This window comes from Camelus dromedarius, chromosome 16, assembly GCF_036321535.1.
Source record: "Camelus dromedarius isolate mCamDro1 chromosome 16, mCamDro1.pat, whole genome shotgun sequence".
Taxonomy (NCBI): Eukaryota; Metazoa; Chordata; class Mammalia; order Artiodactyla; family Camelidae; genus Camelus; species Camelus dromedarius.
Window position 1 is genome coordinate 19,236,462 of NC_087451.1, and position 277,817 is coordinate 19,514,278.

Below are 277,817 nucleotides of genomic sequence, written 5' to 3' on the forward strand. Positions count from 1 at the left end.
TAAATCCAACAGCCACAGGGCTGTACGTGAATATACTTTCACAGCTGAGGGAAAGCCAAGTGCCTATTGCTAAACCACAGCACCAGACTCAAGGCAAGTTGCAGTCAGAAACAAAGCGGAAAAAAAACATGTCCACGTGTTCAATGTATTCCCTCCCACTGCTGCCCAGAAGACTCAGGAACCCAGGCATCAAGCTGCGTGACCCCTGGCTCCCTGTGTACCCATAATCCAGGCTCTTCTACACTAAAAACCCAGGTGCTCAGCCCCTTAGACTCCGCCTCATTCTCCAACCACAAAAGCAGCCGTCAGGAGCATCACTAGAGCCAGTCGGCAGGGGTCACAGCCTCTGCCCTGCCCACCCCTCCCCTGACTTTAGGTCCCCTCCTGCTGTCTCCCATCTGCCTGGAGGTCAAGGGGTCCTCCTGCCCCTCCTCCGTCCAGTGGGACCCCTGCCCCTCCCACTGTCTGAGCAAGATGCCTGGGTCCTGAGAGGTGCAGGCATTGTAGGAGGGGAGTTGAAAACTGGGAGGCCAGGTGCTGGGCTCTCTGGAATTTACTCCTGCCTTCCAAGCCCACACTGGAGCTGCCTGAGGTAGGGAGGCTGGAGGTGGGGGGGGGGTGGAAGGGCTGGTCCCTGCCCCTTAGTGGGGGTTGGTTGTCAAGGCAACATCCCCTTCTCCACACAATGGGAAGCCCCCCTCAGCCTCCCGCGTGGATGGAGCCGACAGCCCCATCGCTGGCTATCAGCCTCAGGGACTTGGCAACCGTCACTATGACAACCCAGAGCCCAGCAACAGGGCCCAGTGAGAGAGGGAGGGGTCCACGACTCGGGCAGGGCTGTGTGTGAGAGGGGGCAAGGGAGCCGAGGAAGACTCCCCATACACGTACATCTAGAGGCACAGGTGGAGACACGAGAGGGAAGAGAAGTGGGGATAAATAGTCTCCGTGACAGACAAACACCTCACCAAAGCAGCCGAGACATCATAACATGCTGAGAGACAGGAAGACACCTGGGGACAGATGCACAGCTGGGGAGAGGAACAGCACATTCTGCACAGTACCCTGGGACACACTCCCTTGGAGCGCTGGCATCTATAGACTACCCCCCAACATGAACAGGACAAGACCTACAGCCTTCCACGTGTGTAGTGACTTGTGGATCTTTTGAGCTATTTGAAAGCTCAGGTGACTTCTGCACAGAACAACACATGCCATCCTATTCGCTTTCTAGGTACAAATACACAGACTCCTAGGGTAACAACTACACCAAAAAGAAAAGAGGTGCAGAAAGACATTAATTCACTCATTCATTCAACATCCTATTAAACATCTACTTTGTTCCAGGTGCTATTTCAGGCACTCAGGAGTATATGGTGAACAAGGCAAAGTCCCTGCTTTCCTGAAGCCCACATTTTGGTGGGGAAAAAACATAACATTTCTGGTAGTGATAAGTGATATCAACAAAACAGAGTAACAGGATGAAGAGGATGGAGAGTAACAGGGAGATGCTGTATGTTAGGAGGTCAGGAGGGTCCCTTTGAAGAGGTGACATTTGTTCAGGATCTTGAATAATGAAGAGTGAGGAAGGTAGGCACTCTGGGGAAGGGCACAGCAGAAAGAGGGAACAGCAAATGCAAAGTGTAGAGGTGAAATCTCTGCGGGTTTGGGAATAGCTAGAAAGACACCACAGTCACACATGTGTTCTAGACATCCTGTCTCCCCAGCCTCAGCTTGTAGGGGAGCAAGTTACTAAGGAAGGATCCACATTTAGGAAATTGATCTAACTCGGTCTTCCATATTTTTTCTTCCTTTGTTTCTTGTGCAGATGTGAGTTGTGTTTTCCTCAACTAAATTTTATGCTCTGGGAGGGCAGGGATGATGCTGTGAGATTTGGGGGCTGTGGTACCGCTGCTGGTACAGAGTCTAGAGCAGATAGGAAGAGCAGATGTAAAGGATGTGAGAAGACTGGGGACCACAGAAGGTAAAGCCCTCTCCTCTCCCTCAGCATAGGATGGAGGCTGTCCTGGGGGCTGTGCTGAAGGCAGAAACTCAGACTTTCCCCCATCCTTCTGAACAGAAGCAGGATATAAATTAGGTTGAGGTGTGTGTGTTAGTGTACGTGATTTATGTTGAGGGTTTCAATCAAAGGAGAACAGAGCAAAGGGTGGCAGTGTGAATTTCTGATGGGGAATGGTTGACATCACAACCGGAATTTCAGTTAGAATGAAAAATGGAGCCACATAAGGGGCTCCATTGGCACTCACGAACCTGGGGCACCCCCTACCTCAGAGAGAGTGTCAAGATCGGTAGGCAGGCTGGGAGAAATGTTGCAGGTGGGTTTGGAGGCAGGGGGCTGGCTGGGATGGGCTTAGAGAGCTGGGTGGGGGTAGGAAAAAGGATGCAGAATAAATGGGACTGAAAACTCAGCACAGGAGAGATGTTTGAAAGGTAGCAGGGAAGGTGGAGTCCTGAAGGGAGTTCTGAGGGGACCAGGTCCCAGGGGCCCCGGATTCCCAGAAGGAATCGAAGTATTTGGTGGCCTGGTTCTCCCACTTCCCTCAGTTGCCATCAGAAGCTGAGGCATCGGCTCCCTCCAGTCCCCATGGCTGGTGGCAGTGCTAGGGAGATGGAGCAGCCTCGGGGGGCGGCAGCTGGTGAGTGGGGAGGAGGAATCTGTGTGCTCAGCAAACAGCAGCCTCAGTGCCTGGTAGCTGCCTCCTCCCTCATCAATCAGCCCAGCCAAATGTCCTTGCATTCCCACCACCCCAAGGGGACTGGGGCTGGGCCAGGGTCCCCAGGGGAGTGAGATGGGATGGGTGGGGGGAGGTGGGGGTGGTGCTTGGCTCCCCATCCCTTGGCCTCTGTTCTCTCCTCTCCTGGAAGCCCTCAGCTCTTCTCCTGGCTGTGACTGTTGTGAGGGCATCAGCTACAAATCACCTGTGGGGGTCTGCTGTGGGGTGGGGGGAGAGAGATGAGTCAGGGCTGAAGAGGAATCTACTCTGGTTCTCACGGGACCAGCCCAGGGCAAAATCAGCAGGGAGGCAGCTGGCACAGAGGCCCTGTGCCCCCAGCCGGCCTCCATCCCTGACGGATGCTCTGGACAGCAGGCTGAGACCCGGACCCCCGGAATGTCCTCTCTCTTCCCACCTTCTCCTTGCCCCCAGCCGTCATTCCTCGCTTCCCAGCATGATCCAGAGGGCTGGCCCCCAGCTCACCCTAAATCTGCTGCTCCTCCTTGGGGACTGGGGCCTCTAGACCTTAGTCTCTGGCTCACTCTCCCCCTCCTCAGCCCGTACTCCCCTCAGGGACCCAGGCGTCCTGCCCACTCCCTTCACCATAACAACCGTTCTTTTTGGAGTTGCTTAAGACTTTAATATCATTTCATTAAGTCAGCTAGTTCAGAGAAGGTTGGGGGCACAAAGAGACTGGGGTGGGCAAAAGAGGGCCAAGGTAGGGGGGAAGAAAGGGAAGGGCCCCCTCTCTCCGTGGAGATGGCTCTGAGAAATCAAATATTGACAGTGAGAGAACAGAACTTATTAAAGCTGGGACAGGGGTGTGTGGGGGGAGCTGTGGGAATGGCCGGATGCCTGGGTTCTGAGGGTAATGAAGGTTCTGCGAGGAGGGAAAGCCTGAGGCTGGGAGGATGCAGTGGGACGAAGGGTCCTGTGGTACAATCCTTCTGCCCATTTCCTTTGGAGGATGCTGAGTCTTGCTTTCCCGACTGCTTCTCAGCTGTCCCCTAGAGCCCCTGGGGACAAGAACCCCCTCACAGCTGTGGTTGGGCCCCCCCTTCATCCCTTCCCCCTACCTCCACCTCTGTTGATGAGCTTCAGCAGCGTTTAATCGGATTGAGCAGTAATTAGCAAAGCGAGATGTTTGATTACCTATTTAGCATAATGTAGGGGGCTGGGATCCCTAGGCACAGCCAAGGTTGTGGGGGGGGTCAGAAAATAAATGGGGTCTACACAACATTCCTCTCCCTGAGGGAGCCATGAGCCCTGCCTATAAGTCTCCCCATCCTATGCCTCCCTTCAAATCTTCATTCCTTTGGGATTTTTCCCTGGGGGATCTGACCAATCACATCACCTCTCTGCCACCCACTCCCTAACTGGTTAGAGGATCACCCACCTAGCCCTGCTTGCTGTGCAGCTGGTTTTTGGGTGTAGCCGGACTCCTCTCTCTTTCAAACCTTGCCCTCAGCAACAGGAGAGTGGTGGGTTGGACAGGAGCCCAGAAACCCAACTTAAGGATAATGGGCGGCGTGGGGGATGCCAAGGGCAGGGGTTGTCAATTCTGGAAATAAAGATGGGGTAGGTAGGATGGTGAGGTCAGAGCTGCGGAGTACCAGAGACTGCCACTCTTCGCCCTGCCAGACTGGCATATGAGACCCGTCAGGTGTGAACACCGACCAGGAAAAGGGTGCCAGCTTCTCTCCCCCTCATCCAGCAAAGAAAATGTCATCAATTTAGCTCCTCATGGAAATGTAATCAGTGGGCTCGCTGCTGGCTTTGTCTTAATTAGGCACTATTGATGGAAGCAGGGAGGGTGCCTTCCCATCTCCCTAACTCGCTTCCCCCCCCATCTCCCAGGCCTTCCTAAAGCTTCTCCAGGCCCCAGGTACAGCTCAGTGTTCAGGCGCCTCTTCTTGCAGCCCCGGCCCGCAGCGCCCCCTAGCACCCGCTGCCGTCTGCCCCTCCTCTCACACCCCTCTCCTCTCGCTTCCCCCGGGCTCAGCCTTTGTTCTTAAGGAGAGCCGAGCCCCTCCCCGGCCCGGTCACCTTCCCCAGAGAGTCCCCGCCTCCCGTCCCCCGCAAAATACGAGATGCTTTCCAAATCCAATCCTCAGATTCCAAAAATTCCAGTTCCGTTCTTCCCTCCTTCCCCCGTCTAGTGCTGCCCGGCGATCCTAGACCCCAATCCGAACTAAGAAGGGGGAACAAGTGGGAGGGCAGGGGTGCTCCAGCCCCGGTTTTTCCCCCGGACTCAGCTGCAGCCACGGCTGCTTCGAAATCCTGGAGCACCTTCTAGAGCGCCCGCGAACCTCGCGGGCGGGACCACGGGCGCCATCTGCTGGACTCGGCCGGGATGGAGCCCATAGACCCGGGAGCGGGGTCGGGCGCTTGGGTTCCCGCGGCCTTTTCAGTGTCATGCGGCAGGCTACTCATTGTTTCCAGCCCCAGCCTTGCAGCCTGTCCTCAGACCAGGCCCCCAGTCACCATCCAGCCTGCCGGGTTTAGCGGCTTTCCCTTGCCCCCCAGCCTTCTTGCCCCGGGTGCCCGCCGGAGAGACGCTGGCTGAGAGGGCCAGGGAGCTGCCGAGCAGGGCTTTACTGCGCCTGTGCGGAGGAGGTTGGCTACACGGGCTCGCGCCGCAGCCAGTCGCCCCCTCCCTGCCCGGGGTTGCCATGGCGACGCGTGCAGGCGCGGGGCAACTTTTTTAGCTGGAGTGGCCAGTCGTTCCGCCTGGGGAGGAGAGGGTCGGAGTCGTGAGGTGTGTGTCGGCGGCAGAGGGGAGGGACGGGTACCGGAGAGAGTGGGAAGCTGCGGGGAGGAGGGACAGTGGTGAGGGGTTAGGAGGGAGAGTTGTTGAGGGGGGAAGAAGGGGCAGTTGTAGGGGAGAGGAAGGGGCAGTTGGTGGGGGAGGGGAGAAGAGGGCAGTTGGGGTTGAGATAAAGAAGCGGGGACAGTTGTGACAGTTGTGTGAGGCAGCAACTGTGAAGGGAAATTTGTCCGCTGGTAGCCACTGGTGGTTGAAGGAGAGGGCTGCCCCCTACGATATTTCCTGAGTAACAGAATGAGGCCCCCCTCCTCCCCCGCTAGTAGAAAGTTCCTCTTGGGGCCTCGGTGTGGTGAACCCCATGGGGAGGGGGCTTCCAACCTTGCCAGTGGAATGTTTCTGAGGCTCCAACTGGAGGCCGGGAAGCACAGCTGGACGCTTCTCTGGAGACGGGTGGAGGAAGCTGCGCTGCTGGAGTTGGCTTTATTGATGTGTTGGCCTCATAGAACATTTTTCCTTGGAGCAAAGTACAAATCCTTCAAGTCTGAAACTCATAATGTATGATCAATGCCTGTGACAGCCTCGGGGGTGAGGAAGAAAAGCCACAGGTGGCTGTCAGACTAGATCTGAGTGAAGAGGGAATGCCCTGCGAATCAGACATTGCCCTGAGCGCCCTCCGGCCCACCAGAGATGCCCGGATTCCCGCCATCCTGCTTTTCTGAGAGATACACGACTGAGGCCTTCCTCATCCCCCCTTTCCTCCTCCCCAGACACAATTCAAAGTTCATTGTTGAGTGACTTTTTCCTTCCTTCTTCCAATCTGTTTAGCCAACCTATGCTAAGAGACCTTTGCAGTACACAAAAAACAGGGTTCCTACCTCGCAGGAATTAAATGCTAAAGAGACACATTGCAAATATCATTTTTTCCCTTTGTTTAAGAAGGTTGCAGATTTTAGTGTGGGTAGGAGTGGCATTTTTCTGTTTTCCCCCTTCCAGGGGGTAACCTGGGAGGAAAGGAGGTTCACAGGGAGATCATCTTGGTTGCTTCAGTGACCTGACAGTGACAAAGGGTGTGGAACCTGGGGACAGTCTTCCCTTCCCTGGGCCCTCACTTACACAGGGCCCTGAGGTATAGAGGGTTGAGGGTGTGTGCAACCACACCTCAGCGTAGTAGATCTTTTCCTGACTGTTCTGGGTAGAGATAGGGGTTCCTAAATCCTTATTAGTGGCGTGTTTGCTGGGCCCTCATCTTTAGCTTCCAATTATTCCTAATTCTTTGAGGAACTGACTTTGATTTTTAACCCAGTACCCTAAAGAAAGTGGGATATCCCAGGGAAGGGACTGAGAACTGCAAGGCCTCTTGTGGTGAATAGAGCAGGGTTCTGGTACCCCCAGGTAAGATTATGATACTGGGGGGGGGGCCTCAATCAATTGATGAATTCAGAAGGGGCTGCATGTATCGGGGCTGGGTTGGGGGTGGATCTGGTTGTGAACCCTCAGCTTCCCGTGTGTCTGCAGGTTTTGCCCACATGAAGTCAAGCAAAGCTGAGAAGAAGAAGAAAGTGGGTAGCCGGGGTGCCCGCCGGCAAACCCCGCAGGCCCCTCTGGCCACACAGGCAGCAGAGGTCACCCTGCCGGTCAGCAGTGAGTCCCAGGAGGAGCCGGAGCCGGAGCTGGAGCTGGAGCTGGAGTCGCTGAAGAAGGAACCTGGTAGATACATGCTGGGTAGGGGCTTGGAGGCAGGATGTTTGTATTTAAGGAGGGTCTTAGGGCTGGGGAGCAGGTTTTATTGCTTCTGGGTAAGAAGCAAGGGGTTCAGTAGAACCTCAAGCCTGCCTCGAAGTCCCTTGTTTGTGTGTTTTCCTCCTGGCCAGCCTTACACTTGTACTTTCTTTCTTAAAATCCACAGCCCACACCCCTCCTCCGTGCTTCAAGAGCTCACCAGCCAATCCTCTATCGTAGCCTCTTCCTCCTTATTTCAAGTGGTCCTGGTTGCTCCTACCCCAGTGAAGAGGGTTTGATCTCTTCCTTTTTCCCATTTTCACCCTGGGTGGCAAAACAAATAACGTTTTCCTTCCATGAAGCCCATCACCATGGAGACTCAGCCTGCTTTGCCATCCTTTGAATCCTAAGCCTGACTGATGCTTTCTCCCATCTGTTTAAGGCTCTTGTATCTCCGCCCTCATTTTGGCAGGGCCTTGGGAGACTAAGGAGGTTCAGGTTCAGGGCCACAGGAAAAGAAGCCTGATGTCTAGATGCAGGAAGAAAAGAATTTAAAGAGGCTGCCTCTTGTGGCTTGGATCGGAGGGATTGGTGGGTGAGCTGGGGCCAGTAGGGTTGGAAGGTTTTCTGTAGCTGTTGCTGTCACTGGGCTGTCCCTGAGCGCACTGGCCAGTGTAGCTATGACTGTGAGCTAAGTGTAGCCCTCCCCTTTTGCTTGGGGCTTCTTTACACTGCTAGCAGCCTGTAGAGATGGAGAGAAATAGAATCCCCTTTTAATAGTAAAACTTGAGAGATTAAGCGTGGGTCTGGAAGAAAGGTCCAGGGTACATAAGGCCTTGCCCTGGGATCTAGACATTAGAAGTGTGCAATTTTTTTTTTTTTTAATTCTGCGTTCTCTTGAAAGTAGTTTAAAATGGGACTGGCTCCTAGAAGCTGGGTACCAGGAGCTGGGGGAGGGAGGAGGGAGGGCAGTGAGGTTCAGTCTGGAGACTCCTCCAGGGTGGAAAGGGCAGGGACTTCTAAATGAAAGCACTGACCACCAAACACCACGGATCTTTCAGTCCCTTTTGCTCTAAGCCTTTTTATTGTTTGATGTGGAGCTTTCTAGCTGACACCTGACAGAGGTTCAGAGAAGCCTTGGGCCTCCAAGGCAGCCCTGAGATGAACATTAATCCCTGTACTCTTTGCAGATGGGGAGGGATTAAGGCCTGTCCCACTGGAGATGAAGAGGGGGCCTGCTATGGTCTGAATGTGTGTGTCCCCTGCCAATTCATATGTTGAAATCCTAATGCCCAGTGTGATGTTATTAGTAGGTGGGGCCTTTGGGAGGTGCTTAAATCATGAAGGTGGAACTGTCACAAATGGGATTAGTGCCTTGCAGAAGTGGCTCCAGAGAGATCCCTTGCCCCCTTCCGGCATGTGGGGACACAAACAGAAGTCTGAGACCCAGAAGAGGGCCCTCACCCTACAATGCTCGCCCTGTGGTCTAGGACTTGCAGCCTCCAGAACTGTGAGAAATGAACTTCTGATGTTTATAAGCCACCCAGTCTGTGGTAGTTTGTTGGAGCAACCTGAACCGATTAAGAGAAAGCCTAAAACACTTCTTGGTGAAGGATGGTGGGTTAAAGGGCAAACGCCCTTTTGAGGTCCTTTTTGACATACTTTGCTTCCTTAAGTGCTCCTCAGCTCCCACTAAGAAAAGAAGTATAGGTTCAAAATCCTGTATCTGTAAAAAGCCCTAAGAACCAAGAAGTTTTTTCCCCAAAGTTTGGCATCCAAACTTATTTGGTGGTAAAACATAACCTAAACTGACATGAAGGTATTTATAGCCTATTTAAGCCACTTAGTATAAACTTTCATACGTTTTACTGCAGAAATACTAACATTAGGAGCAGTCCAGGAGGCGGGTGGGGGTCTCACATACCTTATTATATTACAATTCTAAATTTTTTTTTTATACTTATTTCTATGCGAATTAAAAAAAAATTGAAGTACGGTCAGTTACAATGTGTCAATTTCTGGTGTACAGCACCATGTCCCCAATCATGCACATACATACATATATTCGTTACAATTCTGAATTCTGAAATGTACTTGACCCCAAGGGTTTTAGATGAGAGGTTGTAGACCTGTATTTCAGGCAAATCAGAAAAAATAGAGAATAATATAATGAACACTCAGGTACCCATCACCCAATGAGAGAACAAATCATGGTAGCAGCAAGTGAATCCCTCTGTTCCCCACCCCGCAAGCCCTTCTTCCTTCTCCAGAGGTCAACGCTACCCTGAGTTGGTGTTTGTCATTCTCAAGCTTGTTTTTTAAATTTTTACTGCTTGTATCCATGCCCATCACATACTGGTAATCACATTGCATGGTTTCAACTTTATATACATTGTGTTATGAAAGATAAAACCACTGTACTTTTGTGAGTTTCTCATTCTCCTTCCCCTTGCCTTGTTCCTGTCTGGAACCTTGAATGCCCTTGGTTTTCGCAAAGGGCATTGGCTTTGTCCGTTCCCATACCACTCACCACTAAGCTCCCAGAATCGGCTGTTCCATCTTTCTCGTGATTTCCTTCCTCGGCCTCTGTGCTTTACTCCCCTCTTAGTTTTTCTTTCTGGAAGTCAGAGTGTCCTGTTCCCCAACGTCTTTTGGTTCCATCTCATTAGTTTCTTCCTCCTTTCAGCCTGGGTAGGAGGTGGGAAACCTACCAGTTTTACTGCAGTCTCCTATGTGAGCAACAGATCAGGAGGGAGAGAAACACCCTCCTGCGTTTAATGGGAGTCCAGAGCGGCTGTGGTGGTTGGAGAGGGGCCACTTTCTGTGGGTCCCAGCTACTCCATGCGGGAAGAGGATGAGGGGAGAATGGAAAGCCAGGAACTGAATGACCAGAGTAACCTTGGTGCAGACTGTCTTCATCCCCTGCCTCCCTCTGCACCCCCTACAGCCCTAGACAGCTTTTCAAAAGAAAATTGTGATATAATTCACTTACTATAAAACTCACCCTTTTAAAGTATGCAATTTGGGAATCTTTGCTATATTCACAAACCTGTGCAGCCATCACCACTATCTAATTTTAGAGCATTTTAAATGCCCCCACCCCTACAACAAAAAAAGCCGCTTCACGTACCTTGAGAAATTGGCACCAGGTGGTTCCTATATCTTCTAAGTTACAATAGAGCCTAGTCTTTTAGTATTCCCCTCCCCTCTCCCAGATCCTGGTAACCACTAATCTATTTTCGGTGTCTATGAATTTGCCTATTCTGGGCATTTAATATAAATGGAATTATGCAATGTGCAGTCTTTGATGACTGGCTTCTTTCACTTAGCCATGGTGTTTTCAAGGTTCACGCACGTCGTCTCGCTGTAGCAGAACTTCACTCCTTTTTACGGCTGGATGACATTCCACTGCAGTTTGTTTATCCGTTCATCGTTGATGGACGCTGGGGTTGTCTCCGCCTTTTGGCTGTCGTGAAGAGCGCTGCTGAGAACACAGGCACACAAATGTCGGTCCCAGTCCCTGCTTCAGTTCTCTTGTATATAAACCTAGAAGTGGAATTGCTGGGTCACCTGGTGGCTCTCGAACTTTTTAAAGTTGCGCTTCCTTTTGGAATTCTCCTTCCCAGAGTCAGTATTGGAGGAACCCGAAGTACAGAAAGAAGAATTACCGGAGCCTGAGGTGGATGTGGTAAGTGTGGGTTTCCCCTGAGACAAGAATTCCTCCCCAGCAACTGGTGGATCAGAGGATCAGCTGTGGAATGGTGTTTGAGGAATTCTCGTGAATGGGTCACTTCCTTCTCTTTACCCTACTGGTGGCCTGCTCACCGCAAATCCAGTTCATCAAGTAGAGGACAGAGTTGTCGGTGCCCCTTCCCCTCCAGAAGAAGAGGGCTTTCAGTGAGGAGGAGGGCTCTCAGCTGCCCCTTCCTAGTCTCCTCAACTTGGGTCAAACTGTGACAAGCTTTATCAGTTGACTGGGTGAACGAGCTGGGTAGACATGGTCCCCACTGGATACTGATTTTTGAGACATTATTTCTTCCTGTCTTTCACTTCCCTCTGGCTGAAGAATTTCCCGAAGCCACTAGAAGTGCTTTTAGAAATCGTCCCTCAGTGACCCCTACACCCTTGTTTCCAAGCTGCATTGGAGTCTAGGCACACCCTCAGTTACCTAAGTAAGAAGAACAGTGCCGTGACCTTGAACTTTTTTAAAAAGGGAGAGAAAAGGAATAACTACTCATTAAAGAAAAAAATCGGAGGGGACAAAAAAGTAAAACAACAAAAGGAAAAATAAAAGTCATAGTATTACTGTCGAAACACATCCAATGTTGATAATTTGGGAGATGTCCTTTTTTTCTGTGTAGGCTTGTGAGTTTTTTTGTTTTTAAATAATCTCACCTGCACCACATATTAGAATTTTTAATTTTTTTCTCAAAACATTTGATCATTTTTGATGTTATTATCTACTTTCTGTAAGCACCATTTTTTACTGTCCACTCAATTAGATATATGTACCTTACTTAAATCCTTACTCTTACACATTTTGCCATTTCTGATGGCAAATAATAATAATACTGTGATGAATATTATAAATAAACTAGCATGTTTTTAAATACTTAGTATTTGCTTAAGTTAGATTCCTGTGCATAAAGGTCCTGAATCAGAGTAAAGAACATTTGTAACACCTTTAATGTATAACACCAAACTGTTTTCCAAACAAATTGCATTTTTTGTCCTCACACTAGCAACAAACCCTTTCCAAGGGGCATGTGTGTTAGCAATTTAGCAAGGATTTTTAAAAAAATGATAGGTAATAAATGATATATTGTTGCTATTTTTATTTGTATTTCTTTGATTTCAAGTGAAATTGAACATTTTTCATATTTTCATTTTCTTCTTTTTATGACATGTCTGCATATATCCTTTTGTCCATTTGTTTAACTGGATCTTAGTGTTTTTCTTACTGTTCTTTGTGTATGTCTTTTTTTTTTTTTTTGATGTTTTACTGATAATTTTTTTTCACATATGTCTTTTTTTAACTTCATTGGAGTTTTTATTTAAATGATACTAACTTCAATTCAACTTTTAAAAAAATTGAAGTATAGTCAGTTTACAATGTGTCAGTTTCTGGTGTACAGCGTAATGTTTCAGTCATGTATGTCTTTATATATGAAAGACTTTAGATCACTGGCTAAATTTTCTTGACCTGGAAACTTGAAGTAAAAGGGACTCCTTCTCATATTCCAGGAGTACTGAGAGAAGGACAAGGTGACGTCTCAAGTTCACTGAGTTATATCTTTATATCATCTAGTTTTCTTTCTAAATAGGGGTGTTCTATATAACACTGTTTTGTGGCCACCAGTTACAATTTATTTTCCATCCAATCGATTTTTTCTTTGGTGTTTTCAAGTCTTTTCTTTTTCCCTCCCTTTTTCTTTTCTCTTTGCTGCTATGCTGCTATTGGGTAAGTCTGACTCTTACCCAATATCCCGTACTTAATCCACTGTCCTGCGGAGGCCGCATCACAAAGAAATGGCTCTTTTACCTTTATCCCTCTTCCAGCTTGTCATTCCCTTGCTCCGAATTGCTAGACTTAGGCTTATATCCTACATGTTCCCTTAATTTAGTTTTACTTTGATGTTGAGGGTTGCTGGATAATACATTTTTACAGCCACAGGCATAAATAAAATACCTTGGAAAGATAACATCCCTTAGTTCTCCTCTGTGATCCATTTCAGTTCTGCTCATAGAAGCAAGAGAATCCTATCGTCTTGTTTCTTCCAAAGCTTGAAACCTATCGTTCAGTTCGCTCTCAACTTCCTCTTCCCGGCTCTTAACCTGTCTGACTTCTGTCATCCCCCACGTCCTCACATGTGACAGTGGATGGGAGAAACGACTCACCCTAACAGCCATCTCTGCTCTGGCCCTCTGCTCTCCTCCCCTAGAAGCCCCTTTTCCTGTCCCGGGCTGTGCTGACGGGACTGGCGGGTGCCACATGGACAGAGGAGCACGATGCCATTCTGGAACACTTTGCCCAGGACCCTTCAGAGCCCATCGTCACCATCTTCATCGACTCCTGTTTGGGGCTGAAGCTAGATCTGGGCATGCCCGTGCAGGTGCGGACTCTGCGGTCCCAGACTCCAAGGTGCTCTCCCGGGGGGCTGAGGGTTCCAAGTTATCTCCAGCTGCAACTGTGAGTCTCCAGTGTCCAAGGTCTGTGGAGCCTTGCAGTGTGTCAGGCACCCTGCTTGGCGGCAGGGTGCAGAGAGGAGGAATGAGGCAGGGTTTTGTTTTTGATGATCTCATGGTCTAGTGGGGGAAGACAGACATATAAAAACTATTTACAATGTATTATGATCCATAGACAAAGCTTTATAGGGGCTTTATGGGAGCAACTAATGTAGCCAGCAGAATGCTGGCAAGGCCTGGTGATGGAGGTGATAGTTGAGTTGAGGATGAAGGGTAAGTAGGCTTTTGTCTAGGCTGAGTAAGAGCATTTGGGTAAAGAACACTTTATGTGCTGAGAAAAGAGGAGTGTGGCACACGATCCTGAAAAGGTAGGTTGGGGTCAGCTTGTGAAGGGTCTTGTATGTCATACTAAAGAACTTGGCCTTATCCCAGAGGGAACTCTCGAAGTCTTTCATGGATTACTTAGATAACTGTTTCAGTAATGTACAGGATACGTTAGTGAAAGGTAAACCACGGGTAGGGAAACAGTTAAACGGCAGATGTATAGTGAAATGTCAGTGGTAGAGTATGGGCGGTGTGTGTACAGGTCATTGTTGGAAAATTCTTTTAGTGTTTCTGTATGTTTGGAATTTTTTGAAATAAAATTTTAGAAAAGAAGAAGGCTATTGCTTTGCTTTGCTTGGCAGCATATATACAGAAATGAAGGTGATGATGAAGATTTAGCATGGCACTATGCAACTACACAATCCGTGAAGCATTCCGTATTAAACAAAGCCCAAAGCAGGCTATGGTATTGTCCCTGTGTATTGACAATTATCAGCTATAAAACATCATGAAAGACATATTTTATTCACAAAAGGAACAGAAATTTAAAAAAATATTTAGGATTGATGTGAAGGAAAACAACTTTGCTGCAGGCTATGAAAGAAGATTTAAATAAATCATGAGCCCTCTCCTGTTTCTGGGTGGGAATCTTGATATTATAAAGATCCTTCCATCCAAAAAATGAACCATTTCAACGTGACTCCAATCAAAGGACCACAGTCACTAGATCCCTAGTGTAAAGGATTTTAAAATATATCCAGAAAAATGAAATGGAAATAGCAAAGCAGATAATGAAGAAGGAAAGTAACGGAGGAGACTTGTGAATATGGAAATCTTTTATTAAGTTACAGTAATTAAAACAGTTTTGCTGTGGCAGGAATGTATACTATGTAAACAACAGTAAATAAACACAGGAAGTACAGAAACATATGTAAGCATTTTCTGTAAAAATGCATTTAAAATCTGTGGGGGAAGATGGATTATTCAATGAATAGAATTGGAAACATGGAAAACAGTTTTTCCATTAAGAATCTCATTCGCTGGGGCACAGGGGAAACGGGGAGATGCTGGTCATGGATACAAACTCTGTCACCACAAGCAAAGGCAACAAAACCAAAAATAAATAGGTGAGTGCATAAAACTAAAAAGTTTCTGCACAGCAAAGGAAATCAACAAAATGAAAAGGCAACGTTAGGAATGGGAGGAAATGTTTGCAAATCTCATATCTGAGAAGAGAGGAATACATAGCCAAAATATATAAAGGACTCAACCAACTTAATAGCAAGAAAACAAACAATCCAATTTAAAAATGGGCAGAGGAGTTGAAAAGACATTTTCCCAAAGAAGACATACAAATAGCCCACAGGTACATGGAAACGTGCTCAGCATCACTAATCAGAGAAATGTAAATCAGAACTAAAATGATACCACCATATGCTCGTCAGAACAGCTATTATCAAGAAGACAAAAGATAACAAATGTTGATGAGGATGTGGAGAAAAGGGAACCCTTGTGCACTGTTCATGGGAATGTAAATTGGTGCAGTCACTATGGAACACAGTATGGAGTTTCCTTAAAAAACTAAAAACAAAACTAGCATATGATCTAGCAATTCCACTTCTGGGTATATATCCAAAGGAAATGAAGTCATTATCTCAGAAATATCTGCACCCCCATGTTCATTATAGCCTTATTTATAATAGCCAAGAGATGGAAACAGCTTAAGTATCCATCAATGGATGAATGGATAAAGAAAATGCATATATATTCATACACACACAATGGAATATTATTCAGCAATGAGAAAAAAGGAAATCTTGCCATTTGCAACAACACAGATGAAGCTTGAGGACTTTATGCTAAATGAAATAAATCAGACAAAGAGATATGATCTCATTTATATGTGGAATCTAGAAGAAAAAACTAACTCAAAGAAACAGACAATAGGACTGATTGTGAAACAGAGATTCAGGTTGGGAGAAACAGGAAGACAGATTGATGGTTGCCAGAGTTGGGGGTTGGAGAGTAGGGAAGATGGATGAAATTGGTCAAAAGGTACAAACTTCCCATTTAAAGATAAATAAGTTCTGGGGATGTAATGTGCATACAGCATGGTGATTCTAGTTAAAATACTATATTGTATATTTGAGAGTTGCTAAGCGAGTAGATCTTGAAAGCTCTCCTGATGAGAAAAAAAATTGTAACTATGTAAGGTGACAGGTGTCAACCTAAACTTATTGTAGGGATCATTTTGCAATAAATATGCATATCAAATCATTATGTTGTACACCTTACACTAATACAATATTATAGATCAATTATATCTCAATAAAACTGGGGAAAGGAGGTACAAAGCTTAAATTATGCAAGATTAATGAGTTCTGGAGTTCTAATATACAGCATGGTAACTATAGTTAATAATGCTGTAGTGTATAATTTACTAAAGGGTAGACCTTGAGTGTTCTTATTACAAAAAAAAAAAAAATATGGTTACCATATGAGATAATGAATATGTTAATTAACTTGATTGTAGTGATCATTTCACAATGTATATGTGTATCAAAACATCAAGGTGTACACTTTAAATATACACAATTTTTAAAAGGTGTATTACTGTATTGACACAAAGAGGGAAAATATACACAATTTTTATTTGTCAAGTATGCCTCTACAAAACTGAAAAAAAATCTATTTAGCATGCCGAAATATATTCTAAATAGATGACATATTTAATTGTATTCTCCTGGACTAAGAAGGCCTATTGAAACTTCCTTAAAAGTTATTCCTCTTGCAGGGGAGGTTATAGCTCAGTGGTAGAGTACATGCTTAGCATGCATGAGGTCATGAGTTTGATCCCCAGTACCTCCACTATATTAAAAAAAAAAAAGTAAACCTACCTCCCTCCTCCAAAATTATTTCTCTTAAATATTTGATAAAATGAGCAAAAAGTGAAATCAGAGGAAAAAACCACCCAAGAGTAAACAAAAAGGGAAGAAGCATAATCTCATCTAATAAACTTTAAAAGTGGGTGACCAAGGAAAGATCTATGCACTGACTTAAGGAAACCATCCTCCCCACAGGAATGGTGGAGTGAACCTTAGCGTGTTTAACAAAATCTGAAAAGAGAGAAAGAGTTCAGGTATTTTTAACAAAGATTTTACACCGTTTTAAATTAGCCTTAACCAACTGCCCATCCCCTCATGCAATTATCTTAGTCTAGAGAAAAGTGAATGAAACATAAAATACCTGACAATGAACCCGGGCTCTCACAGTGGGACATCAGGAAGTCACTCACAGTATGTCAGAGCAAAAAGAATGACTTCAGAGAGCTGCGCAAGCATGAGGCAAGCGGAAAGAAATTGCAGCTGCCAGCATGCTGCATCAAGGTGGGAAATGAACAGAATGAGGCTCGCAAAAGAGGAGAGCATAACTGAACAGAAGGCGATCCTCACAACAGCATCATGTCAGTACAATGTAACAGGAACATGCATTCAAGTTTTTAAAAGGCTGAGAGACAAAATGATGAAACATGAGGATGCGATGAAAGGAAGATTGAAGATTTTAGGAAATAAATAAAGCAGCATCTTACAAAATAGGTTAGAAAGAGCAAGGAAATGGATCGCTATCTCCGAAAATCTGAATAGACATAGAAGAGAGACTTGAGAGAATGACAGTGTATGTGAAAGGAAAAACCCAATGGCAATACAGTTAGAAGTTAATGGATATGAAAGACAGACACAGGTGATCTAACATAGGAAGCCAACAAATGAAACAGAATATAAATTTAAAGGTAAAATACAGAAGGTTTCCCTGAACTGCAGAAAAAACTGAATGTGGGAATTGAAACGACATACTTTATTCCACAAAAATTTGTTCCACGGTGTTTAATGTCAATCCACATCTTAGTTAAGCTGCTTAAATTCAGGGAAATTAATTCTTTGGGAACATCACTTATGCGGTATTCCTGCCAAGAATATTTAACTTGCATCTAATAGTGAAGAAGCAATCAGATCAATCCAAATTAAGGGACATTTTGGAAAACAACTGGCCTGGACGATTAGAAATATCATTGCCGTGGAAGAAAGGAAACGACTGGGGAACTGTGTGGAATTAAAGGAGATTAAGGAGATGCAACGATGTGTGATCCTGGACTGGAATCTGGATAGAAAGAAATCAGCGGTAAGTGACATTTAGACGATTGGGGAAAATTTGAATATTAAGTGGATAGCATATAATTATATGAAGTTAAAATTTCCAAGTGTGCTAATTGCAGCATTGGATATGTTGGAGAATATCCTCACTTTTAGGGGCCATATGCCGACATACGTAAGGGTGTAGTCTTATAAGGTCTGCTGCTACCTCTGAAACGGCTCAGCAGAGAGAGACTGAGGTGGGGGGGTGCACTCACGCGCAAATACGGTGAAGCATTAACAATCAGTGGATCTAGAGGGAGGGCGTCATGTTATTCATTGTGCTTTTCTTGCAAGTTTCCTACGGGTTGAAATTTTTTTCAAAATAAAAAATTGGGAAAAAATTATTCAGTTCTCTAGTCAAATAATCAAATTATCTACCAAGGGAAACCATCAGGCTGGTCTCAGACTTCTCTGAACACCCAGAAGACCACACCTACAGAGTTCTCCAGGAACAATAGTGTTACCCGGGTATTATTCCTGGCCTAGATGGTCAAGGATAGAGGCAACAGATAGGCAGTGGTTTTCACTCTTGAAAGAACCCTACATAAAAGAAATAAAAATAGCACGATCAATGGAAATCCAGTCCACTTAGAAGTGAACCAAATAGAGAACTCAGGAATCGAAATTCTATGAATATTCACTTAAATAAACAACACTAAATAACCAAGAGAATTACAGTTATGCTATAGAATGTGATTGTTATCCACCTGGACAATTTAAAAATAATACTATAACAAAAACTGGGAAGTAGTGAGAAAATGAGAGGGAGTGTGAGAATGCCAATGTTTTTGGTTTTTTGTTTTTTTTAATGGAGGTACTGGGTATTGAATCCAGGACTTCGCGCATGCTACGCACATACTCTACCACTGAGCTATACTCTCCCCCTGAAGAGTGCCAGTGTTCTTACGTTTCAAAGCAGTGAGTCATTTGAACTTAAAATTGAAAGGCAGTGAGAAAACGAACCTCTTAATATTTTGCATAATCTTTCTTATAACCTTAGAAAAGGGTCTTTTAAGAAGAAATTTCTTACAGATGATGAACATTTATTTGAAACTCAACAATTTCTTTATTATATTTACATCAATGTCTTTTTATTCTAGTAAATCCAAATAAAATTAAATTCAATACTTTAAAAATAGCACGATCCTATTTTGAAATAATTATTTTATTTTTCTGTATGTATATATCTAGAGAGAGATGTCTGGAATAATAGTTTCTCTATGATGATGGCATTAATGTCTGGGTGGTAGAATTTTAGATGACATTTAAACTTTTATCTTTGTGCTTTTCTGCATTGTTTCAGTTATTTATAACATATCATTTTAACAAAAGTAATAGTTGTTAAGCTTTTTAAAAAACAAATACAAAATGCCAAAATTTAATCCAAGATAGTGGGAAGATGAGTGATTATGAATTTCTTCTTTGTGCTTTATTCTCAGTTTTTAAAGTTAAATAAATTACAAAAAGTAGTTACAAAAGTACTAAAGAAAAAAAAAAAAGGTGAGTCTGACCTTAAAGTGGGAATGACCTTCCTAAGCATGTAGAAATCGGAAACCTTAAATTTAAGAAGTTTTAACAACATGAAAGTTATACAATTCTGAATATAAAGAAAAACAACAACAAAAACTCAGCATAAACAAATTGAAGGATAAATGAAAAATTGGGGGAAAAGTATATGCTACTGAGATGGAAAACCCTAGACAATTGTCTCTTAACTTCTAGTCCTTCTCCTTTTTGCTTTTCCTATATCCTTTTCATTCCATCCGTTCATTCATTCATCCATCCATCATTTATGGAGCATCTAGGTTCTGGAGCCAAGTCAGACAAAATACACAGTTCCTACCCTCAAGGCATGCTCTCTGCCTTTCCTTCCCACACCTCTGGGTATGGACTCTATTCTGTCCCTGTCAAGAGTGGGAAGTACCTCATGACACTTATACTTGAAGAAGGATCAGGGTACGCTAAGGGAATGTGAAAACGAAACTCAGCCAGGCTTTCGTGATTGGAGCCTCAGATTCCCTTGGGTATCACAGCAGGGCCTGAAGACTGGACTCTGATCTTCTGTCTTTCACACAGACGCAGAACCAGATTGTCTACTTCATTCGCCGGGCACCGGTTCCCATCACTCCAGACAACTTTGAGGCAACTGTACAGTTTGGAACAGTGCGGGGCTCCTATATCCCAGCCCTGCTTCGGCTGCTCAATGGCGTCTTTGCCCCTCAGATCTTTACAAACACAACCTGGCCTGAGAGCATTCGAAATCATTTTGCTTCTCACCTGCACAGGTTCTTGGCCTGCCTGACAGGTAAGCGGAAAGTCTAGAGTGTCCACTTTCTCCCTAGTCCCCACCAACAGTAGAGTGAGTGAGGCAGGTGGAAGAGTGATCCTGGATGCTTGAGTTGCTTGGCACAGAGTAGGTACTCCGTGTGTGTTTGTTGAATGACTGAAACGGGGTACAGAGTTTGCCTTCTAATCCTGCTGTAGAACAGTTGGCCAGACCTGCTCAGAGTTGGAAATTTCAAAGACTGCATGTGGGGTGAGGGGAGATGGAGGTGGTGCAGGGCAGCAGGGGAGTACGCGTGTCATAGAAGAGAGTATTGAGGGCATGATATAGATCTGTGATTTTATTTTATGACTGTCTCTTATTATATCTCAGTGGAGTTTCCCTCTTGCTTTCTGTCATTTTCCTGCTTGATATCAAAAAAGCCTGAGTCATGGTTTCTCCTGCCTGCTCTCCTGAAATGCATATACTTCCTGGGCCCCAGATCATCCACCACGATTGGAACTGGGGTGGCATAAACTCATCGCCCTCTGTGAACTCCCACGGTCCTTTCCTTTTCCTTAGATACTCGGTACAAACTGGAGGGGCACACTGTCCTCTACATCCCGACAGAGGCCATGAACATGAAGCCTGAGGTGGTGGTTAAGGACAAAGAGCTGGTGCAGCGGCTAGAGAGTGAGTGGCTGGCATTGCCCGTGTGTCGGGGATCCTAGGGGAGAGGAAAGGGGGCCGCCCAGAGGCTGGGACAGCAGTGGGGTTAGGAGGGCTCTGGAGGGGGTAGAGGGAAGGACACAATTGGGGAGCACTGCAAAAAAATGCAGGAGGTTTTGTCCTCTCCCTGGCAGCTTCCGTGGTCCACTGGACAAGGCAGATAAAGGAGGTGCTCAGTGCCCAGGAGTCTGTGGAGACAGGAGAAAATTTAGGCCCTTTGGAGGAGATTGAATTCTGGCGCAACCGATGCATGGACCTGTCTGGCATCAGTAAACAGCTGGTGAAGCAGGGAGTGAAACACATTGAGTCCATCCTGCACCTAGCCAAGTCCTCCTACCTGGCGCCCTTTATGAAGCTGGCCCAGCAGATCCAGGTTCGTGAGTGGGTCAAAGAATGGAGGCTGGGCAGAAAGTGGACAGTGGTTGAGACAATATAAGGTACTAAGAAGAGAGAGCCAACACAATCATCGAAGGCAAAGATAGATCCATCCAGTGTTTGGGCTTGTGCTTGTGGGAGGGAGAGTATAAAAGTAGTAGAACCCAAGGTCCCAAGGAGCTTATAGTTTAGTTAGGGAGACACCTAGTTACTCAACAAGTGTACCGCATTGAGTTCCCTCTCTGGGCCCAAACCCTACAATCCAGCTGAGAAATAAGACTTACATAAAAGAGATGACTAGATGGGCTGGGGTCAAGGGCAAACCCATGTAGGTCAGCCAGAAGAGTTGCAAGACAAACACTTAAAAAATTTTTTTGGTAGAGTAGGAACAGCTGATTATGTTAGTGCTGGAGACACACAGAAGATTGACGTGACTTGTAGAACACAGAGAGAGAGGCCCTCTCTTCCTATGGGTGTTTGAAGCTAGGAATTAACAGATGGAGCCACAGCGAGGTGGGGAAGAATAAAACCCAGGTAGAGAACGGGGAAGGGATGGGAGTCATGTCCCATTGGTTGATCAACAACTATTGAGGGTCTCTTTTGTGCAAAGCTCTGAATTCAACTGGAGAAACTAGAGGAACAGACACAAAACCTGAGCTTGGTGAATTCCCAGCCTAGTGGGGGAGGTGGAACCCACACATGAGAAAAGACATAAAACTACTTTCAAAGAAACTAGTAAGTGCATAAAAATAGGTGTGTATAGATTCTGATCCTGAAGGGCTGCGGAGACCTGAGGTGACTGGCACTAGGTAGGGTAGGTTGGGAACGCTTCCCAGGAGAGGCCAGTCAGGAGGGGGTTCCAGAGGGATCGAAAGCACTCACTTTGATCCCGTTCTTCCCAGTGGGTAAGTCTCCTCTTGGTTTCCCTTTACTACCAGGACGGCTTTCGTCAAGCCCAGTCAAACCTGACTTTTTTGTCGATCCTGAAGGAACCTTACCAGGAACTGGCTTACGTGCGGCCTAAGGACATCTCTGGTAAACTCCCCAGGTTGATCAGTCTCATCCGTATCATCTGGGTCAACTCTCCCCACTACAACACTCGGGAGAGACTGACCTCCCTCTTCCGAAAGGTGTGTGTCTGCAGAGGGTAGGACGGAGGGTTTTACGGGGATGGCCACGTTGATAGAACTCAGATTTCTGGAGAAGGTGAAGAAATTCTGATTCGCTGACCAGAGGATCGGTGGTGGAGAGGTAGTGAGGAGGGCCTTTCAGGCCGACAGAGACAAAAGGCTTTTGCGCACATAGTCCACTTTAGTGATGCTCAGCACTGGGGCCTGGGCTGGAAGTTTTTGCTTCCAGGTGGAAGGAGTCTAGGCAGGAAGAGAGGCTTTGTGAAGAGGCCTGGTTGGAGCACAGGGAGGAGGGCAGGAAGGACAGACTCCCAGGCTGAGCTGTAAAGGAGGGGGAAGACCCTCTCCTCCTTATTTCCAAAGATGGAGCTTGCAGTGGGTGAGAGGCAGACTTAGGAAGGAACACCGGCTTCTGAGGAGAAAGACCCGGCCCATTTCATCAGGGTGACCGACTCAAAGAGTAGGGGAAATGGCGCTGAGCTGAGCGCTGGCAGGGAAGCGCAGCTGCAGAGCAGGGGGTGGAGGTGGAGCCTGGAGGACCAGCGGCAAGCTGGGTATCAGGAACCCGATCAAGAGGTAGGAAGCTGAGACCTGAGGTGGGGTCCAGGGGGTGCCGGGGGGGTGCAATCAGGACTGTGAGTTGACGCTGTTGGGACCCTTTCTGCAGATGAGCAATGAGATCATCCGCTTATGCTGCCGTGCCATCTCCCTGGACCGGATCTTTGAGGGCTTTGTCATTTCCAGCAAGGAGGACCTACAGGGCTGCATTTCCTGCTGTCACGCCTGGAAAGATCACTACCTACGGGCTGCCCAGATGCACACCCAGTACGACGTGCCTCCCCAGAATTGCATGTGTGACCCCTCATCATTCCCGTAGAGGGTAGATTCTGACTCCTTCTGCTTGCAGTTTAAGGCTATGGGTTATATTCTTCTAGAGTTTTCGCAAGAGTCCAAGTTTCCTCTCTGAATATAGATATTCTAGCTCCTAGCCCTAGGTTCTCCTAACTCTTATAACCTCTTCTCCTTGATCCCAAGAATCCCCCCTGGTCTTTTCCTCCTTTCTTGCCCCTAAAGTCTAAAATTCCATTATGTGCAAACCTTCTCCCAGAACAGAGATGCTTTGTCTCCTCTCGGTTCACCTCACCTTGTGTCTCTTCTCTCAGGGCTCAGGAAAATTGTTTTTTAGGGTTTCATTTTCTAAGGCTCCCCCTGAACCAGGACCCCCAGTGCCAGCCTGGTACAGGCAGGTTGATACCTCGTGTTCCTGCTTCTGACCGGTCAGTGTTTCTCCTACACAGGTTCTCCAACCGGGGCTGGGTCCTGGACCAGACCAGCATATTCGCCCAGGTCGATGCCTTTGTACAACGCTGCAAGGACCTTATCGAGGTGGGGAGACTGTCAGGGAAGGAGACTCAAAGCCAGCAGCAGAGGCTCCAGAATCCCTGTCCAGGAGCTGGGGGAGCTGGGGCTCAGGCTACACGTGGGACTTGCTGCTTTGGCTCTTCTCGCCTGACCCTGTGCCGGACCACCATCCCGTGTTTTGAGGCTTTTGCCTGTTACCGCTGCCTTAGTATCTCATGTTTCATGCTACAGCTAAAATTCACCCCGGTAGCCCCTTGCGTCTGGTTGGTCCTCCTTAGTTCTTAGACATTTTAAGCTAAACCAAAGAGCACAGGACTGACAAGTTCAAAAAGGAGGGCAGGTAGCCTCACGCTGACTTCTTTGCAGGTGTGTGACTGTCAGTACCATTTTGCCCGCTGGGAGGATGGCAAGCAAGGTCCCCTTCCCTGCTTCTTTGGCGCCCAGGGGCCCCAGATAGCACGGAACTTGCTGGAGATCGAGGACATCTTTCATAAAAACCTGCATGTGCTGCGAGCTGTTCGCGGGGGCATCCTGGACGTCAAGAACACCTCTTGGCACGAGGACTACAACAGGTGACAGCATTACAGCTGCCCCCACCCCAGGTAGAGCAGAGGTTGCGAAACAAGAGCAGGAGGAGTGGCCAGAGTGTACCCAGGGAGGCGGTGGAGGTGACAGGTCAGGGATGGGGAGGGCAGGGTGGGGAGCAGCTCGAGAAAGGAGGTGGTTCCTCAGACTCAGGGTTCCAGAGTCAGCCTTTCTGGGCTTGGATGCTGGTTCTGCCACAGACTAGTTATGTGACTCTGGGCAAATTGTTCTACCAGTTGGAGTATAAAATAACGGTTAGGGAGAAAGCTTACCTCATTGCGTTGTTTTGAGGAATAAATGGATGAATGCATGTAAAGCTCATAGTCAGTGGCTGGCACCTAGGAAGCCGTCAGGACATCCGGCGTGGTGGTCTTACTCAGGGGATGTACTTGGGGTCAGGTGAGGGCACCCAGTCTCAACATGTCTCTAACGGTGCAGGTTCCGAGCTGGAGTCAAGGACCTGGAGGTGATGACTCAGAACTTGATCACTTCCGCCTTCGAGTTAGTCCGCGACGTGGAGCACGGGGTGCTCCTGCTGGACACCTTCCACAGGCTTGCAACCCGAGAGGTGCCGCCGCGGGCCTGCTTCCTCCACCCGCTAATTCTCTTGCCTCTCCTGGTCCTTCCAGCACCATCCAACCTCCGTTCACTCTCTCTCCCGTGTCCTCAGTTGCCTCTTTTCTTCCCGCGGTTCCCCGAGTGCCGGGATGGCTAGGGCGCGGGACTCCCACAGCCGGGTGTAGCTTTTCCCCAGGAGGAGTCGTTGGAGGCAACCGCATCCCCGGGGCGTGTTGTCACCTTCCGCTTCTTTGTCAGGTCATCAAGCGAACATACGACAAGAAGGCGGTGGATCTCTACGTGTTGTTCAATAGCGAACTGGCCCTCGTGAACCGCGAGCTGAGCAAGAAGTGGCCATACCTGGAGCCCTACATGGCCCAGCATTCCGGGCAAGCGCACTGGGTGCGGATCCTGCGGCGGCGCATCGATAGAGTCATGAACGTAAGCCTGGCCTTGTCCGGAACTTGTTGTCGGGGAGGCCGCAGAGTTCGCAGGCTGAGCCCAGAGCTGGGAGGGTCGGGGCTGGTGCTGGGAGTCTCCCTGGAGAGGTTTCCTGACCCGAGGCGGGGTCGGACCAGAGGGCCGGCAGACGTTGCCGTCTGCGCTGAGGAAGGGCTCCTAATAGTTTTCGACCTTGTGCCTCTTAAATCCTTCACCTCCTATCACTGACTTCCTTTTCTTTTTTTCTTGAGCTGAATCTCTGTGCTCCTCTTTCTTCTTTTCGACTCCCTTTCTCATCGTGCCTTGGTCTCTTCCTCTCACCCTTCTTTTTGGCCCCACTTTTGAGGAGTGAGAATCAGTCTCCGTGGCGAGCCTTACGCATACCGTTGTGTGTATGTGGCCTCAGGGAGATGGTAACACAGACGAATTTGGCAAGTAGACTCCGACCATCTCTGCTTTTCCCCCTCAGTGTCTTTCCAACGCCCATTTCCTGCCCCACATTGGGACTGGAGAGGAGACTGTCCACACCTATCAGCAGATGGTTCAGGCCATTGATGAACTGGTTCGAAAAACCTTCCAAGACTGGACATCAACTCTGGACAAGGACTGCATTCGGCGGCTGGATACACCATTGCTACGAATCAACCAGGAGAAGGCGGGCATGCTGGACGTCAACTTTGACAAGTACGAGACCCACCCTGACTCCCTCTCCCTTGGTTTGTCCTGTCTTGGGTGCCGTCTAGTTCCCCAACCCTCCCAAGAGGTTAACTTCCATCTCTTGGTTTCTGTCTATTCTTCTAACTCTCTCTTATCCTGTAATATGTTTACTATCACTTCTTAATTTTAATTTCACAGTTGATCTTCCCCAAAAAGCCTGATTAGAAAAAGAAAAACCCCAGTAACCTACTAGACCAGTGATGTAGGTGTCCTGCCACTAGATGGCTGTGATGGTTCAGCAAAATCATCCAAACCACGAGCCACCGAGGGGGCTCACCTGAGACGGCTCGCCTGAGACTTGCTGGGGCTGTCAGACCATGCCCTCTCTTACAGCTTTATAATCATGACATTTTCATATTACAATTATTTTAAATTTAATTAATTCATTTATTAGTTATTCAAAAGTATGCCCTGAGTGCCTTCTGTGTGCTAAGAAGTGAGGTGGACACGGGATGGACACAATGGGAGTCCCTGCCCTCTGTTACTCTACCCTGGAGCCCTGCCTCTTTTCTATATAAGATGCAGAAGAAGGAGGGGCGGGTATAGCGCAAGTGGTAGTGCGCATGCTTAGCATGCACAAGGTCCTGGGTTCAATCCCCGGCACCTCCTCTAAAAACAAACAAACAAACAAACAAACATAATTACTCTCCCAAAAAAACTTAAAAAAAAAAAGATACAGAAGAGGGAAATAAAGAGGGAACTGTGTAAGGCAACCATCTCCAGAGATTACAAACCTGATGACAGTTTTTCCCGAATCGGAAGGAAATAACCTCCTACTTGAATGTTTTTGGCTCCCTCTTGTCGTCATCTAGGCCCTATAATAAGAGTCACTTCCCACGCTTCTGGGTTTTTGCTACTAGAATTGGCTTTAATTCATGGACTGTCCTTATCTGTTGTGGCAAATGTGGAAGGGGCTTTGCCAGAGAAGACCTGTGTGGAGACGGAGTCTGAGTCAGAGAGACTGAGTGTGCCTGTCCTGGGAGCTGAAGGCAGCCTCACCAGGGGGAGATGACCATTATGTTTGAGGAAGAAAGCAAAAGAACCGAGATGGAGAAACAGGGCCGAGTGTCAGGTCAGAGGGGTGAAGGGAAGGGCAGCAGCGAGGAGGACAGAGATGCGAGGAGCCCCGGGGGAACAGGAAGCAGTCGATAAGCAGAACGTGAAGAAGAGGGTAAGAGGTTTGAGATAAGCCTTTGACCAGGGAGGCATGTCGAGATCTGTGTTGATAGGGTTTGTGGTTTGTTGAGGAATGGCCAAGTAGGATCATAGAAAAATAGCCTCATAAATCAACAATAAGATTTTGAAGAGATGGAAGACTAGGGCAGGATGACCCAGCTATGATGTTTGCAAGAGTATAATGGGCTTGAATCTGTGAGGCACATGCTCCCTTCAAGCTGGGTTCTCCCAAAGGTACTATGTTTGGAGAGACACCTGGACATGCTTGGGATAATATGAGTATTATTAACTCGGAGCCCTTTTCCCCTGAATTAAAGGATCATATTCAAAGAACAGAATTTTATTAAACATCAATGACCGATATTTACATTTGAAGTAGGAGAGAAAACAAGAGCTGAGGTAAAGAGAGGCCATAGGTCAGCACTGGTTGGTGGCTACTTCCTTCTAATCCTCGGGACCAGCCAGTGAGAGTGAATAAAGCGTGAGCTTCTGTGCCCCGCAGACTAGAGTTTGAAGCCTGGAGCTTTTTTGCCATGTGACCCCAGGCAAATACTGCATTTCTCGGAGCCTGAGTTTCCTCATCTACTTAAAAAATCTTTTCCTGAGAGGTGGTCAGGAGTCACGATGACACATATCAAAGTCCTTGCAAAGAATGAACAATCAAGAAACATCATCTTCCCTCCAGAAAAATTGCCTTTGTGAACTTGGTGAACACAGTATTTCTAAAACAAATTTAGCAAGGTGATATAATAGTTTTAATTTTTAAAACATTTCCACCTTTTAGAAGGGGTAATATATGCATGTTCTAAAATTCAAAAGTCATACCAGGGCTGAGGATGAAAAATCTCCCTCCACTGCTGTCCCCCAGTGACTCAATTTCTCTCTGCACAAACGGTCAAGGTTACCATTGTGTAACAGCCCAGGGATAAGAGTGTATGTCTATCTAAGTATCCTTTTTAATATAAATAGTAGCATACTGTACACGCTGTTCTATACATTTCACCTGTTCTCAAAATGATTTAATTTTCCATCATAAAATTCTTGATCATTTTAGAAAATTGCAAAATGCAGAAAAATAGACGAAAGAAAAAAATTCGCCCAAAGATAACCATTCTCATTCTTAATGATTTGGTGTTTTTATTTTTATCACCCCCTCCCATTTCATATGGTTGGTTTTCTTTAATTTTTTAAGATCTTTTTTAATTTTTAAATTGAAATTACGAAAAGAGGTGCATGCTCACTGCAAAAAAAGAAAAAAATCATCTAGAAGTATATAAAGGAAAAAGTGCAAATCCAGCACACAGCCTCACTTCTTAGAGGCAGCCATGATTACCATGTAATCAAAACTACACACTGCATGCATAAAACAGGATCCCACTCTAAACAGTATTTTTGAAACTTGCTTTTCTTAAAGGTTAGCACTCTGTGTGGGAAGTCTTCCATTCTATACGTACAGAACCACATAATTATTTTTCATGGCTTATAGCATCCCATAGTTTGGCTGAACTGTAATTCAACCAACCAACCTACTGTTGGTGGACTTAGAAGCTGTGCAGTTTCTATAAGGTTCCTGAATATTCTGTGCTGGAGGCTTTCAGCTGGGCTTTCTGCGTCTGGTTCCCTTCCCCCCAACAGCGGTGTGTCCACCTGACGGTTAAGATTAGTGCCCCAGGTAGCCAGGGTAAACTTCAGAGGCAACTCGTGTCTGCTGTGATCATCTCTTGTTGAGGGACACGACAGATATTTATCTCAAACTCCGTTTGCATAATCTTTATAGTAGAGTTTAACAAGGCAACTTCGGGCCAAGTATTTACAGCCTGGGTTTAACTGAAACCCAGATAATGGCTAAAACACTTCTTCCAGAAAGAAGAGGTGCCCCTGTCCTTTGGCAGTTGTTTTCTAGAGAGATCTGTTATAAGCTGCTTTACATTTTTGTGGTTTTAAGATAAAACTGCCTCAATCCAGTAAGTAATGTATGGGGGGGAAAAAAAAACCCAGGATCACAGGAAAGGATTTTGAAAAGTCTGGGCTCATTAAACCAGTAAAGACATCCAAGACAGTTTCAGCTTTTCCAAAACGTATGAATTCTCCAGAGAGGGGCAGATAACTTTATCAGGTTTACTTTTTTCTGTTCATGCTCTAGATAAGATCTTGAAATAAGCATGCTCTTCAAATGTCCTGATTGTCCTCAGAATTACCTGACTCTCCCCTAATTCTAGGAGCCTTCCAGTCCCTAATAATACCTATTTTATCTCACAAGAGGTTCTGTTATCCCACCTTATATCCCAAATATTTGAACTCTGAGGTCCAAATTGGCTTTTACCACGTTTTACAGCCAGATCAGCTTTATAGATTGCACTTAACACAAACATATTCCAGATGTCTTCTGTAACCTGGCTGAAAAGAGTTGTGTTATCGTTGTGTATGTAGCAGACTCTTCTGTTCAGTGGGACTTCTTCGGAGAAGGACAGGGGACGCTGGCGTCTGTCCGTGTTTTGCATCTAGGGCTTCCTCTTCCTCCTTTTCTCCTGATCTGACAGCACCTTGTCCATCAGGTCAGTTCATTCTGGGCTGTCAGCACTAAAAGTCATCCAGCTTCACTACCCTGCCTCTATTGTCCAACTGCTTGTCTGAGGATAAGTCAGAAAATATTTTACAAGAACAATCCCCCAGTCTGATTTTTAAAACAAAATTCACTTTGTCAATAGAATCAATTTGAATTCTAGAAATGTGTTGACAAACTTCTAGCCAAGATTGAGCATCATTGTGAGAAAAGGTCCTCGCATGGCTGTCAGCTCAACCTCAGGAAGGTATTTTCCAAATTCATCATGTTGACTGACAATTAATATTCGATAATTTGCCTTAAAGTTATTTTGAAAAATCTTGGCATGATGAGAAAATGAAGAAACATTTTGGTTCCCACTGGATAGTGTACATACCCAAGTGGGCTTGCCAAGATGTTTACGGAGTCAAATTCAAGGACTCCAGTTTGAAGAACATATGAGAATATGTTTATGCCACTAGAAATGTGCCCATATATATTCACCCCCTCCATCCTCCCAGTATAGCTATCACACAATTTTTGATTAAATTGATATTCAGTGTTTTTCTTAATGACTTTGTTAGCATTGGTTGCTGCCGAGCCAAGTAATTTTCTGTTGTTCTAGTTCTTTCCTTTCTAGTACAATGTTTGCTCTTTTTGGAATGAATAATTATCTCACTATTTTGTTAGCACTCTGTTCCCTATCGTTAATTCTTCCAGACCAACCAATAAAGCCCATTTGAATATTTTCCCTCGCAATCTGACTTGTCGGGCAGGTTACTGGTTTCATATTCTTCTTAGCGCTCTCCCTCCTGGAATTCCCTTGTAACTCTTGCTTCAGTCTGACTGGTTGGTTTTGAGGTGGCCCTGGGACTCCCCTGAACCTCTTTTCTTGTTTTATTTCCTATTTCCTTTGTCTTCCTCTTTCTTGGTTAATGCCCTTGTTTTGATGGAGTGCATTCTTTAGTAGTTTTCCAAGAAATGGTGCATAGGAGATACATTTTTTGAGTTCTTGCATGATTGAGAACTGTTTCTGCCTTACACGTGTTGGTCATTTGACCGGATTTGGAATTCTTGATTAAAAGTAATTTTCCCTTGTTCTGGCTGCTCCCTTTTACTTTGGAAGCTTTCCTTAAATGTCTCGTAATCCACGGTTCATTTCGTATTTGAGAGAGCCTTACTCACTTTGAAGAATTTTGACACAGTTTCAAAAATAATTCGTATTTTAGTGGAGATCTTCAAGGTTTGAAAAAACAGCTTTTCTTCTTCCACAATCTCTTAAAGCATATATCACAAATAAATGAGCACTTGGAAAGAGTTTCCTTCATTGGAAGATTCCTGTCCAATAAAGGTGAAAAACTTGAAATGTGATATTATTTCCCATTTGTTAATTTAGTGCTTGCCCGCATGTAAGGGAGCTGCAGGGGAAGTGGATTTTTTTTGCTGAGTCTCCAGTGCCTCAACGAATGGGATTTTTAAAGGATCCTGGAGAGAGAAGGGTACTTCTGCTGAAGGGCAGAGCTAATAAGAAGAGGACTGTGGTTCAGAAGCCAGGGAGTGTGTCTGAGGCAGGTGGAGAGGAGTCCACCAGGATGTTAAGACCTGTAGAGGGATCAGGGAGGATGGGGCTGAGGAGGTTCTTGGGGTTTAGTTACAAGACATCCTACAAGAAGTCCTAGACAAGCTTGATGCTAGCAGATTTAGAGGGTAAGATGGGAGCCAGCTCTCAGGGGATTGAAGCATGGGAGGAAAGGAAAGGAAGGGGATTCCGGAGGATGATTCTTTAAATAAGATAAGCTAGAAAAGGTGTGTGATGCCTGTAGGGGGATATTGGAGTCGGGGAAAGGCTGGGTTTTATTTTTGTTTTAAGATTGTAGAAACTTGGCCATATTTAAATATTGATGGGAAGGAACAAATAGGTTGAGGGTGGAGGAGAGGTGCAGAAGGTGGCATCTGAAGGAGGGAACCGGATAGAAAAACAGAGCCCAGGAAGAGGGGCTGGCCTTGGGTGGTAGGAAGGCCTCTTCTGTTGTCAGTGGGAGAAATCATAGTGTGGAGACAGGTATGTTCCTAAGTTTTACAGCAGGGACATCATGGAATTCTCTTGCTTGATGGCTTTGGATTTCTGTGATGGAGAAGGTGAGGCTTTCTGCAGAGAGGGGGAGGGGCAGATCAGGTTTGAGATAGCAGAGGATTTGCAAACAGTCACCGTGAGAACAGGAGGGACAGCAGATTGGGGAAACCCCAGGGATGCAGTCTGGAGAGGCCAGCTGGGACCGGAGACCTTGAACGTGCAGCAGGCTAATCTATGTGGTCGTTTAACCTACAGTCCTGCTCAGCCACCTTCACATGGGCTCAGCTGGGCGGACAGTGCTTTAGCCAGGGTGGGGATTTTGCCAGGTGGCTTAGACTAAGGAACGAGGCGAAAGAGGGAGGATTGGCAAGAGAGCAATGAAAGTGGGCAAGGTCTGCGGAGAAGGTGGTAGGGAGGCAGGGAGGTAGGGAAAGGGGACAAGTAGGCAGGAAGAAAGACCAGGGGTTATGCCCTGAAGGTCCAATGGGATCAAAGAACAGGTAGACTGGGAGGACTTGAGTGCAGGTGGTGGAATCGGGGGAGGAAACTGGGCTCAGGAAGGAGCTGTCTGCTGTCTGCGTGGTTATCTCAGAGATGGTGGTGGAACATGAATTCCGCAGTGTGGCCGCTGGAATGAGGAGGAGGTCACTGGGTGGGAGGCGGCAAGGGATGCTCTGGATGCAGGCCACATACGCAGCTTAAATTTTCTCTTCTTTTTCAAAAATTTATTTTTATTTTTATTTATTTGGGGTTTTTTGGGGGAGGGGCTAATTACGTTCATTTACTCATTCATTTAGTATTATTATTTTTTTAATGGAAGTACTGGGGATTGAACCCAGGACCTTGTGAATGCTAAACATGCGCTCTACCGACTCAGTTATCTGGTATTGCATTTAATTAAGGAAAAAGAAACTAGTGAAATTAATTTTAATATTCAGCCCAGTATTCCCCAAATATTATCATGCCAACATGGAATCATATAAAAAATTATCCACGGAGAGTTTTCCATTCTCTTTTTCATGCAAAGTCCTCTCTGCCTTCCATCTTTGTGTCTTTTTCTCTACTTTCTGAGGGATTTCTGTCAACTTTATCTTATATCTTTCTTTTGATTTTAAAATTTTCTGCTCTCGTTTTTAACTTTCAAGAGCTCTCATGGTGGCCCGATTATAGCATCTTGTTTCTGTTTCACAGATGCTCTTTTGTCTCTTATCTCTGTCTGAGGATGTTCTATGTGGTTTTGTTGGTTTTTCTTTTTGGGGTGGGCCATCTCCTTTCTGCACAACCTCTGTGCCCTCTCATTCCCTTCTGGTGGCTTTTTTCTGTTTGTTTTGACTCCCACCTTCTGTGCTGGGAAAGACAGAGGCCAGTGTTCTATGATCCTTGGTTGCCTGTCCATATTTAAGGGTCGGGGGCTAGACAGCTGACTGACAGGTGTGCTGAGCAGGAGCGGGGGCTTCTCAACTGGGAGCCTCACTGCAGGCTTGTCAGGGTGGGCTGCTTCCTGGGGACTCCTGAGGTCATCATCCTCAGGACTTTCAAATGTAGGCTGGTCAGAGGTCACAGAAAACCATCTTTCCAACCTTGTTCTGGAGGGTGTAGGTCCAGCTGCCAGAGTGCTGGTTTCTGGGTGGGAAAGGAAGGCTGGGGTGGGGGTGGGGGTCTTAACATCCAGTGTGTACATGTCACTCAATACCCCTGCTCTTAGAGCTCCTTCAACCGAGCCTGGGGTCCCCAGTCCAGAGACCTTCTGTTTCTGTCCTGCCTCCCCAGACGAGAAGCCTTCAGTCTTATGCTGCAGTGACAGAGGGAACTTGCTTAACTCTGCAGAGTAGAGGAGGGGAGATGGGTAGAGCTGCTTCCTAAACTTTTGTGGTTTTTTTCACTTGTTTTTTAAAAATTAAAACAAAATTTTTTTTTTAAATTTTAAGTTCCTTTTCTTTTCTTTTTCTTCCTAGACTTTCAACTTTTCCTCCTGTTTCAGTCCCCCCATCACCCATTTTCTGAGATACTTGCAGCCACCAGCCCCTGGGTCTTTTGAGAACCTTTGAGACTCCTCTTCCGCTCCTTATCCACCTACTTTTCCGCGTTCACATTTCTTCTACTGTTGTCTCCTTGTATTTGTGGGCTTATGCCTTAAACAAACGAACCCTCCTCCCTTTACTGTCATTTTAGTGGCTTGGGGAGGGGAGCAAGAATCCATGTACCCAGTCCACCTTCTTTACCTGGAGGTTCTGCTTTGTTTCCTGCCGGTACTGCTTTGTCCCTTGCTGGTTCTGGTTCGTGCCCTGAGCAGTCCCTCTGCTGCTTGGCTTCTCTCCCTCCCCAAGGTCCCTGCTGATTCTCTTTGTGGAGATTGACTACTGGGAGCGGCTGCTGTTTGAGACGCCCCATTACGTGGTGACCGTCGCTGAGCGTGCCGAGGACCTGCGCATTCTTCGCGAAAACCTGCTGCTTGTGGCTCGGGACTACAACAGGTGGGACCCCAGTCCTGACTGCAGCCCTCCTGAGTGCCACTTTGTGTCCCTTCTTTGTCTTATCTGCCTCAGGATGTTGTGCATGTCCTACAGTATGCATCCTTCACGGTTTGTCCATCTCAGACAAAAAAAAATTCTTTCCTGTGCTTTCTCGTTTGGCCCTACAGTTATTCCTGTCCTTTGCAGTGTTGCCTTCTAGCTTTAGAATAGAGAGCAAAAACAGCAGGTCCCCCCACACCCAGCGGGGCACCTGGACCATATATATTGTCCCCTAGGTCACTTCTCTGGGATGGAAGCTAGGTGGCATTAGGACTACTGGCACAGAACAATGTAAGATTCACTGAACCGAGCAAGGCCACACTGGCACTGCTCTTAACACCCTTAGTACTCGTCTCTGGGGTGAGGCTTTTCTCTGGGTTGGGCACCTTTCTCATCCCAGTTCAAGTCAGAGAGAGTGGGACCAGTAGTCTTGTTTGGGTGTCTAGAACTGTGGTGTCCAATATGGTAGCCACTAGGTCATGTGTCTATTTCTGTTTAAGTTCATTATTTGAAATTAAGTAAAATTAAAAAATTCAGTTACTCATTTACACAGGCCGCATTTCAAGTGCCCCACAGCCACTCGTGGCTAAGTGTCTACAAATACTAGGCAGCACAAATGGTAGAACTTTTCCATCATGGCAGAAAGTCTTATTGGAAACCACTACCCTAAAGTCATGAACTTTCAGATTTCTCCAGCAAGTCTCCTCGTGTGGAGGAGAGGTCATCAGAGCCTGTCCCCATCAGCTACTAGTCTTCTCTTACACACAGGATTATTGCCATGCTGTCCCCAGATGAGCAGGCTCTATTCAAAGAACGTATCCGGTTCCTGGATAAGAAGATCCACCCTGGACTCAAGAAACTGCACTGGGCCTTGAAGGGGGCCAGTGCCTTCTTCATCACGGAATGCCGGATACACGCCAGCAAGGTGGGCCATGGTCATTAGACCCTAAAGGTCTGCAAGGCTGACCGAAAGGCCAGTGCATGGCCAATTAATATCTGAGTTTTGGTTAGTGATGGAGAGACCAGGGAGTAGTGTGAAAGAAATAAAGTGTGCTTAGGGAAGAACTTTCTGTTTTAATGTCAGCAACTCTAGCTAGAGGACAGTTGGAAGGATAGAATTAGGTCCAGAGGATCTGTTCCCAAGCTGAAGCCCTCCCATGGGTGGGGGCCTGACTCCAGGTGCAGGCGATTGTGAATGAGTTCAAGGCGTCCACTCTGACCATCGGCTGGCGAGCCCAAGAGATATCAGAGACGCTGCTGGTGCGCATTAGTGGCAAACGGGTGTACAGGGACTTGGAATTCGAGGAGGACCAGAGAGAGCATCGGGCAGCTGTGCAGCAGAAATTGACAAGCCTGCACCAGGATGTGGTGGCCATCATGACCAACTCCTACGAAGTCTTCAAGAATGATGGCCCTGAGGTAGGGCAGCTGTGGCCAGGGCTTTGTGGTTGGGCAAGTCCCCAGGCCCCCAATCCCATCAGACCCTTCTCTTCATCTTTCCCCTTTTCCCTCAGTGTGTGCTTCTCAAACATCCCTCTCTAGTCTTGGATTCACCCAACCTTCAGTCTTTCAAATCTCCTTCCTTCAGGACTCAGTGTCCTGCCTTTCTATTGAACCAGCTTGTTCCCCTCCCTGTTGACTGGTTCTCATTTCCCAGGACCTGGCCTGTCTTCCCTGAGGGATTCTCTTTCCCTGCCACTTCTCCCACCAGATTCAGCAGCAGTGGATGCTGTACACAATTCGGCTGGACCGCATGATGGAAGATGCCCTGCGCCTGAATGTGAAGTGGTCACTGTTGGAACTGTCAAAGGCCATCAATGGGGATGGAAAGACCAGCCCCAACCCACTCTTCCGAGTCCTTGTCATTTTGAAGTATGACATGCAGGGAGGTGTGGCACAGGTAGGGGCCACTTTGCCCCCAGCACACCAAAACCATCACACTTTATCCGCCAGTTTCCGTCAATCCTTAAACTTGGCCCTAGGCCTTGACTTTCTCCCATGGCCTCCAGGCCTGGTTCTCAGGTGTCCAGCCTTCCCAATCCTGAACTTGTCTCCTCCATAGCCTATGCTAAGCCCTCTCCACTGTGCTCCCACAGGTGGAATTCTCACCCACTCTGCAGACCTTGGCCAGTGTGGTCAATGACATTGGCAGCCACCTCATCTCTACCATCTCTGTCTTCCGTCATCTCCCTGAAATTCTCATCAAACGCAAGTTTCATCGTGACCCCATCCACACAATCGTGGGTAAGTGGGCAGTGGGAGGGCACCAGGTTCAGGGGGATCAGAGGCTTAGGGCCGGGCAGAGCTAGGAGACACCAGGGCTGTTTCCAGACATATTGGGCCAGTCGTCTCCCATGACTGGAGAGAACCCAGGTCAAGGGGCTGGATTGGGGAAAGCAGAAAGGACACAGATGGGGGTCAAAATTAGGTGACTAATGCTCAAGGGGTTTGGGTTTTGGGGTGGGAGATCAGGAGGGACAAGTTTGGGACTGGGGCTGGGAATATGAGAGGCCTAGATACCTACAGGTGAGACATCCAAATCCTACAGGATTTCCACCTCCTCCTTTATTTTCTGATGCTCATATTTGAGCCCTGTTTCTTTGGGGAGGTGATGTTGGTGGGGAGGGTCTGGGGCAGTGGCCAGGGGCCAGGCTGGAGTGCGGGTCGGGGTGGCAGTTAGTGAGAAGCATTTTTCTGGGTCTTGAAGAGCGAGATGAGGACATCAGGAAGATCCAGGCCCAGATCAGCAATGGCATGAGCAACAACGCGGGCCTGCTGCAGAGCTACCTCAAGACCTGGGACATGTACCGGGAGATCTGGGAGATCAACAAGGATTCTTTCATTCGTCGCTACCAACGTCTCAACCCCCCTGTGTCTTCTTTTGATGCTGACATTGCCCGGTAAGGGGTGAGGGTCTGTCTGGAAGAGGCACAGAATCGCAGGAGGAGGTCCAGCCTGGAGACTCGGGGGGTAGGCGGGTGGGGGAGTTGGGGGTCGAGGGAGGTATAGAGAACATGTCCTCAACTAGAGGAAAAGCACGGGACCTAGGGCATTGGACCTTTGTTTCTCAAGGGGTAGGAATCAGATAAGAGCTGGGCAGTGTTTAAGGAGAAGGCCGTTTTGTTGGGGATGCCACAGGTCCTGCTAGGAGAGGAGAGACGTAGGGCTCTGAAAGGCAAGAGAAGTGAACACTTCCATTTTAAGAACACAGATGGGGGTTAAATTGAAGAAGATTCTTAAATTCTGATCTGAATTCCCATCTCTGTCCTCTAGTTGTTCATTCATTCATTCAAAAAATACCATAGTCTTACAGGCTGTGAGGAATTAAAAAAAAGAAATGAACAAGTGTTTGCTCCCGAGGTCTCAGTGCAGTAGGGCGGGTAACAGTGTTGCTGGAAAGGCCACGGCGGTGGTGTCTTGAGAATGGCTGAAACCCCAGCTCCACCGCTTACTCGCCGTGTAGCCTTAGGTCGGTCACTTACACTCCCTGGGCCTCAGTGTCCTGTGAAATAGATGTTATAGCACCGACCTTATAAGGCTGTGAGATTATTAAGTATATGTGGAAGCGCTTTGTAAACTCTAAAGCGCTCTGCTAATGTGCTCACTGTTACATGAGCTTCCATGTGATAAGTGCTACGATTAAGGCACACGAGGTGCCAGGGCAGTTGGAGGGAAGGAGAGAGTTTCCGGTTCAGGGAGGGAAGGGAGGGCATGGAGTGACTTTGGGGCTGGGCTTTTCGGGATGGGTAGGATGGCGGCAGGCAGACACAGGCAGTGGGAGGGCACTGCAGGCAGGAACAAGAGCCCAGGGAAAGGCGTGAAGAAGGGACCTCGTGAGCAGGTTCATGAAACAGCGAGTCTCTAGAAAGGAAGTCAGCGGAGGGATTAAGTACAGCTGCAGACTTAACCCTCTCAACAACTGCGTGGGGTGGGTTCTGTTACCATCACCACGTTACGCATGAGGAGACTGAGGCTCAGACCAGTTAAATTGCCTGCCTGAGGTCACAGAGCTAGTGGGCAGCACAGTATGAACTCATCTCTGATCTCTGTGCCTCTAAAGCCTTGAACGCAGGCCGAGGAGTCTGACTGCTCCATTGTAGGCAGCGATCCGGAAATGACCTGATCACAGCTGTGAGCCCCGGGGCAGGCTGAGGCGGGAGATACCCGGGAGCAGAAGAATGCTTTAGGGCTGCTGCCCAGGTCTGGGTGGGAGGAAATACCACCCAGTCAGGGCAGGGGGCACGTCTGCAAAGAGAAAGATGTCCCAGCGCAGATGTGGGCCCTTCCAGCTACACGGAGGTTGCAAATAACGTGCAGAAGGAGGAGACGGTCCTGAACATCCAGTTCGTGCTGCTGGACTGCTCGCACCTCAAGTTCTCGCTGGTGCAGCACTGCAACGAGTGGCAGAACAAGTTCACAACCCTGCTCAAGGAGATGGCGGCCAGGCGCCTCCTGGAGCTGCACAACTACCTGCAGGAGAACGCGGAGAAGTACGGGGCGGGCTCGGTCGCAGGCGTGGGGAGGGCAGGCCCGGGCCTTCCCGCTCACCCACTGGCGCCCTCTTCACCCGCCTGCAGAATCAGCTGCCCTCCCCAGACACTGGAGGAACTAGGGGTCAGTTTGCAACTCATGGATACCCTGCAGCATGACCTGCCCAACCTGGAGGCCCAGATCCCTCCCATACATGAGCAATTCGCCATTCTCGAGAAGTACGAGGTGCCAGTTCAGGACAGCGTGAGTTCCAGCGGTGCTTGGCCCCCCAGAGCCAGGCCCAAAGCAGCAGCAGGTTGTGGGGGAAACTGACACCCCAGATCGTAGCCCCTTGTGCTCTCAGAAGGGAGAGTAGAGAAGCTTGGAAGAAGGCACAAGATCCCAAAGCTTCTGAGAGCCAAAGCGAACTCTGATGATCTTTCAGGTCCGCTTATGGGTTTCTTTTAAGCCCAGCAACTGCTTGATTTCTTTGGGTCTCATTGCATGTAAAACTTGGCTACAGATTCTGGTCTGAAGGATCAGAAAGAGTTCTTAGAAGCATGGGTGGGATGGGCAGACTCCTGCTCGTGGCTGACCCTCCCCTGGGAATTCCCCAGGTGGTGGAGATGCTGGACAGTCTCAATGGGGAGTGGGTCACTTTCCAGCAAGTTCTGTTGGACAGTGAACAAATGCTGAAGAGACACAAGGAGAAATTCAAGACAGGCCTTATTCACTCAGCCGACGACTTCAAGAAGAAAGCCCATAATCTTCTGGAAGAATTTGAACTCAAAGGTACCCTTTCTCAGCCTCTCCTCCTCCTTTCCCTTTGTCTCAACCCAGACTTTCAAAGCCTAGGTCCTCGGGGAGATGCGGACAAGGGGGAACAGAGGAGAGTGGTGCTGAGGAGGGGACAGAGCCTGTCCGCGACACATCTGTCGTCGCTGATTCTTGGCTGGAAGGCAGCAGCCCGTGCTCACAACGTTCCCAGTGTTCTTAGACCCAACTTCCCACTTCCCACTCATTTCTGATTCTCAAGCCATATTTAGTAGTTTTTGCCAAGATTAACCATCATTCTTCCGATGCATTCCCTCCTGTTTCTCTCTATTGTGTGAGAAGAGAAGTGAGATTTATCCACAAAGAGGTTGGCTAGCCGTGATGGCCCTTCAGGGGACCTTGGCTTTGGGTGGGAACCTGAGCTTCATCTTGGTCTTCCCACAGGCCCCTTCACCAGTAACGTGGGCCACCAGGCTGCACTAGAGCAGATCGCCCACGTGCGGGCCACGCTGAACGCCATGCGGGAGGAAGAAAACAACCTCCGGGCGAACTTGGGCATCTTCAAGATCGAGCAGCCGGTCTCCAAAGACCTGCAGAACCTGGAGAAGGTGGTGTGCTGAGCAAGGGCCTCGTGGTGACCAAGGGGAGGGGACGGGGGCAGGAGACTGGATCCCAAGGGCCTGAAAAAACAGCCGGGACCAGGAGGATGGGTATGCAAGGAGCTTTTTTTAAAAGTGGAGGTAAAACTCAGATAACAAAAGAGCCATTTTAAAGTGAACAGATCAGTGGCATTTAGTGCATTCACAATATTGTGTAACCATCACCTCTAATTCTAAAACATTTTCATCACCTCCTAAAGAAATCCTATACCCATTAGTAGTCACTCCTCATTCCCTCTCCCTTCAGCCCTTGTCAATGACTAATCTATTTTCTATGTACAGTTGACCCTTGGACAGCACTGGGTTTGAACTGCGCAGGTCTAGTTATTCGCAAATTTATTTCAATGTCGTATTTCAATACAACAACATTACACGATCCATGGTTGGTTGAATCCATGGGTGGGGAACCATGAATAAGGAGGAACTGCGGATACATAGGGCCAACTATAAGTTATACACAGATTTTCAAGTGCACGGAATGTTGGTGTCCCTAACCCCTGTGATTTTTAACAGTCAACTGTACATGGATTTTCCTATTCTAGACATTCCATATAAACGGAAGCAATGCAGTATGTGTCAGGCTTCTTTCACTGCTCATAATACATTCAGGGATCACCCGTATTGTAGCACATGTCAGTACTGCATTCCTTTTTCTGGGTGAATAATATTCCATCTGTATGGATTTACCACATTTTGTTTATCTATTAACCAGTCAATGGACATTTGGCTTGTTTCCACCTTTTAGCTATTGTAAGTAGTGCTGCTATGAATGTGTGTATAAGTCCCTGTTCCCAATTCTCGTGGGTATGTTCGTAGGAGTGGAATCACTGGATCCTATGGTAACTCTATGTTTAACTTGTTGAGGAACCTCCAAGCTATTTTCCACAGCAGCTGCACCATTTTACACTCCCACTAGCAACATACCAGGGTTTCTGTTTCTCCACATCCTTGCCAACGCTTATTGCCTCCCCCCTTTATTTTTGGTTCTAGCCAACATAGTGGGTGTGAAGTATCTCCTTGTGGTTTTGATTTGCATCCCTACTGACTAACAGTGTTGAGGATCTCTTCATGCACTTGTTACATGAGGAACTCTGAATGCAAGAGAATAGAGAAAAAAATAAAGTGAACTGAGGAGGTGGCTCTGTTACTGGGAGGGAAAAGCTTCTCAGAATGAGGGGAGCAAAGGCCCGGAGTGCTCATCAGGGAGGAAGAGGATCCCTTCACTTAACGCACCTTTCTGCTCTCGGCCACAAAGGAGCTGGATGCACTGCAGCAAGTCTGGGAGATCACACGAGACTGGGAGGAAAACTGGAACCAGTGGAAGACCGGCTGGTTCCTGACCCTGCAGACGGAGGCCATGGAGACCATGGCCCACGGGCTGTTTCGCCGCCTCACCCGACTGGCCAAGGAGTATAAGGTGCGTGGGGAAAGGGCGGGAGCCGCAGGTAAGGCGAGCGGGAAAGAGCATCAGGTCTTCTGATGCCTCCCACTTTTCCCCAGGACCGAAACTGGGAAATTATTGAAAACATTCGCTCAAAAATAGAGCAGTTCAAGCGGACCATGCCTCTCATCTCGGACCTGCGAAACCCTGCCCTTCGAGAGAGGTGAGGCTGCCCCTCGGCTCCTGGGGGCCACCCCCGGGCCTGTCTCTCAGTTGTCCTGTCCATGGCATCCCTGGCACTGTCTGTCCCCTGTGTCCACCAACACACACCTGGAAGAAGGCTTCCCTGGAGCCCGCACCATCCTCTGTGTCTCACAACATCCTGGGTTCTCCGGCCTTCTTGGCTCCTTCCCTCCCATCTCCCCTCGCTTTATGTTGTCATGGCTAAGCTTTGAGTCTTCGTCTGTCCTACAAAAGTTGGCATTTTGTAGCCCAAAGTGTCACTTATGTCCTTTAGTGTTTTTGCTTTTGTGCCTTGTTGAAGAAATCCTCCTAGACCCCGGAGTTAGAAATGCACTTTCTCCATCCTTTCTTCTCGTACTTTATAATTTTGCTCTTCAAATGTAGCCCTTTTACTGCATCTGGAATCCTTTACGTGATGGAAGAGGCCTTTGAAACCATTGGGGCTAGAAGAAATTATTGTATAAATGATGTTTTAATAATTATCTATCTATTGATTTTGGAGTAAATAATTTTACTTCTTTTGCATTGCCTCAGTATAAATGTTTTTGGCAATGTTTCACCAGTAAGTATTTTGTCATTAAGTATAACCTAACCTTTTTATTTGCTTAAGTTGTTTAACCTCTCTAAGCCTCAGTTTCTTCATCTGTGAATGGAATAACAGTAATTCCTCATTTTTACAGGGGTCATGAAAATGAAATGTTGCATGTAAAGCACTTGGCCCTGTGCATCATCTATAGTAAACCTGCAATACTCTATCTTAATTCCCTCCAGAGAATCAGCATCTCAGTCTCTGTATTCTCCACAGTGCCCAGGATTGTATCTTAGAGCCTACTTAGTAAATATCTGTTGGATGGTGAATTAATAAATTCATGGAGGGAAAGGGTATAGCTCAAAGTGGTAGAGTGCATGCTTAGCATGCATGAGGTCCTGGATTCAATCCCCAGTACCTCCTCTAAAAAAAATGTAAATAAACAAATAAACCTAATTACCCCCTAATTAATTAATTAATTAATTAATTAATTAGTGGAATCATAATATCCAAATGGGAGGAAGCCTGGGGAGTGTTGTTAATACTTTCCTGTGGGCCTGGGGGTTCCAGTCTTCTGATCGGAACTTTTGTCCCCGGCTACAGGCACTGGGATCAGGTCAGGAATGAGGTCCAACAGGAGTTTGATCAGGAATCTGAAAGCTTCACCTTGGAGCAGATTGTGCAGCTTGGGATGGATCAGCATGTAGAGAAAATTGGAGAGATCTCTGCCTCAGCAACCAAAGAGCTGGCTATAGAGTTGGTAGGACAGAGTCCTCTCCCATACTCCCCCATTTCCTAAACTTCCTGGACTGAAGGCTTCCAGCTTTTCATCATTTAATGCCCCTCCCCCCCAGCTCCTGTTACCCTTACAGACTAAATACCTGGTTGCTCTGCCCCCCAATTTCTTCCCACAGGGATTACAAAACATTGCCAAGACCTGGGATGTGATTCAGCTATACATAGTACCCTACAAGGATAAGGGCCATCACCGACTCAGGTAGAGAGGGCCTTGGGGCTCCACATGACCAGGGATGCAGAGTGGGGACTGAGGCTTGGCAGGTGGGGCTGGACTATGATTTTGACACCTTTTACCCCAGAGGTACAGAAGAAGTGTTCCAGGCACTGGAAGATAACCAGGTGGCTCTGTCTACCATGAAGGCATCTCGTTTTGTTAAGGCCTTTGAGAAGGATGTGGATCACTGGGAACGCTGCCTCTCCCTCATTTTGGAAGTTATTGAGATGGTGCTCACAGTGCAGCGTCAGTGGATGTACCTCGAGGTCAGGATTCACTGCCCAAGCTCTCCCTACATCCTGTTTTTACTCTTTTGTTTGCATAGGATCTAGATCGTTTTCCTGTCATCAGCCTCATTCCTCCACCTCTAAAACCATTCTTCTTCTAGGACCTTAGCATCTGAACTCTTAGTTATTACCTCTCAGCTTTGACTTCCTCCTTGAAAAGCCTTTGTTCTTCTTCCATTTGTCTTCCTGGACCCATGCACCTGGACTCCCAACCCCAAGTTTCTTTCTGGAACTTGGGCATCTTGCCCTTCAGTTCTGATGCTCCTTATCTTCTCCTCAGTTCCTGGTCTGGGAGCAGGGATCAGGGTGTGAGAGTATGTGAGTAATAACCCCTTAACCCAATTGTTGGCCCTTCAGAATGTCTTTCTAGGAGAGGACATCCACAAGCAGCTGCCCAATGAATCAAGCTTATTTGACCAAGTCAATGGCAACTGGAAAGCCATCATGGACCGGATGAACAAGGACCCCAATGCTCTCCGGAGCACCCACTATCCAGGTTTGAGCTCCATGGCCTCTTGCCTTGACATAACCTCAGTTGCTGTTACATGTGTATGAAGTCATGGCCATGTGCTTCATTTACTGATAGACTGACTATAGTACCTGGCTGTCATACCATCACCATCTCCTCTTCTAAGCATTAAATAGCAGTGCAGTAAATTAAATTCAGCAGATATTTGAGTGGAGTACGATAGAATGGTTAAGAGAATGGGATATGGAGTCAGACAGACTTGAGTTCAAAATCTGACTCATGCCTTCCTGACTGTGTGCTCTCGGGCGGCTTGCTTCCCCCATTCTGCAGTTTCCTCCCCTCTAGGGCGTGTGTGTGGTTATGGTAGCTCTTTCTCAGGGTTTCTGTAAGGATAATAAAGGAGGATGTAGCACTCAGTTCATGTCTGACATGAAGTCAGTGCTCAGTTACTAGCACTGTGACTCAGGAGACCGTGATGGGGGAGTCCCTCTTCTTCTCTAACTGGTTCATTCAATGCAATCATGCAGATAAATGAGATAATGAAAATAAAGCACTTATCACATTAAATAACACAGAGAACACCCTTGGTTACTAGGAGCTATTGTTATTATCTTGACTTTAATTGCTGTATCAGATTAACTAGTCTTTATTGTAGATGCTGGTCAGCTTGGGGATGGGGTGAGAGACAGCATCGTGACGCCTGGTTAATGGTGGCAGATCACAGTAAAGAATCAGGAAGTCAAAAAAAAAAAAGAATCAGGAAGTCAGGTTTGGCGATGGGCACCTGGAGTGGGTATCATGACAAGAGTTCTGGCAGTGGGTACGAGGACTGGCCCAGGGCCAATCTAACAGTTCTTCATTTTCCCAAGAACCTTGAGTATACACATCAGAAAATCATGATTTGATTTATCAATTATTCTGATAAAATATAACTATTAGGATATGCAAAAATGAGTGACAACCTGCATTTTTTAGAAATAATAGTTGAGGTAATTGACATAATTCCATTTTAGAACAACCTACAAGCAGAGTCATAAAAACAACTAGCTCTTTGTTCAGCACACTGAACAAGCCTGTGTCATCCACTGCTACCGGGGCTCCCTGTGGTCTCCAGGGGCCACTCAGGTGGTCCCTCAAAGATTCTAACAGCCTGCAGACTCCATGCTTGAAGGCCTGAGGGTCACCTCAGACTTTAGGGCATCCATACTTCGGTCAGAAAGCTAGAAACTGGGGAGACGAAGGAGATAAACCAATCAAAATCTAATGCTGGAAAGAAACGTTATCGAGAACCTACAAATGTGAGCACATTTTATATCTTGAGTTGTTCTTTGAGGTGGATCTTATTACTGTTTTACAAAGCGGTAAAAGCTCCCTGACGTTAACTGACAGGCTAATAGGCGAAGAGCTGCAATTTGAATGGCCATCATCTGCCTCCCAGTCCAGTGCTCTTTTCACTGTGTCGTGAGGGACACCGCGACCCCAGTGGTTGCAGACCTCCCTCATTGTGTGCCTCTGATGTGTATTTAAATCTAATGATTTCACTTGTTGAACTGTTAGGTGCAGAACAATCTCTAATTTTCAGGGATGATCAGTGGAGCCCCAGTTCTTTGGTGGAAAGGAACTACTGTTCCAAAGACTGATGGGAGATGTAGCTATACTAATGGAATCATATATGATGTATATAATTAATACATAACACATAATATGTACAATAATATATAGTACTATTATACTTAATAATGAATTAATGAGGAGAATGGGAAAACATCATAGAGTGACTGGGGACACTTCTGTGCTTCCAAAAACCATATGGCAGTCTGTACCCCGGCATTTAAGAGCAGACAAAGTGGCTATAGTTGGAGGCTCCAGATCTACTCAGGGCAATGGTAAAGGGGCCTCCAAATGTTACTCACTGTTCGTCTTCCCAGGCCTCCTGGACACACTGATAGAAATGAACACAATCCTGGAAGACATCCAGAAATCTCTGGATATGTATTTAGAGACCAAGCGCCATATTTTCCCCCGCTTCTACTTCTTGTCCAATGATGACCTCCTGGAGATTCTGGGCCAGTCCCGCAACCCAGAGGCTGTGCAGCCTCACCTCAAAAAATGCTTCGACAACATCAAATTGCTGAGAATGCAGAAGGTCTATTAGGGTTGCCTGGATGGGAGGGAGGGCCCTGGAGGGGTGGTGACGTCAAGGTATTCAAGGCCTTGGGGCGGGGCGGGTGGGGGTACCATGCCCCCCAACAGGAGGGGGATGGAGTGATTCTGGATTATCTGGGACAGAACTTTTAGAATTGATAATGTAGAGGGGAGGGGGAGGAGCAGAAATCGCACTCAAAGGCCTCAAGCACCTTCAGTGCGGCTATGGCTACGGGCGAGTGGGCAGGCCAGGTCATCAACAGCTTCCTGTGTCTGCAGGTCGGGGGGCCCAGCAGCAAGCGGGAAGCGGTGGGAATGTTCTCAGGTGACGGCGAGTATGTCGATTTCCTCCATGTGGTGCTTCTAGAAGGGCCTGTGGAGGTGAGTTGTGGCGAGGGTCTAAGAAGCAAGCTGATTCTTCTAAGTTTGCTTGGCTCTGTGAGGAGAGAACATCTCTGAAGGGACATGAATCACTTTTTGCCCTTCCACCTGTCATTCCTAAACTCTAGCCTCTACCCTGAACCTGGAAGTCAGGCAATCTGTCCCCCCAGTCTCCATTGCCCCCAGGGACACAAGCCAGCAGCTGCCCAGCTCCTGCCTCTCTCCGGGGCCCGAAGCCCTGGAGTCCTGTGTCCTAAGCACGTTCCCCCCGGGGACTCCTGCCTGCTGGCCTGAGGCCGAGCCATCCTGTTCTCTCACCTCCCTTCAGTCCTGGCTTGGCGATGTGGAGCGGACCATGAGGGTGACCCTCCGGGACCTTCTCCGGAACTGCCGCCTGGCCCTCAAGAAGTTTCTTAACAAGAGGGACAAGTGGGTGAAGGAGTGGGCTGGCCAGGTGAGCCAGGGTCAGCAGGAATGCGGGAACAAGACGGGTAGAAAGGGAGTAGCCGACGTAAAGACAGAATCTTGAGTCACATGAAACACAGGTTTCTTGACCCCTGCTCTGGCCTGTGGCCCTGGGACCCTGTGTGCTGGACCCTGAGCTCCTGACCTTAGGCTTGTCCCTGTAACTTCAGAGCAGATTAGACGTATTGAGGGAGGAGAAGCACCTGGTCCAGGAAGAAGCTGGGATCCGGGTGCTGGGCTGGGCGGGTGGCCAGGGACAGGGCTTTGGAATACAGCCTCCACCCGTGCCCCAGATGGTGATCACTGCCAGTCAGATCCAGTGGACGGCTGATGTCACCAAGTGCCTGCTGACAGCTAAGGAACAGGGAGACAAGAAAATCCTCAAAGTCATGAAGAAGAAGCAGGTAGGGAACCGTGCAAGGATTTAGAGTTGGAGGGAGGGAGGAGATAAATTGGAGTCAGAATTAGAGATGAACTAGTGGAAGTGGGTCAGAATGAGGGTGCTTTCTGGCAAGCGTCCAGGGAGGAAAGGTTGAAGGGATCAGAAGTGCATTTCCCCGTGCTGACTTTGGGGGTCAGGAGCTGCAGTGGGGGTGGGGTCAGCATCGGTGGGTGGGAGGGGAAGGAGGCTGGGATGGGGCGTGATTAGGGTTTGGTCGCGTTGCGCGGTCCACCTTCTCCTCTGACACCTCATTCCACAGGTGTCAATACTGAATAAGTACTCAGAAGCTATCAGGGGGAACTTGACCAAGATCATGCGCCTTAAAATTGTGGCTCTGGTGACGATAGAAATTCACGCCCGGGACGTGTTGGAGAAGCTTTATAAGAGTGGCCTCATGGATGTCAATTCCTTTGACTGGCTCAGCCAATTGCGCTTCTACTGGGAGAAGGTGCGGCTGGGCCAGTGTTCCATTCTCGTGCCCTAACCCAGATCGTAGTGCTTCACTTCAATTCCTGCTCTCCAGATACAGTGATATCCTAACCCAAACCTTAGTCCCATCACAGCACCCTGTTCCGACTCTTAGCTGTCTCGAATCTGCCGAATCAGGTGTGGCAAATCACTTTTCCAGAGTGCCCACTCTGGGTGTCACCTGATTGGGACCCAGGAAGACTTCAGACAGCTGCTGCACTGGACTGGGGTGGACACGTGCAGCGTGACACCCGGTCTCCATCTCGGCCATAAACCCTTTCTCCCTTCTAACTCTAAACTGAGTCCCCAGTCTTCTAACTGCAACCTCCCTGCCACCTCCAGCCTTCCTCTCAGCCATTGCTGCAGCTCCGACTCCTCCTCCAGGCCCACCTCTCTCTTACTCTGCCCTGTTTCTCCAGGATCTCGATGACTGTATGATCCGCCAGACCAACACACAATTCCAGTATGGTTATGAGTACTTGGGTAACTCTGGCCGGCTTGTCATCACTCCCCTGACAGACAGGTTGGCTGCGATAGTGGGGAGGTTAAACGGGGTGCTTGGGGTAGGGCAGCAAATGCTGGGCAAAGGCTTCCAGGAGTCCAGCTTGAGTCCTGCCTCCAATCCCCAGGTGTTACATGACCCTGACCACGGCACTGCACCTGCATCGAGGTGGATCCCCCAAAGGTCCTGCAGGCACGGGAAAGACCGAGACCGTCAAGGACCTGGGCAAGGCCCTTGGCCTCTATGTCATCGTGGTCAACTGCTCTGAAGGCCTGGACTATAAGTCCATGGGCCGGATGTACTCAGGCCTGGCCCAGGTCAGTATCCTGCCAGCCCATCCCCGAGGCCCCTGAAGTATCTTTCAGTTCCAGAAAATCAGCTGAAACCCAGATCTGGTTCAGTGCTTTGTTACTGACAAAACTGCATCACCACAGTTAGTTCTTACAACTAGGGAAGTCCCTGCACCTCCCTGAGCTTCACTTGGTGTATTACAAAACCAGAAGATGATGTAAGGATCAAATAAGAGGATGCACGTAAACCTGTGCACACCATAGGCCCTCAGCACTCACAAGCTCCCTACTCCAGTCTCTTTCCAACTCGCACCTTTTCTGGCATTCCCTGAGATCCTCCTTCTGGTCTGATGGGAAGTTCTAGCCAGAAACTGCAACGGCGCTACGCAGCCCCCTCCACTCCCCCACTCCCCCACCCGACACACACACATTTTGGAGGCTGCTGTTCCTATGCAGATATTTCAAGGAGGATGTGTTAGTCACAGATTCTAGTTTCTCCCAGTCTGGGGATACTTTTCTTGCTCCCAGCAACTCTGCCTCCCACCCTACAGACAGGCGCCTGGGGCTGCTTTGATGAGTTTAACCGCATCAACATTGAGGTGCTGTCGGTAGTGGCCCAGCAGATCCTGTCCATCCTCTCCGCCCTGGCTGCCGGCCTCACCCACTTTTATTTTGAGGGCTTTGAAATAAACCTGGTGTGGTCCTGTGGGATCTTCATCACCATGAATCCTGGTAAGGGCCTGGGGGTAGAGGGGGTTCCCAGTGGGGAGAACTGAGTGTCCAGGGCAAATAACTGTTCATCCTCCCCTCCCCTCTTACAGAACAGTGTATTTAGCCAAGTGAAATGTGGCTAAAGACAATAAAGCGTAAGAGAAAGATAAACAGATGACTTTTGGGGGAGAAGGGGAGGCAGGCTTACTGTTCTCCCTGAGGGGATTAATACTTGCTTATGTGCATATACATGGCCCTAGACTTTCAAGGTACTTAGAGCCATCTTCTTTCTTTGGACTGGCTCCCAGAGTTCTGGCCTCTCTGCCATCCCTTTCGCAGAACAAGAGAATCTCACCAGTGTGCAAGGCCTAGGGTCTCTCGTGACCGTTGCCTAAGAGCAGCTCTGGAGGAAAGATCGAGAAGAAAACAGGAAAGGGTTTCAATACTGAAAGTCTCAGAGAAACAACTGTGATTTCTATTAGGAAATACATGGAACTTGGAGAGATGGGCATTTGACGGCTCTGGGATTTGAGTCTGAAGCAGGGCCAGGCAGAAAGTAAGGGAAGGGCCAGAGGTAGGAAAGAAGAGCAAAGTGGTTGGTAGGGGAAGAGCCAGGGCCGAGGTGAGAAGGGAAGAGATCTTGGAGTTGGAGCTGGGGAGAGAGGTAGGGATGGAGCTAGGGATAGGGTAGTTGGTTGGGAAGTGGATCTTTGGGAAGCAGTTTGGATTCTGAATTAATGGCGCTGTTTTCCAGGCTATGCTGGCCGCACAGAGCTTCCTGATAATCTTAAATCCATGTTCCGTCCAATTGCCATGGTGGTGCCCGATTCTACTCTTATTGCAGAAATCATTCTCTTTGGGGAAGGCTTTGGTAACTGCAAGGTATTCTGATAATCTCTGGTCTCCAATTACTTTATTTCCCTTCCATGATTATTCCCTAGACTGAGGAACCCCCTGGAGGCCCCATAATCAGCTTATCCTACAAGGAATGTATATGACTGTCAGTAGGATATGAAGGCAGAAGGATCCAGAGGAGGGAGGTCTCCGCTCTATGATGTCACTAGTCCTTGCTGGCATGATCCCCAAGACCTTCTCGTTAGGGTTGTTCATAGAGCGCTGCCCGGCTGCTCCAAGTCCCGGGACCTAGCTTCTTGCATCTGTAACCGTCCCTAGATGAAGCAGAGGAATTCATGGGGAGATGGATTGTTTCCTTCTCTGTTTGTCCTCCAGATTCTGGCCAAGAAGGTGTACACACTGTACTCGCTGGCCGTGCAGCAGCTCTCCAGACAGGACCATTATGACTTTGGCCTGCGTGCCCTCACCTCCCTCCTGCGCTACGCTGGCAAGAAGCGCCGCCTGCAGCCGGATCTGTCTGATGAAGAGGTGGATGGAGGACACGGCCCTTGGGTCTTAACCGCCATTGTCCCTGGTCATATGCACCGCCACTGAAGTTTGTCAGATCCTTACTTTCACTAGATTAGGACCCGCAGCCTTCTGCCCATCCCTGCATTTCCTGAGCTCCCCCTGTCGGATTGCTAAAGACTAGCTCAGATGTTTCCACTGTTCTTGGCTCCTGCCTCTCGCCCCTTCGGAGAGGAAAGGCCTTGTGTTCCTTTAGCCTGCCTCTCTATGTCTTCCCATTCAGGTCCTCCTGCTCTCGATGAGAGATATGAACATTGCCAAGCTAACCTCCGCCGACGTGCCGCTGTTCAATGCCATCGTGCAAGATCTGTTCCCCAGCATTGAGCTGCCTGTCATTGACTATGGCAAGGTATTTGTTCCTTAAGACTCTCCCTGACCTCATCTGTGAATGTGGACCTGGGAACAGGACACCTGGCTTCCAGGCCTCGTTCTGCCATTCACCAGCTGTCACCCACAAGCTGTGACCTTGAGCCCGACAGCTGGCCTCTCTTTGGGCTTCCTTATCAATAAACTGATACAGACCTCTTCCAACATTGTACTCTCTCACCCAGCTCACCCACTCAACTGCCTCTCCTCATCAGTTCCAAGACTCCATTGAGATCACTGACGCGCTGGCCTTTCTCCTTTCATTCCTTTCCCTCTCCTGTCCCGACTTCTCTTCTCATTCAGGGAGCTTTGAGGAGAGACCGCTATGTGTTTTATGTGAGAGAGCAGTGGAATGGAAGGGCCCAGAGGAGGAGAATTAGAAAGTATAGGAATTTTCTTCGCTGGCAGTATGTTAGTTCAGATACCCTGAATGATCCTTTCAATTGAAACCACGAAAATGTTGGCAAGGAAACTGCTCTCACTACTCCCACTTAACGTGAGGAAACTGAGGCCCAGAGAAGGAACTTGCTCAGGTTCACATAGCTGAAAGCTGGGTGCCCAGGCTGGCTGACTTTAGTGCCCAGTCTCTTGACTCTGCAACTGGCCAGCTTCCTCAGGACTGAACACTGCCAGGGTGCAAAGGGCCCTGGTGCCAATTTTTTTTCCTTTTTTCTTATTTACCTGGTGCCATTTTTAACAGTTTGAACATTTTCCTCCCAGGCATCAGGGAGCTTTTGAAAGTTCTTCCTTAACAAGCCTTACCCTTTTGCTTCCACTTCCTGTATTTGCCCTTCTCTCAGCTGCGGGAGACCATTGAGCAGGAGATTCGAGAGATGGGCCTGCAGACCACCCCGTTCACCCTCACCAAGGTTATCCAGCTGTATGAAACCAAGAACTCCCGCCACTCCACCATGATTGTGGGCTGCACGGGCAGCGGCAAGACGGCCTTATGGCGAATTCTTCAGTCTTCCTTGTCCTCCCTGTGCCGTGCTGGGGACCCCAACTTCAACATTGTCAGAGTATGGAGTTGGGACAGTGAAGCCACTGGCGGAGACTCGAGTAGCAGGAAGACAACGGAGGCTGGGGGAGAAAGGCATGGGTGTCAGGGAGGCAGAGCAGACCAGGAGTGGTGGCTGGGAGGAGATGAGCGAGACGGGACAAATACCTGGAAACAAAGGGAGATCTTGGGATTTGTGTCTGCCAGCTGCTCAAAAGCCCCTTCCCGTGTCTTTTTTAGGAGTTCCCTTTGAACCCTAAGGCATTGTCCCTAGGGGAGCTGTATGGGGAATATGACCTCAACACTAACGAATGGACAGATGGCATCCTGTCCAGTGTCATGCGGACGGCATGTGCAGGTACCCAAAGGATCATGGGGCGGGGAGAGCAGAGGCCTAAAGCATCTAAGGGAGTAGGCAGTCTGGGGATAGAAAGCAAAATTTTGGGGTAAAAATGCTTGAGGAATGCTGAGATACAAGGACACAACTGCTTGCATCTCCAGGGAGATGAATGTGGAGGGAGGGCTTGGTGAGAATGCTCTGGTTTCCTTACCACCCACCTTCTACCAAGACGAGAAACCGGATGAGAAGTGGATCCTTTTTGATGGCCCTGTGGACACGCTGTGGATTGAGAGCATGAACTCCGTCATGGACGACAACAAAGTGCTGACCCTCATCAATGGAGAGCGCATCGCAATGCCTGAGCAGGTGTGGGGCCGGGGTGGGGCTGCCGGGAAGAGCAAGGAAATCCTCAGAGAGGAGGTCCTAGAGGAATGCTGAGGAGGGGAATGCCTGGATTCAGGACAACCTGTGACTGGAGAAGAAATGCCTGTCTACCATGGATGGTGAGAACAACTGTATAGAAAAGAATTGTTCCCAGGATGCACTGTGTGGACTGAGGCAGCCTCATTGCCACTGACGTACAAGGGATGCCCTTCACTTGTGCACCCGGGGTTATAATTCACGGGCTGTGAAGCCCACTCTTTTCCACTTGCTCAAACAATGCAAGCAAGAGAGTGATTGTTCATAAGGATGACCTGGAATAAGCTCTAGTTTCTTTTAATGAGCAAATCATTTGTAAAGCTGAGGCCTTTATTCATCCTGCAACACATGGTACTCAGTAGACACTTGAGGGCATCAGAATTCTGGGTTTTTTTATTATTGAGGGAAAGAATGTTCTGACCAAATGTATCCTTAGGTGTCTCTCCTGTTCGAAGTGGAGAACTTGGCAGTGGCCTCTCCAGCCACTGTGTCTCGCTGTGGGATGGTGTACACTGACTACGCTGACCTCGGCTGGAAGCCCTATGTTCAGTCGTGGCTGGAGAAGAGGCCAAAGGTGTGAAGAGGATGGAGGAGAGGAAAGTAACCCGTGGGGCTTGGCAGGCACAAGGATAATACGGGGCCCTTGCTTATTCAACTATAGGTGGAGGTAGAGCCCCTTCATCGCATGTTTGAAAAGCTCATCAACAAGATGCTGACCTTCAAGAAGGAAAACTGCAATGAGCTGGTGCCCGTCCCGGAATACAGTGGCATCATCTCGCTCTGCAAGCTGTACTCAGCCCTGGCCACGCCAGAGAACGGGGTGAGCAGGGACCAGGGCGGGATGGGCTCGTGAGTTCCCGGGACAACTTCAGGGAAACTGTCTGAGATGGAGCTGGAACATGAGGCTTGAGTGGAGCGGAGACGCCAAGGGGAGGCCTCACCCGCCAGCGCCACCGAGGCAGTGAGGCACGAGCATATTCGTGCGCATGCGCGATGGGAGGCCAAAGTGAGGGCTCTACGTCAGATACAGTGCACAGTGGGTCTCCCTGTCCTTTCCTACCCAAACCTGGAAGCTAAGGATAGTTTGTTTGGTTCCTAATTTCTTCATCCTTTCAAAAATTAAATATTAAGTCTTGTGAGGCCTTAGGATGTTGTTTCTGTTGGGAGGAGCTCCCAACCTAATCTGATGAAGCATTTTAGAAATTTTCAGATTAACTAATATTTAAGAAAATTTTTGTGTAGTTTAGAATTATGGAGTAAGGAACAGGCTTAAATACTTTTCTCTTGAGATTAAATCACTGCCTGGAGATGGTTCATATTGCTGTTTGTTTTTTTTTTTAATCATTCTTATTTTACTTTATTTTAAAAATTTAACTATAGTAGATTTTCAATATTTTGTTAGTTTCATGTGTACGGCTTCAGATTGTTTCCCATTATAGGTTAGAACAAGATATTGAATATAGTTACCTGTGGCTCATATTGTTTTAAAGGACATTGCCAGATAACTAAGGTATTAATGTAAAGTTATATAATAATTAAGGTCTTTAACAGTATGTGTCATTCCTGGTATGGTTAATATAAATTCAAACTGTGCAGGTGAACTTTCAAGGTGACATATGGGAAAAGGACAGTAACACAGTGTCAGTGGCACCTGAGTGCTGAGGATTGGCCGGGTAGGGGAAAGAACACTGGTGAACAAAGAGAGGAGGGCATCCTATGTAAAGAGAACAGCTTTTGCAAAAACACAGAGACACGGGCATCAGTCCTGGCCAGGCAGGGTGGGGTGAAGGGTGGTTTTTAACGTGCAGTCCCTCTTTGGTGTAGCAGAGACCCCGAGAAGAGGATGGTGAGAAGTGCTGTGTGTTGGGGTGAGCTGGAAGAACAGACTAAGGATTTCATATTCAATATAGTAGATTCAGTATGGTAGAGTCTCCATACAATGTCCAACCATGTCTTTCTAACTCAGTAGAGAAGAAACTCAGGGAGACTGCTAGGCTACAGGATATTTCAGGTTTATCTAAACGTTTTGATTTAGGTTTATCGACAACCATATGGTTTTCCAAACAGAACCAGGAAGAGAGGGAACCTCTAAACCTTTGTGATGAGCTGCCAAAATAGATCCCTCCATCTCTTACAGATTTAGAGTATTTCCCCTTCTCATTTTCCACCCAGGTAAACCCAGCTGATGGTGAGAACTTTGTGTCCATGGTAGAGCTGACATTTGTGTTCAGCATGATCTGGTCTATGTGTGCCTCTGTGGATGAAGAGGGCCGCAAGAAGATCGACAGTTACCTCCGGGAGATTGAGGGCTCTTTCCCCAACAAGGTCAGGGCCCCCAAACCCAGCTGTCCTATTTTTCTGTTTTTCCAGAACCCACCTGTATCCCTGGTCCTTCGGCTCTTCTTGACCTTCAGCCTGCTGCCCACCTCTCTTTCTTCCACCCAGTGGTCTGCAAGCGCTTTTTCTGGGCAAGAGAAAGCCAAAGGGTGGCTTTGGTAACCCAACATACATTCCCTCTGCAGGACACAGTGTATGAGTATTTTGTGGACCCCAAGATTCGGAGTTGGACATCATTTGAGGATAAGCTCCCTAAGAGTTGGCGCTACCCTCCGAAGTGAGAGCTGGGCCTTGTTGGGGGCCGGGGGGGTGGATTGGGCTTGGGGGCTACAGTTGGTGGGAGGTGTGATTAGAGAGCAGGGGGCGCAAAAGTGGGCTGTAGAAAGAGAGAGTGGATCCCAGGGCAGAGATGACTTTGGGGTACAGGAAACAGGACAGGGTAGAGGAAATGGGAAAGGGTCCTTAAGGAGAATGCCCAACCCCCAGGCCCCATAGGAGGCAGGGTCGGTGATTAGAGAATGGTGATGTGGGAGGGAGATAAACACTGAGGGGCAGAATGAAGCAGGAGTTAGAAAGGAGTGGGCTGTGACCTTGAGACACAGTCCCTTTTCCTCCCCAGCTCCCCCTTCTATAAGATCATGGTGCCCACTGTCGACACTGTCCGCTACAACTACCTGGTGAGCGCCTTGGTGGCCAACCAGAACCCCGTCCTGCTGGTGGGTCCCGTGGGGACTGGAAAGACCTCCATTGCCCAGAGTGTCCTGCAGTCTTTGCCCTCCAGCCAGTGGTCAGTGCTCACCGTCAACATGTCTGCGCAGGTGTGTGGCAGGACCCGGGGGCCAGGCCACCAGCTCCCTGCTCTCAACCTGCCTCTGCTCTCCCTGGGGATCCAAGTGCCTGACCCTGTATTTTTTTTGGGGGGGACCCAAACATTCATTCTGTACCTTTTCCACCAGACCACATCCAATAATGTGCAGAGCATCATTGAGAGCAGGGTGGAGAAGCGAACCAAGGGCGTCTATGTGCCATTTGGGGGCAAAAGCATGATCACTTTTATGGATGACCTAAATATGCCAGCTAAGGACATGTTTGGGTCCCAGCCACCCCTGGAGCTGATTCGCCTCTGGATTGACTATGGCTTCTGGTATGATCGAACAAAGCAGACCATCAAGTACATTCGAGTAAGCATCCTGAGAATTTGTTCTTCAGGCCTCTGTTCCCTTTGATGATAGGTTCAGTCCCTGACCCTGCTGGGACCCCAGGAACCCCAGCATAAAAGCCTACAATCCTGTATGCCTCTCCACACAAACATGTGGCTCCCAAGCTATCAGTTCCTATTAGTAACTCTCCTCATTGACTCTGCCCTGTGCTTTGTGACCAAAGGAGTCTGTCCTCCAACTTCCACGCATTTTCCAGGCCTTTTCCACCTCACTCAGATGGCAATGCTGATGCCAGCCGGAACTGTCCGTAACTCCCTCTCCAGGCCTCCCATTGTTTCAGACACCACCTCCAAGTATCAGTTCTCCGCTCCACATCCAGCATCCAGGCATCTCCCTTCAGTCCTGGCTTTTCTCCCGTGGGATTCTGAGCGTCTTGTCTGTTTCTTTTTCCTGAATCAATGGGCAGACATTCCAGCCTGATTTCTGGGGCACCCATCTATCTGGCACTCAGGGTCAAAAACTCACCTAATAATATATTCATGTTTCTGAGAAAGAACACACACATATACACAGACACATGTATGTATGTACATAAGTAAATATTTTATAAATATTTATTGTATACAAATCTATTTATATAAATAAATAAATTTATTTTAAAAATAGAAAAAAAGAAAGTCTGGAAGACATAATCAAAGGTTTTTTTGTTATTTATTTTACATTGTCTTTTGGGGGGTAATTAGATTTATTTTTATTTACTCATTTTTTTTTAAACTGACGTACTGGGGATTGAACCCAGGACCTCATGCATGCTAAGCACGCACTCTGCCACTGAGCTATACCCTCCCCCTGTTTTTTTAACTTACCTTTATTTTCCAATTTGGGTAAGTGGATTATAACAATGAAATGAGAACAAATACATTACCTTAGTAATTCTATAAAAATGTCCTGAATCTCTGCCTTCTGTTCACCTTTCCATGCCCCTCTTCCTGTTTGTCCCTCCATCTCCTCTCCCTCCCATCTCCTCTCACATCCTCCCTATTTCTGGGCCCCCTCTCTTCCCCACCTGTCTCTCTGCCCCATCTCACCTTTCTCTCTAGGACATGTTCCTGATGGCTGCCATGGGCCCTCCTGGGGGTGGACGGACCGTCATCTCCCCAAGGCTGCAGAGTCGCTTCAACATCATCAACATGACCTTCCCCACGGTGCGGGCATCCTGGGGGCTGGGAGCGGGCTCTTGTAGAAGGCAGAACCACCCGTGTCCCGGAGAGTGAGAGGACAGGTCACAGAGGGGCTCAGGGGCCCATGGCCCCCAGGCAGAGTTGCATTCAGGGAGCTGCAATATATGGAGGGGAGCCACTCTCTGCAGGAGCCTTTGCTCCTGCTGAGCTTGGAGATCCACAGGATGCGAACTGGCAGGCGAGGCCTAACAGTCCCTGTGGGCAGACAGTGGGGCCCAGACAGACGAAGGAAGGTAGACCCTCCAGAGCAGAGAGCTGGGAGCTGCCCAGGGCTGGGGGGAGGCGAGCAAGGCTCTCACGGGTGCCAAAACCCCTCAGAAATCAAGATAAATAATATTTTAAGGCAATATTTTTAAAAATCAATGCCAAAACTTCATAACGAATAAAACACCAAAATTTTAAGTAAGTGCAAGGTCAGTACAGTGCCGTGCTGAGCATATCAGAGCCGAGGCAGAAGGAAAGACCAACAGCAAGGATTTGAAATGTTGGTTTTTGTTCATTGTGAACAGCCTGCATTAATTTTGATTCCTAAGTATTGCACTAGAGCATTATTTCCCTTGATTTCTGAGTTTTTTTTGGAGCCCCCGTCCTCAATTCTGCCCCCAAGACGAGCGCTTTACTCCCCTACCCCTAGTCTCCGCCTTGGCTGAATGGCCAGGGGCCTGTGAAAATGAGTCCAGGGCCTGTTCCTAGGAGTCCCAGATCATCCGGATATTTGGTACCATGATCAATCAGAAGCTTCAGGACTTTGAGGAAGAGGTGAAGCCCATTGGGAATGTGGTGACTGTGGCCACCTTGGACGTGTACAACAGTGTGGTACAGCGTTTCCTGCCCACACCTGCCAAGATCCACTATCTCTTCAACCTTCGAGACATCTCCAAGGTGAAGCTCCGACTGACCTTGCCCCTTTGGCCCAGCACAGCCTCCTCGGAGGCATTCTCTTCTCCTCAAAGTCGGCTTTGGAGCTTGATAGCATCCCACACAACCCAGATCACCTCCATCCTAGAATGCTGCTTTCTCTAAAACTTCTGGAGCACCTCTCTCCCCTCCTTCCATCCCACTAGCTGCGCCTCTTCCCCAGGTGTTCCAGGGCATGCTGAGGGCCAACAAGGACTTCCATGATACTAAGTCCAGCATCACACGACTCTGGATCCACGAGTGTTTCAGGTGAGGTGCCTGTGCCCCCCAGATCCAGGCCTCCCCAAGCCCAAGCCTCACCCACCCTCCTCCAGCCATTCCCTTCCCTAGGGCCACTATCCTCTTCATTCCCGGATCTCACCCCATCTCCCTCCCAACAGAGTCTTCTCTGACCGACTGGTTGATGCGGCAGACATGGAAGCCTTCATGGGCATCATAAGTGACAAACTTGGCTCCTTCTTTGACCTCACGTTCCATAATCTTTGTCCCAACAAACGTCCTCCTATCTTTGGTGAGCTGGGAGCTGTGGCTCCCATAGGCTGGAGACTCTTAGGAGATGGGTTAGAAGGAGAGTTGGGGCACGGAGTACCTTTGGAGAAATCTCTGGAGGACCAGGCATTGAGCTCCGACCCCCTCTTCCCATGGCCCAGGGGACTTCCTGCGGGAGCCCAAGGTGTATGAAGACCTGACAGATCTGTCAGTGCTGAAGACAGCCATGGAGAATGCTCTCAATGAGTACAACCTGTCACCTGCTGTTGTGCCAATGCAGCTGGTGCTCTTCCGAGAGGCTGTTGAACACAGTGAGCCCTTCCCTCTCCCCTCCCCTCTCCAGCATCCCAATTGCAGGGTATTCCCAGGAAATAGGGATCTCTTCCCAATCACGTCAAGGAAGTTGCCTTCCTCCCTGACCCCTTGTGGGCCCTTGTGGTCATGGGTGGGGCTCTTCCTTGATGGTGGTGTTTAATAAATATGGTGAGGTTAAAAGTTGACTTGCTACCAGGCCTCAGGCACTAACTTCTTCCCACACTTCTTTGTCCTTCTGCTGCAGTTTTGGGCATCCCAGTCCCCAGCTGAGGGCCTAGAGGTCCCCTGGGTTTGCTCAGCCGACTCATTATCCTCACCCCTCTACCTCCCACCCTCCAGTCACACGGATTGTGCGGGTTATTGGACAGCCTCGGGGCAACATGCTCTTGGTGGGCATCGGGGGCAGCGGGCGCCAGAGTCTGGCCCGCTTGGCCTCGTCCATCTGCGAGTACATCACCTTCCAGATTGAGGTCACCAAATGTTATCGGAAGCAGGAGTTCCGAGACGGTAAGGCTGATTTCTGAGATGCAAGAGGGTTTGGGGCTGGGAGTGAAAAATCAGATGCCTGACTCCCTGTGAAGCCGGGTAGAGAGATGCTCCAGGCCCCTGTTGGGTATAAGCCGGTGTCATGTATGTGTCGCAGGCTGGGGGAGGGTTCCTGAATCTCAGAAGAGGAATAGGGACAGGATGGTGAATCTGAAGAGTCTGTCTGTGTCACCTGGCCCAGATATCAAGCGTCTGTTTCGCCAGGCTGGGGTAGAGCTCAAGGCCACGTCCTTCCTTTTCATGGACACCCAGATTGCTGATGAATCATTCCTGGAGGACATTAACAACATCCTCAGCTCGGGCGAGGTCCCCAATCTCTACAAGACAGATGAATTTGAAGAGGTTCGATCCCTTCCACGCCCACTACCAGGTGGCTCTTTGACTTTCCCCACCAGCCCCTGAGGAAGTGTGATCCCAGAGGATGCTACTGTGGCACCCCCTCCATCCAGCCCCCATTAGATGGAAGAGCTGTTCTTCTTCAGCCTTCTGCCCTCGAGAGTCCCTATTGGGCGACGCTGCTTTAAAACCCACCCCTTGTCAGCCCAGCCTCCCCTGCTACCCCTCCCCGACCCAGTTCTACCACTGAACCCTCAGCCCTCTGCCTCTGCGTGGCTTCTGTGCAGATTCAGACGCACATCATAGAACAGGCCCGGGCGGAGCAGGTGCCTGAGTCCTCGGACAGCCTCTTCGCCTACCTCATTGAGCGCGTGCGCAACAACCTGCACATCGTCCTCTGCCTCAGTCCCGTGGGCGACCCTTTCAGGTGACTCCCTTTACTGCCCTCTTCTCCCTCTGGGCCCTGCATCTGCTGGGGGGCCCTCATCCCCTCTTGGCCTCCTTGCTTTCTGAGTGTGAGACTCAAGACTCCTCAAGACTCAGGAATAGCGCTGGCCTCTCCAGCCCCACACACCCCATCTCCTTTCCTAGGCTGTACTTTCTTTCAGGAAGTTCCTGCTGACATGGGAGTCATCTGCTCCCTTTTGGTACAGCTAGATCGGTTTTTATTTTTTCCCCTTGGAAAGAGGTGGTGGTTTTTGATTTGTTTTTAAATGTTTAATTGTGGTACCAAAAAAACCACTTAAAATTTACCATTTTAATCATTTTTAAGTATACATCTCAGTAGCGTTAAGTATGTTCACATTGTTGTGCAACAGATCTCTAGAATATTCTCATCTTGCAAAACCATAACTCTATATTCATTAAACAACTCCCCATCTCCCCCACCACCCCCAGGCCCTGGCAATCACCTACTTTCTGTTTCTGTAAGTGACCACTCCAGCTACCTCGTAGAAATGGAATCGTACGATACTTGTTTTTGTGGGGCTGGCTTCTTTCACTTAGCATAACATCCTTGAGGTTCATCCATGTTGCAGCACAAGTCAGAAGTTCCTTCCTTTTCAGGACCGAATAATATTCCATTGGGTGTATACATCACATTTTGCTTATCCATTCTTGGGATGACTAGATTTTTAAGGGCATCAGGAAGGAGGAGGAGGACAGAGAACTTGTACAGAGAGGCAGTTTGGATTAGTGTTTTATTTATTTTTTTAATGTTTGTGGTTTATGGTGTATTTACTGTGCACCAGGCTCTGTGCTAAGCATTTCACAGGTGTCACCTCATTTGTTATTCCCATCTTAGAGATGAGGAAACTGATGTTCAAAAGGTTATATCACTTTCTCAAGATCCATACCTGGATGGTGTGGAACCAGGTCTTCCTTACCCCAGAACCTGCTTTTAGATCCTACACTGAACTGTCTTAGAGGGAGGAGCGGAATCTGTACAAGGAGATACAGGAGCACCAGGATGAGGTTTTTTAGGTTCTTGGGGAGTGGGTGGACCTGGGACAAAGCCTAAGGCTGGAGGCTGAGTCTGCAGATGGACTTAACTGCCTCTTGAAACCCTCGCCAGGAACTGGATCCGCCAGTACCCAGCCTTGGTGAACTGCACCTCCATCAACTGGTTCTCAGAGTGGCCCCGCGAAGCCCTGCTGGAGGTAGCTGAGAAGTACCTGGTGGGAGCAGACCTGGGGACTCAGGAGAATGTGAGTCCCTCCTCCCCATCTCTCCTCCCCCCGGCACCTCCCGCCCATTTCCGTTCACTGTCTGCCTTTACTCTTGCTCTGTCTCACATTCTTTGACCATTGGCCTCAGATCTACAGGAAAGTGGCCCAGATCTTCGTCACCATGCACTGGTCAGTGGCTCAGTATTCCCAGAAGATGCTGTTGGAACTTCGAAGACACAACTACGTCACACCCACCAACTACCTGGAACTTGTGTCTGGATATAAAAAGTACGACGAAGAGTAGGGGGCATGGAGGGCTAGGGAGCTTGGTGACTTTTGAGGGCAACTGGTGAAATGATGTAATGGAAACTCTTTGGGAGCTGGCCAAGGGGACCGGCTTGAGGACTAGGGTGCTGATGTGGAATGGCAGAGATGCAAGGGGTCTTGATTCTGCCCAGGAAGTTAATCACAGAGCGATAGGGTTTCCAGGGGTGTGTCCACCTCAGGGGCCTTCTGGCTGAGACTCTTCCCCTCACCTCTCTGTCTTTATCTCCTGGAATGATGTCTCTTTTCCCAACAACAGTACAACCATGACATTACATTATGGGGATATATGGCAATATATGTCCTCTTCTTTCTGCCTTTAACATTTTCTAGACTTTCCACCATTGCCAAGAATTATATATTCATTCATTAAAGTGTGTTGAGTGTCTTTTTATGTACATGACACAATAATAATTTGCTTTGAAGGATGTAAGAGAAATGTAAAAAAAAAACCCTCATTTATTGGATTTAGTATTTTAATCAAGGTGAGAACAAAGCTATTTGTGATAATGATAGCCAACTTATTCATTTAATATGTATTTTTGAGCACCTACACTGTGCCAGGCACTATTTTAGATACTTGTAAAATATATGCCAGTTAACAAAATAAAATCCCTGCCTCCCCTGACTACATAGGCTTGTATCTTGTTTACTAGTCCCCGGTCACTATGCTAAACCCTTTGCATGCATTTTCTTGCTTAATCCAGAAAACAACCTTGCATTGATTTTTTTTTTTTTGGCCTGTACAATGTTAAAACGTTTTAAATGAGTTGCCAACATTTAAAACTTGAGAGCCTTTACAAAAATCCAGATTTCCATTCTCTCTTGAAAAATCAGAAATTGTGGCCATACTGAGCCCACATTCATTCTCAAATGGGGAAAAACAGGTTGGAGCCCAGGGATGGCCACCCCCTTGGGAGAGGTTTGTGTTTTCTGGTTCACTGAAGCCCCCGAGCCACTGCCCAGCAGGGAACAGTGGAAGATTCTCAAGTACGGAAGGGGTGTGATGGAAACGGCAGCTAGCAAGCTGATTCTGACAGTGGTGTGTAAAATACATTAGAGGGATGAGAGTCTGGAAGCAGGAAGACCAGTTGGGAGGCAGCTGGCAATGATCCAGGCAGGAAATGATAAAAATCTGACTAGGGTGCTGGTGGTGCTGGTGGTGGTGGCAACGGGCAGAAAGATGGGGACCAGAGCTGCGCCAGGAAGGGAGACTGTAAGGGCCTCTCCTTCTTGGGGGCCCAGCCTCCCCCGGCACCTGATCCTACTCTGTCCGCCAGGTTGCTGGCAGAGAAGCGGCAGGAGCTGCTGAACCAGGCCAATAAGCTGCGGACCGGGTTGTTTAAGATCGATGAAACCAGGGAAAAGGTGGAAGTGATGTCGCTGGAGCTGGAGGATGCCAAGAAAAAGGTTGCTGAGTTCCAGAAGCAGTGTGAGGAGTACCTGGTCATCATCGTGCAGCAGAAGCGGGAGGCGGATGAGCAGCAGAAGGTGCCCCCCCACAACGCCCCTTGCTGCCCCACCCACCTGGCAGAGGCTTCCTGGTCCCCTCCAGTTATGGGGCAGGGGGTGGAGTTTCACGCCTCCTGTTTTCTTGAGCTTTCTCTTTTATCGTTATCACCACCACTGTCACCCCCACTTTTGCTCAAGGTGAAGAAGACAAGACCCTCATCTTCTTTTCATCCCTAGGCCGTCACCGCCAATAGTGAGAAGATTGCAATCGAGGAAGTCAAGTGCCAGGCACTGGCTGACAATGCCCAGAAGGATCTAGAAGAGGCGTTGCCAGCCCTGGAAGAGGCCATGCAGGTATTGGACCGGAAGGGCTCAGGAAGGGACTGGGGCCGGCCTACTTTGTTCTCAAAGTCCCTGGGGAAGTGGGGAGCAGAGGGGTACTTCAGTTGGGTCCTGTTTCCATAAAGGACCTCTCTTGCCATCTGAGTTGACTTTGGCCCTGCTCCCCAAATTACTCCCTTTCCCCAGGCCCTGGAGTCTCTGAACAAGAAGGATATAGGAGAGATCAAGTCTTATGGACGGCCCCCTGCCCAAGTGGAGATAGTGTTGCAGGCAGTCATGATTCTTCGAGGCAACGAGCCCACCTGGGCAGAGGCCAAGAGGCAACTGGGTAAGCTAGGAAACCAAGAAGTAGTTAACACCAGTCCACCCAGCGTTCCTTAATCATCTGCTGGGCGGCAGGCACTCGGAGAGGCAGAGGTGGATGACGCATTGTCCCAACCCTCAAGAGCACAGAGCCGGGGGGAAGGTATAGCTCAGTGGCAGAGCGCGTGCTTAGCCTGCATGAGGTCCTGAGTTCAATCCCCAGTACCTCCATTAACAAACTAAACAAATAAACTTAATTACCTACCCCCTGCAAAAAAGAAAAAAAAAGCACAAAGCCTAGTAGGGAAGAGAGGCATAAATACCAGCTAGGGTTCTTTGGCTGTAAGTAACAGAAAACGACTCATCTTAAGAGAAAATAAAAAGAAAGAATTGTCATAAAGATATATCTTTATCACAGAATGTATCACAGAATTCAAGGACAGGAGTGCCTTGGCTCCCCCACCAGCAAAAAGGACAAAAATCAGAAAAGGGAAAACAAGAGTCTTTCTGTTTCATTCCTGTGCTATTTTTCTGCTCTGAGTCCCGTTGCTAGAATGTAGCCTGTCCACCGTGGTTTGGTGACCCCTGCCCTTGAAGAAAGTGCGAAGTATATAGAAAGCGTGGCGTGTGGGGTGGTGGGGCTGGGGTGTTGAAGGTAAGTGACAGGAGAGGAGGCTGGGAAGACTGTGGAGGCCCTGGGAGCTTCGAGCTTCTAGAGGAGGGAGCAAGGTCAGCTGAAGGGACTCAGGGTGAGGCCAGATGCTCTGGCCTTCGGTACTGAGCCCAGGATACACGAGGCTGTGCCTAGTTGGGGGGTGGGGGTGGGCCCTCTGGCTGAGGCCCCTGATCTTCATCTCACAGGGGAGCAGAACTTCATCAAATCACTGATCAACTTTGATAAAGACAATATCTCAGATAAGGTCCTGAAGAAGATCGGGGCCTACTGCGCCCAGCCCGACTTCCAGCCTGATATCATCGGCCGCGTGTCGCTGGCTGCCAAGTCCCTCTGCATGTGGGTTCGGGCCATGGAGGTGAGCGGTGGCGAGGCGGAGGGGAGCAGTGCGGCCAGCCTGGGAAGAGGACAGGTGCACCAGGAGAAAGCTGGGGTGGGTGGGTGGCAGGTGAGTACCTGGCTGTCTCCCCATAGCTGTACGGGCGGCTGTACCGGGTGGTGGAGCCCAAGCGCATCCGCATGAACGCTGCGTTGGCCCAGCTGCAGGAGAAGCAGGCAGCCCTGGCCGAGGCCCAGGAGAAGCTGCGTGAGGTGAGCGCTACACCTGAGTTTCCGAGGTGGTCCCTCTCCCCAGTTTCTGATTTCTGGACGCTTCATTACTACTCATTTCTCCCCGTCCAGTTCTACTCCCCTCTTCCTTACAGTCTTATCTGCCTCCCGCTCTGCGTCACCTCGGGCTCAGAAAGCTAGGCCGATGGCAGAGGGTTACAAAGACACAGGGCGCTGTCCCCCCGGGGGCCCTTTCCGAGACTGACCTGGGAGCTGGCCATATTGTCGTCCTTTGCTGAGGCCCTTTGGGGATGGACCTTGAGGTAGTAACTGATGAAATCTGTGTGCCAAATGGGTCTTTGCTGCTTGGACCAGGAGGAATGTGGGGGTGTTGGAGCCAGTGCTTGGGGGAGGGGATGGGGTCGTCTGGAGGTAGAGTGTTGCTCACTGTGAGCGGGCCAGACAATCCAGAAGGTGATTTCCTGCAAGATGTGCACACAGGTAACTCTCAAGCCAGGCAGGACATTAAGTGCTTTATCAAAAGAGTTCAAAATTCTTCCAGTCTATCATTTAATATTCTATCATTGATTCGATAGGTCATACAAATACATCCACGTGGTTTGAAATTCAAAAGGTACAAAAACATATCCAGTAAGAAGTCTCCCTCCCACCTCTGCTCTCTGGCCACCAGCTCCCTTCCCTTGAAAGCAACCAATATTACAAGTTATTGTTTATCCATCCAGCTGTGTTCTGTGCTGATATAAGCACATTTCCCCCCTTTTTAAACATAACATACACCTTCCTATCTTACTGACATATATTGAAGATTGTTCTCCATCCGTGTGTGAAGAGGCCCTGCCTTCTTTTCCCCACCGCATGTTATGCCAGTGGACGGCTAGACCATCGTTTATTTAACCATTTCCCCTCCCCTTGCTGATGGACATACTCATTGTTTCCAGTGTTTCTATCTTCACTTGTCCTCTAACTTGGTTGATAATATCTTTAACTGGATAGAAAGTTTAAATGTTTATGTCATCAAAGTTGGCCATACCATTTCAAAATGTTTTAACTGAACCAACTACAGAGAACATTCAGGTCCAGCCTCCTCAGACGGGATGAGGAGCCCAGGGTTTAGTGAGAATGAGTGGCTGGCTGGTTACGGACAGGGCTGGGGCTGGAACCCGCGCCTCCTGGCCCCAGGTCATTGTTACCTCCCAGCCTTTCTGGAAACCTTCACTCTTTTACTCTCTCTTTTTCAAGAGTGAATAATCATAGGTGTGGCAATCCATCTGGAAAGGTTTCTCACCCCTGGGTGACTCATATCCTGGGCCAAATAATTAGAGGTTGTTCCCTTCATGTGTGAAATGTGAGGGAAAAAAGGGAGCTGTGAGTCAGCTGCCAACAATGTCATTCACTGGACGGACATTTGTAGAGGACCTAAGGTTAGGTGTCTGGTGGGGAGTCCACACCCCACCCTGAAGACCCCTAGTTGATAAGAGTAAGTAGACAGGGAACCAAAACGTCTCCTTTGTTACTGAAAAGGCTGTGAAGTGTAAGATCCAAATGCACCTTTTACCAGAACCTCAGAACCAGGCAACCTTACCCAGCTGCTTGCAGAGAGCTCTGTGCTGATGCTGGGCTCCACCCCAGGCCGAAAGAGCAAGAATCTCTCATGGAACCTGGAAGCCAGCAGTCTGAAGCCTTCCCTGTCAGAGCCGCACAGAGAGAGGAAAGCCTGCACAGAACACCAGTGGTCTGGGAAGAGGCCAGAGACCAGCTGGATCGCGTGTCAATCCAAATCTTGAGTAAATAGTTTTAACCATTACCCACTTGCTTGGGGCCCTGAAAATGTATTTTCCCCAGGCCCAGTTCTGACGCACAGCAAGAGCCAGGAACCACCGGCTTAGAAATTGCCCCGGAAGGCTCTGAAATGAGTCAGAACAGAATTTGCATCCACTATAGTACTCTTAAATAAAGCCACTCCTGCAGACCACATCTTTCCTCTGCCCAAGCCGTTTCCTAGAAGTTTCTGCTTCAAACATCCCGCCTCTATAGAAATAGCTACCCACCAGTGGTCAAAGCTGCAGCCGCCTATCAAGGTCAAAATAATGCAGGGTCGGCTTAAAGACTTTCACTAAGGCTGCAGAAGTTAAAAGTCAATCACATAAGTGTAAAAACCCACCGGACCTAATACGAGCCTCTACAGATCACCTAACTCAAAACACCTGTCCACGCCCCGCAGTCTGCCCAGGAAACCCCTAGCCCCGCCGAAAGCTTCTTGGTGGGTTTTCTGGTCTGCAAATATGTGTACTGTTGAAGGGATCTGAGATCTACTGATATTTTATGCCCGAGTTCCAAACAAATTGAGAAATAAAACAAAAGGTATTTGGCCAAAAATCACCTTTAAAGGCTAGGTTGGAGGATGTGGCCGAAGTCTGGGAGCAAGCAGCTCCCTTAGTAGTGACCCTATCTTCAAACAGACTTACCTGGTCTCAGGCATTGCCAAGGGGCCAGAGAGGAACTCGTGCCCACTCCTAATAGAAAAGGGCCCGAGCTCAGTTGGAAATTCCCAGTTTAGTCTTCCCAATTTTACCAGTCAGATCAGTCACCACCTCTCCTGGAGAAGGGCTGAGGAAAGGTCCTGGAGGAAGTCTTCCCACACACAAGAGACTGACGGGGACAAAAATTTGTAACAACACATGACCCCCTAGAGGGAAAAATAAACCCAGAGATAAGTCAAGTTACAGAGACAAACTTAAAAAGCAGACCTAATCTAATTGGTATCCTCAGAGAGTGATTAAGGAAGAAATGACATCCACAAAACAAAAATAGGATGATCAGAGAGAAAGTCCAAGCAGAGACAAAGAATTCTGGGAAATTTAAAAATGATCAAAGTATGACATTTGGTAGAAGGATGGGAGGACAGCGTCAAGGAATATCATACAAAAAGCAAAACCAGAAACAGAAAACACGGGAGAGAAATCAGAGACTCAATCCAACCCGTAAAAGTTTCTGAAAGCGAAAACACGTCATCAGGGGTAATAGAAAAAGTATTTAACAACCGGTTCAGCACACACAGTGAACTTTCAGAATGTGTCTCAGCCACAAGCAGCTCAGTCAGCCACCTAGTTCACACTGGGCACCAATCCAGGTCATAATATCGATGCTGTTTATTGGCATTTGACCTTAATAATCAATCTAGAAACAGAGCACAGAAGACCAAGTGTGGTCTCTGAATGGGAATGTTGTCAGCCTCGACAACATAAAAATAAAAGTACAGTGTAAAAAGTTGGGGAGTGGATACAGACTGGGGTTGAGGGAAAGGTAGGGCAATGCTTTTGCAGTAGATAAAATAAAATGCAGTTTTAAAGTCTTATTTAAAGTTATAAAGGTACCCAGGAGAAGAGAGAAAACTATTAGGAGTAGAGAGAAAGGGATTGCAGTGTGGACGTATTAGGGAAGCAGATCTTCATCTGTCACAGCACAGAGTCACTAGAAATAGTCTCAAGTTGATAACCTGGAAATAGCAGCATGGAATATACTTGTAGTATCTGTAGAGGATGCGCTGGAAGGAATTTCAAGAAACAGGTCACGCTGGCTGCCTAGAGAAGGAAGCTGGGTGGCTGGGGGAGCAGGGTTGGGAGGAAGATTTCTCATGCTCTTACGCCTTTTGAATTTTTAAGTTACTTATTCACCAAGTAAACAAAATTAAAATAGAAAAGAAACAGCAGCGTCAAGATGTGCTTATGCAAGTACAAGGATACTCATTACAGCATCGTTAATAATAGAAAATGTTGGGAAGACACAAATGTCCATCAGTAGGAGGCTTGTTATATAAATTATGGTTCCATCACACACAGAATTATTCACAGCTGGTAAAAAGAATGAGGCAGCTTGACAACTGATTTGGAGACAAGTAAAAAATAGTAAAGTACAAAAACCCTTGTTATTGAATGTTCCCATTTCTCTTTTTGAAAAAAAAAATCCTCCATTCAAGAAATGATTGAGCACTATTTTAGGTTGAAGGATTCGGGGGTGAACACGCCGCCGCCCTCACGGTGCTGATATTTTCTTTACTGTGAATGGGCTCTGAGTGTGAGTTCTGTCTGGAAAGCGATACTAGAAACTGGTGATAGTGATTCCCTCTTGGGGGTCTGGGGGCTGGGGGCTGGGGTCAGGAGTGGGAGGAAGACCACCCCTTCACTGGATACGCTTTTGTTTCTTAAGAATGTTGATTTTGTGTGAGGTGTATTCACTATTCAAAAGAGACATAAATGGGAAAAAATTATTTTTTAAAAAAGATAAAGCTGATGTTAGGTGTGATAATGGTGTTGTGATTATGTCCTTTTTAAAAGAGATGCCTTATGAGGTACTTAGGGTTGAAATTTCATGAGTTTGTAATTTACTTCAAGATGCTTTGGCAAAAAAACAAATAGATGGAATAAATATAGAAAATGTTAACAATTGTTAAATCTTGATGATGGGTACATAGGTATATTATTCTTTTATGGTTAATTATTCTTTTTCCTAGGTTTGAAATTTTTCATAATAATTTTTAATTAAAAAGATGAAAACTACAAAAAAATGCAAATATATATATTTTAAATAGTGGCATAAGCATAATATTCAGAGATACAGAGGTAATTACTGGAAGAAATAAAAATAGAAATGATTAAAAAAAATTTGCTACTGACGAATGGGACTGAGGAGAAAAGGTGGGCTAGAGGATTATTGCTTTTCACTATAACCTCTTTAAATTATTTAGGTTTTTAACTTTATGCATCTATTTCTTGCATAAAAAATAAAAACAGTGAAGAAAACACTACATGCAAAATAAATAAGGAAATACAGAACTATTCGTGGGCTGGCAGCTTCCCCAGAGACCAGTCTCCTTGGGAAGCCAAATTATAATCAGAGTGTTGCTGATGAGCGAGGCCTCAGTGCTGGGAGGTGGTCACGTGAACCTGATGACAGGTGCCACGCGGTAAAGATTGCTGGATGCATGGCCTCCACCAGGGCAGGCCCCCAGCCAGTGTTTCCTCCAAGTGGCCCAGCTGATCACTGAGTGACCCCTTCTTTCTTTAGATGTTAATGCCTTCTAACAGATGACTATCGAGGCTTGACCTGTAAGCCGCCCTGTCGGCCGCCCTGTCATTCAAAGGTGACATTTTGAATCTCCACTTTGCTTTAAAAAATAATCCTTGGAAGGAGAGGAGAGTAAAGCTCAGTGGTAGAGTGCCTGCTTAGCATGTATGAGGTCCTGGGTTCAATCCCCAGTCCCTCCGCTAAAAGTAAATAAACAAGGAGGGGAAAGTATAGCTCAGGTGGTAGAGCGCATGCTTAGGGTGCATGAGGGCCTGGGTTCAATCTTCTAGTACCTCCTCTTAAAAAATAAAAAAGTAAACCTAATTACCTCCCCCCGGAAAACAATTTAAAAACTAAAAATAAATCTAATTACCTCTCTAAAAATAAAAAAGATAAAAATTAAAAATTATATATCCCTTGGAGAGCTACCTATCCCATTTCCAAGTTCTTGGAGGTCAACCTCCATCACTGGGCGCAGGTATTGCTCACTTACTGCATGCTGGATGTTGTGCTGCAGCCTGCATTTATCCTTACAGAGCCCAGATGAGGCTCACTGGGCAAAGCAGGGCAAGGATCTGATCGGGCTACCTCTCCCAGTGGAGACACCAGCAGGAAAGAGAACTAATGTTTATCACGTGCACTGTTACGTGGCAGGCACTTCATGCGGCGTCAGCCCCCACTCCTCTTCATGAAAAGGCACAATTACTGTCCGCCAGTCAGGCACACACATGGCGTCCCAGAAAAGGCTCTTTTTCTTTCCTTCCAGTTTTATTGAGCTATGATTAACACATAGCGCTGCGTAAGTCTAAGATGTACAGCATACTGATTTGACTTCCATACATCATGAAACAATGACCATAAATTTAGTGAACATCCATCATTTCATATAGAGACCAAAGAAGATTTTCCTTGTGATGAGAACTCTTAAGATTTACTCTCTTAACACCTTTCATGTATAACATATAGCAATGTAATTGTATTTGTCCTGTGGTTCATTGCATCCCTAGTACTTACTTAGCTTACAACTGGAAGTTTGTCCCTTCTGATCACCTTCAGCCAGTTCCCCCTCCCCATCCCCCTGCCTTTGGTAATCACAAATCTGATTTCTTTTTTTTTTTTTTTTTGAGGGGGGAGTTGTTTTGTTTCATTTATTTACTTATTTATTTCTTTAATGGAGGGACTGGAGATTGAACCCAGGACCTCATGCATGCTAAGCACTGGCTCTACCACTCAGCCTCCCCCTGATTTCTTTTTTATGAGTTTCTTTGTTCATTTGACATATAACTGACATACAACACTATGTTAATCGCAAGCACACAACATAGTGATTCGCTGTCTCTAAATGTTACGAGTGATCACCACATGGTCAGTTCTTGACTTCAGATTTGAGTTATATTCCAGCCTCTACAGAGACTACGGGTGGCAATGGGTTGAGAAAAGGGAGGCTTCTCTAGTGGGCAGAGCTCTTCCCAGGTCCTGTCTCTGGTGTGGGATCTTGAACCTGGGCCTTTTTCTTGAATGGATTCCCTCTTCCTCTCTGCAACCTCTCCTGGGTTCATTCTAGCTTTTTCTCCCTCTTTCAAGGCCCCACCTTAGGTACGGCCTCTGGCATGGAGCCGTGGTTAGTTTTGTGCTATCTGGTCCTCTCCTGCCTGCTTTATTATCATGCTACAAGAGGTGTGTCTCCTACTCAGTCTTGAGTTCCACTACCAAGTAGCTTCCAGGCTCAAGGAAAGAGTGATGGAGGGAAGGGAAAGAAAACTCACCTCATGAAACATATTTGATCTTGTTTCCTCCTCACAACAACCCTGTAATGTAGGTGTTACTGTTCTTACTTTGCACATGAAGAAACTGAGGCTCAAAGAGATGATTTACCCGAGACCATACAGCCACAGCAAGGCGGGCTGGCGATATGAAGCTAGAACAATCTGGCCTCAAGCCCCATGTTTGATCCCTGTACTCTGCTCCCTCCCAGGTGGCCGAGAAACTGGAGATGCTGAAGAAACAGTACGATGAGAAGCTGGCACAGAAGGAGGAGCTTCGCAAGAAGTCGGAGGAGATGGAAGTGAAGCTGGAACGAGCTGGGATGCTGGTGTCGGGGTTGGCCGGCGAGAAGGCCCGATGGGAGGAGACGGTGAAGGTGAGATCCATTGTACCACCTGGCTTCCTCCCTGCCCACCAGTGCCCAGAGCTCCTATCCTGTTTAGGTTGAGGGGCAGTCGGGGGACATGGGGACACTTGTGGGTAGGGACATCCAAGAATGGGACATGGGAGTTCTTCCCCTCCTCTGCTCGCATTTGGTGAGAACAGCAGAAGGAGAGACTTTCTGTTGTGTTAGGGATCTGCCTCCATGTTTAGGTAAGGCTGGAAACCAAGCATACACGAGGACCCTTGCATACAAGCCTCTGACCAGACAGAAGCTGACATGGGGCATCTTGTCTCTACCCTGGCTTCACAAGAGGGTTAGGCCTTATCATCAGAATGTTAACACTGCTGTTACAAAAGAGAACTCAAAAGTCATGAGGATAGGTTAGGGTTCTCAGGGCGCAAGTGTCTAGGAAGGGAAAGACTCTCCGAACTGGTAGTGTCCAGGGGAGAATGCCTTCAGAGTAATCCAAGGGTTTCTGGGGCTAGGGGCACAGGCAGCCTTACACCTCCCCTGCTGTCCCCCAGGGCCTGGAGGAGGATCTGGGCTACCTAGTAGGCGACTGTCTCCTGGCAGCTGCCTTCCTGTCCTATATGGGACCCTTCCTGACCAACTACCGGGATGAGATCGTCAACCAGATCTGGATCAGGAAGGTGAGGGGGGCTCAGGCGTGATGACTGAGCTTATGGGCTCTGAGACCAGGGCCTGGGAGTAGCAGAGATGTTGGGAAGGGGCAGGGGTGCTGGGCTTAGATCTCCAGGATGAAGTTTGGGGCTCTTCCCACCCAGATCCGGGAGCTGCAGGTTCCTTGCTCACCCCGCTTCACCTTTGATAACTTCCTGTCTAATCCTACCAAAGTTCGAGACTGGAACATCCAAGGGTTGCCCTCAGATGCTTTCTCCACTGAGAATGGAATCATCGTCACCCGTGGCAACAGGTAAGGATGCTGCTGGGAGCACAAGGCCACGTAAGGGCAGAGCCTGCCTTCTCACTCACGCTTCCTCCTTCAGGTGGGCACTGATGATTGATCCTCAGGCCCAGGCCCTAAAATGGATCAAGAACATGGAAGGAAGCCAGGTATAAGACTTGGGGGCTGATTTGGCCCCTTAGATTCTCTCCCCAAGCCTGGCTCTTCCTCAGGTCCTACCTAGGCTGCTTTCCCCCTTGTAGCCCTCAGCACTTCCTCCATCTTTCCCCCTTGCTCTCTAGGGCCTACAGATCATCGACCTGCAGATGAGCGATTACCTTCAAGTCCTAGAAAAGGCCATCCAGTTTGGATACCCTGTGCTGCTCCAGAACGTGCAGGAATATCTGGACCCCACACTCAACCCTGTGCTCAACAAATCTGTAGCTCGAATTGGTCAGGGCCCAGGATATTGTGGGGCTGGGCTGTGGGACAAATCCTAGAGACCAGCTAAGTTAGGACACTTGGGAGGAAAGCCACTTGTTTGGTTGTGTCCTCTACTTAACTGTCCCTGCATTCAGACAGCCCTGGACTGGGGCCATTAGGGCAGGGTGAGCTATTGCCACTGGATTCTGGTTAGGGAACAACAGGTCAGCCCACACCTGGTCACATGAGGTCCTTGTCCTTGACCCTTCTGTGGGTGCAGGTGGTCGGCTGCTGATGCGCATTGGAGATAAGGAGGTGGAATACAATACCAATTTCCGTTTCTACATCACCACCAAGCTCTCCAACCCCCACTACAGCCCGGAAACCTCAGCCAAGACCACCATTGTCAACTTTGCTGTCAAAGAACAGGTGGCTTGGGGCTGGCGCCTGGACTGAACTAGGGTGAAGTGGGAAGGGCTGTTCTGAGAAAAAGGCTCTGATTGTGTCTGGCAGCAGGTGATTCCGGCTTGGGAGGTGTAATGGGATGAAAAGGGTAAAGGTCACTGGAGTGAGATTCTCACCACGAGTCATAATCTCAGGGCCTGGAGGCCCAACTGCTGGGCATTGTGGTCCGGAAGGAGAGGCCTGAGTTGGAGGAGCAGAAGGACTCACTGGTCATCAATATCGCTGCTGGCAAGAGGAAGCTCAAGGAGCTGGAGGATGAGATCCTTCGGTAAGACCCTCCCTGCCCCCGCCCCACCCTGCAAGGCTGCTTGCAGGCAAGACTGGCATTCGAGGGGGCTGATGAGGAGTTACCCCCACCCCCAGCCCAGTGCCCCTAGCCCCTAGATCCACGTGCCTCTTGGCTTCCCTCCAGGCTGCTGAACGAGGCCACAGGCTCCCTGCTAGACGACGTGCAGCTGGTGAACACTCTGCGGACCTCCAAGATAACCGCCACTGAGGTGACAGAGCAGCTGGAGACCAGTGAAACCACGGAGATCAATATTGACATGGCCCGCGAGGTGAACTCCATTGCCCTCCGGGCCAGCCCCCTCTCTCCCGGAGCCCCGCCCCCGATCGTGACCCCGCCCCTCCGTGGCCCTGACCCCGCCCTCCGGCCCGGACTCCGCCCCCTCCGCAGGCTTACCGCCCGTGCGCCCAGCGGGCCTCGGTGCTGTTCTTCGTTCTCAACGACATGGGCCGCATCGATCCCATGTACCAGTTCTCGCTGGATGCCTACATCAGCCTCTTTATCCTCAGCATCGACAAGAGCCATCGCAGCAACAAGCTGGAGGATCGCATCGATTACCTGAATGAGTACCATACCTACGCTGTCTACAGGTCTGGGCGCCCTCGGCGGGAGGCCCGGTGGCTCTGACGCTGACCCTTCTTTCTACTTATGCGCTGTGCTGTCCCATGCCACCATACCTGGTCCCCTGCTCTTCTCCTCTCCATATACCTCCCCTGGGGAGCGTCCACCGTCAGGGTCTAACCATCACACTTGGGCTGAAGAGTCCGGGGTTCAGAGTGTCTTACCTGTAGGTCTCCTTTGAGCGTTAGCCTTGTGTCTGTTACACCAGCGCTTCTCAAATGGTAAAGCACCCACAGACTGGGACTCTTGTTAAATGCAAATAAGGATTCAGTAGGTCTGGGATGGGGCCCGAGGTCCTGCTTTTCTCAGAAGCGCCCAGGTGAAGCTGCTGCTCCTGGTTTGTGGTTCACGCTTTGAGTAGCAAGTGTGCTCTCTTCCTGGACATCCCACAGACCCCTCACGTTCAGCTTGTTTCAGATCAAGCTCCTTAGCTTCCCTCTTCCTTTGGGGTCCGCACCCCGAGTGGCACCAACACCTGCTTCCCAGGCATCCGGGCCAGAAGCTGGTGGATAATCTGGACGCTTCCCAGTCCCTCACCCCTCAGATCAGTCACTAGGTTTTGCTTACGAATCCTTCTGCAAACTGGTCCCCTGCCTGGGCCTCCCCATTGCCATGTCTGCACTTCAGTTCAGGCCTCCACGATCTTCCTTTCTGAATTGCCCAACAGGCCCCGAACAGGTTGTTCTGCCTCCATCTTTGTCCCTCTCCTATCTGCCCCACTGCAGCTGCCCGTGTGAGCCTTTCAAACACACAGATCTGACCTTGCCACCCCCAGCTTACACTCTTTGGTGGTTGTGTCCTGTGGCCACCAAGTCCACTGAGTCTTGTCCGCTACCTGCCTCCCAGCCTCACTTTTCCCCTGCTTACGCTGGATGCCTGAGCATCCGGACTGGCCGGCACACCGTGCTTTTCTTCCCCCAACCCCCTGCTTTGCTCCTACTCTGAGCTCTCCCTGTGTCCTCCCCTCTCCTCCTCTTCCACATCACTCGGTAACTCTGTGCACCTCGGGGCAGTTCCTCTCCACCCTTGTATAGGACTCAGCACATCATATCATAATCACTGCCTCTTACCTGTCCTCACTCTGCCTGATTTCCTCCAGGACAGAAACTGTGTTCATTCATCTTTGTGTCTTCAGGACCTGGCTGAATACCTGGCACGTAGTGCAGGTCCAACCAATGATGAGGAAACTCTGGGAAAATCATGTCCTCTCTCTGGTTCACTGAATGCTAGGCTGTTTATAGGAGGTTTGGATCAGAAGCTGATTAAGGTCCTCCTTCTGTGTAAGGCTGTGTGATTGTATGATCTTCACTCCGTAAGCATACATGCTGAGTATCCTGCCTCCCACCACCCCACTCCCTGTCCCCTCCCAGGTACACCTGCCGCACCCTTTTTGAGCGCCACAAGCTGCTATTCAGTTTTCAGATGTGTGCCAAAATTCTGGAGACTTCTGGCAAACTCAACATGGATGAATACAACTTCTTCCTACGTGGGGGTGTGGTGAGTAGGGCAGAGGGCACATCCGAGTGTGGGGTGGACAGGGTTGGGGGCGGGGGCAAGTATGACAGGGACTCCAGACCCAGAGGGTAAGGCCCAAGGCTCCAGCCAGTGAGTAGAGGAAAACTGGCAGGAGCAGGTGCACGACAAGCCCCCTAGGCTGCTTGAGGGGAGTAACTTGCCTCCAGCCCCCCTTGCCTGGGCTTGACGACTGATAGACATCGTCTTTCACCACCTCTCAGGCCACTCCTTCCGCAGCCCGAATTCCGTGGTCACCATTACACTCTCTCCCTTGCACACACCCTTGGCCCCTTTGCTCCCACCCTGCTCGGTGTGGCGTTTGCTCTCTGGTTAGAGCTAGCTGTCCTTTCCCTCTGTCCCTTTGTGGTCTGTGCAGCTGAACGTGGCTGGAGAAAAACACACCCACACTGACTAGAATCGCTTTCAATCCACGACCATTCACCTCAAATGGGTCCTTAAAGCTGCCAACTATACCATAGTTCCCTGGGCCAGTCACCACCCCTCCTTGGATAACAGTTTCATTCCTTTTGCCACCTTCACCTCACCTCTCATCTGGATTTTAGTAAGAGCCTCCACTGCCCCTAATTTCTCAACACAGCGACCAGAGAGATGCTTTTAAAGTGGATGCCCCATCATTGATGTTACTCCCCCACTGCCAAACTCCTCACTCCATCTACTCCAGCTGCATAGGCCTCCTCCTGTCACAGGCATGTTCCACCTCAGGGCCTTTGCACTGGCTGTTCCTTCTGCCAGAAAATTGTTTCCCCAGGTGTAGACTGAGCCCTCTCTCCCCTCCTTCAAGTCTTGATTCAAGTCTCACCTCACTGAGACCTCCTTGACTTTCTCATTTAATACTCCAAACTTCCAACCTCCCTTATGTTCCTCAACTTAGTCTTTTTTCCTGTGGCACTATCATCTTTAACGTACTAGACAATTTACTTATTATGTTTTTGGTTCATTATCTGCTGTCCCATGTTGGAATATAAGCTTCTCAAGGACAAAGACATTTGTCTGTTTTGTTCAGTAGTGTGTCCCAGGTGCTTAGAACACATAGTTGGTGAACAATAAATATTTGTTAAAGAGAGTAAATAAGTGAGTGAACAGTTTGTGCTTCTCTCAAGGGTGAGGTTATTACAATCGAAATCATTTGGGTAGGAGACATTACTGCCAGGCAACCACCAGAGGGCGCCCGCTTCCTGACTTTGGGCTCTGTGGTCTCGGCACAGCATCTGAGAGACCTAGGCACCCAGCCCCCCCAATTTATTCCCCAGTAAAGATAGATTCCAGTCCATCTCAGATTCCTGTCTTCACTTCTTCACTTCGTTTCATGCAATACTCACCTTGGCTTTTCCACCTTAAATATATATATTAAAATAATAATTATATATATAATAAAATAAAAAATAATTATTTTGGGATGTTCCTGGTCAATCCTTTTCCCCTCTCATTCCCTCCAAGGTCCTGGATCGTGAGGGCCAAATGGATAACCCCTGTACCAGCTGGCTCGCAGATGCCTACTGGGATAACATCACAGAGCTGGACAAACTGACCAACTTCCACGGGCTCATGAACTCCTTTGAACAGTATCCTCGTGACTGGCACCTGTGGTACACCAGTGCCACCCCCGAGAAGGCTATGCTGCCAGGTGCCTAGGCGCTGAGCCTCTCTCTCCTGCCCTCCTTCAGCCGTGTGCCTGCTGCTCCCTTTCTTCTTCCTCCCCTCTCCCAAGTTCCCTCAGTACATCTGCCTCCCGGCCAGGCCAAGCATTCCTACAGGTGCCCCTCTGTCTAGATCCCCTGCTCTTCCCGACTCACTCTCCTTGCAATTACTCACTTCATTCCCAGGTGAGTGGGAGAATGCCTGCAATGAAATGCAACGGATGCTGATCGTTCGCTCCCTGCGCCAGGATCGCGTGGCATTCTGTGTAACCTCCTTCATTGTCTCCAACCTTGGCTCCCGCTTCATTGAGCCGCCTGTGCTAAACATGAAGTTGGTCAGTGGCTTGGTTTCCTTGCCCACACGTGCCCATGCCCTTCCCGCCTCCCTCTCCCTGTTCCAGTCTGTTATTGCATTTCCTCAGTCTCTCTCTCCCACTGCCTTATGTTGTGGCCCTCTGCCTGAGGCCATGCCCTGTGCTTCCAGCAGGTGATGGAGGATTCAGCCCCACGGACCCCACTCGTATTCATCCTGTCGCCCGGTGTGGACCCCACCAGTGCCCTGCTCCAGCTGGCAGAGCACACAGGCATGGCTCAGCGCTTCCACGCCCTGTCCCTGGGCCAGGGCCAGGCCCCCATCGCAGCTCGGCTCCTCCGAGAGGGTGTGATTCAGGGTCAGTGCCCACCCCATTCTTCTACCCCCATCCCTGGCCCTGGTCTGACTGCCCACCACCTCCAGCCTCAGTCACGCTGCTGGAACTGCAGCTCCCGCTTCTCCAGAAGGCCCCAGGAGTGGCAGACCTGAGCATTTGGACCCCACCCCTCAACCGCCACACACACACAATAAGGTGGGAAGTGGAGGGGACAGATGGGGTGCAGCGAATGGTTCCTGCTGCATCCAACATCCCCTTGCAGGACATTGGGTGTTCCTGGCTAACTGCCACCTGTCACTGTCATGGATGCCTAATCTGGACAAACTGGTGGAACAGCTGCAGGTGGAGGATCCTCACCCTTCCTTCCGCCTCTGGCTCAGCTCCAGTCCACACCCAGACTTCCCCATCTCAATCTTGCAGGCCAGCATCAAGATGACCACAGAGCCACCAAAGGTATGGGCGACTGTAGGTAGCCAGCATCGTTCGTGCCATCTGGTCTACCTTTCGTCCTACTGGCCTCAGAGAGAGGGCTTAATGTTAATAATGCAGCTTATTTGATTCTACTGGCCTCTATAATTCCCCACCTCCTTTCTCTCCTCTGTGTGCCAAACTCTAGAACACACTAGTAATAGCTCACATTTCTCGAGTGTTATTATGTGCTGGGCATTGTTCTAAATGCTTTACGTTTATTAATTCATTTAACAGACACACACTATCAGGTAAGTGCTGTCACTCTCGTGTCACAGGTAGGACACTGAGACAAAGAAAGTCTATAACTAGAGTGTAGACCCTTCTGGCCCTCCCTCCTCCCGACATTTCCTTGCATTCTCTCCCTCATGTCACTGCCTGGACTCTCAGCCTCTTTCTCCTTCCTTCTCTCCAATTCTATTGAAATGTTTATCTTTAATATTACAAGCTCACCATTGATGCAATCATACTGCTCCTTTAAAATCTGATCATGTTGCTACATCCTACCCACTTACCCCCTGCTTAAACTATTTTAATAGATTTTCATGGCTTTTAATCAAGATGAAAATCCTATTCACGTGGCCTGTGTACCTCAGCGGGCGTGTCCCCAGCTTTGTGGGTCGCCACGCTTCCCTTTGCTTTCTTTGCTCTACCGACACCATTAACTTTTAAAGTTTTTTGTTGTTCTTCCTTGAAAGACCCTGTATTCTCCTGCCCCAGGCTTCTGCACCTGCTGCCCTCCCTGTTCTCCCTACTCCTTCCTTTGTCCCTTCAGGTCGCAGCCCCAGCAGCACTCTCTCCAGAAGCTCCTGACCTCCAGATCTAGGTCAACACCCTGTGACACACTCTCCTACAACCTTCACTGCTCCCTCTGACCTTACCACTCACTGTGGGACTTTTATACGGATTAGCGTGATTCTGATTAATGCCTGACTTCTCCTGACTGTAAGCTCCATGAGGGCAGAGGCCACATCTTTTTTTTTTTTTTTTTTTTTTTTTTTTTTTTTGCCTCTCACTGTTTTGCTCATCCTATGACTAACACAAGGACCCGTATGTAGCAGGTACTCAGTGAACAAGGATGGCTGGCGAGCATACACATGTGGATGTCTTTCACCATTCATCCTCCTCGCCCACCTAGGGCTGGCTGACATAGTCGACTGTCCCTCTCCCTGGTTTCCCCGACACACACTCCTGGTCCCCTCCCATCTGTCCCTTGCCACATCATTTATTACTTCTCTGTTTCTTTCCCCTCCTGTCTTGTCCTCATTCTCCATTTCCTCCTTTCACAAGTTGATGGAGAAATTGTCCTCTTCCTGATTTCAACTCCAATCCCATCTCTGGTTCCAGTTTCAAACTCAGTTCCAGGTCTGAATTCCACCTGGTTCCAAAGCATTTCTTTCTGGCACGCCAGCACTGTAAATCCCACACTTCGAAACAAGCTGTCAGCTCCTCCACTTGGATGATCTCATCCCATTTTTGTTAATGGCACCACTAATTTAAAAAAGAAGTTTAAAGTTGATTTTTATCTAACTTTATTTTTTCTGCCAACAAAAGTATTCTGCGCCCCCATTTTAAAATGTCACACAGTCCAGAAATGGGTTGCCAATGTAACAGAACTTTTTTTTTAATGCATTGTTTTGAGCCTTTCTTTTGCCTTCTAAAAGAGGAGTGTGCCTTGGTTGCTAGAAGGCCCTCTGTTGGCTGAGCGCCCCCTCTGTGATGGGCAGAGGAGTTTTGGAGGTAGGTGCTGTTTAGGTCGGCATAACTCTGACTCTGAGGGAAACCCAGGAGGAGAGAGCGAGGGGTCCAAGAGGATGGCTCTGCAGTGGGGCAGGGCCCCAGGAGAGAGGGCCCCAGCAGAGAGGGCCCGTTCTAGCTCAGCCCAGGAGAGCTTTCTGTGAAATACTGTTTGCTGGTGATGCAGGACCTCCCTTGGATCTGCCAAAACTTTAGTGAAAGTAGGACATTTAGGGTATCTTGGGTACAACTGGGTTTCTTTTGGTAGCTGACAGAGGCCAATATTTTTAAAATATTTTATTTGGAAATAATTTTAAACTTACAGAAAAGTTGTAAGAGTAAGAGTACAAAGAACCCCCACATGTCTGTTACCCAGATCCATCTGTTGTTAACATTTTGTCCCACTTGCCTTATCATTTGATCTCTCTCTCTCTCTGTTTCTCTCTCTCTTCACTTATACTTTTTCTGAACCATTTGAGAGTAAACTGCATATATCCTGGCCCTTCACTGCTACGCACGCCAGTGTATTTCAGTGTAAAGGGCTCAATCGTAAGAATAAGGATGCTCTCTTACATAGCTGAAGCACAGTTGCCACCTTCAATGAATTGTACACTACTTTTATATAAACCTCTTGTTAAATGTCCCAATCACCATATATATAATTATTTATATATACATATAGAATACATATATCTGGGCCCTTTATTCTGTTATTAGGTCAAGTTGTTCGTCCTGGGGTCAACACACACTGCCGTAATTAGTATCTAACTCTATAATAATTCTTGACAGCTGGGAAGGCAAGCCCCTTACCTTATTCTTCTTCAGGTTATTCCTGGCCTTTTGTTCTCCAATATAAATTTTGGAATTAGCTTGTTAAGTTCCACCAAAAAAACCTCTTGATCAATTTGGGGGAAATCGACATCTTTAGGATATCGAGCCTCTCAAGCTGTGAGTATAGTAGGTCTCTCCATTTGGTCTTTTTTGGGGGAGGGTAATAAGGTTTTTATCTACTAATTTTAATGGAGGTACTGGGGATTGAACCCAGGACCTTGTGCATGCTAGGCGCGCACTCTACCACTGAGCTATACCCTCCCCCCTATTTAGTCTTTATTTCAATAAAGTTTTGTAATTTTCTCTACAAAGATGTATAAATTTTTTTAGATTTATTCCTTGGTACTTTACATAGACCCTTTGCACATAATTGTGTACATTTTGCTTATTAATAGTGCATGTTTATGTCTTTGTTCATATTTTCTGGCACTCCCAAATTGAGTTGGCCTACCCACCATTGAGAACATCATAGCAGAGAGGATCAAAGGTGGGCGGGGGGTGCACAGAGGGCAGGACTGCCACTAGCCCATACAGTGCCTGTGAATTAGAGAAAGGCACCCAGCCCTGTGAATGAGTGCGCATCTTGGCATGCAGCTCAAGGACTGGATTTCAGCCTCCACTCATCCTTTCAGCCATTGCCCTTGTGCAGTGAGCAACCTCCACAACTGTACACAGTGGTCCTAGTGGCAGGGCCGAGCAAGATGCACGTCATCCCACCTCTGTACTTCATTGTCCCCAGGGCCTAAAGGCCAACATGACCCGTCTTTACCAACTGATGACGGAACCACTGTTTTCCCGCTGCTCCAAACCCACCAAGTACAAGAAGCTGCTGTTTGCACTGTGCTTCTTCCACTCTGTCTTACTTGAACGCAAAAAGTTCCTGCAGCTTGGCTGGAACATCATCTATGGCTTCAATGACTCTGACTTTGAGGTTTGTGCTACCCAGGACTCCCTCACCCCAGCCCTCTCTCCTTCCACTTCCTGCCCTATGGCTACCCTGCAGGCACATCCACTGACAAAGCCCTTGTTACAGTGCCCCTGGAAGAGTTCCTGCCGTAACTGTGTGTGGGGCTGGGGGCTGGGGCTGGGGCTGGGACCACGCACAGGTGTCAGAGAACTTGCTGAGCCTCTACCTGGATGAATATGAGGAGACACCCTGGGATGCGCTCAAGTACCTGATCGCTGGTGTCAACTATGGTGGACACGTCACAGATGACTGGGACCGGCGCCTGCTCACCACCTACATCAACGACTACTTCTGCGACCAGTCTCTATCGACCCCCGCCTACCGGTGAGGGAGGGTGGCAATGAACAAGGTGGGGCAGAGGACAAGAGAGACCAGGTGGCAGGACAACAGTGGGGGTGGGGTAGGGGAAGTGTCTGAGGAGAGAACATGCAGTTGGGAGAAGGCAGACTTTGTGGGATTGGGGAGGGGGCAGCAAGAGCAGGGAGTTGGATGAATGGGGTCTTGGCCTGGCATGGAAGCCCCAGTGTCCCCACAGTGCCACAATAGGTATGCGTGACTCCCCAGGTTGTCAGCACTGGAGACCTATTTCATCCCCAAGGATGGGAGCCTGGCCTCGTACAAGGAGTACATCAGCATGTTGCCGAGCATGGACCCGCCTGAGGCCTTTGGCCAGCACCCCAATGCGGATGTGGCCTCCCAGATCACTGAGGCACGGACTCTCTTTGAGACTCTGCTTTCCCTGCAACCCCAGATTACACCCACCAGGGCCGGCGGCCAGAGTCGGGAAGAGAAGGTAAGGCCAGACAGACACCTGCGGGAGGAAAAGCAATGGGGAAGAGCAGTCTGCACTCAGAGCTTCTGCCTTGGCAGGTCCTTGAGCTGGCTGGTGATGTGAAACAGAAGATTCCGGAAATGATCGACTATGAGGGGACCCAAAAACTGCTGGCTCTGGACCCCTCCCCGCTCAGTGTGGTCCTTCTGCAGGAGATTCAGAGATACAACAAGCTTATGGAGACCATCCTGTAAGATGGGTGGGGACCCTGCAGAATCTGGGGAGGGGGAAAGAGGAAGGGCCTTCACTGCCTGCCTAGAATGGGTCTCCACCTTATCCTGTTCAGGTTCTCACTGACAGACCTAGAAAAAGGCATCCAGGGCCTCATCGTCATGTCTACAAGCCTAGAAGAGATTTTCAATTGCATCTTTGATGCCCACGTCCCTCCTCTCTGGGGAAAGGCAAGATTACATCACTGTTGATCCGCCTCCAACAATGAGCTCTCCTTGCACCCCTGTGCCCCCAACCTGGTTCTAGGGAAGCAGATGGCAAAATTCGTGAGCCTAGGCTTTGGAGTCAGGCAGGTCCAAGGCTGAAATCTGGCTCTGCCCTTCACTGACCGACTTTGCAAAGCTATTAAGTTAGAAACTTACTCAAAAAGTCACTAACCTCTCCAAGGATGTTTGAAGGATTCCCAGTTCTGTGCACTCAGTAGGTGCTTCATCAATGGTAACTGGTTAATATCACCATCATTACTGTTAATAAATAGCTGTCATTTTATGCTTCTCTCCTGGTAGTTGGCTTTTGGAGAGCTTTGCTCAACTATGGTTGGGAAACAGGGGCTGACACCATATATTCTTCTTGTATCTGCTCCAAGTATTCAAAATAAGGCTATGAGTGCACAGATAAGTGAGTGAATAAACACACACTGCCTCCTCCTCCAGGTATATCCCTCACAAAAGCCATTGGCTTCATGGACCCGGGACTTGGCCTTGCGTGTGGAACAGTTTGAGCTGTGGGCCAGCCGTGCGCGGCCTCCTGTCATCTTCTGGCTGTCTGGCTTCACCTTTCCCACTGGCTTCCTCACCGCTGTGCTGCAGTCTTCAGCTCGCCAAAACAATGTGAGCAACATGGAAAGTGGGATGGGGAGCGATGCTGGGGACATGTATTTTCTCTGCTATCTGGGGGTCCTCCCTTATTCTCACCTTCAATCTCCAGATTTCAGTGGACAGCCTCTCTTGGGAGTTTATCGTTTCCACTGTGGACGACAGCAACCTAGTGTATCCACCTAAGGTGGGAGCCAGATGTGCTCTGAGCAGAGTGGGGTCTGGTGGAGGAGGGTGCTGGGAGGAAAGGTGGGAAACAATTGGTTAAGAAGGGAGAGGTGGCAAGTCAGGGAGGCTGGCAACTGAGGGTCTAGACTTCCCCCCAACCCGCCCCCATGTCTCCGCAGGACGGTGTCTGGGTTCGGGGACTATACCTGGAAGGTGCGGGCTGGGACCGGAAGAACTCCTGCTTGGTGGAGGCAGAGCCTATGCAGCTTGTCTGCCTCATGCCCACGATCCACTTCCGGCCTGCAGAGAGCCGCAAGAAGAGTGCCAAGGGTGGGACAGCTCCCTCAAGCCTGCCTGCCCCATCCCTCGCTTGGGTCCCTCTGCCACCCCTCCCCCACACCCGCTCCTGCCCTGCTTTCCCAGAGCCTCCAGGGTCTGACTTTCTCTCCTCTCCTTTCCCTCAGGAATGTACTCCTGTCCCTGCTATTACTATCCCAACCGGGCAGGCAGCTCAGACCGCTCATCCTTTGTCATTGGCATTGACCTCCGGTCTGGGACCATGACATCTGATCACTGGATCAAAAGGGGCACTGCTCTACTCATGAGCCTGGACAGCTGAGAGGGCCTCTCTTCTTCCCTGCTTGTGGGAGGGTCGAGGACTCTTGGAGCCAAGGCTGATAATGCACCTCGGACAGAGGCTGGACTTCACTCAGGCCTTGACCTTAATTGAACCTGTCGTGTAATGGGGCCTTGGTAAATACCTAGTTGTGCTAGCCATAAAGGTGGAAGAATTGTATTGGAGTTCAGTGTAGTAGAACGCCCGCGACCACAAGCCCTAAGTCTCTTAATGGGATAGTGGGGGCGTGGGGAAGGAGGAAGCCCAGGCCTCACAGAGGACGGGGTCTCCCGTAAGCTGCTCCTGGACAAGGAAAGGAGCACGGGAAATGGGAGGCCTTGGAGGGAGGTGTGGCCTTGAACGAATGGGCAGAGCATTGGGGCCTAAAGAAGGTGTGGCTAAACCTCGGGGCAGGACTTGAGCGGGTGGGGCGGGATTTACTTTGGAAAGGCGCGTGATCCAAATGGAATAGGGGTTTGTCAGGCAGGGATCGGTGCTGGACCCCGTTCGTTGCACCCTGAACCCTGTACCCCGCATTCTGCATCCTACTCGGCACCTGCACTGAGGCGAACAGTTCGGCAGAAAGCGGGGCGGAGCCGGAGACAGGGACATTGGCGCGAGAAGGGGCGGGACCATGAGAAGGGGGCGGGGCTGGAGAGCGGGGCTGGGGGGCGGTGTTTGTGTTGGAAAATCCAACTGCGCCACGGGGCGGAGCGGCCCCCCCAGCCCCGGCCTGGGAGAGGGGGGGGCCGCTCGACCCCCTGGACGACCTTGGGGAGCCTGAACACCTGGGACACCCCAGAAGCAGGTAACGGGGAGCCGCGAGGGCGTCTGGAAAGAGGAAAAGCATCTCCGTGCAAGGGGGCGGGACGCTTGAGTCGCAGGAAAGGTAGAGCTGGGGATGGGCTTCGGGTCTCGCGAAAGGCACTGGGAAGGAGACTGGGGCGCAGGACATCTGGGTCCCCTAGAAAAGATCAGGGTGGAGGCGAGGGAAGAGCTGTGGGTGGCACATGGGTTCCGGATGTCGAGAGAGGCCTGAAAGGACTCCCCGTCCCTCTTGGGCTGGGATTCCCCTTCCCGACACTAGGGCGGGACGGTCCCTAACTGAAGGGCAGGACTAAAGGTCAGGGTTTGCAGATAGGGCAGTGCGATATCCTCTTGAGGTCGGGTGTGGTGAGGCAGGGATGTGTCTCCGGTCCCGGGGCCACTTCAAGCCTCCCTCCAGTTCTTCCCACGGGTGAGGTGTGTAAGTCTCAGCCCTGCCCCTCACATCAAGAGTCCCGATAGCCTCCCAGTGGTTGCTTTCGCCTGCATCCTTTCCGCCGCACCTCACTTTACTGCGCTCGGCCTCACCCCGCTAGTCCCCGGTCCAGCCCCCACTCTCATCTGTTCCCATCCCTCACCCGGCTTGGGCCCTTCCTGGCTGAACCGTCCCAACGTAGCCACGAGATGGCGAAAGCGAGACGCACAGCGCAACTCAGGGTCCTGGGTGGGGGATGTGGTCTTGAAAGCAGCCGAAGCCCCCCGCCCTGGCCAGACGGAAAGGTGGGCTAAGGTGCCCATTTGACTTCCTGTTATCTCGGCTCCCCTCACAGGAAATTGTGGGCGGGAGGGCGAAGGGCAGGGAAGGGGGAGGGGGTCGGGGCTCAGCCTCCGCCTCCCCGAGCTGAGGTAAATATTGGGGAGGGGGCACGCGGGCAGGTTACTAAGCAACGCAGATTCGCTTCCTGTCTGCTGCGGCTTGTGGCCGTGACTTGGGAAGGGAGTTGGCCGGAGTGGGGGGCTGGGAGACTGCGGAGAATGTCGAGGGCAGGTCTCCTGGTTCTCGAGTCAGGGAGAACCCTGGAGGGAGGGGAGTAGCGAGCAGCGCTGCCCCTGAAACGGACGCGGCGCGGTAGTCCGGAGGGAGGCGGGGACCCAGGAGAGGCGCTGAGCTCCGCTTCGCTCCCCTTCCCTCCCGGGGGTTGCTTGCCTTGTTGCCAGAGTAACTGGAGAGCTAGACTCGGAGCCGGATTCCCGAACTCTCGCGTCCGTCCAATCCGCTCCAGCGGCTGCCCCTGACATCAGGGCCTTGGCAGCCAATGTGGAGGAGGCATCGTAGAGCCACAGGAAGAGGGAGAGGGGAGGGAAAGAGGTGGAGGCGGGGAGGGGGTAGCTGCCCGGGACCCGCACGTGCACTTCCACACGCTCGCGCCCACCCTCCTCCCTCTGCTGCACGCGCCCGAGTAGCCCCCTGCGCCTGCGCAGCAAGTCGGCGCTCGCCCCCCACCCCCATCTAGAGTCTCTGATCGCAAGCTAGTCCTGGGCTGCTCTCAGCCCCTGGGGACCCAGACGTCTGGGTCCGCTAGCCCTCTTTCTCAGGGTCTCGAGCAGTTAATGCTTAGCCTGGTGTGGGAGGGGCCAGCTACCTGTTCCCCACCAACCCCCAGCTGGCGCCCCACTCTCCCAGGTGGGCTGGGCGGAGCTGTGGTTTCCGGCCCCATATGCTCAGCTGCTGCCTTCCCGGGCTCTGGCTTAGGTTGCCTCCCCAAGAGGAACGGAACGAGTATCAGCGCCCCTTCCCGAGGCTTCACTCGCTCGGCCCTAGCTGCTGTTGGTGGCGGGGGAGGGCGCTGCGGGGAAGCCCCAGACGGCCCAGGTGACTCTTCCCAGACCATCACGCGCCGTCTTCGCGTGAATTCCTCCTCTTTGACGTGCACCAAAATCCTTCCCATCCCTAACGTTTCTTCCCCACTCGCTCTGGTGCTCTTTGCACCTCCCTCGGCTCCTTTCGGACTGTCTCTCCCGGTCTCCACTCGTCCTTCTTGGCTTCTCCCAGTTATATAACTCTTCCTCTTGCCGTGTCCTGATTTCAACTCCGCAGACTCCGCCCTGGAACGGCGCGGGGAGGGGCAGGAGAGTTGGGACCCAGACAGATTCCGGCTGGCGGCCGGCTGGGGCACAGGGGATCCCGCCGGTGAGAGACGGAGCCCTGCGGGACCTAGTGCCCCCGTCCCCCACCTTCCGCCCCCAACCCGAGATCTCGCCCGGGAGAGAGAAGGCACAGTATCTGAGAGGCGTGTCGGGACTCCGTCAGAAATATGGGTTGGGAGGTCAGGGCTGGAGGCGGAGAGGCGGAGCCAAGAGGCGAGTCCCTGAGATTGGAGCCGCATTGGGGGCAAAAGATAAGGGCGGGACGCCTGGGTTCCTTCCTTCCTCTTTTTTCTCGGTTCCCAGAATTCCTAAGGCTATTTCCCAGGAAGCTTAGCCAGCAGCCCCTCTCCACCCCTCGGGGTCAAAGGTCAGTGTTAAGGGTGGCTTGGGATGATGTCACCAATGCACGTGCCCCGGGATAGTTGCCAGGCAATGAGGCCTCCTCCCCTTTCCATTCTGGCCCCTCGCACCCCCTCCCACCTCTGCCCCGAGTCCAGTTGCAGCCCCGTGCCATCTTCCCCCCCACCCCCTTCTTTGGCCTCAGCGTCCTGCAGGTGGGAAACCCTGGCCTGGAGTTTTGTGAGAGGGAGGGGCAAGGGTGTGTCCTGGTGGAAAGACTTTGCCCCTTTGCTGGGCTTAGAGGACCCTGGGTCACTTTTCCTTAGATTGGCATGGAAGAACTTTCCCTCCAAGCCCTCTTCCCCCTGGAAAGAGCCTCCCAGCAGTCTTTACTTTTCCACCTGCTGCATTGCCAAGTGTCCGATTGCCCCTGCCCCGTTTTGAGTTGAACTGGGAGTGGTTTCAAGATAGCTACCCCTAGAGAAGAGCTGTGTGTGGTATGGCGGACTCCCTGGATACCAGCTCAGCCCTGACCTTAATCAATGGCACCACACCCCCACCACCAGCAGTGAGGAAAAGAGTCAAGAAACTATTAGGCTGAGAAGTAATGGGTCTTTATTCTGTGTAGGTGGATCTCTCTCTTGAAGGAGGGGGACTCAGTTGATAGTTACGGCTGCTCTTCTCTATTGAGTCTTGGGGTTGGTTATGGTATTGGAAAACATTGGTTTCCCTTTTTATGTACCTTAGGGCTTGGGCTGTCAGATCAGACTTGGATTTCATTCCCAGCTATGTCACTCCTTGGCTACAGGGACTTGGAAAGGTCACCACCTCTTTGAGCCTCATATTCTTCATCTTGAAAATTTAAATATCAATACCTACTTTCTAGGCAGTTGATAGAGGAAAAAATGAGATAATTTAGGCAAAGCACTTAGCACAGTGTCTGGCACAAAACAAACACTGAATGAATGCTTGTTACGGTATGCTTATTATTGTTAAAAGCTATTAGTTATTTTATTATAGTTGGTAGGCCTGCTTCAAGAAACTGGCCGGGACCATAGGAGTTCATCAGGGAGGAGTGGAGAGTTTGTGTTAATTTGGCCAGTGGCGGGGAGGGGGTTGGGGATTAGCTTCCACTGCATTGTGCACTTTATTTGATGAAGGCTTTTAGTCAGATTTGTATTGCTCTCTCTGGGATTTTTTTTTTTTCCCGTCTTGGAAAAGAAACAGCTAAGACTATTTCTCTGGCTGTGAAAATAAAATAATTGTATTGTGGTTCTTGATTTTTGAGCAAGCCCCTAGTCCCCTCCCGTGTTCTCTGGAGCCTTCAATTTTGCAAAGGCACTCCACAGTTTCCTCTGCGGGGACAGAGCTCGGCTGAGGGGTGTGTAAAAGGTTCGGGTGGGTGGGTAGAGAGACTAGTGCTGGGGGTTGGGGGGGGCGAGTAGTTAAAGGAAGAGACCGGAAGGGAGGAGGAGGGAGCCTGCTGGTGGGGAGGGAGGGAGGGGAGGAGGAGGTGGAGGAGGAGGAGGAGGAGGAGGAGGAGGGAGGGGGTTGGGGAGAGCCTGCTACAGTTCTTTGTTTGACTCCGGGACTCAGGGACGGGGAGGAGGAGGGAGGGAGGCAGAGGCTGCAAGCGCCGGGGCAGGCCCAGGAGGCAGAGGAGGGACCGTCTCCCCCGCCCCCCCAGCCCCCACTCCCCCCCCTGCTGCTCCCCCCCTCCCTACCCGGACTCCGGGGGCACCGCCGGGGGACAGACACCCAGCAGGTAACCCCGGCCTGGCTCGCCCTCCCCTCTCGGATTTTCCTTCACACCCTCCCGGATGACCCCTTTCCCCGGTTCCGTCTCCCCATTCCCCCCGGCCTTGCCTCTTTTCCCCGGCCCTCCTTGTTCCATCTCCCCGACTTGGGCTGGTTGCCCGCTGGTCGCGCCGCCGTCTCGTGCAGCCCGACTCCCTTCCCCTCGCCCGACAGCCTGTGCGCCCCAGGTCTGCCCGCGGCACCTTTCGGGGCTCTGTCTCGCTGCTTCTCCAGGCTTTGCTTTCCTTGCGACCTGTCCCCTGGGGCTCCGAGGAAGGAGGGAGTCCCTGTCCTTTTCTCGCTCCCCCAGTTCCCCGCCCCCCAACTCTGGCCCCCTTTCTCCTAGCAGTCTCTAGGGGTGTGGAGAGAACCGGAATTTGGGGGGCCCTCTGGAGGGGCAGGGGGCTGTGTGTCGCGGGGTGGAAAGGGGCTGTGAATGTGTGTGGGGTGGGGGCGGGGGCGGTTAGAGACCCGGCTGCCTCTGTTGTCCCTTTAAATGGCCCTCACATTTCTGGGGACTCGTGGGGGGGAGGTGGCAAGCCGCCTGCTTGGGGGGGCAGGGCCCTCTGTTCGTCCACACAATCAGGGGTGGTAATGATTTAAAGGGACAGCCTTGGTGTGGCCACTGCCACCCTGCGACAGCGGGAGGGGGAGCCGGCAGGCCATGTCTGGGGAGGCTTGCCTGGTGAGCAGGGCATTTGAGGCCGAATCTGTTGTGGGGCCGGCGAGGTCTGGGACAGTGCTGCAGCTGGGGCCTGTGAGGAGGGGTGACAGCTCGCCTGGGGGTCAGTCAGTCTGGGCCTTCTCCAGGGCCCCACCTTTAGGTTCATGGACTCCTTGGCCAAGAATCCTTGAGTCTAAACTATGGAGTCTGTCAGCCGCCAGGTGGGGGCCAAAGGCAGGTCTGCAGGTCTGCAGGTCTGCAGGTCAGCAGCCTGGACTGGGCACATGGGAGCTGGCTTTTCAGCTTCCCCTTTTGTTGTTTGGCTCTGTGCACAAGAAAGCCCCAGCCCCTCCCCCAGCTCCCCCTTCCCGTCCACATGCCCCCCCACACACACACACACCCACCCCAGCTGTTGGACAGATGAATTACAGCCTCCGGCTTGGGGCCAGGGCTGGTGAGGGATTAAAGCTCTGGGGCTGGCCCTTTAAATGGCTGCTAGCCCCTCCCCCACCCTGGTATCCAGACACCCCATACACACCCCTCTGACCCCCTTGGCTAACCCTCACTCCTCTTGGTCTGTCCAAAGGCCTGCCACTTCCCTCTCTCTAGGCTAGACCCTCCCCAGCATCCCCTTCTTCCCCAACACAACCACATACACAAATGCTACAGACTTCACACACATACAAACACACACACACACACTCACTCACCCCCTCGTCTACATTCACACACACACACACACACACACACACAGTCACTCACTCACCCCCTGGTCTCATGTTCTGAGCATCCCTCTTCTGGAGGTTCCAGCCTCAAACTCCCTTCTCCAGCAGAAGGACCTTGCCTGCCTGGCTTCCCTAGCCTGCAGCAGACCACTACCCTGGCCAGGTGAGGGGCCTTGCATGGGTCAGAAATAGCACCTCCCTGGGGGCAGTGTCATCAGCAGCTGCAGCAGTTTGCAGCACATTGCATCATGGAGGCTGGGGGCTGGAGGCCTGAGTCTCTGGGGCAGGGGGAAGGATGGGGGTTGGAGGGCCAGGGTGTAAAGAGGGTAGACTGGGAACCAAAGTGTCTTGGTCTTAAGGGCAGAGAACTGTGGCTAAGGGAGCAGAAAACATAGGTCCCTGAGGAGTGAGTTTGAGGTGAGGGGAGACTTAGGTCTCACCCCTCTATGGACACCTGGTTCTTGGCCCTGGACCTAGACACATAGCTTCTTGTCTCTGAGTTAGGAGGGGAGGCAGTGGGCCTTCTTGGGACACATAGAGGAAGGAGGTGATGGGGAAACAGGATATGGCCTTGAGGGGTGGGTGGATGGATGAGAGGCTTGCAGCAGAGGCCACTTCTAGACCCAGGCCCAGAGTCACAGTCCTTGCGAGAAGGAAGGTTCCTCCCTGCTGGGCCTGATCATCTAGTCTGACCACCTGTGCTGCTCGCCAAGACCTGCCTACACCCGCCTGGGGGAAGGAGAGGGGGCAGAGTCCAGAGGGTGGGGTTGACTGGTGTCTTGATAAGGCTAGGGAGGAGGCAGAGCTGAAGGAAGAGGATCTGTGTGCCTGAGGCCAGGACTGAAGCTGACTTGGATGCAGATGTCAGAGGAAAGGCAGTTGGGGCTACTCTGGGGCCAGGGACTCTCAGCAGGAGGGTCCAGTCAGAAGAAGGACCATGGGTTGGGTGTCCACCATGATGCTGGGTTACGCAGATGCTATAGCATGCTCCCCTCACTCCCTGGTCCAGGATGCTTCCTAAAGGGGAAGGCTGGGAGACCACTTTAAGGATAGCTTTTCCTGGTTGCCATGGAAACAGATTATCTCCCATCCCATCTGACCGCCAGAGCCAGGTTTCTCCTCAGTAAGGGAACAGGGGTCACAGAAAAATTCTCTGGCCTGGGAGACCCTACCTCTAACTGGCTTTTTTCTTTTAGGTTCCCCCAGGCACCATGCCAGCCCCGTAGAACCACCCACCCCACCCACTGTGGTCTGCTGCACCCCATTGCTGGGGCACTGGTTCCAATGAGACAGGGCACACCAAACTCCATCTGGTAAGTCCTACCCCTCACCACTACCCCCAACAGTCCAACTCTGCACCACATGCATGAAGGACTGGTATGATCTAGATCATGCCTACTCCCCAGAATGGTCCAGTCCAACTCAGAGCACCCCCTACCATGTGGTGCTTGGGTGGTTCAGCCTTCCTCATTTATGGAGCTCCCCTCTGTTGCCTATGAATGGTTCATCCCTGTACTTCACCAGCCTCTCTACTACCACCAAAAAATCTTTTCCCCCCAGTGCTACAACTCAGTTGCTTACTGAATTGAATTAAGCTAGGGTTTGTGAGCTGGAAAGTAGAGATGAGATACCCTGGAGAAATTTTTCTTGGCAAGTGAGAGGGGTTAGCCCCTGTAAGAGTTGTTGAACAGCCTAGCTTTTATGGAAGGTGATTGGAAATTGATTTGGAGAGATACTGGAGACCACTGTCACAAAAACCTGCTGTTGCCATGGCAATCTTAGCACCCCCCCCCCACCTTTTCTTCCAGATCCCATTTGGTTTCTTTCTCCCTCCACTGCACCACAGCACCACAGCGCTTGCCCCCTATGCCCTAAATCTTACTCCTCTTCTGCTTCCCTCTCTCTTGCTGCCAATTCTCTGCCTAAGGCCCTGCTACATTCCCCATTCTCCTGTAGGAAAGAGAACCTAAGCCAGGAACTTAAGTTCTCTGAGTGCATGTTGCTCTTCTCCACTGCTCACCAAGTTCTTGAGTGGGACTGTTCTTCTATGTATCTCTCACAATTTGGCAAGATGGTTTGCACACTGGGGTACCTCAGTGGAATTGAGCTGAATGAATGTGTTGACTGAATGAGCTTCAAGGCCAAGAAACCAATGGCTTCTGAGATGTGCTGCCCAGCCACCTACCCACACCTTTTCTAGAGGATGAGAGACATTTGGGATGGTAAGGTGGGGTAGATCTGAGGGGCAGACTGACTCAGGAAATGTCCTGTGAGGAAAGAATCAACAGAGAATAAACAAGGCTATTATAGACAAGTGATAAGAATGAGGCTCTGGAAAGAAGCCTAGGTCTTCCTCTTGAAGAATGACATTGACCAGGTTATATAACCTCTCTGTGCCTCAATTTCCTCATCTGTAAAATGGGGTAATAAAAGTACTTCCTAGGTCAGGTTTTGGAGAGGAGTTTACAAATGTATATAAAGTGCTTAACACAGTACCTGGCATGTAATAAGTATTCACTAAATGTTACCAATTATCATCACAATGGGAGCCACAGGGAGCTGTGAGGATAAGCAAGGATGTTGAGGAATAGGACAGAACTTAAGGTGGACAGACCCCCAAATACTTGACTCAAACAGAAGGATCACTGATCAAGTAAGATGTCAGGATTCAGGGGAGTGAGGCGAGGAGTCAGCAGGGTCAGCCTGTTCCAGTGTTTCCCTGACTCTGTTCAGGAACATGAAGGCAAACACAAGGGCATGTGCAGAGACACACGTGATCACGCAAGTGATGCAGAGGCAGCCCCAGACAAAAGACCGAGACAGGAGCCAGGCAGACACACAGACAGAGACAGCCCCTCGGAGTCATGTAGACAGGCATAATGACAGGAACGCGTCAGACACAGGCACTGAAGGAGACAAGATGAGCAGATATGCAGGTGCACACGGAGACAGACACCGGGACCCACACACAGCCGATCTTGTCAGATAGACTGGTGAACACAGCGGTCCAGTCAGAGGCAGACACAAGGCCCACAGTGACACACAGCGGGCCGGGGCCGGCACTGTCACTCCTCGGTGGGGAGCGGGGAGGGGCCAGCAGCGAGGGAAGGCTGAGGAAGGGAATCCCGAGCGGGCGGCCTGCCCGGGGTGGCTGAGTCACAGTGGAGCCCCAGCCGGCAGCCCTCCCCTCCGCCTCCCCCTCCCCCAGGTAAGCGAGCCTGTAACCCCTCGCTTCCACCAGGCAGAATGGGGCCTGGCGGGGAGCGGGATGCCGCCGGGTTCCCGGGTCGGCCCCATCTCCGTGCGCGTGCCGCATGCCTACTGACTGCCTGCGGGGGAACACCCTTTCTGCGGGGTCCTGTCTTTGGCCGGCTTGTGAGTCTGCGTGCGCACGTCTGACCCCTTACCCCGCGCGGCGGGAGCGGTGCGTGGAGGGGCTTCTCGGGCCTCAAGCCGGGAGAGAGTTAAGTGGGTGTGATTGATAGAGTGGGTCTCTCTCGGGGCTCAAGGGGGAGGGGGTCGGTTAAAGTCCCGGACTCCAGAGCCCGGATGGAGTGGGCGGAGCTGGGCTCAGCCGGGAGTGCCCGGATGGAGAGGGCGTGGCCTCGACAGGAGAGGAATTAACCCTTTCAGAGCTGCTGACTCCCAGGACCGTGGGTCCGACAGGAGAGGCTGGAATGCCTGCCCCAGAAGTATACTGTCCTTTCAGCCTGGCTTTGGCCGCGTACGTCTGTCTCTCATCTGTCTTCGAGGAGTCGGTGGGTGTCCGTCTTTGTGCCTGCCGGTGATTGTCCCTTCCCCCTGGTTAGTACGGACACCGGCATTTGGGGAGGACTATTCCTGCCCCAAAGCGAGAGTGGAGGTGAGAGTGGACCGCCAGCCGGCTGCCGGCGCTTGGGGAACAGGTGTGAGCCCAGTCGGGGCTGCCGGGCGCGGGGAGGGGCCGTCGTGGGGGAAGACGAGAGGGGAAATTCCGCGGGACCGGTGGGGAGCGGTGTGTGGGCTGAGTTGTGTCTGCCTCTGTATGTGTCTGTGTGTGTTCAGGGAGGCGGGGGCTGAGTCAGTGGGAATAGGGGAAGGTTTTCTGAGTGACTCACGCTCCCCCACCCCAAGTCTGAATCAGACCCCGAGGGAGGGCTTTGTACTGGAGGCGGATGGGGAGTCAGGCGCCTGGGTCCCGAGTGGGGATAAGGATCCGAGGTGGTTGGCGAGAGTGAGTGTGTGTTTAGTGTACAGGAAGTTTTGTCCTCAAATGAGGGCTGCTGTATTCCGAGTACCGGCGTGGGGGTTTGTGGATAGAGGTGGAAAGGGGCTGGAGGACGGGACTCGCTGGTTTAGGGAAAGCTGAGTCAGTTCCCCGTGGGAAAGGGGAAGTGGTGAGGGGAAGTGTCATCATCGCAGAAGGGGAAGCTGCATTTCCTGGTAACTGGCAGCGCTTTCGGGACCACTTCCCAAGCGGGGATCTGTCCCTCTGATGTCTGGATCCCCGGTTCCCCGGTTTCCCATGTCCATGGGTCCCGGGACTTAGGTGGGGGCAGCTGGCCAGGGCTATGCTCAACTGCAGTTAAGCGCCTCTGTACTTGTCCCAAGGCTTGGTGGCTGACGGAAAGGCTGCCTGGTGAGGACAGTTCAGACCGAAACTCCGCGTGAACTGCGGAGAGGGTCCGCAGAGTCCAAGAGCCTACCAGGGCTCTCCGGGGAGTGGCACTCTGGGACCTTTAGGGTCCAAGCGCTTGCGTGCGAACAGACGACCTTGCCCTGCGGAGGGAGGACTGTTTTCACCAGAAACCTGCCTGCCCTTGTGGGCTGGGTGGAAATTTCCCCACGGAGCAGACTTCTCTAGGCGAAGGCGAACTTTCCAGCCGCCCCCAGCCCCTTGTCGCGCACTCTCCCCCGGCTTCCTGCCCGGCGCTAGCTCCAGCTGGAGCGCTGGCCCCGCCCCCGCCGCTTTGTACTCTATACTCGCCTCTCGCAGCTCTTTGTACTCTAGACTCTGAATGGACCGATCCCGGGAGCAGTGCCGGCTTCCTACCTGCGGGGAGGCCGGGTAGGCGAGGAGGAGGCACAGGGACCGAAATCCTGGGCCCAGAGAGGCGAAAGGGAAGAACTGGGGCTAAATGGAAGGTTCCCAGGAAGGGGAGCGCTGTACCCCTCCTGGGTCGAGCCAGCACGGACGGGAAGGGGTGGGGGGGGGGCGTGAAGGAGGAAGTGAAACGGGTTCTGGGTTCTTTAAGGGAGTGGGCGGTGAGAGTGGGACAAGGGTGATGTCACCGCCTGGCGGGCCCCGCCCTCCTCCCTCCCGGAGGACCCCCCCCCCCGTACTCTTACACACGCCGCTTCCGCTGCGCAAGTAGCCACGTCACGGGCAACCCCCGAAATCCCCCCTCCCTTGGGGGGCGGGGGCCACGTGGGCCGTGGGGAACCGCGTGGCCCCGGCAGAGAAGGGCATAGAGGATACGGGAGCCACGCGAGAGGGGCCACTCGGGACCGCGGCGCGCGACTTCTCAGAAGTTGGGGAGTTAGAGGGGGGTTTTGGTTTTGGGGGTCGATTGGTATTGAAGACCCAGAGCCAGGGGAAGTGTTGAAGCTGAAGGAACTGGGTATGAAGCTTGGGGGCATGACCGTGGTTTGGGAGGGGGGTCAGGCATGGGGGGGGTAGAGCGCTCAGATCGCAACGCGGGCGGGTTTGGGTGCCGTAGAAGTCGCCGTGCCTGGACAGCCCTAAGCAGTTCCTAGGGGGTGGGGAGGTCAGGCACTGGGTGAGGTGAAGTGAGGAAGGGGAGCAACTCCTGTGTCGGCGTTGTGCCTTGGTCTGCCGTTCGTCAGTCTTCGGCGGTGGGGCGGGGGGCGTCTCAGGCTGCCTGGCGGGGACCACCCGCTGTTCTGTGGGCTCGTGGGACCTGCGGGTAGCTCCATGACCCAGGCCTGCCCGAGCGTGCTACTCTCCGCCCTCACCCGCACGGGTCCCGGGCTCCGCTTGCTTCTCCCGCCGTAGTGTCAGCTCCGAGATGGAGACCCTAGGTGGGAGACGCGGGGTCACGTCGGGGTCACCCGGGGCCGAGCCCGTCTGACCGGCTCCGCCGCCCCTCCTCCCCCGGCAGCGGCCAGACTAACCTTGCTCCTATTGGTCCCGGCCAGGCTGTTACTGAGGCGGAGACACGGGTGATGATTGGCTTTCTGGGGAGAGAGCAAGTCCTGTGATTGGCCGGGTCTCCGGAGCTCACCGACGCCGGGAGAGGACGCTCCCACGGAGGCCGGGTAAGCGGCCGCGGCGTTTTAGCTCGGCCCCGGTGGCTCCCGGCTGGAAGCCTGGCAGCGCAGCCACCACATCGCACTGAGTAGCCCTCCTACTCCCCCACTTTCCTGGGCCTCCAGGGGCTCCCTAGACTGGGTGGGCCGCCCCTTAGGGATAGCCAAGGATGGGATGCCTGCGCAGATGAAAGACCTGTGGGGGCTCCAGCCAGGCCAACCCAGCCCGCAGCCCCGACTGTGTGCTGGCCGGCTCACCTCACTCCTTTCCCCCTTCTCTCCGTAGAATTGGCTGTGAAAGGTCCTGGGCGGCCATCTAGGGGAAGTGGGGACTCCTGTCAGAGCGGCTGGAGCGGAACCATCGCCCCAGGGAGCTGGGGCAGGGGGCCGTGCCCGATCTCCAGGGCTCCTGGGGCCACTGCTGACCTGGTAAAGGAAGCCTGGGGCCTGATGGGCTGTGTGTACACTGGCAGCTCAGGCTTTGTCCTCAGTGGAATCATAATCTCTTCTCCTTGACTCAGGCTGGATGCATCGGGCAGTGGACCCTCCAGGGGCCCGCGCTGCACGGGAAGCCTTTGCCCTTGGGGGCTTAAGCTGTGCTGGGGCCTGGAGCTCCTGCCCGCCCCATCCCCCTCCTCGGAATGCATGGCTGCCTGGAGGCAGGTGAGAATTTGGACCATCTCTCTCTGCCTCTAGGCACTCCTCATCTCCTATACTCCTCAATTTCTGTGTCATGACACTTTCTACCATTCTGTGAGCCTCAGGGCAGTCCTCAACTGCTTTCTCTTACTTCCTAAGTCCCCTCCTTCCTAGGTAGGGACAAGGCTGTTCCATCTTGCTGTACATTAACAAACCCCTTCTCTCTCCAGGTGTTCTGCCAGCATCGGACAGCCCCCGCTCTCTGCTCCCCTACCCCCTTCACACGGCAGTAGCTCTGGGCACCCCAACAAACCTTATTATGCTCCAGGGTGAGTAAGGAATGAAAGGTGTTGGGGATGGGAGGTAAGGCTGGGGCCTTGAAAGAGTTCCCCCAAGCCTCACCACCTCCCCACCCCTTCTGCTCTGTAGGACACCCACCCCAAGACCCCTCCATGGGAAGCTGGAATCCCTGCACGGCTGTGTGCAGGCATTGCTCCGGGAGCCGGCCCAGCCAGGGCTGTGGGAGCAGCTTGGGCAGCTGTACGAGTCAGAGCACGACAGTGAAGAGGCCATACGCTGCTACCACAGCGCCCTTCGATATGGAGGAAGTTTGGTTGAGCTGGGGCCCCGCATTGGCCGACTACAGCAGGTGGGATGAGCAGGACATAGGGGGCTAGGATTGTGTTTTCTGTCTGGCTCAGTGCCCTCATCTTATGTCTGCATCTGCCCTGTCCCCTGCACCCACCCTTCCCCGTCCTCCCCAGGCTCAGCTCTGGAACTTTCATGCTGGCTCCTGCCAGCACCGACCCAAGGTCCTGCCCCCTCTGGAGCAAGTGTGGAACTTGCTGCACCTTGAGGTGAGGCTGCAGCTGGGTGGGCTAGAGAGGAGGGCCTGGTCAGGTCAGCAGCTGTGCCATTCTCTCTCCTCTTTTTGTCCTCAGCACAAGCGGAACTATGGGGCCAAGCGGGGAGGTCCCCCAGTGAAGCGTGCCGCTGAACCCCCAGTGGTGCAGCCTATGCCTCCTGCAGCCCTTGCAGGCCCCTCAGGAGAAGAGGGCCTCAGCCCTGGAGGCAAACGCAGGAGAGGCTGCAACTCTGAGCAGGTAAGATTGTGTGTGGGCGGGCAAGGAGTGAGTGGTGAGCCAGTGGAACTGGGGCAAGGAGTAGGATTCTCACACCTTCTTTTCTTCTAGACTGGCCTTCCCCCAGGGCTGCCGCTGCCTCCGCCACCACTACCACCACCCCCACCCCCACCACCCCCACCTCTGCCTGGCCTAGCCACCAGCGCTCCATTTCAGCTGACCAAACCAGGGCTGTGGAGTACCCTGCATGGAGATGCCTGGGGCCCTGAGCGCAAGGGTTCAGCACCCCCAGAGCGCCAGGTGAGCACCTATCTCTCTGTGGCCCCTCACCTCTTACCTGCAAGTCCCTGGGTACTCTGGTCCTCACCCAGTGTCCTCATTTCTCTCCCACAGGAGCAGCGGCACTCGCTGCCTCACCCGTATCCATACCCAGCTCCAGCCTACAGCGCACACCCCCCTGGCCACCGGCTGGTCCCGGCTGCACCCCCAGGCCCAGGCCCCCGCCCCCCAGGAGCAGAGAGCCATGGCTGCCCGCCTGCCACCCGTCCCCCCGGAAGTGACCTTAGAGAGAGCAGAGTTCAGAGGTCGCGGATGGACTCCAGCGTTTCACCAGCAGCAACCACCGCCTGCGTGCCTTACGCCCCTTCCCGGCCCCCTGGCCCCCCCGGCGCCACCACCAGCAGCAGTAGCAGCAGCAGCAACACTGGTCTCCGGGGCATGGAGCCGAGCCCAGGCATCGTGAGTGACGACCGCAGGTGGAGGGTGGAGTGGGGCCGATGGGTGGAGCCTATCTAGGGTGGCTGGAGCAGGCCTCTGACCACCCCCATCCTACACTTGCAGCCCGGCGCTGACCATTACCAAACTCCTGCGCTGGAGGTCTCTTCTCACCAAGGCCGCCTGGGGCCCTCGGCACACAGTAGTCGGAAACCGTTCCTGGCGGCTCCCGCTGCCACTCCCCACCTGTCCTTGCCACCCGGTCCCCCCTCACCTCCTCCACCCCCCTGTCCCCGCCTCTTGCGCCCCCCACCACCCCCTGCCTGGCTGAAGAGCCCAGCCTGCCGGGCAGCCCGTGAGGATGGAGAGATCTTAGAGGAGCTCTTCTTTGGGGCTGAGGGACGCCCCCGCCCTCCTCCACCACCCCTTCCCCACCGTGAGGGCTTCTTGGGGCCTCCGGCCCCCCGCTTTTCTGTGGGCACTCAGGATTCGCACACCCCTCCCACTCCCCCAACCACCACCAGCAGCAGCAGCGGCAACAATGGCAGCCACAGCAGCAGCCCTACTGGGCCTGTGTCCTTCCCCCCAGCCCCCTACCTGGCCAGAAGTATGGACCCCCTTCCCCCACCCGCCAGCCCAACACTGAGCCCCCAGGACCCACCTCTTGCACCCCTGACTCTTGCCCTTCCTCCAGCCCCTCCCTCCTCCTGCCACCAAAATACCTCAGGAAGCTTCAGGCGCCCGGAGAGCCCTCGGCCCAGGGTCTCCTTCCCAAAGACCCCCGAGGTGGGGCCGGGGCCATCCCCAGGCCCCCTGAATAAAGCCCCCCAGCCTGTGCCGCCCAGGGTTGGGGAGCTGCCTGCCCGAGGCCCTCGACTCTTCGATTTCCCCCCTACCCCACTGGAGGACCAGTTTGAGGAGCCAGCTGAATTCAAGATCCTACCTGATGGGCTGGCCAACATCATGAAGATGCTGGACGAATCCATTCGCAAGGAGGAGGAGCAGCAACAACAGGAGGCGGGCGTGGTCCCCCCGCCTCCTCTGAAGGAGCCCTTTGCATCTCTGCAGCCTCCGTTCCCCACTGACACAGCCCCAGCCACCACTGCTGCCACCACCACCACCACGGCCACCCAGGAAGAGGAGAAGAAGCCACCACCAGCCCTACCACCACCGCCACCTCTAGCCAAGTTCCCTCCACCTCCCCAGCCACAGCCGCCGCCGCCCCCTCTACCCCCACCAGCCAGCCCAGCCAGCCTGCTCAAATCCTTGGCCTCCGTGCTGGAAGGACAGAAGTACTGTTACCGGGGGACTGGAGCAGCTGTTTCTACCCGGCCTGGGCCCTTGCCCGCCACTCAGTATTCCCCTGGTCCCTCATCAGGTGCTACCGCCCCGCCGCCCTCCTCAGCGGCTCCGAGCGCCCAGGGCTCCCCACAGCCCTCTGCTTCCTCGTCATCTCAGTTCTCTACCTCAGGCGGGCCCTGGGCCCGGGAGCGCAGGGCAGGCGAAGAGCCAGCCCCTGGCCCCATGACCCCCGCCCCGCCGCCCCCACCCCTGCCTCTGCCCCCTGCTCGCTCTGAGTCTGAGGTGCTAGAAGAGATAAGTCGGGCTTGTGAGACCCTTGTGGAGCGTGTGGGCCGGAGCGCCGCAGACCCAGCAGACCCCGTGGACACGGCAGGCCCAGCGGACAGTAGAACTGAGCGCCTGCTACCTACAGCCCAGGCCAAGGAGGAGAGTGGTGGGGCGGTGGCGGCGCCAGGACCAGGTAGCAGCAAGCGGCGGCAGAAGGAGCACCAGAAGGAGCACCGGCGGCACAGGCGGGCCTGTAAGGACGGTGTGGGTCGCCGGCCCCGAGAAGGCAGGGCCAAGGCCAAGGCCAAGGCCCCCAAAGAAAAGAGCCGCCGGGTGCTGGGGAACCTGGACCTGCAGAGCGAGGAGATCCAGGGTCGTGAGAAGGCCCGGCCTGATCTTGGCGGGGCCTCCAAGGCCAAGCCACCCACAGCCCCGGCTCCTCCGCCAGCTTCTGCACCCTCTGCCCAGCCCACACCCCCATCAGCCCCTGTCCCTGGGAAGAAGGCTCGGGAGGAAGCTCCAGGGCCCCCAGGGGTCAGCCGGGCTGACATGCTGAAGCTGCGCTCACTTAGTGAAGGGCCCCCCAAGGAGCTGAAGATCCGGCTCATCAAGGTAGAGAGTGGTGACAAGGAGACGTTTATCGCCTCAGAGGTGGAAGAGCGGAGACTGCGTATGGCGGACCTCACCATCAGCCACTGTGCTGCCGACGTCGTGCGTGCCAGCAAGTGAGTTGGTGGCTGTCAGTTGTGAGGCTGCTGGTCTGGCCCAGCAGGAGGCTCCCTGTCCCCAGTGCCCTGATATTTCTGTCCTCATTTCACTGTCCTTCCCCAGGAATGCCAAGGTGAAAGGGAAGTTTCGAGAGTCCTACCTTTCCCCTGCCCAGTCTGTGAAACCCAAGATCAACACTGAGGAGAAGCTGCCCCGGGAAAAACTCAACCCGCCTACACCCAGCATCTATGTATGTGTGCCGTGAGTGCTCAGAACCCGCCCCTGTTGGAGGAGTCTAAGACAGTATTGGGGCTGTTGGGGTGTCCTGAGCCTGAGACAGGGCTCTAACTGCCGCCTTGTCTCCCGCTTGTCCCTCAGCTGGAGAGCAAACGGGATGCCTTCTCGCCGGTGCTGCTGCAGTTCTGTACAGACCCTCGAAATCCCATCACCGTGATCCGGGGCCTAGCAGGCTCCCTGCGGCTCAGTAAGTGTGGGAGGCAGAAAGGTGTGGGGAGGGCAGCAAGGATCTGGGGCTTTGAGAGCCTCTACTCTTGAAGACCCAGGACAGTGGCTATACTGAGCTATCTGCCGTCATGTGCAAGCCGTATTTGAGGAGTGTTCTGAGTGATGGGTCAGCTTTTCTCCCTATCTGTCCCCAGCAGTAGGGATGTATCTCAGGATCTGGTTAGAGTCTCTTCTGGTTTTCTTGGTGTTGAAGGATGAGAAGAATACAGATTGTACAAAACCCAAGAAGACTCTTGTCTTGGGGCTTTCTCTTTTTCAACCTTTTATTGTGCAAAATTTCCAGCACATACAAAAGTAAAAGGAAACCACCTAGAAATACAAAATCCATTTTGTTTCTTCTATACTGGTAGCCCCTTCTTACATATTCTCCCTTCCCTCCACTAAGTTATTTGAAGCACATTCTAAGCTTTCACTTGACTAAATCTTTCATTGGATACAATAACTTAAATTGTCATTCATTAAGCATCTGCTGTGAGCCAGATGCCATGCATTTGAGGCCTCATGCACACCTGAGGACTGTGGGAGGGGCTGGGGCTCAGAGCAGAGTGGGAGAAGAGGGGTTGGTGATCCCGGTGAAGGCCAGGCCCTGGGAGGGCCAACCCTCCCAGCCTCATGAGGGGTCAGGGTTCTTGCCTGTTCTGGTCTGGGCTCTGAGAAGCCCATGTCCACCTACCAGAAGCTTGGGGAGCAAGAAGAGATGGTGAGTTGGGGCCTCACCCTGGCCCTCAGCCCCTGCCCCAACACCCTGCTTGGCCTTCCCTTGCAGACTTGGGCCTCTTCTCCACCAAGACGCTGGTGGAGGCAAGTGGTGAGCACACGGTGGAGGTGCGCACCCAGGTGCAGCAGCCCTCAGATGAGAACTGGGATCTGACGGGCACTCGACAGATCTGGCCCTGTGAGAGCTCCCGTTCCCACACCACCATTGCCAAGTATGCACAGTACCAGGCCTCATCCTTCCAGGAGTCCCTGCAGGTGAGAGGCGTGACCGGGTAGAGGCAGGGGTGCAGGATCAGAGGACTTGGAGCCAGGGCTGCGGTGGGAGGGCTCCTGCAAGGTCACTGACCCAGGCCTGCCTACCCCTGTGGCTGAGCAGGAGGAGAAGGAGAGTGAGGACGAGGAGTCCGAGGAGCCGGACAGCACCACTGGAACCCCTCCAAGGTGAGTATGCTTTGCCCCTGCCCTTCCCGACTTCTTCCCTTCCCGGTGTTTCTCCACCAACCTGTGCATTTCATTTCACCCCACCGCAGCAGCGCACCGGACCCGAAGAACCATCACATCATCAAGTTTGGCACCAACATCGACCTCTCCGATGCCAAGCGGTCAGTAGGACTGAGGCCAGCAAGCTGAGGCAGCACAGCTGATGGATGGATGGTCGAGTTGGGGTAGCCTCTCATTTGTGTTGTCCCCTCGCCACCGCAGGTGGAAGCCGCAGCTGCAGGAGCTGCTGAAGCTGCCCGCCTTCATGAGGGTAACATCCACGGGCAATATGCTGAGCCACGTGGGCCACACCATCCTGGGCATGAACACGGTGCAGCTGTACATGAAGGTCCCCGGCAGTAGAACGCCAGGTGCGCTCGTCGCAGGGGCGCGGGGGGCGCGCGGGGCGGGGCTGCTGCCGGCGTTCTTCCGTCAGCCAATGAGCGCCTAAGGGCGGGCTAGTCGCGGAGCGCAGGCTCGGCTTCGGCCAACCGGGCGGTTCTCTATCGCCCCCTGCAGGCCACCAAGAGAACAACAACTTCTGTTCGGTCAACATCAACATTGGCCCAGGCGACTGCGAGTGGTTCGCGGTGCATGAGCACTACTGGGAGACCATCAGCGCCTTTTGCGACCGGTGCGCGCCGCCCTCCCCCGTGCTAGATAGCCGTTCACGTCCTGTCCCTGGGTCCCCAGACTTCCATCTGACTTGGTGGCCACCCCACAGGCACGGCGTAGACTACCTTACGGGTTCCTGGTGGCCAATCTTGGATGACCTCTATGCTTCCAACATCCCTGTGTACCGCTTCGTGCAGCGCCCCGGAGACCTTGTGTGGATTAACGCGGGGACCGTGCACTGGGTGCAGGCCACTGGCTGGTGCAACAACATCGCATGGAACGTGGGGCCCCTCACCGGTGAGAGGGTGGGCCCAGGTGATGGTGGGATGAGCCTTTCAGCTGCAAGGGGCTAGGGCCCCTTGGGAGTGAGCCCCATCTTGAGACCGACTTGGAGGGTGCCAGGCCAGCCATGAAGTTAAGGGCTGGGGCCCAAGTGGCTGGGGTTGTTGGGGAATCCTGTCGTGACCCTCTCCGGCCTGCAGCCTATCAGTACCAGCTGGCTCTGGAACGATACGAGTGGAACGAGGTGAAGAACGTCAAATCCATAGTGCCCATGATTCACGTGTCCTGGAATGTCGCTCGAACGGTCAAAATCAGCGACCCCGACCTGTTCAAGATGATCAAGTGAGAGCCCTGTTAATCTCCACTGGACCTGGCCCGCCTTATTCTTTCTTTTTTGTGTGTGTGCTTATTTATTTATTTATTGAAGTATAATCAGTTTACAATTTGTCAATTTCTGCTGTACAGCATAATGCTTCAGTCATACATGAATATACATATATTCATTTTCATATTCTTTTTCACCATACGTTCCTACAAAATATTGAATATAGTTCCCTGTGCTAAACAGTAGAAACTTGTTGCATGTATCTTTTTGAATTAAGGCTCCCTCGGGATGTATTCCAGGAGTGGGATTGCTGGATCTGTTCTTTCTGATTCTACCCCATCCTCCCTCCATCTCTCCACCCTTTACCTCATGCCCTGCAGGGCTGCTATGCTGGGGCAGTTGATGAGGTACCTGCCGTGAGGAACTTTATTTTCCAGTGATCCAAGTAGACAAAAACCACACGAAGTTTCAACTGTGACGGGGATGTGTGAGGGGATGTGACCGCACCCCGCCCCGCCTCACCACCACCTCGCCCCTCGCCCCGCTTCCGCCGCAGGTTCTGCCTCCTGCAGTCCATGAAGCACTGCCAGGTGCAGCGGGAGAGCCTGGTGCGGGCCGGGAAGAAAATCGCTTACCAGGGCCGGGTCAAGGACGAGCCCGCCTACTACTGCAACGAATGCGACGTGAGTGGGCCCCTCTCCCTCTCCCGCTTCCCCGGAGGGAGGGATCCGCCTGCGGCCTCCCTCCCTGTGACCACTGCCTCCTCCTTGCCGCAGGTGGAGGTGTTCAACATCCTGTTCGTGACGAGTGAGAACGGCAGCCGCAACACGTACCTAGTGCACTGCGAGGCCTGTGCGCGGCGCCGTAGCGCCGGCCTGCAGGGCGTGGTGGTGCTGGAGCAGTACCGCACCGAGGAGCTGGCGCAGGCCTACGACGCCTTCACGCTGGTGAGGGCGCGGCGCGGGCGGGCAGGGTCCAGGAGGGGGCGCCAGGTTGGGCCGAGGGGAGACCGATCGCGCGCCCCTGAGCCCCGCCCGCTTTCTCCCACAGGCCCCCGCCAGCACGTCGCGATGAGGCCGGACGCCCCGCCCGCCCGCCCCGCCCACAGGGCGCCGCGGGGCCACCAGCACATGCCTGGGCTGGACCTAGGTCCCGCCTCTGGCCGGGAAGGGGGTCGGCCCCAGCCCTTCCACCCCATTGGCAGCTTCCCTCAATTTATTAAGAAAAGAATTTTTTTTTTTTAAACAAATGAGGAAAAAAGGAAAAAAAAAAAAAAAAAAAAAGGGAGACAGGGAGGGGGCTGGCAGCCCCTCGCCCATCAGCGCCTCCCCTCACCGACTTTGGCCTTTCTAGCAGCAGACACAAGGACCAGGCTCCGGCGGCGGCGGGGGTCACATACGGGTTCCCTCTCGCCTGCCAGCCGCCCGCCCGCCCGGCGCAGATGCACGCGGCTCGTGTATGTACATAGACGTTACGGCAGCCGAGGTTTTTAATGAGATTCTTTCTATGGGCTTTACCCCTCCCCCAGAACCTCCTTTTTTACTTCCAATGCTAGCTGTGATCCCCTGTACATGTCTGTTTATTCACTTGGTTATGATTTGTATTTTCTGGGTTTGTTTGTTTTTTGTTTTTTTGGTTTTTAATTTATAACAGTCCCACTCACCTCTATTTATTCATTTTTGGGAAAACCCGACCTCCCGCAACCCCAAGCCATCCCGCCCGCCCCTCCAGGGATTGCCCGCCGCCGGGCTCTCCCTGCGCCCCAGTGTGTGTCCCGGCCCGGCCCGTCGGTCTCCGCCCGTCTACCCGCCCGCCCGCGGCTCCAGCCGGGTTCTCATGGTGCTCAAACCCGCTCCCCTCCCCTACGTCCTGCACTTTCTCGGACCAGTCCCCCACTCCCGACCCGACCCCAACCCGCCTGAGGGTGAGCGACTCCTGTACTGTAGGGGAAGAAGTGGGAACTGAAATGGTATTTTGTAAAAAATAAATAAAATAAAAAAATTTAAAGTTTTAAAGAACTATGAGGAAAAGGAACCCCGTCCTTCCCAGCCCCGGACAATTTAAAAAACACGGACCTTCCCCTCACACACCCCTCCTTTTTCTTTTTAAGCGTGAAACAGCCCAGGGCCAGGGCCTCACTGGGGCAGGGACACCCCGGGATGAGTTTCTCTGGGGCTTTATTTTCGTTTTGTCGGTTTTTTTCTCCTCGACGCTGGGGCTGCGGAGGGGTGGGGAGTTTACAGTCCCGCCCCCTCGCACTGCACTGTCTTTCTGCCCCAGGGGCAGAGGGGTCTTCCCAACCCTACCCTTATTTTCGGTGATTTTTGTGTGAGAATATTAATATTAAAAATAAAATCAGAAAAAAATTCTGTTTTGATAACGTGCTGGTGATAGCGGGAGTACTGGGAAGAGGGCCGCAAGGCCGGGTGATTGATGGGGAGGTACTGGGCAGACCCCAGCGAGGGTGAGGCCCTCCCTGGAGGCGCCTGTGGAATGTCCAGAGCGCTGGTCCGCTCCTCGGAATGGGGTGGGGGGTGCCTAATCCTGGAGCCGCATTCCAGGATAAGGGGGGGTGGGGGTGGGGAGAGGCTGGGCCGGGGGAGGGGCAGGAAAGAGGGCTATAAGGGCCGCAGCCCAGGCGGGAGGGAGGCAGGCGGGCCATGGCGGATGTCCCCGGGGCTCAGCGGCCCGTTCCCGGCGGCGGCCCAGAGCCCCGGGACCCCCTGGACTGCTGGGCCTGCGCTGTGCTGGTCACGGCCCAGAATCTGCTGGTGGCTGCCTTCAATCTTCTCCTGCTGGCGCTCGTGCTGGGAACCATCCTGCTACCCGCTGTCACCATGCTAGGCTTTGGCTTCCTCTGCCACTCCCAGGTGAGCGAGCGCCCCGCGGTGTGCGTGTGAGTGTGTGTGATGGTGGTGGTGGAGCTTGTGGACCACAACCTCTCCCGGCCTGGGCTGTTTGACTTGGGCCTCATGCCTCTTCTCCTCCCACAGTTCCTGCGCTCCCAGGCACCCCCTTGCACTGCGCACCTGCGGGACCCGGGCTTCACAGCCCTGCTGGTCACCGGATTCCTGCTCCTCGTGCCGCTGCTCGTCCTTGCCCTGGCCAGCTACCGCCGCCTCTGCCTGCGCCTCCGCCTGGCCGACTGCCTCGTGCCTTACAGCCGAGCCCTCTATCGGCGCCAGCGCACCCCGCAGCCCCGGCAAACCCGGGCCTCAACAGGGCCCCAGACCGTTCCAACATCAGGAAAGGTCTGGGTCTGAGGACCCTCGAGCCAAGCAAGAACAACTGCTACAACCGCCTGTCGGCCCAAGGACTTGAAGCCCGAAGGTCTCCCGACCTACCCTGTCCCGACTTATGCCCCAAACGGGTCCTAGCATCCCCTTGGGGAACAAAACAGCATCTGTGAAACCAAAACTGGTGAAACTTCGCCACACCCTGGAAAACCCGCTTTCCCCTCACTACCCATATTTGAATCCTGAACATCTGGGCTGGACCCTGCACCCACCGCCCAACTCCCCTGTGAACAGGACACTAAACCGCTTTGGTGCCCTCCTTTTCCGGTGCAGCTCCTAGTATTTATGCGCCGGGGGGTGGGGTGGGGGGGTGAGGTTGCAGGGGAAGGAGTGATCAATAAAAGACTAATAAGCTGAACGCGATTCTGGGATCCTATGATCGAGAAGGGTAATACTACCATTTCTGCCCTGTGACCAGGCGCAGGAAACAACATGCGGGTGGGGGTTGGGGTGGCTCTAGTGCGCAGACCGGAGCATCCTTCAGCCTCCTGGCCTTCCCTTATCGCATTAGCACGTTCTTCCTGGCCAGACCTCAGAGCTCTGTCCCTGACACCAAAGTCACCTCCCCGTCAATAAGAGTGGAGAGGCCCGGCCTCTGTCGCCTGTCTTGCTCCCCTTGGGGACCCGAGCCTGTTCTCTGACCCCAGCTTAGAGGAACTCGGTGTTGCCAGGCCGGGGAGAAAAACAATGGGCCTTCCGGAGTAGGATGACATCCCCCTCCCGCCACAATTCTGGAGCAGCGGCGTGGGAGGGAAGGTGGAAGGGCCCACCCTGAGGCCTGTTGGTCAGAAGCTCAGCCTGTCCTCCATTCCCAACCCCGAACCTGAGGGAACATCTGTCAGCTCTGGACGTCCAGGCTGTAAAACGAGGGTTCAGAGTGCTTCTGACCTCAGATAAACCTCGTCCTCAAGGGGTCAGATGTGCAACCCCTGCCCTGGTATCCCACCTACACACAGACACAGACCACTTCGGTTACAGGTTTAATGACGTCTGAAGGGCAAGCCCGAGATCGTGCTCAGAGATAGGGAGGCCCCACCAGGCTCTCTCTTTGCACCTCAATAGAAACGATGTGGTGTCCGGGTACCATGGCCAGGCCCAGCACACGGGGTTCCCCGGCAGAGAAGGAATCTGGAAAGAAGGGTCAGAGCATCAGGGAGGCAGGCCACCGTCGGTCCCACCCCTTCTGAGCCACGACTTCTAGCCCCAGAATAGAAGGGGTGCAGCCAGGCAATGAAGGGGAACTGCCTCGCCTGAAGCTCCGCCGCATTCCCAGGCAGGTCCTGCATTCCCCGGGCACTGACCCGATGGTTTGAGGAACTCCTGCGCCGAGCCCAAGATAACATTGCAGTCGCGGTCGGTGCAGAGGAAGCAACCGACCAGTGTCCGTCCATCTGTCATGCGGATGCGCATAGTCTTGTTGAGCAGCGCCTCCAGCTGCTGCCTAGCGCGCGCAGCGGGCGAGTCCTCGCGCTCCCCATCTGAGTCCTGAGCGGGGCGGGACACGCGCTCAGACCGCGCCGCCCCGGCTGCTGCCCGCCCCTGGAACCACAGCTCCCGACAGCCCGCGGGGCGCTCACACGAAGCCCAGAGGCTGTCGGGAGCTGCAGTTCCCCCTTCGTTCCCCCATCTTGCTCCCCGACGGCCCCTCAATCCCAAAACCCGAGCCCGCGCTAACCCCGGCGCTGGAGCTGCTTTGACGCCGACTGCAACAACCATTCTCCTCTCGTAGCAGCATGGTTGGTCCAGCGCCGGCCATTTGTCCCCAGGCCTCCTCCAGGCCCTTCGACTTCCTAACAACCTTTTGGGTCGGGTGGTCTGAGATCTCGCGAGCGCTCCCAACCTGTTTTCTTTCGCGAGATCACTTCTTCTCTTCCTAGTCTCCTCAGTAACTGCAGAGATCTCGCGAGCTTTTCCTACTTCGGCGCGATGGCTGACTGAGGCCTATTACACTGGACGTTTTAAGATATCGCGAGAAATTTCTCACTTCTTTGGGTTCTTATCCTTTAGGAACCCTGGAATTTAGCAAGAATACCTTTTTTCAATATTCGCATCCCTCCTTTCCCTTGTTTTTCTGCCTCACGAGATAATCTGTCCTAAATACTCCTTATAGTCTAGGCCACTCTGAATTAAAACGGAGGGTGTTCTCTCAATTACTTGGATGCCGGAATCGGACTACGTTTCCCGTGAGCACGCGCAGCTCACGCCCCTCCTATCGCACGCAGCGTTTGACCCCAGGGGACGGTGGCCGCAAAAGGACAATGGTTTCCATGTCAGCGGATAAACGCCCTCGCCTTAGCTCCTGGATGAGAGGGACGCTTACTGTGCTTGCTTAAAAGCGAGGAAGCAACTAAAGGAGCTCGTAACCGATAGAACAAGGACCATGCCGCGCCGGGGCCTAGTGCCCGGGCCAGACTTCGAGTATTTCCAGCGTCGCTATTTCACGCCGGCCGAGGTGGCCCAACACAACCAGCCGGAAGACCTCTGGGTGTCTTACCTGGGAAACGTGTACGACCTAACGCCGTTGGCACAGGAGTACAAAGGTAAGGGCCACGCTGTGGGCCAGCGACGGGGGCGTATTTGGGGGTTCTTGGTTCTTGGATTGCCAACGTTGACGGCGGCTGCTCCTTCCCAGGAGACCTTCTGCTGAAACCCATCGTCGAAGTTGCGGGCCAGGACGTCAGCCACTGGTTTGATCCAAAGACCAGAGACGTGAGTTCTGCTGGAACCTGGGGTTGAGGGGAGGTGCACTAGAGAGCGGGGATGAGGAGGGAAAAGCAGGGGGTAAGCCAGAGCCCGAGGTAGTGGCTGCGCCGACTCCTCTCCCACAAACTCTGCTTTAAAGATCCGCAAGCACATAGATCCGGTGACCGGTTGCCTGAGATACCGCACTCCCCGGGGCCGCTTTCTGCACGTGCCGCCTCAGCTGCCCCGTTCTGACTGGGCCAATGATTTCGGGAAGCCTTGGTGGCAGGGGTCACGGTACGAGGTGGGGCGGCTGTCCGCAAAGACTCGGAATATCCGCATCATTAACACGCTCACGTCGCAGGAGCACACACTGGAGGTGAGAACGGGTGCCTGAGGGCAGGTTAGAGAGAACTGAGAATCCCAGCAAATCTCCAAGCAGATCCTCAGGTCAGCAGCTCTCCATAACCAGGAGCTGTATTTTCTTTCTATTTAGAGGTAACTGAGGAAAGACCATCACCTAGGTACCCGGGGTTGGGAATTCAAACAATGGCTGGGCCACAGGATACAGGAGACTTCTTCATAAGCCCAGGACAACAATTCATGCATCTTAGTGATGGTGGTCCTCAGAAGCTCTTACATGCTATGCTGTGTTTTGTACAGCAATTGCAATGGGACTCTCTTATTAGTCTATTGTGAGGATGAGGTGAGAGGGCAGTGACTTTAGGGCCATCTGTTTATTAGAAGTGATAACCATAAAGACAGGGTTTGGGGGCCGTGCATTGCATGTTGGAGCTCCAACTTTATATCTGGGACTGTGGAGTGCCTTAAGCTGTTATCTGACAAGGGAACCACTCTGACTCCACCTCTATCATCTTTTGGGCTCCTGGCCTTTGCGTGTGTGTGTGTGTGTGTGTGTGTGTGTGTGTGTGTGTGTGTGTGTGTGTGTGTGTACCACCCAGAATCCTGGGGATGGGGTGCTTTCGTGTTCTCCAGGTGGGGGCACTGGAATCCATGTGGGAAATCCTACACCGCTATCTCCCCTATAATGCACATGCTGCCAGCTACACATGGAAGTTTGAAGGCAAGAACCTGAACATGGATCAAACCCTGGAAGAGAATGGTATCCGGGATGAGGAGGAAGAATTTGATTATCTCAATATGGACAGTACACTCTACACACCTGCAGTACTGCTCTACTTCAATGATGACCTCACAGAGCTATAGGAAGATATATGCTCATGCAGACTCAAGACATATTTTGAGTTTAGCTGTTTCTGTGCCCTGCAGGAAAAGAGGTGGGGATTGGTGGGGGGGTGCGCAGCGGCTCCTGAACCTAGACCTCCATTCCACTCTGGGAACTGTCCTGTGGTTCCCATGCCTTCCTGAAGTGTAAAGGTCCTACTCCTCATTTAAATTTACTCAGAAAGTTAGGGAGAATGCTAGAAGTGCATTAAGTTTTAGGAATGATACAAGAAAATAAAGTATCTTAGATCAGAGAGATCTAAGAAGAGGGAGCTCTAAGAAGAAATCAGATAGAGCTCAGACAGAACTTTTTGACAGTAAGAGAAAGAGAAGTCCTACACAGGGACAAGGAATGGAAGAAGTTTTCTGGCAATGATGGAAATGGGATGGCTGCAGAAAGATGAGGTTTACAAAGATAGCAATAGGAAATGTCTATCACTGGCCATACAAAACTGGGTTACTCCCTTCCGAATAGTATTTAGCAGCTGAAACCCAGGAGGAAGAAAGGAGGTGAACAGTCACCAGGTAATTCAGGCTAGATATTATGCTATGTGCTTGATGCACCTCATTTAATACAACTACCCACAATATAGATACCATTACCACTATTTTACAGATAAGTCTTCTGAAGATTATCAAGATTTAATAGCACAAAAGGCAAACTAGTTAGTAACCAGAATGCAAACCCAGGTCTTCTCCATGTTCTTTTCAATGTAAAGAGAGTATCTCAATGTCCAGGCTCGTTGCACAACGGGAACCTATAGTCCTATTGTGTAGTATGATGGGGGTTCTTTTGTTGTTATTTGGGGGGGTTGTTTGTTTGTTTTGGCTTTTGTTTTATTTTGCAGTTATTGTCTTTGGAAGGGAGTTAGCAGAGTTCTGCAGTGGCAGAGAGGGGACAGGGGAGGCTACATGTCAGCTGAGTAATAGCTATTGAGTCTACTTCCTGATTAATCCCATAGCAAAATTTTCCTCTGACTTGTCTGAGGCAAAGAGGTGGGCAAATACTGACTCCAGGAAAAACTAGTGGGAAAAGGACCTTTGGATTGGGACACTTTAATTGGGGGAGCAAAAAGCACAGTATATTCATGATGGGCCTGTGCCTCTGAGGGAATATGAGGAAGACAGGGTCATCTTTGTAATATGGTCAGTTTACAAGAAGGGGCTTGACAGAGGTAATGTAAAGAGAGGAGCTAATTAAGTCAGAAAACTCCTGGTGTTCAAAAGAGAACAACCATGGAAGGCAGTGGCCGGATTTGGTCCCCTTTAACCAAAACAAGGAAGGAGAATGAGAATAACAGGTAGATTTCTTGACAGTAGCAGGCAAAAAAGGATGTAATTGGCTGGCTGGCTGATAGATTGTAAGCTCACGAGAGCAGAGATCGTGTCCATCTTGTTCATTGTTGGGCACACAGTTGCTGCTCAATAAATGTTGATTGAATGAACTCAAATGTTAAGTGAATTCATCTGTCTGTAATAACTAGTGGACGGGATGTTGTGTCCTGGGGGTCAAGGTGAGACCAAGAAATAGGATGTCTGGATCCTGTGCCATAATCTATCCATGGGTTTCTCTTTCTTTGTTCACTACAGATCCAGGACAAAAATTACTCCACAGAGCTTTCTTTCACCAGGGATTTTTGGGGAAATCTACCTGTCATTTCTCCATATGGCCACCAGGTGGCTGTAACTGCCTATAGAGTCAGGGGCAGGGTACTGGATGGAGGGAAAAGTTCCAAATTCTAAACAGGAACTTGTTTAGGATTAAAGGTAGCCGGTGGAAACGTATAGGTGGGAGGCAAGGATCAGAAGAAAAGGGAAAACAACATGGCCACCATTCTATTAGCATTAGGATTACTCCTGTTTTTAATTTTTTCACAAGCGCATGCCAGGACAGTGTGGTTTGAGAAATAAAACTCATGGAATAGAATAAGTAGGGGGTCTGATGACAGGTGTTAGTGTGTACAGGGTTAGGCACAGAGCTGTGGAGGGAAGAAAGAAGACAAATTTTCACATAACAGAGTACACTCATTTACTACTAGTGATTGGTTGGTTGGTTGGTTTTTCTACAAAACCTTGTTCTCTGAAGATCCAAGACTGGGTATTTGCATGAAAAGTATGTAAATAATGCCTCAGCCAAAAACCTATAACATAAATAGAACATGAGTCTAGGGTCCAGGTCCTTCTGTGGTGATCTCTTTCATTTTGGAGGGAGATGAGGTGGTGGGTGGAATCTTGAAAGAAAGTTGTCTGTCCTCAGTACATCACAGCAGCATCAAAGGACTCAGTTGGCAAATATTTCCTACAAGCCTCACTCACTATATGCGCTCATCATTGAAAGTAATAAAAGGTGTATGTTCTCTTCAGGAGCTTACCCATTCAATGGGATAAAACATACACACGTGAAAAGGTAAATGAAAACAGTATGTGATAAAGGACCAAATTATGGTTTAGAGAAAGCTTCTATCTTCATGGCAAATCACAGGTGGGTTCTTAACCTGGACCTTGAGAAATGGTTTCTAAATATTGTGTGTGTGCATGTGTGTGTGTGCGTGTGTGTGTGTGTGTGTGTGCACGCACTCCTGCAGATGTGTATTATTTTGAAGAGAGGCGCTATAAGTTCCCTCACAGTCCCAAAATGGCCCAACCCCCTGCCCCTGAAATAGTACACACGCACCATAATAAAGACCCTTAAAAGTAAAATCAAAGGTGACAATATACTGTGGTCCTAGGATTCCTGGCACCTGTCTCAATGGTCGACTTCAACCTCTTACAACTGTATTTCCATGGGAGCAATTCCTAAAGCTTTTTAAGCCTTGGGGCTACATTTATAACTAGTTTGAAACATTTTACTCTGGCCCCAAATTCTGATCTGGACATACCTTGGAGCTGAGTAAGGGGATCTATCATTTGGACTTGGGACTATAACACTCCATCATGACATCAGGATAAGGTTAATGCAGCCAGTACCCTCAACTGAGTTTTGGTAAACCACATAGATGTGTTGATTTAGGAGAACAGTCACTTTATGAATGATCAGCAAGAGGGCATGGAGGTTTAGTTGTAGAGAGAGCAGACAATTTGAAACCCGAATGATCTTCGAAGTCAAAGATTAGGTTTTCAAAATACAAACAGATATGCAGCCCAAGTACTGGGAAACGCTAAAAAAAAAAAGCTGGTGGATGAATAAATGTAGTGAGGCCATTAAAATGGGGTCAGGGATCAAGGAGGTTGAGACAAGGGACATGATGGTAGAGATACTGCTAGAATTAAGTCTCTTACTGGGAGAAACTCAGTGCCTGCCTTTTGTTTATTTATTTATCTTAAATTTATTTATTTACTTTTATTTAATTTTTATTATTTTTTTTAAATTGAAGTACAGTCAGTTACAATGTGTCGATTTCTGGTGTACAGCACAATGTCCCAGACATAAGCCAGCACTTTGTGCCAGGCACCATTCCAGGTACTGGGGATACAGCAGTGAATGAGACAGGCAAGGTTCCTGCTTTACTGGGACTTACACTCTGATGGGATAAACAATAAACATGTAGACAAGACCATTTCAGATAGTGCTAAAAGCTATATATTATATATGTATATATACACACATATGAACACATACACATATATACATATACCTACACCAGAAGTACTATAAAAACACAGAATTGTGAGAGTGATGGTCAAATGATTGGGGGCTTGTCTGAGATGATTACAAAGATTGATGTAGGTCTGCATTACCTGCATTAATCACTTAATCCTCATAACAAACTTAAATACTATTTTTATTTACACTGAAAAAAGAAGGAAAGTGAAGCACGGAGAGGTTAAGTAACTTGCCAAAGGTCATACAACTAGTAAGTAGCAGAGGTGGGCTTTAAAACAAGACAGTCATAGGCCACCCATTTAACCACTGAATTGCATCACCTTCCTGCATGACAGACATAGGATGCTGTTCCACTTACCTACTGCTGCTTAACAAAACCATCCCAAGATATAAGTGGCTTAAAACAACTACCATCATTTATTTTGCTAGTGAATCTGTAACTTGGGCAGGGTTCAGTGGGGACAGCTCATTTCTACTCCAAAAGGTGTCTACTGGGTGGGCTGGTGGAAGCTGGAGGATTCACTTTCTGAATATCTCACCCACAAATGGCTGGCAAGTTGAGGCTGTCTATTGGTTCTTCTCCATGTGGGCCCCTACACAGGGCAGCTTGGGTGTTCTCATAGCATGGTGGCTGGATTCCAAAAGCAAGTATCCCAGGAGAACCAGGAGGAAGCTGAATCAACTTTCATGACCTCATTTCAGATCCAAGGGGATGGAATTAGACCTCACTTCTCAGTGGGAAGAATGTCAATGTCACACTGTAATAAGAGCATTTTGGGTGTAAGATATTACTGTGGCCATTTTTGGAAAATACAATTGACCACAAATGCACTAGAGGCAAAAGGAGGGATATCTAATCATTCTTGGGTGGGAGTGGGGCATTGAGCCATTCTTGAAAAACTAAGTTGGAATCCTGGCCACCCCTGTCCATTTATTTAACTAATACTGAGCATCTACTATCTAACAGGCACAATTCTGGACTCTGTGAATACACTAGTAAGACATAGTTTCTGCCCTCAAGGAGCTTACAGGTTAGTGGGAATTCAGAGAAGTTTTTGAGCCTCGTAACTTGTTAGCTTCTTCCACTTGTACACAGCAGCCAAGGGAAGCTTTTAAAGTTTCCCTGTTTAAGTCTTCAAAGGATTCCAACACTCTTAAGAGGACATTCTTACCATAATCCACAAGGCCCTGCATGATTTGGCTCTCCCAAGCTCTTCGTTATCTCCCACGTTAGCCTTTCAGTTTCTGAAACTCCCCCAAGCCTTCTCACATGCTCTTCCTCTGCATGGAACACTACCCCCTCCACTCATCATTTGGCCACTCCTGATTCCTAAAATCTTTACTTAAATGTTACTTTCTCAAAGAAGTCTTCCCTGATCACTTCAATTATGTCAAATCTTTCATCATACCCTGTTAAGCTGCCCTAAAACATTGTAATTACAAGGAAAATATTTAGTGTAATTTGTTGTTTAATGTCCATCTTTCTCCCTATTTAGACTATAAGCTCTAGGAGGGCAGGGACCATGACTTTTATTTGCCACTGAATATCTAGCACCTAGCACAGTGCTCAGCCCAGAGCCGTTACACACTCACTATTCATAAAATGGACAAATGTAATGTGATAAATGCTACAAAAGGGCTAAGTATGAAATGGCTTGGGAATACCTGAACACAGTCTGGGGAGATCAGGGAAGGCTTTCTAGAGAAGCATCATCTCAAGCTGAGACCAGAAGGACAAGGAGAAGATAGCCAAGTGAAGAGGAGGGAGAGGGTAAGGAGAAAGAATAGCATAAATAGTGCAGAGTTTAGAGGTGAGGGGGTGCATGGAGAGCTCAGAAGCAGATGGAAGCGCAGAACGGTACAGCTAAGAGGAGGTGTGAGGCCTGGGGAGAGTGGGCAATGAGATATTGAGGTCAGACCAGGTCCCGTGAGACTCTGTAAACCAGGTTAAATTTTTTTAAATTGAGATATAATTTACATATTGTAAAATTCACTTTTTTATTTGGGGGGACCAGGTACTTAGGTTATTTTTAATGGAGATACTGGGGTTTGAACCCATAACCTTGCGCATGCTAAGCATGCATTCTACCACTGAGCTATACTCTCCTCCCAGAATTCCCCCTTTTAAAGTGTACAATGCAAGCTTAAGGGTTATATAAGGAGGATATCATGATCAGATATGCATTTTTAAAAAGCGACTTGACTACAATGTCAAGAGAGAATGGATTGGAGGGGAGAAAACGGGACAAGGAAATGGAGACAGACTGATGCTGTTGCAACAGTTGAGGAGAGATGAAGGTAATCAGAATGAAGGTCAGGTCAGAGAAGATGAAGGTAAGAGAGACTTATATAACTCGATAATGTATTGAGAGGGAGTCTGAGGCAGAGGGAGGAGTCAAAGATGATACCCAAGTTTCTAGCCTGGGTGACCAAGAGGATGATGAGTCCACCGACAAAGAAGAGTAATGCTGGAAGAAGAGTTTGGGAAGAACGGTGATGTATTTTTGGTTGGCTTTCTTAAGTAACTTTGGAGCATGCAAATCCAGATGTCCAGATCTTACCAGGTATGTGGTAGTAGATCCTGAATTGGCTCTGGGATAAAGTTAAAGGTGTGGGAATCTATCAGCAGGGAGTAACCATTACCGAAGTCAAGAATGAGGTCACTTCAGAATAAAGTGTGATCTATGAGGAAGGCCTGGGAGGAACAATATCTAAGGGAAGGGAGAAGGAGATTTAGAACGGAGAGCCAAACTGGTGAGAGAGACCCTGGAAAATGGTGCCAGCGAAGCCAAAGAGAGAGTATTAGAGGAAGGAAAGGTAAACAGTGTGAAATGTCACACACAGGTCAAGGAAGGTGAGGACTTGAGCACCCATGGATTCACTGAACAGCAAAATGGTGTGTTGAAGAAGTCAAGACTATAGTTAAGAGAAAGGAATAGCTCAACATGTAAGACTGTAGTAGGATGAAGTATGAATGGGATACTCACAGAAGAAATCCAGCTACCGAAGGGAGTTTTCTGGCTTTGCAACCATGCACAGAATACTTTTCTTCTTTTAGATTCCATTTCTTCAACCATAAAATATGGATAATAGAAATTAAGGTTTCACTGAGGACAACAGGCATAAACCAGGACAGGGTCACTTAAAAAGAATCTACCTTACAGTGTTGTTGAGAAGATTAAACAAGATAAGGTTGGGAAAATGCCCAGCAGCATAAAAGGTCCTTGGAACAGGTACTCAAAATTTTTAGTTTTCTTTCCCTTTCCTTGTGCTAGCCAGTCTTTATTTAGCAATGAATGCTTCCCTTTGGATTTCCTGAGAGTCGGCATTATTCGGCATCCAGGTAACACCTGTCATGATTAGAAAATTAGTAGACCAAATCTGTGGCTAACATTTGGTTTCCAACCCAACAACGTTTGTGCGTCCATGGGGAGAGGTGAATACAGTAAAATGTGGTTTGTTGCATAGAATGCCAGAGTTAAGCGTATTTATATGAAGTTGGGGAAAGGAAGGAAATGGGGCCAACGACTGGGAGCAAGAATAACTAAAGTCAGCCCTTTGCTCCTTCAGTTTAAGGTGCTATTCATAACTCAGGTGTGAATCCTCTCACCTTAGAATCATCTTAAGCGAGTCTCTCTGAAGTGAGAAATGGCTAATTGCTAACTTGATTGTTTAGAACAATAGCTACCAATTAGCAAATGCCTTATAGCCAGTGCTTTATGTAAGTTAGCTCACTAATCTTCACTAGAACTATGTGACATAGGCATTAATATCCCTGTTTTACGAATAAGGTTGCTGAGACTTGAGGGATAATTTGCTTACCCAGGCTCACTGTTAGTAAGTGGCAAAACTGGGATTCCAGATGCTACCTGACATCAGAGCTCAAACTTTTCTCTAATGGAGGGAGTGGATAACTTCATTACTTAGTTCTGGAATACATTTTAGGAGTCATACAGTTTTGCAATATACCATTTTTAAAAAATTAGTTGATTTTAATTTAATGATCATATTTAATTTAGTCTGAAATTAAAGTAACTCTCCCTGTCCAGAGAGTTAGGTGGTGAAAGGGCCCACAGGCAAGCAAAGGGGCAGGAGGAAGTGAGCTTGGGATTAGCCAGGAAACGTGTCAGGGCAATTCTGCTGAAACAACTGGGGCTTAACCACAGATGGGAAGCAAGGCATTCGGACTGGCCAGTCAATGAAAAACTATTAAAGAAACTGTTAAAAGGCAATGTCAAAAGAGAAAAAAAAAAGTTTAGTTTTTGCCATTTTGTATAAAACTATTACATTCAGTTTCCATCATAGTTGTCAATCAAAGCAGGTCTAAAAGAAACTGGGAGAAGACAAAGACAACGATTTGGGGCTTAAATCTTCCTTTTCTTCTTAAGATATCCCTTTTACTCAATGAAGAGCAAAGGAAAGGATTTAGTTAAAAGGCAGCAACAGAAGCATGAGCAGATGTGAGATCACAGACTCACATAGATCACGATGACTATTTCAAGAAGGGGTGGTCAAGTTAACAGCTCAGAAATATCCTCTGAATTTAGTAATCAGCTTGTTGGGACTCTTGTAAAAAGCAGTTTCTGTGGAGTGGCGGGGCAGTAGGTTGGAAAATGAGTGTAGATTCCTTCAAGCATGGCTGTGAGTGGGCATAGAGAGGTAGGGTGGCAACTAAGGGGTCCATCATGTCTCTTTAAGTAGGGAGATTTGAGCACATTTCAGTGTCATTGGGAAGGAGCAAGTAGAATGGGAGATAAAGGAGAGTTACCATTAGCCCCTGAGAAGGTGGCAGGGCTGGGAGCCAGAGCCCAAGTGGAGGTTTAAGCTTTGGACAGGATAGGAGGGAGGAAAGGATAAACATGAATACAGTTAAATATGTAGGTTTAGTGTCAGTATTTCAAGGAAGTTCTCATTTGATGATCTGTCTCCTGGAAGCAGATGATAAAATGTTCTACTGGAGTGTAAAGTGGAAGAGGTTTGAGGAAAGGTTGAAAAAGTCACCATGGAGAATGGAAAGGAAGTTGACTAGGAAAGAGGATTTCTGAGCAGGTCTGGAGTGGTCATGGTATTTTCTTCAGTGGCACTTTGCATTCTGAGTGTAAACAGCCAGCCAGACTGATCCAGTGTTAGAGGGTTGCAGAAGAAGATAAAGAGGGCACTGAGATACCCACAGCAGAGTGGCTGAAATGACAGACCATGGAATCTAAGTTAGGGAGGGAGGGAGGTGAAGACATGGTGGGGCTAATGGAAGAATTAAGGGGTTAGAGGGTCTGGTGGCTCCAAGAACAGTGGGTAAATGAGAGAGCTGGAAGGATAGAAAGCTGTAGTCAAAGCAGGAGGCTTGAATTTAATATTTCAGAAGAGGTAATATTTTTTCAGAAGAGGTTAAGAATTTTGTATTTCCCAGAGGTGGGAGAGAAGTGGAATGGAGAGGAAGCTCTCTGGTTAGGAAGTCAAGGACAGGACTGAGCCAGGTGTCAGCCTTCAATGAAAGAGAACAATCAGGAGGAAAGCAGATGACACCCAGGGAGAGAAATGGAGGGGTATACAGCCAGACTGCAGGAGACTTAAAGAAATAGGGGCTCTTCACACAAGATGGGGGAATCTGGAAGCTACCATGGAGATAAAAGAATTAGAGTTCCTCAGATATGTGGACTGTTCCCAGGTTTGTTTTCCATATCACTGTATTTTAAACTGACTTTTTGGGACTACCAAACTTTATGAACAAATGTTTGATACTCACTGTCTCCTATTCTTTCTTTCCACATATATATATATTTTTAATTATATTGAAGTATAGTTGGTTTACAATGTATTAATTTCTGGTGTACAGCATAATGATTCAGAGATAGAAATAGATATATATATAGATATATAGAGATATATATATTCCTTTTCATATTCTTTTTCATTATAGGCTATTACAAGGTATTGAATATGGTTCCCTGTGCTATACAGTAGGACCTTGCTGTTTATCTATTTTATACATAGTAGTACTGCAAATCCCAAACTCCCAAATTATCCCTCGTGACCTTTTTCCTTTAATACTGTTTGTGAGATTCATCCATGTCATTTCATTCCACTCTCATTGCTATTCAGTATTACATTATATGGATGTCATATAATTTATGTATTCTATTGCTGTTAGGCACTTTTTCTAGATTTTGGTGATTTCAAATATCTCCACATATTTTTTAAATTAATTTTTTAAACTTAGCTTAACTTTTCATTACAGACTATGTGTTTACAGAAAAAACCAGGTAGAGAAGCATAAAGATGTAAAACAGAAATAACTCTTATTCCTTTCACTCAGCAAAAACCATTATTAACATTTGACCTTTTCCTTCTAGTATTTTCGTACGTGGTTGCAATTCTACTATACATATGACTTTATATTGTTTTATGCAATTAACATTAGATCATATGTATTTGTTCATGTCATTCTGTCAATGTGGCAAAAGATTAACAATCAGTAAATCTAGGTGAAGAGTATATAGGTGTTCATTGTACTCCTTCAACTCTTCTGGAGGTTTGAAGTTTTTCAAAATTAAGAAGTTATAGGTGGGAAGAGAACAAATCACAAAGAAAAAGCAAGTGAGTGATAACACAAATGAATGGTAACACAAAATTCAGGATACTGATTGGGTGGGGGCAGAAGAGGAATGTGAAATATAGAAGAGCATTATGAGGCTTTAAAGATATTACTGTTATATTTATTAAACCAGATAATGGATACATGTGTTCATTTTAATATTCTTTGTGGTTGATGTCTGTTATATATGCTCTTTTGAACCTATGAAATAGTTCTCAATAACACATATAATTTTAAAATTAAAAACCTCCTTTCTATCATGAACTTACTTCTCTGTATGAGGTCCACATACTGCTTGCCAAATACTTTCTTACTCAACTTAAACTGCTCTTCTTCCTCTCTGCTCTATAAATCTTAGTTACCTTTGGGGGGCTACTTCAAATACAACTACATATGGAAAGTTCTTCAATGAGTCCCCATCCCTCCCTAAGATCTCTTCTTTAAACTCTCAGATTTTACAGCCCACATGATCATCACTATCACATATTGTTAATTAACCTTTTTGTGTGTTTGATCTCCAGTGTCTCTCCTCCCTCCCCCTAGGTAATCCTTTGGTCACTAAAAAATTTTCAAGGTGCTTTAAAAGATGCACAATGAAAAAAAATGTTTCCAGTGGTAACAACTAGTTTCTTGTGTATTCTTCCAGGAATATTCTATGGATATTCACATTTTCTTCTTTCATCAATGGTACCATTTTACATATGCTCTGGTATATCTTTCCTTTCTTACCTTCATATTTCAATTAGTTTTTAAACTAGAACCTCACTAATCCCAAAAGTCTAACTACATTACATACATTTATTATACTTTGCTTCTGTACTTTTCTCTGCAAAGAACTAGAGATTAGTGAGGAATGATTTCTTTAGAGAAATCATACTACTATTTGTCCCATTTGGCTTCATTTGCTAATGTAATCAGGAGGCTACATGTATTTGTTTACACAAATAATAAATGATACTTTCTCATTGTAAAAATTCAGAATTATCAATAAAGCTAAATATCCCCTTTGACTATTATTTCCCAAAAGTAACCACTGTTACCAATTTGGTATGTATATGTCCAGGATTTTTAAAGGCATTTATATATATAAAATGATTGTAACTGTAGAAACATATAGTATTTAGTTTCTTTGAACATATATTAACTAAATGCTATCATAATGTATGTATTGTTTTGCAGCTTGCTTTTTTCCATTCAATACTCTTACCTACCCCCTACAAAAAAAAAGAATCTCACAATGTAGATGTAACTCATTTTTCTTGATTGCTATGTAGTTTATTTAGCTATTCACTACTGTTTGAGATTTACAGCGTTTCTAACTTTTTGCTATTACAATGTTGTAATGACCGTCTCTGTATGTGTCACCTCATGCACAAGTGTGATGCCTGTTTCTCCAGGGTAAATGGTAAGAGGTAGAACTCTGTCAGAAAATATGTAAGTTTAATAATGTTCTAGATACAATTAAATTGACCATTGCCAGTTCTATAGTATACTTGTTACAGATAAGTTATATATATGACCATCAATTTTACATATTAGTTCCTTTAAAAACCTACGACATCCAATGACTTAGAAGTCATTTAGTAGATAGAGAAAAGATTAGCAGACTAGAAACTGGAAGATATGGGTTCAAGTTCCAGTTCTGTTCCCGTAACTAACTTGACCTTAGGCAAACCTTTCAACATCTGGGCCCCAGTTTCTGTACCTACAAAATTAAAGTGGTGTTTCCTAAAATATGGTACCCACCATTGGTAGCATACAAGACGCTTTTATTTTTATTGACTTTTAATAGTTATTTGTGAAGTAAATTAGGAAAATTATAATTACCCTATCAAATCAAGGATCTGTAGATATTCTTTCTTAGTAACATAAAATTTACATTTTAAAGGATACTCATTTAAGTTAAAAGTGAACTGACTTAAAAGGAAAATATTATGCCTATAACAGTATAGGTGGCATGTGAATATGGCAAGTCATGAATATGATATATGGACTGAGGTTCCTTTCTTCATGAAATCAAGACAAAGTTAGATTAAAGCAATAGATCCCAGACTTTTAGCTTACAGTGACTAGTAAAACATTGAAAAAAAGTTAGTGATCAACAGTGGAGTTGTTGACTTTTTATTGTGCTAATTAATGACATAAAGAACAATAAAAAACAAACCTTTATACTCATCACCATTATTTAACAGGTATTAAAAATATTCTTTTGTAACTAAAAAAAACATACACATACATTGAACATTTTTCAAGTTGTACAGAAGTATAAAAACTCATTTTCTTTCTTTTTCTCTCTCTCTACAAAATCTATCAGGGACATCCTTCCATACAGATCTACCTCATTTTTAGAAAGGACATTTAAAATAAATATACTGGTAAGTGTATTATCACATATATATACATACATATATTTTATATTTGTTGCATGTAAGTATAGTTATATATTTATTTTACATAAAATATATATAAGAAATATATAATTTCAGAACAAAGGACAGATCTTCCCAGGAAAGGGCAAGTGGCAACCTTACTTAGCCATTTGAGAACACTGGTTCAGATGACCTATCTCTAAAATTCTATAATTAAATCTAGAAAATCTGCAGCATTTATACACCTGTCATTATTATCACTACCCTCTATATTTCAAAAGACAACTAGGAATCTCTTTATTATCTCCTTCGGTAGAAAATCACAGATTGCAAAGTGCTTTTTCAGTCCTTTGATCTGCTAGTTGCATGAGTTCATGCCTGTGCTCTATCAATCACTCTCAATGGTTCCCTGCATCAGGATTTTAACCTGGGCTCCACAGATCTCAGAATAACATATGTGGAATTTTGTGAAGATACTTTTTTTCTGGGAGAAGCGTTTCTGTGATCTAAAAAAGGTTAGAAATTATAGCTTTGGGTAAGTTTCTAGCTTTTACTTTAACTGAATAATCTTATTTTGGCTTGGGAATCCCTTACAGTTTTTTTCTTGTTCTTTTTTTGCTGGGGCATCTAATTTCTGGTTTACATTTGACAGCTGCATCTCTGAATTCCTTGTTCTCACCTTAATGGTCTTCTCATTAAAAGCAAAAATAATTCTCTTCTACCAACTAGTCATATGGTATTTTAGCTTTTTATTTTATTTTTATTTTTTGACATACAGAGAAATAGAAAAAGGCAGAGAGTGGTACCCACATTGGAACTGACAGGCAGGGAGACAAGCAGCTAGAGACAGCAAGACACACATGCACAGAAAAAAAGGCCTAAGGACAGATAGAACAGACAGCTAAAAGAAATAGAGAGGAACTTGGAAACACAGAAAGAGAAACACAAGAACCGAGCAGACACAGAAGAAGGATAGAGAAAAAATAGCCAGGCTGGCAAGGAGAGAAAGAATTACTGACAAGAGAGGCAGGCAAGATCACCAAAAGGAACACAGACAGACAAACAGAAAGAGGGAGAGAGAGAGACAGAAGGAAGGCTGACAGAAAACAATAAGCAAAGAAATAAGACAAAGTGATAATAGCGTTTTATACTACATAGTGCTTTATAATTTATAAATTGCTATCACATACATTATTGCAGGCAGACAGGGAGAATCCAGCAGACAGATGGGGTGATGGAGAGATACAAGCCAATCAGACAGAAGAAAGGGAAGGTGGCCAATCAGAAAGAGAGGCTAGAATGGAGCCCAAGACAGATAGTTAAGAGGAAAGAGAGAATCAAGAAAAGAGAAGTGAGAGGGAAAGAGAGGCAAGAGACACAGATAGAGGCTGAAACAGTTAAATTCAGGAATACAGGCAGTGAAAAAGCAGAAGTGCATTGTGTGTAAAGGTTTTATAATCATCTTTCTGAAGAGACCTGGATAGAGGCTGTTGTCTCTGCTTCCCCCAAGGAGATATAACGTCTCTATGGTGGCATGTGAGAGGGGGCAGAAGGATAAAAAAGGGGAAAAGTTTTAGTAAGAAGCAAAGTTTTTTAGATTGAGAAGAAGACCAACTTCTTGGACAGGCCTAGATCAACAGCCTAAGGGTACTGCTGAACCTAAAGCGTCTAGATTCATTTTCCTTTAAAGAATTCGTATAGACTGTGGGAAAGCAGAGCAAGCCCATCTACTATGTGTGCCTGTAAGCTCAGCTAACAAATTATCTGTACTTATTAATCATACCTATATTTATCAAGTATTTTTCAGTGCTACCAGTGTTTTCACGTTTTTTCTGGAGGAAGCGTCCAGCAAAACTGGGAGAGAATTAGGAAGGAGTGCAGCAAAAAGCACGTATATGTGTAGACTTATGTATGTGTAGACTCTTCTCTGGAACAAGATCCAAGAATATGTAGTGACTGCCTCAGAGGAGAGGAAAAGGCGGATAGGAGGGGGGCTTATTCTCACACAGGATACTTCTAGTACTTTTTCTACCATGTGTATGCACTATTTAAAAGTTGATAGAAAAAAAAAGAAGGAAAAGAAATCAAGCAGAGATGTAGACAGCAAGAGCCAGGCAGGCAGGCAGGCAGACAGCAAAAAAGCAGGAAGACAAGGAGAGACTGGGAAAATGGCAAAAAGATTGAGGTAGGCAGACTGAGAAACCAGAAGACAAAAAGGAAAAGAACAGAAGTGGAGGCAAGCAGGGAGAGAAGAAAGGGTAGGGAGTATGGCGAGAAGGCACGTAAGTCTTTGGAGCAAGGCAGGTCACTGACAAGTCTTGGGTAGCAAGACCATCACCACCGATGGGATGTTGGAATAGGGGAAGCCAAGGGAGAAAAAGCTGATAAGCAGACACGCTAAAAAGATACAAGCATTAAACAGCAGGAAAGCAGCAAGCAAGCAGGGTAGGCAGGCAAGAAGACAGACGTAATGGGAGGTAAGGAAAAATCATGAACCTCACAGGCACAGAGAAGAGGAGGAACAAGAGGAAGGGCAAGATAAGAGGCAAAGCAAGACAGGGAATGTGGTAGGGCCTGGAAGGTAGACAAACCAAGAGACAGAGACCAAGAAAGTGATAGAGACAGGCAGGCGGGGAGACAGATGGCTAGAGAGAGAGTGGTGGGCAAACAGCCAGAGAAGCAGACAGACAACCAGAGAGAGAAAGAGGCTGCCAGCCAGTCAGGGAGGAGCAGACAGACAGGCAGGCAGGCAGACACCATAATAGGAGCAAGCAGGTAGAGGCAGGCGGAAACAACGATAGAAGAAGAAAAATCAAGAGGTCAGTAGGGAGAGAAGAGAGAACAGGAGATGCAGGCAGGCGGAGGGAGAGATGGACAAGAGGGAGAATCAGGCAAATTAACAGATCCGTATGCAAAGCACACACGAGAGAATGATGACTGTTTATACAGGAATGCACACAGCCACCTTTAGCCACCCACACCTGCAGCTCATGGCACATGTGGCAGGCAGGCAGGGGTGCTCAGCACAGAGGGAGAAGAAGGCACACAGGCAGAGAGACTCGGGTGCACATGATGCGCAGGGTCACCGACGTACACGTGGGGACACTCTTCCCAGACACACACAGGGCCAGAAAGGGGGAGTCAGGCACACATGAGGAAGAGGCACAGGCAGCCAGAGCCCAGAAGACAGAAGTAAAAAGAAAGAAGACGGAAATGGAAAGACACTTAGAGGTGACAGAGCCTGAGAGTCAAGGGATGAGAAAGACAGTCTTGGGGAAACAATAAAGACACACGTACACAGAAGCCCATATACAGAAAGAGGGGGATACCCAGATGGACTAGTACAGAGAACATAACAAAACTAAATGGAAGAGGGATAGGAATTACACTCAGTACACAAATGATATGGGAGCAGAGGCAAGAGAATTCCTAAGTCCAGGTTAAGAAAAAGATGGAAATCAATGCTCAATAAAGTGCATTAGCTGGGGTTGGGGGTGGCACATCAACGAAAAACATTTAAGCCTTGTAAGCACAGTGTTCCCTGTCACTATACTTTCTGGTTGCTGTCTACCTACCCCTCCCTCTTAAGTTGCTCCCAAACCCTGCAAGGGCTGCTGGGTGACTGGCAGCTATACTTAAGAGGTGGAGAAACCAAGAGAGAAAATGATTCCACGGGCATGGAATGGGAAGCAAGGGAAACGGCAAGGTGAGATCAAAAGAATGGGAGGAAACTAGGGTAAGAAAAGGGTGACAAGAACTCAGGGTTGAGCTGAGCTGTTTGTCCTCCTTCCATTGTTCAACTGGGAAGTTTTATTTTATGACTTCTCTGACCAAATCTCCAGATGAGAAAGCTACTTTTGGACTCCTTTTCAATCTTCCATCTGATTCCTGGTACCACTTTTAAGATAAACATTGGGGTACAATGGGAAACCATGGGTCAGAAAGTCAGAGGAAAACACATGTGTAAGACCCTACCTCTTTTTCTCAGTCCCAGTTACTTTTCTCTTTCATGGTACCTCAGTTTCTTCCACTTTGTCAGCGTTGGAGATCAAGGGAAATATACTGAAACGGGAGAAAAGAGAAAATACTTTCACAACCTTCATACTTAGCTCTTTTCCCTTTATTCTTAAAATCTATTCTATTTACCCCTAAATTAATTTCCCAAGTCAGCTGAATTTTATATTCAAGTAATTGGGGGAGGGGAGGACAAGGTAAAGGAGAAAAGAGTAAGGATAAAATTTACAACAACTATAAATCACTGAAAAGGCTGGGCAAAGGGGAGAATCAAACATGGACTCCTTTGAAAAAACTCAATCATCGTATCTATTCATATCTCTCCCCCAAAAGTCACTAGGATTTCTATCACTTTTTTAAAGAAAGAAAAAAAAAATCCAGTACCACTTCTCACCTAAAAGATACGTATACAATTAAATGCATTTTGACTCCAACGAGGTATGTAGAAACAGTTATCTATAAACATATATTTCATCTTTTTCCTTTTCAATGCCTGAAGGGGAAAAAAAAAACCTTCACATCAAACCACTCCCTTCTGAAGTATTCAGAAAAAAAAAAAAAAAGCTTTTCTTTAAGAGAAGGGAGGTGGGAAGAGACTAGTAAAGAAAAGAAAAAAATTTAAATCTAGTTGGACTAGTATCTAACTAGTTAACCTTTAACAATTTATGCTGATGTCAGACTGAGCATGAGTACTGATTAATGCCCCCCCCAAATATTTTTTATAAGGGGGGAGTTAGTTACAGCAGCCATTTTTGTTTTATGCAGAAATCCTTCATGCCCCCCCAACGCGCACACAGACACACACACACACACTCACACTCAGTACAACACAAGGAAAATATCTCTATTAATCTGTGCACTAATCAGTTATGAAAAAAGGGAGAAATTTGTGGGTTTCTGGGTAGAGGCTTGGAGATGGGGGTGTAACAGGGAGGAGAATGGAGGGGGGGTGAAAAATGAAATATTAAGCCAGCCATTTTGTTTTAAAAGGGGATTTTTCCCCCCTCTCCCTTTCTTCATGGAGGGGGTGGCGGTGCTGGAGGGGGGGTTGTTTTAAAAATAATTTCCAGGCGGCCATCTTAGTGCCTCAGCTCTGAGAAATATTTCTGAGCGCCCCCCTCAGAATTTAAATATATTTAAAGCAACGGAGAGGGGGGTAGAGAGAAGTCGAAAACTTTTATATATACATATATATTTTTTTAATCCCCCTCTCTTGTTCTCTCGGGAGGAAAGAGAGAAGGAAAAAAAAGTCTCTCCTCAATTTTTTTCCAAAAATTTCTGGGGGTGGTTTGGCCCCCCTCCTCAAACGGCGGCCCCGAGGGGGGGTTTCGGAGGGGGGTGGCCCGGGGGTTTTGGGGGCTGGGGGAGGCGGTGAGGAGGAGGAGGAGGAGGAGGAGGACGCCGCCGCCGAGGAGGAGGAGGAGGAGGAGGTGGTGGTGGTAGCGGTGGGGGAGGCGGGCGGGCGGTGGGTGGGGGGGTGGTGGGGGGGCCAGAGCCACAGGATGGCTTCCCCTCTGAGGGACGAGGAGGAGGAGGAGGAGGAGATGGTGGTGTCGGAGGAGGAAGAAGAGGAGGAAGAAGAGGGCGACGAGGAGGAGGAGGAGGTGGAGGCGGCCGACGAGGACTACGAGGAGGATGACGACGAGGGAGTACTCGGGCGCGGGCCGGGCCACGACCGGGGCCGCGACCGCCACAGCCCCCCTGGCTGCCACCTCTTCCCGCCGCCGCCGCCGCCGCCGCCGCCGCCACTGCCCCCGCCGCCACCACCCCCGCCGCCAGGTAAGCGGCCGCCCGACTCCCCCTCAGCCCGAGCGGGAGCCGCGGGCGCGCGAGGCCGGGCGGGGGCGAGGCACCCACCGCGCGGCCGAGCCGAGGCGAATCCGGGCGCGGGGCGCCGTCTCGGGCCCGTCGCCCCGCGGCGGTCCGGGCGGTCCGAGCGGTCCGGGCAGGCGGCGGCAGCGCCGGCCGCCGGGCCAGGCCTCCTCCCCTCCCCCGCCGCACCCCTCCCCCGCCGCCGCCGCCGCCGCCGCCGCCGCCGCCACCGCCACCGCTACCGCCGGGGCTGGAGAGCGCTGGGCGCGAGCTGCGCGCGCGGACCGGGCCACTCGGTCGCGGCTTTCGGGGGAGGAGGAGGAGGAGAATTTTTTTTTTACCCTCGGCGGGGAGGGGGTAGGCAGGAAACGGCCGAGGCGAAGCCAGGGCCCCCTCCCTGGCCGAGCGAGGGACCGCGGAGACCCCGGCGGCCGGACGGCGGCGTGGGGGAGGGGCGCGTGGGGGGAGGGGCGGGCGCCCCTGGGGCTTCGGCCCCAGTGGGGTTGGACCGAGGTGAAGCGGGGTTTCCACGTGAGGAGTGGACCGCGGCCCTCACCCCCCCGTCAGGAGTTGAGAAGGCCGGGGCGTGGGGGGGCGGGGGGCCGGTGTCCCTCGGGCTCCCCCCACCTGCGGGGACTTAGGTGCCCCTCAGCCAACTCCGGTGCGTGTGGTGGCACTTGGGGGAGGGGTCGTGTGAATGTTTGCGGGCGGCTGACGACTAGGGGCAGGTGGTGGCCACACTCCACGCAGACCACTTCCTGGAATGAGACTGGCTCCTGCCCCCTCTCCCCGGCTGGTGCTAGGGAGAGCAGTCACTGAGGATTGGGGAGCGAGAGGGGAGTGTCTGGGAGACCAGATGCCCCCAACCCCAACCCCTTTATCTCTCCTCTGCTCTGGGCTCTTTGTGTGCGCCCCCTCCCCCATGACCCCGTCAGTCTGGGGTGGCCGAGCTGCCCAGCTGTGACTCTCACGTGGCTGCCATTCACTGTCACTCACTCTCCCGCTGAAACCACCCACACCCTGACCACGTTGGGGGGCGTGAACTGCCCACCCAGCTGTTCTGCAGCTTGACCGTCACTCAGCACCCCTCCCCTGGGGTGACAAGTCACCCGCGCTGTCTGGCTAGTTCCGTCCGCGGCGGAGGGACCAGACCGCTGCCTCGCGTCGGGGGCCCAGCTATGGCCCCACTCTGGTCACCCTCCCAGTGGCGTTTTTCTCATCTTTTTTAGGGTAGAGTAAGTGAGCATCTTTCGAGTGTTCACACCCCCAAGGCCTCTGGGTGCCATGCAGCACAAATGCACCAAACTTCACAAGGTCTCACTCATGCTCTTTGTAAAACTGTCATACTGATCCGTGTGGCATATGTGGCAAATGTTCCTGTCTCGTTGAGACAGCCTTTGAGGGAAGGAGTGTGGGGTGCTTTCTTGGGGGCGGGGGTGGGGTGGGGGGTGGAGTGATGCGTGTCTGCTGGACACAGGATAAAGTTCACCTCTCCCTGCCCCCGCTTGTCTGAAAAAGGGAAAAGTTTTTTAAAAGTTATCCCAGAGAGCCCACTGATTTTGCAGGAGGGGAAAAGGAATAGAGAATTGTGGGGAAGAGGGTGCCTGGAAGACAGCAGTGGTGCTAAAAAGAGAAAGGATGTGGCGTTAAGTTGGGAGATTGGCAGCTCTCACCTATGTGGATTCCGAATTTGGAATGTGGTATTTGCGGGGATTTGATCCTGGACTGGGGTCTGTGAGAAAGGGGCGCATGAAAGAATCTGAGGTCGAGATGGGTCTTTGTGTCAATACTCTCTCCCCTTTCCCCTCTGCTTTCTAAGCAGCCGAGAAAAAAGCGTCAAATGTTTCCTAAAATTTTATATTTGAAATGAAAACCCACCTCCTCTCTCTCCCCGGGCAATTTTATCTCCCTTTCAGCCCTCCAAGTCAAACGAGTGACCCAGATACACCCCCTCAGATGACTTTTTGAGGTAAAACTTTACGAAAATATTTTTAGTCTGCCCATTATTTCTTTCTGCCTAAGTGTGGGCAAAATAACCCTCCTCTAAAGCAATTTGTTCAGGCTGCCCTCCCTCGTCTTTCTCTGGAAGATGAATTTATATGTGTTAGAGGTTTCTATTGTTTTTCATTCTGACTGCTTTGATTCTCACCATTTTGTTTTACATTCTTACCCAAGACCAATTTTATCCCTTCCCCCCTCTCCAGTCTCCTTACATTGTTAAACGTTTAAAATAATAGCACTCGTGCTGATGGGGGAAGGGAGCAGGAAGCCAAAAACTCGTTTCTTCTCCCTCCCCCTTCTGGCAAGTCTAGAGAAATAATATAACATAATATATAGATGTGATTCTTTGGCGGTGGGGGTGGGGAATGATTGTGGGTGGTGCGGAAAATTCTGGTAGTTTCTTTGCAAAAGGTCTGAAAATACAAACCCACCCCCTGCATGCAATACGCATGTGCAGCAGACCTATTATGGTGGTTCGTTGTGGGGGAGGGAGGGGAATTTGAGAAAAAATAAATATATGTGTGAGAGATTGATGGTGAGATTAGAAGAAGAGAGGGGCGGGCGGGAGGCGAGGCTTTCCGCGAGGCTCCTCCTGCTTTCTCCGGCTCGCCAGGCTCCGCCCGCCCTCCTCGCCGCCCTCCTCCCTCGCTGTCTTCCCGAGATCTGAGCCGGGATGTGGGAGAGTCTGGGCTCCAGGCCAGCATAGAGTGGCTGCTGAGACAGAGGTTGGAACTTAGATTTGCTTTCTTGCCCTCCCTTTCTTTTCCTAGCCATCTACTTTGACTCTCCGCACCACTGCCGGCTTCCCAAGTTCGGAAACCTCCTGCTGGGGTGGGGAGTGGAGTTAACTAGCTGCGAGGTCCCAGGGCTTGTGTCCCACCCGCCAGCTGGTGGAGACTGGGGCCATTTCCCTGATCCTTCGCCAGTTGGCCTGCCCTTGCCACTGCCCCAGCAGCCTCCGTTTCCATGTTCATATTAACCGAAGTCCCTGGGGTTAGGGGGCGCTGGCTGCTGGGGCATGGCGTTTTACTGACTTCCTGTTACAGTCCCTACTTTGTTTTCACACCCGGGGCTGCCTACAGGCACCTCCCTCCAATCCCGCATCCCAATCCTAGAGTGTCTTCTTGCAGGAGAGGGCACAGGATGCTGAAGCTATGAGAAGTAGGGTTGAAGGAAGGAGGTGTTGGGATTCTGAGGCAATGGAAACCGAGGCCTCCGGTGTTAATTGTGGCTAATTTTCCCTTTGCTGTTATGGGAGGAAGGATTATGTATCCTAGAGCAAGGGGCTGGGCCAGGCCCAGGCTTTCCTCTCCTGCACAGCTGCCTCTGCCTGAGCAAGACAGGTCTGGCTGGTTAGTCTAGTGCTTGCTGGGGGAGGGAGGCCAACCAGGGCCTCAAGTCTGTGTGGCATCGGTGTCTTCCTCCTCGTGGAGTTACTCTCTGCCCCCTAAGCTTCCACAGACTGGCAGAGGTCATGGAGAATGGGGTGGGGGGACATCCAGGAAGAAGCAGCCCTGGCCTCTCTGACAGGGACGTCTGGAGGGAAAGCCAGGGACCTAGCCCTGCTGAAAGCAGGTACAGGCTGTCCTCTGGATTTGTGCTTCTGAGTTTTTGTGATACTTGTGCATTTGAGAAGGCATATGCGGGGTGTGTCTGTGTCCATGTCTTTGTTTGGGTCGCCCGTAGTGCTTGTATGTGAACGGGTCGGGATGTCTGGGATTAAATATGGAGACAAGAGGTGGGACCAGGGGACAAAGGGTAGGGCCCCTGAGTTCTCAAAGGGAACAAGGATGTGGAAATAGATTTGAAGGCAGATTCCAGGCTACTTGGAACGAGGAGGAATGTTTAGATAATTGTGGAGACCTTTTCCTATGGGGTTAGGGTGTAATGAAGGAGCCAGACACTGTGATCCTGTGGGCAAAAAGTGAAAATGACTGGCTGAGAATTTCTTTTCCGCCAGGGCTCTGTTGGGTGACAGGAGGCTTGGTGATTATCTGAGGAAGTATAAACAGAGGGCTCCCTCCTCACAAAAAGGATGTCAGGGCCCCAGGGTGTTAGTGTGAGAACCCAGGTGTCCACCTTTGGCTCTGCCTTCTCAGCATCTGGCTTAGGGAGCTGCCAGCTTGTGTCTCCCCACTCCAAGTGCTGGGGTCAGGCCAGGCCAGCAGCTGGGCATGGCTTCCCCAGTTCCTGGGCAGAATGCCAGCTGGCTAAGTGATGGGGAAGGCAGGAGGAGCCCTGGCGGCGACTGAAAGGACCTGCCACAGTCAGAGCCCATGGCCTAGAGCCTGGTCCCTTGTTAGTAGGAGGGGAGAGAAGGGAGTGGTTTGGCTGCTCTTCCCTTCTGACCCCTGACCTCCCATTCAGAGCCGGAGCATCCCAGAGTACTCGAAACACTCTGTTTGCATCCAGCGAAGGGAGGCAAGTTTTGTAAGAGTTAATGCCGGAGTTCCTAGAGAGTGGGTATCAAGGATATGAGGAGGGGAAGGGGCCACAGAGACTGGGAACTTAGAGGTTTTCTGGTGCTCTCTGCTCCAAAGATAAGGATGACATTCGGCTGCTTCCTTCTGCATTGGGTGTGAAGAAGAGAAAACGAGGACCCAAGAAGCAGAAGGAGAACAAGCCAGGAAAACCCCGAAAACGCAAGAAGCTTGTAAGTGTGAAGGACTCATCTCTACAGCAAGACTTGGAGGCCCATTCCCAGAGTCTACATTCTCTCTGGTCCGGATACTAGGGGGGATCCTGAACTGAGGGAGGCCTGACCCCTTCTACCCACCTCTCCCCCACTTGCTGGCCTGTATCTCCTGGATCTGGGACCCAAACTTCACTCAGTACATCCTAGTGAAGAGCCCATTTGTCAGCAAGACTTGCTTTGCAGCAGAAAAGCAGTGAAAGCACAGGCTCTGCAGGTAGACTGCATGAGTTCAGAGCCCAGCAGTCCTTTGTCTTCTTCGGCAGTTTATTTAGCTGTCTGTGCCTCAGTTTCCTCATCTACAAAAAAGTAGATAAAAATAGATTAATTATTATCTCATAAGATTGTTGTGAAGATTAAAAGAGACACATACATGTTATGTGCTAAGAACGGTTCCTGGCACATGGTAAGGCTGAAGAAATGTTCTTACTTCTCTCCCTTAGGACAGCGAGGAGGAATTTGGCTCTGAGCGAGACGAGTACAGGGAGAAGTCAGAGAGTGGAGGCAGCGAATATGGAACCGGACCAGGTCGGAAACGGAGACGGAAGCACCGAGAAAAAAAGGAAAAGAAGACAAAGCGGCGGAAAAAAGGGGAGGGAGATGGGGGGCAAAAGGTAAGTATAATTAGGGAGTGAGGGGCAAAATCAATATAAATGACAGGCGTGAGGAGGGAAGGAGGGAGAGCCCCAAGCCAGGTGCTGAGGGAAGAGGCTGTAGTTTGTGAGGAGTGGGGATTGGGCTGGGATTGCAGCAGGAAGCAGAAAGCCAGGGGAGGCTGCTGGGTGGGTAGAGAGGCACGTGGGGGGCCCAGGACTGGGGCTGGAGAAGCACTTGCCTCACTGAAGCCTGGTCTCTCCCAGCAGGTGGAACAGAAGTCATCAGCAACTCTGCTTCTCACCTGGGGCCTGGAGGACGTGGAGCACGTGTTCTCTGAGGAAGATTACCACACACTCACCAACTACAAAGCCTTTAGCCAATTCATGAGGTGAAGTAGGACTGGGGAGTCCTTGTGAGCTGACACTTTTAATTTGGGAGAAGCCCTGGACCCCTCTGGAATCTGATGAGCCAAACAACTGCTCTCCAGAGAAATTCACAGCACATACACACAGAATTCCACATGTGACTTCAGGGAATTCCTGGACTCCAGTCAGGAGCCCTTCACTGGGGGTCACAGTTCCACTGCTAGGTTAGAAAACTGTATATAGTGAGGACTGGGGCGCTCCCTGTTTCAGCAGTTCCAGTTTCCCCTTCCTGACTTCTCTGTAGACTGGAACTGAGAGGTAACATCAGTGTTCCCCAGTTCCTCTGCTCAGTTGTCAAGTCCTCTGTTTCTTTCTTAGATAGCAGTAATAATGGAGGATGCACCACTGGCAGCAGGACCTGAGCTTCAGTGGCTCCTGAAATAGAGAACAGTAGTGATGCCTTTGGGGAGCAGGCACTTTAACAGAGCAGTTCAGTGCTCTGGAGGCAGCCTGCTGAGGTTCAGGTCCTGCTGTCACCTTGGGCAACTCAGTTCTTTGATCTTCAGTTTCTACATCTGTAAAATAGGCACATAGTAGGTACCCCACAGGGTCTTGTGGGGATTTGATGGGACAATGGATAGAAAGCCCAGCACACTCAGTGCCTGGCCCCTGGGAGCTGTTATTAGTCCTGTTGTCTCACAGCTTCCCTGCTAAACATAGTGCTTCTGTCAGCACTGGGGTCACCCACGTCCTCACAGGAGCAGAACTAGTCTGGCCGATCAGACTCCACTTGATGGGACCCTTCATCAGGGCCCGTGGAACTCATAAAAATGCAGGAAATCACAGCAACTCCTAGTAGTAGTGTGAGGACAAAATAAGATACTATGTATGTGGAAGTGTTTTAGAAGCTGTGGAGTGTTTTCAAAAGTAAGGCATTTTTACTAACGTTCTTTTGATTTTATCCTTTTTAATTATCTATGCATTTAAATTTTGTTTTTCTTATCTCTCATTTTGTACTTTTTCTTTTTTTTTAACTTTTTTTCTTTTTTAAACTTTTTATTTATTTATTTAAAAATTGATGTCATTCTCGTTAGGACATATTCTTACCACCAGGAATCTCAGCTTGTACGTAGACTTTAACTGATAAGGGGAAGTGGCAGTATTCTCAGACCACCTGTGAAGGGTCCGAGTCTCCTGCTTCTATATTTACAGGCCCCTGATAGCTAAGAAGAATCCTAAGATCCCAATGTCGAAGATGATGACCATCCTTGGGGCCAAGTGGAGAGAGTTCAGCGCCAACAACCCCTTCAAGGGGTCGGCAGCTGCCGTGGCAGCGGCGGCAGCGGCAGCGGCCGCAGCTGTAGCTGAGCAGGTGTCAGCTGCTGTCTCGTCGGCCACCCCCATTGCACCTTCCGGACCCCCCGCCCTTCCACCACCCCCTGCTGCTGATATCCAGCCCCTACCCATCCGAAGAGCCAAAACCAAAGAGGGCAAAGGTAAGAAACCCTCTAGTTCCGGCAACTGTCACTCCACCCTCCAATCTGCATGTTCTCAAATTAAAGTTTAGAGCTCTTGTCTTCTCAGCCCTGATTATTATAGAAGAAATGCTTTTCAGGAAGGGGGTCTCAGTGAGACCATAGTCCACAGAGAGGTCCAGAGGCCCCTGTGGCCTCCATTATTCTGGGATGGCATGACCTCAGCTTTTTTGCCCTCACTCCTCATTCAGGTCCAGGCCATAAGAGGCGGAGTAAGAGCCCCCGAGTGCCTGATGGACGTAAGAAGCTTCGGGGAAAGAAGATGGCACCACTGAAAATCAAACTAGGGCTGCTGGGCGGCAAGAGGAAGAAGGGAGGTTCGGTGAGTGGTCTTCCCTATCCGTTAAACCCCTGGGGGGTCAGGGGCTGGGGGTCCAGACACAGGGTCCATGAGGGCAGATGGAGTGGGAGCCCAAGGCCTGGGGAGGGGAGTGGAATCCAGTCGGCCTCCCTGACAGCCACGGGGCTATGGGCAGTATGTTTTGCAGAGTGACGAGGGCCCCGAACCGGAGGCTGAGGAGTCAGACCTGGACAGTGGCAGTGTCCACAGTGTCTCAGGCCGGCCTGATGGCCCTGTCCGCACCAAGAAACTAAAGAGAGGCCGGCCGGGAAGGAAGAAGAAGAAGGGTAAGGGGTGTCAGCTGTGTGTGATCCTGTCAGCCTTCCTCTCATTCCTTCGTTGTCCTTATTTTCAGTTTTGACTTCTTTATTCAACCCTCCTCTTTCTCTCCCTTCCCCATCCCTGTCTCCTCTATTCCCTTTGCCTCCACTGGGGTACATGACAGTCCTGGGCTGTCCTGCAGTGGCCGGGGAGGAGGAGGTTGATGGCTACGAGACGGATCACCAGGATTACTGTGAGGTGTGCCAGCAGGGCGGGGAAATTATTCTGTGTGACACCTGCCCTCGTGCCTACCACCTCGTCTGCCTTGACCCTGAGCTTGACCGGGCTCCTGAGGGCAAATGGAGCTGCCCTCACTGTGTGAGTACTGGTGCCACCTCTTACGGCCCCCAGGGACCCACCCATCTCTTTCCTCCTCGGTTTCACTTATCCTCTCACCACCCCCAGATGTCTGAGCTTCTCAGTAACAGATGTTCAAGTGTCCTGGATCCTAATTTGTTCCTCTCCCCCAACCATCTGCCCCGCCAAATCAACCTTTTTGGAAACTGAGCCGTCCTGTCCCTTTGTCCCCCAAGTCTCCTCTGTACTTCTAGGATCTAGCTGTCCTGTCATCGCCTCTGTCTTCCAGTCTTCTTACCGCCTTTCTTTTGTCTGTCTCTGTGTCTGTCCTTGGCCTCACAGGAGAAGGAGGGGGTACAGTGGGAGGCCAAGGAGGAGGAGGAAGATTATGAAGAGGAGGGAGAGGAGGAAGGGGAGAAGGAGGAAGAAGATGATCACATGGAGTACTGCCGTGTGTGCAAGGATGGCGGGGAGCTCCTGTGCTGTGACGCCTGCATCTCCTCTTACCACATTCACTGTCTAAACCCACCCCTGCCTGACATCCCCAACGGTGAATGGCTGTGTCCCCGATGCACAGTGAGTGTACCCATCCCTCAGGGTTTACTGTCAGCTCCAACTCCTTCTCCATCTCTGGGGCCCAAAGGTCCAGCTCTTTCTTTCTGTCCTCCCCCCTGTACCTTTGATTCCTTGCTGGAACCCCTATCCTCCTACTCTAACCATGGGCTCTCTCTGCCTCTTTTTCTTTTCTTTGTGTGTGTGCATCCTGAAGTGCCCTGTGCTGAAAGGGCGTGTGCAGAAGATCCTGCACTGGCGGTGGGGGGAGCCACCCGTGGCAGTGCCAGCCCCCCAACAGGCAGATGGGAATCCAGATGCCCCACCCCCACGCCCTCTTCAAGGCAGATCTGAGCGAGAGTTTTTTGTCAAGTGGGTAGGACTGTCCTACTGGCACTGCTCGTGGGCCAAGGAGCTTCAGGTACAAGGGCCCCTCCTTCCCCCATCCTGTGACCCCATTTGCTGCTATTCTCTCTCTCTCTCACACTGCTCTTCTCTCGTGTACCATCCCCTTTGCTTTCCCTCATTTTAGGCCTCTGGTCCTCACATCTGCCAACTTCCTTAGTTTCCATACTTGGTCCTCTTGGTCTTCAGTCTTCTTGCTCTCATTCTTATTAGATTCCTTCCCTTAGGTATGATGTAGCCTTCCTTAACTCCATCTCTTTCATCATCCATCTTAACCATGTTTTACCGATATCCTCTATCTTGATAACCCTATTCCCTTTCTCCTTTTGCTTGTTACCTCCCCACCCAGGCCCTGTCTCTGACTCTGTTCTGTTGCATGTTATTCATTCTCCCACTTTGGCTGTATCTTACTGTGTCTCTCATTCACCTCTTTCTGGGTTCGCTTTCCCATGCTGTTCCCTTGCCGGCCTCTTCCCTGTCTCCTTTTGTCTTCTTGGGATGTTGGGACTACCTCTTCCCCCCCTCCTCTGTGCTCCATCAGCTGGAAATCTTCCACTTGGTAATGTACCGAAACTACCAACGGAAGAATGACATGGATGAGCCCCCGCCCCTGGACTATGGCTCAGGTGAGGATGATGGGAAGAGTGACAAGCGTAAGGTGAAGGACCCGCACTACGCCGAGATGGAGGAGAAGTACTATCGTTTCGGCATCAAGCCGGAGTGGATGACTGTCCACCGGATCATCAACCACAGGTGAGTCCTTGGTCCATGGGAAGGCCTTCCTGGTTTATGCCACTGTTCTTGTTGGCCCCATGTTAATATTTGTTGATTAACCAGATAATTAATGTAACTGGGTAATTCCTGCCTCAAACCTTCTGGCTCTGTTTCCTCTCTGAAGATGAGAGCAACTGGGAGGAAAGTCCAGCCTGGCACTGACTCCTTTGTCTTTGCTTCCTCTAATCTCTAACAGCTTAAGAACTGACAGATGAGTCTGGGGATCTGGGTGTAAGCAAAGCAAGACATGAAAAACATGATTCATACAGACCAGTGTTTCTAGTGCTTCTTTCTTCAGAGTACTTATTACTGCCTAATGTTATACTGTATTTTTATTTTTCTATTTCATTGCTGCCTATACCAGTAGAATGTGAGCTCCATGAAAATAGGTCATTTGTCTGTTTAGTTCACTGATGAATCCGCTGTGCCTGGAATTGTGCCTGGCCTGTAGTAGATGCTAGGAAATACTGATTGGATGAACAAACGATATTAAAGCCAGGGATGTTTTGTGATAGTTGATTTTTAGGAAACCATCCTGGAAAAGCTAGGGTAGTACTTGAGCCATTCTAAACTCCCTTTCAGTGGCCCACCATTGAGGATTAGGTGATACATTCTGCATGTTTGCTGATAATAGTATTTATCATGACTTTTTTCTACTTGGGACACATTATTTTTCTCCTCTTGACTTCCCGCCCCACAGTGTGGATAAAAAGGGGAATTACCACTATCTAGTGAAATGGAGGGACTTGCCATATGACCAGTCCACATGGGAGGAAGATGAAATGAACATCCCTGAATATGAAGACCATAAGCAAAGCTACTGGAGACATCGGTGAGGGAGCCAGGTCATGGGTTAGAGGGGTTATGAGGATGGGGGCATGAAAGCTAAATCTCCAGCATTAAATGAGGTGCAGTAGGGACAAACCTGATCAAGAGTTTAGGGCAGTGGGAGCCCAGGCTGGGTTGTTGGGGTGGGTTGATCAAGAGGCAGTGTAAGGAAGAGAAATAAGATCCAGCCTGAATTACTGGAAAGAGGATGCTCAGGAGTAGGGAGGGTTTGCTCTAGAGGCAAAATCCAAGAGGTGAGGGTAAAGAACCTGGGAGAAAGGAAATGTGAGAAAATCTAGGTTATGAAAAGTGGGAGGTGGGTCTGGAATGGGTTCAGACTAGGAAGGGCCCCATGGAACGGGTCTGACTCAGACCCACTCTTTTCCCAGAGAACTAATTATGGGCGAGGACCCTGCCCAGCCTCGCAAGTATAAGAAGAAGAAGAAGGAGCTGCAGGGTGATGGGCCTCCCAGTTCTCCTACTAATGATGTAAGTCCTCTCACTTGGCCTTTCTCTCATTTCTGGAGCTGTGGAGATTGAAGATTTCCTGGGGGCTTCTGACAGAACTTCCCAGAGTTTCAACAGTCTCTTTGAACAGTGGCTCTTTAGTGTTCAGCCTTGCCCTAAGAGTACTAGGAATTTTGGCATGAGAGTGAGAGAGCTGCTGGAGGTAGCAGCACACAGGGCTCTTCACCAGTTTCCTTCCTCATGGGGCTGCTGGGTATGGTTTTAAGGAATGACGGGGAGGCACTTCTGTCTAGAACTTTCATAAGCTCGGGCCATAGGAGAGGGAATTGTAATCCCACTTGATAACAGTGCCAGGGAGTGGGGAGGGAGGAGAGCACGACCAGAGGAGCAGCTGATGGTTCTCTTGAGCTTTCTGACTTCTTGACTCTACAGCCTACAGTGAAATATGAGACTCAGCCGCGGTTTATCACAGCCACTGGAGGCACACTGCACATGTATCAGCTGGAAGGGTTGAACTGGCTACGCTTCTCGTGGGCCCAGGGCACTGACACCATTCTGGCTGATGAGATGGGGCTGGGCAAGACCATACAAACCATCGTCTTCCTCTACTCGCTCTATAAGGAGGTGCTGGATTCTAGGGTCCCTGAGGGGGACAGCCAGGCTGAGGCCTAGCCTGGACTGGGGAAGGTGGGAGTAGAAGGTGGGGGCAGAGGATTGGGGGGAGGTGGTGGCAGGCAGAGGACTGGGGTGTACAACTACGAGCCTAGACTAATGGTCGGTCCCCTCTTTGACTCCCAGGGCCACACAAAGGGTCCTTTCCTGGTGAGTGCCCCACTCTCTACCATCATTAACTGGGAGCGAGAGTTCCAGATGTGGGCACCCAAGTTCTATGTGGTGACATACACGGGTGACAAGGACAGCCGGGCCATCATTCGTGAGAATGAGTTTTCCTTTGAAGACAACGCCATCAAAGGTGGCAAGAAAGCTTTTAAAATGAAGGTAAAGCCCTCTACCTCATATCCTCTGAAGTCCTCAGATCTGTCATTTCATTGACCCAATCAGGATTTCAATTCCTTTACCCCCACTCAGCTTTCTCCCTCCCTTCCTCCGCCTTCCCTCACACCTCTGCACTGCAGTCCTGGAGGGGTAGCAGGTACTCCCAGGGGCATACATGGATCTGTTTGTACTGGACATGTGGAAGTTTGGGGGCCATGTTCAGTAGTCCCCGCATGGAGTCAAAGTTGGAGGACACCTGGCTCCCTTTAGGAGTCTCAGTAGGAGAATGGGGGTGGAGGTCTAGATGCTTGGATGTTGAGTGGCAGCCAAATGGATGATGGTTGTATTGGCAGAGGGAGGCACAGGTGAAGTTCCATGTTCTCCTGACGTCGTATGAGCTGATAACCATTGATCAGGCAGCACTTGGCTCCATCCGCTGGGCCTGTCTCGTGGTGGATGAGGCCCATCGGCTCAAGAACAACCAGTCCAAGGTGAGTGAGATACCCAGCCCTCAGACTCCTACTTAATCCTAGTCCTAAAAAGTAACTTTCTGGGGGCTTCCTGCAGTCCAGAAGGCAGGATGCCTGGGAATAAGTCTGGGGACAAGTCCAGGTTGGAATAGGGAGAGGACGAGGGATTTGAGGGCCTCTGATTCTGAAGGAAATAGGAGCTGGAGGCAGGAAAAGTTTCATTCTGTGGGCCAGCCACTTGCCACTGATGGGCCCTTTCTCCTGCCTTTCCTTGCCCCATTTTCTAGTTTTTCAGGGTCCTCAATGGCTACAAGATAGATCATAAGTTGCTGCTGACAGGGACTCCATTGCAGAATAATCTGGAGGAGCTCTTCCATCTGCTGAACTTCCTCACCCCAGAGAGGTTTAAGTAAGTGACTCAGTAGGGTAGTCTGCAGAGAGGAGAGGAGGAGGGGCTGAGAAGATGAGTGGGCAGAGGATTCATCCCAAGTGAAGAACAGAGCCCAAGATCACGGGCAAAAAACCTGACCCCTGTTCATTTCATTATCTCTTTCTGGCTACTAGCAACCTGGAGGGCTTCCTGGAGGAGTTTGCTGACATATCCAAAGAAGACCAGATTAAGAAACTTCATGACTTGCTGGGGCCACATATGCTGCGGAGGCTCAAGGCTGATGTCTTTAAGAACATGCCAGCCAAGACAGAGCTCATTGTTCGCGTGGAGCTGAGTCCCATGCAGAAGTGAGACGCAAGGCGGGTTACCCGGACCAGGGTTGAGGATTTGGTGGCAGCTTTCCAAGAGTTGGTGACCAAGTGCAACATCATAATTGCTTCCTTTATTGTATCTCTTCTGTGCTCCTACCCTGGTCTTTAGGAAATACTACAAGTATATCCTGACCCGAAATTTTGAGGCCTTGAATTCACGAGGCGGTGGGAACCAAGTGTCACTGCTTAACATCATGATGGATCTTAAGAAGTGCTGCAACCATCCATACCTCTTTCCTGTGGCTGCTATGGTAGATATGAAAGCTCGGGGCTGTTAAATGCCTGGCTCTGAAAATGGGACCAGTTGAGCACAGGGTTGGAGCTGGGTTGGGAAGCCAGAGACTATTTCTGAGAGGAGTAGGAATTGAAAAGGTGTGGAGCCTAGATTTGGGCTTCCACTTTCTGGGCATGGTCAGAATGTGAGGTCAAGTTTCCTGACTCTCTCCTCCTTTTTCTTCCCTTCTTTTCAGGAGTCCCCAAAACTTCCCAGTGGGGCTTATGAGGGTGGGGCACTTATTAAGGCATCTGGGAAGCTCATGCTGCTGCAGAAGATGCTGCGGAAGCTGAAGGAGCAAGGACACAGAGTGCTCATCTTCTCGCAGGTGACCCATCCCTACAGCTCTTTCTCACCATCAGATAATCCCTTACTTCATTCCTGTGGTTGCTATGGGATGAGAGGTTAGGTGATCATACCCTTAAGAGTTTCTTGTATAGCTAAGTTCATCTTGGCCTCTGATCCCTATTCTTAATTAAGGCTGTTGGAAGTTGTAGTCTTCTTTTAAGCCAAAGGGGGGGAGGGGGAGCCATATGTCTCCTGAAGGAGGTCTCTAGGGTTGGTACTGTTTCTTAACCTTATTGGGGAGGAGAGGAGAGCTCAGACTTTTTGGAAATCTGGTGAAAACTGTGGGGTCTGCTCTCCAGAAAACTGTACACAGAATTAGATAATATTGTGCAGATTTTCAGGGGGTTCATAGTATTCCCTGAAACCTTGTCATACGTGTCAGAGGAGAACCTCTGCTTAGGAGAAATGATCTTGAATCAAGAGAGAATGACAAAAACGTGGAATGAGGAGGAGCTGGGGGTGGAGGAAGCCACTCCAGAGGAGCATATGGCAGGGCAGGGGTATGGTGTGAGGATTTGGACCGAAGGAGAGTAAAGAGAACAGACAGAGTGCATCCCACTGCCTCGTCATTCTAGACTCCTTCCTCTTCTCTTGCTCTAGATGACCAAAATGCTAGACCTGCTAGAGGACTTCTTAGACTACGAAGGCTACAAGTACGAGCGCATCGATGGGGGCATCACCGGTGCCCTGAGGCAGGAGGCCATCGATCGCTTCAATGGTGAGGGGGGCATGCCTTGGTCTCTGCTGGGTGTGGGAGGCCCAAGAAACCTGTGCCTAGGTCCCTGGGATGGGAGAGGGCTGGCCTGGTGGGATATTAGACACTTGGGCTTTTGAGCTGGGGACAGTCAGGGAACATTGTTTATAGTTAGGGAACATCTAGGAGCAGGTGGACAGAACTGCTGGGTACAAGAAAAGCCTGATCTCTTACTCGTTGCCTTCTAGCTCCTGGGGCCCAACAATTCTGCTTTCTCCTGTCCACCCGAGCGGGGGGTCTGGGCATCAATCTGGCCACTGCCGACACTGTTATCATCTTTGATTCTGACTGGAACCCCCATAATGATATCCAGGTGAGAACTTGCCTCCTGGAGCCCCTTTTAACAAGGAGTCGTGGGTGTCTGTTCTGGGGTCAGAAGTAAACCTTTTGGTGGGTAGAAGACCCTTCCTTGCCAGCCTCCTTTCCAGAGCATGTAGGGGGTGTCTCCCCTGCCACTTCCCTGGCCCATCCCCACTTTATCTGGCCCGTACAGGCCTTCAGCCGTGCTCATCGGATTGGCCAGGCCAACAAAGTGATGATTTACCGGTTTGTGACTCGCGCATCAGTGGAAGAGCGAATCACGCAGGTGGCCAAAAGAAAGATGATGCTGACACACCTGGTGGTACGGCCCGGGCTGGGCTCCAAGGCGGGTTCCATGTCCAAGCAGGAGCTGGATGACATCCTCAAATTTGGCACCGAGGAGCTATTTAAGGATGAAAATGAGGGTGAGAGCCTTTTCTGCAACTCCCTGAAAGCAGGTCTCTGCTGTCTGTGAGCACTTCTTTTCTGAAACTCCCCGAAGAAAATCTTCTCTCTGCCATCCTAGGAGGAAGGTTGGCTTCTCCTGCTTTCAACCTGTAAGGTTGAAAACAACAAATCTCTATATAGACGCCCAGGGAAAGGGCCTTCTCCTCAAGAGCTCCTCTGAAAAGGAAGCAGAGGAGAAGGCTTTCCTTTGACCTTTCCACTGACTCTGAACTCAGAGTCCCGTCTTGTTCCCCGGCTCCACCAGGGGAGAACAAGGAGGAGGACAGCAGTGTGATTCACTATGACAATGAGGCCATTGCTCGGCTGTTGGACCGGAACCAGGATGCAACTGAGGACACTGATGTGCAGAACATGAACGAGTATCTCAGCTCCTTCAAGGTGGCCCAGTATGTGGTGCGGGAAGAAGACAAGGTGAGAGGCTTGGGGCCAGATGTTGTCCATCCCAGTCGTCTCTGAAGGGCAGTGTCCTTTACAGGACGTTGAAGTCAGAGGATCCCTTTTCGTTCCTGTTTTTTTGTCTGACCTCTTACCCCAGTGCCCAGCAAAGAGCAGTAGTGGACCTCAACTTCTTGCTCTAAAGGGTGAGACTGGACTTTGAAGAAAACTTAGGATGCAGCAATAAACTCAGAGGGGTACCCTCTGAGACAGAGTGGGAGATACTCAGAGGGCCCTAGAGGAGAGGTTTGGGAAAGAGGGAAATAACAAGGAGGAGAAGCATATTGCAGGTAAGAGATAAGGAAAGGGTGCCGTGTCCAGAGGACTTTGGGAGAGTGAAGAGGTCTGGGGGCAGTGAGACCACAGGCTGGGCTGAGGCAGGAGAGCAGGGATTTTGTTGCTGTGCAAGGACAGGGGGAAGGGGAAGGCTACCAGCATTCGTTCTGCTGTCCTTCAGATTGAAGAAATTGAACGAGAGATCATCAAGCAGGAGGAGAACGTGGACCCTGACTACTGGGAGAAGCTGCTCCGACACCACTATGAGCAGCAGCAGGAAGACCTGGCTCGGAACCTCGGCAAGGGCAAGCGGGTCCGCAAGCAGGTTAACTACAACGACGCGGCTCAGGAGGACCAAGGTGAGGACTGCCCCCGATGCAGGAATGGAGAAGCGGAGTGGAGAGTGCGGCGAAGGGGCTGGGAGGCTGGGGGCATTGAAGGTAAAAAGAGGTCAGGGCCTTCCCTACTGAGTGGAAATGAGTTGGGACGGGTCACTTGGAGCTACTCAGAGGCCAGGTGGGTTTGCAGGCGATCTAAGCTATCTAGCGGTTGCAGAGGGCTCAGTGGGCACCCAGGGGTCCTTAGAGTGCATTATGCAGGGATCAGGAGGCGAGTGGTGATTGGACATAGTTCAGGATACGTGGCCCAGAGTCAGCCTACAGGCAGTCATCCAGCAGCCCTAGGAGGGCCAAGGCCAGAGCAAAAGTGTGTCCAAAGTCTGAGGGGAGGCAGCCAGGTGGAAAGGCCCCAGGATGGGCTTATCCAGGGAGCCATCACTGACTACTGAGCCCTTTCCCCACACAGATAACCAGTCAGAATACTCAGTGGGATCAGAGGAGGAGGATGAAGACTTTGATGAGCGTCCTGAAGGTGACATCTGTTTTCCTGACATTCTCCCACACCTCTTCCCATTTCACTTCCCGTTGTCTTTTAAGTCCACTGTTCTTAGACAAATAAAGGGCTTTTTTCTGTAGAAAAAGTAAAGAATGCAGGCAAGCAAAAAAGAAGAAATATTCATAACCTTGCCACTGTTAAAATATGGAGTATATAACCATGCAGTCTTAGATACCTAGATGAAAAATCAAGAAAGATACATCATTCACACCCCTGCCTGTAATGTTGCTTATATGGAATAGTTGCTACTGACTTTTTAGTATGGCTTGAATCTTTTGAACCTACTGGATCAGTAGTTCTGAATGTGCTGGGAAGAAGATTCCAGGTGCCACCAACCTGACACCGGCTTGCCTGTGTTCTGTGTCTTGTGGGAATGGGGTGCTAGGAAAGACAGGGTAGAGGAGGTGGTGGATCTGCTAACCAGGGCCACCATCTCCCCACCCAGGGCGTCGACAGTCAAAGAGGCAGCTCCGGAATGAAAAGGATAAGCCCCTGCCTCCACTGCTGGCTCGAGTTGGGGGCAACATTGAGGTGAGAGCTGGGCCCAGGCACCTGAGGGATCCCTGAGGAAAGAATGAAGGCCAGGGGACTGGAAATTGAGGCTGGGTCACTGACGGTAGATGGGACCAAGAAATAAGATCCTGGACGTTCATCTCTCACTCCCTCCTTGCTGTCTTCAGGTGTTGGGATTCAACACCCGTCAGCGGAAGGCCTTCCTCAACGCTGTCATGCGCTGGGGCATGCCACCGCAGGACGCCTTCACCACCCAGTGGCTGGTGCGGGATCTGAGGGGCAAGACTGAAAAAGAGTTCAAGTGAGTGTGGGTGATCCAGGGCTGAGCTGGATGGAAGGGTAAGAGCTTTGGGTGTTACTTTCTTTCTCTTGGCCACCATATGATGTGACCTTACTCAACTGATCACCATACTCCCTGCCAGACCACATCTGCCGGCTCAGTTTCCTGGGAGGTGGGCTAAGCCTGCCCCACCTCCCCTCACATGAGCCTAGAGCAGAGAGGCTAGGCTCCCTTCCGCACAGGAGAGGCGGTTAAGACAGGAGTCTCGCCTGTGTTGTCCTTGCCTCACATTTGGCCACAGTAACCTGGCAGGGGAGCTGGTGGAAAGGATGAAGAGCTGACTGATGGTGCCTAAGAGTGAAGTACCGAGGCTAAGGAGACCGTGGAAATTCAAGAGGAGGGGCAGTGGGGGGTTAGGGTGTGGAGGGCTGGTAACAGTGAGATTCAGAGGCCCATGGAGGAGCTCTGGAGGTGCCCAGGAGTTTTGGGTTCTCTAATCTCTATACCCCTGCATTGCCCTGTGCCCCTCTAAGGCTCTCCTAACCTGTCTCCCACCCCCATGCTCCTTAGGGCCTATGTGTCTCTGTTCATGCGCCATCTCTGTGAGCCCGGGGCAGACGGCTCTGAAACTTTTGCTGATGGGGTCCCTCGAGAGGGACTGAGTCGCCAGCAAGTGTTGACCCGCATTGGAGTCATGTCTCTCGTCAAGAAGAAGGTATCAGTCTTCTCCTCACCCGAAGGGTCAGGCTGGCTGCGTAGGCCCTGTGCCTTCTTTGCCTTGCATGCCTAAATTCCAGATGCAGACTGGTGCGATATAAAGCAGAAGGGACTGGAACTTGTTGTGAGTCCAGTGCCTGGAGCTGATCACTGTCCCTGCAACTCCCCCGCACCCTTTAGGTACAGGAATTTGAGCATATCAATGGGCGCTGGTCTATGCCAGAGCTGATGCCTGACCCCAGTGCTGACTCTAAGCGCTCCTCCAGAGCCTCCTCTCCTACCAAAACGTCTCCCACCACTCCGGAGGCTTCTGCTGCGAACAGTCCTTGCACCTCTAAACCTGGTAATCAGCTTGGGATGGTGGGAGAGACAGAGGGGACCAGTGTCCATTAGATACAGAGGGATTGAAGTTGGAGTTTCTGCCTTCACTCTGCCTTAACCTTGCAGCTACTCCAGCTCCAAGTGATAAAGGAGATGGCATAAGGACACCTCTGGAGAAGGATGAAGCAGAAAACCAAGAGGAGAAGCCAGAGAAGAATAGCAAAGTTGGGGAGAAAATGGAGACAGAGGTGTGTGGCTACCTGGCTCCCCCTGAGGGGAGGGAGTGGCAAGGTCTTGGAGGCAGGTCCTGGGAGTCCTCCAGTTCAGCCTGACTCCATTGTCCTCTTCTAGTCTGATACTCCTAGCCCAGCCCCATCCCTTGGGGAGCGGCTGGAACCAAGGAAGATTCCTCTAGAGGATGAGGTACCAGGGGTACCTGGAGAGATGGAGACTGAACCTGGGTACCGGGGGGACAGAGAGAAGTCAGGTGGGTGAATGGCCTTTGGAGTGATGGGGGGCTGAGAATTTGGGAGTTCCCTCTTTGAGGGTCAGGGGATGAGGGTGACATCCTCCTTTCCTGTCCCCTACCCCCTCCCACAGCCACAGAGTCGACGCCAGGAGAGAGGGGGGAGGAGAAGCCGTTGGATGGACAGGAACACAGGGAGAGGCCGGAGGGGGAGACAGGGGATTTGGGCAAGAGAGGTAATGGGTGGAAGGACTGGACCGGACACCTGGGTCCCTGAGGGAATCAGGGGAGGTGGAGTCTGGGGAACCAAATGCCTGTATCTTGGGTGGGTAGCCTTTTCAAGGGCCAGTACAGTACAGAGAGTAGTCGCGGGATCTGGGAGGAGACTGTCTCCTGAGGTGTGAGCTCTGCCCCATCTGCCATAGCAGAAGACGTAAAAGGGGACCGGGAGCTTCGACCTGGGCCTCCCAGAGATGAGCCACGATCCAACGGGCGACGTGAAGAGAAGGCAGAGAAGCCGCGGTTCATGTTCAATATTGCCGATGGTGGCTTCACAGGTGGGGGGAGGTTTCTCACTGCCCCTTGCTCCTCACTGGGGTTTGCTCATCCTCGTGGGGTTTCTCATTTGGCCTGAGGCCTCCTGCTCCCTTTCTGAGTAACTGCCAGTGACATGGTGCGTACTGTCTCTGATCCTTGCCCTTAGTTCTCCTTAAGTGTACTCCTAACTCCAGAGCTGCCTTTAATCCTACCTGTATTCTTAATCCTAACTTGAACCTTGTTTGCAACTAGTTTTATTCCTAATCCCTCACCTAACCTTGTGCTGTTTCTCTTAAAGAACCCTTAGTCCTCTCCCACTGTTCAGGATCCCCTCCTCTACACCTGCCTGTCAGGCTGGGTGTGGTTTGCAGTCTCCTGATGCCTCATCTGTCTGTGTCCTCTTTTCAGAGCTTCATACACTATGGCAGAATGAGGAACGGGCAGCTATTTCTTCTGGAAAACTCAATGAGATCTGGCACCGAAGACATGACTATTGGCTTCTGGCTGGGATTGTCCTGTATCCTTTGATACAAATGCAAGGAAAAAAAGTGTTCTCTACCTGGAGAGAGGGGGACTGCAGAAAAGATGAGTCCACACATGGGGATGGGGGCGTAGTGCCACACTTTGTGGGGGATCAGGCCAAAGGGAAAACACATTCATAGCCTAGCCCTGTTAAATTCCTTGATGAGCCCGTTCCTTCATTGGCAGCCATGGCTATGCACGGTGGCAGGACATCCAGAATGATGCTCAGTTTGCCATCATCAATGAGCCTTTTAAAACTGAAGCTAATAAAGGGAACTTTCTGGAGATGAAAAATAAGTTCCTGGCCCGGAGATTCAAGGTGAGGATGAAGGAGGAAAGGAATAGTGGTGAAGAGGGGCTTGGTCAGAAGTGGACCAGACCTGGTTGGAACGTAGGCAAGGTTAACACTTTGAGGGTTGAGGCAACACTTGAGGCCAAGACCAGAGTGTCACCTTATGTTTGGGACTGTGGGCTGGATCAGGGTGGATGTTGGGGTCGCAGTCAGTATTGGTATGGAGCTGGGGTGCTCTGGTCCAGCGGCAAGGGCAGCATAGGTCTCCAGTCCCAATCCTCCTGCTCACTGCTGACAGCTCCCTGCACTCACCCCCTCCCCATGCCCTCAGCTCCTGGAGCAGGCGCTGGTGATTGAGGAGCAGCTGCGGCGGGCGGCCTACCTGAACCTATCACAGGAGCCGGCGCACCCCGCCATGGCCCTCCACGCCCGCTTCGCCGAGGCCGAGTGCCTGGCCGAGAGCCACCAGCACCTCTCCAAGGAGTCGCTGGCGGGGAACAAGCCGGCCAACGCCGTCCTGCACAAGGGTAAGGGCCGCGGTGGCCCCGCGCGGGGGAGGGCCCACAACGCTGCGTAAGTCTTCACCCCGCACCCCTCAAAATCTTCCCACCCCTCTGACCCCTTTCCCCTCTGAACCATCCCCCTCTGACCTCTAACCTCACCCCAACCCACTTTGCACCCACTTGGTTTTTAGCCTCTGGGCATTCTGCAGCCAGCCTTCGTCCATGCCTAATAGCATTCACATCAGTGCCTAATAGAAGGACCTTCCCCGCCAGCCTCCATGAGACTGTGCCACGTTCCCTCCACAGGGCAGAACTTCTTCACTGACCCACACACCTGCCGTACTGCTCATAGCACCCTCTCTGGGGCTTTGGCCTTTGTACAGTCCACAGAAGTCCTTACCCCCAATCCCACAAATCACATTCCTCACATCTCATTCACCCACCAAGGCAGAAACTACCACCATCCCACCCTCTGACCCTTCCCCTTGAAACTTCCCTTTGACCTTCAACCCTTCTTCCCAAACCCTCTTACCCTGAGAATAATAGATAAAGTTCCAAAGCCCTCTAACATCTAATCCTGTCTGATGTAGTAACTGACTCCTGGCCCCTTTGATTCCTGTTTTAATTCTTTGAATCTGTAATACTGACCTTCTAACCTCCCTCCCCCCTTACATATTAAAACCTTGATTCCTTAAATCTTTGATACCACTTACCACCTCCCACACCTCCTGACTGTTTCCTCCCCATCATCCCCAACCCCAAAACCTAACTCTTCCAGTATGGGATGTTCTGACAACTCCCCGCCCCCATGTCTTCCAATGTCCTCCCGTGTCCCCTCCTTTCCTTTCTCTCTATATGTCCCCTCTGGTGATCTGGTCTATCTGCCTCTTTACTTGACTCTTTTTCTTTTTCTGTGAGTCGCTCTTTTTCTGTCTACTTCTGTCATTTTCTTGGTCTCTGATTCTTTGACATCTGTGTCCTCTCTCCTTCTCCGACTATATCTGTCCATCTGATTCCTCGTCTCTTTTCCTGGCTCCATCTCTCCCTTTCCCTGTCTTTCTCTTGCCCTTCTTTCTCCGTGGCCCGGGCCCCAGTTCTGAACCAGCTGGAGGAGTTGCTGAGCGACATGAAGGCGGACGTGACCCGCCTGCCAGCCACGCTGTCCCGAATACCCCCCATCGCAGCCCGCCTTCAGATGTCCGAGCGCAGCATCCTCAGCCGGCTGGCCAGCAAGGGCACGGAGCCTCACCCCACACCGGTAACCCTCTTTCCCCCTGACTCATTTTCCCTGTTGGTACTCCTCCTGCACACATATAAACACTTCCTTCAGAGTCCTTTACAATGTAGAAAAACAACTTGCTCTAACACACTCATCAGCCTTGAGCCTCCCTGCCTGTATGATACCCCTCAGTAGTTCTGGAGTTTGGCCCATGATGCCTCCCCTACAGCTTCTTTCCTCTCAGACTGTGGACCCTCTAACTTGGGCTCGCTCTCTCTTCCAGGCCTTCCCCCCGGGTCCATACGCTACACCTCCGGGGTACGGGGCGGCCTTCAGCGCCGCACCCGTAGGGGCCCTGGCCGCCGCAGGCGCCAATTACAGCCAGATGCCTGCAGGGTCCTTCATCACAGGTCAGCTGGTGACTTCCTGCCTCCCACTTCTTGCACTCCTCCTTTTCCAAGCTTCATCCCTGCTCAGCTACCCTTTTACTCGTCTAGCCCATCTCATTTCCTTGGAAAGTGTTTTATGGAACGGAGTGGTTTCGGGCTTTGTGTTTTCCATCTCTTTCTTCTCTTCCTTTCCCATCGTCAGAAACTTCATCCAGATTTTTAGTGGTTCTGTGCCTTGGCATCTCTTACCCAAGCCTCCTCTGTCTGGGTTACTTCAGGGAAAAAGAATATGAAATCAGAAAGGGGGTTTAAAGTTGCAACTTGTGTTCCATCATGCATATGATGGGGAATCTCAGGGAGAGGGGTCTGCCCTGGTCGCCCCATCCCTACCCTAGAAAAGTGGAAGTGGCATGAGGTGACCTAGAAGGAAGAACGTACACTGTGGTCAGGAAGCGATCAATGATGGGGAGTGAAATAGGGACTGACCCTTCCTTACCCACTTCCCAAACAGCCGCCACCAACGGCCCTCCAGTGCTGGTGAAGAAGGAGAAGGAAATGGTGGGGGCACTGGTGTCAGACGGGCTGGATCGGAAGGAGCCCCGAGCCGGGGAGGTGATCTGTATAGACGACTGACCGGATCCCAGGCCTGCCCTTCACCCAGGCCCCGTTCCCGAGGCCGACCCCCAGCTCAGGCTCTGGGGCCTGCTGCCAATCCTCCGCCTTCCCCACCCCTTGGGCCGTCACTGGGCTAGGAGACCCTTTGCCTCTCTACAACTGTCTTCAAGAAGGGCCCTTTGTCCTCCAACCCTTGCACCATTCCCACCGCGCTTTGATGATTGTGCTGGTGAGAAGAGGCCTGGGTGGGAGGTGGTTAGCAGGGTCTTCCAAGTACCTTTTTCCCCCACTGCCAAACATACACAGCTTCCCAATAATAGTTGTGGGGAGAAAGGAGGTGGAGCCTCCCCAGTTTTTATTCCTGCAATATAAGCTCCATCTCCTGCAGAAGTGGGGGGTTAGCCTTGCCTGGCCTTTAGGGACTTTGGTGGGGAAAAGAGCTTTGAAGAGAGGAGGGGGACTTTAGAGAGGGGTGACAATGAGCCCTGGGAGGGTGGAAGGGAAGAGGAGGGGCAGCTGCATGTTTCCTTTCCCTACCTCCCCCCAAATGGAGGGTGGAGCAGTTGCAAGGGAGGGAGTCCATTGCTGTTCAGCCTCAGAATAAAGGCGCCGTTCACTGGCTCAGTTACCTCCTGTGTACCGGCATCTTGTGTTGGGAATCTTCCCTCCTCCCTAGGGACCAAGGACCACTCCTACAAGAGAGTAATATTTGGGTGATACTCCCTTAAGCCAAAGAGGAGCTCCCCAATCTGTCCTAGGGACTCAGGTAACCTAGAAAGGATGGCAAAGAACACAATGGGCCAGATGTTGGATGATCCCCCAGTTTTGGGGCTCAGGTTCTCAGAGGACTTGTACCCTCCCTCCTGAAGACCTGGATATGGACTAAACTTGAGTGGGTCAGGCAGGGGGCCTAGTCAGGGGACTACCTTGCCTTTGGGACCAGAGCAAAATAGTGGAGGGCAGGCTGGGGAGACATGGGCACATCCTCCTCCCCAGGAGGGGCTGGGGAGAGTGGCAGTTTGCATGGCGAACCCCCCACTTCCTCTTCGCTCCCCTTCACTTTCTTGCTGCCCCTCTCCCCGTCTCTTCACACCCACTCCTGGGTCTGTCCCAGTCCCCTCTTCTGTATCAGGTTTATTGGTTGTACATATAAATTATACTTTCCTTTCTGTGTGCTCTGTTATTTTTGAGTGGGGGAGTTCTTTGGTTGGGGGGAGGGCTAAGGGAAGGAAGGGTGTTGCTTCCTGCCATTTCCTACTAGCCATTTCTCTCTCACTCTTGTTTTAAATCTTGTGACTTTTCCTTTTTCTCGTTTTTATTTTTTGGGTCATCAACTAAAACTCTGAGGCTCTTTTTCCAACCCTAACCCCAGTGTGATGAGCTCAGCATAGAGATGGAGGATGAACAGCAGGATACCTACACAGGCCCCAGGTGGAGGGCAGAGAGAGAGCAGGGCTTACTGCACAGAAGTATAGTGGAAGGGGTGCCTGACAAGGTTCAGAACTGCCTTCCATTCATCCTTTTGATCATCCCATCCACCTTCAAGTTGCTTAGTTCCCCCAAGAGTCAGTAGAGGTCACTGCAGCTTCACAGGTTCAGTTCCAAGTTTGCAGAAGCACCGTTTTTGTTTTGTTTTTTTTTTTAAGCAGTTGCGGGGTTAGGCTTGCATAGCTTGCCAAAGATTTGAACTGCTAGACACTACACCTTGACATGTATTGTTCACTACTAGAGCTTCTCAGAGGTTTAGAGACCAGACACAATTTTTGAGGCTATTAAAAAATAAAAGGCAACTCCCACAAGCATTTATTGAGCATTTGCTGCTGTTGTCCTTGGGGATACAACAGTCACAAGTGAATCATTGCTCTCATGGAGCTTAAACTCTACTGGGGGACACTGACAGAACACATACTATCATAAAATCAATGAAAAAATTAAAACAAGGCATTATGTTACAGAAGATGAGGGAGGAGGCTACACCAGGTTCAGTGCTGAGAAAGGCCTCCCAAAGAGGGTATATGGTTACAAAAATTGAGGTTTATTCTTAATTTCACATTTTTAACTCGGGAAAATGCAACACAGTAAATTATACACACAAAGAGTTTAAATTTCTTCAGTAACGGAGTGTCACTTTAGAACCTTCAGTAAATCATATCTTTTATACCAAGTGTGTTTTTAAGTATTCCACCCACAGATAGTGACATCCTACATAGTCTCAGACCTGGACCAATGCTTCTTAAATTTTTATTTAAATAGATTACCTGGGATTCTTCTTAAAATGCAGAGTCTGATTCAGTCAGTCTGAAGTGGAATCCTGAGATTCTGTACTTCAAACAAGTTCCCAGTGATGATGATGCTATTGGTCCTTGACTATATACTGTTGTAAGATAGTAACAGGATTTTAAGTAGAACCCATGCCTTAAAACAGGTGATGGAACACAAGTTTATCTTACTTTTTTTTTAATACCTTTATTGTGGTATGGTTTCTGTACAGTAAACTACACATATTGCAAATACACAATTTGATGAATTTTCATAGATGTATATACACTATATGTATATACAGTGAAACTACTACCACAATCAAGATAGCTAGCATTTCCATCACTCCCCAAGAGGTGCCATTTTTTAATTCCTAACTTACCCTTCCCACCCCTCTTTACTCCCTGGTAAGTTTGTTCTTTATGTCTGAGTCTGTTTCTGTTTTGTAGATACGTTCATTTGGGGACACAAGTTTAAAACTGTGATGTGCATCTTTTTGCAGTAGTAACAGTGTTTTCTTATGACTGTAAAGATAACAGATACTGTCAGAAGTTTACAAATTGATGCCTCTGCCAAATGGCCTCTCCCTCCTATCGTTGATAGGCTCGTGAGGTGACTCAGATAAATACCTTTTGGACCTTCTCATACCTGCCCTAGATTCTGAAATGAAGCAAGGCTCCTAACCTCATAGGTAGGAATGTATCTCCATAATTTTAGGAGCACAGCACTGAGAGTGGGGAGACATTAGGCATATCAGCAAGGGGTGGGGTGGAGTACGGTTTATTTTTCTAGTTCTCTTAGGTTTTAAGAGAAGTGAGATTAACGTTAACATGAAAATCAGCTGTTTCTCTCCTATTCCATCTTTTTTTAAACTTTGAAATCATTGACACAGTATTGCTAAAATGGGACCTGTTGCTCCCACACACCAGAGCTGCCCTGGACAAAAGCCAAAGACCTAGCTAAGGAAACAGTCTGTCCTCCTCCCACGGGAACATCGTAGACTTTGTATCTATCATTCCTGGGCCACTCCATCCTGAATATGCAGTGCTGGCACAGTCAATAGATGGGGGCGATTCGTCTAGGAGCCTCCCCAGCTCAGTATCAACACCTCCCAGGGCGTTCCCTCCTGCCCTTGGCTCATTTCCCCCATCAGTGCCAATCCGGGATGTGAGAGGGGGTAGTCTCGGCACCAGCCCCCTGTACTACAGCACGCCCTGAGGATGCAGCTCCCACCTTCTGCCGCAGCTTCAGGGTTCCTCAGTTACAGCGTGCAGCGGGTCATGTGGGCCAAGTCCTTGATCTCCGGACAGTACAGCACTGGGGGAAAGGAGGAGGATTAGCAGCGGCAAGACACGGCCGAACCTGGGCTTTCCGGGGCGCTGTCCCACCACAGCCTCCCCTGGCTGCCCCTCACCGTTGCTAGGCAGCGGGCGTCGCCAGCGGTGCGCGGGCGCCAGGACCCGGGCCCAAAGCCGCCGGATCGCGCACCACCCCGCGCTCCTAGGCCCCGCCCACTTCTCGCTCTCCTCTTCCTCGTCGACCTCTCTGTCCGCATCGCCGATTTCCCGGACCCGGCCACCCGTCTCATCAGGTTTGCGCTCGGCCCGCGATTTTGCCTCCAAGCGGGCCCACAAGTCCGGGTCGACAGCGACTTCCGTGACCCCGCCGCGCGGGAGCGGGGTGAGCGCGCGGCAGAAGGGGCACGTGACGACCCGGCGCAGGCGCACCACGCGAGCGGCCGCCCCGCCGACGTCGCCGCGCGCCGCCAGCTCGCGCAGGCAGTCGGTGCAGAGCGTGTGGCCGCAGCGGGCGCGCGCCGTCCCCGGCAGGCGGCGGGGTGCGCGGACCCCGAGGTTGAAGGGCCGGTAGCAGATATTGCAGTCCAGCTCGCCCCGCTCTGGAAGAGACGGCACCCTCAACAGGAGCTGCATCGTGTCCGCCGCGGACTTGTGGGCGTCGCTAAAGCGGCTGGGTCCGCCGACAGAATGAGCGGGCTTGTCCTGGGGCCGGCGCCGCGTCCCCTCGCCCCTTTTAATAGTGAGACCCCGCCCCTCAGAGGCGTCACCCCGCGGTCAGGCGGCTCCCTGCCGCGGCACGCGTGGGGGCGGTGGAGGTGCGAGGCTGTGAATGCCAACGATGGCGAAGCGGAGGAGGTGGCCCAGGCGATGCTGCACCTGGAAGGTGGGGGGCATAGCACCCCCGACTCCCTCCACGTCTTCCTTTATCCCCCACGCAAAGCCAGAGCTCTTTAGTTCTGTGTGCAAAGTTGAGCCCTAGCCCGAGCCACTGGCATAGGGTTTCTCACTCTTTCATAACCGCACCCAGACATACTTCCTAAGCCCATTCTGCCCAATCTTTAGTGGGCTCCTGGGTGTTTAAGCAGATGCTGCTCTCAATTTTCTTTATTATATGTGACATCCCTGTGTTCTTGTAAGACTGGCTTCTCAAATTTCATTCTCAAACTGCTCAATTCCCAGCTGACATCTCAGCTTAAGGAGGGACCTGAATTCCAGGACCACGGAGTTAGGAATGCTGGGAATCCTTTCCATCCTGAGTAGCCGGGCCTGGACACCCACACACCATGGTGGCTGCAGCAAAGCTGCCCAGCCTGAGTTATGATTCAGAGGTCTGACGTCCCCCACAGGTAAACAGGACATAGTACTCACAGCCCACATTTCCTTGAGTTGCCACACCCACCCCCCAGCTGCCTCCTCACCCTCCTCTCCTGGACTTGGGTCCACGTTGTGTTGTGGAGGTTCATCGCACAGACTCTAGAGCCAGCTTACCAGTTGTGACATTGAGCAAGTTACTCAACTTCTCTGGGGCCTTGGTTTCCTCTTCTATAAAATGTGGATGATAGTAGGATTGAATCAGTTTATACATGTAAGGTGCTAAGAATGATGCCTGGCATATGGTAAACAGCAGTAGCTGTTACCATCTTGTACCCACAGCCTGTACTGTGTGTTCACTGCATCTTCTCAGTACCCAACGTTTTCAACACCCATCTCTTCAGGTCAATACGAGATGGGCTTCTCCATACCCATGGTATGTATTTACTGGCTGTAACAGGCAACATAAAGCTGGTTTTGTTTTTTAACTAAACCGTTAAAACCTTTGAGGTTAATGTTTTGTGAGGAGGTAGATCATAATTTTAAATTACTTTACATCTTCTTTAGAACTTCTGAGTTGTATCATCTTTATTGGGGAAGCTATCTGCTTATTCCAGTGATGCTGTCATAATTCAAAACTTTTTTGGAACTGCTCTTTGAAATGGTGCTTAGAGATCTCTCATGCTTTCATATCTTCAGTTGGTAATGAACTCTTAATCTTGCCAGATAGATTTGATTATATAAATGCTCCCAAAGTGTTTGACAGCCAAAACCCTTCTAAGCTCCAGCCCTGGATATCCAGTCACCTGCTTGACTTCCTTTCTTCTTTATCAAGAACCCAAACTGATGATCTCGCTGTCCAAAGCAGCTTCTTTTCCAGTGTTTCCTACATGGGCCATCAACCCACAGAATCATGGAAAAATAGTTTTAAAAAGTTGTTTCAAGCCATTAAATTTTGGAGGTGATCTGTTGTATATCAGTAGATAACTGATTTAGAGAGGGCTTCCTACTGTCCTGAGGATAAAGATAATATTCTAAAATGCCCTATAATGCCCAATATGTTCTGAAGCCACCCTTGTCTCACATTCCGCTTCCATCCCCTCCTTAGACACTGGCTTAGGAGACCTTTGGCTTGTGTGTTCCTTTCTGCCACCAAGCTTTCTTGTGTGCTGTTACCCTAACCCGCTTGCTTTTACCTTAGCAATACCCACTCATCCTTCAGCTCTCAACTCAGCCTCACCATGTCAAATACCCATTATAGACTCTGGTAACATCATGTGCTTTCCTCTGGACTTTGGACACCCACAGCCGAAGTTTGTATGTGTTTGGTGGGTTATTTGTTTGCCTTTCTCATCTGTAAACTCCACGAAGGTTGTTCCGAGCCTGGTTTTGTTCACCACTGTGTTCCTGTCCTATACTATAGTAGGACTCAATAAATAAATACTTGTTAAATTAATGAACGAGGTAAGTGATAAATGGTAAATGAGGTGTGACAATAACGAAAGGTTTCTTACAAGGGGTTTCTAACTGCCTCTGAAGGTAATTCTAAGAGGACTTTTTGGCGTGTTATGAGCAATGGAGGAGGCATCATTAAAATAAGATCATCATCCTCCAAGGTAACTATTTAAGGAGAGTACTATTTCGAATTTAAAAGTGTATGTTTGTTACAGAATAACTAACCATAGTTTAGTCATCCATTTCACCTCTTTGTTTCCTCTGCAATCTTCCAAAATGAGTGGGAGATGGAAGGAGTGGATGTAAGTATTCATTAGTTGATCCGGTTGGTTGCTAATCCAGTTGGTTGCTAATCCAGTAAATGGCAGGATGCTGACGTCTCTTTTGGAAATTGGTTTTACTCGCTCTCGCAGCTTCAGGATCAAGGAAGGGTGAGGAAGGGGAAAGGGAGATGGTGAGGTTGTATTTTAAGGAAAGCAGAGCTCATCCTCCCCTGCCTTGTGATGTTTAAAGGTTGTAACTTCCCACCCACTTTCTGTCCCAGGGAAATCAGAGTTCTCGGGGGAAGAAGAAGGGTAATTCCATTTGATTCTGCTTTTCTGCCACCCTCACACCTGATCACTCACTTATTTTCTTTTTTACTTATAATAACTCCTTTCCCTCTCTCTGTATCATTTCAACCATAGACTGGTTTTCATTTTACCGCTCCTTCACCAAATCCCAAAGCTTCAACCTCTGAAGAGCCCCTCCCACTCAGCCCTAAGAAAACCACCCAGATAGTTTTCCTTGGCACATGTGTGGGTATCAGGCAAGAAGAAAACAAGCATGGCTATTATAGCTTTCAAAACAAAGCAAGGATAATAGTGTCAGAGGGAGGAGCAACAAAGCTATGAAGCCAGGCCTCTGGGTTCTAAGGCACGTGGTAACTGAAGGACAGAAGAAAACTGGCCTGAAGTATCTGGTGCCTGGGTTCTTCCTGAAAGCAGTGACCAGGAGCCCAATGGCTGGGTCACTAAGGTAAACGAGCAGTGGAGAGAAAGGTAGTGCTCGACTTTCTAATGGCAGGGGCTGGGGGGGCAGATATGTGATCCTGAGATCCTAGCCTCTCAACTCCCAGCAATTTCAGACGCCATGAGTGATGATCAAGCTGAGATTTTATTTACAGTTCCCTGGGAAGTCTTACACAAGAGGGGCCATCATTATTGCTTTAAGATTATTGCCAGAGGAAGACTACAGCCCTCCACTGCCAGGTAGGAAGTCTTGCCCAAGGCTTAAAAGTTTATCCCCAGGCCTTTTAATGTCAACCCCATTTCTCTGTCGTGACCTAAAGGCTGTCACTGTTTCCTGTGAGGCGTGGCCCAACTGCTTTCCAAGGGCGACCCGGGCCACTTTTGCCAGGATATGCTATACATGGACCATCAAATCTCCCTCATCAGTGCTATGTCATTGTATGCCCCACCCTACCCCTCTCAGCAAGAACAAAGTACCAACACTGGTTCTCGTTTTCAGCCCTCCTCCACCTGAAGCAGAGGCAGGCTCCTGGTTTTCCAAAGATTATCATTTACTTCATGCCAGGACCAGCCCGGCTTCCTTTGTACTGAGTAATGTAAGAGCCCCATTTCCTTTGGCCGTGATGACATCACAGCTCATTTCTTATTAGGCTGTTATTACCCCTTGATGACATTTCAAGGGCCACTTCTGAGGTACTCTGCATGTGTTTTGTATCTGCCTTTTTTCCCCCTGGACCTTGGCGATTAGGGGAAGAGGAAAGGGAGCAAGACCAATTGCAGAGAGGGGACGGCCCAGTAGCTCATAACCAGGATTAGCAAGAAGACCTCGGAGAACGCAGCAGGGGGCGGCGGACTACTTTCCCTCTCAAGCCCCACTTCGGGAGGATATGGCTTTGTTCATGCTATCGCTACTCGAAGCCGGAACTCGTTAGTGGGCGGGGACGCCCCACCTCAGCCGCTAAATGGAGGGATCGGGAGCAGGAGGGCCTCGGGGCGAAGGCGGGGAAGTGTTTCACGGCCTTGCAGCGGCTCCGGGTTTGGGTTCCTGCGCCACCGACGAACTATTTCTTGGGATGCGGTTTGTTGCCCAAGAGCCCATCTATCTCCATCACCGTCTGCGGGGTCAGCTGGCTCAGCACCTGGAGGAGAATGGGGTGGTGGAGAGGGCAGTTCATGCAGGGTCCCTGAAGAAGGCAGGAGGTTCGAGGACCCTGGGAGCAGCACAGCCAGGACAAGTGGCAGGGAAAAAGTTGCAGCGGTGCCCCTGCCTTGCCTTCTCGCCCTAGGACCTCTTATCTGCAAAGCGAGGACCTTGTAGTGGGTGACCCTCACAGGCCGTTCTGGGTTGGACAGCAAGGCCTTGACTGCTGGGGAAGGGGAGAGAGATGGGCTCTGCCTGAGACCCCACTCACCTGTAGGGCGCCCAGGTGTTCTATCAGCTGCTCTGCACTGGACACCCCCAGCAAGACTGAGCTGACACCCTCACTGCGGAGACACCACGCTGAGACAGAGGAGGAAAAGAAAGAGAGAGAACTGATGGGAAACAGCACATAGACTTGAAAAGTGTCTCTGAGGAAGAGGGTCCTCCCTGAGGACAAACCCATCTGTGGTTTGGCAGCATCTCAGGAGATGACAAGGCCCCTGCAGGGTCCAGGGCTGGCAGTGTCTCACCAATCGCAAGCTGCGCCACAGTGCAGCCCAGCTGGTGAGCGATGGGGAGAAGGTCCATGACTTTGGCTTGTTGCTTCTTGCCATCTTCACTCTGCACTTTGTCTTTGAGCCACTGGTAGCCCTGGAGGCCAAGGAGAATTAGCAAATGACCACTCCTCAGATAGTCCGCTCCTGCCACCCTGACCCCCAGATCTCACCTTGATGGTGACCCTGCATGTATCCGGGACTCGCCCATCATACTTGCTAGTGATGAGGCCACAGGCCAGAGGGGACCAGGTGACTGAGCCAACACCTAAGAGGAAGAGGACTGAATGTGGGAAAGGGATCTAGGTGATGGTGAGGCCGAGGGAAAGGTAGGGATGAGGGGACTGCGAACCAATCTTGTGGTAGAGCTCTGGCAGCTGCATCTCCACCTTCTCTCTCTGAAACAGATGATGCTCAGCTTGTTCACACACTGGAGGAATCAGATTGAACTGTCTGGCCATGGAGTAGGCCTCCTAGGTTGGGGTAAGGAAGAGTTGGGAGTCAGAGCACTCCTTCCATTTTCTCCCATCCCCCTCCTCCAGTGGAGTGGGGTTTGGAGTGGCTGTGTGAAAAGTGGGAAGAGGTTGTGGGATAGGGGGAAGTGGGTGGAACACTCACCATGATTTCTGCAGCCCCCCATCGAGATGTCCCCCAGTATAGGGCCAGGCCCTGGTTGATGACGTAGGTCATGGCTCGCACAATCTCTAGGCACATAGGAGAGGAAAAGCCTCACTGTCAGACCCCTGGCATCCAGGTTCCAGATCTGCAGACCTCTGCCTGCTCCACCAAGACCCCACTTGTGGAGTGGAGTTGGAGAGGTTGGTATCTGCTTTTCACTTCCCTCCCTGTCCAAGTCCTGGGGTCTGAGCCTCCACTGTGGAGCTTGGGAGGCCTCCTGAGCAAGGGCTGGCTTCATGCTGAGGGTTTGAGAAGTGCTTAGTTTTGAAGGGCTGTCAGGGTTGGGGTGCTTTTACCCTCCATAGGACTGTTGGGGTCTGAGCGATTGGCAAAAACAATGTCCACATATCCCAACTGGAGGCGTTCCAAGGATCCTCGCAAGCCTGGGGTAAGGATGGGGAGAGGCAGGTAAGTGCTAACGCTTCAGTTTTCTAAGGATTCAGACCTTACCCCCTTTGCCATGGCCACCTAAATCCAAGCTTTCCTATTCAAAGTCTTAGACTCAGAGCTTCAGAGAATGTTCCCAATGCCTCTGGCTTCCATCCCCAGCCTCCTCAGGTTCCCAGCCCCTAATCCTCACCCTCGATGATGTGTTTGCGGCTCAAGCCTCGCTCAGTTTCTGCCCTGTAGGAAAAGGTAAGTCAAAGATGAGGTGTGTCAAAGATAAGGGACCAAGGCTGGCCTGGAACCATGAGGAACTGGGATTGCAAGGGTTCTCACAGGCAAAATACAGACAGGGGTAGCAGGTACAGGGACTGCTGTCCCCACCCCCATCCCTTGCACCTTCACACAGTCTCTGTAGATCTCCCCAATTACAGTGAGGCAGCCACTTACTGTCCTCCCCAAAAAATCTTGGTGGTGATGACATAGCTTGATCTCCTGGAAAAAAACAGAAATGGGAGAACCAAGAAGAAAAGGATTTTTGAATGATCATGTCTCCAGCAAGCCCCGCCTCCCCCAAACATGCCTTACCTCCAACTTTTGCTCTTGAGGATGTTGCCTAGGGTTCTTTCAGCCCTGGAAGGAAGACAGTGCAGAAGAATTGACCCCTCCAAGGTGGATCAGTTTCTTCTCCTCCTTTCCACCTTTCCCTTCAACTAACTTCCTCTCTTGTAATACGGAGCATAAATCCCCATCCTAGACCGTAAGAGGGGTTCCCGGAACTAGGGTATAGTCATATTGTTTTCATTGATTCATTCAACAAATATCAGTTGTGCATCAACTGTATTCCAAGCTCTGTTCTGGGTGCTGAAGGGACTGGATAGGATGAGAGGAGAGGGACCAGCTATGGCACAGCCAGGGAGGGCACTGCTTCATCTGGTTCCAACCATCTGCTTTGCCCTCCCCTTTATAGCCTCTGCAAAATCCCACCCATTTTCCAGAGTTTAGCTTGGACTCGGCCTAATTTTATGGAAAATGTTCTCTGATTGCTATAAGCTATGTTCAGTCCTTGTCAGCTTCCATAGCTCTTACTGGCTACACAATTCTTTGGCACTTAATTATGAGTTAATGTGTGACAAGTCTTAAATCATGGTGGGCTGTTACTGAAGTGTTTCATTGTTATTTAATCTTTCATACCTCCTTGTCTTTTGATTTGTTTGTTTAACTACTTAGACTGTGAGCTTTTTAAGGGCTTACTGATGGCATCCCATCAGTGCCTGTTCTGTGCTAGGCTCTGCGCAAGTACTTAGGTGACATGGGGAAGAGCAAGACAAGGCCTGTGGAAGGAGGAGCCTCCCAGTTGAGCAACGAATGTGGTTTGTAAACCAATAATTGATGAACTATGTGCCAGAGGGCATATAAAGTGCTTTGGGAGCTGAGGGGGTTGGTGACCAACTGTGGGGAGTTGGGCAAAGACTTCTCAGAATAGCTGACATCTAGGCCAAGTCTTAAAGAGAAGCAGAAGAGTTTGCCAGAAGGGGAGGAGGCAGGGGTAGGTAGGTTATCCTAGGTTTTGGCTATTCCCAGTGTGAAACCATGTGTAATGTGGTTCAGTGTGTTTGTCATTTAGGTTTGTCATCCTCACATAGTTGCACATAACTGATGTCCAGGAAATATTTATTGGTTTTATTTTATTTTGACCACACAGTATGCCTCATTGCTCTCAAAGATGGAGAGAGGCTGATGTTGGGACTACAACTCCCACTGGCCGAAAAGTTGGAACTTAGTGAGGCAGAATTCCTGGGGTTCTTTAGGGGGAAAACCAAGAAGCCCTGATGTTCCCTCGGCCTTCCTAATGTAACTTAGCTCTTTGACCCTGGTCCTTACTTTCCTGCTGCGTACACTTCGGCGGTGTCAAACAGGTTTACGCCATGCTCATAGGCTACTGTCAGCACATCCTCTGCTGTCTAGGATGGTAAGAGAAAGAGCTGAAGATCAACCACTGGCCTCTCAGTTACCTTCCTCACTGCACCCTAGCCCATCACATGTCAACCTTGGTTTCCATGTTCATTCCCCTTTCCCCATCCTCCACCCTCAGGTCCACCATTCTCCATGCTTGTTGTCCAAACCCCTATCTAAATACATTTCCCCCCTTTTTGGTTCCCTCACACCCCCTCACCCTGTCTAGGTCCCATCACTTATACCTCATCTGAGATCTGAGAACCAAATGTGACCCAGGTACCTGCAAGAGAGAAGCCAGGCAAGTGAGACCTGTGGGGGCCAGCCATGAAAAACACCCCTTCCTTTCATTCCTCTTCTTTCTAACTCACCTAGGCCAAGACAGGAGACCCGAAGACCAGACTTTCCTAGGTTCCTGCAGGATACAGAAGCAGCAGGAAGGGGTGGAGACTCTATTAGGGACATAGATTATCAGCCTCCAGCTCCTCTCCTTCCAGACTGAGATGCCCTCAGGATGTCTCAGGCCAAAGAAACTAGACTCAGTGGGCCCACTGAATTGGGCAGTGCTATGGCCATAGTGTAAGTGAACATATGACTGTTCCTCTGGAGCCACTGTCCAATGCCTCTTTTCCCTCCTATCACATTGAAGATGTGCTGCCTGCTTAGCGTTTCTTCTAGTGGGTCTTGTCTGTGTCTGAGTCATCTCTGGGATGTGTGGAGTCCAGATGGGGGGTGGGGGTGGCTGGAAGGAATGTAACTGGCTGATCGTGATGTTTGTGAAAACAGGTCCTCAGAGTGCTGTGCTAAAGGGCAGACACTGGGGTGGAAGGGGTAAACCAAGTCAAGTTCAGGCATTCAGGCAGGAAGGGTCTTTGGATAGGCTAGGCAGATGGGCCTCCAGCAAAGGCAAATAGGACACCTGGGGAGGGGCATAGTAGGAAAGGCCAATTCTCCCTGTTCCCCTCTGCAATCCCTCTGCTCCTGTTGGCTTGGGAAGTCTGTCTTCCAACCAGAAAGCCCCCTCTTCCCAAGACCCCCACCCAGGTAGTCGGCTTAGCTTCTGGATCAGGACCACCACACCAAGGGGATCAGATTCCTCAAGTGACAAAGCCAGGTCAAATCAGTGACCTCTGCTCACTCCCAAGTAGGAGTCCATCCCCTCCCCCCTACTGCTAGTTCTGAGAGCCCTGCAGTTCTCTGAGATAGTCGATTACATTTCAGTCCACCTTCCCCACCTGGCCGCTGTCCCTCAGCATGGGGTTGAGAAATGTGGTCCATCCTTCTTAGGGCCCCACTGCCCTCCCAACTAAGAAAGGTTGCAGGAGACCTTGGGGCAGGTGGGGGCAGTATCTGGGTCAGGCACCCTGAGCAGGCCAGAGTGGGAAGCTGTTTCCTTCCCCTCTCTTCCCAGGACACAGACCCAAGGACACTCCAGAGGGGTCCGCAGCCTGGAGATCCATGCATCCCTGGTCTTGCTGGGGGTAAGGAGGGAGGCTTGGGAGCATTCCCTAGTCTGACAGGACCCGGTCAACCTTGGCAAACTTGATTTTCTACTAGTCAGGGGTATCGATGGAGACCAAGAGAGGGAACATGGAAGGGAGTGATGGCAAGAAGAGACAGAATGAGCTGGGACCTTCTTAGTGAAGTCTGAGGGGGTCCTGGCAGCATCCCAGGAAGCTTCAGGGGTCAGGAAAGGGGAGGGCTCAGGAGATGTGGCGGGCTGCCCGGCCACCGCCATACCTGTATTTCATGCCAGTGCCTCGGCCGGTGCTCTCTCGGAGGGCCCCAGCGGGTGCTGGGGGTCGGGGGACCACTGCGGCCCGAGCCTTGGGGCCCGACCCTCCTCCCCCCGGAGGGTTCCCATGCCCCCCGCCGACCGGCCCGCCATTACCGCCCCCGGGGCCCGGCCGGGGTCCACACAGACGGTCCTCACTGCTTCGGCTGCGAAGGTTCTGCTCGGTACAAGCGATAGACACCTGCATGCCTGCTGGCCAGGGCGGGGGAGGGGGCTCCGAGGGGGCGGGAGGAGAGAATCGGGAAGCCCGAGGGGAGACAACCGCGGATGTAGTGGTGCGAGCCCTGGGAGAGCGGGAAGGGTGAGGAGGCTGCGGCGGGAGCCGCCAGGCAGGATCGGGCCCGCGGGGGCGGGCTGCTGGAGGTCGCGGGGTTTGCGGCGGGAGAAGAGAAACGCGGGGGGCGCCACGAGTGGAACGATTAGGATACGGGGGCACTGCCGCGGGGAGCAGAGGGAGAAATGAATGAGGGTAAAGGTCGAGGGGGATCCTCTGAGGGTAGGAACCTCGGGTGGTGGGGGGGTGAGCAAGGAAGAGAAAGGCCACCTTAGCCCGAACCGCAGCGGGACCTGCTAGGCTCCCAGTCGCGTCGGCAGCTGGCCCAGCTAATCAACATGCAGGCACCGCCCCCTTATCTGCATAAAGCCACCTCCTCCCTGCCAAAACCTGCCGCTTATCTGCATAAGCTCCACCTTCCGAAGCCCAGCAGCTTGATTGTTCAGTGGGCTCTGAGGAACTAGAGAGTAGAACCAGGACGGTGGTTCTCCACTTCTCTGGACCTCGAGGCAGGTCGGCCTTACTCCAGCCCAGTAGTTTTCAATACGGGGGTAACTTTGTCCCCTAGGGGATATTTGGCAAGGTCTGGAGACATTTCTGAGTATCACAATCTTGGGGAGGGTGTGTGTGTGTGTGTGTGTGTGTGTGATGTGCCACCAGCATCTAGTGAGTGGCAGCTAGGACAAAGCATATGGCAGCCCCCCACATATACACACAAGATATTACGCAGCCCCGAATGTTAATAGTGCCTCCACTAAGAAACCCGTAGACAAAGCCTCTTTGCTGGCTCAGGGGATGTGGACACCCTGGTTCACACCTTCATGAGTGGGGCAGGCCTAATCGACCACTCAAACTGCAGAGGGTGACAAAAAGTTTATTCTGTACTTCTCGCAGGGTCAGACAGAGGATAAAACTGGAGAGAGGACCTGGTCTGGAGGTGAAAGGACTCCTGTAGCCTGCCTTCCTTTGATGCGAGGGCTTTAGGCTGTTCCCCTGGGAGGGCTGCCAAGGGGCTTGACAGTGGCGGCTGGGACGAGGGTGGGGCAGCAGGGCTTGCAGTGGGAGCCCTCAGGTGAAACAGGTTAGGAAGGGCCCCGGACAGACAGGGATTCTTCTGAGGAGTGAGGTAGAGTGCTTCCTTCAGCCAGCCCGGGCAGAGAAGAAGGGCAGAGAGCGGACGTAGGAGTCCAGTCGAGAGCGGAAAAGCTCACTTTGCACAGTTTGGCCCAACGGGCACAGGGGATTCTTCACCACTAGTTCCACATACAGCTGTGGAGGGGGAGGGTGTTAGAGCCAGGCTTTGGAGACTTCTTGTTTTCAACCCCAAATCTAGTATAACCTCAAGGGTATGTGAATGCACGGGGATCAAGGGCTGGGAGGCAAACCCTCCTTGAGGAGAAAATGGTGGTGGGAGTATATAAGGACCTAAAGGGTCCCAAGAAAACTGACTTCAACAGAGAAACAATAAATTAGGATTGAGACAGGAAAGCTGAAGGAATCTTGGGACTCTAAGTGGCCATGGCTATTGAGGCTTTAGGGGAAGGGTCCAAGGGGCTGGCACTGACCGCACTGTAGATGTGGTGCAGCACATCTCGGATGGGTCCCACGCCCAAGTCAGTATTCATGACAACCTTGATCCCAGTGGGTGTCTCGTAGTAATGGAGTTTGTAACGGCTAGTTTGGAAGGCCAGGAAGCCGTCCTTCCTGCAGAGATGAGGATGTTAAGGAATGGGAGCGTAATCTCTCCCAAAGAGATACTTCTGATACACTCTAGGTTGACTCCCTCTTTAAACAAAACCGTTTGTAGGAGCCTGGGTGAGTAAAGACACCTCCCATCTTCACCCCTCAATTTAGCTCCTGCACCCAACCTCTAGCTTCAGATCTTCCCCACCACCGTTCCTGCCAGCTTCAGCACTCTCTCTGTCTTCTTACCCTCTCTGGGGACCAATGTCACTTCCACTCCAGAAAGTTTCCCCCACCCCCAAATTCCCTCCTTCCCTCAACATCCCCTCAGACTCCACGTACATGTCTAGCGGGGACATCTTGCTGACAAACGAGCGGATAGAGAAGAGCATCCCGTACATCAGCTTGTATTCCTGAAGGGAGAGGGGCAGTTAGTTCTCGGTTGTTAAAAAGAGACGGGGCAGGGGTGGGAACGAGCCAGGGTTGGAGAGGAGGGCTGGACTGGGGCTATGTGCATTTGGATATGCGAGGTCACCCAGGTTGCGCGGGGCCCTCTGATCACCTCCTCCTTGGGGATCCCCGCTTGCTTCTTACGGTGCCACTCGCTGTAATGCAGACACACTCCATTCCGGTCAAACAGGTACAGGTTGTGGACAGTCATCTGCAGGTCAGAGAATGTGAGCCTCGCTGCAGAACCGCCCACACTCCCTGGGCTCCAGTTCTCAGTCCCAGATCCCTCCAACCAGAGGGGTACCCAACCCCCGGACTCACCGGAACTGCTCGGAATGCCCGTCATTCGATACTTCCGGTTTCGCGGAGCCCCGCCCCCACCATGTCCTCACGCTACAGCTTCACCCCTATACCTCCCTCAGCCAATCGTGGCTTCCGGATCTGCGCGTGCGTGTTTAGGCTCGGGCGCCAGAAGTTGAGAGCCGCGGAGAGTTTTCCTGGGCAGGTGACGTCATCAAGGCGAGCGAGGCGGGGTTACGGACGGTGGGCGGGAGGCTGCCAACGGTTTTGAGTGTGGGGAAGGGCGCGAGAAAGGGGGTGTCTTGGTCTTCCTGGACCGGGGCTTAGAGGAAGAGGGCAATCCCTCGTTCCCACCTTGGCAAATTGCAAGGCTGAGGACTGGAAGTGTGGAGACTAGTCGGAACGGTGTGGTCGGGGTAGAGGATCTCAGGCTAGGCTTCAGGCCCTGTACATTTTACGGACGTCTGAGGGCGTGATTGAGTGTTCACAAAGATTCTTTGCGGGTAATAGGGTGGGAGGGATTCTGGGGAGCCTTGCTATGGCTTTCTTGCCAGGAGGGATCGGAAGGGATGTATGTGAGGGTTGACCCTGGGTAGAACGGGTGCCGTGGACGGAGGGTTGTGGGGAGGTGGGGAGCGTGAGCCCGGTGACTGGCGGATAAGCCAGCTGGACGAAAATTAGGCCCCTGTTGAGTCTGAGTCTGTTTCACTTTGCACAGTCTGGGTGTGAGAACTTAAGAGCTCGGCTGACCAGTGATAGCCTTTTCTAGAGGTTGATCTGCAGCTTTGGGCACTCTAGAGGAACTGCAGTGGTGCTGTTGCCCCGCAGTAGGTCTTCTGTCCCCACCCCTTCCTTGCTGCACCCTTCTTTCCCACCATTCCCAGGAGCTATGGAAAGAAAATCCTTTGCCCTCTCCCATGGCCTCTGGGACATTTGGAAACCTTTCCTCTAACCAGAAAGCCTCCGTACCTTCATTCAACAAGGATCCTTCACTTGGAGTCTTCCTCCTTTCTCCCAAATCTTCCTTCTGGTACTTTTCCCCTGGGATCTCCTAAAGCAGAACCAGGAGTTCCCAGCTTTGCTGTCTGCAGTTGTCTCTTCCCTGTACTCATGGCAACATCAGCTACCAGCCCCAGCTCACCTCTCAGGGCCAAGGATCTCCTGAGTGATTCATCAGAAGCCCCTGGGCTGAACCAAGTGTCCTCTGAAGTAACCTCCCAGCTCTATGCTTCTTTGCACCTCAGTCGTCAGGCAGAGACCACGGCCCGAGCCCAGCTGTATTTACCCTCCACCTCCCCACCTCCTCATGAGGTGTTAGATGGCTTGGCACAAGAGCTGAGTTGCAGCTTGTCGGCTGGACTGGAGAACAACTTGAAGAAAAAGGTGAGGGAGATGTGTCTTGGGGACCTCTGGGGTCTTGGGATTGGGGATGGTTAAAAAAATTAGCTTTACTGAGGCTTGAACTTCTATTGTTGGATTCCAATTTCCTTTTAACTACATAGTCAGCCATGCTTGTGCCTGGGAGCAAATGTTTATGAGAGAGAGAGTGGCCTGGGCCACCATAATTTGGAAAATTGTGAAACTTCCTAATATTGTTTGTTTGCCAGAGACATCTGTGGGATGGGTTGCTGTGCTTTGATTGGGACATGGATGCTGGGAGTGAGGATAAGGTTTCTTCATCCCAGGAGGCAACTAGGGACTTAAGGATAGCAGCAACATAGGCTAAGATCCTTCCAGCTCAAAACTATTTTGATTGTATAGCTCAAAATTTGGCATTTAAGTCATTAAAACATAGTTTAATCAATTATACGTGTTACAGAGAAGATAGTGTTGGATAGAACAGGTGTCATAACCAATTTGCAGACTAGTTAAGCCTCCCAGAGTTTGAAAAACTGATAGCCATGGACTGCAGAGTCTTTAGATAGGGGAAAGGGACTTGCTGTCTAGCTGGCAGGAATCCTCACCATTCTTGTCTTAAGGTGCCCAGTTAATTCATTTATGCTACTTGTCTGGCTTCTGTGAACATTTGAGTTTCTTATTGGGTCAGTTCTGTTTTTCTTGCTTTCCCAGGTGCTAGAGTAAAAATTATTGGGCTTTAGAGGTTAGTGGATGCCATCTACCCTGGCAGTAGGTAGAATATGGATTATTACATCTGATTTCCACATGGCTCTTTTCTAGGATGGTTCCAGGCATATCTTTGAGATGGAAAGTGTTCGGGGTCAACTCCAGAGCATGCTCCAAACCTCACGTGATGTGGCCTATCGTGAGTAAACCCCTTGCCTATAGAGGAGAACCTAGATTTAAGGGATGAGAAAAAGTAGAGAAAGGAAGTGGAGTATGTGTGAGCTGGGGACCTAGACCTCTGAGAAAAGAGACTTCAGGAGGAAAGGCCCCAGTTCTTTGGGAGAGGGGTGGGAGGAGAGGGTAAAGTGGAAAGGAAGGACCTCTCCTCTCTTCTCCTTCAAGTGGTCCCTGTTCCCATCCTTACCTGACCCTGCCTGTGGATCCCTCTGGCTGCCTGCAGGGGATGCCCCTACTCCAAGCGCTGACTCGGAGAGACGGGAAGAGGATTCCTTTGACAGTGACTGTACAGCCACCTTGCTTAAGTGAGTTCTCCTTGGGGTTCTTCTGGCTGGTTCACTTTCTTTCTTGGAAAGCCAAGTGCTCTATCCATTAGTCTCCCTTTACTGCTTTTGTACCTCTTAGGGACCTAAGATGCTTGTCACTTAGCTTTCAGTTTTCATCCTTTCTCTCCTCTGTTCTATCCCCTTTACTCCTACAGGTAAATGGGTATCTTCTGCCTAGTACCTGGCTTTCTCCCAGCTTCTAGTCCTTCCTCCTCCAGAGGAGTTAGCTTGTTTCTGCTGAGACTTGTACTTCAGGGAGTATGAGACAGAGGAGGGAGCACTATAGGTCGAATCACAGAACCTGTGTGCTGTCTGTGGCCCTGTCACTTATCTCTGAGCTTTTGACTTTCGGCAAGTCTCTTGCCCTGAGTTTCAGTTTCCTCATTTGTAAAACGTCGCAGTTGGACTAGTGGATCTCAAAAGCTTTCCCAACCCTAATATTTTCTACCTGATTTGCTCAGCACCCGGCCACTGCAAGACTTGTCTCCATCTAGCTCAGCCCAAGCCCTGGAGGATCTGTTTCCCCGCTATGCCAGCCTTCGGCCAGGGCCCCCACTCAATCCCCCGGATTTTCAGGGGCTGAGAGATGCACTGGATTCAGAGCATACTCGTCGCAAGGTGAGATATAAAGTCTTCCTTCTGAAAGCAGCAAAGATTAGAAATAGGGCCGAGTGCTGAAAAGGGCTGAAAGTTAGTTAAGAGCCTACCAGCTGGGACTTTGCACACATGGCTCTTGGCTCTTCAGGGAGGCCTTCTTTGACCATCCTGTCTAGAATGGTACACCGCCCCTCCACGTATTCATTCAGATCATTCTGTTATTTCCTTCATATAGGTTATGAAAGTCTGATAGATCTTGTTTGTTTCTCCCCTCTAAAATCTAAGCTCCATGCGGGTCATATCATATCTTGTTCAGCATTGTGCTCCTAAAGTTTAGACTATACCTAACACATAGAAGTACTCCATACATGTTTGGTGAATGAACAACCAACTTTGTTGGCTTGTGCAAAGCTTTTATAGCTATCGGTGAAATAATGAGCTTTATCTCTCTGAGCCCCAGCCTGTCTGAAAGGGACAGAGAGGGACGAGACAGAGGAAAAGTTGAAATCGTTGGCTGTGCTGTCATTTTTGAAACCCTCTCTTCCTCTATTTTAAACTGCCGGGGCATGAATGAAAGGTTCTCCCCTTTCTCCTTGTTCTATTGAATCATTGTGTCCAATAAGCTTCTTAAGGCAGGAATAACTTCCCACTCTGCAGCGTGGGCTGCTGCAGCCCTTCCAAAAGGTCCTTGGAAATTTTTCTCAGAAGATTTGGGAAAGGGAAGAGCCTGGAAGCTAAGCCCCTGCTTCATGAGGTGGCCTAAGAAGATGTTGGAGGTCTCAGGCCTCAAGGTTCCTGCTCCAGAATTCCTGATTCTCCTGCTCCAAACCTATTCTGTTCTTGGGACCCAGGCTCCCTGTCTCCAGACCATTTCCCCATAGAGATGCTGGAAAGTTTGGTGCTTTGGTCAGACTAAGGATAGTAACACCTAGACTTCCCCACCCTTCTTTTCAGCATTGTGAGCGCCACATTCAGAGCCTGCAGACCCGAGTGCTAGAGCTTCAGCAACAGTTAGCCGTGGCTGTGACTGCCGACCGCAAGAAAGATATCATGATTGAACAACTGGACAAGGTGCCAGGGTAGCGGAAGGTGGGTGGGTCTCTCCATGGGGTGGGGCACCAGTTAATAGTGAATAGGGGGAGTCCACCCAGTGTTTCTTTGTTCACTTTAGGAGCTGGGTGTGGGGTAGGTTTGCTGACTACTGGGAGAAGGTGGCTGTTGACCCTGCTCCTGTGGGCGGAAAGAGGGCAAAAAAATTACTTGAAATTCTGTCTGACTTTCCTCTCCTGAGACCCTGGCCCGCGTGGTGGAGGGCTGGAACCGGCATGAAGCTGAGCGGACAGAGGTGCTTCGGGGACTCCAGGAGGAACGCCAGGCCGCTGAACTCACTAGAAGCAAGCAGCAGGAGGTGGGCAACCTGGATCACGCGGCATTAGAACCTAGTCACTGATGGCTGGGTGGAAGAGGGTAGAAATGGCTCTGGAATCAGGGTTCCCAACAGATTGACCTCAGTCTTGCAGTAGTGGGCCTGACAGTTCTCCCATTTCTTCTCCCTTCACTGTTTCTGCTGTGAAACTTGCATCATTGATCATCTTCCCAGTTTTCCTCACACCACATGGTCTTCTCTTTGGCCTGCAAGTCATTTAGTTAATTCTTGCCTTTAAAGTTTACGTTGTTAATTATTTTTGAAATATAATGTACAGGGATTCCCCTCAGTTCCTCTGTCCTGCATTCCTCTCTCCCCAAAAGACAGTAACCCGCCTGGAACAAAGCCTTTCTGAAGCCGTGGAGGCCCTGAATCGTGAGCAGGAAAGTGCCAGACTGCAGCAACGGGAAAGAGAGACCCTGGTGAGAACGCTGGGCAGGGTTAATTCCAGTAGAGGCTGTTAACTATTTTGAGAGGGATATGGGGTTTTGGTGGATTGTGGGAGTTCATAATTTGAGATGCACCAGGGCAAAGTGTGCGTCTAGTTCTGCTAGTTCTGCTAGATACACTATAGAAAGTGAGCTCTTTCAAAGTAAGTTTGAAAGACTCTGCAAATTGTACCTGCACTAAAATTATCTGTGGAATTATTGTAAAATATAGATTTCTGGGACCTTTTCCCAGAGGTTTTGATATATAGGAGGTTGGGGAACCTAAGTATTTTCAGGAATTTTCTAGGTGATTTTGTTCAGCCAGGTTTGGGAACTCTGGTCTAGGGCATAGCCAAAAATGGTATGGGATGAGCAAGTTTCTAATTGCTGAAATGATAAGATGATTACCCCTATGAATTAGTAGCCAGGTTTAGAATTTCTTGCATGCATGACACATGCTTGCTACATGCATGCTGTTACTTGTATTCTTAACAGGCTACATCCAAGAGTGCTGATGACCTAATTACCTCTCCCTCATAAAACAAAATAAAACAGAACAAAACAAAAAAAGAGTGCTGATGATGGCTGCCGATTGGCTAGTGCGTGGGTGTAGGCTGGATTTTCTAGTCTTTCTGGAATTTCTTTTGATGATGATGGTGATCGCTATTGTATGTTAAGTGTTTACTACATGCCAGGCACTGTGCTACATGCTTTACATATGCTTTATAAATCTTTTGTTTAATTGAAGTACAATATTGTGTCAATTTCATATGCTTTTAACTTTAATCCTCATACAGTAGACTGTACTGTTATGCCCATTTTACAGATTAGGATGTCTGCCTGAGAACACATAGTAAATGCAGAGCTGGGATTCATCTGAGATTTGAACCCAGATCTACCTAATTCTGGAACAGAAGCTCTTATTTACTACATTATAATCCTGCAGGCTTGTTAAGTGTTGCATTTTAATGGATATAATTCTCAGTGGTCACATTGTATGGGGGTGAGGGGCAGATTGCTGGTCTCTTGAGGACATGCTAAGGATCTTGGTTTCCTCATGGGGCTATAGGAAGAGGAAAGGCAAGCGCTAACCCTGAGCTTGGAGCTAGAACAGCAGCAGTGCCGGGCCCTGCAGGACGAACGGGATGAGGCTCGGGCTGGGCAACTCAGTGAGCGTCGACTCTTGGAGACCCTTCAGGTGGCCCTAGAAGAAGAGCGGCAGACCCGGGCCCAGCAAGAGCGTCAGCTTAAGGAACGCTACCAGGCACTGCAGGAGGAGAGCCAGGCTCAGCTGGAAAGGGAGAAGGTAAAAGTGGCAGCTGGAGAATGGGGAACAGGTTAGGGACAAAATAATCGAATGAGGTGGATGTCAGAATATGCGGCACAGGGACTGGGATGGAGAGGGAAGAACTGTATGTGGGAGAGAAGATTGAGAGTGTAGGGCCTGCAGGAAGGTCTGGGGCATCAAATACATGGGAGGCCGAAGGGTGAGATTAAACAGAGATATCAGGAAATAGGTCAAATATGAAGAGAGAAGAAGCTTGGGTTTTAGGGTTTGGAAGGATGAATCGGGGAATTGAGGTAACCAGGAGACAGGAAGTGAGGTACGAACTTCAGTTTGATTTCCCTTTCTTAGGGGAACACCCAGAGGGAGTCGCAGGCAGCCCGAGAGGCGCAGCAGCAGCTGGCCTTGGTGCAGTCTGAGGTGCGGCGGTTGGAAGGAGACCTGGATACAGCTCGCAGAGAGAGAGATGCCCTGCAGCTGGAGATGAGCCTGGTGCAGGTCAGGAGGCAGAGGGCTCCTGAGGAGCGTTCCTGGTGAGGAGAAGTGGGTCTGAGGCAGAGGGACTTTTAGGAGTCATGGCAGACGCTCCCATTTCTAACTAGAATTTTGACCTTTATGGACCTCTGTTTTTTTGTGTGTAAAGGGCAAATTAATGAGTTTCTAAGAGACTTTTTTCCTTATTAATGATTGACTTAAGGAGATACCCAGTTTCTGAGTTAGTGAGGCCAGTGTTTGAAAAAACACACTCTTTACTTTTCACCTCGCCCATTGAATTGGAGGACTGACCACATGGAGACTCATTTATCATGGAGGGCCAAGGGCAAAGACGTTAGTAAACAGTTCAGTAGCAATTTATAAGCTGCTGTGTCCCCTGAACTGGCGCTAGCTGTGTGTGTGAACGCGTGCATTCAGTAAGCCTGTTGAAGGCCCCTCTATGTTAAGCTCTGAGTTAGGAACTGGGAACAGTCCTGGCCAACAGGGAGCTCACCAGCTAGCTGGGGAGTCTGTCTAGTAGTTGTGGTTGCTGGATATGTGGTAAGGATAGTTACCTATCCTTTAGTTTTGTAAGAAATCACCATAGTGTCTTCCAAAGTGACTGTACCATTTTGTATTTCCAACACCTATGAATGAGAATTCCTGTTGCTCCACATTCTCACCAACATTTGGCGTGTCAGTGTTCCGGATTTTGGCTATTCTAGTAGGTACATAGTACTATGTAGTGAATTTTTTATATCATCAATTGTATTTTTCAGCTCTAGAATTTCTGTTTGTTCCTTTTTATAATTTCTATCTCTTTATTGACACTTCCTATTTGTTCTTACATTGTTCTGATTTCCCTTAGTTTGTTGTCCATATAGTGTCCATAGTTAAGACTCTTGATTTAATGTCTTTGACTAGTAATCCCAATGTCTGGGCTTCTATAGGGAGAGTTCCTGTTAGAGTCTCTTTTTTCTTTGAATGAGGCATATTTTCCTATTTCTTTGCATGTTTTATAATTTTTTGTTGAAATCTGGGTATTTTGAGTACTGTAGTAACTCTGGAAATCATATTCTTTCCCTCCTCAGGGATTTATTTTGATGGCCACAGCCATCTATTTGTATAGTGACTTTTCCAAATGGTTTTTGCAAATAGTATTTCTTGTTGTGTGTGGTAATTGACATTTCTGTTCCATTATCTCTGTGATTATCTTGTGACCTAACAGATTTTCTTAAATGTCTGGGTTCCCCTTCCCCTTGCCCCAAAAATTTTTTAAAAAGAGTATATATGTCTCTTTAAATCTTCTGATGGATGGAACCAGAGAAGTCTCTGTAGCCCAAGGAGCTTAAAGCAAAGGCAGTTGTCCTCTCTGGTTCCTCAGGGAACTTCCAGACTGACCAAGACTTGCAGTCCCACATTTTTGGAGGATAAGGTCCTTACTGCCCTTGCTTCAGGCAGCCACTCTAGTAACACGGATAGGGGATGGTAGCTGGTTCACGCATGCAGCTCTCTTACCAAAGTTCAGCAGCCTCTTCCTTCAACAAGCACTCTCCTGGTTGCTTTAGGCATCTGATCAGGTTTCAGAATTCCCAAATAGTTGATTTTGACAGTTTTTTCTGAGCTTAATGGTTGTTTTAGTGTAAGGACTGACCCCTGATGTTTCCTACTCTGTGTGACATTACTCCTTTTTTCTTTTTATGATCACTCTTTTTTTTTTAATTCTATTTTTTAAAAGTAAAAAACCACCATGAGACATTATTAATTTGTTTTATAAAGTCAGTATTCATTTAGAGGTATCCACATAATTTACTACTTTCTTTGCTTTTCTTCCCTTCTTTGAACTCAGACCTTCTGTCTGGCATGTTCTACTTGGTGGCAAAATCCATCTTTCTTTCTTCATTCATTCATCTATTCATTTATTAATTCGCTTTTGAAAATGTCTTTATTTCACATTCATTTTTGAAATAGTTCCTGGGTGTAAAATTCTAGGCTGGCAGTTGTTCCAACATACTGAGAACATCATTCTGGCTTCCATTATTGCTGTTGAGAAGTCAGCTCTCAGTTGACCACTCTTGCTTTTGAAACTTTCTCTTTGTAGTTTTTTATCAGGTTTACTGGGGTGTGGTTCATGTATTTTAAAAAAAAAAGAAAAGAAAAGAAATTCTTTTGGAGATTCTTTAGTCTTCTTGCATAAGTGGAAGTTGTCTTTCTTCGATTCTGGAAAATTCTGTCATTATCTCTGCATATCATTTCTCCTCCATTATCTCTGCCATCTCTTTCTGGAATCTGATTGAGTATATTTGAGCCCCTTTCCCTGTATCTATGTTGCTCATCCTCTGTTTTGTATTTTCCATCTTTTGTATTTTCATGTTCACTCTGGATAATTTCTTGTCTTCCAGTTCACCAATTCTCTGTTCAACTTTGTCTAATCTACTGTTCTATCCACTCATTGAGTTTAAGTTTTCATTTATTATATTTTTTATTTTACAAACTACTATTATTTTTATTTTCAAATCTTTATTTCTCATAGTTTCTTGTTCTTGATATTTTCAAGTTTGCCTTTGATTACTTTAAACTGTTTTATTATCTATAGATGATAATTCCAATTTCTGAAGTGTTTGAGGATCCTTTTCTATTGTCCCTTGTTTTTGCTGGTTCCCATGGAGTTTAGTTTCTTTAGGCCCTGTTAATTTTTTACTGTGTGCTGGACCTTGTATTTGAAAAATCATAGTCATAATTTGAGGCCTATAATGAAAGTATTTTGCTCCAGAGAAAATTTGCATTTGCTTCTACCAAGCCCTGAAAGACACTGTAAGTCCAGGATCAATTTAAACCAAACTTTCCAGGTTGGGATTCCTGGGTGATTCAAACTGAGCTTTAATTTTATGTACTCTTCCACTCAGGTTCACCTTCACTCTGAGGGTGAAGCTCATTGAAATCTCAGGTTTTTTTGTGGGGAGTATCTCCAGTTAGACTCTGTAACTGAAGTGGGCCTTGGCCTTTGATTTCTGTTCATTTGCTTTTGAAAGGCAGTCAAAACAAAGGTTTCAATTTCCTAGGATAGGCAGATAACCCCAAGGTAAAAATGGCTATCTACCACACTTGTAACCTGGCCAGGCTCCCATTTTTCCTTTACTTTGGCCTAGTAATTCCATACTGTTTCGTTACCTCTTTGATGCTTTTTAGGAAGATAGATATAGATATAGATATAGATATAGATTTTTTTTCTTTTTTTTTTTTTAAATATTGAACGCTTCACGAATTTGCGTGTCATCCTTGCGCAGGGGCCATGCTAATCTTCTCTGTATCGTTCCAATTTTAGTATATATGCTGCCGAAGCGAGCACTAGATGTATTTTTTAGTATTTTATTCAGTTTGTTTGTTTTTGTTCAGCATTAGATAACTTAATCTGCCAGTACTAGAAACATGATCTAATCCCTCTCTTCTTATACTTCAAAATAGTTTGTAAGGTTAGATTTAATGTATTTCTTGAATACTTGATATTTGATTACTGACTTTGTTTCTTTAATATTTATAGAAATATTTAGGCTTTCTATTTATTCTTGAATTTTTTTGGTGCTCTCTCTCTATATATATTTAGTCTATATTTTGTAATCTGTTGACTTAAAGTTGTTCATAATTTTAACCTTTTAATGTCCATGGCATCTTTTCTACTTTTTCATTCTGGATATTATTCACTTGTGTCATCCTCTCATCCTCTTTTTTTAAAACCGTCTTACTTGTGGTTTAATTGAATTTATTTTCCAGAGAATTAACTTTTGGCTTTGTTGATCTTTTTTTTTCTATTTTTTCCTTCCTGTACTTTATTTCCTTCCTTATGTTGGTTTATTCTGCTATTCTTTAAAAAAATCTTCTTAACACGAATGCTTACTTGTTCATTTTCTCAGCCTTCTCTTCTAAATTTCTCCATAAGTACTGATCCTGTAACTTATCCTGTGTGATAGTTTCTTTATTGTTTGGTTCTGAATAATACTGTTTTTTTATATAATTAACTTTTTGATCTCCTGGGTTATTTCCAAACTATAGGGTGTTTTTTATTATTGATTTATAGCTTATCTGTTTGTGATTAGAGAGCAGGGTCTTTTTAAAAAATTACTTACATATATGTATTCCACCTACCTTTTTGTTTTGAAATATTTCTACTTAAAGAAATGTTGCTTGAATAGTAAGTATAATGAATACACTAAGATTCACCAGTTGACATTTTTGCTGCATTGTTGTCTCTGCACTTCTCTCTCTCTCTTTCCCCACCACTCCCTTTTCTCTTTCTTCTTGTCCCATCCCCATCATTTGAGAGTTTCTTGTGGACATTGTGAGAGAATATGCTATTTTTATTATTTAAATTTTTTGAAAATTATTCAGACTTATGCCTTAATATATGGTCAGGTTTTCTAAACATTTCATGTGTGCTTGAAAATATATATTTTATAGTGGCTTGGTGCAATTTTGTGTGAGTATTTCTTTTTGTGTCTAGTTTGTTAACTATGCTGTCTAAATCATTATGTTCTTAAAAAAAAACCATTATGTTCTTTTTTATTTTTTTCTGTTAAAATCTCACTGAGTATGGATTTGTCTGTTTCTCTTGTAGTCTGTCAGATTTTGCTTTATACTTTTTGAGGTTATTAGATGCATATAATTTAAAAAATTGCTGTATCTTTCCTGGTAAACTGAATGTTTTATCCTTGTGATTACTCTCTTTATCTCTTATAAGGCTTTTTGCCTTAGAGTCTATTTTTGCCTACATTACTAGATCTATATTAGTCTTTATTTTGCATTCTTTTTTTAGTGAAGTATAGTCAGTTTACAGTGTTGAGTCAATTTCTAGTGTACAGCATGTTTCAATCAAGCATTTGTTTTAGATAGAGTTTCCCTGACAAATATTTTTCTAACCTTTTTACTTCAACCATTATATATTTGCCTTTTAGCTAGAACATTAATTTAATTTATTCATAGCTGAATCTATGTCTTAACTTTCTATCTTATTTTGTCTTGCCTATTCAGTGTTTATTTTCTTCTTTCTTGTCATATTTTAGATTTACTATTTTTTTCTCGTTCCACTTTTTTCAAATAGCTTGGGTGTTTCAGTGGAGAGAGGTGCCATTAACTCAGGCAGGAAATACAGCAAAAGAAGGTTTTAGGGTAGAAAAACAAATGAGCTCACTTTTAGATGTGTTTTATTTGAGCTATTCGGTAGATTTCTGGGTATATGGGCTTAAAGCTTAGAAGAAAGTCCAGTTTAAAGAGAGAGATTTAGAAAGGGTTTTAAGGTATATACGGTAGCAAAAAAAAAAAGGCCTAAAAGCATCAGTGATGTAGAATGATAGCATATGGCCAGAAAGAAAACTGAGGCCAGAACTCAAGGAAGCATTTGGCTTTGATGGGCAGCTGGAGGAGAAGCAATCAGCCAAGACTGAGGAACAGTTGGACAGGATGAGATGCAGGGCTGCTGGTCCCATGGGAGTGAAGGGAAAAATGATTTTAGAAGGAAAAAGGCAGGTGTTGCAGTGAAATCACGTAAGATAAAAGACTGAGAAATAACCACTGTGAGATTTAGAAATTAAGTTCTTAGTTGTGAGTGGAAATGTCAGTGAGTTGAAGAAAGAATATGAGGTGAGAAAACAGACAACGATTCTGCTTTAGGAGGAAGGAACGCGGACATTTATTGAACCCCTGTCCCGGGGGGGGTTTCAGGAGCTGCGCTAGAAATACTGCATGTGTTATCTCAGACATGGTAACAGACTTGGTTGTTCTACCTATCATTTCTTTTGGTTAAAAAAAAACAACATTTTTTTGGTCCAAAGTCATTTTTACTTTTGTATACATATAAGGTGTGAGCACCTTAATGAGGAAAGGAAACCTCTTCCACTCCTTGTGGCAGAATTCTTGTTCTTGATCCCTTAGGCTTATGAGGGAATGTTGGTGTGTGGGTTTTTTGTCTACCTTGTATCCTCCATCCTCTTCTAAGCCAAACAGAACTGAGCTATTACCCCACCTCCCCTTACCCCCAGGCTCGGTATGAAAGCCAGCGGATCCAAATGGAGTCGGAGTTGGCCGTGCAGCTGGAGCAGCGAGTGACAGAGCGGCTGGCGCAGGCTCAGGAGAGCAGCCTGCGGCAAGCAGCCTCCCTGAGGGAGCATCACAGGTACCCCGGGCTGGAGGGGTGCTGCCTCTCCCCCCAGCAGCAGCTGGTGTTGGTGCCCTGCCCAAACCCTCTCAGACCCCTTTGCCATTTTCCAACACACCGGCCCTGTCAGTCTCTCTGTGAGAGAGCTGCCTTTGGGTTCACAGGGAGAGCCAGACATGCTTGGGAATTTTCAGTCTTCATCCCATGGGAAGCAGCACTTAACCAATAACTGGTGGGTACAGGAATAAAAATTTCCAGCTCCCTAGCCCCTGATGGGCACAATGCTAAGCTGTGACCTACAGCATCTCCAGAATTACCCTGTGGGATTGAGCCTCCTCTGCCTACTCCCCTCCCAGTTTTTTTCTGGAAATGCTTCTTAATTGAATCATTCCCCATAAATCCTCACCTCAGTCTCTGCCTCTGGGGAACTCATCCTAAGACACCAGCTGTCCTTACCTCTTTCCTGAACCCCCCTGTGCCAGGCCCAGGTTGGCCGGCTGGCTGGCTGACTCTCACAGGCACACATTCTGGTTTTCCCTTGTTTGATTACTTCTCCTGTCTCCAGACTCAGTCCTCATTTCTCACCTGTGTCCCCTCAGGAAGCAGCTGCAGGAGCTGAATGGACAGCACCAGCAGGAATTGTCCACCCAGTTGGCTCAGTTCAAGGTGGAAATGGCAGAACGAGAGGAAAGGCAGCAGCAGGTGGCTCAGGACTATGAGCTCAGGTACCGGTCCCTGGAGCATCCCTGTTAGGCCTCAGCCTCCGTGGGAATGATGACAAGTTGCCTCCCCTGAGACCTGTCCTTTCTGCACGGGCCCAGCTCCTTTCAGAATTTCACATCTCACCTTCCCTTCTGACTCTTCCTGTTGTCCGAGTCTCTGCTTTCTCCAAGGCCCCACATCACCCCTCTGGCTTCTCTTTAGACTGGCCCGGGAGCAGGCACGAGTGCGTGAACTGCAGAGTGGGAACCAGCAGCTAGAGGAGCAGCGGGTGGAGCTGGTGGAGCGACTGCAGGCCATGCTGCAGGCCCACTGGGAGGAGGCAAACCAGCTGCTCAGCACCCCTCTCCTGCCGCCCAACCCCGCGGTAGGCCTCGCCCTTGACCCAAGCTGCTCAGAGCTGTGTTTTGATCCTTTATGTGGAAATCTAGCTCCCTCCCAAGGGAAGCCTGTAGTTCAGTTCCTGGGACCTGCGTTAGGAAAGATGTCCATGGACTTCTGCAAAAAATAACTGTTTCATCCAAAGAAGTCTTTTTGCCATGGCCATAGCTCACTCAGACTGGCTCCACTGCCTTGGGCATAATTTCCTTCTCTCTGCCCAAGAGGTGGTGAGTAACATGTGGTGCTAGTTTTGCCAAAGGGCAACTGAATGAATTATGATGGTCAGGGCCAGAAATTGGTTGGGATTCTCACCCTTAATCCTCATATTGGCATCACCTACTTCCTTCTTTTAATTATTAAATGTTTATTATGAGCTAAAATAATTTTTGGAATAGATAATAATATGCACATGGTTTTAAAAAAACTGTTCAAAAATGCATACAGTGAAAAGTGATCTCCACACTATGCTGGCATCTCTTTCTCCCAGTCCCTCCCTCCACCGAAGCAGCCACTGTTCCTAGTGTCTTGAGTGCCTCCCCCGCCCCCAAACAGTAGCCTTCCATTCACGGTTATATGACTTTTTATTTAACCAAGTGCCTATTGGTAGACATTAAATTTGCTTCCTATATTTTGCTTCTGCAAACAGTGCTGCAAGCAGTATCATGAATATATGTCTTCATACAAGTATATGTATAAAATTTCTAGAAATGGAATTGTAAGATGAAAAATAAGCATGTTAATATTTGATAGAAATTTGGTAAATGTCCCCAGATCTCCTTTTAAGGACACTATGCTAATTTGTAATCCTATTAAAGCATCTGTACTGTGTCTTGACTCTTCAGATGCACTCTCTCTCATGCCCAGGTTCCTCCAGTCAGCCCATCCAGCCCTGGGCCTCAGGAACCGGAGAAGGGGGAGAGGAGGATGTGGACTGTGCCCCCTGTGGCTGTGGCCCTAAAGCCAGTGTTGCAGCAGAGCCGGGAAGCAAGGGAAGAGCTGCCTGGAGTGCCGCCTGTTCTCTGCAGCCCCTCCCCAGATCTTAGCCTCCTGCTGGGCCCCACTTTCCAGAGCCAGCATTCCTTCCAGCCCCTAGAGCCAAAGCCTGATCTCACTTCATCCTCAGGTGACTGGGGACGGAAGTTACTGGGGTTCCCTTTACACACAGATTTGCTCCCTCTTGTCTAGCTTCCTTTCTGTCCGAGACTTGAGCATTTAGTTTCCCAGATGTCTAGTGACCATAAGTTGCAAGGAGCAGAAATCCACTCAAGTTGGTTCAAGTAAAGGGAGTGAGAAATGTGATGTATCTCTGCTTAATGAGAACTGGGGTTGGCATCAGGGATGCTGCCAGGAACTGGGGCAGCTGTTCCTCCTCTCTTTGGGCCTGTGTGGGCTCTAGACTCTGCCATCCAGGCTTCTGCTCCTTCCTCTTGGTCGACCAGCCCTCTCTCACTCTGGTTCTTGCTCTCACAACTTTGGTTCGCTTGAGCAGCTGTGACTCTGACTCCAGCCGAGACTCTAGACAACCCTGCAGAGACATTGGTGTCTCTGTTTCTTAGATCCAGTTTAAAGAGAGGCAATCTGATGGGTTAGTAACCATCCCTTGGATCAGCTGACCTTGAGTGGTGGCCACCCCTGTGACAGGTGGATGGGGTGCTCTGTGTGTTGTAAATATGACAACCCAGGTCAAAATAAGAATGAGCGCATGATCCAGTGAAGGATCCGGAACAAGTCTATTGATTTTTACTTTTAATTTTATTTATTTATTTATTTACTTACTTATTTACTTATTTAAATTGAGAAAGTATCAGTTTACAATGTTCTGTCTATTTCTCGTGTACAGCATGCTTCAGTCATACATACACGTACATATATTTATTTTCATATTCATGTGGTTACCGGAGGGGAAAGGGGTGGGAAGGGATAAATTGGAAGTTCGAGATTCGCAGATACTAATTACTATATATAGAATAGAAGTACAAGTTTCTTCTGTCCTGCACAGGGAACTATATTGATCTTAAACCATTCTGTGCTGTGGTGGCGTTTACTTACTCAGAGTCTGAGCACCACAGCTTTCCCCTGTCTGCACTTCTGTCGCAGAATTCAGCTGTGCCATCTTTCAGTTCCTGTCAACCCTTCCCTCTCCAGCTGTTTTCTACTTTGATCATCTTCTCCTAGTTGTGATACTCTGCTTACACTAAATAGGCTCCTTCCTTCCAGGCATTTGGTGAGTTGATTTGTGGAGGGGCCCCCTCCCTCTACAACACACACCCTTGTTTCACTTGACAGCGGAGGCCTTCTCTGCAGTCGGAACCTTCCATCCCGATCACAGGGCTGAACGGCCGTTCCCTGAGGAAGATGCTGGGTCCGACAGGGATGGCTTCCTAAAGCAAGGGCTGCCGCCCGCTTCCCAGCTTCAGGGCCTCAAGCATTTTTTGCAGCAGGTAAGAGAGGGCCCACCTGTGCCACCTTGTTATCTCCACCCCTTCCTCATTTCCTCTTTCTGCTCTGGGAGTCCTGCACTGTGGCTTCGTCCACCTTTTAGGACTAAACCTTCCACCTAGCTTCTGCCTCTCCCAGCCCATCTTATTCTTACTACGGTAGTCCCTTCTGGAACTTAGGTGACCAGTCCGAGCTCTTACTCTCCCAAGACACAGGTCTCTTTCTTCATCAGTCCTCAGGGAACCTTACTGTCTTGTCCCCTCAGCTGCTGGAGACAGCACCCCCGAGCAACGAGAACCCCTCTGCCGACCTGCTGCCCACCAAGTCTGGTGAGTGTCAGCTCTGAAGAAGGTCGGGGCTGGGGCTGGAAAAGGTGGGAGCTGGTTATCAGGGATGGCGTTGTAGGAGCCGGCAAAGGAGACAAAGCTTCATGAAGGCTAAGGTGGCAGGACTTCCTTGGCTGTTTGTCCCATTTTCTGATCTTGAATCTCTTTCCTTGTGCTAGGTCCTCTGACTGTCCCAACTTGGGAGGAAGCCCCTCAGGTGCCACGCCTCCCACCCCCTGTCCATAAAACTAAAGTGCCCTTAGCCATGGCGTCCAGTCTTTTCCGGGTCCATGAGCTTCCCTCAGCCCATTCACAGAGCGGTGGTCCCCGCGGTGGCTCCCCAGAGAGAGGTAAGAGGTCACGGTTTACTGGCAGATAAGAAGGGAAGGCCTCAGGCGTAGAGCTGGTACCTGCAACTGAAGGCCCTCCGGGATTCGGAGAGACGGGACACGGCCTGGGGAGAGGCTCTGGGATGAAGACCTTTACTGATGTGTCTCAGGTGGAGATGGGCTCGCATCCTCGAGGCAGCTGATGGAGGTGTCTCAGCTGCTGCGACTCTATCAAGCTCGAGGCTGGGGGGCGCTGCCTGCGGAGGATCTGCTGCTCTACCTGAAGAGGCTGGAACACAGCGGGTACCAGCCTGGAGGGACGGGAGGATAGATTAGGTGGATGGAATCTGGATTGTGGGCAGGCAGATGGGTCAGGCAGGGAAGAGTGGAGTGTGCATGTTGTCCACTGAGTAGCATCGTTTGTCCTTTTCTGAGTAAGAAGTGAGGGTGAGATGCAGATCAGTGGCTCCTCCTCTTCCTCCCTCTCTCACTTCTTCCCACCTCTCTTTTGTTTCTACCTTTCTGTTGTTTCTTAAAAGAAAAATCTCTTCTTCATGTCTTTCTGCCTTAATTTTTTCTTATTTATTCTGCGGCTCAGAACTCAGAATCCTAGATTGTGACCATCTAGTATGTCAGTATTTGATTCCACTAATGTCTCCTCGTATTTGATCCCTGGGTTTGTCTTGTTTGTTTGTTCTTATTCTTAAGAGACAGAACTGGGGAATAGTTCTTCCACCCAGTGTTGGGGAGAGTGGGAGGACCAGCTCCCCCATCCTCATCCCTTGATTTGCATGGCAGGACTGACAGCCGAGGGGATGATGTCCCCAGAAGGAACACAGACTCCCGCTTGGGTGAGATCCCCCGGAAAGAGGTGAGGGAAAGTAGGGCAGGGGCGAGGTGGGTGGAAGGGCTCTCACTGACTCGTCCCTCCACTTCGCACACTCCATCGCCTGAACCCTCCATCCCTGTTCCATTTTCTGTAGCTTGGTCCTTGCCCTGTGCCAATTCTGGCCCTCCCAACGCACAACACCTTTCCTCAATGGTGGGGGACTGAGAGGACACGACGCTGAGTTTTCCTTCTTTTCCCTCAACTCTCAGATTCCCTCCCAGGCTCTCCCTCGCCGCCTTGCTACAGCCCCTAAGACTGAAAAGCCTCCAGCTCGGAAAAAAAGTGGGCACCCGGCCCCTGGTAGCGCGCGGAGTCGGGGGGGAATCTGGAGATAAGCCCCTTGCCTTCTCCTCTTCTTTGTTTTCTTCTTCTTTTTATTATTATTTTAATAAATGCTCAATAGTCTGTATGAGAGTCTCTGACTCATAGAAATTTGGAAAACGTAGGTTTTATAAGAAAAAAACTTTGTGAAAAAACTCATTTTATTCTATTTGGGTATGTTTTTTGTATGTTTCTGTTTTATATTCTGTGGGAAAAGACATGAATGCTTTGAAAGAAAACTGTCCATGGCTGGGTTTGAGAAGTTTCAGTGAGCCCAGGCTCGGTGTTGAAGCGTGACTGGCTCTGGCTCATAGGGGAATTATGGGTGATTCCTGTTTCCTTCTTTATATACATTTCTGTATTTTCCAACTTTTCTAGAACAAGAATGTATGACTTCATAACCAGAAAAACACTTTTAATAAAAGAGTAAGTTATTGTATAAAGAATTTGAGTAAAAATTTGATTGTTGGGAAACCGTTTTCTCTTTTTTAAGGAACAGGTAGTTCTTCCAGATTGCATTAGTAGGATTCTGATGGACAGATTCTGCCCCAGCCAGCCTGTATATTATGCTGTAATCGTCACTCTTTTTAAAATATTTCATTTATTTTTATTATTGTATTATTTAACTATTTTATTTTGGCGTGGGGGAAGGTAATTAGGTTTATTTATTTTTAGAGGAGGTATTGGGAATTGAACCCAGGACCTTGTGCATGCTAAGCATGCACTCTACCACTGAGCTATACCCTCCCCCTTGTACTCTTCACTCTCGTGGCTTTAAAACATGTGTAAAAGACTAGAGCTCTGGCAAGAAAAAAAGACATGTTTGTGAAAACTTCCATCCTAGTACCAAAATGAACAAAGAGAAACAATATTAGAAAAGAAATGACATCAGTGTGAAACTATGAAAGGCCCCAGCTTCATAGTACCAACACTGAAAAACCCGTAGTATAATTTAGATTAAATTGAAGAGCGATACCATGGGACCCACACACAGCTTTCCAGCTCTGGAGCACAGTGCGAGGCGGGGATGATGGCAAATACGATTCTGAAGGGCCTGGTCCTGGCTGTTTGGTTGAGGGACAGTTTACTGGATTCTGTGAGGAGGATGAGGTTCTTCTGTTTACTCCTGAATTGTTTGGTTAGCTCCAGAATAGACTTGGTAAGTATTTCATAGTAACAAATGTTTAGATCTTATAGTCAGCCCTCCATATCCGTGGGTTCTGCATCTGCGGTTTCAACCAACTGCAGATGGAAAATATTGGGGGAAAAAGTCCAGAAAGTTTCAAAAAGTAAAACTTGAATTTGCTGCTTACTGGCAACTATTTACATAGTGTTTGCATTGTATTTACAACTATTTACGGAGCATTTACGTTGTATGAGGTATTGTATGTAATTTAGAGACGATTTAGAGTCCTGGAGGATGTGCTAGGTTATATGCAAACACTTCGTTATTTTATATATAGGACTTGAGCATCTGCGGATGTTGGTATCTGCAGGGGTGTCCTGGAACCAACCCCCTACCTCTGGTATCAAGGGACCACTGTATTTCCTTCCACCTAAAAATAACTTTCTAGCCCCCTGGGGAGGGGGGGAAAGGAGGAAAAGAAAGATAAAAACGTGCAACTGGCAGGTGTGTGGTTTCCCCTGTTCCAACTCTGGCCAGGACAACTTGTCATCAGTCCCACTCAGGACCCTCTCTGCAAAAGAAACACAAAGCAAATTCGTGCAGCAGTCGCTAGCTCATGGACATTTCAAGTCCTATTTCTTTACCCACCTATGGAAATGTTCCCTTTTCTATTTTTTACCTCAAGTGCCTAGAATTATTTAACCAAACTCTGTGATTGACAGCACACTACCATCATTGGTGGGAGATAGTTTGATACCATTTTTAAAAGCTGGTAAAATGAACCCAGTCTTACCTCATTATCTTTTGGATTCCAACCTGCCACCCTCAAGTCGACATGCCCTACATTTTTCTTGACATGAAGGAAAATCTGGAGAATATTTCCCAGCTCTCCAGAACAAAATCAGAAAAGGGCACAGTGCTGACTTAACTATTTTGTGAGCTAGTTATAATAAGACACCTTTGACTTTTAAAAAACATATATCGTACCCACAATAAAAGTCTTCACCAAAGACCACTGAGGGGTCTGGGGAGGAGGAAACTCAATCAAGCAACCCCCTACTTTTTTCTTGATAATCATCTTGGAAATGGTCTCAGAGGGAAAAGACAAAAATGAAACATCTGGGGGCTCCATAAAAGCCCACGTGCAGAGCAGGTGGGTATAGCCTTTTAAGCTCTGGCCTCACTGGGTACAGACAGGATGTGGTATGGAAGTTTGTCTCCTGAGATCGCTGCAGCTACTGTGGTTGGGGGTGGGTGATTCTGGTGGTGAAATGTGTTAGGGTGAAGGCTAGGCTGCTATAACAAAGAAACCCAATGGTACAGTGGCTTTGGGGAAAGGTTTATTTCTCTGGTGGTGGTCCAGAGCAGTGGGGTGGACCTGCTGCTCTACATGGCCACCTAGGTCTCGGGAGCCCTCCCTCTTGTTGCTCTGCTGTCCCTAGGTCACTGTTGATATGTATGTAGTTGAAGCAAGGTCATTGCCGTGTAGGGCTCTCAGCTGGCAAGAAGGGGGAAAAAGCCATGTCCAACGTCTTAAGACCATGCTTGGAAAAGCCACACAATAATTTTGCTTATGTTCCATTGGTGAGACTTTGGTCACGTGACCATGTTTGACTGCAAGAGAAACGAAGCCCACCTGGCTGCTATGTATGCGTCAGTTACTCCATTACTGCGTAAGAACTAAGGATGAAGGAGAACCACCTGCAGGCTGCTCTACCGAGAGTGGGACCTCGCTTAGAGAAATTGAAAACTAATTGCTGAGAGGACCCAGGATCACCAGTATTGACTAACTGTGTAGATAAAGAAAAAAAACTCGCTGGACATATATAAATTTGTCCAAGCTGCATAACTAAACTAAATAGCCCCTACAAAACAGCATCAATAAGCATAAAGGAGAGAACTTAAATTTTAACTATTGCTCTTTTTTGAGAAAGGAAAGATGCTATGAAAAAAAAGTTAAGAGAATAAGAGATTTGGGTTAAGGAAAAAAAATGCTAAAAAGCAGAAGGGACTCTACCGGAAACAATTTATGTTAATTAGAATAAAAATGAGGAAATCTCCAAGTTTATAAAAGAGAGGAAATTTGTAAATTATGAGAGCAAAGATAAAAGAAGCAAATTATAGACCCAGGAGACCAAATATCTAGAAGGAGAGAATATGGTAATGGAGAAGTAATGGCAGGTAACAGAAAGTTCTGATTCTGAAAGTGTGCTTGATTAGGTAATTCAAAGAGCTCTCCTAAAATACAGCTGGATCCCGTTGTTATGACAGACACTTTTTAATGCATTTCTGGGTTTGCTGGAAAGTAAGGGAAATAAGACCCTGTATTTCTAACAATAAGGGCATCTAGATAATCAACTGGCCATGCTGCTGAAATAACTAAAAATAACATGTTAGATTAAAAAATATTTTTAATAGGGATATATTTGGCCTACAACATTGTGTCACAAAGTTTAAGGTGTACAGCATATTGATTTGGTACATTTATATTGCAATGTGATTGTCATTATAGTGTTAGCCAGCACCTCTATGGTGTCACATAATTATAACTTCTTCCAGTGTTAGAACCAATTAAGATCTCACCTTTTAGCATGTTTCATGTTTATAGTACAGTTTTATTGTATATAATGATTGTACTGTGTATTAATCTCCAGGACTTACTTATCTACTAGTTGCAAATTTGTACCTTAACATCTCTCGCATTCCTCCACCTCTGGCCCTTGGTCAACACCATTTTACTCTCTGCTTTTCCAATTTCCCATGTCATACAGTATTTGTCTTTCTCTGTGTGACCTATCTCACTTAGCATAATGTCCTCAAGGCAAGGTCCATCCATGTTGTTGCAAGTTGCAGAATGTCCTTTTTTTCTCATAGTTAAATAGTATTTCATTGTATATATGTACCACATCTTTTCTTATTCATCTGTTGATGAGCACTTAGGTTGTATATCTTGGCTATTGTGAATAATGCCGCAGTAAACATGGAAGTGCGTATGTCTCTTCAGTTAGCTGTTTTCATTTTCTTTGTATGTATACCCAGACGTGAGATTACTGGATCATTAGATAAAATACATTTTTAAATGCATTGATGAACTGGAAATGAAGAAAGGAATAATTAAGCCAAAATTGAAGGCAGAAACATAGTTTATGTGGAGCACTTAAATTGCTTTTCAGTCTAAACACTTTTGTAGGACTGGATCCAACAGTGTGTGTGTGGAGGGAGTGTGCGTAAATTAGGCTTATGCCAGAAATATGAGGGTTGCTTAACATTAGAAAGTCTATAGATGTAATTATTTGCCATATCAACAGCATTAACGATTAAGGGGGAAAATCCGTATGATCATGTCAGTTGCCGTGTTGGGGGTTGGAGCCCGAGCCGGGTGAGGCGGGTCCCTCACAGGGGCTCCCTGGCTCAACGATGGAGGTGAGGAGTGAGTCCATTTGGCATTTGGACTGAGTCCAGTGAGCATCTGTGTGAGGGAGGACGTGGTGGGAAATTGTTACATATACAGAATTGATCAAATACATAAATATGTTACGAATAAAGGGAGCCAGGCTTCTCACTGTGGAAGAAGGGATTTACAAATATGGAAAGGGAAAAAAACAAGAATGAATTTGTGGTTTTGGATTAGAACTGAATTCATTGGTGTAGACTTGTGGTCTTCCTTATATATAGGTAGAGAGGGAAATACATATATTTGTAAATTGGTGTATGTATATACATTCACGTATTCCCTGACAACTCTCCTGTATGTTTCCTAGAACTGCTCTAACAAATTACCACAAACTGGGTGGTTAAAAGGACAGAAATTTATCCTCTCACAGTTCTGGAGGCTAATCAAGGTGTTGGCAGAGCCAGGCTCTCCAAAGGTTCTATGCAGGATCCTTCCTTACCTCTTCCTAGCTTCCACCCAATGTTGGCAGCGATCCTTGACATTCCTTGGCTCCTAAGCAAACTCTGATCTCTGCCTCCATTGTCACATGGTGTTCTCTTTGTGTGTCTATCCCCCGTATCTTCACATGGCCTCCTTATAAGGGTGCCAATCATTGGATTTACCAAAGCCCAATCCAGCATGACCTCATTTTAGCTTGATTACATCTGCAAAGACCCTATTTCCAAATAAAGTCACATTCAGAGGTACTAGGGATTAGGATTTCAACATACCTTTTGGAGTGGTGGGAAACAGAATTCAACTCATAACCATGACCACACCTGGCATCCAGCTCTTGCCTTCTAAATACCATTCTCCACTAAAAAGGAATTGGCACTCCTTGGAGAAATGGCTGATTCTAGGTCTGGATCAGGGAAAGTGCAAAATAAACCTGGAAAATCTTGTAGGAAAAAGTAAAGATGTGGCCTAAGAATTATGGGGACATGGCAAAAGACACAGGAGCTGGCTCGAGGGGCCCTACTGGCTCTACAGTTTGAGCATCAAAATAAACAGTGACAGTAAAGGATTATAATTCATTGAGTAAAATAAGAAATCATGGGTACACACAGATATAAATAAACTAATAAATTAAAAGTTTGACAAGGTACAGGGTATTTACATCATTTCAAATTACACCCCACAAAATGCTTACTAATTACCATGGGAAAAAAGGGTAACTTTACGGCTGGAGACCTCTGGCTGAACCACCTTATTCAAGTGATCAAAGCGAACATCACCAGTAATGGGTCAAATCTAAATCGTGTGCAGCCTGAGAGGATGCCAGGAGAACAGATCATCCTCAAGATTCCTGCCAAAGATCACAGCCTGAATTTAACCATGAAGGAACGTCAGACAAACCCAAAGTGGTGGACACCCTTCAAAATTATTGGCCTGTAATTTTCAAAATCATCAAGGTCATGACAGTCAAGAAAGGGCAGAGGGGATTTTCCAGACCACAGCGACTGCCTCAGACATGAAGACTCAACATCAGCACATGATGCTGAGCTGGACCATTTCACTATCGAGAACTTCATGAGAACAGCTGGTGCAACTTGAAAAGATCTGAGGACTCGATGGCAGTGATGGGTCAGTGTTAGCGTCCTGATTTGGGTGTTTGTCTTGTGGTTACATAGGAAAATCTCCTTGTTTGCAGGAAACAAGACTCCAAAGTATTTGGAGGTGATGAGGCTTCCTGTTGGCAACTTGCTCTCAAATGATTTAGGGGGAAAAAAGGCATTTGTACAGTACTTGCAGTTCTTTTGTGAAGTTTTAAATTATTTTTTAAAAACCCAACAAATGTTTAAAATACCACTTATGTAGCCTCATATACTGAGGGAGAAATCTTTTTTTTTTTAACTTAGGGAGAAATCTAACAAAAGATAATCAAAACTTCTATAAAGGAAAATCTGAGGCAAAAGTAAACCCTATACTATTTAGGAATTATATGGGAAAACTGAAAAAAAAAATCAAAGAAACAATGTACACCAGATTCAGGATAGTGGTAACCCCTGGGGTGGGGGAAAAGGTGATGTTGTGGGGAGGACACACAGGGGCCTCAGGGGGTCAGTGACATTTCATTTTTTCAAACAAAGGTGTTTGTTATTGTGCTTTATAATTCATGCACACATATTACATGTATTTTTTCTTATATAGCAAATATTTCACAGTAAAGAAAAATACATGTGTTATTATTACATGTATAATAGAAAATATATATATAATCATGTATGTAAAATGTGTATGCATACATGTTTATAAATGTATACAGAAAGGACTAGAAAGATACCCACTAACAAAAGCAAAATGCCTTACAAATTTATGTTGAGCACGTGTCAAATTGTATTAAGCTGCTGACAAGGGAAGACAGGAAGGAAAAAAGTATGCCAGTTTGGTGGAAAGTTGCCGCTGTGAGATGACAAAATTCATGGATAACTGGGAGCCTCAGGAATTTTTGACATTGAAGTAAGAAAGGGCGGGCTTCAGAATGAAGAAAGATTAAGACAGCTGAAAAGCTCCTGTACTGTTCAGTGATTCATCTTCTCTATAAATCTTCAAATTCTCTCACCAGTGGCATCCTCAAGTGTATGGTTCTTTTTATTTTGATACAAAGAAAGCATTACATTTAAAATGTAAATGTTTGGAATGTACCATTTTTGTAATTCTCTGTGGCATTTCTTCTTTTACCACATCAGGAGCTTTAAAAAAAAAAAAAAAAAAAGGAAGTAGCCCAGGCCCCCCTTGTCTTCCAAGCTGCTCTCACTAGAACTTTTGTTTCTCATCTGCTCCCACTTTTTAGTGGCTGAAAATTATTTATCTGCAGGGTTGTGGAAGTCGATGATGTGGACATCAAAGATCACAGCAGAGCCAGGGATCTTGTCTCCTGGGGCCAGAATAGGGGCATGGATCAGCTCGGAGCCTAGGAGGAGCTGCTCAGGCCTCCGTGGAGGCAGACCTTCCCTGCCAGGAGGTTTAAGTGAGGATGGGATGGGATGTTTGTCTAGTCTCCTCTTCTAATATCCTCTGGGGGAGGGTGGGGAGGCAGTGGAGGGGAGGGAGGGCATGCCAGTTAGAAAGCCCTTTACGTACACCTTGGAACATCTCAATAATTTACCCTGTTGAGCTATGTGATTAGTCCCATTTTACAAGTGAGCACACTGAGGCTTCCAGCAAAGCTAGGTCTCAAGTCCAGGCGTCTTTGCTTCTAGGGCTATGATGTTTCTGGTCTCCCGTAACCACCCTCCCTCCCCAAACTCAGGAGTCCGCTGCCCTTCTCCAGTGTGGAAGGGGGAAGTGGGAGACTGCCCTGGAGAAAAGGATGGAGCACTTGTGGCAGAAGTTGGGTGAGGGGGCCAGTTTTTGTGATGAGAGGGTCAGAGCAGCGGCTGGAATCCCCCCATCTGGGGGAGGTGAGGAGGAGCTGAGGTGCTGGCTTTGGGATCAGGGAACAAGCCTACCAGTCCTGTTCTCCCAGTAGGCGAGGTGGCGGCTGGGGGGGTGGTTGGGGGGTGGGTGATGGTGCTCCAGGCACCAGCCCTGTAGCCTGTGGTCCATCCCGGGGATGATGTAACCCTGCCCCACATAGGTATTTATTGTAGGTGTGGTTGCGGGAGTAGCTGCAATACAAGGTGGGGAGGCCAGCAAGGGAGTCACAGGGGTCCTGCCCTTCCCAGCAGTTCAGAGCTGCCCCCAGCTGCTGCCTGGGGCAACCTCACACCTGGTACTTCCCTCTTGCCTCAGCTTCTCTCTTGTCCTCTCAACCCCCACTGTCCTCCTCAGAACCCCCCTAACCTGGAATCAAAGAGGGTGCCGTCTATCAGGGAGGCGTTGTAGTGGTAACGCATGAAGTCCCCAGCTATGGCTCTCTGGATGCAACCAAGCGGCAGCTCCAGCGTCTCCAGCTGGACGGTGTCCTTTGGGTTGTGGACGTCAATCAGTAGGACATGGAAGACCAGGAAGGCCTGCAGGGGGATCACAGTCCCTGGGGAAGGGACAGGCTTGAACCATCCAAGTGGAGAGCAAAGCCGGACTTCTTCCCAACTCAGGGAGGTCTATATGAGCGCCATGCAAAAAGGTGCTAAGCCTGCTTTCCTGAGTCCTTTCCCACCCATCAGCAGCCCTGGTTCTTGCCCTGTGAGGCCGGAGCTAAGGCTTCCCCAGGACCACCACTTGCCCATACTGAGCCTTTGGGTGAATCAGAATGAAGTACCCCTTCTTAATGAGATGATCACCAAGTACTAGGTTTCATGCCTGTTTGCCTCCTTTGCTAGATGTCCTTGCATACAGCCTGAGTAACTGTATATGGCCGCCCGCTTCTAGAGAACCCCTGAGCTCCTGGCTGCCCTCACCATAGCCTTTCGCGCCATAGGCCAGGAATGGAGGGATGATGCTCTTCTTTCTCCTGGACGCATGCCCAGCAGCCCCTGGTCCATGCCCTTAATTAGCCATCCAGAGCCCACGTAGGTGTCATAAGTGCCGCCCCTATTGTAGCTGCAAAGAGTGAGGTAGAGGTGAGGCTGCTGTTGGTGGAAGAGACAGGATGGCCCCCAGACTGCCCCCTGCCTGCCACAGTCCCCAGCTCCCCAGGGCTCCCTCCAACCCTTACCTGTTGTCAAAGGCGGCGCCATCCAGCAGCATGCCGTTGTAATGGTAGCGGACAAAGTCACTGTCCTGGACCATGTGGGGGCAGTGGGGTGGGTGCAGCATGGTGCTCACCTGCACGGTGTCCGCCTTGTCCCACACATCCAGCAGGACCACGTCAAAGCAGAGGGTGGCATCCGGGGGAATGAGCCCCCCTGTGTTTGATACAGCCCTCAGAGTTGGGGGGTGGAGTCGAGGTCTGAACATTCCACTAGGCCATCCATTCCCCCGCCCCCAGCGGAGTCAAGCTAGGATCCCAGCTGGGGCCCTCTTATTTCCCTTCTTCCCACCCCAGGGGCTGAGAGACCAAAATTTAGGTCCCAGACCTAACGCTATTCATACTTGGAAAGTCACTATCCCTCTCTGAGCTTCATTTTCCTAGGGTCCTTGCTTCTGCCCCCTGGCCTCCTGCATCCCCCTGCCTGGGCCCCAGCCCTTCTTACCCATGCCGATGCTGCTGTAGCCCAGGTGCGGAGGCACAATGAGGCGTCACCACTCATTGGTACACATGCCCATGAGGCCTCAGTCTATGCTGGTGAGGAGGTGCCCCACGCCCACCACGATGGCAACCAAGGTGTGGCGGTCATAGCTGGAGAGGGAGGGGGTAGATAGGATACAGTGGCCTCTGCTCATGGTCGCATACATCCACAGGTGCTCACACACACAGTCTCCCTCCCTATACATAGGTGTAGATCCACAGGCTCCTCATCCCCTCTTCAAGCCTCTGTCCTTGGTGGGCCACAAGCCCCGCCTTAATAGGACGGGCTGCTACAAAAGGAAGTCCCGGAGGAGGGGTGGGCGTGGGAGCAGGTGGTCACGGGAGCAGTCTGCTGCTACTGTCTGCTGACTGCAAAAGGGTGGTACATTCAGCCGCAGGGGAAGAGGAACAGTGATTGAGCACGCAAACGATAAGCCAATGAAACCCTTGGTGTTTTGCATTTATTATCTTATTTAATTATCTCCCTTGTGAGGTGAGCATTATTGATTTCATTTTTCTTCTGAAAAAGACTAGGGAGGCCAAGTGACTTGCCCAAGGTCACACAACTAACGTGTGGTCTGTTGAACGCCAAAGCCCATGTATGGGCTCCTGCACCATCAATTCACCGAGGAAGGGAAGGGGAAGCACAGGGGGCTGGGGATAGGTTTTCAATTTTAAAAAAATGCTCTAATTTAATTCTTTTACATCTAGCTGTCCAGTTTTCCCAGCACCACTTTTCTTTTTTATTTTGCTTTTTCTTGGGGGAGGGGTAGGTAATTAGGTTATTTTAATAGAGGTACTGGGGATTGAACCTAGTACCTCGTGCATCCTCGTGCATGCTAAGCATGCACTCTACTACTGAGCTATACCCCCACCCACCCACTAGTTTTCAGTTTTGAAAAGGCCTGTTCTAAAATTGACATGGCTCTTATCTGTTTTTAGTTGCAATTTTCAGAAGTTAGTGAAGGATGGGAGATTGTTATTTTGATGGAAGGGGCTGTGGGTTGTGAACTGTTTTCCAAGCTCAGCACTGCATGAACTGGGCCCAGCTCCGATCCAAGATTTCCCGACAGGGAGGTCATCCCCCAGCTTCCGATCCCTCCCCCGCTCCTTGGTGGCCACGGGCTCAGAGCGGTACTCCTGGCTACTGCCTATACTTCATTTTACCCGTTGATCTGGTTGTCTGTCTGATCTGCTTCCTTCACAGTGCCATTGTGAGAACCCGACCATGGCACAAAGTTTCTACCAGTTAAACACTACCAGGGTTCTCCCGAGTCAAGACTGCCAGGCACTGGGTGAGGTTCACTTTCATTCATCATCTTGTTTGAGTCCTCCCATCAGCCTTAGGAATTAGGGCCTCAGTTTGTTTTTAACCACCTTTTTTTCAGATGAGGGAAGAAAAGCTTAAAGAGAGAAAATTCCTTGTCCATGATCACAGCCTGGGTTTGAACCCAAGGTCTTGGTCTCAGGAGTTCGTGTTCTTACCCAATATACTGCCTGCCTCCAAATCCACTAATTTCTGTAGGCCGAGCTGTGTGTTTTGGGGGTGGGTCTAAGAGGGACCGACTTCTTGGGGTATGGTGTGAAAGCTTGTGTGTACGACTGGAACCCAAAGTTCAACTGAAGCTGGTATGCAGACCTGCCCTGCTTCATCCAGGAAAAATAGACTTGCCAGAGCAGACTGAAGACCTGGCTCAGACCAGAAGCTGGTCTCTCAAATCCCAAGGCTGACAAGATGGGCAGCACAGGCCTGGTAGAACTAAGATGGAGGGAGGTGGGGGTGTGCGGGCACCCGGAGAGGGAGGCATGAAAACTCTGAGGAGCCCAGGGTGGCGTGTGTGACCGTGTGACATGTAGCCAGACAGGATCCCTACACCAGGCTATCCTGGAACCCTCCTGCTGTCTTATCCTGCCCACCTGCTTTACCCCACCCATTGCTCAAAACCCCCTCCAAAAAAAATTCTACTTATTCCTTCTTCTCTAAAGGCAAAGGCACTGAAACCTGCGGCTGGAGCCAGAAAGGGAGTCAGGGTGGATGGAAGGGTGGAAAGTCTTGAGACCATTGTCAAATTGACACACAGCAGCCCTTTCCCCAACTATGAACCAGAAACCACCCCCCCTTCATGTCTTTAAGTAAAGCACTGGTAAGTAGAGCAGTTCACCTTGGTTATCAAGCACTTTGGGGGACATAGGAAGCTTGTGCGAAAGAAATTGGGGTCCTTTGATAGCCAAAGGTTTGCGATTGAGGGCAGGAATGTCTTTGGGGAGATGGCTGTCTAGGAATCCCCCCCACACACACACACACAGCCTGCACTGTTTGGGGCTGAGGGAAGGGAAATGGTGAATCTGGGGGCACCCAAACCGTTACCTCGAGTCAAACTTCTTGCCGTCCTCTAAAGTGCTGTTGTAGTGGTGGCAGACAAAATCCCGCATCTGCACCTCCAGGCGACAGGCCCTGGGGATGTGGTAGCTCTCGATAACCACTTCTTCCAGAGGGGAGCTGGCCGGGCTGGCGCAGCCCAGCCCCCTCCCCACGGCCTGCACCAGCAGCAGTAGCAGCAAGGGCAGTAAGGGGGAGCCGGAGGAGGGTGTGGCTGGGGGCCCCCTCCCAGACCGTGGTGCCTGGAGCTGGGAAGGCCGGCAGCGAGGGCGAAGAGAGTCGCCGCTGCCAGACTCCTTTTCCCCCTCCTCCTCCCAGAGCTGGCTCTCCCTCTTCCTGTCCTCCATCCCCACCCCGGCCTTGACTGGTCCATGTAGAATGGGGCCTGGGGAGACTGGGCTGGTGGGGTTGGGGAGGGGGAGTGGAATAGCGGGACGAGGCCAGGCTGATAGTGTTGGAGTCGGAGGAAAGAACCACACCGAACTCCTAAAGCCAGCCAAGGTATCTCTTCCAAGTCTAGGCCTCTCCAGGTGGCTGGTGAGGCTCCAGAATCGAAGGGGTATCTCAGTGCTCCCTCCCACCCCTTCTGTCTCAGGAATGGCCTCTCCAGGGACAAGCTGCTTTGTCCTGCAAAAGCTGGACTGCCAGATGATTTTCTGACGTGGGGAGGGAGACCGAGTGGGAGGTGGCGGGAGTGGAGGGTGTGCAGGGTAAAACCAGGGGTGTGCTCCCCCTGGCCCCGGCTGGGGGGCACTTGGAGTGACCTCTTCAGGGCTGAGGGTGGAGCGTGAGCAGAAAGACCGCTGTGATGGAAGGAAGACGAGGTTCCAGAGCTTGGGCAAAGTAGAGGGAGGTGGGAATTCCCTCAATTTCTTGGTCTTAAGTGGGGGTGCGGTCTTTGTGTGGGAGGGGCCTTCTGGGCTCCCCATCCCTGCGGCAAGCCTTCCCGCACCCACTCACCATCTGCCAAGGGAAAGACCCCCAAGGACAGGAGGTCAGGGACTCAGGATACTCTTGGGCTTTCTGAAAAGAAAGGAGACGCCGCTCTCAGCCCCTCGGGGACCCAGACCCAAGCCACCACTCCGTTTTGCTGACCCCAATGCCCGGCGCTAAGACCCAGCGGGCGCGCCGGCCAGGCCCGGGTCCCTGAATCGGCCTGCCCGGCGGGGACGCCAGCTGGGCGGGGAGAGCCAGCCTGCGCGGAGTGGGCAGCGGAGGGGGCATGGCTCGTGGGGTTCCGGGGCTTCCCACCCGAGGACCTGATGCCCCTGGCAGCGGCCTACGGGCACGCGCTGGAGCAGGATGGGGGCCAGGGCTGGCGCGAGAGCGCGCGCTGCCTCGAGGCGGCGCTCCGGCTGCACCGGCTGCTGCGGGACAGCGAGGCCTTCTGCCACGCCAACCGCGGAGGCCCCGCGCGTCCGCCGCCGCCGCGCGCCCAGGGCCCGCGCCCCCCAGCCCCGACAGCGGCGGCGGCGAGTGGGCCCGGGGGTTGTGGCTCTTCGGCCACGTCCTGGAGCGCGCCGCCTGCCTGCAGCGCTGCAAGTTTCTCTGCCCGCCTTCCGGTTGTCCTGCCCTCCAGGCCAGCTGCTGCACGACTTCCAGAGCCGCCTGCCCTACCAGTACCTGCACTACGCACAGTTCAAGGTGAGCTCCCTGCCAGCGCCGGCCACCCCGTTGGATTGGGAGGAGCGCAGCTCCCACCCAGCACCCCGACCGCCGAGTCCTCCCGCGCGCTCTGGGCTGCGGGCTCTGTCCCCGCTGACCGGCTCTGTCCCTACTCCGCAGGCTAACCGGCTAGAGAAGGCGGTGGCCACGACCTACACCTTCAGAGGAACCCGAAGCATGAGCTCACCACCAAGTATCTCAACTACTACCGGGGACTGCTGGACGCCGCAGAGGAGCCCCTCAAGGACTTGGAGGCCCAGCCCTACGAGGCCGTCTTCCTCTGGGCTGTGAGGCTCTACAACAGCGGGGTTTCCGCAGCAGCACAGAGGACATGGAGCAGGCCCTGGCTGAGTACCTGGCCATGTCTGGCTGGCTGTGAGGGGGCCCATGAGCAGGTGGACTTCAGGGACTTCTATCCAGCCGTAGCAGGTATCCCCTCACCCAAACTCCTGTGGGCATCCCTCTCACCCACAGGCCCTGCTTCCCAGAATTCCTAAGTTCCCTTAACACAGATACTCATTCCATACACATTTATGGAGCCCCTAAGTGCTTGGGAGGCAGACCGGAATAAGGTGTTATGCCGGCCAGCAGAGCCTTTAGAGGCTAACAGATCACCTACCACTGGGCGCAGAGGGCTACAGTGGGGAGTGTCCAAAGTGCTGGGCATCGGTGCAGAGAGGATGTGATATCCCAAAAGGGTCTGGGGGAGGTTGGGATCCTAGGCCTTCCAGGCAGAGGGCTGTGCAGGTGTCAAGGTGCTGAGGTGGGAAACAGCCCAGCAGGTGTGTGCAGAAAGAAGTTTGCGGCCAGAAATCACACCTGGGGATTCCAAAAGGCAGAGTCCCTCAGCAAGGGCAAAAGAACTGTCCTGAGGTTCTCTCACTGGGCTTCAGTCCTGCTTCCAAACCTCACCTGTCATTCTCCCAGAATGCCCTGGCTTCCTCTGGCTTGGGGGTGGCAGGTGAGCTGTGGGGGTGGTGAGTCAGCCCAGCCCACAGCAGTCTTCCTCAGCGTCACTTGTCACTTTACACACATTATCTCATGCGATCAGGAAGCAGAGCTGGGATTGGAAGTCATCTCTGTCATTCACATCATTGGATGTGGATGGAGCTGGTCAGCACACCAGCTCCTCGCTGCTGCCACCCACCCCCACCAGATCTCTATGCAGAATCCCTGCAGTGCAAGGTGGACTGGACTGTGAGGCCAACTTGACCCCCAACGTGGGCGGCTACTTTGTGGAAAAGTTTGTGGCCACCATGTATCACTACCTGCAGTTTGCCTACTACAGACGTGAGCCTCCTGGCGGGCTTGGGGCAGGGGAGAGCGCTGCGTGGGGAGTCATGCAGAGTCATGGGGCACTGTCCCTCAGAATTGAGGACCCTGGTGATGGGAGGCAAGGCTAGAGGTTGTGGGGCAGGTGAGAGGCTTGTGGGAGGGAACAGAGAGCAGCCTCAGGGGAGAATTCCAGGGCCTCTTGGGTAAATGACTAGATAGCAACAATTGCATAGCACTTGACAGTTTACAGAGCCCTGCTACATCTGTTTACCTCACTTGATCCTCTCACAAACTGCCAATAGCTGACATTACTGGGCCCATTTTTCAGATGAAGAAACTGAGGCTCATAGAGGGCAAGGGGCCATTAGTCACATGGCCAATAAAAAGTAACACCAGGACTCAAGGTTCTCCTCACTTGAGGGAGAGTCTGGCATCAGCTGGGGCTAAGATGGCCAATCTCCAGGGTCTCTGCAATGCAGAGATGCCCAGATTCAGACAGAGGCTGGAGCTGGAGTGGAGGAGCTGAAGACCAAGAGGCCAGCAGACCCTTTGCGGGTCCAGTTGGCTAAGAGGTTGAGGGCTGGGCCACTGGCCTCTGATTTCCCAGTACCCTCATCCTCCAGCTGTGTGAGCTGGAGCAGTTGATCTAACCTCTCTGTGCCTCAGATTTCTTGTCTGTAAAATGGGGATAACAATAACAGTGAAGCTTAAATGAGCTACACGGGGCATAGGAGAAGTGCCCAATACAGTCTGGCTTGCATTATTATTGGGTGGGGTGAGGGGCTCAACAGATATTCTGGGAGGTGGCTGGGGAGCCAGGGGCACTGGACTAAATTGGGAGGTAGGGGTGGGTTAGGTGAGGGTTATCCCTGAAGGTGGGGAAGTGCCAGGGCCACTCCTCCCTCCTGTCCTGCCTACAGTGAAGGACGTGCGCCAGGCTGCCCCGCAGTGCCGCCAGCTACATGCTCTTTGACCCGGGAGACAGTGTCATGCAGCAGAAGCTGGTATTACTGCTTCCACAGGGCTCGCTGGGGCCTGGAGGGGGAGGACTTCCACCCCAGGGAGGTGGGCATCGGGACATATGATTTGATAAAATATCCTGGCTTCCTCCAAAAGCAGGATGGGAGAAGAAAAGAATTAATATGGTTTGTGTTTGGAATCCTGGGTTCAAACCCAGCCCCACTAGCTGTGTGGTCCTGGAAACACTGCGGACCTTTCTGAGTCTGTTGCCTCACCTGCAAAATGGGAGTGGTATTGCCTACCTGACCAGCACAGTGCCTGGGAGGTGGGAGGTAAAAAATACCTGTCTATTCCTGCCTCCTCCCCTTCCCACCCTCATCATCCTCACTGCTGGCCTTTGCCCTCTTCCCCAGGGACCCCCTAACCTGGACCAACTGAGGAAGCTCCTTGGGAGTTCAGGGCAAGGCTGGCAAATATGGTATACATGATGCCACTCCCGATTTCCTTGTCAGTGGCAGACAGTGCTAATTGATTAAGGCGTTCTTTTTCATTGAGCCCTCAGAATCCTTCTTAACCTTCAGCAGGTATGGTTTTTCGATCAGCATGGAAACTGATACCTGTTCCCGGGTCCTTGAGCTGGAAAAGGGCCACAGGACCCAGATCCTAGGAGCTCTGGCTCCTCCACCATCTGGCAGCAAGGCCCAGCTCGCCTCACTTGCCTTCACTCCACCCAGGAGGCCATGCTTTACCACGACCAGACAGCTGAGCTGCTGGAGCTGCTGGAGCTGCTGGACTTTGCACACATGTACCTGCAGGCAGATGATGAGGTAAGTGGCCCCCTGCCCTATGGGGCTGGATGGTGATAGAGACCTGTTGGTCCTCTTCCTGGGGCTCCTGTGCTAAAGCGCAGCCCCAGCCCCTGGCAGCCAGCTGCTGTGAAGCAGAGAGCTTTCACCTGTCCCTTACTTACACCTGCCCTTCTCTCCCCGCTTCGTGTTCTCTTGTCCCCCCTTCTGTCCATGTCTAAATCTTGCTTCTCCTGGACTCAGCTCAGGTTGGCACCTCCTCCAGGAAGCCCTTGCTGCCTGTCCTGACTCTGTCTTCTGGGCTTGCAGTACCTCCCTGCACTGGAGTTATTTGCAGTCCTCATCCATCTCACCCACCCCTTTCTCCACCCAGCCTCCTAGATGACTGTGCTTCCGGACAGGGAACCAGGGTACTCCCAGCTCTCCCACAGCACCTGGCACAGAGCTGGGGCTCAGAAACTGAGTCTGAATGAACCAGTGAGTGGGTGAATGAATGAATGAACGCAGGAAGGAAGGACCACAGTGTGTCATTACATTGATTGAGAACCTGAATTCTCTGAGGTGTTGCTGCTCAGCGTGCTATTTATCCATTCCCTCCTTTGTTCATGCACCCATGCCCCCTCATCAAACACAGGGGCTGCGTCTGCGCTGGGAGCAGCCAGGCTTTGGTGCTAGCCAGTCTTGGCTCTACCACCTCCCAGCTAGGCAACCTCCAGGCAAGTCTTAGGTAACCCTCGAACTTCCGTTTCTTCACCCATTGAATGGGGAGAATAATGTCCATCTCACACTGTTGTGCTGAGACTCAAATGAGATCGATTACATAAAGCACTTAGTATAGAGCTGGCATACAGTAGGTGCTCACATAACTGTTACTTGTTGCCTGCTGTTTGCCAGACACCGTGCTTGGGCCAAGGGTAAATTCATGAAAGGCACAGTGCCTTGCCCAAGCAGCTCACTGATGCATGAATCACTGTGAAATGGGAGAGGCCATCACAGGGCAATGGAGGAGGCCTCCAGACCCAGCCAGGGTCATCAACAAGGACTGCATCCTGGAGCTGATGCCTGTAATTGGAGGGATAAACAAGAGCTATCCAAAGTGTTCCTGGCTGGGAAACAGCATGAGCAGACAATATTCAAGGTCTAGCAGTATTCCCTGCGTATTTATGCTGAAAAGGTGGGCTGTAGAGAGGGCAATGCTTACAATAACACTGAATCTCTGCCAGTGGAGCGATTCACACATCAGTTCAAGGAGGGGGCAGTTTGGGAACATGACTTTGGGAGAAATCCTCAAATCATTCCTGTGTGAGATCTTGAGGCTGGGAAGGAGGGGCTTTGGGGCCTGTGATGGGATGGGAGGGCCCCTTAGCCAGGAAGGGGGCCCACCTGGGTTTGTACCTGCTGTGACCTGGTTTCTCCTAGATGGAGCTGGAGGAGTCAGAACTGCCCATAGAGCCTGAGGAGCTTCCACTTGATGCCAAGTTTGAGGGGAGGGCGACTACGAGGAGAGCATCTATGCTGACTGGTGGCAGGAGCCGGATGCCAAGGGTGATTGATGGGGCTGAGGCTGGTCAGTGAGTTGATCCTGGTGGAGGGGTGGGAATGCAGCCTGGGATGGAGTTTGGAGACAGAGGGATCCATGCCCCAGGATGCAGAAGCTGTGGAGTAGGTGTAACCGGTGTTGGCATGTCTCCTCTGGGGACTTCTGGCCTGTCAGCAACCCCTGTCCCTCTTGGTGGAGGGGATGACATCTTTCCTGGAGCAGGGGCCAACTGAGACCTGTTCTTGGGGAGCCTCACTGCTCCCTGCCCCATCTCCCCTGAGGACAGCACCCAGACACCTGTTGGGAATGGGGTGGGGGGCTAATCCCAATGCTCTCTCCTTTCATTGTCAGAGCCAGAGCCTGAACTAGCATGAGAAGAGGGCCCCCCTGCACCCCTCAAGAGCTTGGGAAGCCTGGCGCAGTGGCACCACCTTCACCAGCCTGGGCAGCAACAAGAACTATTTATTAAACATGTAAAATGGACATAGCTGACCAGGCTGCATCCTGTTCCACCTGGGAGCACTGCTCCGCATGTAATGGAGGAGAACAAATCTGACTCTATATTGGATCTGTTCTTTAGTTTTAATCACTGTGCCCTGATTTCTAGGTTTAGTCTTGCTAGCTCTGCACCTTTTGTAAAAACAATGTTGCCTTTAGTCTGAAATATACAGGAGAGCCTATTCTCAGGGCTCTGACCTTAAAGAATGTTAGCACTTCTGCACTTATGTACAGATGGCAAGTTGCAAAATGTGTGTGTGTGTGTGTGTTGTGTGTGTTGGCTGGCTTTCCGAATAATGTCACTACTCCTTGCCCCAACACCTCGTCTCCCAACTTATTGGCCTGTCGTGCGGCAAGCAGAACGAGTTTGGGCTCAGTAACACCCAGACCCCTCCTGCCTATTTCTGGGTGTCTGGACCACAGGATGATGGTGCTGCAGCTGCTGACAGCCTGCCCTCCTCCCCATGTCCCCCAACCCAGACAGTCTCCTGAAGGAGAAGAGTCCAGCTCTTCCTAGTTGGGGTCTCAGCCTGAATTGGAGAGACAGAAGAGGGGCAGCTGGCATCAGAAGAGCACTCAACCAGGAGTCCAGCGGTTCCTGGTACACTGGCAGTGGGTGCTCAATAAACATTTCTTGTTTGGAGAATCGCAGCACTGGGGTCTGGTCTCCCCTGGGTGGAATGGTGAGGATGCAGGTTCTTCCCTCCCTCTACATCCGTCTCCTCTCATCAATAAATGCGGAGGCAGGCGAGGGGCCACAGTTTGACTGGGTGTTTGTGAACTGTGGAGCAGCAGCCTGAAATTGCAGCCCCCCGCCAGGGGGCGTGAGGATGCAGTTCTACCCGAGTCCTGGGAAGATGGTGGTTTCAGATTTCTAAGATGAGATGTCCTATATTTTCCTAGTTCAGCATCGCCTCCCTCAGGGACTGTGGGGTGGGGGCCGAGAACATTTACTTTCGGTTTTCACTTTCCAAGCATTTACTGACCCAGGTTCCTTCCAGTTAGAGCGAGCATGCCCTGCCCTGTCCTGCCCTCTCTGCCCGTTCTCCTATTCATACCACAGTAGGGAACCTGGCCCTCTCAGGACCCAGAAGAGCCCTAGGGATATGGCTTGATAACAGGAGACTTCGTAGTGGCAGTGGGACTGCGAGACTGTCTTGCTCAATCTTGCACTGCTTCTTGAGGGCAGAGAGTCTGGAGGTGGGGTGAGGGTGATGCCAGGTGGCTACCGCCCAGTCCCCCAACCATGTTCCAGAGTGGGCAGGTGGGGGCAAAAGGAGTCTCTCTAGGGAGGGACCCTTGGCCAAGGCCAGCTAGGTGACAGTTCTGCCCCACTGTCCACGTTTCTGGTCTCCCAGGGGCAGGGTGGTAGAGGAGGCTTCTCCTACCAGCGGATGGAACTGAAGCTGGTAAGCCCAGTTCTCACCATCCACACCCCTACCCAGATATGCTTGGTAACCTGATCTGGGTCCTGCCCATCTCTGTGCCCAGGAGGACTCCCTGCCCCACCCCATGCCCTTCCCTGGGCCTCTGGTGAAGGAAAGCCAGAGTCTGAGTCTGGAGCATGAGTGGGTCAAGGATGGGGGCGTTGGTGATCTCACTCTTCCCTTCCTCCCATAGGTGATTCTGCAGTGGTGGCGTCTCCAGAGAGCTCTCAGGTGCCAGGCTGGCCCTGCCCTAGCCCAGCACTCTCACGCGGCTGCGTTGTCAGCTTCCCCCAAGCTCCGCCCCCTGTTTCTGGGAGGCGCTGGCCCTTAGTGGGGTGGGGAGCGGGGACGTGCTAGAGCGTGCCTGCGTGAGTAGGCGCTTTGGAATCTGGATGGCTGGGTGTGAGTCTGAAAGCGCCTATGTGCAGGAGTGAAGAGGGCTGTGGGCTTGTGTCTTGTGGCGATGTGCGGGTCTGGATGTGAGCTTGAGCCTGCGTGCACACGTCTAAGAATGTCCATGGCAGCGTCCTGGGCGACTGAGTGTGTTTGCGCATGCATCCCGGAGGGTGCGCGCACTCCTGACTGTGATTCCAAAGGTTCCTTCACTCGCTCAGCACGTTATCTATTTGAGTGCCTACCCAAGCACCCTGCCTTCACGGGTGCCTCGTTGGAGCTTGTATTCCAACGAGGAGACAGGCAATAAACTATGTGAGGGGTGGCTTCTCAGTGGGAAGGGCGCCTGTCAGGACAGACATCTCTCCTGGCCTTTTGGGAAAGGAGGAGCAGGCAGGCTGGAGGGTGGCTGACTGCTGTGTCAGCCTGTGAATGGAGTCGCCCAGGTCAGGAGCAGAAAGCGAAGTGACTCAATTGACAAGGCCTCACCATCCCCCCCAGCCCACTCAGGGCAGGGCGGGGGTTGCTCAGAGACCCAGGGAGACCCTGCTCCAGAATACAACAAGCCTAATGCTTGGGGCCCACCCTGATGGGCTCCTGAAACTCTGAGATGGAACCCTGCAGGGTTTGAGGTGGTGGGGGCGACCCGGGAATAGACATTCTCTGGAGCGGTCCTGACCCTCCTCCAGCCTCCCCCTCCACCATCACGGGGCCTCTGGTATCTCGCCCTGGCCCATGCTATTTCTGGCCCATTCTATATCTGATTTCTTGTCTCCCTGTTTTCCCTTTGACATTCCATCCCCCCCACACACACACACCTTGCAGTGAAGTGTGGCTGGAGCTACCTCTGTAATTAAGAGCCCTCCCAGACCAGCCGGGCACACATCTACAGGACCAGGCCGTGCGCAGCCTCTGGTGTCGAGGCTCCTCCCCCGGACAAAGGGCGGCAAAAAATGGCAAGAGCACCCCCACCCTCACCTCAGGGGCCTTGCACCGTCCTGCCCTGCTCCTGCTCCCGCTGGTGCCAGGGGTCACTCCAGCCAGAAGCATTTGGGAGGGACTTCTGCCACCAATATCCTTTTCCCAGGCCTGAAAGGGACACCCTGAGCAAGTCCCCCTCCCCAAGCACCAGTGGGCAGGGGCAGTGGTGCAAACGGAGTCCCACGAACAGAGATCTAAACAAGTTACAAGTCAAGCTAACTGTTAAATAAGACACCTGGACCAGTATTCCTCCACAGGGACCCGAAAGGCCGGGATGGAATTGAGAATTCTGACTCCTTCTCAGAACATGGCAGCCTCTGGCAGCCTCTGGGAAAAACTACTCCTTGGCCTCCAGCCCCTGGGCCATCCCCTTCACACCCCTGGCTCCCCCCACATCACAAAGGGCCTCCAGCATGCGTGTAGGCACCCCAGCTCGCGTGTCCCTGGTGTGTGCGTCCCTTTCCCACAACTGCCCCTCGTCACCTCTTTGCCTGAGTGTGCACACGCCAAGTGGTGCTGCTGTCAGAACAGGAGGAAGAGCCCAAGTAAGAGACCCCCAGGCCCCGGAAGCAGGGTCACTGCTGGGCAGGTCCCCAGAGCGTGGACTCCAGGGGGAGAGGTATGAACTCTCTGTAGGCTCGTCCCCTTGGCCCTTTGTGGAGGGGCACAACCTCCTGGAGGACTAGAGCAGGGGCCTTCGCGAGGGCAGGACCCGGGACAGAGGCCCCCCCCCCCCCCGCCCCAATGTAAGCCTGGCTCTGCCCCATCTGCCACAGGGAACAACTTCTGTTTGCACTCTTTCCCCACTGCTGTGATGCCAGGGGAGAGCGGCTGTGTGCTGAAAAGGGACCAGCATCAGCCTGAAGTTTAGCATCGCGTCTGTTCCCCAGGTCTCCCCATATGAAGGTGGCCATCCCCTCTTAGGCTGCAGAGGAGGGAAGAAGGGTGTGTGTGTGTGTATCTGAGTGTGCTGGGGAGACAGCACTGACACGGGCAGCATTTGTGTATCTGGATCTGTGTCCCTGAGTGTGTATCTCTAAGGTGTGAGCATGGAAGTGTGTGTGTGTGTGTGTGTGTGTGTGTGTGTGTGTGTATAGTGTGTGCAGATCTATATATCTGCCTGCCACTGTCTGGGAAAGGGGACCCCACAGAGACAGGGCTGATTGTGAACACACAACAGAAACTCTTACGCCTCCTTATATGGCCCAGAGGCCTCGTGGAGGATGAGAGGAAGGGAGGTGAGCAGATGTGAGCAAAGGAGGGCAGCCCGGCTGCCGGTTCACCTTCCCCAGGAAGCACCTCCCCATTCTCCACCAGCTCCCCTCATTGGACCTCGCTTTGCCAATAACTCCTGTCTCTGGGATGACTTGGGAGGGGCCTCCTGGTGCCCTTTCCTTCTTTACTCTGAGGCCCCAGAAAGCTGCAAGGTTGAATTAGCCATATGTGTTCTTGGGGGCCCAAGGACTCTGTTTCCACAGAGCTCCTGGCAAGAGAAATGAGTTTAAATCACCGGGATGCGAACTGAAGCTAGACCCCATAAGGAATTTACCAGTGTCAGGAGAAAGGAAGGGGTTAAGCCAGGCTTAGGTCTGGGAAGTGGGTGTGTGTCTGTGTGTTGTGTTTGTGTGGGGTGTGTGAAGTGGGCAGGGGAAGATGGGAGGTGGGAGAGGAAGGAAGTGAAGCCCTGGTAGGGGCAGGAGCCTAGGACTGGGAGCTCTTTTCCTCCCAAGCTGGGGACTGCGTGGCAGGGTGGCAAGAGTGTGGGTGGGGCAGGGATAAGGTGGGGAGAAAGATGCTGAGATAAACTGGAAGAGGGGGAGTAAGGGAAACAAAACAAAGGGCAGTGGCCCTGCCGTGCGGATGGTAGCTGATCACGGATATTGATGTCTCCCTGGCCCCTTCCAGGAAGACTTCGTGGATGGCACAAGCCTCGGAAGTGAGACGTTCACCATCATCCCTTTCTCTGGTGGAGACAGTCAAGAATGCTGCTGATGGACCATCCCCCAGTCCATCTTACATGCTAGCTTTGGGAATATAAATCTTTTTTAAGGAGGGACCCTTTCCGGAACAGCCACCCCTCCAACACTGATGCACACAGAGTGACTAAGATGACATGTTTACACTTGGCTCTCTGGAAGCCCTTTGAGGGTTGGAGTCATTTTGATTTTCTGTGTCACCAGTGTCTAGTCCAGTACCTAGCATACAGCTGGTGCTCAATACTTATGTGTTGATGGATGAATATCTGTAAGACCCTTAGCACGCCGTATAGCCACCAGCAGGCATTCATTTCATCAACCACAGAAAAGAAAGACCCTTGTCTATTGGGAAGCTCTTTCTGATTACTCACCCAGACTCTTCCACTTCTGAGGGGCCTGCTGCCCCATTTCTTTTATGCCAGTGTTGATTTCCTTTAGATCTGCTGCCTCTGGAATTTTTTTTTAAGTAACTCTCAGCCCTGTAACAAAGGGCTCTCCTTCAGAGGGAGATAAGGATTTGAAAATGTGGAAGCAAATAATAATAATAATAATAATAAATTTTTAAAAGCCTGTGGTGGGGGGTGTAGAGCTCAGTGGTAGAGTGCATGCTCAGCATGCAGGAGGTCCTGGATTCAATCCTCAGTACATCTATTAAAAAAAAAAAGTGGAAGCAAACTAAATGGGGGAAGAGGGCAAACAGCACGGATAAGGGAATTTAAGGGAAGAACCAGAGGGGCCAAGGGAGGACAGATTAGACTGCTGGGAATGAAGGGGATGCTGGGCGTCGCTCTGCATGGAAGCCTCACTAAGTCCTGGGTCATGTGGGTGGGGAAGCAGCTGGTAAGTTGGAAGCAAGAACCAGTCTTCTTTCTCTCCACAGGGTAAAATGCAGGCTGCACTGTGCAGGCCGGCCACTCTCCTGCTGGATGACAGGATGCCACCTGGGATGAGGCAGGGGACAGGCCTGTGGTGGAGTCACTCCAGAATTCCTCTCCTCACTTCGGAATTCTTCAATTCTTCTTCCTCTTGCCTTCACTTCCTGTTATTTTCTTCCCTTCCATTTACAAATAAAACTGGCCAGAGCCCCAGAAGTAGATGATGTTCTAGGACTTCCTCCTTGTTCCTATCCAGGCCCAGGCCCCTGGTTCCCTGACTGTCATTTGCAAACCAAGAAGACCCTAATGAAGAAGTATCTATATTTTGGGGATTATTAAAGCATTCCTTGTGCAAAGACTGTGTTAATTTATTCATTATTAATTCCACATGTATTTGAGTACCTAACAGAGTAGGAGTGTGCTAGGGATTAGACGATAAAGCATAACTATTCATGACACGTTCATAATCTAGCTGGGGAAGCAGACACACACATGCATAATGGAGACAATGAATAGATACATACAATGAATACAATGGTAATAAAATCAATAATTATTGGTTTGAAACAGTATTAGGATTTAAGTTATTCCTCCAAAGCCAACTATTTTTGGGGAGGGTATAGCTCACGTGGTAGAGCATGTGCTTAGCATGCAGGAGGTCCTGGGTTCAATCCTCAGTACCTCCATTTAAAAAAATAATTAAATAAATAAACCAAATTACCTCCCCCCACCTCCCCCAAAAGAAGAATGATAAATATAATATGGCAGACAAATAGCACAAATCCAAATCCAACTATTTTTGAAATAAGAAAGCTCAGAAATAGGTCATGGGTGGGGCTAACGGTCTGGTATATTGAGGTGGAGGAGGGAGGGGAGGGGAGAAATGGTGTCAGGTGCCAGGTGCCAGTGATTTGGGGGTACTTTGGGAGAGTAGGCTAGAATCTAGATGATTAAAAAAGCTTCAGGATCTGCTTTGCTTGGAAGGTGCTGATGTGAAGTAAAACCTGCTTAAGGACACTGCAGAGACAGAAAAGGGACAGTTGGAGGAATGCCCTGCACGGAGCCACCATCAATCCTATCTGACTAAACAGGGTTTTATCTTGAGCCATTCATAACCCTACTCTGAGCTTTAACTCCTTCAGCTATAAAATGAGTGATTTGACTATTCAGTGATTCCCAGACTTTTTGATTTCACAGACCAGTAAAATGCCAAAGAAAAAAAATTAAGACTGTGAAAGTTTCCAACTTTTTATTTTAATGCCTAAGTATTAATCAAAACAACTATCCTTTATCAGTATCTCTTCATAAGACAATTTTTAGCATCAAATTGAAGGTAAGTCATACTTGTAGGATAATACAAAGGAATAGATTTCGTTCTGTGGGAAAAAATTTAAACCTTGATTATATTGTCCTTTTCCCATTTTGCTGAGAACTAGTAAAAACTTCATCACAGCCCATCATGGGTCTGAAGACCATTCTTTGGAAACCTCAAGGGATCTGTTCTGTTTCCCCAGTAACATAGCCAACTTTTAGGATGCTGAGAACAACCCTTCTCAGGCACCAGGAGCTCCACTGTTGGTGCCCTAATTGGACTAACTTTCTCCAAATTTCTCTCTCCTCACCTTGCCGCCCAACTTCTCACATCATCTGACCTCCACCAGCTCACATACATAATTTACCACATCACGAAGGAAAGTCAGGGAATTCTTTTTAAGGATTTCATGTTAAACAGTTGATAGCTTTAATGAGCTATACCTTGATATATTTAAAACTCATGCAAACACTCTTAGGTCAAAGGATTTCATCTTCAGTGGTCACATTCCACAGAGTTGGGAAGTTTAAACTTTTAAAGTTCCGTGGGTAGTTAACGGTAACTATCTAGTACACCAGTCTTCTGTGGGTTTGAAAATGAAGCCAGCTGCTCTAAAGACATCCGCACCACTTGATTCTGTAAACTCACCCTTTGGACTCTACCCTAAAAATACACTTGAATAGAAGCACTAAACTCCGAAGACCTCAAGGTTGCCCGGCGGCGGGAGACCGGCCCAGAGTGGGAGGGGCGAAGGAGGGGTCAGAGCACCGCCCTCGCCCCACCCCCGCCAAGCTGGCCCAGCCCCTCTCACGCTCCCTTAAAAAAAAAAAAAAAAAAAAAAAAAAAAAAAAAGCGCGGGCGCTCCTTGCGCAGGCGCAGTACTGCTTGTGCCTGAGCGGCGCTTGCGTGGTGACTACTAGTGGGATGGCGGAGTTGGTGCCTTTCGTGGTTCCCACCCGAAGTAACAAAACCTTGCTGGTGTGGGAGCTGAGCTCCGGACCCGGAACCAAGGCCTTGCAGGTGAGCTAGCCAGAGTGGAGGGAAGGATGGAGAAAGCTGCCCCAGCCCCAATAACTGGGAGTCCCAGGCCAGGTGACCACCTCCTTGCCCGAGCCTCGCGCCGCAAGGTGACCCCTGCCTGAGCCCCTGCCGCCATGTGACCCCCACCAAGCCTTGTGCTGCCAGGTGATCCCTCGCCCTTAAGGAGCTTGTAAACTACTGATGAGGAAAGATGCACAAACAAATCAATAAAGAATAGTGCTTTGGCGGAGGGAAGGGAGGCGCCGGTCTTTCTGCGCAGAGCTCTCTGGGACCTCACGGACGCACGCACGCTGGTCTGCATGCCCTCTCCGGGCCAGAGGTCGACTTGGCGCTGAGCCGTGGCCAGGTCCAGAAAGGCGGTGCGCGGCGCCAGCAGCAGGGGCGCCAGGGGCCAGAGCCATTACCCGCTGGAGCTGCAAGGGGGGGGATGGAGCGAGCCAGCAATCGGGGAAGGGAGGGGGCCGCACGCGCACCGCGCCACGCCTGCCCTGTCTGCCTGGCTTCGCGCGAGAGGAGGGAGAGGGAGGGGGCGGTGCCGATAGACCGGGTGCAGCGCGCCCGGTAACGGCCCCCGCGCGCGCCGGGGGGCGGGGCGGGGCCGGCGCGCTCTGACCTCCCCGCGCCCCTCCGGCGGCGGGAGGCAGGAGGTGCTGTGCGCAGGCGCGCCCGGCAGAGACCCTCCCCGCATGGGGTGGGGCATGCGGCAACGGCCTCCAGCTCCCCCCAGGCCTGAGCGGCGACTGCCAACGGGCCGGCGGCGGGCGGAATGGCGGCGGCCGCTGAGGAGGCGCGAGCCCCGGTCAGGCCTCCCCACTCCGTGCTGGACCATGTACTCAACCCACGGACCCCTGTTGCCTGCTCGCGGCGCGGCCTCCTGTGGCCTCGGCGTGTTGGGTCAGTAGCGCCTGGGCCCTGGGACTGCAGGGGTCAAAGGGGTTGGGGTACCGAGTGCGGAGTAACGGTAATGGGGTGTAAGTAAGAGAATGGTGGAGGCAGAGTAAAGGGGGAAGTTACAGAGCTCCGCTTGGCCAACTGGTTAGTGATGGCAGGTGGGAGTGTAGCGGAGTGATGGGCGTGCAGAGTGGGGAGTGACTGGGGACAGCTGTGGTGTTTAGGTGTGGGGTGGAAAAGGTCTGTTGCCATTGGAGGTGAGGCGTGCAGAGTAGCTGGCTTCGTAGCATGAATTAGAATAGGAGCAGGTGAGACCTGCTGGTGTGGAACAGAGAGGGAGAAGGGGACAGGAGCTGTGATTGAGTAGTGGGACTAAGGACAGGTCTTGAGAAGTGAGCGAGGCGCTGTTTGCTCAGAACAGAGTGATATGTTTATGGTGTGCTTTATGGAGAGAGAGGGAGAGACCCAGAAACCTGAGGGGAGTGCACTGGGGAGGCGTTCAGGAAGGGACAGGACGGAAGGATTGTTCCCCCATTGTTTGCTGGGCCCCTTTCCCACCCAGCAGAAGACGAGGAGTTCCTGGTGAGAAAGGTCTTTGTGAAGAGAAGGACGGGCCTAGGTCTCTAGAAGCTATTAGGGTTTTGGAGGGCCCAGCAGGCTTTTGGGGCTCCAGTCCCCCAGTGGTAGGGGATGGAGTTGTCCTAGTGTCTTGAGTCCCTTCCAGTGTTGGCTGTTTTGTTCCTCTCCTGTTGCCTCAATGTCTACTTTTTCTTTTGTCAACACCTTACAGAACCGGGTCTTGAGGCCAGTGCCTCACACAGGGGCCCCCCTAGGCCAGCCTCACACAGGGGCCCCCCTAGGCCAGCCTTCTGAAGCCGTGGGCCGGGGTGGGGCAGGGAGGGTCAGCCCAGGTCAGATTGATCTAGACCAGGGGGAAGCATGGAATGATGGGGACCAGGGCTAGGGCGGCTCCGTTCTCTCTTCATGGTCTTCCCCTAGCAGGGGCCTCCTCTGCTGGTTCCACTTCCCCCAGGGAGCCCACTCGCAGCCTAGGCCAGCCCCAGGAGCCCAGCCAGGGGTGGGACCCAGCCTAAGGCTGGCTGTGCTACCACCTAGCTCCTGGAGCAGGAGATTGGACCCCTCGGACTGGTCCCCTGGTGAGGGAAGAACCGTCCTGTGCATATCCTCAAGGAGACACCTGGCACTGTTGCCTTCCCTGGGCAGAGACTTGTAATGATTTTCTTGTCTGCCTCTTCGTCTGTGCCTTTTCTTTGGAGGAGTTGACCACATCCTCCCATCTTTTGGGCAAGCGGGCTGGATGAGAAAAAGAAAAAAAAAAAAAGAATAACACTTTGAATTTATTTGTATTATTTAAATTTTTATGAATGTATTTGTATACTACAGGATGCTATCTAAAGTTGAAATAGAGGTTTAAGAAAGAACTAGCAATGTAAGAAATCCACAGTAATGTGTAAGTTATTTAGAGAGTTAACATGAGATATTTGCACTCTCAAAGAAGCTTGCTAATGCAGATGATGCTAGAAGAATGCTAATTCTTTTAGTTGTTTATAAAATGTATAGAGGTATGTGTGTTCCTTCTTCTCACAGCGTTTAGTAACTTGGGGAGTGGGGCTGCTACAGGTTCAGGTCCTACTTCAGTGGCGGGTCCATCTTATCTCCTCTTCAGGTCATATTCTCAAGCAGGAGCTACGGGATGACATGACTAAAACCGTTAACTTCCTTTACTTACCCACAAGCCTGTAAGAGGCTTCTGCAGGACTTCCTTGGTTGCTTTCATCATCACCTTCACCAGCAGAGGTCAGGGAAACCTTCCGATTAATCAGGGGCCCTGGAAGTGATACAGAAAAGTATTGATTTAAAAGTAATAACATTTATTTAGGGCTTACTATGAACTCATTGCTTAAAATGTGGTTCTATTTAATCTTCACAACCACTCTATGAAATTGGTATTGATAAATCTCAGGTGTATCCAAAATAATTCTCTGTCAAGTTGTGTTATTTTTAGGTCTCTTGCCTCTTTAGGTTCATCTGGGGACCAGACATAAGGGGTTCAACCTAATGCCCTTCCCCTAAGCATCTCCAGATGCCAAGGAATGGCCAGTTACTACTTTGGATTCAATGGATGGTCAAAAAGAATCATAAAGGTAAACTGTAGATTTTCTTTGACTAACCAGACTCCTTTCAACATTGAAATCCTAGACTTTAGAGAGTAGACTAGAACTGGGTTGTGGGGAGATGTGAGAGACCTCCAGCTGGAAGTATCTAAGCACTGACCTGCCACGTAGAATTAATGATAACCTCAATGATTTGGTGGTGGTGTTCCTAATTTTCTCCAGTATCTGTATGGTATATAATAGAAAATAGTTGTCCGTATCTAGTAATTCATTTGCAAGTCTTGCTTGATTTTGAAGCAACAGGACACCTACTATTAAGTGGGCTTGCTGGAGTTTAGTTTTTACTTCTAATAACAAAATATTTTGAAGTCTTGCCTTTAATTCAAAGTCCTGGGTAGGGGTGTAACTCAGTGGTAGAGCATGTGCTTAGCATGCATGAGGTCCTGGGATCAATCCCCAGTACCTCCGTTAAAAGAAAAAAAAACAAAAAAACTCATCACCAAAATTCTACCAGCTTCAGGATCTTTCTGACCTTGAAGAAAGGGAAAATGAAGATACTGTGGCACCACATTAGAAGCAAAGCCTGAAGTTCTGTGCTTTAGAGGTGGTGTTGCTGTCCTATGAGTGCAGGAGTCCTGGAGCTGGCATGGCCGAGGAACCCTTGGATAAGCTGGAGGAAGGTCTGTTTTCCAGTGTGTGGTGGGTGGTGAGGGGGTGGGATTTCTCCTTTTTCCTTTCTTTCCGAAACTCATTTTTTCAGATACATCATCACCTTCGCTAAGTAACTAAAGCCCTGGGCAGAGTTTTTCTGCCTTGCCATTATAGGTTCTTATCTTAGGCAATGCCTGACAGAACCTTTAACTTTAAAATTTTAGAGCTGACTGCCTGCCAAGAAGCTTAGGAAGAGGGAAAATTTTTTTTTTCCATTTTTGGTTAATAATTTGTTTTGTGCTAAAATAGTCCTTCCCAATACAGATCTCTTGTATCCTTCAGTTATCCCAACAAAATCATCATCTAAAGATTTAAACTCTTGTGTAAATGTTCAGTCCTATGCCTTCTGTATTAGGACTTGAGTGGATGAAGTCAAATGTTGATCCCTAGAAGGGTTTTTCCAGCTGGTACCGAGTTTTCTCTTAGAAACCATGGCAGTTGGGGTTAGGGTTTTAAGTCAGAGGCAGATCTGTTAATTAATGGAATGGAGGAGGCTCCACCATCCACCTGAGTGGCTGATGCTCTGGGAGAGGCCAGATCATCTGCATTACCACCAAGCCTGTCTCATTGTGTGATTCCAGCTGTTTATGCATGGGAGAGCAGGAGTGTAGTTTCAGCTTGTCCATTTGAAATCTGAGTGATGTGAGATTTGTGCCACATTCTTGGCTTGCATCTCCTGTCTAGTACTTCAGGAACTTCCAGCATCGATCTGGGCAGTAAAAAGGTGCCCTGCCAGGATATACCTACAACAGAGCCACTGAACCACACACTTGTGTTGTACCTGCCCTTAGTTGCTATGATAATGATATAAAAATTACAGATGCATTTTTCTTTTTAAATGTATAACATAAAAATCAGTTATTCAGATAGGCATTTTAAATCCATTTGTTTTTCTTGGATTAGGGCCATTATCATTTCTTGTGAAAAGGAAGATAACCCAGAAGCTTGCTATTCAAAAGTCTATGACAGATGCATTCCAGAAACTGCTGATTGTGGTTTTAGGTAAGACTTTTTTTTTTTTTAAAGGGAGATAATTAGGTTTATTCATTTATTTACTTGTTCATAGAGGAGGTGCTGGGGGTTGAACCCAGGACCTCATGCTTGCTAAGCATGTGCTCTGCCACTTGAACTATACCCTCCCCACTCTAAGATTTTCTTGGTTGTCCTTGAAGTGCTTCAGTTTTAAGGAGCAAATAAACATACTTGAAAAGTTAATTGAATAAAAATAATGATCACCTAAAACACGATACACTCTTTCATTCACCAAATTCCTTCACAGCAGCAGTCTTAAATTTGTTCTCTGTGGCATTTCTGAGAAGAATGACAGCAAGAATTGTCTCCAGGGTACAAATGTAGAATGCCTTGTCTCAGTTCATATGGAAAGTGTTCGATCCAGTTCTTCTTTCTTGATTGCTTGCTTATACAGGTTAGTACAGCTGTTATAAGCCTTGAACACATGTGTTCGAGTCCTAACTCTGTCTCTTAGATTTTTTTTTAACAGCAGTTTTAGGTTTTCTAGCCAGAGAGGTTTGAAGGTATTTATTACCTCTAAGCTGCATTGTCTTTATCTACAAAATATGGTTAGTAATTCAGCTTACCTCATGGGGGATCATGTAAGAGTAAATGAGATGGTGAATGTAAAAAGCTTAGAACTGTGCCTGGAATATGGTAAGCAGACAAAATATATTGACTTTTATTATTACCATTGTTGTTTCCCTATTGAAGAGTTTACTAGATTGTGTTTTTGGAATCAGTTCAGTTTTAGTTTTCATTTCTTATGTGTTGTATGAAAATGATTCTTGTAATAATTAGCTATGTTTTTGTGAGCCTTGAAAGTGGTCATGCTATTAAATGGCGTTGATCGTGTTCTCCATTGAGTTATACAGTGGTGAGAATGTCACAGTTTCCACCCAAAGGAAACTTTATGTTTGTACATTCCGGGAGCCGAGTCATTCCCCTGCTTCACAGCCCTGCAGACTGAGACACTGAGAAATTCTAAAGATGTCAGAGACCTTATTTGCTTGTTAAGAGTTGACCATGGATTGGTCTCAGCCTCCCAACCCAGCTCAGCCTTCCTGTGAAGGTCGACTTCCCTGGTAATTAGGCAGAATCTCCATCAGCTGTCAACTTTTGATTAACAACCTAAATGTCTGGGTTGTTTGCCTGATCCTAATATGCTGAAAGTATTCCTTATATGCCATACTCACAAGTCCTTCGACCAGAAAGCCTCGTGACTGGTTTGCTTTGAGGAAGTTATATTGTCCAGAAGGTACATGGGCCAGTTTCTGCCAGTAGTGTTCAAATGCTTTCTCTCCCTCCCTCCCTCTCTCTCTCTCTCTCTCTCTCTCTCTCTCTCTCTCTCTCTCTCTCTCCCTCTCCCTCTCCCTCTCCCTCTCCCTCCCTCTCCCTCCCTCCCTCCCCCCCCCAAAGCTTTGTTCGTTGTTTCTGGTGGAATTTGGGGTCCAAGGAGTAGACGCTTGGCCTTGCTTTCTATTATGAAGTATCTATTACAGTCCAATGGTGTCTATCCCAGGTTTGAACTCACTTTGACTCCCACCTAATGCCTTACTATTTAATCATACTATGATTGAACATTTTTGTTTCTGACAGCTTTTACTTTCTATGTCATCATTTCTCAGTTCTTATTTCCAAGAACATAAAGTTTTTTTGAACCAAGTAAAGTTGGTACTTCTTATACGTTTTCACAAATAGTTGTGATAAAAACTGAAGTGTCAGATGAGGGAACTACTAGGAAAATGCTCTTATTTTCTGCTTTTAGAAATCAACAATGTCTAATTTTTGGGTGCTACCATTGTATACAGGAAGTTTTAGAACAAGAAAAATTCTGACTTGATCCTCATTAACTTTATTTCAGAAAGCAGTAAAATGGCTGCAGTGCACAGACCCTGTGAAGAGGTCACAGATGCTAGAACTGAAGAGGAACTACAGGATTTAATCCAAGTATGTGGAGATAAAAACTCGAGGGGCACACAGCCAGGGTCACCATAATTCAAAACAACCAGCAGGATTTGGAAGACTTTGACTTGTCCACTCAGCTCTGTCATCCTTAGGGAAATGTGAAACTCTGAAACTGCTTTTGAGGCAGAGAATTTCTGGGGCTTTTCCTGAAGTCCTGACCCTTGGCTCTGACCCCTTACTTGAAATTTGGAGAGCAGGACTGAGGGCCATTGGTGTGCTTCTACAGTTGTGGACACAGGAGAAGACACAGGTCTTTTAAAACTCCCCTTAAGCAGAATCCCAGGCATTTAGGAACCAAGTTAACTAGGGCCTTAAGTGGGATTATGATGCAGCATTTGAAAACTGTGAATGCCTTTCAAATAAGGTATGTTGTTACCCAGATCTCAGCATCTCATATGTATTTTATGTGAAATATTTTGCTGAGAAACCTTTCTATAAGTCAATTACATGGATACCCTGAATTAGGGATTAAGTTGTCAAAGTAATTTCTAAAAGAAAATATTAATGTACTGCACGTAAGACTTTTTTAAGGAGTAAAAATGTGTTTCACGTAATTGAGAACTTAATTTGCAGCTAGATTTCTAATTATGTAACTCACCCAGCGTTGCCAAGTTTGTTATGAAGGGAAGAAAGTTGAGAAAGAAAAGATGGTTGTATTCTGAAAAAGTATTTGAAGTTTTTTCTGCACAAGATACTTATTTTAATTCAATTTATATCAAATTATTTTTAATTCAGTTTAAATCAGGGACACTTCAATCATATCCAAGTTTGGATAGCTTCTTGTGAAATGCGAGCGGAAGGGATTCAGTATTGATGCTAAAGTTTTCAGAAAGCTGATTATAACAACAGACCCATTCCTCATTGGCCAATGTTGGAATCAATTCCATTTAAAAACCATTATGTGCTTCATTCTGGAATAAGATGAAGCGCCTTCTCCATGCAGTTTAGTGGCCAGAGGGTGTGCCAGACAATTAAAAAGGACTAAAGTTAAAGAGATGATTATAAGGGCTGTGAAGGAAGTAAAGTGGGTGCTAGTTGCAGTATTTCAAGAAAATTATTTAACATGCTGTTTTTTGAGAGGGAAGAGGTAATGAGGTTTTTATTTACTTACATATATTCTGTTTTTTTTAAGTTTTTTTATTGAAGTATAGTCAGTTTATAATGTGTCAACTTCTGGTGTACAGCATAATACTTCAGTCATATAGGAACATACATATATTCATTTTTATATTCTTTTTAACTATAAGTTACTAGAAGATACTGAATATAGTTCCCTGTGCTATACAGTATAAACTTGTTTATCTATTTTATATATAGTATTTAGTATCTTCAACTCCCAGTTTATCCCTTCCCACCCCTTTCCCCACTGTTTATTTATTTTCAGTGGAGGTACTGGGGATTGAATCCAGGACCTTGTGCGTGCTAGGTACACACTCTAACCATGGAGCCATACCTCCCCCCAACACGCCAACTTTAATGTCCTTGGTGTCTTCTCCATGTGTCCACACAGGGTAGACCTCTGAAAAGTGGCAGTGTAATTTTTTCTAGACTAATGGCTGTGCTGAGACAAGGTGAGATGGGATAAATTGGGAGTTGAAGATTTGAAGATACTAAATACTATATATAAAATAGATAAACAAGTTTATACTGTATAGCACAGGGAACTGTATTCAGTATCTTCTAGTAACTTATGGTTAAAAAGAATATAAAAATGAATATATGTATGTTCCTATATGACTGAAGTATCATGCTGTACAACAGAAGTTGACACATTATAAACTGACTATACTATACTTCAATAAAAAAAAATTAAAAAAAAACAGAATATATGTAAATAAATAAAAACCTCATTACCTCTTCCCTCTCAAAAAACAGCATGTTAAATAATTTTCTTGAAATACTGCAACTAGCACCCACTTTACTTCCTTCCTCATGCTGCTGTAAAGGGCTGTTCACTTGGTTTCCAACACTCTTTCTCAGAGTGAATTGCTCACCTACTCCAAAACCCTTCCTGCAGAAACTTTGGAGTCGTCACTGATTCAGTGGTAACCCCTAATAATAGAGTGGTGAATTTCATAATCAGACATGGATGCTGAGAGTTTAGAAGACATGGCAATATTTTAGAATAACTAACTGTAAGGTGTATTCACCTCCTGCCGCCCTAACTGGTGCTCATTTTGTAGGTCAGCTACTTTTCTTGGAAGCATTATGGTCAAGGGGAGGAAGAATGTCTCTGAGATTTCAGCTTTGAGGAGGAGGAGTTCAGATGGCCAGAACTGGACTAGCACTTTTGAATTTCCCTAAGTCTGGTTCCTGTGACTTCCTTGGGAAGCTCTGCATCACCCTCGCCTCTGCCCCTGCGCTGCTGGAGTCTGGGCCCACTCTGGTCTGCAGCCCAAATACTGCTTCGTTGTGCTGGGGGCCAGGCAGGGGTTGGAGAGAGGGCCCGGCAGGAGGTAAGTGTCACCTTTGCTGGGGGAAAGATGGCTTGGACCCTGGTAAAAAGCCTGACTGTGGTTGCATCTCCACTCTGACCTAATAAAGGAGGTGTCACTACAGGGTGGGGCATGAGGCAGGGGAGGGGCGCACGTGTAGCCAAGCTGCCATTTTGCTTCGGTGTCTGTTCAGTGTGCCTGGCCAGTTTCCTACTAGCCTGTGTCACTGTGCCCAAATCGTCTTTGTGTTATGTTTCCCCAGTATTTTTGGTTGCTGCAGCTCTTTGCTTGGCAACCACTCTGGCTGCTGGTCCAGGGATGGCCCCTGAGGTGGTCCCTGGGCTCTGTCCAGCAGACCCCCAACTCACAATCAGGGGAGAGTTTAATTCTTTCACACAGGAGTCAGCTGAGACTACTTCTGTACACGGATGTGGAGTCAAATGGAGAGCTGCCTGCAGGTAGATGTTGCTGTTCCACGTCAAGGTGAGAATGACAGGATAACCCAGCATCAAAAGCTCCCAGAGGAGGTTCCAGTGCTAGGCTGGGATCAGAATCAGGCCCCAGCTCTGTCTCGACCTAAAGGTAATAAGATCAAAGCTGTAGATATAGATCTACCTTTGGATCTTCTGGGAAGCCCAGATCAGCCTCCAGAGCCCCCTGAGGAGGCTGAAATGTCCTCATCCCTGCAGGAGGCCCAGGCTCAGCGTCCAGAGCCCACTCAGGAGGTTGAGTCTCCACCCCAGCAAGAGGGTCCTGCTCAAAATCCACAGACCCCTGGGAAGGTTGAATCTTTTCCGCCCCAGGCAGAGGCCCAGGCTCAGCGTCCAGAGGACACTGAAGAGACAGAACCAGCTCCACTTCAGCAGGGGGCTCTGTCTCAGCCTTCAGAGGGCCCTGAGGAAGTAGGCGCTGCAGTCCCTTGGGGGGAGGGAGGGCTTCAGGAGCTTTTAGCTGAACAATTAAGGCCTCATGGTCCCAATGAGAATGAAGCTCAGCAGTCAGACCTGCACAGTGTCAGTGTTAACCCTGTGGATCTGGCACTTACTATAAATCCAGAGGTCACTAATGTGGTTGAAACTTCTCCAGTTCTGCAGGAGGCCCCCTATCAGCCTCCAGAGAGCCCTGAGGAGGTGGAACCTTCTCCAGTCCAGGAGGAAGCTGCGTCTCAGCCTCCAGAGAGCCCTGAGGAGGTGCAACCTTCACTTGAGCAGGAGGCCCAGGCTCAGCCTGCAGAGCATCCTGAGGAGGCGGAACCTCCTTCATTCCCTCAGGAGGCCCAGGCTCAGCCTGCAGAGCGCCCTGAGTATGACTCTGCCCCACTCCAGCAAGAGGCCCCAGCGCAAGTGCCAGGGTTCCCTGGTGAGACTGTACCTCAGTTTCCAGCGAGTGACGAGGCAGTAGCTCGACATGGAAGTAAGTATCCAGCTCACTCCAAGCTGTCCAGTGTTACACTTAAACCTGTGGATTTGGAACTTATGGTCACTCCAGAGCCTGCTAAGGAAGGCGAGTTTACTGCAGCCCAGCAGGAGCCCCGGCCTCAGCCTCCTGAATATTCTGTGGAGGCAGAACCTTCTCCAACCCCGCAGGATGCCACAGGTCAGCCTCCAGAGCCTCCTGAGGAAGCTGAGCCTTCTCCAGGTGAACAGGGACAACCGGCTCAGCCTTATGAGCCTAATGGGGAAGTTGTACCCTTTTCAACCCAGCAGGAGAGCCCAGCTCAGCCCACAGAGCATCCTGAGGTGGTGAAACCAGCCACCCAGCAGGAGAGCCCAGCTCAGTCTCCAGCAGAGATAGAGCCTTCCGCAACCCAGCAGGAAAGCACAGCTCAACGTCCACAGTCTCCCGCTGAGGCCGAACCCTCTCCAGCTCATTCTCAAGATCATGTGACAACAGCTTCTCCTCCAGGCCAGGATCAAGCTCAGTCTCTGCAGTGGCCCAGTGTCACTGTTAAACCTGTGGACCTTGCACTCACCATAACTTCAGGGCCCACAAGTGAAGCTGGACCTTCTCCGCCCCAACAGGAGGCCTCATCTCAGTCTGCAGGGTCCCCTGAGCAGTTGGAACCGTTACTGGTCGAGCAGGAGGTTCCGGAACAGCCTCCAGCCCCCTCAGGAAATGGTGAACCTTCTCCAGTCCAGCTTGAGCCCCCAACTCAGCCTCCAGAGACCTCTACAGCTGCCACAGCTCAACATCCAGTACATAATGAGGTGACGTTCTCACCTGCAGGGCCAGGTGAAGCTCAGCATCCAGTGATGCCTAGTACCATAGGCAAACCCCTGGATCTCACAGTTGTCATCACTCCAGAGCCTGCTAAGGAGGCTGAAAGTTCCCCAGAGCAGCAGGAGGGCTCTGCTCATTTTCCCGTTTCCCCCGAGCAGGCTGAATTTTCTCCAGTCCAGTCTAAGCCTCTTTCTCCATCTCCGGAGCACCCTGGGAAGGTTGAATCTTTCCCAGGACAACAAGAGGCCACAGCTCAGACTACAGGTCCCCCTGAGGGGGTGGGGCTTTCTTCGGTCCAGGAGGAAGCCCCGGCTCAACCTCCAGAGCCACCTAAGGAGGTTGAGATGACAGTTGGAACACCAGGACAGAATCACGCTCAGCATTCCAGCTCGCCCAGTGTCACTGATAAACCTTTGGACCTGGGGCTTACTGTGACTCCGGGGCCTCTTACAGAGGCTGGACACTCTGCAGCCCTGCAGCAGACGACATCTCATCCAACGTACATGGAGGTGACACCTCCACAGGCAGAGCAGGTGCCGGCTCAGCATCCAGCCATGACTGAGGTCACAGTTCAGCCTTTGGACCTGGAACTTACATTAAGTCCAGAATCTAATATAGATGTTAAACCTCATCCAACCATGCAGGGGACCCTAACCTTGGCCTCCAGAGCCCCCTCAGCCTTCACTGTATCAGGAGGTGACAGTTCCAGCACCAGATCAGGATCACACTGAGCATCTAATGTCATCTAGTGTCACAGAGAAACCATTGGATCTGGAGCTTACCGTGACTTCAGAACCTATTATGGAGGCTGAACACTATATCTCCCCTTCCAAAACACCCTGAGGTGACACTTGTCCATTCAAGCATTGGACTCCAGTCACAGTTCACACTGTGGACCTGGAACTTACTGTAACTGGAGCATCCAGTGTGGAGGTTGAACCTTCAACAAAGCAAGAGACTCCAACTTAGCCTCCAGAGCCACCTAAGGAGGTTGTTGTTCAATATCCACCCCATCAGAAGGTGACAGTTACAATTCCAAGTAAGGATCAAGGTCAGCACCCAACACCGTCCAGCGTCACACCTCATCACGTAAGCCTGAAACTAGCCAAAACTTCAGAACCCACTACAGAGGCTGGAGCAGTCCTGCAGCAGTCTGCAGTCCTGCAGCAGACTACAGCTCCTTCTCCTGAGGTGGCACTTGCACATCCAGACCTGACTCAAGTCACAGTTCCAACTGTAGACCAGGAAGTTACCATAACTCAGCACCCGGGGTCACCTAAGACACCTTCTTCAACTGAGTCTTCAGTGGTGCCTTCTATAACATATACCTCAGAAAAGGAGCAACCAGAACAGAGTGCTCCCACAAGCATAAATGTATGTGAGCTCTGTACCTGTAACAATGAGACCTTGTCCTGCGTTGGTCTCAGCCCAAAGGAGAGACTCCATGGAGTGCCTGTGCCAGAGCCCAACAGCTACAACGGCATCTTCACCGTCCTGTAAGAATTGCTTTTCCTCTTTTGTTCTCTGCATCTTGCCTGACGTGGCAGCCTTTCTTCGAGATCTTCCTGGTTCTTCCTCGTCTCCCCAGCTCATGTTGACTGACTTTCTGTTTTTACCTTTTGTTTGTCTTAGAAGCGATTTCTTATCTTCAATTGCCTTCTTACTATCATTCCTTCTCCAGTCTTCTACTTATAATTGCCCTTATTTTTCCTTCTCTATTTTTTACTCCATTATTTAATTTTTTAACATCTCCCATTTTTGCTCCATCCTCATTACAGCAACATGTCCCTCTCCCCATCTCATTGGTGATAATACAACAAAGTGGTTAAGAGTAGAGATTCTGGAGTCAGACTACCTGGGTGTGAATCCAGGTCTGCCGTTTATTAGCTTTGTGACTCAGTTTCCTCATCTGGAAATTGGGGATTATCACAGTCACCATCTCATAGGATTATTGTGAGATTTAGATAAGTTAACACATTTAAAGCTCTTATATCAGTGTCTAGAATATATCTGAGTGTTAGCCATTATTTTTATTTGATCCCTCAGTTATATTGAGAATTCATCTTTGCCCCCTGGTTTTCTGTATATAGCTCCCATTTTATGCCCAACCAAAAGGTAAGTACTGTGGGAGCCACAGAGGTATGGCATTGTTTCCAGAACATGACAGTGGGAAGAAAGGGAATATGGCTTAAAAGGGAAGTGATGTGTAATTGAGTATTAAAAGAGATACAGAGAGGTGCTATAATTAACCAGAACCTGGAATCACTAGGGTGTGGAGGTCAGGGGAAACTGCATGGATAAGCTAAAACATCCACTGGAACTTAAAAGACTGACTGTGATTTGTTAGAGTAAAAATAGGAAGTACAGTCTAGGGAAAGATGTGGCTGCAGGAATCATCAGGGTTTAATAGATCAGTCTAGCTGTGAAGAACTGAGTTAGGCAGCAATGAAAGATACACTTACAAAAAACCTTGACTATCACAAATGGGGCTTTGAAAAATATGCTATAAGATGTGGGGAGCTATTGAAAGTTTTCAAGGAAAAGAGAAATGATTAAAGCAAGAAGCTTATTTTAGATTCCATATGTACTGTGATCTAGAGAGGGAAGTTTGATTCAGAGAGACCAAATAGAATGCTGTAGCAAAATCTAGGAGGAAAGAGAATGGGCTGAATTAGCAAATTAGCGTGGTTGTGACAGGAGTAGAAGGGAAATCCTGACAGCATGACAAAGGGAAAACTGACAAGATTTGGTAACTGCCTAGAGTTGGGGGATGAGGTGTACAGGAAAGAAAAGTCAAATATGTTGATGAGAATAGAATGATGGTGGTACAACAAGTGGTAATACAGTTGGGAAGGAGAATCAGTTTGAGGGAGATGAGTTCAGTTTTACTGATGAACATAAAGCAACCGGAAGGCTTCTGTTTGAGTGGAAATGTCCCCTAGGCAGGTGGGCAGACAGGTATCTGTTTTGACTTATTTCTGATCCCCCTGAAAAATGTGCATATGAACTAAATAGTTGTTGCTGAGGGAAGAGGACAAAGCTAAAGATTCAAAGCCATCCACAGTTAGTGGTTGAAACTGAACCTCCAGCATTTAACAGCTTCTTCTAACATGTTAATTCATGGATACATTCTCACTGTTTAAAAGAAAATGTCATAGAAGTATACAGAATAAAATGTGAAATTCTCTCCCCACCCTCCCTCCCACCCATAAGATAACTATGTTACTATTTGGATGTGTGTCCTTCCTTCCAGTCTCTTTCCTTTGCATTTTTTCTCCTAATGAGGTAATAACTTTACTCCTTGGTCAGTGGTCTGTGCTTTTCCTTTTGCAGTATGTCTGAGAGATATTTCCATATTAGTCTCTAATTTCTAACTGCCCTTATCCTTCCAATACCTGGAGAGATTTAGAGGGCACTGAGCCAAAGCTTTGGTGTTACCTGGCATAAGATTTCTTTATTTGCTGATAATGATACATTTTTGCCATTTTTACCATTGATTTGTTGGAGTCATTTTAGACACATAAGTGATTTGGGGAGAAAAAAACTTACATTCAAAATAATTGGCATTACATATCCAAGAAACTGGACAGATATGAAGTTCAGGTTCTGAGGAGATGCCTCACTGTTTGTGCCAGTGGCCTCACATTATATCTTTATTAATGTGCCCACCTGGTAAGCTGATAAGCTGTGGGAATTAGAAAGCTGATCTTTTCTGCATTTGAGTATTCCCCACAAGGTTGCCATGATTCTCTCACTTATTCTGCTCATTCTCTTCCTACCTATTTAAGAATATGAACTGTGTTTCTTCACAGAGATTTCCAAGGAAACTCTGTTTCTTACATTGATGAAAATACATGGAAGCCATACCACCTGACTGAGAAACTGTGAGTATATTCTCTCCAAATATGCATACAAAACACTAACTGCCTTGTCAGATTCTTCTTGGTCCAGAATTTCGGGGTCAACAGCTGTGTTAAAAGGTATTTCCCACTTCATATTCCAAACCAACCAATTGATTGAAATTCTATGTTTATTTAAAAAAATTAAACTTGGCAGGCCCTCATTCAAATAAGCAAGAACCAATTTAAACTTACTTTTTATTATACCAGTAATACATGATTATATTCTCAAAATATAAAAATGAAATAACAGGTGTAGTGAAAACCCTCCTTGTGCCTTAATCCCCCACCGACACAATTTTGAGTTTAGTAAAACAGTCCTTCCTGATTCTTCCATGTATTTGACTGCATACATATTTACAGATAACAAAATAAGTTTGTTGTGTGACTTTCTTATCCTTTTTTGCATAAATGATAATATCCTGCAACTTGACTCTTTAACTTCATGATATGTCTTAGATTTCTTTCCTTCCCAGTACATAGAAGGTTGCCCCATTCATTTAAACTCCTGCATAATATTCCATAGTATGGACGCATCAGCTTAATAATGCCACTATTGAAAGGTGTTTAGATTATGTCCAGTTTTCTTGTTAGAAACATTGCTGCAGTGAACATCCTTGTACATGCATTTTTGTGAACCTGTCAGGTATTTCTGTAGAATAGATACGTAGAAATGGAATTGTTGGGGTGAAGACTATGTAGATGCAAACTTCTAATTGCCCTCAAACAAGTTGTGCCAGTTTACACTCCAGTCAGCCCTCCCTGACAGCCTTTGTTTCCCCACACCCTTCCACTGCTGGATATTCTCCATGTTTTTGGCTGATCTGAAGGGTGAATAAAAGGGGTCCCATGTGAATTTGAATTTTTCTGAGAACTTGTGAGTTTAAATGTCTTTATATGTTTGCTGAACATTTGTGTTTCATCTCTGACTTGTCTGTCCTTTACCCATTTTTCTGTTTTTTCTTTTTTTTAAATTGATTTGTAGATAATTCAGGTTAGATAACAAATGATTTTAGGGGAAAAATTACATTCAAAGCAATTAACTGGCATTTTTCATGGCAATTTGTATTATTTGTTCAACTTGAATAGACAAATCATAAATATTACTTTTAAATTAATAATAAAAGACATAACAGTCATAGTAATCTAACAATAGGGATTATGACTACCCTTAAAGAGATGCCCCCTTAATCTGATATGTTACTGATAAGGAAAAAATGCTAGAACCAGGCTTTTTTTTTTTTTTTTTTTTTTTAATTTACAGATTTCTTAAATACTATATGTGGTTTATATTTCTCATGATAGTATCTGACTTGGAGATTTTATTTCCCAAGCTTGTAAGAAAAATGAAAGTCATTTGGCACAAGAAATAGATAATATTAGTTTTCTCTGGGGAGGGAAAGGGAGTGGTAGACTGAGGGACAGAGATAAGGGGGAAACTGGATTGTGTACTGTATACCTTTGGAATTTTGAGCTATGTGGCTATATATTACATATTAAAAAATAAATTGAAATTAAAAATAATTTTTATAAAGCATGTGTTTCCAAGTTGATACACTGTAATATGAGTCTGGTAAGGTTTGAAGATTTCTAAGTCAGCTTGAGTTTTATACTTTATAAGCAGAGGTTCCTCCTAATTTAGGGTCAGTGGTTCCCGAGGGCAGGATTTCTTAATCTCCCACCCCTACCACATGTATCTCTTTGGCGATCTGCAGAAGCTTATGTTCTTAGGATAATGTTATTAAACGTAAAATAAATTTATATATATAGAAAAACAAAGGAAACCAATTACATTGAAATCATTTTCAGAATATTTTTAAAATTAGTGATATAGTAATAAATATGCTTCTCTTAACATTAAATAACAAGAATAATGGTAAGTTTAATAGCTGTTATAACTCCAAGATAGTGATGAGAATAAATGATATTTTGAGATATCTGTAACAAATATGTGATACATATAAAACAGATGAGCAACTAGGATATATTGTATAGCACAGGGAATTATAACCATTCTTTTGTAATAATTTTAATGGAGTATAAGCTGTAAAAATGTTGAATCACGATGCTGTATACCTGAAACTAATATAACGTTGTAAGTCAACTATACTTCAATTAAAAATATTAATTTAAAAAGTAAAAAAAATGTGATATGAAGTGACTTGTGACTTCCGTTGGGAACTAAATTAACTGTACTGCTAATCTGTGGTTTGTTGCCTACATTCATAATGGAAGGAATTGCTAATTTTAGTTATAGGTTTGTGAAAATGGAGATGTAATTTTATTTCCCTTCTAAGTTTGTGCCTCTGAATTCGGTCCACTCTGTTCACAGACCTCTGCCCTAAAAGGATGATCCACAAATGGAAATTGCATGCACATTTTTGCATGTATTCAAGAAAGTGCAGTTTTCTAGGGAAAAGGGCCATTGCTTTTATGAAGTTCTCAAAGGATTTTTGTCTCAAAAGATTGAGCCACAAATGTAAGGGTGAAGAAAGACATTTCTGTAAAGCTATACTGATAAGTAGATAATAAATGGAAAATTTGTTTTAAACAACAGTATCTGATAGTTGATAACCTGTCACTTTCTGAATTCATCCAACTAATGTTTATGGAGTATCCATGGTGTGCCAGGGACTGTTTTACATGCCAGGGATACAGGCCCAAGAACGAAAGAGACCAAATAGCCCAGTTCTCAGGGGGTTAAAAATACATTAAAAATAAATATATAAATATAATAGGTAGATGTAATATCAAGTATTGATAAGTGCTTTGGAGAGAAAGAAAGCAGAGTAAGGAGAGTAAATCACTTTCAGAATGGCCTGCTGTTTGCATTATACGTTAAGTCAAAGAAACCAACCAACCAACCAACCCTGAGCCCTCTCAGTTTCCTAGAAATTACAGAGGTGGAGATAACGATGATTGTCAAAAATATAACATCAAGAATGAATGTGAAATTCAGAAGGTTGCCTTAGACCTTAACCCTGGCCAGAAGTTAAACATGGATGTTTCTTAAATGTTAGTTCATGCCTGGTTTTGGTATTTTCCTGGTGTGAGAAAGTTTTAGATCTGGCTTTAACTCTGATTCCCTATAATTTTAAAATTTTTGCTTCAGTGAAAATGAATATTTGGAGTTCTACAGATCAATATATTTTATTTCATTTAGTTACGTATTTGAAGCACCTTTTTGGGGTAAGTTTTTGGTGACTGGCTTATTCTATAGACTTTACTTCTAGATTGAATGTATTGTTATTTTAAAAAAATTTTACTAGACTGTCATCCAAACAACTTGACATAAAGAAACCCCATTAATTTAAAAGACATACTCTTTGGTTACTCCCCCTCCTTCTATGATATTCAGACTCTAGCCAGTCTGACATGGGCATCAACCAATCAGAGAAGACACTGCCACCAACAGTTGAGGGTCAGCCCTGTCTCTGCTGTCTTACTGAATCCTTGTCAATGTTTAAAGTTATAGTTAGTATATACAAATTTCATTTTTGTCTTGATTTTTTTCATTTATCTTTGTTTCCTATGACCTTTGTATGTCATCTGTGGTGTTCACATACAGTTTTGTTATGTGATGTAGGGAAGTAGAGTTTTTTTCCCTACTCTTTAAGTTATGAAAAGGGTTACTATAAGTGTCATTGGATGGAGTGATTTTTTCTTTTTTCTTTTTGGATCATTTCCATGGAAATATGAAACTTAACTACTTAACAGAGGGGAGAAAACAATCATTCATGGCACCACCTGTTGACCATTCCCCCTTCACATATATTCTGATCATCAGTGCTGTTCCTTCTAACGTGGTCAATTTCAAATGGAGGTCAGGGTCTTTGAAGCATTCTCAGGGCTCCAAGAGTTCTTTGTGGGAATTTAAGTTTTTTGTGTTGTTTGAATGATCTTTAGAAAGTGTGTGGAACTATTTCTTGTATAATATGAGCCACCTTATTACTGAGAACTGCCCTTGATTTCAGCTGCAGTTTCCAGATAGTAATATGTTAATTCTCATAAGCTGTGAGTAAATAATCTATGAGATGGAATTAAGCTATGAGGTGGAATTAATATGTGACCAAAATACACTGTGAGAGAAAAACAACATTTTCAATGCAGAACTATAATCTCTTCTATTTGTTTTTGTTTCCTGTCCTTAGTAGACTTGGCTTTTTCCCTTTGGTCATTTCTGAGTACAGTTCATCTTTATAGTTGAGATTCTGCTGCTTCTGTTCCAGCTTTATGGGAGAGGTGAAGTGAGCTGCTGAGGCTTGTTACTCCCAGTGGGTAATCCTGAGCATAAGCAAGAAGTGGAAGATGCCTACTGCTGGCTGGTCAGGGAGTGCATACCCTTCCTCCAGGGTTCTGGGACTTTGCCCTTTTTCTAACACCAGTTGCTCCGACCTGGAGGAAGAACCCCCCCCCCCCTTTTTTTTCCCTGCTGCCTGGATCAAGGAACAAAATGCGGGATTGATGTGCTGCAGGTTGCTCCTACCACACTATCCCAAATAATCACCCTGCAGGTAGCTACAGGACATTTCTGGTCGGGGAGCATTTGTACAGCTGCTTGCTTTGAGCTAAGGTTGTAGTTTTTAAATTACATCTTTTCTATCATTCTTAGGGATTTTGGTGGAAGTTGAAGGAGGTAGAGAGGTTTGACATGTTTCAGTTGGCCAACTTGAAATAGCACAGCTTCTTAGGAATACAATTTTGTATCCCTGTTACATCCTAGAGAAACTCAGGCAAATATGTATCAGGATACAAATACAAGACTGTTCAAAGCAGTATTGTTTTTAGTAACTAAAAACTAGGAAAGTCTCAGTATCCACCAGTAGTTGAATTAATAAAGTGTGGTTAGTCCCACACTTAGAAGTCATGCACTCCATCAGAAACGTAATGCAGGCCACAGAAGTAACCTTAAAACTTCTGGTAGCCACTTAAAAGTAAAAAGAAACAGATGAAATAAATGTTAATGTATTTTATTTAACCCTTATATTCCAAAAATTATCATTTCAACATGTAATCATTATATACATTATTGATAAGATATTCTACACTTTTTGTATTGTCTTCAAAAACATCCAAAGTATTGTCATATCTACATGTAATTATTATAAAAATTAATGACTGTCTGCATTGTTTTTGTCCATACTAACTCTTTGAAATCTCAACTTGGTTGCTAAATTTTATCTGTATTTAGATTTCATATAAGTTACAGTTGAAAAGTAGTATCCATACCCAAATTATTGCAAACATATTTAACATCTTCCTGTAATTACAATATCAGTTTTTAAATTTTAATTTTAAAAATAATTTTAATTAATTAAATTAGAATTCAACTCCTTAGTCACATTAGCCACTGTCAAGTACTCAGTAGCCCCATGTAGCTAGGCATGCAACACTACATGCTACATGCTAAAATAAGATAAACTTACAAAATATTGTTGAATGAAAGAATGTAGAGAATAATACATCTATGATTCCACTTACATAAAGTTCAAGAAGCAAGACTAAATTGTGTTGTTTATGGCTGATGTATAAGAGGCAAAATCACATTTAAAAAGCAAGAAAATTAGTATTAAAGTCAGGATAGTGGTTCCCTCTAGGGAGCGGGTTGTAATTTAAAAGGAGCACAGGGGGCTCCAGGGGTGCTGGCTGTTTTCTTTCTTGACGTGAATGGTGTTACATGAGAATTTCTTTTCTAATTATTAAAGTGAATAATTATGTATATTTTATGCACATTTTAATTTTCAGAAATATTTCTAATGGAGGAAAAAATCAAATGGCTTCATTTGCAGCCCTAATATAGTTCTGTCTGGGACTTCCAGATAAGGTTTGGGAAAAGAGAGAAAGGAATGGCAGCTCTGCAACATTAGTGCTGCCCAGAGTTGGGTTCTAACCAAGAATTTGTGATCTAAAGAGTAGGCATTAAATACATGATTTGGTGAGGAGGAGTGGATAGGGGTGTGTGTGTCTGTGTGTGTGTGTGTGAGAGATGAAGAGAGATGGACACAGAGGAAGACGTGAGAAAAAATGATTAAGTGAAAATGGAGCAGAGATCACCATCTCTAAGTTAAATAAGAATTAGGACATTTAGGTGGCACCATTACCCACGTTTCCCCTACACATAGGAGTTAGTCCTGTGTAGTAAATAATTGTAGTTGTTTAGCATCTTGATCCAAAAATAACCTTTTCATTTTTCAGAATTCTCAGAGAAAATTCTTTGACTGAGTTACATAAGGATTCACTTAAAGGCTTGCTGTCCCTCCAGTATTTGTAAGTTAATTACTTAATCATATTTATTTATGAGTTCTTAGTTGTATTATCTATAAAGTAATTAAGGGGTTCAAATTAGATAATCTCTACAATTTTTTCCAGCAATAAAATTCTATAATTCTCTAAGTCAGGGCCCCAGCCCATCTCTAGCATCAAATACCTCCTATTCATTTTTAATTTTCAAATTTATATAGACAAGATACAGATAGAAAAACACCTTTTAGTTGTAGAGGAAAAGTGGTAATGAAGCCTGAGCAATTAGACACCCATGTGAACCTTATTATGTAAATGTTCATATACCATCCACTTATGTTTAGTTTATGGCCCATGGATCAAATCCAGCTCATGATTCATATTTACACAGTACACAAGTTAAGAATGATTTTTAAAGGGCTGTAAGTGGGAAGATGGAGGAAAAAAACAAGGGAAAACATGCGACAGAGACTGTGTGTGGCCTGCACAGCCTAACATATTTACTATGTGGCCTTCACAGAAAAGGTTTGGAAAAGGTGGTTTAGTAAAATGAGAGGAATTAAAAGTTAAGCTCAAATTATCACCTACAGGACAAGAAAATATAGAACACCTACATTAATATGAATGCCACTAACTCATAATTTTAATCTAAATTAATTAACATTTAAATATTACATATTTAAGCAGATGAATTATGTAAACAATATTGTCCAGAACATATCAAGTTACCAATAGAACAGACTAGTATTAAGGATTTAATGCAGGAATTGTTAAACCAATATTAAAAATGTTTAAGATGATAGTTAAAGTGGTATAGTTGTAAATGTTTACACCAAATAAGCATATTAGAAACGTCCCTAACTTCACTAATTACAAAGTAAAAAGCTCTCCAGCCTCGTTATACAAGGAAAGAAATGCTTGCATAGTATTCTTGTTTATTTAGAGATAAGGAGATACTGTGTCTTTTGCTATAAAAGATCAGTTTTTATCCTTTGTCCGTGGCATCCAGAGCTGTGTATGTCATTAATCCTTACTAAGCTAATTAATGATGCTCTTTAGCAACGAGATTCTTCTTGCAAATATAAAAGGCTAAGGGAAGTGGGTATAAAGGGCCTCACATGACCCTAAGAATAGTCCTTTTAACTATCAAACCATCCAAGCCTTAAGGGGCAACCACTTTTGTATTAGTCTTCTTGGATCCCTCTGGCATCTAGGCTCCAAACCTTAGAAACACAGTTTGGAGAAAAATAAATGAAATAACTGTTCAGTGGGTTAGGCCTTTAGTTACTTCTATTTTGAAATACTTTCTTAACTGATTATTTCATGTTAGCACAAGTTATTCTCACTCATTTTAAAAAATGCCAATCAGTGAAAAAGAATATGCCAAGCACTGTGCCTAGTGTTACAAACATAAAGGTGGGTAAGACAGAGTTCCTTCTAGCAACTCCTGATCTCACAGGGAAAATAAACGTAAGCTCAGACCATAATGCACAAGCACTGACTGGCTGGTAAAGTGCTGTAGAGGCGTAGAAAAGGGAGCTGTGAAGTAATAGACCTATGTTTCTTCTAAAACAGTCATTTTCCTCCTTCTGTTCACTCCCCAGCTAATTGTTTATTTTTAAAACTATCTGACTGCTTTATACATGCATTGGCTTTAAACGTGATAGATAATGTGCATGAGCAGGTCTAGTCGATACATTCAAGAAGTTTATGCTCAGAGGAAATGGGCTGCAAAAGTAGCTATTTAAGAAAGAGGTACATTTGAATCACTACTGTTTTTGGAATTTGTGTAAGTTACAAATATACCTTCATTATGTTTGGAATTTTTATAGAAGTTAATTTTTTATAAAATTAATTTGCTGCTCATTTAAAAATTTTAAAATTTTATTGTAGAAAGCTATTAGAATTATGTAGCTAATCCTTTTTGTCTCTAGCAAAGATTCGCACTCAGATATCATTTGGCAATGTTTGGAGACATTTTTGGTTATCAGCAGTATAGATACGCTACCACCATCTAGTGGACAGAGGGCAGAGATGCTGCTAAACACCCTTCAGTGTACTAGAGAGCCCCCCTCAACAAAGAATTATCCGGCCCAAAATGTCAGTAGTACTGCCCTTTTCTAGAGAAATAAGGATCGCTTAACACAAATATTTTTTGAGGATTTACTGTCTTGTATCTAATGCACCATATATATAACCATGTAAATGTAAATCATAAGCAACCATTTTCCACAGTGAGGTTTCTTTAGAGTATGGAAGGGACAATAAGGTTATGTTTCATCGTATATAAATTAGAATTACTGCCAAAGGATAATGTTCTGAAAGAATTGTTTTTCTTCTTTTGCTTGTGTCTTTTTTTTTTTTTTTTTTTTTTCTTTTTTGTAGAAATCTTGGTTGCAATTTAATCATAGACCTGAGCTTTGGAACGTTCCGGTCCTGGCATAGAATGGAGCTTTTACACAAGCTGTAAGTGAAATAGAAGATGACTACAAACTATGTGTTTTTGTTATTCGTAATTGGTTAGCTGGGTATAAGCTCACTATGAATTCCAGAAATTATGTCTTGAGATCGTTTTTTTTTTTTTTTTTTAATGGGAAAACTAAGGTACAAAGAGGCCAAGAGACTTGTCTAACTCATATGGAGCACTTTGCTTTCGCTCGTACTAATCTTTGGCATGAGCAATAAAGTAAAAGGCACCCAGCAGAAACACTCAAATTAGCATTGTCATGGAATCCCATTGTTGTTGGTCCAAAATGCGAATGGTACTTGAAATTCCACTTTTGAATTTAATTCCTACTCATGTGCAAAATTCCTAACTGCTTAAAATGTATGCAGCACAGAGCTGCAAAGAACTAAGTTTAGCCCAAAATTTTTCAGGGAGCAAAAGGTATGGGTGCTTCCTCAACTATTAGCTTCTTTTAAATAGTAAAGCAGAAAGAATTCTTGAACACCCACCACTGGCCACCTTTCTCCCCAACCACCCAAAACATTGTTTTTCAAAAAGTATACATGTCTGAAGTGAATTATCTGTGGCCAATAGGAACCTTTGAGGTATGGATATTTGTGTTAAGCTGTAGTGTGAAACATACAAAGAAAACACATTGCTATAGCCTAATTCTCTATACTTTCTTTGCTGACTACCACTAATAAGAAGTGTGGGTTTTTCAGAATCTTGAAAATTCTCTGATTTCTCCATGTCACAATCAGATCACAGCAGGTAGGTTCAGTGGCCTGAAGGGGATTTTAGACTCAAGGTGAAGAGCCTCCTCTAAATCAGGCTTTGGAAAAGACTCTCCTGTTTGTCTTGTGGTTCAGAAATCCAGTTTCACACGGTTCACTGGGTTAACGAAGGTGTCGAGGGTGTGTGTCGAGCTGGACTAACAGTTCTGCAGATGCCCATCAGTGGCAGATTCCCTTCCCCTTCATTAGCTTGCTGGTGCCCAACTTGTGGAAAGAGAACAGAGGGTCAGTTTTTCTCTTGGCAGTGCACCAGAGGTTGGACTCATTAGGTCCCTCCACCAAGAGGTTTTAGTAGCATCAGTACCATATCTTAAGCTCATGACCTTTTCTAAACATTTTATAACACTGAGAGTCTCTTAGAAGAATCTAAGTTTCATGGTTATGTAGGTGACCCAGGGGGAAAAAATTGTGGAATCATAGTTGATAAAAATTAATGAATTTATTCAAAAACATTCAGTGAGTGCCATGCACATTGTGTGTCTGCACCGCACTGAGTACTGGGGTTACAAAGAAGAATAGGCCAAAGACTTTGTCCCCAAGAAACTTTCATACTGGAAGAAAGTTGATGGGAAAACTTATGAGAGCCATGCTAGCATCTCTGCAGCAGGGTAACAAGGTAGGGGGGCAACCAAGTAGAAAATGGGTGGTAGGTTAGAAAAGATGGTCGTGGAAGAGGCACCAGCCTGTTCCTGAATTTCTGTGTTCATCTTAAATGGCAGAAAAAATTAAAGAATCAGAGCTGGTGTTGGAAACAAATTAATACTGTATTCCTAAAATTCATTCACAGTTACTTTCAAAAGGTTGTCAGAATACAGTAAGTGTGTGCTGGAGGCTGGGCTCCTCCTCTGTTTTGTGCCAAATCTAGAAAGTCCAGAAGGTGCCACCCCTCAAGTTGTCATTTTGTTGCCTATAATGACATATTACTAGGGTGTTCATAAGTTGAAATGATATTATCCCCTGCATTAAATAAGTCTGTAGAAGGGCCCCAGCTGAGGTGGATTTATCATGAATTAAATGAAGCTGAAGCTGTAGGGCTCCCCACTTGCCTAGGTCCCTTCCAATATCGTGGGAGGGGTCCTAGCAATTTTTGTGTTCGTAACTTCACATGTTTTTATTAGACAGGATTTTTCCAAAGTAGATGAGGTTCAAGTCCCACAAAACTTTGATTCATCACTGGGTTTCAGGTAATTATAGCTCAGTAGGTTTCTTGAATGAAACCTCTGTTATTGACAAACACCAGGTGAACAAGTTAGAGGTGTGCTAGAGTCTATTTTGAATCCGAAGTCCACCTCAAAGATGAGCCAAGCACCGTTTTTTAATTTTGTTTTGTTTTGTTTTGGTGGTGGGAGGTTATTTATTTATTTATTTATTTATTTATTTATTTATTTATTTATTCTCAGAGGAGGTACTGGTACAGCTAATTTTAATATTTTTTCCTTATCCTTAATTTTTGTCACTTTGATTACTGTGTGACTTGGTGTGTTCCTCTTTGGGTTGATCCTGTGTGGAACTCTGCGCTTCTTGGACATGGGTGACTGTTTCCTTTCCCAAGTTGGGGAAGTTTTTGGTTATTAGGACGTGGACTATTTTTAAAGGTTCCCATGGGCATGGAGAGCAAAGGTCTAGGACAAGCTAAAGCAATACAGGTCTCGCTGTTCTTACAGAACTTAATTTGTTTTTCTTAAATAAATTGCTCCCCAGATTGTTACAAGCCCATTGGTTAAATTTCCAGAGTTCTGAGAAAGTTGATTCTGGCCATTTTTGCCAGTTTTTGTTGTTTTTATGGAGGGATGAATTTTCAGGTGTCCTTACTCTACTGTTTTTACCGATTAGGTTGCAACATGGTTTAAAATCTCTAAAGCCTCAATGACCATAGGCTAATTATTTAATTGTGGGAGATAATTGAAGAAAAGAAGTAAAAGAGAAAATTTAATTCACATAGAGGCTCTCCCATGTGAAGAGATGAAATTTGAAAAAATATTTCTATATTAAGTGCCCTCAAAATTAAGATTAAAGTAATAGTTATTTTAAACATGCTCCTTTTTTTAAAAAAAATACAGGTTAAACACAGGCTTTGGAGTCAGAACTGAGTTCAAATTCTAGCTCTGCTTCTTACTAGCTTGATGACTTAGGACAAGTTATATAACTTCTCTGTGCCTTGGTTTCCTCATCTGTAAAATGGGATAATAATATCTATCACATAAGGTTACTGTAAGGATTAAATATTAAATGTTGATCATAGATACCTGGCAATCCAAAAGGTATTAGTTGTAATTATCTTTGTAATCTGCAAAAGTACACTTGATTCTTGAGTAGAGTTAATTAACCTAAAGGCAGATTTTCTTTCCTTTCTTCCTGTTTCTTTTGGGTTTTAATTTTTTTTTCCCTTGTTTGTTTTAAAGAATTGAGAAGAAAATCTATTCCAGCATTTTGGAATAAAAATTTGTTCCAGAAAATGAATTTGTCACTTTGTTGATATATAAACAAAATGTTATTTATTCAACAAACATTTATTAAGTACCTAATAAATATAAGGCACTGTGTAGGGATTGGTCCTACTTTTGTCTTTAACTGGGTAGTTTAAAACATGAAATTTAAGAAATTTCTAGAGATGAAAAAAATGCCTTGAATTATAGAGGACACTAGAAATAGTATTTCTTACAGAGGAAGGGCTTCCTACCAACATAGTCCCTTCTAGGGTTTTGACCTAAAAAGTTCTTTGGTATATTTTTTCTTTGCTATCCACTTTTTTTCCCCTGTTTTTTTCTCTTTCTGTTTTCCACTTTATCATCTAGACACCTGGGTAGTTCCCAAATGAAGAGTGCTTTAAGAATTCTAAGGGTGATTTATAGGTAAATTCAGAAAATGATTTTTTTTTTTTTTTTACCTTTAAGTTCCATACCAAAAAAATGAATATAAACTTTCATGGACATTATTGAAAATGCAGATAATTTTAATGCCATTCCATTTTTCAGAATTCTCAGTCATGATCCTTTGACAACAGTTGAAGATCCTTGTCTTTTAAAATTGCCAGCATTAAGATATTTGTAAGTATTGCAACAATGTTATGGCTCTTGAGTTGATTTCTGCTCTTTTTTACTTTCATCAGAGATTGAGGATTTTGGCTAAAAAGTCATAATTTAAATTTTAACTGGGTTATTGAGGTAAGAGTTATTGGCAAAAAGATTAAGAAAGAATGTATACGGGTGAGACAGCCAGCAGAGGAAGAAAAGTGTTGAAGAACATGTATAGAGATGAAACATAAAAAAAAAAAAAAAAAAAGAATCAAGAGAGGTGGATGCAATTGAGAATGAGAGGTAGGATAATGGTTAAAAAAAAAAAAAAAAAAAGATTGTCTTGTTCAGCACCAAGGTCAGTAATTTAATGATGCAAATAAATTTAAATTTCTTCAATAAGAGCTCCCTGGAATTATTGTCTATGGCAACTAAGAAGCCAGAATTGAAATAGTCACTAATTAATTATCTTTTTAAGTGTAGAATTTTTGCCTTTGGGTTTATATCATGCCTGTTTGGGCTTTTCCTTCAGAGACCTGGGAAAAACACACGTCTCACAACAATTGAAAGAATCCTCATGATGACCCTTGAACTGGAATAACTGTAAGTTGCTTTTTATGACATTTATTTTCACTTAATTGTTTTTTATAGGTTAGTTTTATTATTTTCTTGTCAGGTTTATTGATGTATAAGTTTCCTAATTTTCATCTAATAAAATTCACTCTTATAATACACAGTTTGCTGCGTTTTGACAAGCCTGTTGTTATACAGCCACCCCCACATTTGAGATAACAGAAAACTTCTGCAGCCCCAAAAGTCACCTCATGTCCCTCGGAGGTCAGTCCCCTCCTCCCACCACCAGTGCTGGCAACCAGCAGTCTTGATTTTCTGTCCCTGTAATTTTGCCTTTTCCAGAATGTCTTTTAAGTTAAATCATATGGTATGTGGCCTTTTGTTTTTGGCTTCTTTCACTTAGCCAGTCTCTTTGGAGATTCATCCATGTTGTTGCACCTGTCAGTAGTTCATTTCTTTTTATGGATATACAGTTTGTTTATGCATTCATCAGTTGATGAACATTTGAATTGTTTCTAGTTTTTGGGCTATTATGAATAAAACTGCTAAAAAACACTCTTGTATGTGTAAACATACATTCTCTGTGAATATATGTTTTCATTTCTTTGGAACAAAATACCTAAGGATGGGATTGCTCCATCCTATGCTAAGTGCATGTTTAACTTGTTAAGAAACTGTTAAAACAGTTTTCTAAAGTGACTGTACCATTTTGCATTCCCATTAGCAGTGCATGAGAGTTGCAGTTGCTCCATAGCTTTACCTGATCCTTATGTTTCTGTTTTTAAGAAAAGTTTTAACCTCTCTAGTAGGTTTGTATGTATACTTCCATTTCTCTTGGGTAAACACCTGCCAGTAGGATGGCTGGATCATTGGTAGGTGTATGTTTAAATTTAAAAATATTTTCCATAGTTGTTCGGCCATTTTACATCTCTACTAGCAGTGTATGAGAGTTCCATTTTCTTCACATTTTTGCCAACACTTGGCTATGATCATTATTTTTAACTTTAGATAGTTTAATAGTTATATAGTGGCATCTCAGTGTAGCATCCCTAATGATTAATCATGTCAAACATCTTTTTGTATGCTTCTTTTCCATCTATATAGCTTTGAATTTTTTGTCTACATTTTTATTGAGTTTTGAGAGTTCTTTATATATTCTGAGAATAAGTCCTTTTTCAATATGAATTTGCTAAGTATTCTGTTGTGATTTATCTTTCATTCTCTCAAGAGTGTCTTTCACAGGGCAGAAATTCTTAAATTTGATCCTGTCTTATTTGTCTGTTTTTTTTTAATGGACAATGCTTTTGGTGTTGTGTCTAAGAAATCTTGCCTAAGTCAAGATCATAAAAAATTTCCCGTTTTCTTCTAGAAGTTTTATACTTTTAGATTTTACGTTTAGATCTTTGAACCAACTTGAGTTTATTTCTGTATATGGTTTGGATTGAAGTTCATTTTTTCCCCCCACATGTGGATATTCAATTGTTCCAGCAAAATTTGTTGAAAACACTATTCCTTCTCTATTCAACTGCCTTTGAACCTAAAAGTCAGTTGTCTATATCTCTCTACTTTTGGACTTTATATTCTGTTCCTTTGATCTTTTTGTCTATCTTTACAGTAATATCACAATTTCTTGAAAATGTAGCTTCATAAGTCTTGAAATCAAGTGGTGTTAGTTCTCCAACTTTGTTCTTTTTTCTAAGCTGTTTCAGTTATTCTAGGAACATCACATTTCCACGTGAAGCTTAGAATTAGCCTGTCAATTTCTATAGAAAAGCCTCTTGGGATTTAGATCTATAAATCAATTTGGGAAGAATTGACATCTTAACAATACTGAATCATCTGATCCACGAACATATTATACCTCTCCATTTACTTAGGTCTTCCTTAATTTTTCTCAGCAATATTTTGCAATTTTCAGTATGCAGATCTCCTACATCTTCTATCAGATTTTTTCCTAATTATTTTATGCTTTTGATGCTACTGTAAATGGTCTTTTAAAACTTTAATTTCTGATAATTTGTTGAGATAAATTAGTTTTTTGTATATTGGTCTTGCACTCTGCAAATTTGATAAACTCATTTATTAGTTCCAGTAGTCTTTTTGTAGATTCCATCAGGTTTTCTACATAATCATGTTATTTGCAAATAAAGTTTTACTTCCTCCTTTCCATTGTGAACATCCTTTCTTTTTCTTGCCGTGTTGCACTGGCTATACCCTTCAGTGCAATATCTAATAGAAGTAATGAGGGTGGACATCTTGCCTTTGTCCCGACTGTAGAGAGAAAGCACTTTGTCTTTCTTCATTAAATATGATGTTAGGTTTTTTGTAGAAGTCATGTATCAAGTTGAGGAAGTCTCCTTCCATTCCTAGTTTCCTGCGGGCTGCTTTTTACTCAGGAATGGATGTTAGATCTTGTCATATTTTTTCTGTATCTATTGAGATGATCATATGATTTTTCATTTTTAGTGTATTAACTTGAATAAATTACATTGATTTTCAAATATTGAACATACTTTGTATTGCTGAGATAAACCCTACTTGGTCATAATGTGTCATCTTTTTATATACTATTGGATTTGATATGCTAAAATTTTGTTAAGAATTTTTACATCTGTGTTTATGAGAAATACTAGCCTGTAGTCTTTTTTTCTTGTAATGTCATTGTCCAGTTTTGATATGTTGAATGTTGGCCTTATAAATGATTTGGTAACTGTTGCCTCCTCTTCAGCGTTCTGACAGTTTGTGTAGATTTGGTATCATTTGTTCCTTAAATGTTTGGTAGAATTTACCAGTGAATCCATGTGGGCTTGAAGCTTTCTTTGTGGGAAGATTTTAAAGTGCACATCCAATTTCTTTAATGGTGCTATTTAAGTTACATATTCATTCTTGAGTAAACTTTAGTAGTGTGCATATTTCAAAGAATTTGTCCATTCCATCTTGAATTTATTGGTGTAAAGTATTTTATAACATTCTCTATTTACCTTTCATTATCTGTAGTATTTTTCTGTTTTCCATTTTATTTATTTCTACTTTGATCTTTATTATGTTCTTTCTTCTCTTACTCTATGATTAATTTGTTCTCTGTTTTCTAGTTTAAGATGGAAGCTAAGGAAGCTGAGTATGGTGTTAGCAATATCCCACATGTTGACGTTTTCAGTTTCAGTCAGTTCAAAATTGTTTCTAATTTCCCATTTGATTTATTCTTTGTAAGGTTACTTCGAAGTGTATTGTTTAGTTTCCAAATATTTGGAGATTTTTCAGATTTGTTCATTTCTAATTTAATTCCATTGTGGTCAATGACTGAAATCATTTTAAATTTGTTGAGACTTGTTTTATAGCCAATAAATAGTGGGAATAGACCAGAATATGGTCTGTTTTGGTAAATGTGTGTCCACTTGGAGAAAAATGTGTATTCTGCTTATTTGGGTGGAGTGTTCTGTAAATGTCAATTTGGTCAAGTAGGTTGATAGTGCTGTTCAAGTCTTCTGTATCCTTACTGATTTTCTACCTACCTGTTCTATCAATTATTGAGAGAGGAATATTGATATTCCTAACTATAATAGTAGGTTTATTTGTTTGTTTATTTCTCCTTGACATTCTCATTCTTCCTTCATATATTTTGAAGTTCTGTAATCAGGTGCATAAATTTTTAGGTTATGCCTTCCTTCTTCATTGATTGACCTCTCATAATGAAATAACCTTCTTTATCCCTAGCAGTACTTTTGTTTTGACACTGACTTTGTCTTAAAGTAATATAACCACTCCAGCTTTCTTTTGATTAATGTTAGATTGGAACAAATTTTTCCATCCTTTAAACCTGTTATTTTTCTGTTGAAAATCATTCTTATAGACAGTATATAGTTGGCTTTTGCTTTTTTATCTAGTGTGACAACTGTTTTAATTAGGATGATTAGACTATATTTAATGTGATTATTGATACGATTACATTTAAATCTACTATCGTGCTATTTGTTTTCTATTTGTCCCGTCTGTGCTTTGTTTCTTTCTTCCTTTTTTCCTCCCTGCTTTTGGATTGAGTACATTTTATTATTTTATTTTATTTCGTTTGTTGGCTAACTAGTTACAGTTCAGGTTTTGTCACTTTAGTGGTTGCTTTATAGTTCATAGTGTACATGTTTAACTTACCACAGTTCACCTTCAAGTGACAGTACATGATTTCATGAATAGTGTAGGGACTTCATGGTAGTGTACTTCCATTTCTCCCCTCCTGGCCTTTGTGCTGTTGTTTTCATGTATTTATTTTTACTTACGTTATAAACAGCACACTATATTTAGTCTTTTTAATTTAATGATCAGTTATATCTTTTAAAGATACTTAAATAATAAGAAAAATCTTATTTATTTACCTGTGTAGTTACCAGTTCCAGTGTTTTTATTCTTTTGTGTAGCTCCATCTTTCCATCTGCTTAAAAATACTTCCTTTATCATCTCTTACAGTGAAAGTCTACTGGTGATTAATTCTTTCAGCTTTTGTATGTCTCAGATAGTCTTTATTTTACTTCTGTTTTTGAAAGATCTGGGTATAGAATTCTAGCTTGGTAATTGTTGGGTACCCCTCTCCCCAGTTGACTACTTTAAAGGTGTTATTCCACTGAGTTCTGGCTTACATTGTTTCCAACAAGAAGTCTGCTGTCAGTGTTATCTCTGTTCCTCTCTATGTAGTGTAAAATTTTTTCCTCTGGCTTCTTTTAAGAGTTTCTACTTACTGCTGGCTTTGAGCAATTTGACTATGATTTGTGCCTTGGCTTCATTTTATCCATGTTTCTTATGCTTAATGTTCATTAACCTTCTTGGCTTTGTGGATTTATTGTGTTTACCAATTTGGAAAATTTGGGGCTATTATTTCTTGAAATCTTTGTATGTCTCCTTCGTGGACTCTAAGACGTATATTAGGCCAGTTGAAGTTGTTGCATAGCTCATCAAATGATGCTCTGTTCATTTTTGTTGATTTGTTTTGTTTCTCTTTGTGTTTCATTTTGGATAGTTCCTTCATGTTCACTGATCCTTTCTTGTGCAGTATCTAATCTAAAATTAATTCCATCCAGTGTCCTTTTCATTTAGACATTGTTTTTAATCTCTAGAAGCTCAATTTGGGTCTATTTTATATCTTCCATGCCTATACTTAACATTTTCAGTCTTTAGTCTGGGTTTTTAACGTATGACAGTAGTTACAATTATTAAAATGTCATTTTTTGCTAATTCTGACATATATATAGATTTGGGGTTAGTGCTGATTGATGGCTTTTTCTCCTCAATATCACACATATTTTCCTCCTCTGCATGCTTGGTAATTTTTCATTTGATTCCAGACATTGTGAATTTTAGTTTATTGTGTGCTACGTATTTTTATATTCCTATAAATATGCTTGAGCTTTGTTTTGGGTGAAGTCTACTCTATCCTTTTGGGTTAGGTACGACCACAAGTAGCCTTTAGTCTAGAGCTCATTATTCACACACAACTGCTGAGATAAAGCTTTTCTGAGCATCTGGCTTGTTGGGATGGGTACTATTCCCAACCCTGTGTCACATACAGTTATCCTTATCATTAATCCTTCCATGTGGTTCTTTTCCTGGCCTCAAGTAACTCCTCATACACATGCACTGACCAGTACTTTGTTGAATACTCAAGAGATCCCTCTGCGTATCTCCAGAGTTCTTTGCCTGTGCACCTCTTTTCTCCCTAGTGCTGCGCTTTGTGAACTCTAGTCACCTTGATTTTCCTGGACTCTTAATTCCAGTTCCTCATTCAGGGAGTCCTCCAGTTTCTGCCTGAGTTTCTCCTCCCTGTACCATGACCTGGAAACTCTCAAAGAAGTAAACTAGGGGAGTCATAGGGATCACTTCATTTTTATTTCCCATCTCTTGGGGATGACTGATCTTTATTGCCAGAGGCCCAATTTCTTGAGAACTGCTGTTTCATATATTTAATCTGGGGTTCCCTCCCCCACATTGTTTCAGATAGGCTAAATTGTTCCCTGTTAATTCATCTGGGCCAGAAGTCAATAACATTCTTAAGTCTGTTTTGTTTTGGTGCAGGAGCCAATCGAAGATTAGGTATTGCATGTCATGTCTTTGTTTCCTTTAATCTAGAATATTTCTGTACTTTTTTTTTTTTTCTATGACATTGGCATTTTTGAAGAGCCTAAGCCAGTTGTCTTATAAATTGCCTCACAATCTGGATTTGTCTATTTCTTAATTAGATTCAAAGTAAGCATTCTGGGGAAGAATAGATATCCTGGTGATACATCCTTCCTTCTTCATCACTCCAGGTTGCCTGATGCTAAGTTTGACCACTTGATTAAAGTGGTATCGTCCATATCTCTCCATTGTAAAGTTATCTTTTCCCTCGGTAATTAGTAAATAATTTATGGGGTGATACTTTGGAATCAGTACAGATTCTACTTTGAAACAGTCTTCACCCAAGTGTGCATAAATGATAATCCTGGTCTGAATTGAGTATTACACTGGTAGTTGCAAAATGGCACTTTCCTAATCCTCTCTTTCCTCCTGCATTATTAGCTAGCATTACTCTATAAAGAAGTGCTCCCTGACTTTGAGTATTATTATGAACTCATATGCTCTTCTTTAAATTAATTGTCTTACCTCATTGTTTTTCTCTTGAATGTTTAGGTTATCCAGAATTGGCGAATGTGATCTGTTATTGTTTAACCACAGAGTGTTTTTTAATTCCCAGAGTAATTTCTAGTACATTTCCTACTCACAACTAGGAATTGACAAAGGGACTCCAGAAGTTGGGGACTTAACTCTTCTTAGAAGTCTGCCCTCTTCCTGTGCACTCTCAACCCAAAGTGAGACTTTAGGGTTGGGAGGAGATACTTCTGAATTAAACTACAGATCAGTGTCACCCAATTCTAATCCCTATCACCTTTTTTCTAGGCACACCGACACCCACTGCCATCCTTACCCTTCTGTTGGGCACTTCTGTGCTCCTCTGTATTTATTTACAACAGTTAAGAGCAGCAATTGGCCAACTGGCCCCTGTCCAATTCTCCAGGCCATGTGCCCTAAGAACTCTTTTCTTCACTGCCCTGTGGTGGCCTTGGCCTGCCTCCCTACTCAAGTCACTCCTTTACCACTAATTTAATTCTGTTTCCATTTATAGGATCTTACCTAGCCATAGGACCTGCTGCCTCTGCCAATTTAAAACTACTATTGAAGTTGTCTGCAAGACAGTCAAGCTGCACTGTGACAGTGACTGCCTGGCAAGCACCACACGTTGTGGTGAGTCTGCATTGCCTGATAAGAAATTTTTAAATTTTTGTTTATTTAATTTTTATTTTTAATCAGTGATGATAAAAATTTTAAACTAATGATGTAATTGAATTATTTTTATTCGTTCGTTCAGAATTTCAACTCCCTAAATTTCTAAGAACTACTCCTACTACTTGCTAAAAGTCAGATTCTCAGTTACATTGTTAGCTTAATAATGTAAGTGATCCACATACATAGAGGAACAAGAGGAAGACATGGAAGCGGGAAGGGAATTAACATTCATGACCACACATTGTATACTGTGCTCTCTGCTTGATGCCTTACCCCCAAATGAGAACTTTTTCATACAGTGCATCACAGTTTGTAAACTGATTTTATATCCATTAGGTCTCAAGTACGCGTTGTCTTTGGGGCAAGTGTAAATACCTTTTTGTTTATTTTATTTTTGCAGTTTTATAAGAGAATACAAGTGGTGGTGTTTTATGTTTTATTTGGAGCCTGAGAGTTTCTGGTTCCATAACGAGAAGCTGCTACCTAGCCCTTCCAGTGGATGGGATGGCTCTTTTATTCTTAGACTGTCCAGCTCTGAAGTTGCTCTGAATCTCAAGCATTTCTATTCAGAAAACACTCAGATGCTTTCAAGGATTTTTCTGTACATTAGATTTATTGGCACTTAACTTGATGACTTCCCAAATGTGCTTTCATGCCCAGACAGCTTAAATACTGGTCTATATCAATGAGCTGGAGCACATCATAAATAATAACATTTTACTACTGACATAAAAATGTTGCTTATTTTCCAAGCTTTTTTTTTTTTTTAACCAATTATATTACTCCCTTCTCCAGAAGTGGGCAGGACAGGCTTTTTTTTTTTTTTTTTTTTTAACATTTTTTATTGATTTGTAATCATTTTACAATGTTGTGTCAAATTCCAGTGTTCAGCACAATTTTTCAGTCATACATGTACATATACACATTCATTGTCACTTTTTTTTTTGTCTGTGAGCTACCATAACATTTTGTGTATATTTCCCTGTGCTATACAGTATAATCTTGTTTATCTATTCTACAATTTTGAAATCCCAGTCTATCCCTTCCCACCCTCCGCCCCCTGGCAACCACAAGACTTATTCTCTGTCTATGAGTCTATTTCTGTCCTGTATTTACACTTTGTTTTTGTTTGTTCGTTTGTAATTTAGATTCCACATATGAGTGATCTCATATGGTATTTTTCTTTCTCTTTCTGGCTTACTTCGCTTAGAATGACATTCTCCAGGAGCATCCATGTTGCTGCAAATGGCGTTATGTTGTCAGTTTTTATGGCTGAGTAGTATTCCATTGTATAAATATACCACATCTTCTTTATCCAGTCACCTGTTGATGGACATTTAGGCTGTTTCCAATTTTTGGCTATTGTAAATAGTGCTGCTATGAACATTGGGGTGCAGGTGTCATCCTGAAGTAGGGTTCCTTCTGGATACAAGCCCAGGAGTGGGATTCCTGGGTCATATGGTAAGTCTATTCCTAGTCTTTTGAGGAATCTCCACACTGTTTTCCATAGTGGCTGCACCAAACTGCATTCCCACCAGCAGTGTAGGAGGGTTCCCCTTTCTCCACAGCCTCTCCAGCATTTGCAGGACAGGCATTTTTAATCTCCTTTTATAGGTGAGCAAAAGCAAGATCAGAGGTGTTAGGTGCTGTGGCCTAGTGCCTAGATCTTCTGTCCCTGGCTTCGGGCTGTCTGTGACCTCTTGTTCCTCCTTTCTCATGAACCTTCACCTCTTCCTCTGACCCTCACCTCCTCCTCTGACCCTAACCACCACTACCAAAAATACTTTTAATCCTTCTGGAAGAGAGACCCAGCTGCACAGTGGTACACACAGTCAGAAGCTTTTGATGGGTCCCCAGGTAAAGCTGGAAATAACTAGGAGTGAAATGAAATGAAAGTAAAGTAGGCATCTGACAAAAGTTGCTTTTTCCCATCTGCATTTTAGGACTTCAAGTATTATTCCATTGATTTGTTAAACATTCCACATTAGCATACAGCCTGGCAAATCTCTTAACCTGCACCCCAGATCCCTGCCCAAGTGTTAGCAGGGAGCCAGGGTGGACATAGTGTTTCTCTGTGTACAGAGCCTTCTGTTGTGGGGGCTGGGATATATGGGAGCAGGGACCAAGGAGAGGAACTGGTGATAGGTGGAAAAGGTCACATCCAGATGAGGACCTGTTAGCAGCGGGTGTTGTGATCATCTGTGAGGGGACCAGGACATGAGCACACTGAGGAGGCGGAGAGAGGAAGCCTCGCACACCTCTGCATCTGAGGCAGGACGGGGCGGGGTGTATGAACGTGAGGGGTCACAGTGGGTCTGCAGAGCGTCCTGCTGAGTGGGGAACAGCTGTCCTCCCAGCCTTGACTTCTCCTGAGTGCCGGGCAGTTGGCCCCTGGGAACCAGTGGAATAATCCTAAACACTGTCACTCTATTTCACACCATGGAATTTTCTGAGAAGCCACTTTATCAAAAGGTATCTTTTTCACCTTTTGTTATGAGGTTTCTTTTTCTCCTCTCTAAGTGGCACTCATTTGCTGATTTCTAATTTATTTGACTGGGATATGTGGCTGTGGACTGACAAAAAGCTGTCCATCAGCCTTCAGTTATCAAAAACAGTCTCTTCTTTTTTGACAGATGAAGAGGCATCTGTAGGGAATGCAGAAGGATCGTTCTTGAATGTGTTACAAGCCCAGAATAAGAGCACCAGCACCGAGCTGATTATTGAGCCAGAGAAGGTGTCCTCGGACAGACGTGGTGTCAGCCTGCCAGCCTTCATCAGTGAGCAGCTAGACTTTAATGACAGAATTGATGTTATCAGTGCACTAAGTTACGTACTGCCTTATTTCTTGGAGGGACATCTAGAAGATTTAGAAACAGCATTTTTACCAGTCATTAAACTTTTTTCAAATGTACACGATGGAGATAAGCCCCTGGGTTATTTGAAGAAAAAAAAAAGAAAAAGAAAAACCACAAGGAACTGTTCTGTTAAACCTGAATCCAACAATTCACTTTATAAAAGTAAACTGCAGAGATTCTATCGTCTGAAAAAATGGCTTGATTCAGAAATGCAAAAGAAAAAACTGATGAGGTTAAAAACAAAGGAAAAAAACTGCCATGCTTGTACATGCTGACCCGTTAGGTCCCGGATTTAAATGGCAGATCTTTGGAAAGTTGGAAACTGCCCAACCACAGGAAAACAGCCCGGTAAAGACTGAGAGTGTAGGGGATAGGCTGCAGGGAGTGGACAGGGTCCTCAAGGGCCCAAAGGGCACAATGAAAAAACTCATCAAAGAATTGATGTGTCAGAGGAAGCAGAATGCCCATCCACCTGTGGAGAACACTGCCAAGGAAGTGGAGCTCAGGAGGCTGTCCCCAAGAAAGCTAGAGCAGCTCCACATGATGCAGAGGCCCAGGAAGTCAGTGGGAAGCTCCTTCAACACAAAACCTTCGTTTCTAAATGGACATAAGGCATCAGTCTCTTCTTCCCTGCCTTCTGGCTCCACCCCTCCTAAATCTGAGGTTAAACACGAATCAAAAGACTTGGCCTACACTATTTTAGAAGATGCAGATACTAGAGTTAGAAATATGGAGGTTTCTGAACCACCATCACATCCCAGGAAAAAGCACTTTTTCCTTGGTACTCGCTCTCATGCACAGATTATTCCAGGCCAAAAGGAACCACAATTTGAGAAGGAAAGAGCTACTCAGGAGAATATCTGCAAGTAGGCCTCCCTCCTCTGCAGGGAGGAGCCTCATAAATCCTTCTTCACAAGAAGCTTTTTTATCTTCATTAGAACTGACTTCTCAGGAAAATCCTTCTCCAGAATTTGTTTTCCCCTTCAGACCCCACTGCAGGAAAGGCAACTGTGCCGGAAGGCACTATCTCTGAAGTCACTGCCCTTATGGATGTTTCCAGCACGTATTCTGTTGCTGCAGACAACTTTATGCCAACTGTTCAATACATCCATGAAACACAATGGAAATACCACAACGTGGGCACTGAATTACCCTCTAAACGCACTGGCTTCACTTTCCCAGGGCTTTCATCCTTGGGTGATCAGTTTGAAATGCAGGTAAACCAGCAGCTATGGTCCCTCATCCCCAACAATGACATGAGAAGGCTCATTTCTTATGTGATCTGAACTTTGAGAATGGACTGCTCTGAGACCTACATGAAGCTGGCCTGTGCCAAGTTCTTCTCCAGAACAGGCCTCCTGATAAAGCTTCTCAGTGAGCACCCAAAAGTAAAGGTGTCCCAGGCAGAGGGGGATACCGACCTATGGAAAACCGAGAACTACATCAGTGAGAGCACAGAAGCCCAGAGTGAACAGACAGGGCAGGAGTCACATGAGGTGAGGACAGTGCCCAAAATACAGGGACCTGGACTTTTACTCAGTGTAGGACATGCCATTAAAGTGCCAAAGCAGGAAGACCAGGGGCTCCTGGCCTATTTCTTATCTTACCCATGACCCTGGCTAAGACAGTGATCTCCCACTTTGCTCGTTTAGAGAATGGTGCCACTATTCCTAGGGGGGCCTTAATACACAAGATGAATTGTAGAAGAAAATGCTAATTATAACATTAGTAACACATTAGATCTGATAATGTTCTTTAAGAACCTACAAGCTACTAACTTGAAGGGATGGGGTTTAGAGTAGTTTAAGAATAGTTTGCTAAGGGGGAGGGTATACCTCAAGTGGTAGAGCACATGCTTAGCATGCACGAGGTCCTGGGTTCAATCCCCATCACTTCCTCTAAAAATAAATAAACCTAATTACCTCCCACCCACCCCCCAAAAAAGAAGAGTTAGCTAGTGTCTGAATAGGTTTAAGAATAGTTAAATTTCATCTTTTCTCTTTGTTTTTTTAAAAAATTATTCTTCATTTTTTTTAGCTCACAGAAGAAGTTCCAGAATATGGCTATAAGAACAAACTCATCTTGGCAATATCAGTATCTGCGACTGCAGTAGTGGCGGTATTGATTATAATTTTCTGCCTTATTGAGCTGCTAAGGACAACAATTCAGATTCAGAACCCACAAACTAAAAATCACAGCTACTTTTCCACCTACCACTACTCAGTAGTCCTCTTCAGTCACAAGGGCTGAGATGGGCTTTGCTCATTTATGGAAAAGTATACACCCGGGATTCTTAAAGGAACTCCAGTCCCAGGGGATCTCTGGAATTGAACCCAAGATAACAAGCCATTAGACTATTTTGAAAAGTTGAGTTTATAAAAGGTCTGAGTTGACATGGTAGTAAAATTTCTTCAACTCAAAAAACTGCACCTCATCAGTCACTCTCATTCCATCACTGCTGTCTTTCCTTGTTGGGTGAAATGATGAGATACATCATCTCCACCCTCCTGGAGCCATCAGTCACCCTGGGAGGGCTGGAAGGACATGGCTAAGAGAAGTGTGATCTTGTCGATTCATTTAGGTTTACTTACCATCTTTCTTCTCTGGTGTGTAAGACATTGTGTAGATAGTTGCCATCAAAACACTGCAAGTAAAATCCTGCATCAGGCTACTCTAAAGTGCGTCCTTTTGTTCTAATTCTGTTCTCACCACATAGCCTTCCGGTTGTGCCTCAGTGTGCCGTGGAGGCCTGTCTCTGCAGAAGGAAGTTCTCTGCTTGTGTAGACACAGAAGCCCCGTCTGTAGAACAGATGTATTTCTCACTGACAGTTAATAATTTGGCATTCTGATTTCTGATCAATCCTGTGATACTGATAAAGTGAGGCTGCCTTGATAGGAAGATGAGAGATCCCTCTCAGTGAAGACAGAGTCTGATTTCTGAGCCTAGGAACCTGGGGACAAGAGTGGGGTCAGCTTTCTAGTCATTTTCATTGCCCAGACTGTATCCCCTGATCTCCAGGTGGCATATGGCCTTGTGCTTTTGTAGAATTTCTATAAACTCCTCTCTTATTGCTTTAGTTGCTCTGTAGTTTAACCTTGCATTTGTATTTATTTATATCATTTCGTTATTTACTCTCCCCACTTAGATGATAAGTTTTTTCAGGATAGGGACCATGCAGTATTTTTCCTAAAGTTGACAGTAATGATGTTCAGTGGAAGAGAGATGAGGCATTATGTCAATTCCACAATGAGGAATAATGCAACATAATATTTGAAGTAGCATAGAGAGCCCAGCAATAGACAGACCCATGTGTTCTTTAGACTTTGGAAACGTCATGTTTAATATTCTAATCAATGGGAGAAAATGAATAAATGGTAATAGAACAGCTGCCTAACTACTTAGGGGAAAGGGAACAGCAGGTCCCCATTTCTCACCTTAAACGTATCTCTGTAAACATGAAAGAAAAGAACTCATAAAAGTATTAGAAGAAAATAGAAGCAATATGTTTATAATCTTGTGGTGGAAAAGAGCTTTCAGAGCGGATGCCACAGGCAGAAACCTTTGGCAAACTTGACCACCTTGCCTGTGACACCAACTTAGCATTGACCTATGCCAAGCACTGGACAAAGAGTTTTCCATCTATTGTCTGATTTGTTCCCCACAATCCTGTGAGGATGGCAGTACCATCCTTGTTTCATAGATGGAGGACATCGGCTTAAGGACCCAGTGAGAAAACCAAAAGCAGAAGCCAGTTTCACCTGACTGTAAAGCCTGAGCTCCTTACTCCACTCTTCTGTCTCGTCCCCTTAGAGAAATTGGGAAGTGTTTGAAACACTGAAAATCAATGAAAGTAAAGAGTTTTATAAATGAACAGGAAGAAGACAGACAATCCAGGGGAGGAGAGGGCAAGGGCTAGGAAGAGCAGCTGTCTGTTGACAGTCTGTCCCCATATCTGCCCGTCCTCATGGCGAGCGGGTTTTGTCAGACAGGCCTTTTGTCACGTCATGGCGTAAAAATAGTCTCTGATGCTTTCTTGTAGTACTTTTACAATCTGCCTAGAATTTGTTTTGTTTGTTAGTGTAGTTGAGTTAGGGGATCTAACTTTTTCCTCCTCCGTGAAAATTGAATTGTTTCAAATTTTTCTATGAATGGTTCGTCCTTCACTAATCTAAAAATATTCTTTATCTGGACTCTGTTCTATTGATCCAATTATCTTTTCCTATACCAGTACCAGTACCACACTGCCTAATTCCAGTTGCTCTGGAACATATTTTGTAAATGGTAGGGTAAACTCCTGCTCTTTGATCATCTTTTTCACACATTTAATAACTATTCTTGCATGTTTTCTCTACCAAATGTCAACTAGCCAGGGTTTGTTGAGAATTTATCTTGGGTTTAAATAGGATTGCATTGAATTTGTAGGTTAATTTGAGAATTGGTATCTTTACAACATTCTGGGAGGATGGTGTCTCATGCCATATGCTCATTTTTCATTTTAACATCCTTCAGCAGAGTTTTAATGCTTTCATCACATAGGTCTTATACATTCTTGATTTAGTTTATCCCTAGGAACTTTATGCAGTTTTGTTGATACTGTAAATGGAATATTTCTTCTATTTCTTAGTCTTCTGTGTTATATAGGAAAGTTTCTGAGGTTTATGTGTTGATCTCTTGATTTTGTATGTAGCCATCTTCCTGAATTCTCATATTGCTTCCAACCTAAAGGTTGTCCATCATTTCATATGTAAATATGCTTGTCTCTTCCTTTCCAGTATTTTTCTTACCGCAGTGATGAGGACCTTCTCAACAGTGACCAGTAGTGGCCATATGATAGGCATCCGACTCTTGTTCTTGGCTTTAAAACAATGCTTAGGTTTCTGGTAGACACTTTTATTTTGTTTTCCTACTTCTAAGAATTTTTATTGGGAATTATCTGTCGAATGTTACCTAAAACAATAAAATGTATTGCCAGCTGCGTGCAAGATCTTAAGTCAGGCACTGTGAAAGAGGCAAAGGATTATTAAACAAGAGAGCATTCCTTCCACAAAAAAGTCATCGTCTCAATGAGTAGGTAAGACTTAAAATAAAAAGGAATGAATAAAGATTTGGAGATAGTCATTGTGATGAATAATTCTGATCATGTTTCTTCCAAAACAGATTTATTCTCACAGAACAGCAGCAAAGGGTGATTAAAAAAAGCTTAAGGTAAGTACTACTCTGGTAGTTTTTTTTTTAATTTTTATTTTTTTGTTTGTTTTACTTTTGTTGGGGAGGTAATTAGGTTTATTTATTTTTAACAGAGGTACTGAGGATTGAACCCAGGACCTCATGCATGCTAAGCTGCTCACTCTACCACTGAGCTGTACCCTCCCCTTAGTCTGGTAATTTTTAAAGTAGAACTAGAGGAGAACTTAGAGCTCATCTATTTCAATCTCTTCAGTTTACAGTGAAGAAACCACAAAAGGCAGGAAGAATATTTATTTATCGTAATGCTTTACCCTAATTTACCAGCAAAACTAGCTCCCCAGCCAAAGCTGAGTTGGAATGGGACAGGCACAGACGCCGCTGCTTTTCCTAGTCCTTTAAGGAAGGGAAGGGGAGGGGGAGAGGGAGAGGTTTTGGTTGTTACCTGTTCCTGCTGGTGGTGGGCTGGGCCAGTGGCCTTCTTGGAGGTTCTGGGGTAGGGAAGGCCACATGGTTCTAGAACTTGACCAGCCTCACTCAAAGTTGTTGGAAGGTAGAATATATGAATCCTTCCTAGAAAGTGACAGGAAAACTTCACTTGTCATCCTACTGGTTTTCAGGTCCCCACACTATTCTCGTTATCCAAACTGCATAGAATTTTTACTGGGAGAAACTTTAGACAGTAGTTTGTTTCTTTTATATTAAGGAAATGGAGAAAGAGAAAGGGAAAAGGTCCTGCCCCATGGCCATACTGCTAGTGAGTATCAAAAGGAAGATGCTTCCTTTCCACTGAGGCCTTCATTGATCACACTGTGCTTGGGCTGTGAGCTACAGTTTACATCACAAATTAGTACCGCATACTATATAGACACAAGGAGTTTCTAAAACAAACTTATTATGCACTCTGATTTTTTTTTCCTATTCTATGTATATTCAAAAAAATATTTTAGCAAAACAAAATGACAACCTATGGAATGGGAGAAAATTTTTGCAAAAGATGAAATCGACAAAGGCTTGATCTCCAGAATATATAAGCAGCTCATACGACTTAATAAGAAAAAAACAACCCAATCCAAAAATGGGCAGAAGACCTAAACAAGCAATTCTCCAAGGAAGAAATACAAATGATCAATAGGCACATGAAAAAATGCTCAATATCACTAATTATCAGAGAAATGCAAATCAAAACTACGATGAGGTATCACCTCACACCAGTTCAGAATGGCCATCATTCAAAAGTCCACAAATGACAAATGTTGGAGAGGCTGTGGAGAAAGGGGAACCCTCTTACACTGCTGGTGGGAATGCGGTTTGGTGAAGTCACTGTGGAAAACAGTATGGAGATTCCTCAGAAGACTAGGAATAGACTTACCATATGACCCAGGAATCCCACTCCTGGGCATATATCCAGAAGGAACCATTCCTCAAAAAGACACCTGCACCCCAATGTTCATAGCAGCACTATTTACAATAGCCAAGACATGGAGACAGCCTAAATGTCCATCAACAGATGACTGGATAAAGAAGGTGTTGTATTTTTAAACAGTGGAATACTATTCAGCCATAAAATGGCAACGTAATGCCATTTGCAGCAACATGGATGTCCCTGGAGAATGTCATTCTAAGTGAAGTAAGCCAGAAAGAGAAAGAAAAATACCATATGAGATCGCTCATATGTGGAATCTTAAAACAAAAAAAACAAAAACAGAAATGGACTCATAGACATAGAATACAGACTTGTGGTTGCCATGGGGAAGAGGGGTTGGAAAGGACAGACTGGGAGTTTGAAATCTGTAGATACTGACAGGCATATGTAGAATAGATAAGATTATACCGTATAGCACAGGGAAATATATACAGGATCTTGTGCTGGCTCACAGCAAAAACAATGTGACAGTGAATATATGTATGTTCATGTATAACTGAAAAATTGTGCTCTACACTGGAAATTGACACGTAAAATGACTATAACAAAAAAATGTAAAAAAAATATTTTGTGTTTCAGTTCTGGTCATGGCCTTTAAACTGATTTCACAATTCACTTATGCATCGGTGATGGCCTGCAGTGTGAAACTCAGGGAGTTAGATAACTTTGCTGGTTGGACTCAGGGGTTTACTTGGTGTGATTCAACTTATAGGGTAAAGCAGCCAGGAAAATAGGAGCACCTCCCCCCCCCCCAGCCCCCAGCAAGTGTTGCATGTGAGACTAAGTCTGAAGAGGACTGGTGTAAAAGACTTCCAGAGAGTCACGTGCTTCCGCCCAGCACGGCTATGCAGTGTCTTCTCTGCACAAGGGCACTTGGCAGGGCCAAGAAGGCTAGTGGGGCTAAAAACTGATCTCCATGCCAAGCCACGTGCAAAGGCCTCTCCAGAGACACTGGGGGGCCATGTCGGACGGACGTGGAGAGTTTCGGGAAGCCCAGTGTGCATGGAATTATCAGGGTCGGGGGCTGTGGTGCTTTTGCTCATATTGACTGAGGTTCCCATTTAGTCCTACTAAGACCAGACAGACGCACTGTGAGATGTGGAACGTGGCAAGCATCACTATTTGTATGTGTTTTCTTCCAAGGGGCTTTCAGTTTCTTCTGCGTAGGAAATGCTCGGGAAAGTGAGAGTCAGGTAAATTTGAGATAAAGTACTGTTGCCGGAGAAAGCAGGGGAGATGCAGAATTAATATTCCCCTTTTTGTGTTCTAGAAGGGCTTTTTCTGGAGAAGGTGGCCACTTTGGCTCAGGGATGTGTACAGACCTCTCAGTGCCATGTGCAAGAAAAATATGGCACAGAAGCTACATGACAGGGAGTCTTCTAATGAGGAAGATTTTCAGTAAGGATGCGAGGTAAATGATCAAGGACAACTTAAAGTTCTCATCTAAAATGAGGAAATAATGAAAAATTTCATTGTTCTTTTCAAGAGTAAAAGCCTAGACTTTTTCCTTATCCCGGGGCACCCAGAGATGGTGCAGTGGAGGTGGTTCTGACCACAGAGCCTGGAGAGCCGCGTGACGGAAGTGAGACAGCACAGGGGGGCGACACAGTGTGAGCCCCGTCCCGCCTCAGGCCGCCTGCAAGTTTTATTTTATAATACTGCCTTCTCAGCGTTGCTTATAAAATACTTGTTTTTCTCCTATTAACGTGTACAAATTCATAACCAGTTCTAGCCATGTGGTAAGGACTTAAAATGTAAATAGTTGAATATTTATAAGCAAATAACAAGGGCCACAGGCAAGAAAGCAGGGCTGAAGGTAGAATCCCTCATGGTAGCCAGAGGTGACATGGCACAGGAGGATGACTAGAAGGATGAAGGGCTTCCCTCGCTCGTTTCCCCAGTATAATCAGCCCCTGGAAACTGGAAAGCGAGTTGTGCTCAAGGGGCAGGAATGTGCAGTCAGAACAGCCGGTGCTGAGGTTCTCTGCCCTGCTTCGTCCAGCAGCAGTTACAGTGCAGCTGGCCCCTGCCGGCGGAGGCCCCGCTCACGGGCTTTGGGGCTGCCGGAAGATTTGGATCACTGGGCCTGCCTCCACCCTGAGGCCAAGGCCTGGTTTTTCTCTGAAGCTCTCAAACTTGTGTACAGATGTGTGCCCTGTCTTGGTACAGGGCTCTTCACCCTTTCCAGCTGGTGGAAAATTCACATTGAGTTTTTTTCTTTAAAAAAAAACCCCAACCCTTGGAGAGCTAGCTGGAGGGACAGGATAAAGAAAAATGTGTGAGCGCAGCCATTGCCCAAGATGACCATCCCCAGGCCTCTCCTGACCCCACTGAGGGTCAGCCACGTGCTGCTCAGCTCCCTCCAGCTCAGCCCAGCATGAAACCTACACATTTCCTGCCTCACCCAGCACAGGCCCGCGGCTGTGTAAGTATGTATTCAAGCGAGTATGTAATGACAGTGCCACCTCCGTCAGCTGCGAGGTTCTGCGACTCCTGCAAAGAATGTCTAATCAGTCACATTTAGTAAGCCAGGGATGATTAAAATGCGTTAGTGAGTAAAATTGAATGAGTCAATAACAATGACAACTACAGTGAGGAGGATGATGGCAGCTGTTTACTGAGCACCTGCTCCGGGCCAGGTGTAGTACTAGGCACTTGGGTCACACCATTAGGTCATAAGAACAGGAAGTCCCCATGCCCGCTCAGACTGTAATGAGTGGGGAGTTGATGTCAACAAGAGAGGTGGACACGAAGACAGGGAGCTGATGAGAAACCTGTTATGCTCACTAGACTACTGAGGTCTAGAAGGAGGGAGGGAGGTGGGGGTGTGGAGGTTCCCTGGCTTCTTCAGGGCTGGAAGTCAGCAGGGATTTGAGGAGGGGAGAGGCTAGGCAGAGGGGTACGAGGATGACTGGAGGCAGGCTGGATTCTCTTGGACACTGGATGGCAGCCCCCCACCCACGGAGGTCAGGGCCTCTCACTCCTGGGGAGCACCAGGTCCAACCAGCTCTGGCTGCTGAGGCCCTGGTGGGAGTGGGATGTTGAGAACTGGGGGACGGCAGTGGGGCACCAGCTTGCAGGAATTGGGGGAGCACACCCGTTCAAGAAGAAGACAAGCCCTGAGGCCTGAAGCAGAAGTGGGAATAGTAGGTCAAGATGAGGCTTTAGGTATTGGAGGGTAATGTTGGAAAGAGAGTTTGGCGCCGCCCTGTGGAGTGTTTTGGGTTGCAGGGTGGCAGGAAATTAAGGCTTCAATCTGTGAACCATATGAAGGCTTCGAGTGGGAGAGGGTCACACCGCAGAATGGTGGAACCTGGCTCCCTGACACATGAGCCACCAGACTAGCCCTGGACTTACTTAACCAGATTCTCAAGATGTTGATTTGTGTACATGTACATTCGAATAATGTATCAACTTAATTTTTTGAATTTTATTTGTTACTGAAGTGTAGTTGATTTACAATGTTAGTTGCAGGTGTACAGCAAAGCAATTCAGTTATACATATATGTACATAGATTTATGTTTTAAAAGAGTAGAAAGAAAAGCACACCTGCCAATTTTATCAAGAAAACAATTGAGACAAGCATGGAAAACAACAGATGGGTGCAAAGGAGCAAACCTATCTCTTGAATGGGCTTCCATTGGGCTTAAGCTTAAGACTGTGTGTTTATTACTTATGCTGAGGATTCAACTGCTTGTATTTTTGTCGGTTGCTCCCGCTAGATCTTAATCAGCTTGAGAACAGTGCCTGAGTTTTGCTTTGTATTCCAAGATTCAAGCCTGCCACCTGGCAGAGAATATTTGCTCAATTGATATTTGTTGACTGGAGTTTTTAAAACTTGATTTTCTCTTCTAAAGCTTGCTCATTGTAGCATGTTTAGAAAACAAACACAATTATAAATAAGAAAATAGAACTCGCCTGAAATTCTATCACCTAGAGAATCACATTTTCGTCCACTTTTCAATGCACATCCCAGAGGCCTCTCTGGAGCTGCTGGTTCTCCATGGAACCTCCATGTCCTCTGGGGCCTAGGAATCCAGTCAGCTGCTCCCATGGCCCTGAAGCTGGGCCACCACCCCAGCATTTCTGCTCTGGGGTCTTTCTCCACCTTGGGGTCCACCCCAAGCATCCTCAACTTATCTGGGATTTCTGATTCTGTCTCCCTACCTCGTGGTTTAGCCTGGTGTGGGGAGGGTGGAGTGCAGTCAACAAACACTCACCTCCTACCTAATTAAACTTAACAAGCTTCTGCACAGCAAAGGAAACCATAAGTAAAACAAAATGACAACCTACGGAATGGGAGAAAATTTTTGCAAGTGAAACCAACAAAGGCTTGATCTCCAGAATATATAAACAGCTCATACGACTTAATAAGAAAAAAACAAATAACCCAATCCAAAAATGGGCAGAAGACCTAAACAAGCAATTCTCCAAGGAAGAAATACAAATGATCAATAGGCACATGAAAAAATGCTCAGTATCACTATCAGAGAAATGCAAATCAAAATTACAATGAGGTATCACCTCACACCAGTTCAGAATGGCCATCATTCAAAAGTCCACAAATGACAAATGCTGGAGAGGCTGTGGAGAAAAGGGAACCCTCATACACTGCTGGTGGGAATGCAGCTTAGTGCAGCCACTGTGGAAAACAGTATGGAGATTCCTCAAAAGACTAGAAATAGACTTACCATATGACCCAGGAATCCCACTCCTGGGCATATATCCAGAAGGAACCTTACTTCAGGATGACACCTGCACCCCAATGTTCATAGCAGCACTATTTACAATAGCCAAGACATGGAAACAGCCTAAATGTCCATCGACAGATGACTGGATAAAGAAGTTGTGGTATATTTATACACTGGAATACTATCCAGCCATAAAAACTGACAACATAATGCCATTTGCAGCAACATGGATGTCCCTGGAGAATGTCATTCTAAGTGAAGTAAGCCAGAAAGAGAAAGAAAAATACCATATGAGATCGCGCATATGGGGAATCTAAAAAATAAATAAATACAAAACAGAAACAGACTCATAGAATACAAACTTGTGGTTACCAGGGGGACGGGGGTGTGGGAAGGGACAGACTGGGATTTCAAAATGTAGAATAGATAAACAAGATTGTACTGTGTAGCACAGGGAAATATATACAGGATCTTGTACTGGCTCACAGTGAAAGAGAATGTGACAATGAATGTATGTATGTTCATGTGTAACTGAAAAATTGTGCTCTACACTGGAATTTGGCACAACATTGTAAAATGACTATAACTCAATTAAAAAAATTTTTTTAATAAAAAAAAACCCAAACACTTCTCCATTTCTCCCTTCAGCCTTTTCCTGTCTTTAGAGTGAATAGTCTGGCTACATCCCATTTACCAGAACCCTTTCCATTTCCCACAGGGCCTACCTAGACTTGGGATATTTAAAACCAGCATAAGACTTTCTTTTTTTCTGTGCCTTCAAATAGTACCACCCTTTCCCCAAGGCAGTGAATACAGAACACTTGGAAGAGTAAATGAGAAAAGGATGAAGTTTTAATACGAAAAACGGGGGAAAGGTGGATAGTATTTCAAATTATTATCTTTCTATGCTGGTGAAGGGATCCAAATTATACTACAGTGGCATACAAATTATTTTGAGCTGAAGACATTTGAGAATCAACAGAAATAGAAAGAGGCTTTGTCTGAACCCTCCCTTATCTGTCTAAAATCAGAAACTTCTGCGATGGAAACTACCATATATCCCCCTCCAGGGAGTTTCATGGCCTTGAAGAAGACCAGCGCACTTACGTAAACAAACATTATCACAAGCGATCTTACCTCCCATAAAAGCCTATTTGGCTTTCCTAAAGAAACCCGTTTGTTTTTCCCATAGGAACCTTTTCTCACCACTCCCTCTCCTCTTAGGTCTATAAACTCCTGTCTTTATGCGCTGAACCAAGTTATTTTCTTTGTCTTTTCTAATCCATCATTGTCAATTTAATTTGCAGGCCCCCATGATGAAACTTAAGAGAGTAGAGGAAAAGTTTTTCCTCCCCAATACAAGCAATAATTTTTAGCATTTCCTTAAAATTCTAGGTAGAATTTAGGGACTCCAGCTCCTACAGAGGAATTCTAGTCTTAGACAGCCCATTGCTGTAGGGCAGTTTTGATCGAATCTCCCAATGATTTTTCACAGTATAGTTTGTTTGCTTAAAGCTGAGGAAGAGTGACAAAGGAGACCTGAGGTTTTGGGGAGTGCTGAGGCTAGCTCTGCTCTTGTCTCAATTCTAATTCTAGAAAAAGAGGACACTAGAGGGAAATGTTTGCACATGTACCCTGCATTTCTAGGGCCAGAGCCAATGCAATATTTTGTCTGCCTTTCTTGCATTCTCCTTTGCTTGTTCACTTTTGTTTTCTAATAGTTGGACTCCCACTTGTGCATACTGTTTTCCATCTATGTGACATATAACTCACTACTTAAATATTAGTTTATATTGTAAATATAATCTTTTTTCAGGCCATGAAGCATTCTCATACATCTTAAATTCTGATGGCTGCAGAATATTACATTGCATGGATGTATCATAATTATCTGTAATCAATCCCCTGGGTTTGGACAGTGAGTTTTCCTCTAAAGGTTCTGATATGATACATTATTATTGCATTGAACATCTCCATACAGAAATCTTTGTGCTAGGATCCCAGATTATTTCTTTAGGATGATTTCCCAGAAGTAGAATTAAAGTAGGTTAAAGATTATGCACATTTCTAATTTCTTTTATTTCAACAGAGGTACTGGGGATTGAACCCAGGACCTCATGCATGCTAAGCACACACACAACCACTGAGCTATACCCTGCTCCCTGCTCCAGTAGAGAATTTTACCATTGCTTCTTCCATTCAGTATTATAACTTACCTACTTTTCTCATCTTATTTTGATGGCTAGAACTTTCAAGATAATATGAAATAAAAGTGGTGATAATTACTACTCCTGACTTTAATAGAACTACTTCTCATTGTATAATGTTAATTTTTAAATCAGAATGTTACCTTCTGATTTCCTGGTGGACACTAGCAGGTTAAGAAACGATTTCAGAGCAGTTTGGTAGTAAGTGCTATTATTAATACTTTCTTTTGCTTCTCCAGACATCTTTTACCCATTTGCATCTTAGCAGTCAGAAGACACTAGGTAAATGCTTGAGCAGTTCCAGATTTCTCTTCTACTGATTCTGTCCCCCTCTCCCCTTTCTTTTTCATGAGCGTTCAAGTTAGAAAAAGGAAAGATACTTACTGCCTCCCAGTGTGTTTCCCAGCCTCAACCAGGTTTTTGTTTCCAAATTAGTAAGATACACTCCATCTTTATATATTTATATATGCATACATATATATATATAAAGAGAGAGACAGGGGAAGTCTCTCAGTGGTAACTTCTTTTTAATAACAGCATTATGGAGATATAATTCATATTCCATGCAATTTATCTACTTAAAGTGTACAATTCAATGGTTTTTAGTTTCTTCACAGAGTTGTGCAACCACTACCACGATCAATTTTAGGATATTTTTATCACCCCATAAAGAAACCTTGTACCCTTTAGCCATCACCCTCAACCTTCCCATCCCTTCCAGCTTAAAAAGAAAAAAAGTCACTAATTTACTTTCTGTCTCTATTTGCCTATTCTAGACACTTCATATAAATAGAATTACACAATACGTGATCTTTTGTCTCTGGCTTTCTTTACTTAACAATGCTTTCAGGGTTCATCCATGTTGTAACATGTGTTAGTACTTCATTTATTTTTACAGCTGAATGGTATTCCATTGTTTTCCCTTGGTATTCATAGGAAATTGGTTCCAGCACACACACACCCACTCCTGCTGCCTCAGATACCAAAATCTGCTGATGCTCAAGTTTCTGATATAAATGTAGGTTATTTTCATATAAACTACACACATCCTTGTGTATACTTTAAATCATCTTTAGATCCCAAATACATTTAAATTCTATGTAAATAGAATACTACTACATAATAGTAAATACTACATAAATAGTTGCCAGTGTGCAGCAAATTCAAGTTTTGCTTTTTGGAATCTTCTGGAATTTTTTTCCAAATAGTTTTGATCCGCAGTTGGTTGACTCCACGGATGTGGAACCAGCCGGTACAGAGGGCCAACTGTAGCACATTTTGTTTAGCCACTCATTTGCCATGGTCACTTGGGTTGTTTCTACTTTTTGGCTATTACAGTAATAACACTATGGATATTTGTGTAAAAGTTTTTGTGTGGACATATGTTTTCATTTCTCTTGGGTATACACCTAGGATCGAAATTGCTGGGTCATATACTAACTCTGTTTAACCTTTTGAGGATTTGCCAGACTGTTTCCAAAGCAGCTGCCCCATTTTACATTTCCACCTGCAGCATATGAGGGTTCCAACTTCTCAACGATCTCCCCAACATTTTTTATCTATCTTTTTGAGTCTAGCCACCCTAGTGAATGTGAAGTGGTATCTTATTGTGATTCTGAGTTGCATTTCCCTGATGGCTAATGATGATGAGCATCTTTTCAAGTGCTTATTGGCCATTTGTACGTCTTCTTTAGAGGAAATGTCTGCAGATCCTTTACTCACTTTAAAATCGAGTTATTTGTCTTCTTTTTATTGAGTCATGTCACGAAAACTTTAAAAGAACAAATTTCTAATTTCCTGAACCACCCAGACATGGACTTCTAACTCATTTCCAAACCTGCTTTTGAACCAGATCAGACTTTTTTTCCTTAGAATTGCATTTTAGCATTCACATGACGAGAACACAAGCAAGTTTAAAAACAGAAGTTTCCTCTGCTCTCAGCTGGCCACGAAGTAGGGGGTGGGGGAGGCAAAGAAAGGCAGTTTTCCTCAGGATCACGTGAAGAAGTGGTACTTGAGGTTGTCTCTTGACGTGTAAAACAAAACTGAAAAGTCGTACAGCCTCAGCTCAGAGCGCCCCGGCAGAGACAGGGACCAGACGAATGGCGGGGAGAGTTGATCTTTGACTCAATTAGGCTGAATCAATCTTGTCATTGAGTTCCCAAGGAAATTCAATTACAGGTCAAGTGTAGGAAGCCCAGTAATTGTGGCTTAAGTAGCAGAAATGACAGGAGATCAATAGCAGCCTGGGGATGAGTTTGACTTCAAAGCCCCAGAACCTCTAGTGGGAAGAAAAGGCAAGAGACTTGGAGGGAGGAAGAGGCTCCCGGAGCTGAAGACCCAACTGTTGAGAAGTTTGCCCTGAGACAGTAGACACGGTGCTGCCGCGCATGCGTGACCACGCAGTTCCTGACCTGGTGTGGAGACGCCTGGGGCAGAGAGGCGCGTGGGTGGGACCATCAGGCTGGGTTAGGAGCCTCCAGCACTAGCGTGTCCAGCTGAGAGCAGCTGCTGTGGCCAGAACCTGTACTACCCGGGTCAACGTTAGAGGCCGCCAGAAGTGGGCTCTGTGGGGAAAGCAAAAGTCAGGATGTGTGACAAGAAACCACTCCTGAGGAAAAGAGCATCTGTCTAGAAATCCCCCTTCCCTGCGAAAGGAAGCAGAAAAGATTCATAGAAGTAACTTCTCCCTCTAGTGGTGACACAAGTATTGCAAGAGGGGCTTTGTGGATGAGTCAAAATCCAGAAGGTATAAATAAAAAGATTGGTAAATTCCACCCCCTTAAACAAACAAACAAATTTTTGGCAAAAAGTCAGAAATATATTTCACTATAGTTTTGCAATGTATTTATTATTGGGGCCTTTTGGTTAGAGGTAGTGGTCTCAGTTCAGCCTCTGGAGGGACTGGAGACTTAAAGATATCGGCTAAAAACTAAAGGTTAGCCATGTGGGCAACATGTGACTGAATATCAATACAAACTTGGCACCAGGGCTTGGGTGAGCTTCTCAGATTGGCAGTACTCTATGTGTACTGTCACGTATCATGGGTGGAAGGAGCTGGCACTGTCCGTGACTCTACAGGGAGAGAACAATGGAACCTCCACGTTGCGATCCCTCTAGTCTCTGCCCTGCGTATCTCTTACCTTGGCTGATTTTAATCTGTAGCCTTTCTCTAATAAACGGTGGCCATAAGTACAGTTGCTTTCAGTGAGTTCTGTGGGTCCTCCTAGTGAATTGCTGAAACTGAGGGTGGCTTGGGGAATCCACCAAGCTTGCAGTTAATGTCAGCACTGAGGGCAGTCCTGTGTGTGGACTGCAGGGAACAGTAGCATCAGAAGTGATTACAAGGGATTCTCTAGAATAAGCCTAACTCACTGAAACTTGTGCTTTGGAAAGAGGAGGGATGAAAGGGTCGGGGTTGATGAACTTTTGATTCCTGGATGACTACCTAGGCACCCCTGGTATGAAAGTGCAGCTACACTGTGATCAGTCACTGGAGGCAAAACTTACTGATGGAATTTAGAAATGACGGATCTAACTCCTGAGCAGTTGGCTCACTGGATGCATGAGGAGATGCAAAGTAACAAGAAACAATCTCTTGGTTATTGTTTTCCATAATAGCTAAAATGAAAGCAAGGGAGAGTGTTGGGGTGGATCCTTCTAGGCCGAGTTTGAATTACAGCCAGCCTGAGTTATAGCTGCTAGCCTCAGGGCCTCTGCCCATGGTCCAAATTATGCTGAAACAACAGAGAGCAAAGAAAGTTAAACTGATTTATAAGAAAATGGGGAAAGATAAGGAGGAGAGGTAAAGGATTCATCCCAGCAAGGTGGAAATCTTTAAATGGTGATCAAGAAATGGGATGAATAAAGTGGACCATAGTGAGGTCAAAACAAAGGTCTTTTTTAAAAATTGAAGTATAGTTGATGTACAATATTATATAAGTTACAGGTGTACAATATAGTGGTTTACAATTTGTAAAGGTTATACTTCATTTATTATTATTATAAAAGATGGGCTCTATTCCCCGTGTTGTAAAATATATCCTTGTAGCTTATTTTATACCTAAGAGTTTGTACCTCTTACTTCCCTACTCCTATATTGCCCCTCCCCACTGGTAACCACTGATTTGTTCTCTGTATCTGTGAGTCTGCTTCTTTTTTTTGTTGTTATATTCGCTAGTTTGTTGCATTTTTCAGATTCCACATATAAGTGATATACAGTACTTGTCTATCTCTGTCTGATCTATTTCACCTAGCATAATACCCTCCAAGTTGAAGTGTTGCAAAATTTCATTCTTCTTTATGATTGAATAGTAGTCTGTTGTATATATATACCACATCTTCTTTCTCAATTCATCTGCTGATGGAAAAACAAAGGTTAATGCAGCACTCTTGCAATTTGGGTGGATCAGCCCTTAATGGTCCACCAATATTGAAGGACCCTAAACAAATCTGCTTTATTCACTATAGTTTGGAGAAATTTAAAAAGCCAGAAGGCAAAGATGGCAATAAGAAACCTTACTTCAAATTGCCTGAGACCCTGGTCCCACAGTCTAATCAAATAAGGACTTTTGAAAAGGCCTGAGTCCCTTGGCCTCGCCCCTGGCTGGAGACTCAAGGCCATGTGAGTGGGTAAAATGGTCAGGAGATAGATCAGAGAACTTTCTGGGACTCCTTGACATCAGAGCCCCATACACTTTGGTTCCAAAGCCTGTTGGTGAGTTAGATTGGGAGGATATGGGAATACAACAGTTGATGGAATTAAGGTGAAAGTTTGCATAAAAACTATAATATTTGAACAGACTTTATGTGAAGTGGTTTTGTCCCCTTTACCTGAATGTATTTTGGGGATGGATATTGTATCTGACTTAGCTAGTATTGTAAAGCAGAAGACATGGAATTCTGTCCTTCTGCCAATATGATTGGTCATTCAAGATGGGAACCAATAGATTTGCCTGAGCCCACACAGTATGGGACATCTGGTGGACAAAAGGAGATTTACCACTTTAATTAATGCCCTGTTAGAAGCTACAGTCCTGGTTGGACAGACTGCCTGTACAGCAGCCCTGTATGCAGTGCAGACTTAGACTATGGTAAAACACCATCCAACAATGACCACGGGGATTTTGGACCCAAAATTTTCTACTTGAGAGACAGTTACTAGCTTGCTATTGGACATAATTGAAACTGCCCCTATGACTAAGGGATATAAAATAGTACTGAACCTGAAATACCTATGTCTTGGATGATGTTGAAGAAACACTCCAATGGGGAGGGCAGAGCCCAGAAAAGTTCCATAACAAAATGGAAATGGCTTCTAGAGGAACATGCTACCAGGGGCATGCAAGGCGGTACTCAAAAGTAGGTAGTCTCTTCCCTTAGGGCCAACGTTGGAAGCACCTGAAGAGCTGCTGGATCCTGTGGGCACTTGGGCCACTTGGGCCACTTGGGCAACCCCATGAACAGTTCTCTGTTGACTGAAAAAGAGCTTCTTGGTTTATGGATGGCAGCTCCAAGATGAACAGACAGCATCCTGTTTGAAAGACCATCACACTGATTGAGGAAGGTAAAATCAGTTCAGCTCAGTAGCCTGAATTGCATGATGTTGGACCCTGTGTTTGAGTTTCTACCAATCCATGGATGGTGGTTAATGGCCTAGCCATTGGATTGTGCAGAAGGGCATTGGAAAACTGGACTATTAAAGAGATGCCCATATGGGCGCTGCCTGCTCATTGCAACGTCTGGCCGAGGAATCTCTCTGGTCTGAAGCTGATCCTTCAAGCTGATCCTTCAAGGGATCCCTCTTTTCCTCCTGCCCCCACCTCCGCATGATCTCACTCCATCCCCCTTGTGGCCTCACCATGCTTTCTAAGGACTGCCCAGCACCCAGCTTCCAGTAGCAGAGCCTGCTTTTGTCTGTAGACCCCTCCACCTCCACCCTCTGTCCTTTTCATCTGGGTTAGGCTGGCTCCACCTTCAGCCCCAGGTGGCCCAGGCCTTGCCACTCCACCACATTGCCAGGTGACCGAGATGAGCTCAGGAGTGGACACTCGACCAAAGTCAGGCCAATCCAAGTTGAGAGACTCAATTCTCAGACTTTTATTGAAGTCATTGGGTGGGTGAGGTCTTTGTGGTTGGAATTAAGCCTGGTACAATAGGAGGTCAGAACTGCTGCAGCCACTTTGCTGCTATAAGAGGAGAGCCTTTTGGACAATAAAGCCAATCACAAGGGTGGGAGAGCAAAGCCTGTGACTTGGGGTTGTTTATGCCTGAATCCAGCCATACGTGAAGCCCTATCCCTCAAGTTACCACTTACAACACTCTGTTAAGGCTTTCCGACTTAGTCTCTTTGGCCTCAAGGGCCGTCACAGAATCTAGCAAGAGAATCATATTTTAAAGTGGCAGGTGAAAGACACAATGAAACATTTCTCTTAAAAAAAAAAAAAAACAAACTTCAGACATAGCCTACAGTTCCCCCTAGTGGAAAACATTGTTGTTGTTGTTGTTGTTTTTTAATTTCAGTCCACCACGTGTCCCAATAGTCTGAATATATCTAGGTTAATTTAGGACATCTTTCCTAGTTCAAAATTACATATAATTGCTGCTATTTATAATCCTGATCGCAGCCCTTTCCCATAAAACTTTGTAGTTCAGAACTATAATCCTGAACAAAACATGTCCCCAAATCATGCAGTGAGTTTAGAATGTGCTAGACCATTAGGAATCAAATTGTATAACTAGCAAAAAAGAGAAAAATAAGAAGGAAGACAGAAGAGAAACAGAAAACTACAATGCGGTAGAATTTTAATAACCAGACAAATATAACTTTATTGGCTTCTGATTTCATGGACTGTCCCAAACACCCACCTGTCTTTTCTCTCCAAATCCCCTGGAAATGATCAAAAAGAGAAGTACAAGGAAAAAACAACCTGTTCCATCAAAGAAAAAGCTGGAGAGAATACCATCAACAGAACTGAATATTTGAGGGATTTGAGGAAATGTGTTGTTTCCACTGGGAGAGAGGCCAAGAGGTCCTGGGCTGAGCGCTCCCCACAAAGGAGGACTCCTCGGAAGAAGCGCAGAGAACCCCCAGCTCTGAGCACACGGTCCCGGAGCCTCCGAGCTGGTGCCCAGCGGCCAACTGCGTGACCCTTCCTCTCTCACTAAGCCAGCAGGGGACTCGCTTGGCCGGTGCAGGAGTGGGTGGACGCGGCAGCGCCCCAGCAAATTCCCGCCGTTTCCGAGCCCTGCCGCACACTGACAACTCTGAGGTACACCGCTGAGGCCAGAGAAGGGGAGGCTGAGGAGAGAGTGACCCTGCCCCAACTTGGCTCCACAGAGCGGTGGGCAGAATAGCCCTGGATGCCCTGGGGTCTGGGCTGCTCCAGCCCCTGCAGCCCCTCGCCTTATCCCTGGGACGCCTGGTGGCTGGTCCAGTCCCTGCAGGGAAATAGGCCCTTTGCCTCCTCTCCACTTACAGAGCATCCAGCGGGCCGACAGCCCTCCGCTGCGGAGGGGAGAGGGTTCCACGGAGAAAGCAAAAGATGATCTGTGCAGACACCCAGAGAGTCTCTATTCCTGACTACTTCCATCCACGCCTAAGTGTTTTAACAGCCAACAGAGAATAATCGCACAAGTAAGGACCATGAGCGTCCTGAAAAATGTAGATCAGGAAGGGCAATCTGGAAAAGAACGGTCCCCAGGGGAACGGAGGAAATACAACAGTATTTAAAATATTCAAATTAACATCCTCAAAAATATGTATCTATGGTGTTCATAAAAAATAACAACCTGGTCCACAATATATATGGCATATTATTCAGCCATAAGAAGGAATGAAATTTTGATATGTGCTATGCTGTGGACCGGCCCTGAAAACATCATGCTAAGTGAAGTCAGCTAGATACAGGACACCTTACGATTCCATCTACATGAGGTACTAGAATAAGAAATAAGCAAATTTACAGGGACAGGAAGTAGAATGGAGGTTGACAGAGGGAGGGAGGAGGGAAAGTTGTTGTTTAATGGGTGCACCCAACAGGGGTTTGGGCAAGAGTGCAGAAGACACAGAGGGATGTGGGGGGAGAGAAGAGCCTCCTGACTGGGTGTGATGCAAGGCATCCAGGGCTCCCAGCCTGACAGTGAGAGGTTGCTAATCTGCTGCGAGGCCCCTGAGCCAGCTGAGGTCTTGGGTCGAAGAAGGGAGTCACTGATGGACATGGAGAGTCAGATGCAGTGGATGCCATGACAAGCCTCAGGCCAGGTGGAACCTGCTGCCCCCAGCATACACCAGTCCAGAGGCCAGCCCAACCCAGCCTGGGTAGGAACCACTAAGGGCAGCACAGGCATAGCTCCC

At 47.9% G+C, this 277,817-nt stretch overlaps 12 protein-coding genes, 1 long non-coding RNA gene, 2 other non-coding genes and 2 pseudogenes across 48 annotated transcripts; 11 read left to right on the top strand and 6 right to left on the bottom strand.

Annotated features, from left to right (window-relative positions):
- The first annotated feature begins 5,455 nt into the window (after window positions 1-5,455).
- DNAH2 (dynein axonemal heavy chain 2) lies at window positions 5,456-86,276 on the top strand. The gene is made up of 88 exons (XM_064495190.1): window positions 5,456-5,490; window positions 7,015-7,206; window positions 10,845-10,906; window positions 13,161-13,331; window positions 19,998-20,226; window positions 20,767-20,877; window positions 21,048-21,286; window positions 22,227-22,418; window positions 23,086-23,243; window positions 23,717-23,804; window positions 24,147-24,352; window positions 24,804-24,933; window positions 25,182-25,364; window positions 25,834-26,048; window positions 34,201-34,347; window positions 35,155-35,311; window positions 35,566-35,805; window positions 36,098-36,286; window positions 36,483-36,630; window positions 37,094-37,286; window positions 38,676-38,876; window positions 38,964-39,120; window positions 39,474-39,648; window positions 40,075-40,238; window positions 41,545-41,706; window positions 41,790-41,893; window positions 43,046-43,202; window positions 43,357-43,439; window positions 43,540-43,720; window positions 44,099-44,237; window positions 46,139-46,356; window positions 46,635-46,736; window positions 47,065-47,190; window positions 47,495-47,605; window positions 47,903-48,091; window positions 48,531-48,634; window positions 48,741-48,930; window positions 49,455-49,635; window positions 50,369-50,496; window positions 50,845-50,997; window positions 51,260-51,385; window positions 52,203-52,421; window positions 52,640-52,757; window positions 52,969-53,105; window positions 53,596-53,733; window positions 53,821-53,979; window positions 55,332-55,484; window positions 55,682-55,773; window positions 56,116-56,314; window positions 56,453-56,677; window positions 57,757-57,861; window positions 58,591-58,779; window positions 58,979-59,064; window positions 59,196-59,326; window positions 59,466-59,615; window positions 59,959-60,126; window positions 60,347-60,507; window positions 60,789-60,928; window positions 62,075-62,207; window positions 62,317-62,456; window positions 63,773-63,983; window positions 64,182-64,298; window positions 64,473-64,614; window positions 65,451-65,620; window positions 65,737-65,853; window positions 72,872-73,036; window positions 73,570-73,695; window positions 73,831-73,979; window positions 74,053-74,119; window positions 74,252-74,402; window positions 74,653-74,801; window positions 74,972-75,105; window positions 75,250-75,394; window positions 75,514-75,713; window positions 77,115-77,241; window positions 78,718-78,904; window positions 79,104-79,252; window positions 79,405-79,588; window positions 79,830-80,020; window positions 83,343-83,534; window positions 83,710-83,894; window positions 84,135-84,363; window positions 84,441-84,592; window positions 84,689-84,803; window positions 85,287-85,463; window positions 85,561-85,635; window positions 85,796-85,946; window positions 86,081-86,276. The coding sequence occupies exons 2-88, from the start codon at window positions 7,026-7,028 to the stop codon at window positions 86,233-86,235; spliced, it is 13,545 nt and encodes a 4,514-aa protein (XP_064351260.1). The 5' UTR covers window positions 5,456-5,490; window positions 7,015-7,025; the 3' UTR covers window positions 86,236-86,276.
- Window positions 86,277-86,889: 613 nt separating this feature from the next.
- On the top strand, window positions 86,890-108,944 carry KDM6B (lysine demethylase 6B). 9 transcript variants are annotated; one of them, XM_064495191.1, is made up of 24 exons: window positions 86,890-87,040; window positions 93,867-93,983; window positions 98,809-98,928; window positions 99,206-99,348; window positions 99,441-99,582; window positions 99,789-99,887; window positions 99,988-100,207; window positions 100,323-100,415; window positions 100,500-100,661; window positions 100,752-100,940; window positions 101,034-101,378; window positions 101,481-103,648; window positions 103,755-103,881; window positions 104,010-104,115; window positions 104,923-105,128; window positions 105,250-105,314; window positions 105,404-105,475; window positions 105,576-105,724; window positions 105,873-105,987; window positions 106,078-106,265; window positions 106,451-106,592; window positions 107,132-107,258; window positions 107,352-107,522; window positions 107,626-108,944. In XM_064495191.1, exons 5-24 carry the CDS (start codon window positions 99,446-99,448, stop codon window positions 107,647-107,649), a joined length of 4,905 nt encoding a protein of 1,634 aa, XP_064351261.1. In that variant the 5' UTR covers window positions 86,890-87,040; window positions 93,867-93,983; window positions 98,809-98,928; window positions 99,206-99,348; window positions 99,441-99,445; the 3' UTR covers window positions 107,650-108,944. The 9 variants fall into 9 exon arrangements, with proteins under 9 accessions (XP_064351261.1, XP_064351262.1, XP_064351263.1 ...); XM_064495192.1 differs by lacking the exon at window positions 86,890-87,040 and adding an exon at window positions 91,212-91,249; XM_064495193.1 differs by lacking the exon at window positions 86,890-87,040 and adding an exon at window positions 93,024-93,431.
- Window positions 108,945-109,185: 241 nt separating this feature from the next.
- On the top strand, window positions 109,186-110,192 carry TMEM88 (transmembrane protein 88). The gene is made up of 2 exons (XM_010996508.3): window positions 109,186-109,445; window positions 109,569-110,192. The coding sequence occupies exons 1-2, from the start codon at window positions 109,236-109,238 to the stop codon at window positions 109,836-109,838; spliced, it is 480 nt and encodes a 159-aa protein (XP_010994810.2). The 5' UTR covers window positions 109,186-109,235; the 3' UTR covers window positions 109,839-110,192.
- Window positions 110,193-110,838: 646 nt separating this feature from the next.
- NAA38 (N-alpha-acetyltransferase 38, NatC auxiliary subunit) lies at window positions 110,839-111,776 on the bottom strand. 2 transcript variants are annotated; one of them, XM_010996510.3, is made up of 3 exons: window positions 111,547-111,776; window positions 111,173-111,356; window positions 110,839-110,999 (listed from the first exon to the last, which is right to left on the bottom strand). In XM_010996510.3, the coding sequence occupies exons 1-3, from the start codon at window positions 111,625-111,627 to the stop codon at window positions 110,887-110,889; spliced, it is 378 nt and encodes a 125-aa protein (XP_010994812.1). In that variant the 5' UTR covers window positions 111,628-111,776; the 3' UTR covers window positions 110,839-110,886. The 2 variants fall into 2 exon arrangements, with proteins under 2 accessions (XP_010994812.1, XP_010994811.1); XM_010996509.3 differs by having other exon boundaries at window positions 111,173-111,776.
- A 92-nt stretch (window positions 111,777-111,868) lies between these two features.
- On the top strand, window positions 111,869-115,243 carry LOC105103007 (cytochrome b5 domain-containing protein 1). Its single transcript, XM_010996511.3, has 4 exons — window positions 111,869-112,411; window positions 112,504-112,580; window positions 112,714-112,932; window positions 113,550-115,243. The coding sequence occupies exons 1-4, from the start codon at window positions 112,252-112,254 to the stop codon at window positions 113,778-113,780; spliced, it is 687 nt and encodes a 228-aa protein (XP_010994813.1). The 5' UTR covers window positions 111,869-112,251; the 3' UTR covers window positions 113,781-115,243.
- A 16,612-nt stretch (window positions 115,244-131,855) lies between these two features.
- On the top strand, window positions 131,856-156,884 carry CHD3 (chromodomain helicase DNA binding protein 3). Of its 16 annotated transcripts, none has more exons than XM_064495199.1 (40): window positions 131,856-132,156; window positions 136,731-136,843; window positions 137,326-137,496; window positions 137,743-137,867; window positions 139,057-139,340; window positions 139,571-139,701; window positions 139,856-140,006; window positions 140,165-140,358; window positions 140,680-140,913; window positions 141,107-141,310; window positions 141,836-142,047; window positions 142,769-142,900; window positions 143,286-143,385; window positions 143,797-143,988; window positions 144,163-144,363; window positions 144,714-144,851; window positions 145,118-145,239; window positions 145,395-145,568; window positions 145,702-145,843; window positions 146,063-146,194; window positions 146,815-146,932; window positions 147,157-147,281; window positions 147,462-147,693; window positions 147,981-148,147; window positions 148,629-148,806; window positions 149,252-149,317; window positions 149,787-149,872; window positions 150,022-150,155; window positions 150,705-150,849; window positions 151,032-151,194; window positions 151,299-151,420; window positions 151,524-151,659; window positions 151,773-151,874; window positions 152,064-152,195; window positions 152,584-152,692; window positions 152,884-153,016; window positions 153,321-153,562; window positions 154,587-154,750; window positions 154,995-155,121; window positions 155,612-156,884. In XM_064495199.1, the coding sequence occupies exons 1-40, from the start codon at window positions 131,880-131,882 to the stop codon at window positions 155,850-155,852; spliced, it is 6,351 nt and encodes a 2,116-aa protein (XP_064351269.1). In that variant the 5' UTR covers window positions 131,856-131,879; the 3' UTR covers window positions 155,853-156,884. The 16 variants fall into 16 exon arrangements, with proteins under 16 accessions (XP_064351269.1, XP_064351276.1, XP_064351270.1 ...); XM_064495206.1 differs by having other exon boundaries at window positions 153,321-153,516; XM_064495200.1 differs by having other exon boundaries at window positions 152,067-152,195.
- Window positions 150,288-150,427, top strand: LOC116158017 (small Cajal body-specific RNA 21). Its single transcript, XR_004142247.1, has one exon. It is a non-coding gene; the product is annotated as a small Cajal body-specific RNA 21 (non-coding RNA).
- Window positions 156,885-157,487: 603 nt separating the features above from the next.
- RNF227 (ring finger protein 227) lies at window positions 157,488-159,917 on the bottom strand. 2 transcript variants are annotated; one of them, XM_064495216.1, is made up of 3 exons: window positions 159,389-159,917; window positions 159,208-159,291; window positions 157,488-158,089 (listed from the first exon to the last, which is right to left on the bottom strand). In XM_064495216.1, the coding sequence occupies exons 1-2, from the start codon at window positions 159,903-159,905 to the stop codon at window positions 159,236-159,238; spliced, it is 573 nt and encodes a 190-aa protein (XP_064351286.1). In that variant the 5' UTR covers window positions 159,906-159,917; the 3' UTR covers window positions 157,488-158,089; window positions 159,208-159,235. The 2 variants fall into 2 exon arrangements, with proteins under 2 accessions (XP_064351286.1, XP_031323575.1); XM_031467715.2 differs by having other exon boundaries at window positions 157,488-159,291.
- A 3,257-nt stretch (window positions 159,918-163,174) lies between these two features.
- Window positions 163,175-170,551, bottom strand: KCNAB3 (potassium voltage-gated channel subfamily A regulatory beta subunit 3). Its single transcript, XM_031467714.2, has 14 exons — window positions 169,502-170,551; window positions 168,133-168,176; window positions 168,007-168,044; window positions 167,690-167,769; window positions 166,394-166,438; window positions 166,256-166,300; window positions 166,002-166,045; window positions 165,718-165,804; window positions 165,362-165,447; window positions 165,096-165,216; window positions 164,917-165,011; window positions 164,720-164,840; window positions 164,461-164,549; window positions 163,175-164,187 (listed from the first exon to the last, which is right to left on the bottom strand). Exons 1-14 carry the CDS (start codon window positions 169,741-169,743, stop codon window positions 164,110-164,112), a joined length of 1,215 nt encoding a protein of 404 aa, XP_031323574.2. The 5' UTR covers window positions 169,744-170,551; the 3' UTR covers window positions 163,175-164,109.
- Window positions 170,552-170,688: 137 nt separating this feature from the next.
- Window positions 170,689-172,367, bottom strand: TRAPPC1 (trafficking protein particle complex subunit 1). Of its 2 annotated transcripts, XM_010996505.3 has the most exons (5): window positions 172,285-172,367; window positions 172,076-172,174; window positions 171,856-171,926; window positions 171,396-171,534; window positions 170,689-171,099 (listed from the first exon to the last, which is right to left on the bottom strand). In XM_010996505.3, exons 2-5 carry the CDS (start codon window positions 172,172-172,174, stop codon window positions 170,971-170,973), a joined length of 438 nt encoding a protein of 145 aa, XP_010994807.1. In that variant the 5' UTR covers window positions 172,285-172,367; the 3' UTR covers window positions 170,689-170,970. The 2 variants fall into 2 exon arrangements, with proteins under 2 accessions (XP_010994807.1, XP_031323578.1); XM_031467718.2 differs by lacking the exon at window positions 172,285-172,367 and having other exon boundaries at window positions 172,108-172,247.
- Window positions 172,368-172,381: 14 nt separating this feature from the next.
- CNTROB (centrobin, centriole duplication and spindle assembly protein) lies at window positions 172,382-191,099 on the top strand. 3 transcript variants are annotated; one of them, XM_031467712.2, is made up of 20 exons: window positions 172,382-172,468; window positions 173,508-173,646; window positions 174,442-174,526; window positions 174,730-174,869; window positions 175,352-175,508; window positions 176,442-176,558; window positions 176,779-176,895; window positions 177,237-177,335; window positions 178,411-178,647; window positions 178,978-179,124; window positions 185,133-185,266; window positions 185,848-185,973; window positions 186,173-186,335; window positions 187,214-187,472; window positions 188,636-188,790; window positions 189,054-189,117; window positions 189,294-189,464; window positions 189,614-189,746; window positions 190,242-190,314; window positions 190,542-191,099. In XM_031467712.2, exons 3-20 carry the CDS (start codon window positions 174,443-174,445, stop codon window positions 190,665-190,667), a joined length of 2,502 nt encoding a protein of 833 aa, XP_031323572.1. In that variant the 5' UTR covers window positions 172,382-172,468; window positions 173,508-173,646; window position 174,442; the 3' UTR covers window positions 190,668-191,099. The 3 variants fall into 3 exon arrangements, with proteins under 3 accessions (XP_031323572.1, XP_064351285.1, XP_031323571.2); XM_064495215.1 differs by lacking the exon at window positions 172,382-172,468 and having other exon boundaries at window positions 172,485-173,646; window positions 174,788-174,869; window positions 190,427-191,099; XM_031467711.2 differs by lacking the exon at window positions 172,382-172,468 and having other exon boundaries at window positions 172,485-173,646; window positions 174,788-174,869.
- LOC116158053 (U6 spliceosomal RNA) lies at window positions 182,343-182,449 on the bottom strand. The gene has a single exon (XR_004142279.2). It is a non-coding gene; the product is annotated as a U6 spliceosomal RNA (small nuclear RNA).
- A 6,855-nt stretch (window positions 191,100-197,954) lies between the features above and the next one.
- LOC105103069 (peptidyl-prolyl cis-trans isomerase FKBP10-like) lies at window positions 197,955-203,052 on the bottom strand (annotated as a pseudogene).
- A 31-nt stretch (window positions 203,053-203,083) lies between these two features.
- Window positions 203,084-209,296, top strand: LOC105103068 (endoplasmic reticulum protein SC65-like; annotated as a pseudogene).
- An 8,013-nt stretch (window positions 209,297-217,309) lies between these two features.
- Window positions 217,310-229,941, top strand: LOC105103067 (leucine-rich repeat-containing protein 37A-like). 6 transcript variants are annotated; one of them, XM_064495221.1, is made up of 8 exons: window positions 217,310-217,433; window positions 220,389-220,510; window positions 220,995-221,160; window positions 222,095-222,193; window positions 222,474-222,617; window positions 224,067-224,152; window positions 226,354-226,626; window positions 227,005-229,941. In XM_064495221.1, exon 8 carries the CDS (start codon window positions 227,034-227,036, stop codon window positions 229,554-229,556), a length of 2,523 nt encoding a protein of 840 aa, XP_064351291.1. In that variant the 5' UTR covers window positions 217,310-217,433; window positions 220,389-220,510; window positions 220,995-221,160; window positions 222,095-222,193; window positions 222,474-222,617; window positions 224,067-224,152; window positions 226,354-226,626; window positions 227,005-227,033; the 3' UTR covers window positions 229,557-229,941. The 6 variants fall into 6 exon arrangements, with proteins under 6 accessions (XP_064351291.1, XP_064351293.1, XP_064351289.1 ...); XM_064495223.1 differs by lacking the exon at window positions 222,474-222,617 and having other exon boundaries at window positions 227,005-227,088; window positions 227,692-229,941; XM_064495219.1 differs by lacking the exon at window positions 222,474-222,617 and having other exon boundaries at window positions 220,372-220,510.
- Window positions 229,942-245,792: 15,851 nt separating this feature from the next.
- On the top strand, window positions 245,793-256,873 carry LOC116157682 (uncharacterized). Its single transcript, XR_010384481.1, has 3 exons — window positions 245,793-245,821; window positions 252,936-253,054; window positions 255,730-256,873. It is a non-coding gene; the product is annotated as an uncharacterized LOC116157682 (long non-coding RNA).
- A 108-nt stretch (window positions 256,874-256,981) lies between these two features.
- Window positions 256,982-258,629, top strand: LOC105103066 (leucine-rich repeat-containing protein 37A3). The gene is given in 2 exon segments (XM_031469473.2): window positions 256,982-257,447; window positions 257,989-258,629. Coding segments are annotated over 2 exon segments (663 nt in total). The 5' UTR covers window positions 256,982-256,997; the 3' UTR covers window positions 258,202-258,629.
- Window positions 258,630-277,817: the final 19,188 nt, after the last annotated feature.

Bases quoted from the DNA above. Each gene is read 5' to 3' on its own strand.
- KDM6B (XM_064495191.1), top strand. From the start codon at position 99,446: ATGCATCGGGCAGTGGACCCTCCAGGGGCCCGCGCTGCACGGGAAGCC. The intron at 99,888-99,987 runs GTGAGTAAGGAA...TCTGCTCTGTAG, and splicing joins AAACCTTATTATGCTCCAGG to GACACCCACCCCAAGACCCC. The intron at 100,941-101,033 runs GTGAGCACCTAT...TCTCTCCCACAG, and splicing joins CAGCACCCCCAGAGCGCCAG to GAGCAGCGGCACTCGCTGCC.
- CNTROB (XM_031467711.2), top strand. From the start codon at position 173,374: ATGGCAACATCAGCTACCAGCCCCAGCTCACCTCTCAGGGCCAAGGAT. The intron at 173,647-174,441 runs GTGAGGGAGATG...GCTCTTTTCTAG, and splicing joins AGAACAACTTGAAGAAAAAG to GATGGTTCCAGGCATATCTT. The intron at 176,896-177,236 runs GTGGGCAACCTG...TCTCCCCAAAAG, and splicing joins CTAGAAGCAAGCAGCAGGAG to ACAGTAACCCGCCTGGAACA.
- KCNAB3 (XM_031467714.2), bottom strand. From the start codon at position 169,743: ATGCAGGTGTCTATCGCTTGTACCGAGCAGAACCTTCGCAGCCGAAGC. The intron at 165,448-165,717 runs GTAAAAGCACCC...CTATGTGCCTAG, and splicing joins CCCCAACAGTCCTATGGAGG to AGATTGTGCGAGCCATGACC. The intron at 165,012-165,095 runs GTTCGCAGTCCC...TCTTCCTCTTAG, and splicing joins AGAGCTCTACCACAAGATTG to GTGTTGGCTCAGTCACCTGG.
- NAA38 (XM_010996509.3), bottom strand. From the start codon at position 111,587: ATGGTTGTTGCAGTCGGCGTCAAAGCAGCTCCAGCGCCGGGGTTAGCG. The intron at 111,000-111,172 runs GTCAGTGCCCGG...CCTTCTTTCCAG, and splicing joins GGAGTTCCTCAAACCATCGG to ATTCCTTCTCTGCCGGGGAA.
- TRAPPC1 (XM_010996505.3), bottom strand. From the start codon at position 172,174: ATGACTGTCCACAACCTGTACCTGTTTGACCGGAATGGAGTGTGTCTG. The intron at 171,927-172,075 runs GTGATCAGAGGG...CTCTCCCTTCAG, and splicing joins CGGGGATCCCCAAGGAGGAG to GAATACAAGCTGATGTACGG. The intron at 171,100-171,395 runs GTCAGTGCCAGC...CCCCCTCCACAG, and splicing joins TGCACCACATCTACAGTGCG to CTGTATGTGGAACTAGTGGT.
- DNAH2 (XM_064495190.1), top strand. From the start codon at position 7,026: ATGAAGTCAAGCAAAGCTGAGAAGAAGAAGAAAGTGGGTAGCCGGGGT. The intron at 46,357-46,634 runs GTCTATTAGGGT...CTGTGTCTGCAG, and splicing joins AATTGCTGAGAATGCAGAAG to GTCGGGGGGCCCAGCAGCAA. The intron at 74,802-74,971 runs GTGGCTTGGGGC...TCATAATCTCAG, and splicing joins ACTTTGCTGTCAAAGAACAG to GGCCTGGAGGCCCAACTGCT.
- LOC105103007 (XM_010996511.3), top strand. From the start codon at position 112,252: ATGCCGCGCCGGGGCCTAGTGCCCGGGCCAGACTTCGAGTATTTCCAG. The intron at 112,581-112,713 runs GTGAGTTCTGCT...TCTGCTTTAAAG, and splicing joins TTGATCCAAAGACCAGAGAC to ATCCGCAAGCACATAGATCC. The intron at 112,933-113,549 runs GTGAGAACGGGT...CGTGTTCTCCAG, and splicing joins CGCAGGAGCACACACTGGAG to GTGGGGGCACTGGAATCCAT.
- RNF227 (XM_064495216.1), bottom strand. From the start codon at position 159,905: ATGCAGCTCCTGTTGAGGGTGCCGTCTCTTCCAGAGCGGGGCGAGCTG. The intron at 159,292-159,388 runs GTGAGGGGCAGC...CCTTTCCCCCAG, and splicing joins ACGCCCGCTGCCTAGCAACG to TGCTGTACTGTCCGGAGATC.
- LOC105103067 (XM_064495219.1), top strand. From the start codon at position 227,034: ATGTGGAGTCAAATGGAGAGCTGCCTGCAGGTAGATGTTGCTGTTCCA.
- TMEM88 (XM_010996508.3), top strand. From the start codon at position 109,236: ATGGCGGATGTCCCCGGGGCTCAGCGGCCCGTTCCCGGCGGCGGCCCA. The intron at 109,446-109,568 runs GTGAGCGAGCGC...CTCCTCCCACAG, and splicing joins GCTTCCTCTGCCACTCCCAG to TTCCTGCGCTCCCAGGCACC.
- CHD3 (XM_064495199.1), top strand. From the start codon at position 131,880: ATGGCTTCCCCTCTGAGGGACGAGGAGGAGGAGGAGGAGGAGATGGTG. The intron at 143,989-144,162 runs GTGCTGGATTCT...TTTGACTCCCAG, and splicing joins TCTACTCGCTCTATAAGGAG to GGCCACACAAAGGGTCCTTT. The intron at 144,852-145,117 runs GTGAGTGAGATA...CCCATTTTCTAG, and splicing joins TCAAGAACAACCAGTCCAAG to TTTTTCAGGGTCCTCAATGG.